The sequence below is a fragment of the Pungitius pungitius genome, chromosome 3, assembly GCF_949316345.1.
Source record: "Pungitius pungitius chromosome 3, fPunPun2.1, whole genome shotgun sequence".
Taxonomy (NCBI): Eukaryota; Metazoa; Chordata; class Actinopteri; order Perciformes; family Gasterosteidae; genus Pungitius; species Pungitius pungitius.
This window is the reverse complement of record NC_084902.1, coordinates 26,205,038-26,493,395: the sequence shown is the minus strand read 5'-3', so window position 1 is coordinate 26,493,395 and position 288,358 is coordinate 26,205,038. Positions and strand designations below refer to the sequence as shown.

Genomic DNA, 288,358 nt, shown 5'->3' with positions numbered 1-288,358 from the left:
CCTAAAGCATAGTGTGGTTTATGTTCTGATTCAATCTCAATGGAGCGTCTTTCACTAAATGAACATCATGTTCTATTGAAGAAGCCTTGAAACTAGAGATTGAGACCATGAAACTCATGTTTACAATGTTTCCTGAATGAATAACGTGAGGAGTCCTAGTCGTCCTCTGATGGATGCAGATTCTTTTATGCCCCTTTTAGATCGCACTTCCCAGATGTTCCTTTCTTTGGCTCGGCTCTACCTGCGTCCTTCCCGGTCATTTCATCATCTCTTTCCCTCGCTTTCATCCCCCTGGCGTTTTTCATTCTTTTTTTTCAAATATCTGCTGTAAAAGCAGCAGATATAAGCGAGGAATGTCTTGCAGGCACAGGGGCCACAAGTCTCGTTAGAGGGCCTCGACATGCTGTGGGCCCCCGGACTGAAACCTGATTACGATTCATCTTTTTTAAAGGGAAAAACGGTTGGCTTGAGGTTTACTTTAGCGCCGCTAACCTCCTGTCAAAGCACATGGACCTCCACGCACACACACACACGCGTACGCACGCACACACCCACAATCTGCTGAATAGCACAAGTTCACTTTAGATTAAGCAACAAAGAACGCAGCCATTGTTCCCGGCCCGTATTTTGATGTGTTCTGGTCTGTGTTTTTGATTTATTGTGCCGTTTCCCTACGTCACACGCTCACAGTTTGACTTAAATCAGAAACTTGTGCCCTCGAAGGTTGGCGCACTTTACGCACATGTCCATGTACTCTCTTTATTAAGTCTCTTGATCTCTATCTGCAGTTGGAAATTTTATTTCATGTCTCTCGGAGAGAAAACCTTTTGATTTTCCGCTGCTTTTGTTCCACAAGAGAGCAAATGTCCAACAGGAGACACTAAATCAGAGACTGTCCCAGAGCTTGGTGGAGTTCATTTGAAGGCAACTTTCGACCTTCACAGTTATTGAGAAAGAAAATAAATAAATATATATATATATATATACACACACATATATACAAGCTCAAGTCCATTTATTGATATTTATTGCCTCTGGAACGTCTGACTGAATTGCAGAGTTGCATTGTGGGTAATATTGGCACAAGGGTTTGACTGTGGACAGTGGACCAGGCAACAAAGTGACTTCTTTTAACTTGACTCAACACTTTTTACGTGCGTGTCGAAGCCCTTCGGTGTAATTAGTCTAGTCTTTGAGCATCCTTTTTGTATGTTTACAAGGCCCTGCCCTTACCAATAAGAAAACAATACACTCACACTCAATAATATGTTACTAACAAAAGACCAACGGATGACATAAAACCACACAGGAAATAAATTAAATTAAAATTAAATTAATTAAAAACACACAGCAACAACCAACCCGAAATAAATAATTTCATGAGCAATTAAAATACATTTTTAATCCGATATTTTCTTTCCTACATCATACAACCTACATTGCATTAAAGCAATCTGATAAACAATAAAGTACATCTGAATACGTTAAATCAGTCACTGCAGTCGGTTGAAGCGTAGTGAAATAATGGCGGCAGTGTGTCTCCCCGAGTCTCTGACATGTGACGCTGCTCAGGGACGGACCTGCGCTCCCGTGACTGACAGGTTACAAGGCCCCGTTAGATGTTACATTCACAGCGCCTTGTCCAATCAAAGCGTCACTCACAGCGCGTGGGGAGGGGTCAGAGCGGGACGCAATGTCACCCGCCGTTGATTGACGGGTAACAAGCTCCTATTAGCTTTTCTGTCACTCACACCGCTGCTGTTTGTTGGTCGCACTTTGTTGTCTGTCTGCCGCTCCGCTCATGGACGTCGGGTGTTCTTTATTTCATGCTCCACGACGGAAACATGTACCCCAGAAGGAGAAGGGGGAAAAAAAGAGAGAGAGATTTGGGAGACTGTTTCTTGTGTTCTGTGAAAGGGGGGAAGCAGCTGTTAAAGCCCACTTGAATGGCTTCCTTTAGGATGTAATGAGATGCTGAGAGTGCAGCTAATCTCCATTCTTGTGCCTAAGTCGGCTGTTTAACCGCGGACATGAATATATGGCGGGTAAATGGCTTCTCCCTCTGCCCTGGAAGCAATCTGTTCACTTCAAAGGTTAAGGTGGAGAGGGGGGGGGGGGGGAGCGTTTAACTTCCCTCCCTCCCTCCTTGCCTCTGCGGCTAAACCTCTGTCTTCATTTCATCCTCTTTCTATCTCTTTTCTCCTCTCGCTTTGGCCTCTCTCAGAGCTTAACCTCCCTTAACCCCCCCCCCTCCTCCCCTTTTCTGTTTTTCATTTGCTCTTTTTTAGTGGAAAATGTTGAAACGCAAAATGTTTTGACAAGAAGAATTACATCTTCAGAATGCTCATGACTTTCCCCGCAATGACATTAAATGAGGCAAAATAACATGTCAAAATGGATGATTATCCTCCCCTTTATTTATATATATACATATATGTGTGTGGGTGTGTTTCTCTCTGCGCCTGCACATCTCCTTCTGCCTACTTCTCTTACTTTTCATCTTCTTGTGTCTCTCCTCAATCTGTCTTTTCCAGCCTCCTTTGTATTTATGCAATTTACAAAAAAACTGTGGCAGCAAATCCTGGGAATAAAGCACGCTGAGGCTTTAACAGCTAGAGCAAAAAGAGAAAGGAGCGCAGGGAAGGAGCCTTTTTCTTTTTCTTTTCTTTTTTAACATGAAGGCAAAGTGGTGGATCAGGGAAGGCATCACTCGGACAAAGATGGGATAATCCGTGAAATCTGTCCCGGGTCAAGGGTCAACCTGCAGCCAGCCATGTGCGTCTAGGCATGTGTGTGTGGGGATTAAATTAAGGAGGCTGTGGAGGAAATGAGGGGAGAGTTAAAGGGGGTGTTTACCCTCTTTAAACTCACTTCACTGCCAACACACTGGGGAGGGAGGGGGGGGGGGGTCCCACTTTCCAAACCAAACACATACACACTCAATGCATATTCAAATCACTGTGAGTTTTAATTAAGTTTGACCCGTTTTAGTGCCCAAAACAGAAAACACGTACAGCTGCTGGGCCTTGTTCAAATGTGGCGCTGTGTGTGTTTATTTCCTTTTTAGCACAGCTGTACACACTGTACACATGATAATGTCTGATTGCTTGATAAAGAGCTTGGTGGTGGACGCACAAACACATCAGCCGTGGCGAGTTGCAGTGTACGTGTACGCGATTAGTGAGTAGTTCCTCATTCTTCTAATCATCTATATAATGACTTCAGGGGGTTCAGAGTTATTCTCACTGACTGCAGAACTGTCTTCCATTTCTTTCTATGTGTTGCAGGTCTTTAAAAGAAATTTCTTTTTATTGAATCTGGAGTTTGTAAATTAAATAACACAATATTAACATTACGTATAAAAATGTATTGACTCAGAAGTTGTCTCATGTTGTGTCTTAAATCCTGATTATTATAGATATAGGTTTTTTACATTTTATTTTCAAATGTTATCTTGAACCATAACGTTACTTAATATTTGTTCATTATTCTTAATGTGTTTGCATAAAAAACTTTCAAAGAAGGACATCTTGATATTGAGCATAGTCTTTACACTATTGTGAATAATACAGAAAAACACATTTCGCAGTGGCAACTGACTGGAAAATGAAAATAGGCCGTAAAATGTACAAATATTCATGCAGGTCAATGAAATAAATATACATAAATATAAAATACATATGAATATACATGACACGATTTGAGATAAGTGATCAGACCAGGATTCAACATGTGGCATAAAAAGTAAGGAAATATCAGACATTTTTGAAACTCCAACAAAAAACGGCTTTGTCCTACAATAATTCCTCTCATTTTTAATTGCATTGCATTTTTTTATGTAAAAATGTACGTTTCAGTCAAAGAGAAAGCTGCGGGATTGGCTGCCCCATTTGTGGAACTAATAGAGTGTTTTCAGGGTCTGTATTTGTTTTTTAAGATTCTTCACTTACCGTAAACATTTCGCCCATGTCACTTTTTTAAAGGTTCATTTAATTCATGAATTATTTTGTAAAATATGTCATCGCGTCAAACACATGTTTCCCCCGCTGTGAGTGTTCCTCCGTGCGTCACAGTTACATATCAACACACGGCAGGTTCCACCTCGCAGGAGCAGTTTCTCTGGCCCACTGCAGGTGCCTCGGGCCGGGGGGGGAGAGAAGGTCAAGGGTCAAATGTCAAGGGTTTAAGGGCTGTAAATGCTCCCACTGGGCCCGACACCTGTCACACATGTGGGAGGTAGGATAAGCCTGCTTGTGTGTGTGTGTGTGTGTGTGTGTGTGTGTGTGTGTGTGTGTGTGTGTGTGTGTGCCTATGAGAAGACACCAGCAGCACTTCAGTGAGAGAAAAAAAAATGCCATGTGTAGAATGTGAGGGGTTTAAAATCACGTTGTACCGTATCAAGTGTGTTTGAGTGTGTGTGTGTGTGTGTGTGTGTGTGTGTTTTCCGGGTAGAGAGAGGCTAAACACTTTGCCCGTTGCACCTGCACGCAGAGCCTTAGTTAGCTCTTATGTACATGACCGTTATAAACAAAGTGGAATAATAGTTTCATTTTTACTCATTTTTACAATCACAACAGCAGTCATATTGAATCCTGTAGTACATTTCCCTTATTGCATTTGTGACTTCTTAAACAACACAATGATGAATGTATTTTAGAATAAAGCACGCTCCCCGATCGCATCCATTCAATCATCTCATCACATCTATCTTGAAGCCCATCAGTATCATCCAGGTAATAATATATTTGTAATAATATTAAGATTAAATAATAAATATGGTATTATTTATTATACATATTATATATGTGTTATTTGTATTAGTATGTTATTTAAAATATGTTATGCTAAAAATAATACTAAGTCTAAATGTAAAATTATTGTAAATTTAAGATGCATCATTTTATAATAATGATTTATATCAGTCACACTCTAAATGGGCACAATATCTTGCGTATAGAGATGCACAAAGGAGAGAAGCGTTACAACATGGCGGTGGGTAGATACATGAAACATCTAAAGAATGCAGACAAACGGTAGGGCCGCACTCAATGCAGGAGTAGCTTCTCCTCCACCACACTTTGGTACACAGAAAATTGGGCTCGACAAAACATGAAAATGGTGTGTTTTTTGTTTTTTTCTTACTGGGGAGTTCCACATGTCTGTCCCGCCACTCGTTGCTATGACAGTAAAGCTGCGATCCACCCTTCGGTCGCTTTGATTCCGCCCTCTGCTTTGTGGATCTGTTTACCGAGTGAGGCAGGTTTCTCTTTGTTGTAGTTTTTTGGTCTTTTATTTTTCGAATCACCCGACTTCCAAAACGTCTTGGACCGAGCGCCAGCCGGCTTTGCCAAGTCACACGTATATGTGCTTAGAGGGGGGCCCGGACTTGTCTATAGCAGAAAGGGTTTGGCTCCTCTGTAGTTCTTTTCAGTGAGGAGAATAATAAGGATACGGTATTTTTGCAGAGGGTCTTTAAAGGGCCACGCCGCTGTTTTTTCCACCCAAAGCGGGCTAAGTAAAAACAGGTGCGTCATGTGCTCTGTGGCCCTCCTGGAAGCCTGCCTTCGCGAGGCATGCAGGGTCAAAGGTTAGGTGCTGTTTAGCTGCATCATGGGAAATGTAGGACCCAGGATACATCATTGTCTTGCTCTCTGCTTGACCAATTTCCCCCCCTTTCTTTTTTTTTTGAATCCCCCCACAGCATTTGTGCTGATCATGTAATAAATACGTTTCTCTCTTTGTAGCAGCTTAGAATGGCACAATGCCGACTCCATCTCAGGTCTTGCACAAAGATCTTGTTTTTATTGTGATTTGGAAAACTCAATTTCAGTGTGCTTTTGCGTATGATTTTGTGTGTGGTTTGGTGACTAAAGGCTGCGTGTTATTTGACAGACAAACTATTCCTTCAAAAGAAAAGGAAGGGGTTTTTTTCTTCCAAATTCCAAGCTATGGACTCAAATGTCAGAGGCACACCAGGATTTTTCGCAATCTTTTCCTTTCCTGTTGCTTGTCTGTGTGTATATTCACTAAAACCGCCCAAAGCCTTGTAATACAATGTTACTGGTAATTAATAAGTCAGTAAACTGGCAGAAAACATCACTCAGGGTTTGGAATAATGCCATTTGTTTCTGCATATGTGTGTGTGTGTGTGTGTGTGTACACGCCACGCACTAAGTGGGATAATAATACAGTGACCCCGGGAGGCAAAGTGATTAAATTATAATCAGCCCGGATTAATTAATCTATAATATTTATTCCTATTATGGCGAGGGGAGAGGCGGCACAGCGCTTTAGAAAAGGTTGTGTGCGCACGCTCTTCGCTCTTTGTCTGCGGTGAAAAGCCACGTCCGTAAGGTGGGAGGGGAGGGGGGGGGGGTTGCTTGGGGGGGGCGACAAGGCCCCCTTGACAACGCAGGCAGAAGGTTATTGCTGATATCAAACGCTCCGCATGCAATTATCCGTCACAACAAATAATTAAGAGGGCCGATAATGAGGAAATTAACATTTCCATTGTGGAGAGGCTTTATTGTCCGCTTGGGTCACTGCGGAGGAGGCTCCGAGAGCAACTGAATTATCTGTGCCACGTACGTGTGTGTGTGTGTGTGTGTTACACTCTTTGGAGAATGATAAGGAAGTGTGTGTGTGTGTGTGTGTGTGTGCGTGTGCAGGCATTTTTGCACAGCTTGGAGACCTCTGGGTCAGGGAGAGGAGTCAGTGTGGCCGGGGTTGAGTGAAACCAGACTGTGGGCCGATCGGAGCCTCGAACCCATTCGTCTTTATTTGTTGTTTGAAACCACGATTGAAAATGTGGAGCATTTGCTGACTGAATGTCCTTTTTGATTTTGGTCGATAGATTGGAACTGGTTGCCATGGTGATATAACCTTCTCTCTCGCGCCACATTTTGTTTTTCAAACTGGTCGTTGAGCAACTGTGACTGAAGCAACATCACGTGAGGTAATTTATCGGAGTTTGTAGTGACCCGATGAATAAAATCTGCGCCAATGGGGGAAAGTAGTTGGTGCTTTAATTGTGAACGACTATACCAATACACAGTTAGCCAGCCCTGTAATAATATTTGTCGTCCTTAAAAATATTTTGTTTAAAAGGTTCTTATATATGCAAAATGTACAAAATGCTAACAATAGGAATCCAAAACTTCAAGCGCCGCCTCACAATAATATCCACCAAATCCAATCAAATAAAAACGGAAAACAATACCCCCCCCTCCAATCCCACTGTGTGACGGTGAACGCCCCTGGTACACACACTAGGAGGGCAGACGAGTTTGACAATGAACACCGATTACAATATGAAGCTTTGGTCTCCACGGCAACGACGTGTTTAATCACATCGGAGGATGGAAGTGAGAGAGAGAGACCGGGCTCTGTCGGTGGATGAGCTGGGGTGGGCGGGCGTGTTGGGGGATCTCTGGGTGGGATCAGTGTTTTCACAGGAACTTGACCCCCAGACACACACACACACACACACACACCCTGAAAGGCCCCTGGTTGCCATGTGTTTTGACTGACACTTCTTCTCTGTGTGCGCAGCCAAGTTTAGGCCTCTGTGTGTGTGTGTGTGTGTGTGTGTGTGTGTGTGTGTGTGTGTGTGTGTGTGACGGAATATTTCCTGGCTTTTGAACTCCTCCTGATTGACACAACTGGGTCCGGGAAGCCCCCCCTCCCCTATAGGTCAAAGTGTGTGTGTGTATGTTGGCATGACAGCTCTCGCTCACACCCCCCCCCCCCCTGCGGCTCGTATCGAGGGTGATTTTAATACCCCAACATGTTTAGGAAGAGGCACTGACACTGTATTGTTTCCCCCACAATGAAGGGCAGACGGAGGGAGCTGGAGGTCGAGGAGGGTGGGGTGAGGCGTGGGGGGGGGGGGACAAAAGGATGAGCGAGCGCTGGTTGCTCATCTCCTTTCACCCCGACGCGTCTAGACTGTGATGTTCCACGCCGGGTCTCGCAAGAAATGGCGAAAGAGGGGATAGGAATTAAGGCAGGATGTTTGTGGAGGGTCGGGGCGGGAGGGAGGGGTCGCGCTGTGGTCCGGTGGTCCGAGGGCGTTTCTCGCCAGAGCAGCGAGGGCAGAAAAGGTCACAACCGGGTTTTATCTGTGCTGCGAAGGTAGGAGGACGATTGATGGAAAAAAAAAACCTCGACGCGAACGCAGCCTTCAAGGACTCAAGCATCAAAGGGGAAAAGATGGCGTGACTTTGTGTTTCTGTGGTCTGTGGAAGGAGCAGTGGAGTAGTATTCCTTGATCCAATATGTGGAACTAATGAGCTGTAGCGGCGCTGTAAGTCTTTACATTTGGACAGAGATAGGCTAGCTGTTTCCCCCTGCTTCCAGGCATTGTGCTAAGCTAAGCTAACCTGCTCCCGGCCTGGAGCCCCGTGTTCAGTGTATAAAAACATCAAACTGTTTGTTTAAATTAGTGATTTCTAAATAAATGCTTGCACCACAGTAAATAGTGTTGTGTTTTACTTTTTCAAATTTGGCGTTCCACCGCAAGCCCGCCATGAAGTGAAGGAGACGGAGAGAGCGATGTGCACACGGACACCAACAGATTGTACATACCGGGGTAGATGTAGAGCGTGTGTGTGTTTGTGTGTGTGTGTGTATTGGCGGGCCCTCGAGGCAGGTGGCAGCAGTTCTGTGGGGAGGGGGGGGGGAGGTTCGGACCCCCCAGCCTTCACCAAATCCCTATTTTAGCCTCGCACCAACTAGTCCTGCTTCAATAAACCTTTCACCCCGAGGGCAGTAAATCGCCTCCAAACAACTGGTGCGGCTGGCCGTGCCACCCACTGTGACGCAGTGGCGGCGGGTGAGCGTAAAGCGGGCACGTCCAACGCCAAGTGCCCCCCCCCACAAGAAGCAGGGAAGGAGAAACAAGCAGGAGCTGACGCAGAGGCCTCCTGGGAGAGAGGAGGAAGTATAAGCTCAATACATGACTGTTATGATGGCGGACTAACAGAGTTGTTATAATGCTGGAATTTAATATTCAACAAAACATGGGGATTAAGTATATGGGGGGAAATTAAAAAATAATTCAAGTTTAGATGAAAATATTGAAAATTCAACTCCTACAATTTTAATCCCTAAATTGAATTACATTTGGGGCTTAACATTTGATGGCAAATGAATATGGTCAATTTTTATTCATGGATTAAAGAGTAAAATTATCTTAATTGTGGTTGAGAGTTTCAGAGACAGCTGGTAACATCCCCCAGTAAGAGGCCTTTGAGTAAGAAATAAACATATAATAAACATTTTTATTCAAAATCACACTGTTTTTTCTTCCATAATTCTCTGTTCATTTTCTCCATCTTAATATCCTGATATTTTAGGATCCACCAATGAATGTGTTATTGTTTCATGAGTCTCAGGGAGGTCAGAGGTCAAAATTCACAACCTTGCTCAACAATGATATTTATCTTTTGAGTGTATCAGACTTTACAAAGGGCTTTAAATTAAAAGGGTGAAGAATGAAGAATACTAAACAATAGATATACGTATGAAACAAGCAACATGGCAATTCAAAGTGCTTTACATAAAAGAGACATGAAAATAATTAATACAACAAATTAGACACCAAATTATGCCAAGCAAAATAAATAATGAGCTTAAAGAATAACTGAGGTTTGATTTAAGGAAGTCAGTGAAGTGAGGGGGGGGCGCAGAATCCCGCTTTAGTCTCAAACCGGAACGATGCGATCGGCACAAAAAAATATTTAAGATTTCAGGTGTTTCAAAAAAAAATCCCCCCCCCCCCAATCTCTCGCTCCACCTTTCTGCTCCTCCTGCTGTCGCGCCTTCTGATGAGGCGAGCCCCCCCCCCCCCCCCCCCCCCCCCTCTTTTCCTCTGTGTCAGCTCGGCCCCTCATTTCCATGTGAAAGTGCATACGGGGGCCCCCGGTGGTCTCCAGAGTGCGCCGGCAGACCGTGCGCCGCCCCCCATTCAGCCCTCATTTCCTCTATGACAGCGAGCCCTCGCCGAATCAATCACGTTATACTTTTTTCGTTGGCGCCGTCCAATGGCGATGGCGCCCGCGACACCCGGGGGCCCGCCTTTATCTCGTGTGGGGTAATAACGCGCACCTAAACTCACCTACGAGCATCTATCTGCCCACAGCCTCCACACACGCACACACACCGTCCCCATCTGTCAATAAACGGGGCAGCACTTAGAGAACTGATTTACCTAATTAGCAATCAATTAGCTTGTTACCACCAGCAGTAATTACCTTTTATAGAGCCAGAGAGGAGTGCAGCTGCTTCCACTAATAAAACCTGGACCCTCCTACCCGGCCCTCAGCACCTAACAAGCCCTGTCTGAGGGAGAGTTATAGGCCAGTGTGTGTGTGTGTGTGTGTGTGTGTGTGTGTGTGTGTGTGTGTGTGTGTGGGGACCAGTAGAGCAAACACGCTCCCCAAGGGGCCTCTCCTCTCCCTTTCTAACGGACTTAAATCCTCTTTTAATGAATATAGGGTCAAGCTAAATGGGGAATCCATCATGGCAATAAAAGCAGGAGGCTTCAGCCGGGGAGCTTTTGAAATGTGTACCTGCTGACTTGTGGAGACAATGAATCGTACGGGTCCTGCGTCTTTTGGGGCTACCGGCGAGGACTGACTGGGATCGTCAGTGTGGCTCGGTCCGGATGGAAATATCTCATCAGCTGTTGTCGTGACATTTTGTACATACTTTTGTGTTCCCCAGAGGCTTTATCCTCCTGACTTTATAGATCCTTTACCTTTTGTTCTAGCACCAACAGCATGCGAAGTATCTCTGCATCAATTATCACGCCGATAATCCTGGTTCCAGGAGGGTGAATCCTCCCGACTTTGGTGATCCCCTTTCTCTTTCCCTAGCAGCACCAGCAGGCCAGAGTTTTAACTCGTCGTTTCAAATGTCTCTTAATCTCCTCTGAACATTTACAAAATGTCATGGTCCCGGTGAGATGAATCCTACGGACTTGATTTTCATCACATTTCACCATTTTAATCATTTGAAATCTCTGCACACAGAGAAGCTCCGTCAGTTGAAAAAGCCCAACAAATCTCCTCTCCCTTTGCCTCCTTTTTGGAATCCATCGCTCATAATCCACCTTGCTGTGCTTCCTCCGCCCTGCGTCCTTTGGCTATTTATGAAACGCTACCTTTGAATCCTTTAATCCTAAATGCAGCGCTTGATCCCCTCAAGCAGCAAGCGAATAAATCAGCAAATTATTTTTCCTCTCATTCTTTTCTTCCAACAGCACAGTCTCACAAACACCTATTGGGAGCCGCAGCCCCCCCCCCCCCTCCCCACCCCCCCCACACCCCCTCCCCTCCGTGTTTACTTGTAGCAGCATGCAGGCTAACAATGGCCCCAAGTGACAACCAAGGTTAATCCTATATGTCGCCATTATCCGGGGTCAAGCTTCCTCGCCATATATTTAGTGTGTCATTAATTTCCAACCTGCTACTGGCGCGGCTCAGGTCCCTCGGTGCACGCACACACACACACACACACACACACACGCACACACACACACACACACACACACACAGAGACACAGACAGACATATATGCAGATGGATGCGCACACCCACACACGCGCACGCACACAATGACTCGCTACATTAGCTAAATGGCCGGAGCGCCGTCTCTCTCTCTCTCTCCCTCCCTCTAATGAGACGGGTCTCTGGGTCGTGTAGTCTATTCATCATTCTGCTTGTTCCAATCTGGCTCTTCTTTTATCTGGGCTCCGTTCGAGGGCCGGAGTCGTCAGCGGCGACATAAATCACCTGTCAGCATTGGTCCCCGGGCTCCCATAATGCTCTATTAGCGCTTCCACTGCCATTATTGACAAAGCAGTGGCCCGGTGGTTCTTCTGTTTTCTGGAGCGGGGTTATTTTGTTGCTGCTGTTTCAGGGAGGCTTTCTTTTCTCTTTTTTCATACACAGATATCAAGGCCACGCTGACTCGGTTAGCCTGGTTGGATATCAGGAAGTATGGTGCTTATATAGTCAATTTAATTCTATGATGAGTGGCTGATATATAACAGAAGAAATAATAGATGTTTGTTTAAGCCTAAAGTTTCAGAAAATACTGCTTTCAGCCTCTTAAATATGGTGATTTCCTACTTTTAAAGTCATAATAAACTGATCGCAAAGGTTTTGGATTGACCACGACATTTTACAACACTAGACTTTGAGAAACTGGTGTTTCTCACTGTTTTATTTGACATTTAGGAAGACCAAGCATTTCATTGCGGATCGGTTCGGCAGATTAATGTAGAACCTTTATTTTCAGCCCTAAATTATTTACTTGAATTCTGATTTCTAGTCGCTGCACTAAAATGATTCACAATTCAATTGTAATTCTTGTTGATTTCCAGGATTTATTGCACCAATAAATATCAATTGAGCACATTTACATTCATATATTTGCGTTTCATTTAGGAAAGCAATGCTTCATTCTCTCTGTATCGGCCTGGGTTTCGCTATCGATTTATTGATATCTTGGCCGCACAGAATCTTCCAGTCTTCCAAAACCCTTCATACATTCCTCCCATCTCCTCTGGACTCCCAAACAATGTTTTCAAAGAAGCACCTCCAAAGGTTTTTGCCAGCTGAGCTGTGGACCTCTTCTCGGGTGTATTTTGGTCACTCCCGTGGGAGAGAACAACCCGAAAGAAGAATTTAACCTCCTCCAAAACCCCTGAGAAGCTTCAGCAAGTCGAAGGAAACCAAAGCGAGAGGCCTCCGCTATCTCTTTTCATGAGAAACTGGACCCTTTTCGGCGCCCCTGCACGCACACACATCTGCAGCCGGTCCCTCAGGCCTGATCAGAGAAGACAGGATATGACCTCATCTGTGACCCCGCGACCCGCGGAAGTGCTTCAAAAGGAAAGGGAGAGTTCACCCGGGGGAGGAATCGCACGAGAGCCGCTAGGACGGAATCTAGTGAGGCGTTTTCTATTTGGGGGATTTGAAAAATATAGAAAATGAGTGACGTGTTTTCCCGGTTAATCGGGTTTGGAGCAACATGAAGATTCTCCCCCAAGCCCCCCCCCCCCACCCCTCCAACTGCGTGCAGGGAGCTTTCCTTCATGCGTAGTTACCTCTCCCATCTTGCACTTGAACACGGCTTCGCCTGGTTTGTGTTCGAGCACCGCCCAGCCGACTCTGAGGGTGGGGCCAAAAGACAAAAACCAGGAGGAGCGGGGGGTGGGGGGGGCAGGCTTTACCCGTCAGTGCCTGGTCTTCTGCCAACTGCACGTATACGTCCAATGGGAATGCTCAGCCTGCGCACCTGTTCCAACCAGCTGGCCGGAGCTCTACCTGTCTCACCCTCAGACACCCGGTGGAGGAGGGGAGGAGGGGAGGAGGGGGGGGCTAACAACTCCCCCCCCTTGCCTCTGTGAAAGGAAAAAAGGGGAAAGAAAAAATGGAGGACATTTCCAAATGAATGAACGAACAGATGACCCCCTCCCCCCCCCCCCCCCCCTTCCCACGTCCACTAGGCACCGCTGAATGTGCATGTGTGCGTGTAAGGGCTACCGGTGATAAACACCAAGCCAAATGGAGCGGCGCAGTGGCGTAAGTGGCATTTGCATGGTGTAATTACCGGCTGGCCAGCTCTTTGTGTTGCACCCCCTCCCATCCTCAACCCCCCCCCCTTCCAGTGCCGAGGAAATGAGGCCGGGGTCAGAGCTGCGGCGACATGTCCGCAAGCGAAAACCCAGCACGAAATGTCACAGCCGTATGTGCCTGTGTGTTTTCATCTGAACGGATGGTACCTGGAAGGGGGGGGTAGGAGGGGGTGGGGGGGTAAAGTAAAGACCGCAATCAGGATTCACATTCGTCCCAGATTAGGTGTGTGTAAGCAGCCTGAGATCTGTTTTTAATGCCTTATATTTTTAAGTCCTAGTTTCTGTTGCAGCAATAAATGTTAAATTATTTGTGTGTTTTGACTGCATTTATTTTCTGTTTTCTCCAAGACGTGTTTTGTCGGTTACTTTATGCCTTTTCTTGTGGACACGTGAGTCAATCATTCACCAAAACTTCGCCAAAACTTCAAAATGTTGTCTTTCAAGCGTGTCAGGCTTTTAATTTGAAAGGCCTCCAAAGCCATGTTTGAATGAGATATACAGTGAGTTCCAACATACGTGCCTCCGTACCATTTAGTGTCTCAGTGCAAGATTTATAATAATGAGGATGACGATAATCAACCCAAAACATAAAATGTGAAATACAGGCAAACTGCTTTTAATTAGCAAAGAAGAACTAAAATGAACAAAAGCGACTGTAAAAAAGACATCTCACTACTGTTTTATCCTCTTTTTTTGTTGCACCAATAAACTGATGTGTCAATCTAAAACTCACAGAGTAAAAAATGACTTAATGATAATGTAGTTTTTAATGCTTCAATCCAGACCCCCCCCCCCCCCCCCCCCCCGATATAACCCAGCCATCGCGTTCTGCCCAAATGTGTTTTAGAGGATTAGGGCGAGCAGGTGACAGTATTGATCAGCGATGCATGATATCTTATTTTCTTTGCAGCTCGCTATCTGTCTGTATGTGTCTCCGTATCCATCACGCTGTGGTTCACCTCCACACTGTCTGCATTTAGATACCAAGCGTTGCTTCTCTCTCATTTATTTTATTTCATAAACGTGTTTCTCCAGCATGCACACGAAAAATGTGTATTATATTAATTGTACTGTAATAATAATGCTATTTATCAAATTGTTATATTTTCAGGCAGCATTTTTGCTGGAAACTGTCAGTTAAAAAAAATAATATTTGAAATGTTTATTTTTCTTGTTCGTTTCCAAGCCCATGTTGATATCTACATTTGAGCTCAGACACCGGAGCGTGTTTTGAAGTCAATATTGTGTGACTGACACGTGATTCTCCGGCTGTTAAACTCCACCCACCTGGCGCTCCAGGCTGAGTTAAACAAACACAACAATTTGCAAACAGCATTTCTGCATGAAATCCTTTTTTTCTTCATCTACTGAGCCTGAAAAAAAGCATGTGTGTGTGCGCTGATGTGTGTATGCACTGTTGATTGTGCGCGCAGCAGAAGGGCTCCGTGTATGCACGCTTCCTGGAGTGTGTGCAGAGTGCGTGCGGGGAGTGTGCGCGTGCAGCTACAGTATGCGCGTGTGTCAGCATCATCGCTCCATCTCCCTCGGCGTCTCCTGGAAGCTGACAACTGGATAATAGCTTTTTACTTTTCCAGAGCAGGGCTCCGGAGAGAACTAATATGATTATAAATCATTATTCAAATAGAAAGGTGAGGCGCGGTGCTCGGGATCGTAAGAGAGCATGATAATAGCACCATTACCTTTTATTTATAATTCAGGTTCTCTTTTTCTTTTTTTTCTGCAAACGTGGCAACTCAAGCTAATGCAAGACTACGGGGGATTTCTCCCTGTGATACGGGGAGGTGTTACATGCACCATCACACCATCCTGGAGGAGACGAGAGGGGGGGGGGGGTTGAGGGAGCATTTATAATTAGAATAACCCACTCGACACATGCAGCACATGTACACCTTTAAACCAAAATATAAAGACTATATAAAGAAACACTAATAATAAAACCCATAATGCAACCTGATTTATATTAAGGACCCCCTACCAAAACAACCCCATTTTGAAAATTGTTCCCAAATAGTGAAAAGAAAAAAATGTAAACCTATTAAAATAATTGTAATATTGAAATGCTGATGTATTTAATTTAAATCCATTATTTGTATCTTCAATGGCTTAGTGGGAATAGCGTGGTGAGGTGTATGGAGGGGGTACAATATTAATTTAAATAAAATATGAAAAAGAAATCTCAAATTATACATTACGTAGTGTTTTATAAAGACAAAATGTGTGATTTTTTACAAATACGTTGCTCAACTTGAACAATCAATTGATTCTTTACTTTTTAATGGGTTATTCATCCAAGGCATCCATTATCTTCTGCTTATCCAAGTCCATGGACTGATTTTAACGTAAAAACTGTACATTTTTTAAGTTAATGAAAGAATCCTGTTAGCTGTCAGCAGCTAGCGTGCAGAGGTACGATGCTCCCTTTGTTCTCTAGGAGCACGGCCTCTCGTTTCCTCCTCCGGTCTGTGACCTCTTGATCTCACCCGACCCCGACCACTGAACTGCGTTGCGTCCTGAACCCCCCCGACTTTCCACGTCGGCGACTTCGCCGACCGCTGCCGTTCAGGTGCGGGCTCCTCCCGGATTGGTCTCGACACACACAGCGGATCGATTTGGGGTCAGAGCTCAAACGGTTCCCCCGCTCGCCATTAGGAGCGGAGAGACTCGAGCTGAGGATCAGCTCATGATAGAAATCTGCGCTTTGATGTTCGCCTCAGCGGGGAGGGGGAGAAATGTTTCCGTTTGATCCAACCATGTAATGAGGCTCTCTGCCTCCATTGTGTCATCTGTGTGCGGTCTGGTTTGCACATACAGTCAAGGTGTGTGTGTGTGTGTGTATACGCTTTCTTCTTTCTTTTTTTCTCTCATGGCGTCCCGCTGAGTAGGAATCTCACCATTTGTCCTCCAGCTGATCTCTGCAATAAAGGCGGCCCGACCCAGCCGCTTTATTTCGGGCCCTTCCAGGACTTAAGGCTTAGCAGATGTCACTCTGGACTCCTCCGCCGCCCTTTTGTGCCGCGGAGGAGCACACATAACCGGGGGGAAAATCTCCGGCGAAATATGAGTCGGGTAATTACAGGCATGAGGATGAGTTCAAACCCGATCAGCCGCTTCGAAACAAAACACACGCAGGCACCTGCTTCTGCTCATACCGAGCCACTTCAAAACCCCGAAAAACAAGGCCACATCGGAAAATCCGATTGTCCGAAAACCCCGATCGCAGGGAGACACCGTCAGACGGAGATCAGAGGGAAACATCTGCATCCTCCCCCTCACCGTCTCTCCAGGGGTACGGCTGGGGTGCCTTGCTACCTTTTTTTCTTTTTTGGAACCTCTTTTTACCTCAGTGTAGAGCTCCTTAGTGGAGAACAAAAGGAACAACTTGCAGAAAATGCAGATTCAGCAGAAGGTTTTCCAGCCTGAGCTCAAGGTGTTTTTCTCCGGGTGGTGAGATAGCGGAAGAATGCACATTGGACTATCGCCAGTGCAATAAAATGTTCTTTTTTTTTTAAACCAGCGGTGAGCACTGTCAGAGCCGCAGGGTTCTGCGGTGGGATGATAAAGCTGGGGGGAGGGGGGGGAGGCTAGACCTTGCGGCAGTAAAGGAAGGAGGGGAGAAGGCCGTCATTAGTGTGGCACCAGGGAGGTTGTACACTTGACCTGAACAGCCCCCGGTGTCCAGATAAGAGTGAGGGATGAGCTTCAGATCCTCCTCCTCTAAAACATCTTCGCCAGCATCCACTCCAAAAAAGAAAACGTTGCCACCGGGCATAAAAAGAAACAAAAAGAATGGGAAGATACTGCAATGTTGCACCCTCCTCCGCCTCCTCCTTTTCTCCGCCCTCCATCCACATCCCCGGCGACAGCACCGAGACTTGTTAGGAGACGGATGTCTGCCCCAGTTTCACTAATTGATCTTTATCAAGCCAAGAGCTTTTCTTCCTGAAGCCCGTCACACCGCCGAGAGCGATCCCACCTGGGTCTCCCAACATCTCAGACAAGTCCACGCTTTTCCTTGAGATTGTCTCTATGTGGCGTTTCTCTTCGCTAGACGTGTTAGAGAACTGATGACTTACATGACGAATTACAAATGTACATGGGCGCCACATGGGGACCTCCTGTTGCCCGTCGTTCTAATTTCCACTGCCTGAGATGTATGCGGACGTTTGCCGGTTCATTATTTTCTATCAAGGCCCACACATCTGTCCAGATGCATTTCAATCTTCAACATCCGGGTCTGGAATATGAATCAGGAAGTGCCTTGAACCTTTATTCTTCCTAATGGCCAGCAGGGGGCGACTTCTGTGAAAAAGTGATTGATTCGAAGTCTATGGAAAAATGTCACCTTATTTATTCTTAGTAAACATTGTAAACATGAGTTAATGGTCTCAATCACTTGTTTAAAGTCTACTTAGAGGCTAACTCTAACTAAGGGTTTGCTTCTGACGTTATCGTAGCTAGGTCAGAACTTCGCTTTTGAGCAGATCTCCCATGTCACACTAGCATTGGTTCCCTTTGTGACCAATCAGCGGTTTGCAAGTGTTTTACTTCCACCTTCGCAGCTTGGCGGGGTCGGAGCATCGACAGTACATCGAGTACTCTTCCAATACACACGCTATTGTCTGGACCACATGTGAGAGTCGTAATAAAGACGGAGCTTGGCCGTCTACCTCAGCTCGTCCTTCATCCCTATAGGCTGATACAGCAGCCAATGTACTTAACCAGCCATTAATCTGACTTGGACAGGTTTCCTGTTGTAAATATATTCCTCAGGGTTAATAAAAGAAGATTAGCTTGGAGCCAGGAAACCACTCTTTTATGTCTATTTTTGTAACATTTTTTTTTTCATTTTTTAAGAGATCTGCTGAATCGATTTATAAGAAGGATCCTTTTAGTGCTCATGTCGGAAGAAAACACGCACTGCGGAGCAGCCATTCCATCCCGCTAAAAAGAAAGGAACTTATGGGAAATGCTGTTTAAATGCGGACAAATCTCTAACACTAACAAAATCTCCCCTCATAGATCAACTCCGGCATGATCTCATTTATTTGTCACTACATCCAGATGTTGGCGGTAATTTGACAACGATATATTGGTGTTATTAATCCCGAGCTTTAAAATCTGGCCTTTCGAGCATGCGGACAGTAACAAATTCCCGTCTCGTTGGTCGTAAATCCGGAATAGATAATGTTGCTCCTCCGCTTGGGCTAGCTAGGATTGTCTGTCTGCGGGTATGAGCTCTTATGTCAAAGCTTCATTAAGTCCCAGTCCGGGCTGATTGTTACCAGCTGCACTGCAACATATATCTCTCTGTATGTGTGTGTGTGTGTGTGTGTGTGATAGAGTGCTCGTTGGTTAGTGGATTCAGTGGAGGTCGGTGAGTTATAACCTGCACTGATCCAATGGAGGTCCGGTGAGGAGGAGGACAAGGTACTCTTGTGCTACATACCAGGGGAACGTAATGCCGAAAAGCGTGCCTGGTGTTTTTATTTTTCTCCTCAGAGTGGAAGGACATTATATAGAGAGTAATGTTGGCGTGGGAGCAGCAGAACAGTAGGAAGCCAGGTTTTCCCAGAGCGTTTACGGATTCAATCCGCTAAGCCCTCGGGTCAGCGCGAGGCTACCGCTGTATTTAAATGAAGGTGAAATCCTCCAAAACACATTATCTCCTATTAACACGAGTTCAAATAACAAAATGAATGGAATATAATATATGACATCTTTTAAAATGTGAGAAAACCTTCTGCCACAACTGTCGTCTCTGCTGTTTGAAATACTCATTTAGAAGCACTCTTTTGTGAACTCTTGCGTGGTTATGTGGAGCGACCCAATGGGTTCAACCCATCGTCAGCTTTCTCCCATGATGCAACCCCTTTGTTGGCAGTTTAGATCAAATGCACACATGCACATTGTTTCCTACCTTGAAATGTAATTTGGTTTTTGCATGTTAACGTCCTGTCTGAGAACAAATGTGGTCCCAGAATGGATCCCTGGGGCGCTCCGCAATTAATCGGGGGAAGGATAAACAGCGAGCGTTCACATACACACGCACAATGTTGCAGTTGAGGAATTAAAACTTGACATAGGGAATCTGTGCTTTTGATTTAAAATGCCATGATCAGTGTCAGCCCTTTGGAATGTGCTTTTGTTACCACTAGCTCTTTGAAAACCCCAACACTTTTGCTGTTTCTTTTTTTGATTATCTATTTTGCGGCAAAAGTCTGCGTATTACTTTCTTCAAATATTTGCCGATCGCGTGGGATCACTGCGATGCTGTTGAATGGGCAACTGCTTCGAGAGCTACATTTCTTTTTCGCTCATTTGAGCAGGTTCAGTAGCCGCAGAAATTGTCCGAGCTTTTTTTTAAAAACAAAACCGTGTCGGCGGATGATTTGATCGACGTCGACTGCCTCAACGTTGATTTAATAAAATCACACCTCGTCCTCATTGGGACTCCCAGCTCACTCACGCTGGAATTGATCCCGAGCCTCGGTCGACTTCCAAAGCCAATAAACAGCGAGTGCAGGCCAATGGAGGAGAAGGGAAACTGTTACTTTTGGCTCCCTGTTTGCCCTCTTTGATGTGAAGTCGCTAGAGGAGCTCGGCTGATAGACTCAATATATACAGACATCTGCACCTCACTGCATTCCTCTTTTAATGTTTTGTGCAAACATGTTATTTCTTTTCCTTCTTCCCTTTCACCTGCAACTGTGTAGAGGGTCGTGGTGGCTAATGAAAATCGGCTGCCCGCTCCTTGATCGATTGCCCGGACAGCCGATCGGAACCCTGCTGCACACAGAATGGGTTTCATGTAAACCAACATGGCTGTTTCATCATTTCATTAAACCTACCAGGGCTTTAAGCCGCTTATTTTTCTTCTTTTTTTTTATCCTCGACTTGTATTGAGTGAAAGAGAGCCAGACGCGGGATGGTTATAGATCCGAAACCATGTGTGCAACGGTGCAAATAATTCCACTTTTCATCAAGACGGCGGAGAATAGACGCGAGGAAGGGAGCTGGAGGAACGGAGCATGTGCCAGATGAATTAGTGAAGTATATATCACGGAAAATGACTTCTTTACAAAGCGAGGGTCATGTACCTGTGCTGGATTTAAGACGCTCCAATGAGTTATCGTGCCATCATTCCACGCTGTCAGTGCCTTTTATATTAGGAGGATCAGTGGCGCTTGTATTGTATTTCACTCCTTGCTCTTTTTCGGGGGGAACCTTCCACTGCAACCCTGCTGAGTACGCTCATAACTTTAGGGGAGATGGGGGTTGTGGGGGGGTGTTCAGGATTTCATAAGTTCCATTTCTTTTCTTCCCAGAGCGAAGCCACGGGACGGATTTAGCTGTAATCTTATCCTGTGTCTTTATACAAGCCAGATCTGGTGCATCGTTAGCGGTACGGCTGTTTAATGTGAGCTTAGGAAGTGACAGTCGCCTCCTAAGTTCCACGGCTCCTCGTCGAATAAAAAGACGCTGTGGTCGCCGTGGAGGTGAAAAGTCCTCGGACCGACCAAGAGCCAAGCATCTTCAAATGCTGGAATTCTAGGCTAAGGGCCTGCTTTTGCAGTGTCAGGACATTGTAGAAAATGCAGGTAAAACTCTCTTTCCTGTACTGAGGAGAAAAGGCCCACATGGGAAGGCCCCCTACCTCGAGCCTCTTTGCATCTGGGTTTTTGGCGGGAAAGCTGCTGGGTTGTTCTTGCAGTGGGCTTGTCACATCATGTGACTTTTCGCCACCAAGCACTTCCTGCTTCATGTCGGACTCGTCGGGTTAGGATTAGAAAAAAGGGAATAAGGACCTCATGTCTCCTCAAGCATTCATGAATGATATTTGATGCTCGGTACCCTGACCCAGCGCTGTCTTACGAATGACTGGAAGAGGATCACATAGGGACGGACAGAGAGAGAGAGCACACCAGGCGAGTCGGATGGACAGATACCGATTAAAAGCTTTGCCTGTGTACCGCCGATGAGAGAGAATTCCACATTCTCCTGAGGCGGAGTCACCGTACAGTCGCTCATAAGTGGCATGTATGAAATATCGGGGCCACGGCGGGACTTGAATGGCACATCATTCTGCCGCCGTAGCAGGGCCACTTGGATACCTCGCGGCTGGATGGGTCAATTTAGATCACGTTCAGAGTATAAATTAATCAGGGAGCTTGGGGACAGAGTTTCAATTACGGAAACCTGGATTGAATTGTGCTTGTCTCATCACAAATTGTCATGTATATATATATATATATATAAATTTAAATGGATAAAATAAATGACCTTAAATCATTCTCCCGAGTTCTATAATTTTCCTTTATGCACGCTGTAGTTTATAGTAGCGCGTGGACGCTCCCAGATGCAGATGTCAGAGCAGGCGTCCAGCTCGATCCGACGCATAACGTGGTACATGTATCCGAGCGTTGAATGGCACCAGGCGGGGAGACGAAAATGACTTTTTCTTTCATTTAAAATGTGTTGTTTAAGGGGTCGATGGTGCATGTTTTGTGGGGGGGGGGTAGGAAAGCATGGTCTTATCTCCTGTATATGAAGGCACCGTTTTAGGACGCGAGAGCTCTGGTGTGAGATAAAGAGCTGAATGGTTTGGTCAACCTTTTCATGAGCGAGGAGCTGCTTGAGCTGGCTCTCCTTGCAGGCTTTGGCCACATATTGACAGATTTATATATGTCTTGTGGTTGAATGTGAAAGCTGAATATGAACGGATGGAGGCGCATGTCAGAGCACCAGGAATATAACATTAATAACATGAAAAAAGAAGAAAATTCATGGATTTTGTCAGTCCAGTTGTTCAATTTTGACTCGGACTTCCCATGATCCCTAGCAGCATGCGACCAGGAGGTTGGTGAGCTGGGTGTGGGTTAACTAGCCACTAAACTCGACCACAGAGCGTCTTCTGCACCTCTGGACCTGGACACCCCTCCGTACAGTTTGTCCCAACGGCTCCACCAGAACGCAGGGGGCCGCGACGCCTCGTCCTGATTGCTAAATCCAGAGTCCACGGACAGCGATCCGACGGAGAGGCAAACAGAGTGTCCAGCCGAAAGGCGGGATCGACGTTCAGTAAGGGAGACGTGATGAGAAGCCTGAGAGAAAATGAAGAGGTAAATAGAGAGACGCAGCTAGAGAAGGGGAGGAAAGGGGGGGGGGGGGGGGGGGTGGTTGAGTGGGAGGTGATTGGCAGCAGTAGCCGTGAACTCTCCCTGACTCTCTCACTCACTCTGGTCACTGCCTCAACGGGGACGAGGCGTTGGGGTACGACTGCGAGACGTGATATCTTATTTTCCTGAGCCGCGCTGACACAAATTCTGCTTATTATTTTCTCGCGCCTGCCGTGAGAGAAGAAGAATAAGGAAGTTAAATTTCAAAAAAAAGGAACCAGATGTTCAAGCAGCTCCTTCACTTTTAATTCAAATAATTCGCAGGTTGTTTTCATGGCGGGGGGATGAAGACGTCCCCTCCTGTCAGAACGCTTTGTTTTTGATTGAAGGAAATCCTTGACCCCTTCGGGTGCCTTCACATCACGATTGGAGGAACACGACTGCAATGTGCATGCAATTGTGTCTGTCAATCTCTATAAGACAGGCGGACAGGCCTTGTGGCGATCCTGTGTGTGTGTGTGAGAGGGTGAGAGAGAGATAGTGTTGCAGCTTCACGTCGCAGAGGAAGTTGCCGCTCAAAAGGGCCGGCCGAGAGGTGTCGGTTGTCTTAATCGCGCCAGCATCTTGACAGGGATCCGCGTCGGTGGAGACGTTGTTTTTTTTCCTTCTTCTTCTTCTTTCTCTTCCCTGATTTAGCTGATGCTAATTTTGGTTCCAGCGGTATCGAATCGCCCCGCTCCCCTTCCCCCGGCGTGTCACCTCTCTGTGAGCAGCGCTCCCTCGCCCCGCTGACGGGAGCGTCGATAATTAAAGCTGAGCAAATAAATGGCTGTCGCGGCGCACTGGGAAGTGAAATTGGCCCCCGCTTCAAGCCCGGCAATCAGAGCACATGTGTGTTTAAATAACAGGGAGTCCTCGGCGGGCCGCGTTTTCTGTCAAGTGTCGACGAGAGAGTGGCTTTTCTAGAAGCAGCCGCTCCGCTGCAGAGAAAAGAGGCTTTAAACCTTCCAGATGCATTGGCTGATGATGGCACACGTTGCCGACCCAGCATTCCTCTGGGTTGGTTGTCACATGGTTTTAATTCTACTACAATGCTGAGCCGTGTCCACGGAACATTAAATGTAACGGACGCTGCCAAGAAGCATGTCTGTGAGACTGGGGTGACAACTGTTTCATACGGTAAATAACTATATATATTTAAATACAAATATATGTGTAACCTTTTTAAAGGATTTTGTAATCATTTTCTTCCACAAGCTGCTAGCAGTCGCCATGTTTGTTGTTGTTTGCATTTTCACGCTGTAAAAAATGAAAATGCTCGTCGTGTTGTTTCCTCAAATCGTGGACCATAAAACCCAAAACAACGCGCTGGTAGACGCTAAAAAGAACTCGCGTCCTCGGGGGGCCTCGATCCGCCCTGCACTCCAAACCGCGGCACTTATCCTCCGAGCCTCCGGCTCTCCGCTGCTCTCCAGCGCGGCCACAGCGTCTGTGTGCGTCTGCTAGCGAGAAGAAACAGTTTGGACCCCGAGCGGCTCCTCTCTCTCGCCACAACTGCACATTCCGAGCGTCGCCTCGGCCCCGGGTGAGAATGCGTGTGCCGAAAAAACAACCGGGAATTAGCATAAGTGCCATGTTCGATCCGTCAGAGGGGCCCTCAGACGTTTGGGTTTTTTCTGGTTCCCGTCCTTGTTGTGTACTTGGGGGACGAGGGGGGGAAAGGGGGAGAGGCAGCCTGTTTAAGTTGATATTTGCTCTTAGTGTAATTTGTAGCAGATTCTCTTTTGGGGGGGGGGGATCAGTGAAAGGGCCTCGTTGTAATTCCCTTTCATGCTCATCTTCTATCTCTGAAGTCACCAAAGGGGCCTAAACAGCAGCATAAGGATGCCAGATGGATTAGAGGGATCCTCTCCCTCTCTCCCTCCGTCTCTTTCCACCGCTGTTTTGCGAACAGGGCTCCAGAAGGCAGATGACAGTAGACCCAATCACACTGGCGCTCTCTCACTGCCACTCTCGTTCTTTTCTCAATGTAACTCACGCTGACATCTCTCGGAGGGAGCGGGTGGTTTTACTCGTGGAGCTTGCTGAACTGATTTCCTGGGCCAAACACAGTGACTCGCGTGAGCAGTCGCTGGATAAGAACTTGCCAGATTCTTGTTCCTGTTTTTGGTTGTTGTTAAATGGAAAATGCTTTTATGGTAGGATCCAGTGCTGCTTCCCGGCTGAGCTGCTTTCGTGTGGTTTCACCGCTCGGGTTCAAATCAGCGGCACGTCTTAATATTAACTCTTTAATCGTAAGTGGCGCTCACCTCTCAGAAAACGAGAGCGACGGGTTCTCAAGTTCACTCGTCTTCGCCCACAAACTCCACTCGAGACAATGGACGCCAGGCGTCGCAAACGCAGGGAACGCAAAGCTGTTTCACCGCTGCAGCGCATTTGTGTCTCACGAGAAAAAAACAAATCGGTGTCTTCTCGTTTGAATCTCAAGAGTTCGCCGTCTTCCTCCAGGAACGCGGCTGCCTTGTCACTGAGGCGCTCTAAGTTGCTGCACGTGGTGAAACAACCTCCCTGGATGACAGCTGGAGGTGACGTGTTCAGTGCTTTCTTGAAGAAGAAAAAAAAGACAAGAAAGTGGAGCGGGGGTCGGGAGTCGTCTCCGCGCTGGGATCTGTTCATTTGGTCGCGAGGATCCTCATAAATATCTCTCGCCAGCTCATCAGCCCCGTCGCACCACCATTTTCTTCTTCATCCCTGTCCCGGGGCCCCCGGCTGGCGGAGACGAGCCGTGATGGATGCAGTGCTGCACGGCCACTCGCAGCGCCAAGGGCCCCGCCGATAACGCAGACGAGTATGTGTGTGAGCATGTGCAGGTCATGGACCATGCTGTTTTTCTCCCTTATTGCAGTTTTCATAGAGTTTTCGTGAATTTATTATTAACCCCTGATGATCCGTCTAACTTTACTCACCAAAAACTACATTTGCAAAGATTACATTTGAACATAATTTTCTTAGTGGTGCTTGAACGCTTCTCAGTACGTTAGCTGTTAGCACTGTTATTTATGCAATCACAACTTCACGGCTAACTTTAACTAGTTCTGCGCCTGCTTCATGTTGTTTAATTAGATTAGAACAGTTTTAATCGTTAATCGTTAGTTGTTCAAAATGCGTCGTAATCCAGTCTCAAGCCCGTTCCCGGGTTCCTGTCAGCACTTCCCCAAATTAATTTAGATGGGAGGATTGTCTCTGATGTTTGCACACTTATTCTAAGAAGAATGAAGAAGATAAGCAGAGAAAACCGCTAGCTCCTTCTGATCAAAGGGAACAACACGCTATTGTTTTTTTACACTTCAGTTTTTGCACTAATGAAACAGTTCTTACTTAGCACAAAGCCATGCTTGGCGTTTCCCATCGCTTCCTGCGTTGAAGCTAAGCTAAGCTCTGACTTTATACAGTAAGGCACATAGTTGAGGCACAGACATGAGAGCCTGAGAACAATCTTCTCATCCAAACCTAGACGAGAAGGCTTTGTGTAACTATTTTTTCAAACTGATTCAAGTATTTATTAAAATCATATGGAAGTCAATCGAAAAAGAATAAAAAAGGACCCATGAACCCAGCGCATAAAAAACATGCAAATCTTCCAATCATTGTTTTGGCAGCAATAATCTGATGGACTGGAGGGTTGCCAGTTTGAGTCTGTGTTTGGGAATTCGGGGCCTGGGTATTGAACGGCTATTCCCTCCCGCCCCAGAACCTGTGCTTGTGCCAGGGCCGCGTTTGCCGCAGGGTCGTCACCGCGGACAAACGTGAAATTCCCTGAGGTTGGTCTGCGTCCCTGCTGTCACGCCGTTCTGTAAGGGGATTATTCGCCTGTTGTCGCGGCGGTTGCCGGCGAGCCTGCAGCCTCACAGCTACGCGAGGAGGAGCCCCGGGGGCCCAAGGTCAGGCGGCGCAGCCGTGACAACGTAGCAGATTACAGAGCTCTTAAGCCCAAATTGTTCGCGCAACCCGGCTGACAGACTGTGCACCAAATGGCGAGTGTAGCCGGCTAAGCTGCCGCGGACACCGCCGCTCCTTCTTTTTCTCTAAGACTTGCCCTTGAGGGGGAAATAGACATGAAGCAATGAAGTGGCAGATTCAGATGAAAAATAAAACCGCTTAAGAAGGCCGTGTTGTCTGCCTCCTGCGCAACTTTGTCAACGTTGTTTTTTTTCCCGCCACCTTGACGCCTCCCCCGGCCCGCTCGGCCTCGCCAGGTGGTTTGACTTTGCAGCCACTTTTCCACTTGAGGACTTAATGCAGACACACTGGCCCAGCTGGAACCCATTAGGGCCGCGACTCAGCCACCTCGGCCCAACGAGCCATAACACCAGCTCCCCGTCAGCTGCTGCGGGAGGCCCCTAGCGGACGGGAAGCTGACTGGAGCGTCTCACCGTCGCTCCCGCAAAGTCCTCCTGGAAAGTCCAGTCCGCTCGTAGCTCGTCCCGGGCCGCTCACACTAAACGCTATCGGGTGACACTGAGCCAGGGTCCGTCCCCCGAGGACCACACTCAGCTGCTGACGTGCGGAAGATCAAGGCTGGTGCAGATGGTCGTCGGGTCAGAGAGGGCAGGTGTCTCCCTCGCCGCCTCGCCGCCGTGTCACACAGGCCGGTTTTAGCCTCTGGCTGACCCGAGCTCGGCATGTCGGCGGGGTCACGTCTTGGTTGGTGCGGGCCTTTGTTTTTGGGCCGCGAGTCGACGCATGTCTGGTCCGCGTTTTGTGTAGCCGCACTCTGCTCCGAAGTCGGGTGTTTTTGAAGGGTCTACGGGGTCGCCGGAGGCCGGGTCGGGGCTGCACAGGGAGACATCTGTCCGGGCCTGGAAGGATTTCACGCTCCCGGCCGTCCATATGATTTAGGCCCTCCTGGACTACCTGCTGGGAGAGGCTCCCAGCGGGTTAACCTGACACAGATGGATCCCCGAGCCCGCACCGAACGCACACTAGGAAAAAAAAAACACACACACCCACACGTGTATGAGGGGAAAGACAGATGCATGTGTGGATATATAGGAGCCGACAACACATCCACATTCTCCACAGGCATCAAGCAGAAGTGGACACAGAGAGGATTAAAAGTTCATCCCGATCTACACGTTGAACCAGTGGAACCGGTCAGCAGCGTTTTAATTGGTTTAGAAGTTAATTTAAATGTCTGCTTGCTTTATTTGTCACATAATCGATTGTAGTTAAAGAATTGACCGCACATCATATCCCATCAGCATCCTCAAGCAATTTCAATACATTTTCAATTAGCTACATTTTGGCCGCTCCTTCTTTTAATTGATATTCATAGGAGTTCTAAGCATGTCATTATGTACTCAGAGACCTCTTTTCTCTCTTATTTTTAATTTAATTGCCAGGCTGTATGCAGCATCTTTTAAAGCTCGCTCTTTGATGTCCATCACTTTTTCTGTCCCCTGTTCGGGCCGCAGTTGACCTGTATTTCCAGTCTGAGATAAACCTCATGCCGTCACAGTGACATCACTGCGGGAAATGAGAGCCACAGCGGATGTTTTACAAGGATGAGTAGAACTCTTAAAGGATTGGCAGAGTATCTCTTTAATAACCAGTAACCCATCTTTATTTGCAAAGGAGTTAATAGAACTACTGAAACGTGTATCATATTAGGACTTCACTTGTTGCTCCACTTGTTTCATTAACAAGGATCAGAACCATCTCCAAAGATCGCAGACCAGCCCTAAGCATTTTGTGACGTGACGAGAAGTTACATTACGTTTTGTCAAATCAAATACCAGCTTTTTTATTTATTTTTAAAAATTATTTTTAGAAATGACATTTTTTCTTTAAAAGGCTCACCAAATTTGTCCTGTGAGATCTTCTCTCTCGTCCCAGCGGTCTCTCCTAATTCTGTAAAGCTGAGTATAAACTTTCTTCTCTGGAGTGGCAGGGATCAGCAACATCTGGCCAGGACATCAGGAAACGTCTCTCTAGCACACACAGACACACACACTGGTAATCAGACGTGCACTGCAGAGAGCGTGAGCCTCGTGAACATCTGGCTTTCCCAGACTTCTCAAGCAATCAACTTCTTGGTGTTTTAGACCGACTGCCTGTGATTTTTGGTTGTTTTCCACTTAGAGTCCTTACAAATTATGGACAAACTTACTGTTGTCTTATTTCGACATTCCGTTCCTTATTCTGCAAAACCAGAGTTGGCATCATCATCATCATGATTTTGGAGACCTGCAGTAGATTATTACAGCGTGTGTAATGCATCTTTCTCTTAAACTGTGACAAAAATTCATTAAAAAATGCCAAAGAAATATACAGTATATATGTATATATTTCCAAAATTAATTGTTGCTTACTTTATTAACTGAACATTTTTTACTAGTGGCTTTATTAGCAGATTGAAATGCAGGTGTAAAGTTTGTGACCCTTTCATAAATAAGATATTAAAGTTGATTAATGCAAACTTAACTGTTAATAATCAAGCAGTTTTTTTTTTAGCCTGATCTTTTTGATTTTGTGCAAGTGATTATTGACAATTAACAAAGACTTTGATTGTAACTTTGAGATTCTTTATCAAATTTTCCGTATTCACTTCCTACCGCACCTCTAAAACATATATGTTTTCTTACACTGATCCCCCAGCTCCTGTATTACCTGCTTCACTGCTGGTGTGTGTGTGTGTGTCTTTGAGTGGCGAGCTGCTGCTGCGTTGGCCTCCTCGGGGGAGCGGCCCTCGCTTTCCCATCAGCCCACCGGGGGCCTGTTTCTACACACATTAGTGGTTAATTATTATCAGCCCGCAGCCGTAATGAGCGCCGCATCGACCCGCGCCGCGGTGCTATTACCTAATGGAAAAACAATCAGCCGGCTCTTCCCATCGAGCGGCTTAAGGAGTTTGCTTGGATAGGGGTCGATTGATTGTGTTTGTGTGGGTGTTTGTGTGCGGAAGGGTATTAGCGGGGCTTTTGTTGTTTTGGAATTTTCTTTTCGGAGAAAAATGTGGAAAAAAAAATTCACTCAATGGTCAATTTTTCTTTTTTTTTTACTTTGAGAAAGTAGGCGGAAATAGTACTCTGTAATACTAAACATTCACTTCCTGGCGAGCATAAATAAGCAGCTCGTTGAGTAGCACTTCTGTTAAATGCCACTTTTTCTTTTACCTTTTTTATTTGGATTCGCAATCACTGCTGAAGGGAAAGAGTGTGGCTCAAAAAATATAATAAATTTTGAGGGGGAGGAATGAAAAAAAGTCACTCAAACCCACTTCTTAGATATCAAACCCGTCTCCACATATCTGTGACTCGGCTCGGTCACAAGTCAGCGATACTCCAAAGAGGACGCAAATGTGGCCCGACTTAACACTGTAATGAAAAAAACCTTGGCTTTTCTTCCTTTTTGGAACATCTGTCTTCACATAGATCTCTAACCGAGAGGAGAGCTCGGCAGACGAAAGGAAAGAAAAACAATTGCGGCCTTTTTGTCATTGATGAAATCAGGGTGAAAGTTTCCCCCGTGAAGTTATTGGACGGCTCTTCGCATGTGATCCGTCGCGGCTCCTCGACCCGCCCGGTCAGCATTCTGACTGATATCATAATGCGTGTTGTTATTATGAACGGCAAGGATCTCGTCTTTTAGGGGAAAGTACTTTCCAACGTTTTCACTCTGATTTCACCTTTTAGTGTTGATAGCTCTTTGTTATTTAATGTAAAATCAGCATTACGCTGCCGCTCACAGGTGTGGTTTTGTTTCAGTTCAATGTGCCGCACGTTTTTTAGGACTAACATATTTCAAAGTTCCTCTCTTGTTTTGTTTTCTTAGTTTTAAAAATACACTCTTATTTTGAAATCCCAAACCTACACCTTGCTTCTTCATACCCCGACCCGACCGATGTAAAATATATAAATATAAAATATAAGAAATGCTTCTCTTTCTCTTCACTTAGTAAAGATATTCCTCACTGAGCGGTTTGTGTTGCTTTGAGGGTCCTTCAGCGAATGGTTTGGGTTTAATAATAATTAAAGAAATTCCGCCGTGTGTGTTTGGTCCTCGGCGCGTCTGGTTGCGAGCATGTTGAAGCGGCGCAGGAGGTCGCCGGCGCGCTGACACGGATCTGATCCCCGACCAGCTGCTGGAGACGGCTCCTCTTCTGTCGACAAACATCTGCGGTCGGCCTCCGCATTTTGACGGGAAGAGACGCAGGACTTCAGCTCCCTTCTGCTCCACTCTGTTCTCCCTCTGATGTTTGTTCTGTCGCCTCGCCGCCATCTGCTCCCAATGATTTCTGGGAACCCCCAAGTCCGGCGCACAGAAGCACGAGGAGGCGAGAAGAAAACAAATGCAGGTTATGTTTTAACGCAAATATTGATAAGATTCTTTTTTTTTGACATTTACATTTGCGGGCAACATCTTTTGTCTGAACTTTGACCCCTTGGATTCGTCACAATGTCGGCACACAGGTGTTCGGCCTCACACCTGTTTGGAAGGAGGTGGGAAAGAAAAAGACACGCAAGAAATAGTTAAATCATTTTGGACTAAAACATTGGTGCACAAGCTCATAACATCATTCATACATTTTAATAATGATTTTGTTCCATCACAATGGAGGTCAACATGCCATTTAACCCTGTTGAATTACATCTGAGATCATCTTTTATTGGCCAGACATAAATAATTATTAAGACTGTGTATTAAACATGAAAATTCCCTAATTTTTATTTGTTATTTCCACATATTATTACACAAATCATGCATTTGAAAAAAATGTAACTCGAGTAACAAATGTTTTTGCTAAAATATTAGAATATTGTTTTCCATATCTCCTGTGAGCAGTTTAATTTACATGTACACATATGAGGCGTGTAAATTGCAGTGAAACGTTACTCAGCACAAAGTGACAGGCGTAGGCCCCGCTGGCATTATTCAGCACATTTTTCTACATAAACAGATACTCTTAGTGGTGTGATGCCATGTGTACGAAACCCCCACAACCAAAACCATATCTACAAAATCAGCATATCTGGGCATCGCTACACACACACACACAGGGACCCAGCGTTGTGCTTTAGATGGTATGTAACAGACCACACATTGTGCCAGCTGTGTGTTAAAACAGTTATTCACGGTCTCGCATTCTGCTGCACAGATCCAGAGATGAGTTGCCCTGGTAACCTGAACTCCTGGCCTTCGTGTGTGTGTGTGTGTGTGTGTGTGTGTGTGTGTGTGTGTGTGTGTGTGCGCGCCCGATAATGTGTGCCAATATGCATGTAAATATTTTTTTTAGAGCACATATGTGGAAGAAAAGGAAGAAAAAAAAAGGAGAAAAAAACCCGATTGCACCTCAGTGTAATTGTCCGATTAACGGATTGTTGCTAATTGGATTCCGTGTGGTGGAGCAGCTCCCACTTCCTCCTCTGGATGGCTGCCAGCGGCTCTCCTCTGTGAACCGCACAAGCTCCATCGCAGCTCCTGTACCCCCCCCCCCACCACACCCCCGAGGGAGTTCAGAGCCCATATCTGAGCTCCAGCATTGTGTGTCAGGTGTGTACAGAATTGGCTGATTGATTAGTTTATCGATTGATGGTGATGAGGATGAGTTTGTATTAATAAAACTTTTATTTGTCTTTTTATTAACCCCCATGTTGATGTATACTATGAGCGTGTATCTGTTTGAATGGGCGCCTGCCGCCTCACACAGCTTACACAAACGCACACTTGCACACAAAAGTGCTGCCCCACATTCATCATGCCACTTGAGCGGTGGTGGTGCTCTCCTGTCAGGTGGAGGTGCAGGGGGGGGGGAGAAACCCCACCTCGCCCGACACCGCGAAGTCTTCCAGTGCTCCGGGGTGGGCTCCGGTGGGGGCCCCCTCCCACCCACGGATGACATCAGCGCTCGGCCCGGAGGAGGCCGTGACAGCCGTATGTAAATTGAATATGACTAATGGCTTCCCCGCATCGCCCCTCAGGGGCTGGGGGGCCGCGATGAAAGATGGACGCTGAGATCTACACAAGGCGCGTTTGAAGTGTGAGAGAGAGAATGAGAAGTGGGGGGCGGTGGGGGGGGGGTTGGGGGGTATTTTTTTTTTTTTAACTCCACAAGTAATAGCTAACATTTTGCCTAAGCAGGTGGGGTGGGGTGGGGGGGGGCTGTCACTCAGTACAGTGCTGATCCACATGATCCACACTGGGTGGGGGGGACACGTGGATGGTTGTGGTGTCTTGTGTTCTCATCACTTTTAAGGGCTGAGATGACCAACACGACAATCCCCCCCCCATCCCTGGGCGTTGAGGGGCCAGCAGAGGGAGGCGGGGATTGTCATCGGTGACCATCTTCTTCTCACAGCGTTGGTTTCCTCGAGTGAAGTGGATCTCACACACACACAGGAGAAGAGAGGCAGGGGGAGAAGATAAAGTGCTTCCACATGTGGGAGGCATGAAGAAGAAGAAGAGGTGCGTGTGACCACCCGTACGCCGATGAAATCCCAGGTGTCCTCGCCCCTTTTTTTGTGTGTGTTTCTGCATCACAGTCTCAGCGTGTGAACGTCGCTGTGTGCCATTTACCCCTCCCCTTCTTTTAAATCATTTCTTCTTGAAAAGAAATGAAAATCACAGGGTGGCTTGAGGTTGATTTGGATCTTTCCACTCCACAGGAGAAAATGGAGTTTTCATAGGGGGGGGGCGTCGTTTGAATGTTCTTGGAAAAGGGATTCTCTCTCATTAGGCCTCAACTAGTTACATCCAGTGTTTAAGCAATGAACCCCCCACCCCACCCCACCCAACCACCACCTTCTAAACACCCCCACCTCCCAAATCACCCGCTGTTGGGCAGAATAAACAAGTGGCGCTGTCTGTATCCTCCATGTAATCTGGATTTAACTCGGTGAGATGGCGGCTGTTGGAGCAGACCCCCCTCTCAATGCCACCTTTGTCTTTCCGATTGTGTGTGTGTGTGTGTGTGTGTGTGTGTGCGTGCGTGCGTGCGTGTGTGTGTGTGTGTGAGAGAGTTGGAGGTAGTCCAGTTGACTGCCCACAATAAGTTCCCCCGTGGTGAGAACCGATCCTGGCGTACATGAACGCTTGAAAACACCCTGCAGAGTTAAATGATTTGAAAGTCATTCTGCTGATTGGTCTGACGTGCAAACAAACACAAACACACACACACACACTCTGCAAATTCCTCCAAGGCTACTGCAAAGAGGACTATATTTATATATATACATACATGGAGAGGGATATGTGTATGTATATTGATATAGTACATATCTATGTACACAAACTCCATGTCAAAGACAATGTAAACTTGAATTAAGAGCAAAATCTGACCTTTGTGGCCCAGACTTTTACAATGTGTGTGCTAAAATAACACGGGGGTCTATTTTGGGAAGCTTTGGTTAAAGCAAGAGAGCAGCTACGTCGCGTGATGCAAGCTGGTGAGCTGGCCTTTTTAGACATAAAGAAATAAGATGATCCTTGGAAAGGGCATTAATGAACACAGGCATGAAATATAAGCTGACTGACGGTCTGAGCAGTTTGATCCAACTGACAAACTCCATTAAAACAAATGCTGCGTTCCGTTGCACATCTGGATGAGGTGTCACTCATTTTCTAAATGTTAGTCCGTTAAGGAGGCAGCAGGCGGGAAGGAATCCTTCTCAACTACTTGGCACCACCACAGTCACAAGGTAGTGATGTCACAGGGTAGTGATCTAAGGAGCCCCTTTAAATGGTGTGTATGTGTGTGTGTGTGTGTGTGTGTGTGTGTGTGTGACTCCTTTTCCGTCCTATTTTCTTCTTTTTTTATGAGCGGGCCTTGGCTCGTTGCGCGTTCACGCGTCTCCGTGTTCCACTTCCGTGTTGACATGCAAAATAAGCACTTGGCTTCTGAAGAGGATGGGGGGTACTTTTACCTGATTTTTTAGTTCAGACGGAATGCACACAGTGTTTAGTACTTTAACCTCTTAGAAGGCATCACCTTTTCACAATTGTTGTGTGTGTCAAAATAAATAATTCCTATTAAATTAGCGTCCCATCCGTGCATTGCGCACCTATGCGACCTCTGCTGTAGTTAGTGCGAATATTGTTATATAACATTATTCTCGGGTTGAAGCTTCACGTAGCCTACCTGCCCCCCCTCTACTTTTTTTTTAAACCGCCAGAGATTTCCACAGTGTATTCTCATTTTTATTGCTTTCATTTGCATATAAATTAAATCCATATTGTGCCTGCGAGGCAGACTATGCTAACTATGCAAACGATCCCCGGCTTTTCTTTGTTTTACAGATAAACCCTCCGCTCCCTCAACGACAAGGTGGGAGAGAGTGGGAGGGGGGAGGGGTGGGGAGAGAAATCCTCTCGCTGTTTCATAATTGTATGAATTTTAAATACACTGTCAGCGGATCCTCTTCCGCGTGCACAGCGGGGAGCGAGGCTACCAGGATAATATTAGGAGCTGCGTGGGGTTTTCGTGGCGAGCCTCTTCACCTCCGTTCACACGCGTGCAGGGGCAGATGGCCATCGGGCCCTGCACGCGTGTGAGTATAACCACAACCCCCATATTCGATCCCAAAGTGCATCACGTGAGAGGTGTCTTATAGGACCCCATGTGACCACAACGTGCAGATCAAGTTAGATTTTTGATCATCGCAGCCGTAATCGAGCCCTATGAATATTCATTCAGAAAATTCAGTGACATTAAATTATTCCTAATATTCCTGTGCTGCGCCCCCACCCCGTGGACCCCGCGAGGCATGTCACCTCCACCACAGCGCTGATCGCATGAAAATAACCATGAATAATATTTTACATATATATATAATTAAATAATATGATACACATTAACAACATCGGTTTAATGTGCAGAAATACTGTCCAAGTCAATAGCTAATGGCTTTTCTTTGGGATTTTGAAAGAGATGAGACGATAATGAAATGTGAAATAACCTGCCCGTACACTAACCGCGAGTTACTGCTCGTCGTTATTAAAATCAATTATTAACACGGTCTTGCTGTGCTCTTATGACACCCCACCCCTCCCCTCTCCCCACAAAATGCAGTACTTGGAAATAATTAAAAAGGCTGCAACGCGGAGGCCATGAACTCCACCGCTGCAGACCTCTGCAGCTTCGTTAGTGCCTATTTCAATAATCCCACCTGCGATCGGTCTCTGCTTCAGATCACCTGGGTACTGTTTTGTTCACTTTATTATTTGTATTTCCATATTTATAAGAGCTTTTCTGTTGACGCGATGGCATTGCAGCCGAGCTCCTTAACGCATCCGCTTTTCATTCCAATAAACAATCAAATCAAAGCGAGAGTTCGCCTTAGACGTAAATAGGTGTTTGAAATTAATATTTACTTTCAGTGGAAAATAACTCTGCACTCATATTGTAAGCTTTTTCAGCTTTTCTAGTGAGTTCAAACTGGTCAGAATGAATATACTGGATGACATAAAGTGAGGGCAAGTGACAATTATAAATGGGCTTAGAGTAACTGGTTTAGTTATATACAAATAAATAATAAAATACATATATTTTACCACATCCCTTAAGAGTTTGTTTTTTTCCCCAGAGTTAAAATTCAGAATATATTAATTTGTGTAGTTGTAATGTGTTTCCCCCTTCAACTGCCCCTTTCTATTTTCAAACATATAAAATAAAGAATAATACTCAAAACTACCACGCACACCCCGAAAAAGAATCAACGAGGGAAATCGAAACAACGTCCCCAGCATCGTACGATCATACGCGACCTCTACACACACACACACACACACACACACACACACACGCTCTCTGCTGCCATGTCACAGGGTTCACAGCCAGGCCCTATCACACCTGAACCCGAACACGTACCCCCATGTTTTTTCCACGGGGAGAGATGAACGACAGGAAAACGTTACCAAAGAGCTTGTAAATGCTGTGAATAGATTCATGAGTGAAATGTTATCCATTATGGAGAAACTAGCGGTGTGAGATTTTTAGTGAAACAAGAAGAGTCCTCGTGCGTGTGTGAGCACCATCCAACATGAAACAAATACAAAAAGGAAATCATCCATAAATGTTATTGAGACATTTAAAGACTGCTTTTAATTATGGGCTGCTCCTGTTAATTCGCTGTGTGAAATATATATTTTATGTTGGAATGTTTTTTTGCGAGTTGAAATGATAAGCTGGCTGAATTGGAGTGACAGTTAAATAATGACACTACCACAAGAAATACACATTTTGATCGAACAACTGTCCTTCATAATTTCCTAATTAGAACAAAAAAATAGAATCAATATTTTCCACTTTACCAGCCCTGAGTAATATTAATAATAATCGTAATGGGCTCAATAAAAGGTCGAGACGTTTGTTTTTGCCCGACGCTTTTATCCGTGCGAACGAATGAAAGAAGGACCCGTTAACGTCCATATCTACCGTGCTCTCTCTTTATTTCAGACTACACGTGAACATATTCAAATCTTTGGCTTGTTTTGAGTCTGCGGGCTGATGTGTGGAAGGATTCTGTGAGCGACAAGGGGACCACCAAAAAAAACAACCAAAAATTCCCGAAAAAAACGAGAACAGACAGAAAGGATCCGGACGAGAGGTGAAATTAAATATATTGTATACAACATGATAACGTGTTTTTGGCTATATAAACTTTAATAACGATCGTTCATTTATATAATTATGTCCATATACTTTCACCATTAACAGAAATGTGTGTGTGTGTGTGTGTGTGTGTGTGTGTGTTTTTTAAATAGCGTCTCCTCCACTTCCAGTTCATTTGTTGTCTTTTTTTTCTGCTGTCATTGTCTCCAAAAAAAAAAAAACCCAAAGAGCGAGGCGGCGGGCCCCCCGCTGGGGCCCCGGCGGGCCCACGCCCGGGCCGCTCTCTACTCGCTCTCCTCCTTCTCCTCCTGCACGGTGGTCGTTGAGTGGTTGTACAGTCCTTGGGCCATGAGCTGCAGGGCCAGGCCGTTCTTGTAGCCGGTGGCCTTTTTGATCTTCGCCCGCTTGTTCTGGAACCAGATTTTGATCTGGGACTCGTTGAGGTTGAGTTCCTGGGCCAGGGCCTGTCTGCGCTGCTCCGTTATGTACCGGTTGGCCTGGAACTCGGTTTTCAGTCTCTGCAGCTGCTCGGCGGTGAACGCCGTGCGGGGCCGCTTGTCCTCCTTGGGGCTGCTCTTCTTCTTTTTCAGTTTGCGTGTCCTCGGGCCTGGCGTGGAAACAACAAGGGGAATAAAATATTTATTCTACTGCTGGACCGCGAGACCACCACGCCTCGCGCGGCGTGATCAGATGTAGGTCACCCACGAAAAAAAGAAGAGAAAAAAAAAAAACTCCTGGTATGAATTTTCTGATCCAACACCGGGATTGACTCATGACAAAACATAAATTCATAAATAACAGACCCATAGAAGAACCCCAGCCATCTCCCTTACTCATTTATACTGACATATATTCAAATGTGTGTCAAGTCATTCCTCCGCCGCGCAATATAGTCCCACGCCGCGGTCTCGTTGAGGTCGTGTAGGATTACTCTACTCCACGCTATTATTAATTTATATTCAACTAATATTTGAATGCTATTGAATCTCAGAGGGGGGGGGGGGGGGTTCCTCAGGCGTGTTTTTAATGTGAAAGGTGATTATTAGTAGACCAGAACAAGGCAGCGTGCCACTACACTGGACATATATTATTTGTAATATTAGGCTAGTCTTTTTTTTCTTTATGATTTGATTATAGCCGCCTGTATTTGCGGATTGAAATGCGTGTGGTGCGGGAGGCTCGCTGCTTTGTTACAATGGCTGCAACACACTTACACGGCTGTAAAACAAGCACACGATTAACGCAAATAAAACGAAATCTACGTTGACGGGAGGTCCTTTGACCTTCACCCCTGACCGACAACAAAACCAGCATTTTCACACACGTGCTTATAATTCTTCACAATTCGGTTAAACCGTCGAGGTAACTACGTCAAACTGTACTAAAGAAACGTGTTTTTTTGTTGTCGTTGTTACAAATAATATAGAAGGTAATCCGTCTTTTCGCTGTAAATTACAAGCTCGTGCTGCAATGATGTGTCCAGACACACAGTGCATCCTCTGGAACAACATCCGGGGCAGTCACACGTTCAGGTTAAAGGGCAGCAGAGGTTGTTATTAATTTAAATGTCGTCTCCATTTGCCAATAAATACGTATCGTTATTTAGTTATCTATAACTTGTTTATTTGACCAGAAGTTTTAAAAACAAGCCTTGTCCATGGGCTCATTTATTTGGGTGACATATGCTAAACGGGGCAGTCTAAAGCGGCTTGTTGTTTTATTTTTTAAATCGTATCAATACGTAATATCACTGTAAATTACTGTAACCCACTGCGTCCTTTAGGTTTCTATAGCCCGATCATTTATTACAGAGATATTAGACACAACGCTTTTCGATCAACTCACATTTAAATGCAAAGACAAAGAGGTGTTTCCGACTTTTAGCTCTGATTTTATCCACGATTAATCCGATTTGTTTTCTGTCAACAGAGAAAAAGTACACAACACAACGGATACAGATTCTCTCCACACGTATTACCTCAGGCTTTAATGCACAATGGGATCACATTGCACAGTGATTCCGACTTTTGCACATTAATGGTTGTTGTGCTACAAATATGAGACACTTCCTTTACGCGCTTTTTACGTCTTAGTGTGTGTGTGTGTGTGAGAGAGAGAGGAGAAATGGATGGAAATGAATTGTTTAGTTTATGACCTTACGCGTACACTATATAAATTCTATTTTGATAATGGCCGTCCCTCTTTCACTTCAAAAATGGCTTTTATTCACAAATATTTCCCAAACAAATAATATTAGTCAACTTTAATAAGAGTTAAAAAATACTTGCAAGGATGACGAGGAAAACAACCAAAACAAAGCCCCCCCCCCCCGGCGGTATGATTTGGGGACTATTAGCGCCTTACCAGATGAGGGCCGGTCCGAGTAGCGCGTACAGTAAACCCAAGCGGGCCACAGCATCGGCTGGCTTTCTTTCGTGATGGGCGGAGAGCCTCCATTGCCGCCGCTCACCACCATAATGGACGAGGGGCTGTCCGCGTACCTGCCCGCCACGGCGCCCGCCGCTTCGCCCCCCTGTTTCGACGACTTCTGCTTGGACGAGGGCGAGGAGGACGTGGACGACGACGAGGAGGAGGAGGAGGAGGAGGAAGAAGAGGAGGGCGACGAAGAGGGGCTGTCACTGCTGCAGTTGGAGTCCAGGCAGAGGCTGCCGGTGTGCGGCGGCCTCGCTCCGAGCGGGTTGACGTTTTCCCGGCCCGGCGTCTGGCTCCGGTCGCGGTAGCTCGGCTCCTTCCTGCAGCCGAAATCCGGCCGCAGGATGTTGTCTATGAAAAAGTTCGTGGTTCGGTGGGCCTGCTGGGCCGCCTGGTGGGGTAAAATCACGGGAGGGGATGGGAGGTTCGGCGACAGGGACATGCTCTCCTCCTCGGTCGAGTCCCGGCTGCCGCTGGGCTCCTTCCGCTCCTCCATAGCCGATCGACGATGGGGGGGGGGGGACAAACGTCCGGCCTCTCCGCGCCAAACTCCACTTGTTGCTCGCTCTCCCGCCCCCCTTTTCGGTATCCAATTCAGACGGTCGGCATGTACAAAACGAGCCTCTTCGTGGGGACAAAACGAACGAGCACCTGTGCGTAATTCTTCTCTTTTTTAAAAAAGAAATGTGACCTACAGCGGCGGCATGCTGTCTCCTGAAGCCCGTCCGAGCCGTGGCACAGAGCCGCTCCGCGTTCAGACCAGAGTCCCTGCTTCTCTCCGCTGCAGCATAATATCTGTGTATTCGCCCTTCTTTGACTCCCCTAAAACCGTTACCCCCCCTCCTCCTTCTCTCTCGCTCCCCCTCCCCTCTCTTTCTCTCTCTCTCTCTCGCACCCCAACACGTGTGCGCGTACACACGTGTAGCGGACCAATCCGGTGCCGAGCTCGTCGTTGTTTGCGATGAACGACGTCCAATAGAGATTCGAGGTGCACAAACATGCACGTTATATTTTTACTATGACTAAATGAGAATTTGTTTTTTTTTAAAGCTATTTTTTCTTTGCCTTCCACTGCGCACGGGATTTGCTGTTGACACTAATATGGGCAAAATTATATTTGCCCAAAATGTTGCTATTTTAGAGCTTTGGAATAAAATCTTTGAGTTTTTACTCAAGGTAAATGTCTTCAAAAGGGTTCGTTTAGTGTTCTGCTCTGTTCCTGGCATTTCTTCTATTTATTTATTTTTGCATTGTTTTTATTGTCTTTTTCCTTGGCTTTCTTTTGCCACGCGCATGACGTGTTTTGGTCCTATTACTAGTTCCAACTCCGTGGTTGTAGACCACGTTGCCAGACGCATGCATACGCTTCTACTTTTCATATTTATACATATATACAAAAATAATGATAAGGAAAAAGGAGCGTTTTAAGTTTAAAACCCATTGAGGCGCAGCACGCATGCATGTGTCCCGAGAGGGGCTTTGTAGAAACAAAAAACACAATATCTCTGGGAAAAAAAGAATAAAACCGCCGCCGCACGGGCTCTAATTGGCAATGTGAAATAATAATATCAATAATCATAAAAGCAACAGCATGAAAGTGGGGACGTGTTGATGGTGAAATCTTCATCCCACAGGCCGGAGTGGGGGGGCCGTGGCTACTTAATTAAATTCCAATTAGGGACAGTATCAATACGCTGTTTAGTCGCAGCGCCATTGTGGGCAAATGAGCACTCAGCCCTCTCTTATCTGGCGCCCGCAAAGAGAGCCTCCTTGAGAGGGACTGCAAAAGATAATTTATAGCTTTTAATTAGTCTTCATTCCGCCCGATCGGGCCGACGTTCATCACGGGCAATACAAAAAACACAAAAAAAACAACCCGAGTCAAAATCCCTGTCACCGGTCCCTGGCAGGGCCCTTAATCAAAGCGAGGCAGGGGCCGCGCTACAAGCCACGTGACTTCCAAGGTGCTGATAAAGCTCGTTGAATAATAGTGGGGCCCCTCGTTGGCTCCATTTACAGGAATGGCTTTATTGACGGCTTAACGTCGGTGATTCATTTTACCTTTCATGTATCGGGAGCCGGATTTGTCGCCGTAATAGGATGATGAATGCACTGACGGATCGCAGCCCGCGGGTTTTATTGAGTAGCCCACTGCTTCCATCCGCGCGTGCACGCACGCACGCACGCGGCGTAAGATGAGGCTCTTAGTAGTCTAGTAGTTACCTGATTGGTACATTTATTTGTCATAGATAATACATTTGTTTTAAATTGTTTTGAAGAGATCAACTGGACAATTTAGAGTACTATTTTTCTTCTAAACATTATGTTATGTGGTGAAACGTCTTTATTTTTATCTATTTATCTATCTATTTTTAATGCAAACATTGTGGAACGAAATAATGAGTTCCACCCTCCTGGTGTAATGGAACATTTTTACTTAGATCTAATCTGTAAGAGGATACAATTCCCAAAAGGCTGCAGTTGCATTTTATGAAATTCTCATCTGAACTAAAAAACCCAAAATGTGCAGTTCTGCTATCATTTGTGTATCGACAGAAAAAAACACAATTTGTCTTGATGAGTTTGTGAAATTGCCATTGTTTGTGCTAGGGAAACCATCTCCTCTTGACTTTGTGAGATGCAGTACCAAATGTGTCACGTTTCAGATGACACGATAAGGTGTGGTACCTCGAGGAGAGCTGAGCCTCTTTTGAGGGCTGCACCTAAGAGACTGTGCTGCCACCTAGTGGAGGACCACGGGAAGTGACGTCGGCTTCTTTTAGCTAGGTCGACTGTCGTTTTCAGTAAAACTGGCCGCTGAGGTTTAATGGTCACCGTCCAAAGGAAATGGACAACAAGCACCTTTTTTATTTGGATGTTACGTCACGGGCTAAAGGCGGAATTTGTTGGAGAAGCCGGGCATGACACTGTGTGAACCGCTGTGCTCAAGAATCCACATCTGGAAAAAGAAAGTCAAAAGCAAGTATATCACTTTAGTGACACCTAGTGAGCTTGATATGTTAGTGCACAAGCACCTGATTTTTATTTACATATTCCACATCTTGGAAAGCAATACATTCCCCCAAAACCGAACTAAACTGCAGAGAGTAAATAGATGGACAAGTAAACACAAATACATTCTAAATAAGTTAAAAACATTTGCTTGCATTTACTTTTACTATTGGCTATGCTAAGTTTTTATTTTTAAAGCACTGTTTAAACAAGCCAGCTTTATATGATCTAAGGAAATACATAGGAACATTTATAATAAAACATACATATGTAAGTGTATATATATATATTTATGTTATACAATATATATAATATAAAACATACTAAAACTAAAGCAACTAAATATGCTCGCAAGTATCCTGTGGTATAATGTACATTTGGATTGGATAACATACATTCATACTCAACATTTTAATACAAATATTTAAGACACATACACATAATTTAATATGAAAACACAACAACTGATTGGATTGATGAACTTTAACAAAGGTTTGGCCTTGCACTACGGTTATTGTCCACCAGGTGTCAGGCTAAAGCAGCTGGACAACCCCTCATCCGTGGAGACACTGACATAGATTAGGAAGCATTAATTAGACAAACAAAAGCATTTTAAACTGTCTGAAAGACAAGTTACAACAAGTCACTCGGCACCGGTGTAAAATCATTAAACAGGACATTTGTATAATACTTGCAAGTGGGAGACAGATATGACAACATACAACAAGTTAGGCCTCTTCAAGGTCATCTTCTCCGGCACTGGAATATATAGCCTGAGATAAACATACTAAAGCAGGGAGGGGGGGCAACACTAAGTGCTGGTCATCTCTGATGTAGGCATCACGTTCCACACCTCAGGACATGCATTTTACCGCATGTCCGGGCTATCAGCTGACTTGACGTACTCGTGGTATCCTTGTAACAGAGAGTATCTTAAAGCACTACCGACTATGACAAGCCATCATCGCAGTTTTTCAGGCTCTAAGTCACATCCTACGACCTCGGCCTCTAACTAGGGACTTTTTCATTGTTTGACATTTCCTAACTTTGTGCCATCCGGCGTTAACTTTAAGCGGAGACCTCGCCAACTAGGATGGATTTTCAATGGCCGGACTCTCAACCCCATCGCTCTCTGCCATTAGTATTAAAATGCCAGCGGTGCACCGCGGACACGTTTGCATACTAAACTGCAATTATCATTCACTTAGCTTCCCCTCTCTCTCTCTCGCTCTAAAAGTCCAGGATCTCTGCAGTAATAATACATGAAGGGCTCCTCTCCATCATCCATTAATCAGGAGGGAAGCTGAGGTAAAGGAGGGCTGATCTTTGGCCCTCACACACACACACACACACACACACTCACCTACCATTAATAATAGAAGGGATATTAATGCAGATAAATAATTAAGCTTCGGGGGGCATGGGGGGGGGGTCTCTAGTCCTAATGAGAAGTGGGGGACAGATTGCTCCTCCGTCTTATTACATCTCGCGGAGAAGTTTGTGAAAGCTTAAGGTGATGATAAATGAGGCCCGTTTAGTAATTGCCAAATTAAATCGATGCGGACACTTTGCCGGGCTCGTGTTAACACGATTGGCGCGTCGCTGCTTCCATGCTGTCGCTGCAAAGCGCGGGGAGGGGCGGGGGGGGGAGGGGAGGGGTTCTGCCGTGCATGGCGGTCCCCCGAGGAGTAACACTGGTGTGATTGACAGTTAAGTTGAGTTGTTTGTTGGCGCAATGGATCTACCCTCTGTTGCTCTTCTTGAGATGCGTTTTGTTTTCTACGTTGAATGGGATTGGGCTGAATGTTAATCATGACATTGAAAGCAACATCCTCACCACCGAAAAACGCCACGCAGCCCGCGTCTCTGCTCGTGTGGTCGTTATAGTTGAGCTTTTATGGCCTATTTAATGGAACCCACACATTGAAGGCGTGCCAGCACGTGGGGGGGGGGGGGGGGGGGGGGGGGGGTGTGCTCTCATCAGCCATGCTGCCCGGGGCCAGTCTAACCTTTCAGCCCGTCTCTCTGAGGATCGTCCCTCTCATCAGGCCTCATCTCTTCCTCGGCCTGTCACCGCCCGCCACCCGGAGGAGGGAGATGAACGATATATAGTCCTCATCGGGTTCGTTACAATAAAAATCCGCCCGCTCCAAATGACTTATTTCCTTAACCTTTACCCCCCCCCATCGCCCTCCTCCCCCCGCCATGCCCCCTTCCCCTCGTATATATTCACAAATGACATATTGCATGACACGGGGATTGCGAAGAGAAAAAAAAGAAGTCCTCAGAGACGCGGAGATAAATGAATGACATCTGGGGTAAGTGGCTGTCAGACTTGAAAGCAGCCAGGTGGCAGACGTTTGGTTTGAGTAATCCGAGGGAAACACACCAATCTGAACGAAGACGAAACATCACCTTCTGATTCGGTTTCCTAACGGTGGGCAAAGAGTCTCAACAGACCAAAAGAAGAGCTTTAAAAAAATGTGGTGGAACTTATTTTAAAGGCTCTAAAACTTTCACGGCAAGACGAGGGAGGAGGGAGGACATCGATAATGACTGTATGCATGTGCGAGAGGGGATGAAGGGGACGGCAGCTGGCCTGGAGTGGTGGCTGATGGTTGATGAGAGGAGTGTGTGTGTGTGTGTGTGTGAGATTGATCTCTGCGTATAGCTCCTTTAGCCTCTCATTATGGCTCCGAGAACAAAAAAAGGGATGTGTTTCTGACAGTTATGGCATTTTCCGGCCTGGCTGAAAATCATCCGTGTGAATGTGTGCACGCTCTTGTATTTCTGGCTGCTATAAGATCAATATTCCTCGCAAAGATATACTGTAAATGGAGTTGAGTCGAAAACCATTCAAGAGGACATTTTTGTGTCAGGTTCGGGAAATAGTAGTCAAAGTTTAGAGCAGCCTAAAGGTTAACGGTGTCGCGAGGGAAAGGAAAAGTTTGACATCTCCGTAAATAGGCTTGTTGGTCATTTAATAGATGGACGAGAAGATTGATACCACACTCTTAGCCATATGCCAATTTAATAAACTAGATAAAAGAGGGTATAAGGAAATATTTAATGTGGTAAAAAACAAAACCAGGATAGCTATTCCCTTTGGATTCTTTATGCTAAACTAACCTCATATTAACCATCTCCTGGCTTTAGATTCATGTTTAAATAAAGATATATTGGCGCAAATAAGTATTTCCCAATTAATTTCAAGTATATTATAGAAATGCAACACTGTTTTTGTATAGCAATAAAATTAAAGTTGGTGTGTATACACTTTGAGCTGTAATGCGAAAAATACAACAAGTTTTGCATGCATGATGTCATGCATCTCCATGCCTATGACATCACATTAAAGTGGAGGTCTTTCCAGGAATTACAATCACAAATAATGAGTGCAAAGTTCAGCTCCTATCATGATTTCCTGCTTTATATCAGTTTGAATCATGACATTATTCAATTATTTTTGCATTGTGTTTGTGGGACGCACCTTTCCTTTCATATTTGGCCACAATAGCCATGTTAGGCCCGCAGCAGTATACAAACATATTGGTATGTCTTGTTGTTTTCTTAACTAGCAGCAAAGAATACAAATACATTTAGTTAAATTGTCATAAAGTGAAAAAACACAACAAATATTCATATTTGAAGAGAAAACAACATATTGTCTTTTGTGTGGAAAAGGACTTTCAACAACATTAAATAAATGAAGGCCACCGTTTGCCAGCGACATTCAGTGCCACAGCAGATGTGACGATTCACTGCATCATGGCGACTCTGAAGTGTGCAGCATTTGACGGGAGATGTATTCATCAGCCCCGAAGCTCATCGTCTTTGAAAAAGCATTCTATTATTCGCCAAATAAGCTTCACCCCGAGTTTAAACCCTCGAGGGGTCGTTTGTCTTTTTTTTGTCTTCTTTCATCAACTTACACAAGAGGATATTTTTTATCTCTTCCATCTTCTTCATCCCCCCCCCACTGTTTACCGCGTCCTTCCCTTTTGCTCTCTTCTTTCTGTTGCCCCTCGTTTGGCCGATTAAACCCCAAAAGAGATGTAATTTTCGAAGTGCGGACAGACGGTTGAAGTGAGTCAGCATTCGGCTGAGTCATTATTCCGCACATGAGTCCTTGGTGATACTGGGAATTCATTCCATTGCAGCAAAATATTCAGGAGTGACTCCGCCTTGATTTCTGTGTATTGTCTTATGTTCAGGAGAATGCATTTTGTTCCTCGTGTTTTATGGATATCTAACTGCCAGATGAAACACATCGGACATTTTGAATTTAGTGCAATTTGTGTTATTGCAGGTACTTCTAACTCCCCCTTGAGGCTTAATCAGATTCCTTTCAAATCTCAACCGTCTTAAATTTGGGCAACAGGATCTGGGAAGCTTTTGGGTTTTCGTCCCATGTAATGTCAGAACACTATTCGCCTCACCAGAGGGACGCTGTTGCAAACTTTCATTTGAATCCGCCTCAAAAGGCACACAATTCAACGATCTACCGACTCTGTGACCTTTACCCCTTCCACAAGTGGGCAAATACAGTTTAATCTGGCGGGCTGCATCTCCTGTTTTCCCTCCTTTCTTTTGTTGTCCAGTGGAGATCCCAGCCGTGTGGTTTGCGAGCGAGCCACAAACAAAAGAGGGAGATAAGGTTTTTAGGTGCCCCACCTCCCCACCAGGTCCCTTCAGACGTCCCTCTTTCACAGCCCTTTTTTGTTGCTCGTGCACGCTTTTGGTGGCATTTGCATCTCCGGCACAAGCGTTACTCGCTGATTGGTCGCGGCGGGGATACAATCAGCACATTGAAAGAACAAGGAGAGGCCCTCAGGGATGTCCCACGATGATTGGCGGACTGTATGTGCAGCGGGAATCCGATTGGCAATCAGGCTTTTTCCTGGAACTGCTTCATTAAAGCGGACGCTTTCCTCACTGGGTTTTCAATTAAGAAGAATCATAGTTTACAGGGACAACTGTGTACATCACAAACGCCTTGGTGACAAGTACTCTGGTAAGATGCCTGTTGCTCGGCTGCCTGTCAAGCTGCATTCCACTAAACACAGTGTGTGTGTGTGTGTGTGTGTGTGTGTGTGTGTGTGCTTGTGTCCCGATTATCTCATCCATCAGAGAAATTCACTACTCCGTCTGTCAGTCAGCGACACCCAGACACGGGGGATGGATGATCATCTATCGTGCTCCATGTCTGCGTGCGTCTGTGTGTGTGTGTGTGTGTGTTTGTGTGTTTGTGTGTGTGTGTGTGATCATCTGTCTGGCAGTCGGGGGACACGCACTGCTGTTGATGTCTCAGTTGGTGTCAGCAGCTTCACTTTTCATCCCAAATGTGTCTGCAGAGGAGGCTGAGAGCCGGTACAAGACCATCAAGCTGTGATCTTTAAACGCTTGGAGAGGCCTGTGCATGGTGACGTCATCGCCGCACCCCACCCCCCGATCCTCTAAAAAAACGTCCTGTCTTGGTCATCTTTAAACCTTGCCCGTCTCATGCTTATGCAAACACGGCTGTTTGTTCACGTATGTAACAACATATGTCACCGGCAGCATCTCACAATGCAGCCGAAGTGAAAGCCCACCCGGATTCTCTCTTTTTGGACCAAGGGATCCGACCTGGCTATACAATAAGATTATTTTTGCATAATTTTGCATTCTAAAAATCTTGAATACTAAACCCATAACCATTTCCAGAATTTTCAGTACTTTTCATCCGGCTGTAATTTCAATGAATCTGTGTCATGCTGACGGCCAAACCATCCGCAAAGCTCACGCATGGCGGGCTATCCACCTCTTTTTGTTTTCATCGGCTCTAGAAGAACACAGTCCCCTCTGAGGAAAATGGAGACAAGAGCAAATCAAAATAAGCCAACACCTTAATAGAGGTCCATCTAGCCGGGCATGCTAATATTTGTTTTCCATTATTCCCATTTCCAATTGACAGGGCTGGTGTGTAAACAGCTGTTTAATTGTGTTCCTGAGGGGGATGAAAAAATGAATATTGAAAAGAAACACCCACATCATCATCGTGAAGGCTTATAGCCATGTTTGAGTGTGTTAAAGCATTTTGCAAATCTTAATAGAACTTAATCAGAAGTGAAACCGAAGAGCCGGCAGCCACCGGTTTTTATGTCTAAAACGATCTGAAGGGGCGCCTGTTATTCATGTTTCCTCATGCTGAGGACTCCCAAAGACGGCCTTTTGCTAACTGTGCGACTCTCCATCGTCTCTCAATAATGGAGCTACAGAAGCACTGAGTATAGCTGAGAGGCGCATGTCAGAAATGTTCCTTTTTAAAAGTGTCAGACACCTCTCCTTGTGTGAACTTGGAAATAGGATTGTGCATAACTATTATTCTTCTTATCCATACTGCGGTTGCGACCAGAAACCTCAAACACAAAGATCAAAACCGTTTACTGGATAAAATAAGAATGTGTTGCATTCGCGTTAAGCAAGGCTCACTGACCACAAACGTCTGCCAGCTACAGCCGAACGAAGGACAGTCAGCGAGGCACCTGGAACCAAAACTGTAGGCTACAGTGCAATGCGACACATTTGGAACAATATATATATATATATATATGACTGTGACATTAAGTCAAACACAAAACACTTGGACTCACTTGGTCAGACATGTTCACACAAAGCCAACGTTTTGTCAAACAATATTTATTGGCATACATGACAACTCAATTGTAGCCGGTTCGATATCGATGCGATGAGACATCCATTCGTGTGGTTACTGGGTTGTTTAGTGAAACACCAAACACGACACGTCTGGCGCGTTTTGGATCGCGTCCCACCGACCTCGTAGGACCGTTTCGGGCCGATCGCATCTTCTCTAACTGCTCGGGCTCATCCGGTTGTAGGCCTACAGTGCTCCAGTTTAAGCTGTTGCTCCATTTTGCCATGTATGCCGACGATGCACTTACTTTCGGGGCGGATAATAAATACATGAGTAAAAAAAGAAAATGACAATTATTCACATATTTTTATTTAATTATTTATATGAAGACCGTTATATTTGGTTGTGGAAAATTGACGACGTCGTGAACGACCGGGGCTGGAAAGCTAACAGCTAATAGGCTAGCCGCATGAGGTCATGCTAGCGGTCGACAGCCACAGTAGTTTTGTGTCATAGTCCCCTGGGGTCGAAGAGGAGGTCCCGGTCCTTCATTCAAAAGACAAGCTTGTTAGCTAAGTCGCTAATGATTCACTGTTTAATTAAATGGCTTCCGCCCTTGTGACCACCGGGAAACAACAATTTTCTCTGTGGTGCGGATCTGTGGGGCCAAGATCAACTAATTTGAAATGTGAGCATGCAGAAGAACACATAGAATGTCCTGGTGTTAAAATACCGCTGTGGCCTTACGTCCCTAAAGCTCGCCGGCGGAGGGTCTCTCCCTCTCGGACGTTGGCTTCGGGCATCCTGATTTTTGTGTTATTTTTCCCGCCCTTCTCTCTGCTGCCATTCGAGCCTGAAATACTCGGCGCCATTAATACGCAGCCGGCTCCGGGGGCTACGCTCAGTTTCTCCCTTTCAGTATTTTCTAAATGTGTCAAAGAAACTTAAGAATGACGCGTCCTCGGCTCTGGGCGCGTTTGGGGCGTTTTGCCGTGGGTCTGCGGCAGTGAGATACGTACTCTGGTGACGGCAGAGGAGTCGAATACTCGGGTCGGATGGAACGAAAAAAGGGCCTCTCGCTAAACGAAGGGAACAAACGGAATGCGGACAACGAGCCGTGTGTGTGTGTGTGTCTTCAAACCGGGACAAAACATGTTGGGGCGTTTGGATGTGAACAGTTTCTCGGTTCGCTCCGCGTCTAGTCGGGGTACAGGATGAAGCCGGAGAAGGTGCTGTACTTGTTGTTGTTGCCGCCGTGGGCCTTGCCGCCGTCCAGCTTGACGTAGACCTCGTCCCCGGAGTCCAGGTGCAGCACGGCGCTGTTGCTGGCGTAGTCGTAGTTCTGGTCGGCGTCCTGGGCGATGGCGCTGGCTCGCACCTGGGGGGAGAGGAGGAGGGTGAATGGGACTTGGTTGGTTGATGAGAGAACTACAAAGTTCACGTGAGGCTGAGAGGCAAAAGACACAGCTGTGGTGCCGCTTTAAAAATAGACATTGAAAGGGAATGCTGGGTAAAGTAGAGGTTAAGAAAAAAAACATCAAATTACATTGGAGAAGAAGCGTGGATGCATTTAAGCTTTAGTGGCCACTGATGATGTTCCAAATATCACCATGAAACCGTTACTTATGAAGCATATACATGGAGGAATTAAGGAGAAAACAAATAAAATGATATGCTATAGAAATAAATTCTGACGACCCTGCAACGAACTACGTTGTGTTTCTATACGTCATCATTCCGATCAGCTGACCTCTCACCTGTCCGTTTTTGCACAAGTCGGCCCACATGCTGGTCCCGTCCCCTCCGCGCATCAACACGTGGTAGGTGAAGAAGTAGATCCCGGACATGTGGCAGGTGAACTTCCCGGTGCTCGCGTCGTAGTGTTTCCCCAAGTTTGTGATCACGTCGTCGAACTTCAGCACCTCGTACCCCTCGTGCGGGTTCTTCAGGCCGACGTAAAACGCGATCCGGTATCCGTTGGCGGAGGAGTTCGTGCCCTCCGTCTCTCCGTTCTCGGGACCGGCCGACCCAGTCACCGCGGGGAGGGCGAGTCTGCCGTCGCCGCGCAGCCCCGGTGGTCCCCTTGGACCCGGGGGTCCCGGCTCTCCCGGCGGGCCCCTGGATCCGGGTTTGCCCGGTCGCCCCGGCTCCCCGCGACTCCCCTGCGCCATGGGCGGCTGCGGAGCGACGCCGTTGACGTTCTGGATCACCTCTACGGCGCTGGCGCCGCCCGGTTTGGGGGTGTACGGGTCGCAGACCATCCGACAGGTGCCCATCATCTCGTAGTAGTGCGCGGAGGTCTCGGGGGGTGCGCGCAGCAGAAGCAGCGGGACGGCGACGGCCAGAGCCAGCAGAACCATCGCGACGGCGGTCACCAAGAAGACCGACCACCTCCGGGACAACCTGAAACCCGCGGAGCCACCCTGGGGGGGAATTTTGGCGGATGATGCGGGGGACACGGAGGAGGGGTGCGGGTGCTTTTTTTTGTACGCCAAAAATAAACGTGGAACAAGTTGATGAAGTGCGCGTCGCCTCGGCCCGGCTCTTCCAATCGGCGGCTTCGAGCCCCTGGGCAGCGGCTGTGACCGGGGAGCGTTGAGCGCGTCCTGGCCGGATGGAGAGGTGCGCGCGGACAGCGGCGGTGCAGCTGCGGCCAGCTGGCACAAGTGAGCGAGGAGGAGACCGGAAGATAAGGGAGATGGCCTTCAAATTAAAACGGCAGGACGGGTAGCGCTCATGAATATAGAGCAGAAAAGACCTCAGCTGAGTAAATTATAACAGACGCACGTCTGCTGCTGTTAGTGACACAAAGCGGGCGGGTCACAAGCAAAACGGAAGTTCATTTTTAATGAGCATACATTGAGATGGGAGGCTGCACATTGACTAGGGTCATATTTAGAATGGGCAGTCAGACATACTCAAGTACAATTTTAGAGGTACTTGTAGCCTACTTAAGTATTACGTAATTTTCTTTATCTTTCATATCCACCACATCACAGAGGGAGGTACTTTATACTCCTCCATGTGTTTGACAGTAATAATTAGCAGGCAAATGATCAGTTTATGATAACATGATGATGCCCGACAGCAGGAAGCGGTTATAATTCTGCACCTCAACTGCAACATGAACCGTGCATCATTAATAATTATTCAAGGCTGTGACAGTGACAGTGACCCTGCTGCATAATTCCATATGAGTAATAATTCCGTATTTATCTCTTGACTTGAGTATATTCCGTGTGTTATATTTCAGTTTTACTTAAAGTTAACTTTTGGCTGACTGCAAAATATGATTTTTAGAAGACGTAATTAATATATAAGCAGATAAAACAGATTCCCAACAAAGATTTTATTTTTTTAACGCGCGACAGGAAGTGGTGCGTTTTCTTTCGACTGACTTGACCAGAGGTACAGTTGGTGCGTAAAGTTTAAAGTCCGCGCAATTGTTATTGAAAATTCCAGGAAAAAAATATACAACAAAGAAGACTCATATTTACATGTGGAGAAAACGGCTCGATAATATCACACTTGAACGCATCACTGATCACTGCAAAAATATACTGCCTGACAAATGATTGAGGTTTTAGTCTCAATGAGCTGGTTTATGTATAAGTGGAGCATTAAAGGTCGAACATTACCATAAAATGTTTTTACTCATTCCCGTCTGCCCACGGATCCATAAATTCTTCAGTTGCAAGATTAGGATTTGGATTTATGTCGAACCAATCCACAAATTATCATAAGTCAGTGATGAAAAATGTGTTTATATTGTTAATCTTTTTGGGCGAGCCATTACATCTCATCTATAATTCTCCCCCATAAATCAACAGAGGGATTTCACAAAATGTCATTTTTTATATTTAACATCAATGAATTGAACAAAGGAATACATTGTTAAAGACAAGTTTAATCCTGTGATGATAACCAAAATGAAACACATTCAAATGTTTGCCTCCACGGGGGTCTTTTCAAAGTCGATGGCTGAAGGGAAGGTTCACTGTGGTGACAACATCGAATGACCAACTGCATTGGTCACTTCACAAACTCACACATGCACACATTTAGTCGGAGGGGATGGGTGGGTTTTGGGGCTTGGGGGGGGGGTAGCCGATAAGTTATACAGAAAATGTAGTGGAGATGTCTGGCTGCTGTCCACAACTTCAGCTCCGAGCTCCCTGGTTGCTGGGGTGCTTTTTTGATGTCTTGTTTCGCAAGGTGGAGAACCACGGGCCTTGCATTTTGATTCCCCCGGCAAATTAAAATTCGCCCTATGCACAGGCAAATCCTTACTCTGTTGCATACAGATGTGTCTTAAACACCTCATTAGCCTCTTCTTCTTTACCCTTTCCTGCAAGGCCACCGTGCACTTGTTCTAACCACGAGCACATCAGCTGAAGGGAGGGCGCCACCGATCCCCCCCGCGTTGCTCAATCGCCCCCACACCCCACTCCACCCCATGAAGGACCTGAAAAACTTCAAAAGTGCCAGTTGGGAACCAAGCACCTGGAATTGGAGAGCAGACCCCACATCCACACACGAGGCTTTAGAGCTCAAGGCGATGTTGAAAAATCTTCAGAGGCCGGAGACGAGGCTTAGCCGAAGCCCCGCGGTCACACTGCAAACCCCCCCCCCAGCCCCCCGCCCCCCTACACACACATACAACCCCTCCCTACCTTCTTAGCAATTTTCCACCCGTTCTCAGCTCAGCTTTGACTGCACTGAACATGTCTCGGGCCGTGTTTGAAGGTGAACATCGCGCGGGGTGTTCAAAGTGAGGACAGCCCCGACGTAGCTGGGAATTCATTTAGAATTTTCATCCGCCGCAGATGACTATGATCATCTGCAAAAAAAAAAATGTCAGTGAGGCATGCGCGCTCCCCAGAGTGACCTTTGCTCGAGGTTAGCACACTGAACTGTTACTTTAGGCTTGCTGGCAGTGATACCACAATAGAATTGTGTAAAATATTACATAACACATAAACGTCTCAAATTCAAAATGAAATAAAACCCTGTTTTGACACTTTTTTGGACATTGTTTTCTCCTACAGGCTTTAGGATAATAATGTCTGTATGATTGTGTCTCCACCAAAGAGAAGAAAGGGCCAGCAGATGAAAACATCCGATCTGATCGGAGCGACGAGGGAACTGTAACCCTCCTTCGTTTTTTGTCGTTACCTTGTCTCACTCTCATGAACCTACCTTTGCTTGAGGTGACCAGGGGAACGACGCGAATCTGCATGTGGGATTCCTGTCCTGTGATTTCTTCGCCGTGGGAAACTTTTAACTGAGCCACAGCGGTGAGAACCTGCAACATCAGCTCCTGTCTACACACGTGTCCCTAATCCCTGACGAAAGGAACTGAGCGGGCCGCTGCCCTCGAAAGCACAGGAAGAAATGTCTTCCCCCATGTAAGGCTTTGACAGTGAAGCTCTGTCCGACGCTCGCATGGCTCTACCTGTCCACCTCAGGCTAACCGCCTACGACCGTGCCTTTGCTCCTCTGACACAATACTTCCCATCTGACTGTGTGATCGCCGTGGTGATAATAATAGACTATGAACCTGAAAACAGCATTGAGGAAACTTTAAGAGGCCCTGCTATGTGCTGCAAACCAGATCACCAGGCTTGTCTCGAGTAGGGAATTTGTCCCCCCAGAATCAGAATGACTTCAATTGATTTGACTTGTGAGATGAATGGGTTATCACACCGAGAGACGTCAGTAATCGATACCCACGAATGAAAAATTAACATATTAGATATGTGTGCTGAGGATTGTGACCATCCACATTGGGAGCATTTCTGTTGCCTTTCAGGGTCTTTGGTACATGCGGCGAGCAGTTAACAGAGCAAACAGCGCTATCATTTCAAACTACGGCGGAAGTGCTGACCACACAAATAAAATAGGAGTACAGTCATTTACATGCGTGTTGGAAGAGCGCCGACGCAGCTGGCGCTTCTATCACGTTCCTAAATTGGACTCATTTAACGTTACTCTGGCTCTCTATATGTCGCAGTGGCACGCCCCAAACATGGCCGCCGCTCGAGAGGAACTTGAGGGTGGCCGCGCCGCTCGGTTACGTCAACAAAGGACGCAGCGGTCGCGTAACGACACACGGTGGGAGAGCGACTTCATTCTCTTCTCTTTTCTGACATGGCTATAAATATCTTTGCATGGGAAATATTTGTTTGCTGCTCTATTAATGTTCAGAATGTAAAACACAGCTCCTTTAAGCGGTGTAAACAGACACGAGGCCATGGCCTAGAGAGAGTGAAAGAGAGGGTGGTATGCTGGCACAGTGTGTCTGTGTGTGTGTGTGTGGGGGGGGGGTTGTGTGTGGTGACACTGATGCAGTGCTGTGAGCCGGAGGGGTTCAACCTTTTGCAAGTGGCAAAGGCAGACTTGATGAAGTCATGTTGACAGCACGTTGCCCGCGGCCGGACATCTTTTTAACGCTTCTGCTTTCTTTTTTGGTTCCAATCTCACGGCCTGTTTATCAAACATACCGACAGCAGCAGATGGAGTCCAGTGAGAAACTGCTATTTAAGGTCCCTGTCTGAGACATTAAAAAAAAATTACATTTGACTTCTTATCATTTTTGTTCAACAGAATATAATTTGTGAAACAGAGAACCAGACCATTGCTGTAGCAAAAAGAAGACCAAGAGCATATTTCCGGGGTATTGGAGCAAAACGCTGACCTCCTCACACTGATCACACGTAAACACAGCGTTTACCAGCTAAATGTTTATTCTGCCGTTTAGTTTAGCGTGTTTGCATACTGGCATACGTGTATTATCAATAAACACAATTTTGCAAATAGGGTAAACTGTGATGGAAATGTCAGTAATGAAGAAAAATTATTTTACAAACCAGTACACATTGTTTTCATTTATTTAGACGTTTTATTGTATGTAAAGCCACAGTTTTTGTTGTTCTCGGTGTAATGTCAAAAGTCAGTTATACAACTGGATCATCTTTCCCTTTCTCTTTATCTCTTGCACGCAGGTGGAGGCGTGGCCCAGAAGGGGCGTGGCTTCGCCTCCCGCGTCACGTTATCAGGAAGAAAAGTTCACAGCGCGAGGGACCGAGGCGGACAAGTCTCTGAGAGTAACGTTAGTTCAGAAATACCACCGCGTGAGTACTAAAGGAGGCTTGATTGAGTGAAGTAAGCTGTCCTTTTTATCCAAATGTTCGAGTTTGTTTGCTTGTGTCGTGCTGTTTTTGTTTTTTTAAGGAGGGGAACTTTCCACGAGTTCGGTCAAGGACAACAAGCTAGGTGGCGTCACTCGCGTTTCTGCCCGGAGGAGAATATGAGCGTGGATTTGTTGCTATTGAGCGTTCAATGGCTCGAGGGTTTTAATAAAGCTTACGACGTCACCTGACACTGCTTCTAGAAATGCATGGTTGGCTGCTAAATTCTGCCCATGAAAGGATGATTTAGAAAAGCAGCACTGGTTATGATTTCCAGTATTAATACAGGCTAATTACCGTTGGTTTGTTTACGACTAATTAGTTTTGTATGATTCGCAAGCTTGTTTGTTAAATGGTATGTGTTACTATTTTTATAGTATGGCCCCTAACATAGTTACTGTCGTCATAATATGAAGAATCCTTTTATTTGATCATTAGACACATTTACGTGTGTATATGTATTTAGGACAAGGGAGTTGAGGGACAAAGGTACCTAAAGCAGACCAATAGAACTGTATGTTATTATGTAAAAAAAAGCCAGTATCCGAGGTCTAGATCTCGCTGTCAGAGGATGTGTGTCAATAACAAGTAATTATCCTAAAGCCTGATTCTAAGGGCTCTTGCCTTTTTATTATCCTTCTCTATAGTCTTTAGTACGGGTCTAAATGAATAAGCCACACAGTCCGTGTCCCCTCTCTGCAGATTCACCGGTGCATGATGCCCGATGAGATGGCACGGCCTTTAATCCGGAGCAGAGGTGAGGATGGCGGCTCCAGGCGTCCAGAGGCCCCTACGTCTGAACTTGGCGCCCCAGTCATCGGTATCCTGGGCACGGGCGACTTCTCCCGCTCGCTGGCCAGAAGGCTGGTGGCCTCCGGCTACCAAGTGGTGGTGGGGAGTCGAAACGCCAAGTTCTCCGAGGCTCTGTTCCCCAAAGAGGCCGAGGTGACACTCACATTCACACTCGCCACCTAATTGGTGTTTTGGTTCCTTTCGCAATGGTGATAATGATGTATTTACTCTGTATTTACCCATGAGGCATGATAACTGTTATTATCCTAAATAGATAGGAATTAAAGTGTGTGTTAGTTATTCCTTTCTTTTTCTTTTAGCGTGCTTGTAAAGAGTGTCTTAAGTGTAGGAAACAACAAAGAATAACTGCCTTGTGTATCAGTAACGTATACAAAAAACATATTTAGCCTTAAATTTAAAGGCCACGAGATAAGACTGTAGATCTGGCATCGTATGTTTTTAAGAAACTTGAAGGTGTCCCGTTGAAAGAAACAAAGAGTCCCCCGCAGGAATGTGGAGACAAGCTCCAAGGTCAGGCAGCGCTGTTTTTGTAGCAGGTGGACGGAGCGATGGCGCCAAGCGCCGATGGCGTGGAATACGCCTTTGCAATATCTTTAAACCAACCCGGAGCCAACTTTGTCCCAGTTTAATAAACTTAAATTAGACACCAGCATGTTTTAACCAATAAGGGATGACGCCGTATGATGGAAAATGCACATAACCTGATGGATTTGTTTGTTCTGGGTTCTTGAGCAGAAGCACACACAGTAGTTAACTGTGTATTGTGAACGCCCAGGAAGCCTCTTTATCACCACATCTATCGCTTATTAAATCCACTTTATTTTGACTCCGGAAATTCTTCGTCCCAGCCTAAAGGTTTTTTGAACACCAGTGTCGTTGAACAAAAGACATGTCACTCATGTTTGTTTGCTGATATGAATCCTGAGCCAGCAGAATATTAACTTGGTACTCGGCCTGAGGCAGAAGAAAAAGATGTATCATACGTGCTGCACCATACCATAGAATAATGTACTATATCATGCCATAGCGCACCATTATCTAACATACTGTATGTACTGTACACTGTAGTATAGTGTACCACACTATGGCATACCGTACTATACCATAATACAATATGTAATATTGTATTAGACTATCATACTATAGTGTACTATACTTTACCATGCTGTAACTTGCCATACTACACCATGTTGCTTTACACTGTACAAGGTATACGTTTTCCAATAAGGATCCATGTTACAATGCACAGAACTTGCCAAAAATGAATTGTGCTACTTATTTAGTTGATCACATGGTACTATTTTTTTTTTTTGTACTTTGAATGTATGTGGCGTGTAACCACTTCTGCCTTTGTCCTCCAGGTGACGTCGCAGATGGAGGCAACCAGCAGGGCAGACGTGGTCTTTGTCGCCGTGTTCCCCGAGCACCACTCCACGCTGGTGGAACTGAGGCCGACGCTAGCCGGAAAGACGCTGGTGGACGTCAGCAACGGTTCGAAAATCAGCCGAGACACGCCCTCGAATGCCGAGCAGCTTGCAGAGTTGTTCCCAGAGAGTTTTGTGGTTAAAGGGTTCAACACCGTATCGGCTTGGACGCTCCAGATGGGACCTCGGGATGGCAGCAGGCAGGTAGGATACACAAGCTGCCCCTTGTGTTGTTGATTCAGAAAGAAAAAAGAAAAGATTTGAACCCAACGTCGTCTCCGCGCTCCAGATTTTCCTGTGCGGCGACGACAGCCGAGCCAAGAGCCGTGTGATGCAGCTCTGTCGCAGACTGGGCTTCGTCCCCGTCGACCTGGGCCTCCTCGCCTCCTCCCTGGAGATCGAGAACCTCCCCCTCTATCTCTTCCCCTCCTGGCTCATCCCCGTCGTCTGCACCCTGTCCCTCTTTGCCTTCTTCTACGCGTACAACTTCCTCCGCGACGTGCTGCAGCCCTACGTCACGGCGGGGAAGAACGTCTTCTACAAAATGCCCATCGAGACGGTGAACGTCACGCTCCCCGCCGTGGCCCTGGTGATGCTGTCGCTGGTCTACGTGCCCGGTGTGTGCGCCGCTCTCCTCCAGCTGTGGTGGGGCACCAAGTACAACCGCTTCCCCGGCTGGCTGGACCGCTGGCTGACCAGCAGGAAGCAGATGGGGCTGTGCAGCTTCTGGTGTGCGGCGCTGCACGCCGTCTACAGCCTGTGTCTCCCCATGAGGAAGTCCGCCCGCTTCCGGCTGCTCATCGCTGCCAGAGAGGTGAGGGGAAGACACACACACTGCGTACGCCAAATGCGCCACGCTGGACACTACGAGGACGCCTCTTTTTCATTGTGTGATGTCCAGGTGAAGGAGGGGGCCGTGTGGGTGGAGGAGGAGGTGTGGCGGATGGAGCTGTACGTCTCAGCGGGCATCATGGCCCTCGCTCTGCTCTCCCTGCTGGCCGTCACCTCGCTGCCCTCCGTGGCCAACACGCTCAACTGGAGGGAGTTCACCTTCATACAGGTACCCACAAACAGACAATCAGGGAAGTACAATCAAATATCATCTCCCCCCCGAGTAACGCTTTTCCTATGAATATACACCACCCCGAGGCCGGCTCTCTATTCTTCTTGGACGCAGCAGGATGAGAGTCAGATTGGATTAATACAGACTGATGGCCAAAGACTGCCAGCCGTGACACTTGACACACAATCATACAGGCGCGGGGCGTCACGCTGATGTGTAGACAGATGCACACGCAAACCCTGCCTCTGCACTCCTGCAGCTGCCCCAGATTTGCCGTTAAACTCGGACTGTGACAAAGGCAATCAGGAGAGTCGTGACTCATGCACTTCCTCCTTTTTCCGCTGCTCCTTAGCCCCCCCCTCCCTCCCCCCTCCCTCCAGCCGTGGCCTTCCATTTGCTCGGTGTTCCCCTTTTCATCTTTGCGTGCGGCTAATCCGTCGGCCGTCAGATTAGCCGTGTAATCGTGTGTGTTTTTGTGTAGTTTCTGTGCATCAGGCTTGTGCGTGATCTACCAACGACACACTGAGGATCAGCCCTCGCCCCCCAAGGCTGAACGTTGTCCATTTGACCGGCGCCTTTTTTTCCCTAATTGTGTACAAGACAAACTGTGGTGACTGTATTGCGTAAAATCATCACGTTTGTCAGTTTTAGTTTACAGAAATGTCAAAAATGTGCCGTGGATTAGGTTTCAAGAAATGCCCTAATCTCAGACCTGCTGTTTTGGGCGGAAAATCACACAAAAAGACCAACAGCGCTTTCCAGTCTGTTTGTTTACATCACTTTCCTGTGATTTCTCTCAAAATGTTTGCCGTGAGCAGTCAATTATTCAAGCACCACTGTCCTCCAACCCTCCCTTCAGTTCTCCAGAAAAGGCGGCGGGAAGGCTTTTGTCTTTTTGCCATCAACCCACGGCGGTTATTTTTGCTTCTTTTTTTTTTAAAGTTGCAGCTGTTCCCTTCGACGTGTTTCCAAATCACAGCAACAAAGCGTCGTCTCTCCTTTCAAGTGGAAGCAATTATCCGTTGTGGCCAGTTAATGTGTGAACGACGAGAATCGTGGCCATTTTTAACCCCTTGGCCTCTGCCCAATTCAACCTTTTTTTTATTTTTTTTTATTAGTGTGCCCTGTGGGTACGTTGTAGCGAACACACTGGTGGGGTTCATCAGGTCATGAGTGGCAGGTCAGTGGGTTTCCTCGGCTTCTGTAACACACTGAGCTAATTCAGTCGGATCAGCTGGACTGTGAGCTAAAGCGGCGCTACTTCATGGGGAAATCCCTGACATTATAGATTTTAAAATTTGAACCGTGTGTCGTATTTGGAAGACAGGATGATTGTTACGTTTTTTTCTTCCCTCGTTTCGCCCCCCGCAGTCCACGCTGGGTTACTGCGCCCTGGCCATGGCCACCCTCCACACGCTGCTCTACGGCTGGGACCGCGCCTTTGACCCGGCCCAGTACCGCTTCCTCCTGCCTCCCACCTTCATGCTGGTCCTGATTGTCCCCATGGCGGTCCTGCTGGGCCGCCTGGCCCTCCTCGTGCCCTGCGTGGCCCGTCGGCTCGGGATGATCCGCCGCGGCTGGGAGAAGAGCCGCCACGTCCGCTGCGCCCCGCAGGAGGAATGCCGGCGCAACGGGCTGGAGGAGTTCAGTAACGTGTGACGGAAACCGCCCGGGGGTCGGCGCTCGTGACTGAAAGCCGCAGGTCGCACTGGAGGTGAAGGATTTATACACTGTTGGGATGTACTGAAGGCTCCTCTCTGAGGACTTTTGGGGAATTTCAGAGACGTCTTTTCAAAAGATTAGCGGGTAGTTCCTTAGAGATATTTGACCAATAGAGCCGTGGTCACACTTTACTGCACCATGCATCGTCGCTAACGAGTATTTGATCTATTGTTAACTAGTGAGAACAGCGTTACCTTCTGGTTTCATCCATGCAGCCGGGAGAGAACCTGCTGAAGCAGCACAACAGTTTTGCATAAGTTCATATTTGAATCTGAAATATTTATCAGCCAGTCGGTTCATTTCGAATCATTGGTGCGCTCACTCAGGTGTTGTTACTAAACTCCTGTGTGCTACCTGGAGACCCAACCTGTCGAGCTGCCGCACTCTAAGTTGTTAGTTTTATTTTTTTAAACATGGTTACCATTCGGTGTTGTGCTAAACTGATCAACAACTCTTTTGTTCTGACTGTTATAATATGAGCGTGAAAGGCTATGCTGGGTTCAGCCTTTTTTGTTTCCTTATTTTCTATGTTGGTATTCTGAGTTTTGTTTTCTTGCCAAAGGTCATTCTCTGTTACGTGATAAGTACAATCGGAATCAAAATGCCTGCGTAGTGTACAGTACTCTAAAATGAATGTAAAAAATAAAATGGAAATTTCTAGAAGATAGAATAAAAGATTCTTTCTACAACATTTTTTTTTCCCCAAGTATAAGTTTAAATCAAGTAGATGTATTTGTTCTTTATGAGAAGGTCTCATCTGTGTCAAAGGCTGAAATGTAACCCCTTCTTTGCTTAAAGATTATAGGAATAAAAGGTTTGTCTGGTCACACCTGACCAAAGGGTGCAACATCAGATCACGTGTAGACGCTGCCATCTTCTGGCTGGAAATCGTATCACACAACCTTTATCTTCTCAAATATATAATTATATTCTCTATTATGGAGTACAAGCCATGCCTTCACAAGTGCCTTCAAATTTCTCGTGGGTCACCTCTTTAAAATGAAGTCATCTATAACAGCATTGTAAAACTACAGCGGTGGGCCTCCTGCTATCTGTCATGATGGTGTGGCCCTAATAAGCCACCGCCCACTTTACTACACCTTCAAGAACGTCAGGCCGGTTGGACGAGCACTGACGGAGAAGCTTGCCGGCGAGGCGTGTCAGTCTGTCACCGCAGTCATGAATGTAAGTACTCTTCTTGTTCTGAGCCTTCCCTGTAACGTTAGAGAGTTACTGGTACAAGGGAGCTGGCTTTTTTTCTTCTTTACTGATTCCCACGGCGGTTGTTACAGAGCAGGGAATCGCTCCGCTTAGCTACATGTGTGACCCAGATGTAATGAGATAAGAGATTATTTAACTAGAACTAAAGCCAGAAGTCTGGTTTAAGAAAGGAACCGTTCGCCGGCTGTTCTCTGTGTCACCGTGTGCGTGTGTGTGTGTGTGTGTGTGTGTTGTCCCACAAGGAATCCTTTCAAAGAGCGGTAGAGGAGGTGAAGCTCCTGGACCAGAGACCCGGGTACGGAGTACTGGCAGATGTGTACACTCTGTATAAGCAGGCCACGGTGGGCGATGTTAACATAGGTGAGTGCGGCCTTTTTAAAATTTATTTATTTCTAATGTTGTTAAAATCCACATTCATTGAAACCCAAAGGAGAGACTCCTCCGCCCAGTCATCCAGTTTCTACCCACTGGACGAGTCCCAGCAGGGTGGGGTGAGAAAGAAAAGAGGTCCAACCAGTTGTGTGTTTTTCTGTGAACAATGCTAGCACCGATACATTGATTTAAAGATTTGTGCCCACAAAAGGAAGTAATGCTGACTTGTGTGTGTGTGTCTTTCCATGTTGTGCAACTTCTGCTGCATTCAATTCCAGTGACCAATATTTAAACTTTAAGACAGTAATAACATCTCAATGGCAACCGTATAATACCACAGTAATATATTTTACATAATGTAATACACATGCTGCAGTAGTACATATTCTATTTATATATATATATATTTTAAATATCACACCCGAGTTCCTAACACCAATCTGGTCATTTATTCAAATGGTCAATTTAACCTTTTTAACCCAATGTTCATGGTTAAATGTTGTCAAAGCCTGTAATGGTCAAATGCCCAATCCTTTATATGCATATTAGAGATTGGTTTTATAGAATGTAAAAGTAACCTTTTGTGTAGTTCATTAAAATACATTTTATTTCAGCTATTTAGGGTTTATTTGCTTTCACATCCACAGACCGTCCGGGGGTGTTTGACGTCGCAGGACGAGGAAAATGGGACGCGTGGAATGGAAAGAAAGGTCTGATTTATACAACTTTTAAAGCAAAGAAAAAGAGCAGCTACATGAAAGTGATGATGTACATTGTTCCTTTTACATGGATGAACTGATCCTTGTTTACCGTCAGGTCTGTCCAAAGAAGAAGCAATGGTCGCCTATATTAAACTGGTGGAGGAACTGAAGGAGAAATATGGATGCACCAAGACGGTGTAGCTGCTGCCCTCTTTGATACTTTATTACTGTGTAAGACAGTTAAAATGCGTGAAAGCAGTCTGGAGTACCTTCTGCTACTCTAAGTTGGGTAAAACCAAAAAGCTTGTAAAGGAATAGCAACATTTTAGGAAATAACGCCCATTTGCTTCCTTGGTGACAGCAGGACAAAAAGCCGCTCACGCTAAGCTGATCGTCCTCTGGCTCCATAGGGAGCTTCAAGAGTGATGGTAATCTTCTCTTCTAACTATCAGCAAGAACGTGAAACTGTGCGTCTCCTAAAATGTCTGACTAATGCTTTAGTTCAAATACAATGTACGTTTACATGTATAAACTGTTTAAATAAAGAGAACCTGTAGACACCCTATACATAGTAATTTTGTCCTTGGGCCTCTTGCCTGAATTTTTCTCTGGGCCAAATATCCTTTGCAAATACAAACAATAGAAACACATTATTGAAACACATCAAAACACATTAAAAGCCAGAGCACAAACGAGTCCCCCCCCCCCCCCCCCTCCTCCGGCTAGAGTCACACCTCCAGCGTGTCCACGGGGAGTCCGCTGGCGGCCGGGCCGCCCGTGGAGCAGGGCAGCAGGGACACCTGCGTGAGGGGCGACCCGCTGTGGCTGATGGAGCCGTGTTGTTGCCGCCCCCGGCGCCGGCTGGGCAGGTGCCGGGTCAGCCGCCACCTCCGCCACCTCCTCTGGAACTCCTGCTGCACCTGGGGGCGGGGCGGAGAGGGGGTGGGGGAGGTGCTCTTTGCATTCAATCCCGCACTTGTTATCTTGTTGTTTTTTTAGACCGGTTCTCACCTCTCCGTTCATGAAGCAGTAGAGCACGGCCACCACGAAACCCTACAGCGATGTGGGATGAGAGGGAGGGAGGGGGGGGGTCAGGGAGTGTGGGGCTGTTTTTGTCATTCTCAGGTCTCTCCAACGTACCTGTGTGGACGACAGGGCGAGCTCGGCGAACGTCCATATCTTAAAGACTGAGCTGCTGACCTCCACGGGCAGAAAGACGAACAGGATGTAGTGCAGACCGAACAGAGCCACCAGGAAGAAGGTGGATTTGATCAGCGTCCTGGGGACGGGGAACGTGCTTTTAGCAATAAATAGTACACCTTTACAGGTGTAGTGTCCTCGTATTTGCATTCATGTTTTACTGGGATTAGCAAATAGGTCTCTTTACCATCCGTTAATGTTTCAATGCATTTCATTGGTGAAATACATAACCCTTCATTTACTTAATGATTTGTTTAACACTAATTACATTGAAAACGCATACATTTTTTTACTGTAATGGTAGCCTGACATGGGTGCAGTTTTTCCTTCAAAGTGAAATTTTGGGTCTCTACTCACTTATACTGGCAGAATTCATTCCTCTGTGCATCTGGCATTTGCAGTTTGCTCACTAGTATCCTCAAAATTCCCAAGAAAAAGAAGAGATTCATCTGAAATGATTAAAACACTATTGTTGTTCCTATTCTCATTTTGTCGTGCATATAGTTGAGGCGTTTTAAGGGAATTTTGCTTTCTGGCTAAGAGCTAAATGACAAACCTGAGATGTAATGTGTGTGTATGTTTTCAATATGTCAAATAACTTGTTAATGCTTCAAAAGAAAAAACAGATTTCTTTACGGAAATAGTCAGAAGGACCGGTACTCGAAGAATCCACCAAATCCATTCATGGGTCCTGGTTTCCCAACAACTATGGCAATGAAAATAAGACTGTTTTTAAACATCCCACACTTAATCCAATAACAGAATCTCGCCTCTGCCGACGTCCCCTTACCCTTCGTCTTCATAAAAATACTTGGCACATCCCCAGGAGACAATAACAGTCAGAGGTAGGCCTGTTGGCATGGAAATACATCTCGGGTAAATCGACGGCAGTCTGAGAGAGGCGCGCTTTATTTCCGTCACCGCGTCTCCCTACCCCAGCTCAGGACGATGTACCAGGCCAGGTGTTTCCTCAGGGAGAAGAAGGAGCGGCTCACCAGGGTGAAGAGGAAGTGTCCCTCCGCCAGCAGCCAGCTGTAGTTCGCCAGGATGGAGTAGTTGGAGAACAGGAGCGCCGCCTTGCACGCCACCTGCGCGCAATCGGGAGACGCGCGCGTTAGCCACGTGTTCGAGTAGCGCGGGCGCGACAAGGAAAGACGGCGCGCACCCTGTCCACACCGGGTAGTGGTCGCAGTGGTAGAGCTCCTCGTCGGTGAACAGCAGAGAGTCGCGGACGAAGATGAAGATGGCCCTCAGCATGAAGGAGACGAACAGCTGGATGTGGATGTGGTTCCTGGTGCAGTGGAGCTTTCTGGAGAAACGTTAACAGTTGTTAGGGATGGAGGGGGGGGAGTAAAGAGAAAGCAGACCCCCACCTAAACATGCAGAATATGGTGACGGCGATGGAGAGCGAGATGAGGGAGAGCGCGTAGCCGGCCGTGTACATGGTCTTCACGTAGGAGAAGTACGTGTGGGCGTCTGGGGACTGGACAAAGAGACAAGAAATGTTGTGCTATAAAAAAAGTTACACAAAGTTCTACATAGTTGTAGCTGCAGTGTAACATCAAACAGGGGCCCAATGCTCAATGCATCGTACGTGTAGACTATAACTACATGGCCTACCCGTGGTTATTTGGATAATTACAACGCCATTACATGTTTTTTTAATACTATTAAACTGTCAACCTTTTTCCCATAGCAGATTAGACACTTGGACCTTCTAGTGTAAGTGATTTTCTCTTTAAAAAGGGGGTTGCTTTTTTATTCAATTAACTGCGCGCTGGACACCACCAACCTCTCCAAGAAAGTGCAGCGTCTCGTTGAACGTGTAGCCGCACGCGTCCTCGTGTGGGACGAGCGGGTCGGTCCAGCCACTGGCAGTGCAGTTGCGTTGCACCGTACCTGCAAACATAGCAAGTCTTCCGGGTTGTTATTGGAGCTTCGTGGGAGAGATGGCACGTAACGTTAGATTTGCGCTGACGAACGCGAAGTTTTATTGCACGTGTAAAAACCGGTCTGCGTGGTTGTGCGTGCACGTGTGGTATCTCACCGGCCGAGTTGAAGAACTCCGGACACGGCTGAGCAACGGTTTGCCCGAGAGAGGCAGCCGGCCAGCAGTTCAGGTCATCCCACATGCCCTTACAGAGTACGCTGATGTTGTTTTCTTCATGGGTGGAACATAAAGAACACCTTTTGTTATTTTTTTCTCCATGTATTGCATTTGCTGGGATTCAATACAAATGTACTAAACTGATGTTTTTAGATGCACCCCAAGACCACCACATCGGGACATTCATCCCGATCCTTCCGTATGAAATGCATTTTGCCTAATACAAGGTTTTGGTATTTGGATTTATTGTGTTATGTGACCACTAGGTGTCACTAAAACCTTGCATACACTTTCTGTAAGGTTCAAAAATCTTAATTCAAGAGATTTTCTATTCCAAAGGAAAGTGGTAATCTTAATTTATTACATGTATTTATTTATTAGTATACGTCAACAAAATAGGTGCAAAATATACAATTTAGAAACAAACTCACCGGTTGCTCTTTCAGACTTATAAAGTAGCAGATCTGCGATGCACTTTTCCTCCTCTTTCACAAGATTAATATGAGGATGACACCCTGACGACGATTTTGCCTGTAGATGAGCAGACAATATATATAGATATATATTAGGTAAATAGATCAAAATAAACATGACGGTATTTATCTCACCTTGGGCAACAAAAGCACTCCTATGAGTGCAACTTTTTTCATGGTTCCTATATCCATCGACACTGGCAGCTACATCCAAACCGCATATCTGATTAGAATGAAACGCGAGCATCCTGCCATGCAGCAGATATATGAGGTCTGAAAATCAAACATTGGCCCGCTCAAGAGTGACGTTAATTATGCAAGGTATTCCAAGGAAAGATCTGGGAAGCGCCTATCAAGATAGTTATGATAAAACTTCCAGCCGTAACTTTCAAAATAACGTCTGTATATGTTATATATCTATTTGTAGTGCCTGTAAATAGAATATATGTGTAGTAGCAGAGCATTAGTACATACATATGCTACTCTATAACAATTAGTAAATCAATATAAGTACGAGATGTATTTACAGAATTGATTCAAGGTAAAAACAACCAAACCAAAAAACTTGTAGGCTATGCTTTTATTTTGAAGGTGGGGCGGCTTGCTTCCGTTATTATTCCGGGTGGTAGACGCAGTCTGACGGTTGCAGACAACGAATCGTTGTCGCCCGATGTTAGTCCCGCCCATTCAAAGCCCGACAGCCTCCATGGCAACGGGACTGTTTGAGGTCGGGGTCCTTCCGCTCATCAACGAGAACCGCAGGTGTGCGGCATTAAACATAAATGCTTCTGGTGCGAAAAATAGATGGACTGTGGCTGCTTTATCTGAACAACTAATTCAAGCAATTCTCGAAAGGTTAAGTAAGTTCTGAAGTTCCATTGTTCAATAAAACTCTGTCCTAAGTTAACGCTAGCATAATTTGGTGAAATTCAGCTAATAGTTAGCGCTAGGCTAAAGAGACCCGCGTTAACGTTAGCTCATTAGCTACATTGTTAGCGTTGCTCTCAAGTTTGCTACAGGTACAAACATAACCAACAGTCAGTATTGTTCATTCTGAGAAAACTCTTTCGGGTTCTTACTCTTAAAATTGTGGTATGTCAGTGGTTATATTCAAAGTGTGACTTTAATTAATTAACTTTAAAGTTAATTAAATTATACAACGGTACGTTGAATGTGGGAGCAGCGCAGATACGATGCGTTTAAATTTGATTAAAATGTTTTAGATTAAAATATATATTATTCAAAATATATTATATTATTATATTCAAATGCACATCAGAAAAAGACTGAATAGAAATATATATTCTACGCTGAATCCCCCTTAATGACTAACGCAACTTCAGGTGCTTCCCATTTCTTTAGATCAGCTTGAAGCCGTCTGTAGCTGGTTTGCAGTTCAACCGTGATCGATCGAACATGACGCACCTTTCTCAGCCATTGCTTAAAAAGTTCAGACACCGGATTGTGGCATGCCAAATTACAGAGAACTTTAAAAAAACCCATATCTATTACTTTCAATTAAACAAAAATTCTGTGTTGCCTTGTTCATTTGGGTGTATCCGTTTTCCGGTGCAACATAATCAAAATGAAGGGAATAAGTGAGAAGGTGTTAAACCTTTCTGCACCTTTTAAATAAGTTTACATATATGTATAGGTACATGTAATTCTATAAAGGTGTATACATATATAAACATGTATACATATAAACATAGTCACATATAGAAATATTGGAACATACATTTGTGTCAATATGTATATATACCTATATAGATGTGAGAATATGCATAAAAACAGACGTTTTGGTACATGTATAAATATGTATATTATATACACATATAAAATGATGTGTATATATCTTAGTAAATGTGCATCTACATGTGTGAATATGTAACTGCGTATACATGTCAATTTATAACTAAATATTTTATATACATGCATTTATATATCTGTATTTACCTGTGTATCTAATAAAAACATGTTCAACTAACTAATTGAATTCACTGTATTATAAATCATAGGTTTTTCAACACAATATTTCTTAACACAACGATCCCTCCTTGTCTGTCCTCCAGCATTGTGTCATTTCTCTCATGAGGAGCCAGAGCTGACCTTTTTGCCAGAATGGAGGTCGCCCCTGCTGCCTCTCAGACATTGTGGAAGCCCTTCAGGAGGGGGACCTCTTTGCCGCTGGGCCAGCTGGTGGAGGAGAGCAGGAGCAGAGCCAACACTCCTAATCATCTGCTGGAAACAAGTACATATTAAGCATGAGCCCTGAAGCTCTCTGATGGCTTTACACTGTATTCAGCCTGACACTTTAATGATTTATGTAAACCCTGTTGGCTTATATTACATTAAACTTATTATTTTTTTCCTGCTTATAGAAATCTTTTCCAAACTAAAAAGCAACAGCCTGATTCAAGCAGAGCCACCAGAACTTCACTTCAGTGGGTTTGAGCTGGGGAAGGATTACACAAAAAACCTGGTGAGAATAATACCGTTGATATACTTTTTTTCAACAATTCATAACTCTTCCCTTCAGAGTCTTTTTCAGTCAATGTTTGATGAAACAGGTAAGACGTTGCAGTAAAGAGTTGAAATAATTGTAAAAAGTTGGTCCCCACATACATTCATCTCATTTGGATTCCCTCCAGGCTAGATTTGATTTAATTGAATAGGCCCTGATTTCATCCCATGCATGAGGAGGCACTGTAGACTGGATGTATACACCAAGATTATGGAAATGGTTTTCTCAAGGACACATGATTGGATGGAAAACCTCTTCTCTCCCCTTTCCCCTCTTAGAAACTAATCAACATCTCATCTGAAGTCATGAATATTCACATCATCCCCACTCAAACCAAGCATTTCCAAATAGCTTATACAAAAAAGGTATGTTTTCTCCAAATTTTTATTGCAAATTGTTGACCTAAAACCAACATGACTTGTCGGTAAAGCGCAATCAGTGTCGTTTCTAAGGACTCAACCTCTTTCCAATCTGTCTAAAGTATCGACTCATCCCCGGGCTCGCCTACACACTGACGGTCAGGCTCTGCCCCGACGAGTGGCGTTACTTCTACGACTGCATTCGGGTTCACTGCAAGGTCAGGGTCCAGCAGTCTGCTGTTGGTTTTACTTAACATCTTTAGATTTTTTAGTGGAAGCTGGAAATCACAAGTGAGTCTCAAAGGACTTTACATTATTAGAAACAATTCCAAGCTGCTTTCCCGTCTGTGCTTTGATGATGCGTTCCCGTGTTTACTTTGAGATGTCACTTATGCGTCTCATTTTCCTATCTTCTAATGCTTCCTCTCTTTTCTTGTTCTTACGACCTTACCCACACTCGTTTCCAAGGGGGAAGAGAACCTGCTGATTCCAGTTCACGCTTACCCCGTCATCGATGACCTGCATGTCCCTGCTCATATTGACCTATCGGCCGTACCACTTGGACGAAGGTGTGTGTGGGTGTGTGTGGTACAGTATGTGTTGGGATTCTGACCTCCCATCTGCCGGAGGGCTCTGCTGTCACTTTGTATTCTTCCGTGCAGCCGAACATGCTCCCATTCACCCGTTGGTGTCCCCCCTCAGACAAAAACTCACATCTGTCTTTGTTTTTTCCCCCTTTCTCTAGTGTTCGACATACCATTCCTTTGAGATGCAGCTGCCCCGTTGACTTTGAGTTCCAGGTGTACGTCATTGAGCCCCACGAGTCATTTTCCATCCATCCCCTTACTGGTATGATTTAGTGCAATCATTTCATTTCACATCAACCTGCCTTTTTATTGCCCCGCACAGGTTTTGTACACGTTTGTGTTTTGAATTAAGCTTTATTTTACTGTGATGCGTTTTGGAATTTGCCTTTAAAGTAGAATAAATGAACAAACTATTTTTTCCACTGATGGCTCTCATTTTGCTCACCAAATTGAGGACGTAACTCAAAAGGAGAGAAGGTGTGCTGTGTTTTCTCAAGACCTTTGACTGGTTGTGTATAAAACAAGTCAGCACAGAACCTGAACGATGCCTTCAGTTTCCTCTAAGCAGTATTCATGGTCTGGGAAGCATCATAACACATGGCGGAAATCAGCACTTACAATTACAGCTTAAGTTTTAACTTGCGTGCAAACCTAGAATGAGAAAAAGAGATACAAATGGGTATTATTAGCGCTTTTTTCCCTCTCTAGACACATAATACACCCTGGTCACGTTACACACCTACCCGGTACAGTGGGCAAAAAAATATATTCATTGGTTTGCAACTGACTTAGTTTAGGATAATTGTATGCTGTCCATTTAGTCAGTTGCTGCTGGTGGCTTAATGCAGGAGTCACTGTCTGAGATTCCTGTGGACTCCTCCAGGTGTCATACCAGCCAACGGTGAAGAGAAGATTGTGGTCACCTTCACTCCTCTCCAGTATGAGACTTGTCAGGTCACCATCCAGCTGATCATTCTACAGTTCAACTCCAGACCGTACCTCTGTACCATCGCCGGAAGCTCCGCCCCTCACCTGACCTTAAGGTAATCACAGCGGTTGATTGTGTGTTGAGGAAATCCTCTAAGCTCTGTTCGCCAGAAAAACGATGGGACTCTAGGTATTCTTTCTAGCTTCACTACGGGCATTAAAAGTGCACAGACACCAGTATCTGCACTGACAGTACTATCAGCTGACCAGGAGCCAGCAGGAAGTATTCAACCAGCGGTGATGACGATTATTTACTGCACTTTACACCTTTCAGCAGCACCCAGGTCTGAAAAGTGAAGCTAATAATGAAGTGCCTTACTTGCTGTTCATAGATTAAAAAAAGATGAACTACTTAATCACACATTTTGAAATGATTGAATCACAATTAATTGGGTTTAAAAGTTTTTTTTAAAATTTTCTAAAGGCTAAATCTTACAAGTAATGAGTTATCACTTTCAAAAGTGTGTTTCAGAGACTGTTGTTCAATTGTATTTTAAACTCAAAACTACACATGTTTGATTGTCTCCCAGGCAGAATCCCACCGGGTTGAACATGTTGAACTAGCGACACTTCCTGCTGTCCTCTTAACTGTCCATAATTTGACGTCTGTCTTTGAAGTGCTAATAATCTCCCCACATTTAGCCAGGACATTTTCCAAGACCACTATATTTTAGGGACACAGTGGTGGTCCTCTGCAGACTTTGTGCCACGCACAGTAGATGGAGATGGAAGTAGCCCAGCAGCTATCTTAGCCTAGCGGTGCCTAAAGTGGTCCGTTTGCCACTCATCCCCTTCTGTTGGACATGTGGAGGAATTCCTCTGCACATGTCTTGCCTCTGTTTACTTCCTATGCAAAAGCTCTCTCCATCTTCAACTACCGTCTCAGTCTCTCCGATCTAATTGGTTGCAGCTCGCGGCGGTTTTGCAGGTTGCGTTAACTGCGGTAAAATATTTTATTGCATTAATCTCGGCCACATTCATCCCATAATCCCATAACGTGTTGATCATTTTTACTCTAATAACCAGTAGCAGATTACTCCTCTGAGATGTATTTACATATATGAAAATAGAGTGTAATTAGAGTACTAAAATAGTATAAAATGTTCTAACATGTTTTACAAGTAGGGTCTATGATACCATTTATTTTAGTACAAAATGTCCCATTTAGTCGAATAAAGCAAGGTGTGCTTTAAGGCGGGCTTCATTGTGATTGACAGGTCAATGACAGGTCAATGACCTGTCAATCACTACTTTCCAAGAGACCTTTGAGCACATCTCTGGTAACCACAACATTTTAAGTGTTTTATTCAATTTTTTTGTAGAGGAACTCAAAACCAACTAATTATTGCGAGTATTAGTCGACCAAGAATGTGTTAAGCGGAGGACAATCCCTAATCTCAGTACTGAAGTTACAGCACACATTGCTGTTTGCCAACAGTGTGAGATCTTTCAGGTTGACACAATGTAATTAACTCAGTTCTTCCCCATGGTGCTTCAGTTGGTTGTCATGACAGCTTGCATGTGCAAACTAATTACCAGACTAGGCAGTCCATGTTGGGGAAAGAACAAGCACCCAACTGGATTCAACTGGAAACTGGGCTTGTGAGCTGGTTAGAAGTTCACATTAGGTGCTTTTTGCTGCCAGTGTGAAAGCTAATATTTGACTCTGTTCCCATGAGAAAAGATGGTGTCATCCATCACACAGAAGTAGCTCCATCCACGCACTGTCCTGCTGTTATCTCAAGCCAAAGGTTAATAATTCATTGAAATTCCTCCGTAGCTGGTGCATTGATATCAAGATTAATATGCCTCCCGATGGTTTTTAAGCATATTACCAAACATTCCCCCTCTGTTTGTCGTTCCCTGCCACGCAACCATATACAAGATGAGAATTGTGCTATCAAAAGATTAAGAAATGTTTTTCCAGATGAAACTGAGGCCTGATCATCGCTTGTTGCTTGGCTTCTCCTGCCTGACTTATCTGACGCAGGCTGTTCCTAAAATACACAGATCATTTTCATATCTCGACTGGCTTTGCTTGCATGTTGCATTTTCCATCATTGCACACCCTTGCAATAAATCCTCAACATAAACCCAGTAAATCTTTGGGACGTTTATGATGTTTAGCTATTATTGTGTGAGAGTTGTTGCGTCAACTCTGCAGTCAATAAAGACGACTGGGATGCTGTTTTATCTATATCGAGATGTCTTTTTTAATTAGCATCCACCCGCCAATTACATGAAGGGGACACTGACACGTAACAGCTGAAGAAATGTAAATATAATGAAAATGAATTACCTGTTTGCTGACCTCAGTGCTCAGCCTCCCCGTTGTCCATATATCATTGTACAAACACCCAACTTAGAGCCGGTCCCATTCTGCCACGAGAGCCCACCCTGGACAGCGCAACAAAAACAAGCCAATTGCTTTTCTCACCACCACTGGTTATCCAGATGTTCCTACTTTCTGCCTCGAATTGTTCTACCAGAATTACAAAACGTTCAACGTAACATGTACTCTAGTGGCTTATTTTTCTGCATCACAGTGAGCTGAAGAGAAAGACGGGGCATGGAGATGCAAGGCCTGTAGAATCCAAAGGACCTTCTTCACCTTCCAGCCAAACGCCCCCTAAAAGTAAAACCAAATACAGGTCGACCAATGCGGCCGACAGATCCAAGGTAGTGCATATGGTTCAGTAACATTTATGTATTGTGTATTAGAAGATTAAGTAGTTTATTAATTAATTCTTATGCTGACATTAGTCAATTGTTAAATTGTTTATTGACACTTTATTTACAATAGATGTGAAGATTTAAAAAATGGGGTATCAGCATTCAGTACCTTGCAAAGTAATGAAATGGGTTTCTTTGACAAGTAAAACACTAGTCCAAACAGTCACTTTAATCTCAGAACATTTGAGTTTTTGTCATGTCAATTTAAAATGTTCTTGTAATCTTGCAATTATTGTTGGTTTTTGTCATTTCTTTATCTGCTCTCTAGACATTGACGGACCACGCCGGTGTTAAGCTCGGACCGAAGCCTTACGTAGATGTCTGCACTCCCGCAGGGGTGGCAAAGATGCTGATCAAAGGCATTGATAAGCTCAGCTCTAAAGACCTGAGGGAAGGTACATGTCCCCCAACGCTTTGACTCTTTTTGCTGAAGAGTTTTTGTGACATTCATGTTGCCCCTTAAACTTATTGTATGTTATGACTTACTATTTTAGGGTCCTGTTGTATTGTTCTTTTGTACAGTATTGTTTCCCATGATGAAGGGCATTTCGTGTTATGCATATGAAGTGTCTTATTTTGGCGGTGCCCTTTTTACTTCAGCCATATCCTGTGGCAGCACAGATGTTCTGCAGAACAGGCAGATGAAAGAAGCCCGCTTCATGAAAAAGGTTCAACAAAATGTGAAGGACGAGCAAACCAACCAGCTCAGATGGTAGGCCCAAATTCAGTATGAAATGAATGTTGTGTACTAAAAGATCATATAATATATATATATATATATATATATATATATATATATATTTGACTTAGGCAAGTCCATCTTGGTAAGGACCCCGTGTCAGAGCTCACCCGGCGGCAGATAGCAGAGGAGAGAGAGATCCAGCTGCATGAATACATGGTAAGATTTTCACTTCAGTGGCCCTTGTTATTCTCAGAGGTTCGTGAATTACCTCTTTTGTTAATTTTGTTTAACTTAGACTTTTTAACTTCAATATTTTTTTGGCGTCTAATTGCTTAATCTTCATTCATTAGGAAATACAGATTTAGCATTGCTTTTCCTCTAAGGCCCCAACGTGACATTTACTAGACGTGTCGGGAGTGAGGCACCCGGCGCATACCAATGTCACACCGTGATCCAGCTGTTGTGTTGTTAGATCCACACTTTGATTTGCACCCTGTCATGCTGCCTTTGTGACTGATTATATTGATTCACAGAGGAAATATACAGAACCTAGACAAAATGGCCTCACTTTTGAGATATGAGTGTTTGTGTTTCCTCAGTAAAAAGTTATTTGAATATTTGACAGAACTCTCACAGACACTTAACAGGACTTCCTCCTCTGACTCCTCTCCACCTACACTGTTTATAACACACACACACACACAGTCTCACACACACGGCCATAAATTCTGTGTTTACAGCCTAATTTTACCACACTCTAGTATTTTATGTGCTGTTTTTACAACGGGGTGATCTAGTATCTTTTATAGAGTGTCGTTGGGGTCTTGACTTCAGGCAAGAACATAAATAACTCCACATCGAATGCGTGCTCCTCTGTTTGTCTCACAGGATTGGATTAAAACCGTTCCTGCTTAACCATGAATTTCTTTCCAGCACGAGGATTGGGACAATGACAATTTGACTTTGTTTTTTTGATTGCTGTAAAAAAAAAAGGTCATACTCAGGCGATTCAGTGATACCGTGACATATCATTCCCCCAAACGAAAGAGATCATACTCGACAGGGTTATTGTCTTGGTTGCCTCGGTTCCGAAGAATTAAGACATCTTCAAGCTTATTTCTTACTTACTTTATACTTTTACAAAGCATTTCAAGGCGTCCCTACTCCAGAGGATAAACTTGTCGTAATATTGTTTTGCGTTACCGCTACTCTCAAAGTTTTAGTGAGAATAGTGCAGCATCCCCTTTTTGCCCCCTGTCATATACCAATCTCCCTATGCGCTCTTTTTGTTGTAGGTCAAAAGGGGAGCTGGACGGCACGAGGAAGACTTTGCTGCTGGGAAGCCTGAACTTTCCTCCAAACGAGTGTTGTGTGAAGCAGGACAGGTAGGGTTGTGTTGATGTGTTTTTTTTTTTTATAGAAAACACCTGGCTCTCATTTATCTATTACTTATTTATTCATATATTACTGTTATTTATTCTTTTTAATCTCCATGTTGATCCCTCATGAAATCTGTTCAGCAATAAGCGCTCTGACCTCTTTCAGGCCTGCGAGGGAGGCCCATCCTTCCAGTTCCACTCCAGTTTTCAGTGGGAGCTGAAACGAAGAGCCCTCAGACTGTTCCAGCAGGCGGCACGTAAGGTAAACACACCCGCACATGCATCTATGCAAATGCATTTGCATAGAGACATACATCAGAGGCACACACATGCTTTACCCTCGGCCCTCGGGAGTGGACAAGTGTCCCAGTGCCCGTCTCTAGTTCAGCCTTATGTAAACTCCTCATGCTAATATATGCTATTCTGTTCTGTACATGGCCTCTATATGACACAGAAAGAGTTTGCTTCTCCTTTCCTAGTTGTGAGATAATTCAAGTTAACTGAGTCCATGTACCTCCTTCTGAGATTGGAGCTTGATGTGACCGTGAGTTCACATCTCTGCTCTCCCTCGCAGATGGTGATCCGATGTCGCATGAACCGGAGACTGGCCTGTTTGAAGAAACTGTCCGGCAGCATGAAGAACTTGCCCATGGCAAAGAAAGGTTTTCATTATCTCATACTCTCCTCATTCAGAAGTAATCTTGTCGTGACCTGTCAGTAAAGCATGCTTTCTTGAGTTCATTCTCAGAGGTAATATTGATTCTTCCTCTGGCTGTCCTAGAACATGCATGCATGCCTCAGGGAAAGGGCTATTTATAATGCTACCTGCATTTAATCATGCATTAAGAGCTGCTGCGTTTCTTTTCAAAAACTACAGATCTTGACGTGCTTATTCTCTTACCTTTGTTAGTTGAAGACAAGACGACTTGTGATCTGAAGATCTCGCCAGACAAAGTATTCCCTTTTGCTTTCCCCGTTTTTGCTGATGAAAATGACCCATTGGTGAGTGTTGATGTTACATAGCTGACAAAATTAATAAAAATGAAAGCTGTTCTGCAAGTAATTAGTATGAAATATGATTCCCCATCAATGTCAAAAAATAAAAGCAGCAGCCTGCAACAGGATCGCTGAACCACTTCTTCGTTAACCAGGCTTTGACTCGTTGTTAATTGGAATCCTAAACTACCTAAATGGGCTCTGACTTTTAAAAGTGGGTGCAGCCAATCGTCACACACATGAAACAATTTTCATCCATTATTTGTGCCCTGAATGCTTTCTTTGATCTAGCCATGGAACTGAAGAGGAAGCTCACGTTCCAGCACTGATTAAATCTCTCTTGTTCTGGAGGCAACGCTGAAAAACAAGCCTCGGTTTTCACACAAACAAATAAGGCCATTTGTCTCCTTGATATTTCCAGGCTCCCAGTAGTTTGGTGCCGGTGCCTGTGGAGCCTGTCGATGTGACTGTGACAACATGCATTCCTTTCTTCAAGCTCCAAGTAAGCATCTGCAACATCACCCCACTAAATATGAGTTTCTTTCAGTAATGCTACTGGGTGTTGTTTATAAAATTTAATTCTATATGATATAATATATTTGATATGATGCATTTACATTTTTGTGCAGCAAACCAGAAACATAGCATATGTTTGCCGTGAAACGGTATAAATACTGAGGTTTAAAGCTTAATATGATAAGAATCAGGATTTCTTCATGTGATAGAAAAAATCTTTCACTGGGTTTATTACTGTGTTTATGCCGGCTACAGTTTATTATAAATTCATTGTAGGGGCTGAGCATGAAGGTGGAAAGGAATCTCTCACCATTGCCAAAATGTAGCTTCCTCCCTGTTAAACAATTGTAATTAATAGACAAGGTAACAACCCAAACGTAGATTATATTTGAGGTATTCTGTGTTCGACACTCTGCTTGCTTGAGTTTACAATTCATACTCTAAACCAGTGCTTCTCAACTGGTGGGTCGCCACCCGTTTGTAGTGGGTCACGGGCCTTCGCATGGGAAAATTAAAATTAACCCCCCCCCCCCCCCCCCCGTTGACCGATCAAATTGGGTCACGGCTTGTCATTAAGGGGTAAAGGTGGGTCCCGGAGCCAGACAAGTTGAGAACCACTGCTCTAAACACGTGACTTCCCAGCTGAATGAGAAGAGCCCCTGTGGCTGCATCAACAAATACTAAAAACTGTTCAGGCTTTTCCAGCTCTGTGTGTTCCTCATCTCTGTTGCTCTGTGTCTGTGTTGTTGTAATAACCATATTCCCTATATGTTGGTATTGTTCTAGGTTCCCCAGCACTACAAGCTAATGGGCTACCGGCCTGTGTCAGTCTGGGAGGCTTTTAACTCTTACACGCCCGCCACTCTGGCCCGACCACTTCGCACTGGAGCTCCGGTAACTCTCGGTTTCCGGGAATACAACGTACACATTTCAATATGAGAGAAATATATCTATAAATGTTTTTTCCCGCTCATTCCCATCTCGTTTTGAAAACGTCTCTCAATGTGTTGTTGCCAGGATGAGCTGGTGCCCGAGCTGGTGCCCGATGAGGTCAGAGCGAGTTCTTCCACGCCAGTGGATTCCCAAACATTGGAGGGACAGCCGCATGATGATGACGAGGGCGAAGTGAAGGTCGCACGACTCTCCTTCACTGCCCCCGAAGCCCTGCTCAGACCTTTTCCAGCAAATCCACTCCGAATCTTTGTAAGCCAGTGATATATACCATTGTTATTGTACAGCATAACTGGTGCACATCAGTATGATTTAAGCTACTTATGTGTTTATTTCATGCATTCTAGGATCCAGATCCAGCCCTGCAGGCCTACAAACCAACCCCTAAATACTTGGAAAGTGACCCGGAATTCCACCTCTGTCCTCTGCCCCGGTAATAACAACACATAGCTATTCATAGTTATACCCTGTATGTCTCTAGCTAAGAAAATAAAGTATTCTCTGTGCTTACATAAGATAATACCCAGCTATAGACCTGATTGTTTTGCTTTCTATGTGCAGGTACACAATCCCTGAGAGCAACATGTGTGGCAGAGGCACACAAACCCCACACACTCAGAAGCCGCTGGATCACAAGGTGACTTTTAGGGAGGTAGGGAGGTGAACATTCCCTACTGTACCTTTCTGTCAGAGAGTCTGACGGGAAGTGAAGCTGAATCTTGGTTATCCTCTAAGCCACTTTGACAAAAAATAGTAATTTTATCTTAGAGAACACAGAGTACCTTTTATACCTCGGCCTCAATCTGTTTCTAAAGGGTTCATTTGGAATCAGCAAGAACTTCATACACTTCATACACTTCAAAATGAACTATCTGTACTATATATTTAATCTGAAACAAGCTCCTGATTTATACCTGATTGGACCAATGAACATGTGGCTTGTTGTTTTCTCCACCAGGAAGTGATTGCAGGGCTCATGACGTGGAAGAATTTTGATCCGCCTACCTGGAAGTTTCTGTCCAAACGACCTGCTCTCACCAGTGAGTGTGCGCCTCTCAGGTAGGCCAGAACTCAATTTCATGAATGTGTAAGATGTCAAGTTGAACCAGAGTGCCCCTCACACTGCACTGACAGCAGCCACCCAGAAGCTAAAAGACGGGGTGTAATCCACCAGAGGTTCCAGCCTAAAACCGAACCTCAAGTTTGACTACTTGGTTACAGAGGGGAAAGGGGCTGTTGCTTTCTCTGCTGTCCATATCTTTCAGGCCTGTAACAGTCAACAGCTAAATAGTAAGTAGTAGCACAGTTTTAGCTAAAGCTAGCTGCGGCTTACTCTTCAGCTATTGTAGTTACTGCAGCCTAGGGTTGCCACCCGTCCCTTGAAATACGGAATTGTCCCGTTTTGCATCAATAATGGGACGGGGTTTTTCCCGTGTTTTCAGAGTTGTCTTCAATGCAGCATCCCATGCAAATAATCCCACCCTAATTCTGTGAAGACTCGTCCTATTCACCCCTGATTGGGTAATTCTCGCTGTATGATTGGCCATGAACCTGAAACAAGAGTCAGAGGAGGGCGGGTCTCTTTTCAGAGTGTCGATAGGCGAAGGCAGCTCCCGATACGCCCCCACTTCGATCTGAAGTATGCAAAAGTATCAACTAAAGTGGGAAAGTAATCACGGCGGATTGCAGATTCGCACCCGTTGTGTAACGTCTGCTACATAGCATCTATTGTCTGTAAATGGAGCTCTGATTGTGAATAGTGGTAACAGCGGCAACAATAACATGACAAAAGATTTAATTCACCCTTTCTCTCAGCTTGAGTTTTTAATAGCTTGAGATCTCATTTATCATCTCCGAGGCAGCGCCACAGAAACCGTCTGTGCTGTAGGGACGTGTTGACGGTCACATTTGTATTCCAATGATGATTCAGGGATGATATCTAAGCGGCATAGGTGTTGTGGTCTGGCGGTTCTCTGTGTTCTTGTTGGCGGCAGACTCGTATTTAGTTGGATGCAGATTTTTACAATGGGAGTGGGATGTGTGTTGTTTCCGTCTGGAGTCTAGACTTATTTATTTGACAGCTTGCAAATCACTTCACTTTCTCTGGCTCTCCTTATTGTTGTTTTTGGTGAGGACTACATGGGCAATTACTAGGGCTTATTAATAACTCATGTGCAGTAGTTTACAAGCTATTTTATCAAATAGTCCCTAAAGTTTTGACATATTATGACATTATTTTAACATTAATCTTGTGTTCTCTGATTTCATCCAAACCCACACTGAAACACACATCTACACACGCCCAAACACACACACACACACACACACACACACACACACACACACACACACACACACACACACACACACACAATTTCTCTTGATTGCAGTGAAGATTGAAGTGATGTTCATTTTTACGACTGCAGTGATCTGCCCTAGTTTCAGTTTGTTTGACTAATTTTAAAGGAATAATACAAATTCTCCACCATTTGGGGAGAAAGTACTGTCAAATACTTCCTTCTTGCTAGTATTTTATATTTAGAGAGAAATACCGTATCATATGGCTTCTAAGGTCCAGCACTGTCTTTACTTAGTGACTAAATGATGATATTTTGCCGTTTTGCTGTAGTGAACACAGCACAGGGCTGTCCCATGTGGTGCGCTCACTGCTTTCTGCTGAAGCAGGTGGCTGATTTCATCATCAAGTGACTGTTCGCCACCCGCTCGGTACCAAGCGCCAGAGAGGGTTAAGAGACGAGCTGGTCGACACAGCCGCTGTTCCCGAACAAATTTACATGCTAAGCACTGAATACTAAGTACTAAATCACTATGTTGCGTGGACTAAGTATAACGCAAATGAGTTCACACTGAACCCATTTGTCTTCTCTGCAGCAATGACATATTGATTAGCACGCCAGCAATTATTGAAGATTGTGTTACCCTTTTGACCCAATGGTACATGCCGAGGTACTATTTACATTGAATAAAGATGATTTGTTCTTTTTGTTAAATATACTAAAGCACCATTTTTTTCATTTCATTTTAGCCATTTGACCTTTGGTCTACCACTACATGAATGCACGGTAAATTCTGTGAATTTCTTGCGTACACAAAACAGGCATTTCCACGCACCGTGCAGCTGAAACAAACAACTTACTTAATTTGCCATTTTGAACAAAGTCGACATCTTTCCGCTGCCAGAACGTGGGTTGATGCTTTGCTGCAGGTTTGATATCTAAGGGATCTAATGTCTGCCTCCTCACAAATGACAAGTTCAAGTTCAGGAGAGAAGGAGGTGATATGATTTAAATGGTAAACGTCTACCAAACTCCCAAAATGAGATGATGTACTTCAAATTGCAAACCGTTCTCCCATGTACCTGCCTTAATCGGGGCCTGGGGGCAGGGGCTCCAAATCCAAACCTGTATTTAATTATATTTCATACCCATACGTGGCAGCAACTTTCACTCGGGAGATCTTTTTTCTTTCCCGATCAAACTGCGATTTCAAACAACCCGAAGCGGTCCTTTGATCTGCCTAAGGTGGAGCAGATATCCAACCATTATCTCGTTCCGGTGATTTGTGGTCTGGCTCTTCAGGGGGAAAACGGTGTGTGTGTCCTCTATAGGTCTATCAACTACAGCACAGATACACTTCCACTCACAGCACCTCCTACTCTCCCCGGACTTCCTGACCATCTTCCGCCACTAGTGGACACACGGTAAGCGCACGCAGCTCCGGGTCCCATTGAACAGGTTTTTGGAAGCATTTTCTCCAGTAGTAATCGCTTCGTGTTTGCTTTTGTTCAGGTCCGAAGGCTCAGGCGTGCAACTAACCCCAGAGATTATCCGAGCTGAGTTCTTGTCTGCCGAAGCTCTGGTCTCCAATAGCAACCTGACCAGCGGAACAACAGTCAGGTAAGTCTGGCACGATGTGTGTGTTACTAAGGCAGGGTTCCTGATGCCAGCCTCTTTAGGCAGAGGGATTGCTTATTTATATGAAGCACCACGTCCTATAAAATAAATTATACAAATGTTTAAGCACGTCCACATAAAGACACATATTTCAGAACACGTTGTACTTTTAGATTTAACAAAGGGCGTCCTCAGGATAAACCAGACATGAAGTTAACAAATGTTACTCTGGTGCTACTTTTTTATGACAATGAAACAAATGATTCATCACTAATCAAGATTGCGTTGTTGGTTTTAGACGTATATAATTATAAAAAAAGACTCATGATTGAGGATTAACTGTCAACTCATGCACATCATTCAATTATTATACTTATTTATGTTGCTGTTATAGTGATTTTTAAGTTCTGCATATTGGCACATTTCTATATTCTTATATACTGTACATTGTGATTGGGATTTATTGGGATTCTGGGTTGAAATAATATTTAGTCAAATAAAAACTAGCTGACTAGTATTACGCTAAATTGAAAATGCTGCCTATATGAATCAATGCTAACATTAATAATACCAATTTGTAGCGCTTAAATGGATTTTCCGTTTAGATGCTCTATGTGAAATGCGGACTTTAGTCTAATTTAACCTCCGGCCCTTTGGACCGGTTTTAATGCTTCAGTCTGTTTCCTCGGTAACGTTGAATCCCTCCATCACAGGCACCAGCGGGAGCTTCAGTTGGAGGCGACCTACATTTCTGACCTCAACCAGATGGGGAAAAGAGTGATGGCCAGGTTGAAGCACTATGGAGTCACTGACACACTGGGAGAGGACTGTGAATAGGTAAGCCCCCCCAACACATGCAGACACCTCCAGAAACACCTCCAAATATGCTCTGTGTACACACACACACCGTCATCACACCATCCTACTCTCAGATACGAGACTACTCCTTTCCTTGCCACTTCTGTAAAAAAAAAACCTGACTCCTTCCTCACCCACGTATAAGTCTCTCTACCACATACTCAAAATAACAGTAAGCTATTCCTACAGAGCCTCGGAATTTGTTATCCCTCCACCCACACAGATCCAGTTTTTTCAAACGACCCACCTAGCATTACTGACAACCACATTCAGTGATACATGCGTGTCTCCTTGCTGTAGTTAATGGTGTTGTAGAAGCAAGAGCGTAACATTTTGTGCTCTTTCAATCTGCATTGTTATGCAAACAACACTGTCATACTTTTTGGTGACAGCTAAACATGATTGATCTGAATGCATTCGCATTAAAAAGTCATTATTGAGTTTAATTCAGTTTTTCTGTTTTCACTGACTGGTTTGATGGACAGCAAAGGATATGATTTCTAAATTGATTTTAAAACTTTTAAAGTTCACTATAATAGGTGTATTCATTTGTGTGGTTGTACAAAGAAAGCTGCTTAGGTCAGAATGAAATCCTCATGAGAGATGACATCCTGTGGACTCACTGGGATGGAGTCCAGCACGGTCATGTGACCGCGCTCACCCATAGAGGGAGCTCCAACTCTGAGTTTCACAGTCAGAGCAAGGCGACCACATTTAATTGTCCTTCTCCGGGTGTGTGTCCTGGTTCTCACCTAATGACAGTGTGTTTTAGAAAAATAAAGTGGAAGGACTCTGCATAACCAAACTGACATTTCACATACTTAATAATAAAAAAGGTCACACTTTTTTGATGAGGTGTTTGGACACACACCCGAATACCACTGCTTCACTTGTTGTATAAACACACAAGTACAGGTTCAGACCTGGAAAATATTCATGAGAATTATTACTATAGCTCCCTATTTAATTAAATACCAAAGCCATGGGACTTAAATAAGTAATAGATGTGTAATAATAGTAACGTGTGTGTGTGAGAGAAGAGTGTTTGATGTGTGTGAAGAGACAGAGAGAGAATGAGGAGATACAGTAGCTACTACTGCCTGTTACAGTCAGTCTCTATAATTCATTTACTCAGCCGCCAGCAGCTACCAGTAAAAAAATAAAAAATAAACCGGGGTTCCTTTTACGGGCCATTTGACGGTGAAGCTTTGACCCCGTGAATGTGCATCTCTGACCTGATTGAAACATAAGGCAGACCACTGACAGGATGCTTCATGCCCCCCCCCCCCCCCCACCCTCACTTGAATGCACTTACAACCGCTGCTCTACCTCACTTCACACATTTCCTTCAATTACTCCCCAAACCCCCCTGGGAGAGAAAATGTGTGGTCGTTTCGGTGGGCTTGGCCTGCCAGTAACTGCCCCTCAGGGATATGACGTTCCCCCTCAAATTCTTTGGCCGACAAGCCTCTGTCTCGAGCTGAAACACGCGTAGTCCGACTGAAGTCTTTGGCGTAGTCCGCGTTTGCAATGGCTTCAAGAAGAGCTTTGAATGTCTTTAGGGCACCATTTATTTAGCCCTGAATGTGAAGCACTACCTCTTGATGCTTTTTAAAAGGAATTCAGCTCATCTTCTATTTTTTAACTTGAGTTTTGAAATGGTGTCCAAGAGAGAAAAGGAGGTGGGGAAGAGTGAGTGTTGATTGAAAAGTGTCGGGACACTCTGTGTGTCTCGGTGATAACGACGCCGTGTCAGCAGTTTATCCACCAGGGACAACTTTGCCCTGAATACAAGCTCTGACATCTTCCCCGACCCTCAGCTCCGGGTCACGCAAATGGCGATGGCAAGGTGCCCCGAACCCTCGGCAGAGCGGTAATCGCTGTCTAAATTCAGCAAGGCGGCTGAATTGAATCTGTGTTCACGTTATTGCCGGCGATGTTACCGCTACTCACAATCAGAGGTCCATTCATGCCGTTATGTAATAATTTCAAGTATATTTATACACGTAAAGGCCATAAGGTGCATTTACGTAGTTGGCCACAGCAAGCTTTAGCTAAAACTTTGCTACGACTTATTATTTACTTCAGCTGGTGACTATGAGTGAACATGTGAACATGAATCCATTTAAATCTTACTGACTTTGTTCTGTAATAAAAATGGTGGCCATTTTAGAAAAACAGTAAGACAGCTAAATGATGGTAGATATAACATACCGTACATGCCTCTGGAAGCTAACCAAAGTATAGTAAGTATCTGCACAAGAAATTAAAATGGACGGCTTTTTTTCTATTCTCGTAGAAAGTTACTGTAAAATCCAGAGTGCATCTATAAAACATAATTGCTTCACTTTTGATTGGAGGATTTTTTCTTTCATCAACTCTTTTCAATGTCCCTTACGGTGCTCGAAGTGAGTGAACGTTTTTGCATTCGGAGAGAAAATGAACCTCTCAGCACTATAATTTGAACTTGGAGTGCTCTGTGATTTGAAAAGTTAGGATTATTACGGTGGCCGAGAAGGTTCAGACAAATACAAAAGCAACAACACAACCGCAAATGCCACAACGCAACACGAACGCCACAACACAAAATACAAAAGGCACATCACAACTGCAAATGCCACAACACAACACGAACGCCGCAACACGAAAATACAAAAGCCACATCACAACCGCAAATGCCACAACGCAACACGAACGCCGCAACGCAACGCGAAAGCGAAAACGGAAGTAGCTGCCCACGGGAGCGAGCGTATTTTGGAGGAACGCCCACGGGAGCGAGCGTATTTTGGAGGAACGGAGCTGGAGGATGGCAGATCGTTCAAGAAGTAAGTGAAACATGATTCCTTACTTTAACTGTAGCCGCAAGGAATCATGTTTCACTTACTTCTTAAACAATCTGGCATCCTCCAGCTCCGTTGTTACGTGCCTACTGGTTTTTGAACCTACTGGTTTGGCTACGCGTTTAGATGTTATTAAGAGAGTAATCCTACTTGGGCAATGTGCTAGAAAACCTGACAGAACTATGTATTTCACGCTACGCCACCAAAAACCAGTTGTCTTGGCTCACCCTGAACCAAAAGATGTTCTTGCCACTGACGATTTGCAATTTCATGATAAGTAGTGAAATCAGTAGCGGCATTTGACAGCTCGGTTGGCCGACGGCGTAGCGCCGCCGTCTTATAAAGTTTTGCTATTTTGCTCGACTGCGAGTTCGAATCCAGGTTGTGGCGATCTTTTAATAAACGTATGTTCTTTTATTTATTTCTTTATACGTGGCAGTGATGTAGTGCTCACTTATACAATCATAACCGCTGCATTGGATATGGGATACATTTTGAACATTTTCAGAAATATGTTTGCGACTGTGTGACGGATCAGGTGACCGAGGCAGACAACATCTGCCGCTGTCGGGGCAAAACAAACACGCACGCGTAGCCAAACCAGTAGGTTCAAAAACCCAGTCGGCACGTAACACCGGAGCTGGAGGATGCCAGATCGTTTAAGAAGTAAGTGAAACATGATTCCTTGCGGCTACAGTTAAAGTAAGGAATCATGTTTCACTTACTTCTTAAACGATCTGCCATCCTCCAGCTCCGTTCCTCCAAAATACGCTCGCTCCCGTGGGCGTTCCTCCAAAATACGCTCGCTCCCGTGGGCAGCTACTTCCGTTTTCGCTTTCGCGTTGCGTTGCGGCGTTCGTGTTGCGTTGTGGCATTTGCGGTTGTGATGTGGCTTTTGTATTTTCGTGTTGCGGCGTTCGTGTTGTGTTGTGGCGTTTGCGGTTGTGTTGTTGCTTTTGTATTTGTCTGAACCTTCTCGGCCACCGTAGATTATAGTCTTTCTCACTATCATTGTGGTGCAAAAAGCTTTTTCTCTTAGTTTTTTCCACTGCATTCCTTTCGTATAGCTTTTGATAATGATGAGTCATCTCTGAGAGAGGTCTACCCAGGTAGTTTGTCTTTGTTTGATGCACTTAAAATCCACTTAACATGTGTTGAATTACATCCTGTTGTGTAGTCCAGATATAATTAACTTTCCTTCAAATATCTTTTTTTACTCTTTCTCATACTGAACCTTTGTGTGCCACATGGGCTGCAACATCTAAACTTCTACTCTGTTCTGTGGTGAGTCAGTCTTGATTGGTGGACCTTCTTTACCTAAATTGCACCTAATTACCTTTATTTCTGACTCATTGACGTTGGCCTTTCAAAATGTGCGACCCTCGACTCAGCCCTAGACACTGTTGATTTTATTCCATTTTAATCCTCATTATTGGCTTTTCCTAAATGGTACCAGTCAAACGTGACGTTTAGAGTTTGGGGTCTGTTACTGATTGGACTGAAGTGAAACGACATGTGGCGGATACGGAACATGAGCAATTCTCCATCCCTCGCTGAGGAAACAGGTGAACCATGACCTCTACACTTTCAGCTCAATCCCATCATTCAGTGTTGCACTCGTGTGGGAGTTGAAACCTCCCATTTATCTGACAGAATCTTCTCCATAGAACCCGAAACTCCCAGAGACAACTGGCCGGGTGTTTCTTAGGCGTAATGCCTCATCTGACTGTGGAGATGACTGAATAACAGAAAGATCAAAATACAAATAACTAAACCAGACCGGCGATGTCACCACAGATGGACTAATGCTCTGGAAAGTGAGATAAAGGCCAAATGGAATTTGGCTACTCTTAAGTCCAATTTTTTGTATCAAGGCAAGGTGTTTGTTTGCGCTCTAACTGTTTGTTTCACTGGCTATAAACCCGGGCGACGACATTCCTGAAAATATGATTCACGGCGGTGTGAGTGGCAGGAAACATGACTGGCAAATGTGAGGAGCAATGTTTTCGTTTCAGCTCGCGAGGAGTGTGCGTTGTAGCATTAAATAGGCCACCGACAGAAAGCAGGGACCACATAAATCCCCCCCGATGTTTCGGAGGATACGAATAAAAATGTTTATTTGTGACCATGGATAAAAAAAGAAAGAAAGAAAAAAATGGCAGATAAAATCCTTAGTCAAGGAGAGTGGGCTGGAATTAACGTGCTGTCGGGTAAGCAGCAGCATGGATAAAAGAAATACCCTTGTCTGAGTCGAGGATGGCAGCAGATCCAGTTCTGTCACTGGATTTCAGGGTTTAGAGATTTCTCTCACAATAACATAGTGCAAGATAAGAGGAAGTTCATTAGGGCATCTGTACGTCTTGATCTCAGTTGTTTTTGTATTTTCTATTGAAGGTAGATTTTCACAGGATGTCTGGGTCAAGATCCAAATAACTGCTGCTTGGGAGCATCTGGGGCAGTTCCCTATACCTTTTACAGGGTTCTTAAAATATCTACACCCCATTCACCTTAGACAATTTGCCATCTATTTCTGCACTTGCTAAATGAAGTTATTGTGATTCATTGAAGGCCTCGTGCGCTCCTTTAAGTGTTTTATTGAAACAGTGAGGCGGCTGACAGGGAAGCAGTGAGAGGAATAAAGATGAGATCTGGAAACTAAGCAGAAACTGAGCTCCGTGGTGCATCTTTCCTTCTCAAAGACGTCGATATAGAAGCCTGTGGCATGTTTTTTTCTAAATGAGAGCCACTTGCCTGATGTCTGAACCCGAGTGTATTACCTAATAATTCATCCTCACTATTTAGGTACCCCACTGATAAGGAAACGTAATAACAGTGCTAACCATGAATGATAGCATTCTTGAATTGAAATTATTAAGAGCATCTAACAGTTATAGGAATTGAAAATGGTTCGAATTGTCAGAGCTGAAATATGTGATAATGTTACTCGACGAAATTTTGCAGTTGAAACCTAAGTCAATATGTTCCGACTGAAAGCGGTTGAATGGTCATTTAAAGTGATCACATCAACTGTCATGCAAGATGATGAGAGACCGTTGACCAGGAGATGATTGCAGTTGACGTCATTGGGTGTTTGGAAGTGCACCTGTTGCTTTAAATTCCCCAAAATGCACCCAAACAACCGCTTGGACGCCTCCGCTCCATCCTTGTTTTTGTTTTGAAACCCAATGTTGTTCTTTTGCAGCAGTGAGACCTGCCTGGTGAGAGCCAAAATGAAATAGAAGCTCCCTGTATTTTCTCTCAGGCAAAAACATTTCATTTTAGCGGTTGAAATGACAGGTGGCGCCGATGTTCGGTCACATCGACCGGCGCTGTTTAATATCAATTCCCTTTTTAACTGGAGGCGTCTGTACTGAGCCACAGATAATTCACGAGTTAAGAGAAGCTTCCCTCTGTAACACGGCTAAACAACAACAAAGGCTTTTGTTGTCCCAATAAATCCAACTCCATTATCTAGATTAGGTTAAGAGATTAAGAGGTGTCATTAATATCACCCGTCAGCGACCTTTTCCTAAATCACTGCCGGTTCTGTAGAGTTGACATTTAAACCCAATGCCCGCGGCGCCCCGCCATAGGAGCGCCAAACGACGCGCGTCCAACGAGGCGGGTCAATTATCGCCATCAGCGCGGTCGGGCCTTTGGAAATAAATGTTCAGTTTAGGAGAAAGAGACGAGGGCAATTTAAGCGTCACTTGACCCGAGAGTTAGGAGCTGGTGTGCAAGCGGTGCATGTCAATGAGCTGAACATTTTAAAATTAGACGGAAGTTTCCAGGGAGAAGGCAGGTGGAACCTCTCCTCAGACGCGATAATAATCATCCTCCAAAAAGGGACTCAGCTGGATACGCTAATTACAGTTTTCTCCAATGCCACTGTATCGTCGTCATGTTTCTATAATCCCTGACAGGCCCTCTGTTAATTAGGGTCATTAACGAGACGTCAACCGGCAATTCTCTGCACAAATCCTTCGCCCTCCGGCGGTTAATCCTGTCAAAAGGCCGAGAGGGTAGAAGAAAGAAACGCTGGCTCCCATTGTCAAAATGCCATTGTGGCGCAAGATAACGAGAAGCCCCTGAGTGGTCTTGACGATGTCGCCGTCGCGTCAATTAAAGGCGTCCCTCTGTTGATGCACACGCGCCGCTCACTGTCGTACCCGAGAGAGAGCGCTGCGACACTGAAGGACTTGAAGCGCTCCGGCGGAGAGCCTCGAAGGGCCCGGGGCCGCAATCGCACAAGTGGGGGGGGGGGGACAAAACGAGACAATCAGAAGGGGGGCGGGTTACTTGCACTTCTTTACCGCTAATTAGCTGAGTAACCGCAGTACAAGCACGCGGGCGGAGTGAGCTTTACTCACATTCCGAGGCCGTCGATCCAATTAGTGAGCCGGGGAAAGCCCACCGTGCCTGCCGGGGGTCCCACTGAGGGCCTGCGACTTTTGAAAAGCCCTGCTTTCCTTCTCAGCTGTTCTCTCTGTGCGGGGGGAAAACTGTGCAACGCAAGAACAATAAACAACATATAATTCCACCGCAAGGCTAAATATTACCGGCCAATTACGACCACCGGGGGATTCGGGTAAATACTTTAACTCGTGCCTTGGTTCCGACTCGCCGTCGTAGCATCTCGCTCGATGATAGGCCGAGTCACCTGCGACCTGCCGCTGATCAACGGGAGCGCACGAGGTCAGGTCCCACGCTGGGATGATTGTCGTCGCAATCACAGAAGCCTGGAATTATGCGAGGAATGAACTTGGCTGAGGCGCGCCTCGGTTTGCGGGCCTGGCACTAAAATGCTCATTTGCTTCCCGTTTTCATGTCTGGTTCCGTTCTTCTCCTCTCCCGTCTGACACTTTTGGAGCGAGAGAGCTCCATTTTAACGGGCGACAGATTTGCAGATCCCGCCTTGGCACTCTGCCCCGAATGGCGGATCATGGATCCTTCGCCGAACCCGCGGAGCCTTTTGTGACTACTTTCTGTGCGGGGACAGACTCTCATTTTTGATTGGTAAGGCAGAGAAGGCTGTTGAGTTCTGTTTAACGCGACCTTGACGAGTATTTCTTCTTCTATTCTGAAGCCATTTGATGAATACACCTGTCTTCTCATTTTGAGTGAAAGGGTTTTTAGCAAACTGTTAAGCACAACTGCTCAGGTTTAGAATGAGCACAATATGTTCTAATAACTCCCTTCTGTGTTCAGAAATGAAGAGTTTGATCACACTGTGGTTCCAGTTGAAAGCATAGCGAGAAATCGAAGCTTCATTTGAATGTTTTCAACATCACAGCAGCGTGGTGCCGTCAAACGGCACAGCTCCAGTAAACACACCACTACTTTACTCCAGCAGGAAACCCAGACTGTTTGTGGAACAAAACAAATGGATTTGGGTGCACTGGTGGCACGTGCCTTCCCTGCCTTTAACGCAGACCAACAGAGATGAGACCCGCTCGATTCTGGCTCACTTTCACCCACTGTATTGTAAAGATCACCCCTGGGGGGCAAGTACCTCTTCAGAGGCTCCAGTAGTCCTGCAAATGGTGCGATGCCACACGTCATTTCCTCGTTTGTTTATTCTGGACTAGCGCAGCGCGGCACCCTTCCCAAAACCTGCTCGCCTGGAACGGGTTCGGCAGATGGAGGTCACCCCCCCCTCCCCCCCCTCGCAGCCGCCCACCCTCCAGAGGAGCCAGAGGACGATCGAATGAGCGGTCCGTCGAGGGGAAATCGAAGGACATACATGCAGACTTCTATTTTAGCCAGCTGGATATTGTGTATGCTGCACTGAGATCAAATGCAGGCCCCTGAGGTTCTGTGTGTGTCAGGAGGGAACACAGCGTCCGTGAGATAACCCAGGGCTGACAGTCCCTCAGCTGATTCCATCACAAAAGGCAATTTTACCTGTGCATTATCATCTTGAGATATCAACAGGCTGCCAGGTCCGCTCATTTAAATGATGCCTGCCCTCCACCTGTGCAGTGGCATGCTGTCACTGCAGGCAAACCCCACCAGCTACCGCTGTCACTGCTCTGCCTCCATGATAATATATCAATTACTTTTTAATAACAGATGGATAAGCCATTCATAATATGATGAAGCTTTTGAGCCGTAAGCCAAGTCAGACCAGGCCGGTGGAATAAAATGAGCACACATTCAATAATATTAAAGGGAAATATCAATATTGAAAAAAAAAATAGATACAAGATAATAGATAAAAGTTGTAATAAGATATTTAAGACTATTTTATGGCAGAGTTCTGCAGGCAAGATTGTCAAATAATCAAGAAGATTTTGAAGTATATTATAAAGTGGCCCCCAGTGTAGATATGGATGTCTTCCTGCAGCACCTTTGAATCATTTGAAAGTTTTGTCTAATTGAGGAAAGTGATGATTTGGGACAAAGCGTTTTGACTTGCTAGATGTCCCTGTTGCTGCTGGTGCATCACACTGAATGCAACACGCCTGGCTTACTTTACCAGCGGGTTGGATCCTGGCGTCTGAGGCTGTGTTCCTGTTTTCTTCCCCCTAGCTGCATGCTCCGTATTAAATCCCATTCTGCTCTGAGCGCCATCTTTTTCCTGATTTATTAGAAGATACAGCGGGTGTCACTCGCTCCGTCTGCGTGGCCCCGGGCGGACGTCGTCCAGCTCCGAAACAAGCCGAGCGGGGCCTCCAACTCGATTTAACCCTGGCACTCAATTTCACAGTGGTCTAATCTCTGGCGTCAGGTGATGATGGGCAGCTCGATCTTGTGAAGCTACACCCTTGGTGCTACATTTTGGTGTCACCGCGGAGCTGAAGCAGATGGGAGAAGAGGGGGGGAGGGGGGGGGAAGAGGAGAGAAAGGAGTTGGAGGGGTCACAGAAAGGTCAACAAGGGCATCTCAGGCCTTGGCTTTCTTTGGACCGGGCACCCAAGAGACCCGGCGTACACAATGCAGCACGTCGGTAGCAATTGACGGAGGGTGCACTGCGACAGCCACCTTTTTTAAATATAAGGAATGCTTTCAATTAAAGCACGCTTTAGAGCCGCCTAAGCGGGATTAATGCTGCCGGGCTTCATCAGTGAGTGCACGCGCTCCGGGGAAGGATTAGGGGCTCATTGCACAGTTTTAATCTCTGATACGGATTATGACTCTGGGTTTCTACGAAAGGTTCACCACTCTCCGTTGCAGCGCCGGCGCTAGTGGATGTCTGTTGCGCTCAGAATGCTACGTGGTTACTGTTTAAATTTGTTGCGTTGTAAAAAATAATAAATAAAAGGGGGATTCTTTCTTGAAAGCAATGTCATGAAGAGAAATCCCTCGAGCTTCTTCTCCACCTGACACAATGTGCCAAATCGTGGGGAAGGAGTGCGAGAGATGAGACGTTGTCACCTTTAACCTTTCTCCAGCGCTTATCAACACGTTCACACACTCAGATCTGGGAGGTGGGCACCACCATCAACCTCCTGACCAAGCTTTTGATCACTCTACTGTTACCGTCTCTACTACAGCTTTTCCTCCCTGGCGCCGGGCGGCTCGGCCCGTGTTTTGCCTCGTTGGGTCAATAGTTGCTTAAGCTGCAGGGAGCGTTTTTCATTTTGTCTCCACCTGCCGAGGTTTCTGCTGCCACAAACGTCCCGTAACCGGCCCACTTTTTTTTACCGCGCGGACTCCTAGGTCACGGTCTATTTCCTGACCGCTTATAGAGATTTGCTGGTTCGGTGGATGTGTATTCAACAGGCTTTTAGTGCATGCTGGGCCACTGGCTTCCACAGCAGGGGTAGAAGGCTTAGCTAATGGTCTGTTTGCTAAGCCAAAGCATGGATGACATGTACAGCGATTGCCTTACAGTACCTGCAATGAATGTTATTAGTTAGCTGGTTACTGTGCAATTGTAAAAAGATTTGTAGGTTTGTAGCGACATTCATGGTCCCAAGAGGTTGACGCCCTCATGTACGTACATATGCAAACGCACAGACCGGGCTCGCTGTAATAATTGACGTCGTATTTTCAAAACCTGCAGCTCATTGTGTAACTAGCGCCTGTCCACTATGCTGTACATTGGAAGTATTTAAACGCGATACTGAGTGGAACTCCTTCCCTCTTTCTATCATGGATCAAGTCCAAACAGCAAAAACTCAAATTTAATGACAACGGAGTTGATGAGTTATTTGGGCATCAGTGGTGGTGAAATGTGTGTAGTGACTAGTGCGCTGCAGCAAAGCGTGAAGTACCTATCCTGTGGTACGAGTGCAGACTGCAACATTCCCACTGCTGATGCTATGACTGTTTCAAATTAGCCTGATGCCAATAGTTGTAACGCAGCGAGGAGTGTAACACCTACTGGAATGGAATGTGAACACTGAGTCGGAGATGCGCGTCTTTATTTCATCTTTAGTAATAATGCTGCTTAATGTGTAACTTGAAATGATTTCGTGTTTGCTCAACTGAAAAAGTGTGATCCTTGTGGCAAAAAGCCTTTTGGCTCGTCTCCGGCTCAGATGACTGCTGTCATTTCACCAGGAGGCTTATGTGAGGAAACACGCGTTATGAATTTTCAGAAGTGAATTTTCACCGCAAAACATTTTGGTAAACAATAGGCTCGCTACATCAGCACTTTGTCCATGTCTTCATGTCTGAGTACAGCCCACTGAGCTACCAGTTCAGCAGAGCTGATAACGGCTATACCAGAGTATAGTCGTTATTTTGGTTTCATCAAGTGATTCAATTTGACTCAAACATTCAATGCCAAGAAATCAACCTTGATAATCCTCCATATTCCCAAGATAATTTTTTATATTTCTGCGGTTAAAATGTATTCCAAAGGTTTTTGATGTTCAGGTTGAGGTTTCGGTCACATGCACAGCATGCATGTGTGTCATTAACATGAAAGGTGGCTCTCCCACACTCCGTACGTTCCCACTGCACTTGTCAATACAGATGTTTTGCCCTGACAGGTCTTTTTTGTATTCATCCCACGTCCTTTCCTTCACTCCTACACACACACACACACACACACACACACACACACACACACACACACACTGCGCGCGCGCAGGTTGTTTTTCCAAACCTGGTTTCATTTCAGTTCGTCAACTGCTCAAAATATTTTAACAATGAAAAATAAACAAATCTTCCAGCAAGTCACTGACAATTACTTTTACCTATCTGAGGTTTTCTGAGGCAGCCTTCCATACCATGGGGGGTGTAAATGAACACAGTGGATTAGCCACTTATACTATGTCTACATGGAGCGAGCAATAATCTGTAAGATATATTACTGTCAGTGATGCTGCTGTTCAATCCCTCAGGGATCACACACATGTGCACAAACACTCGCCGGCATAGGGGATGAGCGACACAGCTGCTTGGGAGAGACAGAGGAGGCTGGGGATTACTAAGGGTTACCCGCTCTGTGTGTGTGTGTGTGTGTGTCCTAGGACCAAATGTCCTCACAAGAAGGGGAAAGATCTATAGATGCAAAGGTTTGCTAGTCCGGGCCTTTTCTTTCTTTGTCGCTCTCACTTTCTCTCTTGCACTTATTTGTGCGTAACCATCCATCAGTGATATTTACTGCACGGGGCTTCAGCTATAAACACCTGATGAGATGAAATATTGATTTGCCTTCCAGACTCTCTCTCACACACACAGCACCTGCCATCCAAATAAAGCTAACCCCACCACCTATTTTACAGCTCCTGTGTACTTTTAAGTCGCAGAGTATGCAGTCGAAATGTTTCGTGTGGTGACTTCACTACTTCATCCTTGCTTTATCTTAATTTTCCGTATTTCTCATCGAGCAGATGGCTAGAGAGTAGAGCTGCAACTAACGATTATTTTAATAATCGATTCATCTGTCGATTATTTGTTCGATTAATCGATGAATCGGATAAAAAAATAAAAAATGTAAAAACATTAATTTCCAACCCTTTATTGAAAAATAGAACTGACTGTGCACTTCTTAAATATCTTTTGCACTAACAGATTGCTCCTTGAACATCCCTAAGTAAACAAATAAAATGGACTAACACAAAAAACATACACACATTGCATGATGTATACTTTACAGCCGCCAAATTAAATATATTAGGCACAAAATCATGAATCATCCCCGTGGTGCTCCCGTGCCAGGCCATGTCGCTTTTGCATATCTTACAATCAGACATGTCAACCCTCCCGAATTTCAAAGCCCCTCCCGAAAATATCCCGGACCGACCTTTCTCCTGATTTCCACCCGGACATCAATATTGCTGCACCACCCGTCACTGGGCGCGCTGTTTCAGACCGAACAATAATAAAGGTTACACCTTGAAGTCGAGCGCGGCGATTAGAACGTAAAACTACTGGCGCTGCAAAGAAAACCGCAGCACCCCCCCCCCCCCCGTTGCCCGCTAGGACCCGCACCCCCCATTTCAGTGTGAAATATTTAGGTCGCATTGGCTTCTCTTCCTCCGCATGTTTCAGAACAGTAGTACGGGTCTCTCCGATGTTCTGCTGCGCGAGCGCTCAACTTTTTTTTCTCAGCTCTGCGCGGCGCGCGCAACTTTCTTTTAAAACTCAAACATAATAGTCGCGCGACACAACGAATCGATAATGAAATTCGTTGCCAACGCTTTTAATAATCGATTCTAATCGATTTCATCGATTCGTTGTTGCAGCCCTACTAGAGAGGGTTACGGTTGGAGGGTTAGAGATGCATGATTTCATCCAGAAGACTGCTTTGACTGTTTACGAGGGAACCGTAGTGGACCAGGTGGAGGTTACTGGGGAATCAAAGGCTGATATCATTTGAGTTTCTTTTGTGGATTTGGTCTTTGGTCTTTTGGCTGTGCTGCAGGTCTGGAGAGAGTCCCGTTCACTCACAGCAGTTAGGTGTTTGCTTGCTTTGCCGACGACACTGTCCTCCTGTAGTCTACCAGCTGTGCTCACCGATGGCCACTGGAGCACTCCTTGTGGTTGTATGTGATGTGGATCAGCACCTCTATGTCTCATTCAGAACAGAGTGGGCGGAGGAAGCTCCCTGTGTTGGAGTTGTCCTGCACAGACTGATCCAGGACATGTTGGTGGATCCCCCAGCAGGGTGAAAAAATTGTGAAAAGCTTTCTGGCAGTTAAATTGAATACAAAATGCAGCCCTTATTTTAGTTGAAACCAGAAAAGAACCTTTTTTCATTATCAGAGAATATACTATGTATGATTCATCCAGTTACAAAAAATAGAAAAATGACAGATATTGTTGATATTAATTAACTGAAGTTTGTTATTTGATTCGACATTCAGTAGTTGATTCAACTGCTAGGCTGAATATGGAACTACGTCCCAGTGCAAGTGAGACATTATTTGGTTGTTCCGGACCTTCGCATAATTAATTTAATTCCCTTGTTCTACGGGAACAATGCTTTCCGTCTAATATCCGTCCCATAATGTGATCCTGGCGCCTAGATTGAATTTGAAGGCCACTTTATGAAAACGGAGCCAGTGCTGGATATTCAGCCTCAAATTGAAGTCTGCCTGTCCTTGAATGGTAAAAGCCGGGCATAGAGTCAGTTGGCCGCTGATGCTGTTCTGTGGTGGAAAAAGGATGTTATTTTGGGTGCAGACTCCCCATTATGCTGGTATCTGACACCAGAGCTAGTGTGATGAGTCCATCTGGACTCCCATTGGAGGAGTCCACTGGCCTGGGACAAGCCTACACCGGTTTTAGCGAGGTATATATGTGTATCTGAAAGGGGCACATTGTTATTATGTGTGTGCCTCTCTGAATGGATCCATTTGAAATATAGAGATACTCACATATTGATTAGATGCTTAAGCCATTGTGAGCTTTTCCTCAGTTGCTTTTTTAAATGCTAGGCTTTGATGCAGGATCAATACTGCCAGTAGAGACGTGGTAAACACTCTTTCCCTAACACATGCTGCTTACATGACAAGTCCCAATGCTGGGTCCACAGGTCCTGTGAAGAGGGACTCATTAAGCTGCATTCTATCTGCTGTAATTCACTCTTTGCGCAGTACAAGCTGTACAAACATAGCCATGTTTACTGTTATTGTTACTCTTATTGCCTCGCCACTTAAAGACCCCACTGAGACTGTGAAGTTTTATTCCCCTCACCTTCTTCGGCCCCTGAGTTTGTGTGAGACACATACTGCCTGCAGACTTAATTGCTGCAAACTCAATGTTTTCATTTGTGTTGCCAATAAAAGTAGAAGTAAGCTTCTGTTCAAGGAAAAAATAATATTCTTTTTCATGTACAAAAATATTACTGATGGGCAGAGCTCACTTTTATTGGAACAAGAAGCACATGAACCCTAATCAATCACCAGTGGATGGGTACTTTTCCTTACAAAGCCTTTCCCTCAATAAATAGTAAGTTTAGATTCATCCCTCCTCTGCCCACTTGAAGAGGAGGATGCTGTTGGGGCGTGTGCGCTCTCCTGGGCGTTGTATTGTGACACCAATAAGGCAGACTGTTGCTCTGTAATGAGCTGAGAAACTGCATCCCACTCTGGTTCCCTGGTGGCTGGAGTGTAACGGGCCCTGTGCTATTTTTGACCAGACCTGAAAATGTCCATTGTGCTGCGACAGGAATGGGGGGAGGAAAGCAGAGCCATATGCTCGGGTCAGCTGAAAAGCTCGGCGGTGGGTTGTGTGTTCTGAGACAACGTGGCCCGTTTGTCCATGCAGATTTTTCCAGGCATGACAAGGACATTTTCCCGCTCTTTGCGGTTTTGTATTTTCAATACCACACTGTTGTTTGGAGGGTTGTGGTGCACCAGGCAATTATCTTCAAGTGGACTTGACAGTGGGCCTTAATATTTATAGTATGCTGGGCACTTGTGTACCTTAATACCATCGGGCGCCCAAAGAGTGGGTACATTATTCTATCTTCTGCCGATATTCATTAAATGTTGATGCATTGTACAATAGGGTTTATTTTGTAAACTGGTCACATTCTGGATGTAACCTGGCATCTGTACAAAAGTTATTGTTTCCTGAATGTCAACAGAGATGCCACCCCCCCCCCCCCCCACTCTGTTTTCATTTTGGACATTTTGAAAGTTGTTATTTATAGACTCGCCTGCGTTTAAGGCCAAATCGGAGTTTGAGCGATGTCTGCAGAAGGCCCAGATATGAGAGCCTTCTCCCTGCTGAGGCGAGGCTCTGCATGTAGCCTAAGCGAGGACTGCAATCTGTCTTTTCAGTCCTCTTCGCTCGCCACAGATCAGCAGCTCGTGGCGGCCGGTGGGATATGGTGGGCGAATGAAACCCAACAGCTGATGTTTTTTCATGATGCAATCCCAGCATAGAGTGGGTAAGCACATCAGCAGCAGCTCAACAGCCTCTTTTATAAAGTTATTTACTCAGCAGTCCAGCCTGTGGGCGCATGTGCATGACTCCACGGCACAGACGAGGATCACTGCACGCAAGGGACGCAACCTGTTATCTCCAGTAGAGAAAGAGGGCTCCCGAACAGCCGAGGGAAAACAAGTGGAGAAATTGTTGTAATTGTAAAACTAAAATGAACCAAGATGTTTTTTTTGGTGTCTGTTTATTTTTATTCAGTGGCAGCTGTTGCTGTTCATTTGATCCGGGTTGGCAAATGTAAAATGCATCATTTAGCTGGAGGATTGTTCTGCAGAATTTAATTTTTAACATTTATCAAATGACTACTGGTAATAGGAAAGGCCACAGAAAACCGTCACTTGATGCTGCAATTCCCCTCAGCTAAACAGAGCGTTACGAAGCCATTCAACTCCTCTTTGCTTTTTTTTTTTTCTTACAGACCGCAACTTTTCTGTTTTTGGACAGTCACACGGCTCTCACAAGGAATCTGTTTTTGACATTTCCGATAAATCCTTTACTCCCTAATGAACAGACAGACACAGGAGGTGGTAGTTAGTGACTAGCATCTAGCTGCTAAAGAACCAGATTTCTATATATGATAGAGTTGATGTAGAACAAAACAGAGTGAAAAGATGGTGATGTGGCAGATAAGACATCTTTGTAAGAGGATTCTATGTCAATATGGTGTTTTACCTTAGAATGAATAGTGTGTGCCTCAGAGTATAACACTTTCAAAGTGGCAGTGTTCTTCTAAAATATTCAGTCCTGCAAAAATACGAAAAACAAGCTTCAGCAAAGCTCTCGTTGGAAACTAGATTAATTGGCATTTTTTCCTCCCCAAGCAGCAGAGCAGCATATGACAAAAACACCAAGTGTACCCAGTCATGGCTTCGCAGCGCAAAGGTTTCCAAATGCCATTTTGATATGCAGTGTTTCCTCCTGCCAACGAGTATGAGCAATTAAAGCAGGAAGAAAGGCAGAGCTCGGAAGAAATCACACGGCCATCAAAAAATAAGCAATTAACACCTGTTCTCCTGGCTTGGCTCGCCATTCCTGGCTCACCAATAATTATTATCAAAACCCTCACTACCCCATTAAATCCCAAAGTACAAGCATATACACACACATGTGCTTTTTCTGCCTGTCTCTCTGACTAACTTTAAAAAAAATCAAATAACACAATAACAACACAGAACGTGTTATTTATACTCTAAATAATCCGTCAGCTCTTCTTCACACACACACACACACACACACACACACACACACACACACACACACACACACACACACACACACACACACACACACACACACACACACACACACACACACACACACACACACAAAATGTATGAAGACCTCTCTGCTATTCCTGCACTTTCCATTACAGAGCAGCAACATGGTGCATTTGCTGAGGCACTTCACTTAGAGACAGAAAGGAATACGCTCGCTCTCTTTCGAGTAGAAGTTTGCCAGAGAGGTGGAATAAGGGTTCACGGAATGGACCATATGGAGTGTCTGGACTGTCTGGTGTGTGTGTGACTCATATCCGAGGTTGCCATTTTGTGATGGAAAGGAAATTGTAATCAGATTGAGAGCCCTTATTTCCCTAAAAGAATAGAAGTGAAACATAAAAGTCCTTGAAGGTAAATGGACAAAATGCCAGGGGGAGTGACTAGCGCTAACAGTAGTTCACCAGCTAATGTGGAGCAGTTTAGAGCACGTCAGGATGCATTTCAGTGTTCCTCCCCCTGCAGCAACTGAGCCAGGCTAGCTGTCAGGCTAGCTGTCATTCAAGGCTAAGCCAGGCTAACAGGTGTGCTTCAAATATTTATGCTAAGCCAGGCTAATAGGTGTGCTTCAAATATTTATGCTAAGCCAGGCTAACAGGTGTGCTTCAAGTCTGTATGCTAAGCTAGGCTAATAGGTGTGCTTCAAGTCTTTATGCTAAGCCAGGCTAACAGGTGTGCTTCAAGTTTTTATGCTTAGCTAGGCCAACAGCCTGCTGGATGTAGCTTCATAATTTCCTTCCAACTCCTTTAACATGGTCATTAAACTTTTGGACAACCTCCAGCTCTACGAACTTGCAGCATCAGTAGATCCACTCAAATCGTATTTTGTGGATTTCTGGCCTGAAAGCTGATGTGTTGCAGTTGGTTTAACAACATCCTTTTAACACAGCGGACTTTAAGTGACGGAATGAAACTTTCAAAAGGAACATGAACACTGTCCTCCGGTGGGCCTCGGCTATTACGATTCCTTTGACTTCAGTAAGCTGGCCACTTTATTCCATTTGTTTATGTAATGTTTTGAGCAGCCATTGAAGGATCCTCCTTTTCTCTTAAACACCTAAGACTTTACTCCCCCAGTGACGCCCACATGTTTATCTGTTAGACATTTCAATACAATGATGGATATACTGTATGTGGATGTAGATGAACAGTTTATAAATATGTGGACATACGCAGAAAAACAGAGAGAATACGAAAGGGACCCTTGTTTTTTGCTGGCCAGTTGAAGCTTGGAAAATAGCGCCTGAATTTCCTTTCAGAGGAGACATGATTTATTTAAACCAGTTTACACGAAGGAGCAACATCACACAGTTCGCCACTCTTCTAATTCTTCCTCCTTTTTTTAAAAGGAGGGATTTCTTCCATAAAAAACAAGCTCTAAATAAAGACTTGCAAGCCCTACTTTTTATATCTGTCTTGTGCTGCTGCGGCGTCACTCTGCTCCCTGGAAGATAAGTTCTGTTTCAGTTGTAATGCATGATTAAATGAGACTCGCCTACCAGGGAGAAGGCAATCAAAACAAAAAAACATGCAGATTTACAAGAGGAAGCACAGAAACATAGCAGGGTAACAGACGTGTAAGAAGAAAATTAAATGTGTTGTCTCACTCAGTGACTCTTGCTGTAATGTTCACATTTCTCATTGTGTAGACTTTCTGGCCGACTGTAAACCTGTCATGCTCGGTGGCAGATGCCATCAGCGGACTTGGCGAACTAACATCCATCTGTTCGTGGAATTTGCCTTTTGAGTGTTCTCCAGTGTCCATTTTTGGCGAGAAAAACAACTAAAAACACACAGTTGGCTTGTTGTGGACAGAAGCAGCTGTATTGTGTCATCATGGCTGTGAAGGGAGGAAAATGTAGAATCCAAGTGTGGCTCATATAGGAAATAAAAACTAGGACATCTCAGCCTTTCACAATTATTTAAAAAATCACAAAAGTGAAGGCTATTTTGATCAAAATTAAGTAAAATAAAATATACGTTAGAATTGAAGCAGTCAGATGTTCCAAAGTAAATTCTCCCAGTAATTCAATTACTTTTAAGAGAAACAATAGTTCCCTAGTGCAGTAAGTCCCTTAACTTTATTAAGTCTAAATCTATATCGCGTCAGCGTTTCTTTAATTGCTTTTGACAAACTATTAGCTGTAGTTGTTTTACTTTTTTCTCCTGGACCATTTTGTGGTGCGAGTTATTTCCATCATAGCTAAAAACGTCTGCGGGGAAAGTGTCAGCTTTAGGTGTCATTCCTCAGAGATGGCAGACGCTTCCAATTTCTCTGCTGTCAGCTTCAATTGACCAGAATGCACTGCACTAAGGCACACACAGCCGCGAGAAGTTCAGAGCCTCGAGTCCCTCTTCTCCACACCAACACTAACGCTAATGCTGCTGCTGTGTGAATCCTCTCTCCTTTCCTATATGTAAAATCTGGTAATTAGTGAAGACACTTGTGTTGTTGACACCGTGTCCCCCTCTGTGACATGCCTCCAAACACCAGACACACGAATAAACACAACAGGCTTTCTGACTAATTATGCTTTTTTATTTTTCTATCAGTGCCACTTATGAGCTGAGTCTGACTGTGTATCTTTAAGAATGCGCTGCAGCAAAGAATTGGGTTATTTGTCCTCAAATGGCATTGTGTTTGGAGGCTTAGTTTTGAAACTGCTACAATGAATATATTTTATGCGAAAGAGATCCAATGAACGTGTATAATGTGGAGGACATTGCTGCTATGAACCCATAGAGAATCTTCCGTTCTCCCGTAACATCTACTTTTAAAAAGAAGCAAAAGCTCCACCAATAAGCCTCTCACCACTAAACACCTTAAAGTCCCAGCCCAACAAAGAGTAACGGTCCACCTTTGCAAGTCCCATAGGCAGCGAATGAAAGGGAATTTAAAAAGCAATTATAAAACTACTAGGGGGAAAGCACATCTTTACCATCTGAGTGATTTGGCCGTCTGCTTTTATTTGTTCCCTATAGTTCTTCCTAACGGGAAAGTCATTTATTTTCATGCAAGTTATGGTGGAATTTTTGTATTAAACCAATCAGGCTTTTATACACTGTTTCTTGTTTTCCCCCAATTCAAGCTTGTTTACTTACAAATTCACAACATGGATGAAAAGCGTTTGATGGAAACCTTTTTGTTGTTGATGCTTCACCGACCGGCTTCTCCTGGGTTAACAGGGGTAATTTAGATGGCTGAAGCCCATTAATCTGTCAGCTTCTATGAGGAAGAGCTGAGAGGGGATAACGTCTTTTATCTTTAAGTGACTATAAATCACTAATGATCTGTCTCTGAAAGGCTTTTGTAGCTTGCTGAAAAAGACAATGTTAGGCTGCTTTCTGTTTTGAAAAGAGAAAACTAGCAAAGCTAGCAAAGCTTTCTTTGTACCTTTTTTTGCTTTGTCTGCCTTTGCAGGAGGAGTTTTTTTCGGGTATAATTTCCCGGAGCTGTGGTGTTTAGACATGCTTTCCCCAAGCTATCCACATCAGCAGACTGCCCCCCTTATCCCTCTCTTTCTGTCTGCCCCCCCCCCCCCCCCTCCCCACACACACACCCATCTCCAGCTAGCTTCTCTAGTTGCCCTGGTCATTTTCTTGTCTTGTCTCGCTTCCTGAGATTCCTCCAACTCTTGATGTATACAATACATTTTCATGCAAATGACTCTGTGCTGATATAATAGAAGATAATAATAGAAACATCATGCTGTGTCAATCAATCAAAGGGAAAAAATTCGGGGTTCCGGAGTTTGAACTCGACGATCAGCAAGAAGTCACTCGCTCAAAGCGTAATAGATTCAAGAGTTAGTGATTGCGTTGAAAATGTACAAAGTGCACAACAATAGCTTAGTCGACATGCTGTCAGTCAAACCCGCCCACTACATACTGCAACTCTGTATGAAGACCTGATACCAGATGTTACCGATTAAATGCAAATGGATTAAATGCATCTGTCCTCATGAGTCATGTGAGCCCACAAAATGACACGTTCAAACGAACAGTACAAGTTAATGAAAGCAAATGAGTGTTTCCCAAAATATGTCAAACTATTCTATCACATAAAGGAAGAACCATGGCAGAATGTTTTTATGCTCCCCGTGGAGAAAGTAATGTAGCACTTTACTGGAAAGGACAAGTGTTCAGCCACGTTTAAAGGCAATAGAAAGGCTCTAGATGGCATCGATGGCATGATGTCTTTCCTGGAGGACACTCAGAGTTGGCCAGGAAAAGTAGTTAGTAGAGAGAGACGTTTGTGCTCTGCTCCGTCTCTCTCCTCAGCTGCATGAAGAATGTGGAGATGTTGTTTTTATTCAAACGTTGCAGCAGTTGTCTGATGCAACGCCCCCCCAATCCCGGCATCAGAAAGGTGGAGGGGGAGGAGCAGGGGAGTCGCAAACAGAGCACTCCTGGAGTGTTCCCACCACCCATATTACTGAGCAGCTGGGCTAAGAGCTCGGAGCCTCGCTTGCGAAGTATAGTAGCCAAAGGACACAGGAGCGCTACCCATTCATCTTCCACTCTCTACTTTCAAGGGGGCTTAAAAGCAGCCTTCCAGGTTGCAGAGGCGGGCCTCTGTAACCTGAGGACACCATCGCCCCATTTAATACCGGATCAAGCAGGAACACCTAGCTGACGCATGTTGGTTCAGCAAAATACATCCATTTTTTTCTTAATATTTACATTATGCCCCATTCTCCTTTCATTCTTTGGAGCTTTTGCGGGGTATAACTTGAATAAGAAAAAAATCAAATTGATCTTGAGTAACAGCGCTGGGGTTTACGTTTAGCTACTTTGGGGACAGAATCTCACATATTGGCCACATTTCGACGTTGACCTTGAGCGAAAGCCCCTTCAGAATCACATCTAAGCGTAAATAGATGTATTTACAGTTTCTCTATCTGCAGTTGTCTCACTCTGGCCTCATTCACATGTCAGTTCTTCTGTCGATCACAAAAAATGAGACAGAGATAGTATAGAGATAGTTAAGAGGTGGAGTACCATCAAAGGTTAAACTGCAAGTCACGTAACAGTAATCAGCCCCGCTGAGCTCTCTCCTTCAGAGGTGAATCTGTCGAGGCCTCGTGACAAATGAAAATGTGGCTTTACAATCTAGATTCAGCCTGAGTAGTATATACTCTATAATATATATATACACATATATAAATACACACATCAAATATGACAACGGTTGGTTGAGCATTCCTATTGACATTTTTAGCATTTAGACAAAGAACGTGTCCTTTAAAATAACTCCCATTCACCTCACATTCGACACTGAAAACTAGGACATCCCTTTGTGATATAAGCTTTTAATCAACGTGACAAAAATCTCATATTAATGTTAGTTTGTCAAAGATTTACAGTCAACAAAGGGGTTAAAACAAATTAAATGACTAACGAGGCCGCTATACATTTTGTTTTACTGTGTATTTATAAGATGTTAATGTCCTCCAGCGTTTGTTGGTCAGAATGATTTCAGACCCTAAACCTGTATACCACACACACACACACACACACATTCACACACATACCTCACATGAGGCCGGTCTACATACTGTCACCCCATTCAGCATTGTCAAAGCATGCAGGCGGCCCCTGGACGATTGTATGAATAATGGATTCCGTTAGAAACGAGGAAGCTTGTAGTTCTGTGTTTGCTGTGCAAAGGTTCGGTCAGAGTCCCACAGAGGCCCTGAGAACAGGGCTGCTCTTGAATTGGCTTCGCGTTTGATTTTGTACCGTTCTTCGGAATATTTTACATTAGAAAAACAGAAAGTCCTTTGAATTATTAACTCAAGCCACTCATACACACTCAGGCTGACTGCCCTCCTTTTTAAATACAGTTGTGGTCAAAAGTTTACATACACTTGTAACAAACATGATGTCACGGCTCTCTTGAGTTCGTCTCTGATGGAGTGATTGGAACAGATACTTTGTCACAAAAAAGATGAAGTTTGGTTCTTTTATTACTTTATTATGGGTTAACAGAAGAAGTGACAAAATCTGCTGAAACTCAAGAGAGCCATGACATCATGTTCTTTACAAGTGTATGTAAACTTTTGACCACAACTGTATTTAAAGGAGGGCACTCAGCCTTTTGGAGCATTTAGCTGAAATGATAAACTACTGTAACAGAAGGACATTTAGCCTCTCTGGCTACTACTACAAAACGGCTAAACGAAGCAGCAGAAGGTTTTATTATCTATGAATCCAACTTTTCATTGGTCAGCAGAAGATGTTAGATTTACAAAACATGAACCAATTAGCTAAAAAGAACATCAAACTGATCCAAACCGGAAAAAAATGTTTTAAAGACTGAATACAGTGGAATTCTAAAGGATCCGGCTAATAGATAAATCGTCAGACATGAATATTTAGCAGTTGCTGATGGAGCTCCAACCAGACTACAGCCGCCTCGTAGCCGTTTAGCATCGGTAATTGAATGGAAACAGCTCGTCTGGTCCCAGCAGAAAGTTTTGACCTTTGCCACATGTCATCTGTTTCATTTCCCATCTTGTTATACGGCATCACATATGCAACGAGTATTAAAATATTCAACGCTCAAACGGGCAATATGTGTCCTGCAAGAAATCGATTTTGACTGTCTAGCAGGCGAAGAAGGCGTTCCTCACCGCTGCTTTAAATTCGTCATTTTCCTAATGAATTTTTTTCACCCCTCCACATTCTAATAGATTGCTGTTTGTCAAGTACAGTACTGGCAGTTTCGGCGGGTGCATTGTGTTCCCGCACGTTCCCCCTCTCCCATCATTGCCGCCTCATTCGATGTTATTCATCGTGGGCGCTGTGCGAGGCATCAGCCGTACCCGCCTCGTCTTACCACCGCGCCGGTGGACCTTGATGGAAGCTAAAAAACATGATGCGAGGGCAGTAAAAGAGAACTGCCTCTCAGACACAACACGCGCACACACTTTCCCGGCGGGGGTATCCGCACTACGCGAAACTCCCAAATCAGTGCGTGATTGATGTGCGGCCTGGCGGAACTAAAGCGCTTGATTGATGTGGCACGCCAAAGAGGAAGTAGCGGGGTGTTGATGAGGTGTGTCTACAACATTGAGTTTTGTTTTCATAAAATAGAAGGGATGCTTCTGCATGTCAGGCACGAGTGAGACGCCATCTTTTCTCCTCAGTGTGGGACCCTGGCTCTGAAAGGAGCATCTCTTCGAGAACATGCTATTTTTTGTCCCAGTAATTTCTCTGCCTTTTCAGCACCTAATAACGGGGCCATTAAACGCTGATGATGACAGTGGCCAACCTTGGTGCATGGCTTGCACTTCCCTCCCTCTCTCTCTCTCTCTCCGCACTCTCCTTCCATTGATGGCGTGAATCGGCATGCAATAGCAGATCCTGAACTGAGGCTTAATTACACATCATTACAGATCTCAGCTGAACAACTGTGCGGTCAAAAGGGGTGTGTGTTTTGACGCTCACTTGGACAGGAGCAGGCGCCTGTGACCCCCAGGGCCCATCTGGGCTGTACATGTTAGCTCAATTGACAATTCACGTTTTCCACGATTATTCTGAACCCCCCCCCCCCCCCCCCTCCCCCATCACAAAGAATTTGTCATTGTTTTATTTGTTCCATCCTACAGTCTCTACAAATGCGACTCCGAAAGGGAAACTCGCTCAGAACATTTAAACCGTTTTTCAGGCTCTTGCCAACAGCCTGATTGGACACGGTCTACCTGTGGTGTATAGCCAAATATATCCAGTACAACCACCCTGTGTGTTAATAGGTAATTGTAAATCTTTTTTTAATTGTGTGCAGCACATACAAAGCTTTGTAATAATCTTTTATTTTTTACCACTAATCCATCATTTAACACATTCTTTCACTATAGCCCTTTTTCCCTCCGGTTAACGCTGTTTAGTTTTTGCTAATTTTGATCCAAAACATTGATATACTGTATACACATATCCCTGGAAAACAACCACCCACCTCTTCAGATGAGTGCAAGTGAGACACGACTTTGTCACCAGCCAATTATGCCGAGAGCGCGAACACAAACACCATGTGTGTATATTCGTACCCTGCCGTGCTATTTCTTGCCACTACTAAGTTACCTCTCAGGGATACGGCTTGTCACTTCTGACAAGATTTCACTAAAGGTGGAATTCCAACGTCCCTGATCTCACACACGCACACACTCTCTTCTCACCGAGCTATAATAAAATGAATAGCAACAAGGTATATGCATGTCAGGAAATGACATGCAACTAACCAAATGTACCCTTAAATTCAGCTATTTGGAGTTGCACATCTTGAGTTGACAACTGTGATTATCGGCCCAAAGAGCTGTAGGAAGGCACTTTCATGCCCGCACATTTATGTGTTTTCATTCAACCGCGCGACAAGTTTTGGTCTGGGCGTAAACGTGCCTTTCGTGGATAACCACCTGCTCCCACACAGACAGGCCAACGCAGAGCGCGCGGCGATGTATTGATTGAGCGACGTTAACATTCGCACAGGAGCGAGGGCAGGAGCAGTGCAAAGAGAAGAGAAAGTTGAATACCCGTCTGATTGGGTTATAAATACTCTCAATGGGGTCTCTGCCACGTGAAGATTATCTGTAGCACACAGAGGCAAGCAGCGTATGTTTATGGCATTTGGTGTGTGTGTGTGTGTGTGTGACGGAGATAGAGAGAGAAAGAAAAAGGCGGAGGGTGCATTCAGAAAAAAATCCATCCGGAGTGACTTCGGCTTGCAGGGATGAAGCCTGAATATTTTATTTGACTCGAGCAAGCTCAAAAGACAAAAAAAGAAAATGGAGACGATGCTCCAGCTTTTAAATGAATAGGTGTATCTAAAGGTTCTCCACTTCACATGAATGGACCCTACACACTCTTATAGATGCATTTTGTGGTGTCATTTTGCAATCATGTGCCCGTATTGAAGGCTTTAAAAGACCACCGAATCAATACGGCCGGTCATTTCAGGAGTATGTTCACAGATATAAACTGCACAATGGACCAAGTTAGTGCATTTAACCATCTTATAGATGGGGTGGATCACTTTCTCTGTTCATTCATACCGGCCTAGTCCGCTCTCACTGCACCCATGTAAGGAAATCGAAGTCCAGTGTGTCAGCAGTCAGCGCATCAAAAAGGGCCGAAAACTATTAAAAAATACGGTGAATAAGATTCAAAACACAACATGTTTTCAGACATAAAGTTAGACTAGATACTGGTAGACTAGGTGCGGCTACCCGATGTTTAGTAAGCATACATTGGCACCGTGGTGCATGGAGTAGAGATGGTGTGCTGGGAAATGCAATGTACGTCGCTTTGGGTAAAAGCGTCAGCTAAATGACATGTAATGTAATAATGGCAGCTAGCTCATATTTATCCGTTGAATTGTGCACTTAGCGGGTGGCTGCTGGATCTGAAGTTTCTCTGCTCGTACTTTGGACAAGATGCATATTTTAGATCATTGCTGTCTGGTGTGGGGGGCTGATAATTGGCGCCGCGTGTAACAGTATTGCCAACGGTCCCCACACTATTTCAAGTGTCAAATCACAAGTGTCTTTAAGTCAAATGAAAAGCTGCGACCACGTACCAAGGCTTAGACATCAATTTCTCCCGAATTCCCGAAAAAAAATCGCTATTAGATGAAAACCTTTTTCATGCAAGATTAAACACGGTGTGCACAGAATTTAAAGAAGCTTCCTGATATCGAGTGCGAGAATCCAGGTGTATTTCTGAGCTGCTGCTCCTCTGTACATCGCACCATTGTACCCTGACAGCGTGTTTGTGTCTCCGAATCCAGAGAGCCCTCTGAGGTAGCAGCTGCCAGAAGATTGCCTTTGTTTTTTTGTGCAGTTGGCAAAAACTATGAAAAAAACCCCAGCGTAGCTCGCCATCACACCTGACGCCGGCTAAATATTTTAAAGGGCATTAATGTGAAAGTATGGCAGAGACATGGGGGGTGACGTGTAACAAAGGTCGTATGTAAAGAAACATTTTGTCGCCTCTCTTCATTATTCATCAAGAGGCCCACCGAACTAGCTCACGTTGTTTGTTCTAAGATTCAAATCCTCTCATTCCAGAAGAGGAAGGAGAACATGACATGAGTCGATAGCAGGTCAATGCCGAGCTCGACCTTAATCACACTCTGTTTTTTGGCTGGAACGATTTTTAATCCACCTTTTGAAGCCAATCGGGACGTCTTGTTTTAGTTTGGGACTTTGCAATAACCATTAGGGGATGTGTTATTATTCGGCGAGATGGCTGCGATCCTGCCAATTCACGATTAGACCAGAAGCCAAAAGCACGAGGGCTGAAAGTGATAGAAATATCACGAGCTTGAGATGCAGACACCAGTGGCCAAGTCCAAAATACCACAAGGGCCGACCTCGGGAGGCGGAGCGCCCGGCAGTGACAGCTGGTTGGCTGTGATGACTTTGACTCAGGTTGCCCCCCCCTCACAGGATCTAAAGGGCCAGCCGAGCTGCCCCAGCTGCTTGTTTCTCTTAAACACCTTTCTCAAAGCTGTGAGCGTGTACTGAAACCGTAGTGATCAATGCAATGTTGCCTTCTAAATTCCTCATTAGCAGATAGTTATTGTACAGCACCCTCATCTTGGAAATACTTTTTATATACTTTTTATAGTATATTTTATCCCACGCTGAATGAACTCTCACTTCTGGATGGAATGAACCTAGAAGTACTGTGTCTTGGTCCAAACGAGCTGCTCTTTGTTACTTTAGGCAGACAGACAGAAACGGGATGCATCTTTGATGAAGTCGTCAGTCGTCTCTCTGCATTGCTGCACACAGTCGGACCCACGTAGTCACATACAGATTTCCCTTGAGTTTCCGTTAATGAAAGCTCTCAGATGAGGCCCGAGCGCTTGGCCGACTGCGACATGTCGGCGATGCCTTTGTGCATGCGGCACATGCCTTTGTTCCACCATCCAATTTTCAACTGTAATGAAGCCGACATGCTCAGTTTTCATCCCTAAACTCCTTGGAATATCAGATCGCTTCATTTAGACAGGCAGGGTTTGTTTATCCTCAAATCACGCACAACTCAACTCAACGGTAGAATTATACCGCCACCGATTAGCTGGTGCTTAACAACCTCGATCCCATCAAAGTTAACTTTCTGGAGTGTCGCTTTAACTTTGACACTTACCCGCTGTTGACAATGAACGACACATCATTCAGTCGTTTAGCGACAGTTCTGTGTGAGTGGCCCTCAGGCTGTCGACTCACCCAGATTCCATAGTTCAGTTTATTGTGCTGTTGTGGCACCAGACAGCATCGGCTCCAAAACCTGTTTATCATGATCATATTACTATCCAGCTTTTTTGAATTGTATCTATTCCGTTAATTGGTCATTATATTGGATGTAAATTGGACTTCTTAGACTACTTGCATTTAGCAGTAATATTCGTCTCTGTAAAAACTAAATCTGCTTGAAGTTGTTCTTCAATACACTCTCTTTGATTATTGTCAGGACTCGTCTTTTTATAAATTTGCTGCCCGGTGACAGAAATAAAAGAGGCAAAGATAAAAGCGCGCAACAACAACCCAGACACACGCATCAATTTGGAGCATCAACTATGGCTTAAGATGAGTTTATTGAAAAGCAGCTCTCTGAATTGATGTTTTCTTCTCGTTTGGGCACTTAAGCACTTACACTGCATCCGGAAAGTATTCACAGCGCTTTGCTTATTTCACATTGTTATATTACAGCTTTATTCAAAAATGGATTAAATTCATCCCATAATGACAAAGTGAAACAAAATAAAAATATAACATGTACATAATTATTCACAGGCTTTGCTCAATACTTTGTTGAAGCACCTTTGGCAGCAAACAGCCTCAACCCCTCATGAGGACGGCGCTATAAGCTTCTCTCATCAGGTTGGATGGGAAGTCGGGGCCACTCTAGGACCCTAAGACATTAAGAGAGTGGCCCGAAGCCACTGCTTTGTTGTCTGTGTGGTGTCCTGTTGGAAGATGATCCGCCGCCCCAGCCTGAGGTCCTCATCAGGATGTCTCTGTACCCCAATCCCGACTGGTCTGCCACTTCCTCCGGCTGAAACCCCCCCACTAGGCTTCACTGTAGGGATGTTATTGGCCAGGTGCTAAGCAGCACGACACTTGGCATTCAGGCCAAAGAGTTCAATCCGACCAGAGACTTAAGTTTCTCATGGTCTCATAGTACATGTTATATTTTCCATCTTTTTTTTTTAATGCATTTGCAAAAATGTCCCCTTTTCACTTTCTCATTATGGGGCTTGTGCGTAGAATTTTGAGGAAAAAATGAATTCAACCTACTTTGGAATAAGGCTCTAACATAACAAAATGTGGAAAAAGTGAAGCACTGTGAATACTTTCGGAAGCACTGTACGTGGCTGCTGGCTCCACCTCGTACTGCAACAGTGTGCAACACATTGCATTTACACAGATATAAGTAATTAAAAGGAGCAACGTGTAACAAATCTGCTTCTACTCTGCTGCATAGCTAATTGTTGCAGTTATTTTGCATATATATATATATATATATATATATATATATACATATATGATTACCGTCTTACTGAAGTTCACACAGTACAGTACTCCTTGTTGCCGTGGTGATGAATATCTCGTCACTGATCAGGACTCCAACACAACTCGCTATTGCATGACTGTAATGGTTTAATCCTACAGCAGCTTGCATGGTGTGGTTATTCACCCCTTTTGATCATAAATCACCTGGATCCTGAAACCGATTGCGACAAAGAATGTAAAATGACGCAGCTGTTTTTTACTGACTGCTAGACTCCACGTGTTCCCTTTAATCAAATCATGGCATTATCTCAATGTTCAAAAATGCAAGATGTTGTCCTGTGTGTTATCGTGCCTTTCCTGCTGCAGTGAGAGTGAAATCCCCGGCCCAATTCTCCCCATTATCACACGGAAGTATCACATCTCCCCATCGTGAGTTTTTTTTTTAGCAGGGATTTTTCAGTGAGACTGCAGAATTCCCTTTTCACCCAATTTCCTTTCTTATCCTAATTTTTGTGCTTCCTTAGCAGAAACCAATGAAGTCCAATATAGTCCTTGATAACCATTAAAATCCGACACTGTTTCCGTTTTGCACCATAATAAAAAGGCAACATTTAAATAATGGTTTATGCATATCCATTATGTTCAGTTTCCATTTCCATTCTATAAAAGTTAAGATCCCTTAAACATTCAATTGAAAATCCAGACAAATCACTTCAGATTGTGGAAGTTCAAGAAAGTGAGTATGGCTTGATTTTGAGATTATGAATCCAGAGGAACCCTCCGTAAAAACAAAGAATAAAAATGAAGGAGAAAAGTCAACATCAGGCTGCGAGCAGACATGGATAAATAACACTTTAGCCCTCTCAGAGGAAATCTCAGATCTCGAGGGTTGAAACTCATGAAAGGCAGATCTGATAGAATGGAGCGCTTGTGTGCTGTTATACACACACAGATATATATATATATGTCCATTTTAGAAGTTACGAGCTATTTGCCTGCCTTTGGCCTTTGTTTACTGCACACTTCTTGGACAGACTTGCAAGCTCCTCATTGGAGTCGTCTTACTTGCACCCTGTCTCAGAAACTACAGAGTAATTTGCAGTTCAGCAGCAGTGTCTAAATAATACATTTAAACCAACTGAGCAAATGACAGTTTGTGAAAAAAGTGTAGTTCTATTCATAATACTGGTAGTGTAGCAAAAGAGAAAGAGAAAGGAAAAGGCCATAATGTCCCCTCAGTATCTGCTCAGCACCAGATGCAGGAGTTATGAGGAGCCAAATCAAAGCCAGCCCCAGCCTAAATATCAGAAACATGACGCTCATCCGCCAGATGTGATAGAATACTCTGGATGTTATTCAAATATAACGGCCTTGAACTTGGAAAATGATGAGGCTCTATTCCAAAAACCCATCAGAGGTTCAGCGTCCCAGTCTGAGACACGCGGGAGGATTTATTTAGTAACGCCACCAGCTTCTCACAGAACATTTCCCGAGTCAGGAGGAAGCATCAGGACACCTGAAGGCCCCCTATCAAATATGAGATATTAAAGGGCAGTGCTATGCCTGTGGGATAAAGACGTAAATATATCATTTATTGAAAATATATTTATTGGGTTCAACGGTTGAAGTTTGAGTAGAACCTGTGGTTTATTTTCTCTAACCTACAACCACACACACACACACACACACACACACACACACACACACACACACACACACACACACACACACACACACACACACACACACACACACACACACACACACTCACTCACTTCTGCACACGTAGACATCCATACCCGTGCACACACTTTCAATAGCACACGCGGCTCACTGTGTGGCTTCGAAGCGGGTCAGCAATCTCGTGGCAAAGCCGCGACGCACTCGTGCACCCGTTGCTGGATATTAGCGGTGTGATTGTTATTAGGCGGGCGCACCGCTTGAGGACATTTGTAGGACACTGTTGTTTATGGAGAGTTTCATTTGCCAACTCGCCCATCAAAACATTGAACTACAGGTATTTCTTTATGTTTTGGACTCTCCAAGGAAACCTTGAATGCGGAACTTACTTTACTTTTCACAGACTGTTTTCTCACTAAGGGATCTATCCTTAAGACTTAAGAAGATTTTTCTCTTCTGGTAAGCTTGCCAAAGACAAATATATTATTTCTTTCATCGCTGGGCCACAGGGTCAATCCCTGATGTGTTACCTCCTAAACAGAGATATTGAAAGGATCTCTTCCAGATTGCCTCTTTTCAAGTAAAGGACGTCTTGCTCCACTGGTCCCAGAACAAGGATCCCTCCTCTGGTGCACATCATGCGCTTTGTCTGAAGTTATTTTTGTGGTGTTTGTCTGTATTCAGATCAGGAGTCTAAGGATAGACGGCGTTGCATGTTGCAGAGACTGCAGAGCTCTCAGGGAAACGTTTGTTATAATCTACCATCTTTTTATGTGTTGTGTGGGGCGAAGGATCTTGGAATGTTTAAGGTTAGAGAGTGTTGTTTTTGTAAAGCTCTTTGAGGGAAATTTGGGCTCAGAAAATTTACTTGACAAAATCCTTTTGATGCATCTTTTTTGCAAGTAGTGACGCTGCAGTAATTAGATCAGTACACATGTATTCACATGCATGTCTACACGCTTGTTGATGTGAACCCAGTATAGATCAGACCAGCATGACATTCTAGCACACAAAAAAGGATGTTTAAACCCCATCCATAATGGAATTTCCAATTGAATAATAGTATCTCTCAGAAAAAGACTTCACAGTAGCACTTGACCAAAACGTTATTTATTAATATAAGCAATGTACCACGCACTAGAAAAAACTATTTTCACTGTACCTCCTTTTTTCATAAAATATCTCCCCCAAGAGTGCTGATACAAAGTCAGAGTGTATACACCCTCCCCCACCCCTCCTCCCAGAGACCTCGCCGACAAAACACAACTGGTTTATAGGATGAAGCTGGAGCGATGCGTGTTTTCGTGACGGTGTGAGTGATGCGCTGCTTTTCAGAGGAACTACAAAAGCTTTAATTGGGGTGATGAGGTCTCAGGGAGAGGCTCTTGAGCCAGTTCATTATGCTCACCAGCGCTGATGGTTTGTACTCTGATGCCAAATAGGCTTTATAAATACAGGTCCCAGTCAGCTGAAAACGCACAGGTGACTTCCAATAAGACGTAGAAAAATGTGATTGAGCTCCTAACGGACAAAGACACTTATAAAGTGTAGTAGAAATATCAGGTGAGGAGGGTTTACTGCGGTGTGAGCCAAGCTCTGGCAATTCAGTCAGTTCTTGGTAGATATGGGTGGAAATATCGTTGTCTCTTAGGAGCTAATGTGATACATCAGCAGAGTAAATATGTGTGCGCAGAGTGACAGCCTCTCAGCTGTCTCTCCAGCTTCACTTGAGATGTTCTGAATGGTAATTGCAAACCTCTGGACGGGCCACAAATGGGTCTGGAGGCCTCATGAATATGTAGGAATAAGCTCATTTAGGCCACATGAACTGACTGAACTGGAACCAGACTGACTACTGGCCTAACTTACATTCCATATAGAACTGTATGAAAATAGAAACATTAATCAGATACACTTTTCTCTGAACATACAAATACGGGGGGCAAAAGTGTGTGTTTGGGTATGAAGGAGGGGAGGAGAGGGGACAAGGGGCTCGACTTTTCTACAAAGCCAAAACACCACAGAACAGTAAACAAAACTGTAATGTCTCAAACCAACAGGTATAAATGCCGTTATCTAGAGCTTCCATTTCCAACAGCCCTGTGTGTACAGTATATTGGGACCTATTTTACAGCACCTGTGATCATTTCCAGCGGGGCACATGGAGCCTTTAGGTCCTGCATGTGGCACGACATGAGAGATATTCAAGCGTTCATCAAGACAATTTTATGAACTCTAGCTCCACTTTTGGGGCAATGACTAAAGCAAAATAAATACCCCATGTACAGTTTGTGTTTGCATGGGAGTTCTACAGCTCATTCTGTGCCAATATGCAGTTTATATACTTATTTGAGTGAACAATTTATTTGCGGTCGGCAACCAATAGAGTTCTGTACAAATAAGGATGAAAAGGGTGTAGAAATGTTTTCATGTAGCTGTTGCCAGGAAGAAGCCAGCTCTGCTCCCCCTAATCTGTTTATTCAGTGACTGTACTATACAGAATATGGATGAGATTAGCACGTTTAGTATGAGATTGGTATGTCTTTATGCAGTCCTTAAACATTTTTCGTGTAACCTAGCATTTGTTATAAAACACCCAAATCTTCTTGGCATTTACTGTAAACTGCATCGCTCGTTTGTGAAACATCACGAACGCTCGCTGAAAGCCGACAAACCGCGGATGGGTGAGGTGCTTGACCTGCTCTATTAAGATACAAGCACAGAAATTATGTTGTTGTTTTCAAATACAAGTAAGTCTAGAGTACAACTAAAAGTAAGCTGCTACAAAATAAATGACGTGTTGTTAGTTTTGAATGTCTCCAGTGGGGTTCAACAAAGAACAGACGCTCTGCATGTGGCGGATGAGGTAATAAAGATAACGCAGGGAACTCTGAAGCCGGGCCTCTCGGTGCCGCACCCTTTCTAAAGAAGGCACTATGGGTGCTCGGCCATCTCAACGACCAACATCGCAACCCCGTCCCCGGACGCCTCTCAAGCCCCATCTGTCTGTTGTCTGAGAGCCTCCAACGGGACCCCGTCTGTGGAGATGACGCCGGCAGCTCGTTGTCCTAGAGGTAGAGGTAGCTGACCCAGTAGACAATGTTGAAGAGCAAGAAGGAGGTGGGGAAGAAAACCCGCGAGTAGGCATCCAGCTCGCCGATGTTGACGTGGATTCGTCCTTTCCGCCAGCCACCTTCTTTACACTCCTCGTAGCAGCAGAAGAAACTCTTGCAGTCCTTCCCGTCCAGGCACTCGTACAAGCAGTTGTCGTCGTAGTCCTGCCAGAACAGGGAGTTGCCCACGGGCATCATGGGCCGAGGGGGGGGACCCACGTTAAAAGATGAGTAGGCCTGTACGGGACGACAGGGAGAATTGCTCAACTGGAGTAATGAATGAATGACTGTTGTTGAAAGATGTAACGAGAATCATCGATATTGGTCAGAGTTCTTTGTTTTTTTAAATGGTGTGTTAAGCGGCAACCTAATTCGGGGTAAAAGTCTTTGCACAGTCCTCCCCTCAGCTCTTCCAGTAAGAGCTGGAGGCGAGAGAAAGTCTTGTGGAGTAACAGAAATTGACTGAGTGGGAGGCACAAAGGGGCCACATGGGTGGCGGGGAGAGGGAACTATGAGGCTTCCCCCGAGACCGAGGAGCCAAAACACAGCGCGGAGCCAGGACTGCAGAGGAGGGGACTGGATGTAACTGGACCTAATTGTTCAGGGCGAGCTGACTGTCTTTCTTGTCACCGAGAGATATTGAGCAAAAGCCCTCCACTGGGAGGAAGTAATGAAGAGGCATGGATTCTGTAGAGAGGGAAATGGCAGTCGCTCTTTGTAAACGGTGGCAGCCCTGAGCACGCCCACACAGAGCATTAGGCATATATTGTTATTCGATTTCAGAAACCCAACCATCGTGGCCAGAAAGACTTTTCTGTCACAATATGTATTTTTAGATGGATCTGTTCAAAATGTGCACCCTCGTTGTTTTGTAGTTTTCTGATTACAAAACAATGAATGGAGTCATTCAGCGCATTCTATAAACAAAGCTGACCAAAGACGCATGACTTGCGGGCTTGTAAAGCCATTTTGAAAGAAGAAAGAGCAGAGAAGCGCCATTAGACATCGCCATAGACTTACCAGTCTCTGCATCTTGGCAGGAGGTCTGCGGATGCTGTAGGAGTAGTAGTTGAGCATGGCGTACTCGATCATGGCAGCAAAGACGAACAGGAAGCAGACGGTGACAAACAAGTCCATGGCCGTCACGTAGGACACTCTAGGTAGTGAGTTCCTGGCTACTGTGCTCAGGGTGGTCATGGTCAGTACTGTGGTGATACCTGGGGAGGTAAGGCACATATGAGTAATGCAGCGAAAATACTTGCTCTTTGCTCAGAGGCCTATTAATCACCATCAATAATACACAAGAGGCATTCTGGCTAGATTGTTGCATCCATCTCGAGCACCTGAAGTAGGAAAAGAAAATGTATTGATTGTTTTTTTTCACGCCCTCGATGTTGTAAAACTAGTTTATCTAAGAAGCTCTTTTGACATAGAATGCCTTTTTTAAACATGTATATAATACTTATATTGTACCATGGCTTCTTTGCTAGTAGTACTTTCACTTTTTCCAGGTTTTCTACACACCTATAAGGCCCTTACTTATGTGCTTGCAACCAAAATGGCTCCGTGAGGCTCTCTATACATGAACCAACAAGTATAAAAATGTAAAGTATTTGTTTAATTAATAAATATCATCCATTTAACTGGACTAAATGGTTCTGAACGTCTGCTCTTTGTAAACAGACAGATCTTCAGGAAGCAGGCGCCACCACATCAGAAGTTGATAGTCCATGACCTGCTGACACGTAAAGCCCAGATCAACACCCGGGACCACTGTGGACATTCTCTCCTTTTCTCCTTTCCACTTCTGTGCTAAGAAAGGACATTTTCTCAGCATTCAGGCAGTCGAGGGAAAGTACCAGTGAGTACGGTGAATTAAAAATTAAAAAAGGAAAATAAAGTCAGAGCATAGCATGTTGAATGAAGCCATAGTATAGCAAGTGAAACAAAAGTTCATAGTGTAGCATGTTGTAAACAAGTCCAAACAGATCATGATATAGCATCTCTTAAAAAGACAAGATAAAAAAGTGTCATAGTATGTTGGGTCAAATTTGAGAAACAATGTATGAGGAATGTCTGGTGATGTGGTGTAGGGGAAGATCAGAAGGCGTCACTTCTGCTGGTTCTATGTTCAAACCTGCCCTCAGAGATTGTGGGATTGAGTCCAGCAGTGGACCAGTGTCCTGCAATGGTAGTCTTTTTTTTTTTTTTTAGCTTCTACTTACACCGTCATGGTCAAATAGAAGAAACAAAGCCTCATATATATGTGTGGAGGAATAGCACAGGGGTTCAGCTTAAGGGCTGCAGAGTTGAAGGTCTCAGGTTCGACCCCCGTCATTGTGCATGTGAGTACATCCATGACAATTGCATCTGCGCTTGTAATAGTTTTGAGCGTGTGCTGTCAAACTCAGGGTCAAATACGAGAAACGAAAAGTATAAAGGTGTAGGGAGGAATAGCTCAGGGGGTAAGCTCTAAGGCTTCTGTTTGGTAGACCCGGGTTCGATACCAGCCAACCATATGTTGCAAGTTAAATGGGATGAGAGAAAAATTGGGAAACAAAGACCTCAAGGTCATTGGACATGTGAGACACAGTGATGAGGTAGGTCTTAACTGCACTTCGGTGTGTTGCGGTGGGGTTCTCCCCACCGGTAATTTCCTAGCTCTGATCCCACTGGGGTTATGCATTAAATGGAATTATATTTTGCGCATATTTTTTTTTACTTTCTAAAAAACTAACTAAAATAATAGAAATGAAATGAGTAATGAAAGTAATAATAACTACGAGTATGTATATTTGTGCAGCAGCAGTACAGTACTTCGGGGGGGGGGGGGGGGGTACTACTAGTACCAGTACTACTAGTACTTTCAAATTAGTCCTACCTGGAAAAAAAACTATGGGCAAAATATAATTCCATTTAATGCATAACCCCAGTGGGATCAGAGCTAGGAAATTACCGGTGGGGAGAACCCCACCGCAACACACCGAAGTGCAGTTAAGACCTACCTCATCACTGTGTCTCACATGTCCAATGACCTTGAGGTCTTTGTTTCCCAATTTTTCTCTCATCCCATTTAACTTGCAACATATGGTTGGCTGGTATCGAACCCGGGTCTACCAAACTGAAGCCTTAGAGCTTACCCCCTGAGCTATTCCTCCCTACACCTTTATACTTTTCGTTTCTCGTATTTGACCCTGAGTTTGACAGCACACGCTCAAAACTATTACAAGCGCAGATGCAATTGTCATGGATGTACTCACATGCACAATGACGGGGGTCGAACCTGAGACCTTCAACTCTGCAGCCCTTAAGCTGAACCCCTGTGCTATTCCTCCACACATATATATGAGGCTTTGTTTCTTCTATTTGACCATGACGGTGTAAGTAGAAGCTAAAAAAAAAAAAAAAGACTACCATTGCAGGACACTGGTCCACTGCTGGACTCAATCCCACAATCTCTGAGGGCAGGTTTGAACATAGAACCAGCAGAAGTGACGCTTTCTGATCTTCCCCTACACCACATCACCAGACATTCCTCATACATTGTTTCTCAAATTTGACCCAACATACTATGACACTTTTTTATACTGTCTTTTTAAGAGATGCTATATCATGATCTGTTTGGACTTGTTTACAAAACTTTTGTTTCACTTGCTATTCTATGGCTTGATTCAACATGCTATGCTATGATTTTTTTGACATGCCATACTATAACCCCTTTTCACTTTATTCAACCTTTATTTCTTTTTTTCTTCACTACACTGTGATTTACTTTTGGGGCTTGTTGTAACATTCTATACTGTCAGCTTATTTTGGACATAGCATACTGTGGTACCTTATTTCTCCTTTTTTTGACACACTATAGTATGAGGTTTTAAGTGCACATGGATTTTACTCAAGACCACCTCCCAATTCTCCAATAATATCCTTGCTCAGGTCCCTTAAGTGGTCGACGTTTTAGTCGCACATTGAGGTAGCTAACCCTTCCTAAAATAACTGTAAAAGTGAGGTGTGGTTAGTATACAATAAAAAACGGTCACACTGGTAAATCATATGACTTACAGCAAATTTTTGGCTTATTAAATATTTTTTTTAAAGAAAGATGAACCCAGAAACATCAGTGCAATTGGGGCCACTGATATCTTCTTCTATGAAGCGCACATTATTCTAGTAACCCCGCTGTCTTTCCTTCTTGGCCCCTTTCTCTCTTCCTCCCTCCCTCCCTCCCTCTTCTGTGTCCCTTTCATCCTCATCTCCCACAAGCCTTTCATGGCAGAGTGTGCTACTGTTTTGCCTGTGGTTTCCATAGAGACAAGTTGCTCCCATCTATTTCAAGCTACCTCCTTTGGTGTACTGTTCGTCTAGACTCTCTCCTTTTCGCCAGCTTAGATTAAAACACGAAGTTAGGTAAATTAAAATAAATCGCAAGTCTCACATCTACAGACAGGAAACAAGGGCCATCACAAAGAAGTGTGAAAAGCTCCAGTGCAATTGCCTGCACAGAACAGATCTGCTACAGACTGCAGAATGATGTTGACGGTATAATCACAGCAACAAGAAAGCTAAATTGAAATTCAAAGACGTGGCATTGGGCATAAAACAGTAATGGGGATGTTGCTACAATATGCTAACAAATATCAGACGTTGGTCCTTGGGATTTGTCCGGGCGAACAGAACAAAGCTTGTGTTCATGGAGCATCTATAAATAGCACTGTAGAGTACCAGTCAGGGATCAATGGCCGGCTCACAGGACAGCATGGACTTTTCTTTGACTACAGATCGAAGACCAATATTTAATTTGACTTGAACCAACATGCTGGGTAAATCCATATCTGCATGTTTTCACAACAATGAGCAAAGACTAAGCATCCACAGAGTTGTGTTTATGAACCCGATTTGGCCTGTTTCAGTCCTGTGTGGCTGTCACTACCATTTGCATCGCTTTATATATATATATATATATTATATATATCACTGTATATGTTCGGACAAAGTAGGCTAATGTGAAGTCGATATTATGCAGTGAAAACAGTCAAAGAGTGCGTATTATTTGCAAAAGTGAAGGTGTTCCTCGTTTGAGCTCTGAAGCGCTCCAGCACATCAACGCAAAGTGAAATGCAGCGCACATCGGAATGGACAGCCTCCACTGCAAAAGCTCGTTTGTTTGTGGTAATTATGCTGATGTTTTCAAATGAATGTGCTTGTGATCAAGGTAAAATGCTACATATGGTAACCTCAGTCTAATCTGGGGTGTTTCACACACCGTAGAGGCCTTGTGCATGTAATCAGTGAGATGGCCCCACATGACTCCCCTCTGACCAAAGAGACACTTGGGACTTAACAGAGTGCAGTAATTCCTCCTATAATTTATCTACCCAGCCATGCCTTTTCTTTATGGTCAGCTCGATATCTATTGCGACAAGGAAACTTTTAGGGAGGAAAACTTTAACGTATGTTGCGTTATGGCAATTAAAGTTAATTTTGCTTCAAGCTTTTTGTGGTAAACAGAGCATTTACATTTCTTCTCAACACAGTATGAGGGTCTGACTTGTCTGTACTGCGTCCCATCTCACTGCCTTCCTGGTAGAGTTTCCATGAGAAACATTGTCAACTCTTACACCCAAGCTGACACATCGCCACTGAAAGGCATGTGTGTGAATGACAGCTCTCGCAGACAAACCTTTGGATTTTAAATGTTATTTTCCCCACCGCTGCCGCAACATGAGCCAGAACTTGGTGTAAGCCTGGCCCCATGTTTCAGATGAATACAATTCCTGTGGTTGAACAAAGCTCCAGTGAAAAGAGAGGCTAAACTACAATCAATCAATTTAATGAACTCCAGTTCCAGCTCTCCACATTGAGCTTTTGCCCGGAGTGGGGAGGGACTACATCTCTGTCCCGTTCCATCTAAGCTGCAGACATTGAGGCCTAATGGAAATCAACCAGAGCTCTCTTGCTTCGACCGCTCTGCTGTCCACGCGTCCTGCCGCTGAAGGAATGGCAGGTGAGTGACAGCTCTTTGGAAAAACCACCTGGAACACGTTAGCAGCTTGTCAAGGCACACCACCTGGAGGGGTTGTGGCATCACCCGCCCTTTACATGGACTTCAACCTCTACGCTCTTCGACCAATCCATTTTCCTCCGGCTGACATTTCTTCCCCTTGGCGCTACATGCCAGCGCCTTTCACTACATGCCAGCGCCTTCCACCTCACACTCTGGTTTTGTTCCCCTCCTTTCTGTTCTTATCTCACTCCCTTTCAGCTTTGGGATCGGGTCTCATGGCGACCTGAAAAGGGCGGCGATGTGCTCGAAGAGACACATTAAATGACTTGTGTTGAGCCGATTGTGGCTGTTTATCAGGACCCGTGCAGCTCTCTGTGCTACCTGTTGTTTGAGGGAGATCACAAGCTTTTCACGGCCTTCGGTCATGTATCACAACGCCACCAGAAGCCTTGCCTTCTATGGCAGGCAGCCAGACAAACACGTTGCTTCTTCTAGCGACGTGAATATTGCTGGATAAAGACAACTGAATAATCAGTTGCAGTATTTCAGCACATTTCTAACTATAAAAAACACCCTTGTTTTGTCTCTCTCTCTGTCACAGGGTCAACTTCCATCAACAACAAACGAAGCCGAGCAGAACGCACAACGCGATTTCATCTTACAAGCGGCTTTCATTAACAGCAAGAGAACCAAGGCTCCATTAGTAACAACACTCGCTCATTAATAAAGTCGATATAACATGAGATGACTTTATTGTTCAACGCTCAGTGAAGTTCTGTCAGTGGGCTTCATAAAGGACACAACTCCAACGGACCTCTTTATTACCACTGAGGCGTTCCGAATGACCTTCTGTGATATCGGCTGACTGGCAGGTCGATGAAGGGCAGCAAGGACCCGGTGGAATCAAAGAACGTTAGAGGCGTGTGAATGCCGTCACGGTTCAAGTGACATCGGGGAGGGCGAAGGTGGGGGGTTGGAGAGGGCGTATCCGGTTAAGTTCTTGGGTCAAGTGAGTTAATGAAGAGTATTAAACCTTCACAAGCCTTACCAAAGATGCAAGGTACTGGTCCGTTTGTGAAAGCTAGAGGATATTGTAAATTCTAATTTCCATTACAATTTACACCATGACATTGCCACATCGACCCCAGAGGGGCAAAAGACCAACCCCTCCCCAAATCGATACAGTACAGCAGTATCACTTTGAGGGCGTAGAATTGATAAACATCACTCAGGTGCTATATTCAAGGCTTCCATCCCACCCATCTAAGCAATTACTCTTCATATCAGTTATACATTCGTTTCAATTAAGGTACACCAGCTACGGAATGAACGCTCAGTAAAGTAGAACTTAAACTAGACTGTGGATAAGGGGGGGGGGGGGGGGGGGGGGGGGGACTGCTAAAACTTGTAAGGTAGTTTTTCTGCAGCCTGTCAGCAACACAATGGATGTGCCCCCTTTCTATGGAAGACCTCCTGCATGGTCACAGTGACAAAGAAGATTGCACCACTGGGCCCTGGACCGGCTGCAATTGGATCATCGACAAAACATTCTCAGACTTCTCTCGTCCCATCAACACCATCAAGCTCACCCGCCGGCAACTCAAATATGCTCTCATTCTGACTACGGTATGTTATAGAGAGGCCTCTGAGGTCGTGATTAGCAACATCGGCACCCCTCAAGGGAGATGCACGTTCTCAGTTCCCAACTCACCAACTACACCTCCACTTTAACTTTGTTTCCTGACACCTTTATTTATTATTGTTCGCCACATGGTGCAACATAGAGCAACATAGAGCCCCCCTCCCGCCCCCCGGGGCTGATTAACAAGACAGTGAGAGAGCAGCGGTGGACTGTCTGATCCCATAACACCGACATTGTCTCCAGGACAAGACGGAGCGGACTGTTCCTTTTGACGAGCCTCAGATGCGCTGCTGAACACTTTCTACCAGCCTGTGGCCAGTGCACTGCTCCTTACCACATCTCATAACCCACGCTGTCATAATTCACACGTTGTGTTACTGGTTGTCGCATCCTATTCGCAATATTATATTACATCTCTATGTTAATAAAGGCAAGCACTAAATACTATTCTTATATCATTGTATTGACTTTGGATTTGAAAATCATAGTAACTGCAATATTTGTCTCCACATTTTTGCTTGATTTAAACAAATATAGTTTGTCGATAATGATAATGATATTTTAGTCACTGTCATGGTCATGACCTCACAAGACACTTACCTTGAATTCCAACTTAAATAGGGGTCGCCAGCACAACATCATCCACAGGAAAGCAAATGAGCTAATGGTAGGCATGCAGCGGGGAGGAAAATAATTCAAAATAATTGTCAACTCAAGCAAAGAAAATAAGATTAACGCCACAGTAATAAGAAACACTGATGGGACATTTCAAATTAGGCTTAATGCACAGCTGGAGGTGGAACATGCATATTCATTCATGAATGGCTGATATACAGTATAACACACACACAATTATATTTGATTCTTTTTTGTTGATCGATGTGCAAGTATTCCAGTAATATGATTGCTTTTGCTGGTAATAACTACTGCAACAAAAGCTGAGTTATAATATTGCGGTTACCAATCAAAAAGAGATTATTGCTTTTGCTATCAAGCGCTCCAAATCTCAGATTGAATGTGAAATCAAAAAAAGCTCTAAATCCTGCCACCAATTTTCAATTATTTTTCTTCATATGAGACTCAGTTGGGGCTTGAGTGAGCAGTGGCAAAGACACTTATATTATCCGGTGAAAGTATTCCAATTACCTAACGCAAAGCAAATGGAGCACAAAGCATTGGACATCAACACGATTACTCACCACCCAACATCAACAGGAAAGAAACAAGTTACTTGCTATTTGTTAAAACAGAACATATGTGCAACAAATAACGTGGAGTCCCTCCCAGTCACGTGGGCGGTGCAGTGGTGTACCTAAGGCTGTCCGTGCGGGCGTGGCGTCGCTCTTGATCCAGAAGGAGACCCAGGAGAGGACCACAGTCAGGATACAGGGGATGTAGGTCTGGATGGTGAAGTAGCCCATTCGTCTGCTGAGGTCAAAGTACACGCTCATCACCACGTATTCACCTGCCGTGAGAGAGGAGATGGGGTGTAAACATCCATTTCAGTGAACAGCAAAACTACGCACAAAGATGTTCCTCTCAGCCCACAACTAAAACGCAGTAAAATACCTCAACAAGTAAGGGGTTGATTGCCATGGAAATGTGTTCCTCTCGTGATGAATCAGGATGATTCATCCCGGCCAGAAGCTTCAGGCGCTCATTTGTGCCCGGTGCTATCAGACTGTACAACAGCTTCAGAGGAAACAGACTGTCCCTTTGCTCTGACCAGCCACACACACACACACACTAAGACGCGCACACACACTCATACCTCTCCCTCTCTATTGTTTCCGTTGGACTTGATTTGCATGTATTGCCTGACAAATACTTAGAGAATTGCTCTCATATCATAGCACACTCTAATTTCATCTCATCCTCATAAACATTATTATTTATTACACTATGCTATAGTGTAATAAATAATAATAAATATAATAGTATACATATTATATTTTATTCTCTGCTCTATACAGTTGGCCACATTATACTATACAAATAAATTTGCTTGGATAGTATACTTTAAGTTGTAGGTTATTTGTATTATTATTCATACACTATATTGTAGAGCTATAACCCACACCCCTAAGTCACTTTGAGATGTTATTGCAATATTAGTTCAGGTAGCAATCTAGTCGTAGAGACTGTATGCGCTTACAGAAGGAACACATGACGTAAAAAGAACAATTTTTACTCTTTCATATACGTGTACATATATCTGTACTAATTTCTGTTCTTGTGCCAAAACACCTTACAATGAGGGGGATCACATTATTCCTGCTGTTGGCATTAGAAAACTGGGCACTATACACATTATATACACATGTATGTTCTTACACAGTGCCTGGATACAGCCATGCAGAGCTCGAGTGAGAAGTGTGTTGTAATTTGTGTTCATTGGAAGTTGCATCCATCTCAAGGTGACCCTGCTATTTGGTAAGGTACCATACTTTTAATCCGCCCATGAACAACACACATCTATCCCCACGGAGCACTGAAGCAGCTTGCTGAGTAATTAAAAGGTCTGATCTGTAGCTGGAGGCTATGTCTTGCTTTGCTTTTAACTTGATCATTAAAGCAGATTTCACTCAACGATTGTTACTATTCTGCACTTTATTAGATGCGATAGTTTGCAGGTAGTCAGCAAATGTTGCAAGAAGACGTATCTGTGTATTGTGTAACAGAACAGAGGTGTGCTTACCAAACAGCCACAAGCCGGGGATTGACCCTTGAGGAAAATCATTTACATATACTTAAAATGAAAAGCATTTTGGACAGTTTTCTAATGAGATTGTCACGAGTATCCAAAGCTGTACTAAGATCTTAGTTCTTCAGTGACTTTAATCAACACTGTGAAGAGCTGATAAACGTCACTGAGATTTGTCAAAGTCATTTTGGAATTTTTGGTCCTTCAAGACTACAAAAATGTCTTACATTTTGGAACTAGATTTATAATTGCTTTAACTAAAATAATCTCGTTGAAATGGGAAAGCAGACTGATTGAGAAAAGACAGACGGAAGGAAACCGAAAAGCTGGTAAAAATATGAATAAAAAACGAGGACGCTCCTCGTTTTTTATTCATATTTTTACCAGGTCCAACCAACAGTTTTACGTTAAACGACGGCAGCAGGGAGATGTTGAGCTACAACACTTGGCAACCAAAAGCCATTGCTCGGTAACCTTGACAAAGTTCTGCATCAGACGAGCATCACTTTAAATATCAGTGAAGAACGTTGTTTGATAATCTGCTGCCACTCAGGCGCTTCCATGAAAAGGATGTGGCATTGAATAAAACATCTGTATGAGAGGACCTTTTGTCCTCGGCTCGCAGCTGAACCTCACCTCATACATACTCTACATAGAATTGAAATGGCCATTTTAATCAGCAGGTGCAATGAAATGAGCGCCAGGTCGTGGTGACACTGCAGAGGAGCGTTTGTCTAAATGTGAGCGCGTAGCGGTTCTCTGCACGCTGACTCGGATTTACGTGATCAACGTGTACACAGAGGTTTTTCGGTTTGGCATATATTATTCTTAAGCGACTGTTCAGAATGGCCCCTTGCAGATTAAAAATAAATATGATGATAGACATTCACTACAAACAATTTGTTAGGAGGAGACAGCAGGTTTATTATCTGACTCGGGGGTTAAAAAATGGCTTGACAGATCTATGCGACACACTGTTTATTTTGAGCTTTGTATGAAATTTGAAAGAGATCTTTGCTTCAAATGCAAAATAAAACACAATTGGGTGTGCTAGTGTCTGGTTTGGGATTATAAATAAAGGATATGACCTACACAAAACCCATATTACAGCCATGAGTGAGCATCTCCTGTGCAAATCTTCAAAATGTGAAAGGCTAGACGCTAGATGTTTGGACAAATGATGCTTTTCTTTTATGATGTCGGCATGCCTGGAACTGTCACTTGTACCCCTGATTTTGAAGTGGCCAGCTGCAGGTTAGTGAGTACGATAAAAAGGAGCTGAGAAGAACCTTCTAATTGAATGTCAGTCTTGTGACCCACGATGGAATTAAAAAAACAAGGCATGGTATTGTCAGCCATTTCACAACAGATCCCTGGCAACAGGCATCTGAAGAATTTCCAGGGTAAAGAAAGAAAAAGACGGATCAGCATGTCTGTTATGTAACGGCAGGGGGGGGGGGGCATAATGGGAGCTTTTGGGGGAATTTGCGAGGGCGTAGTATAACAGAGCACTAAAGTGTTTGGGATTCCGCGCTGTGGTCTTTTGAAAAGAACGGCGATGAATTGATAACGACGGAGGATCTGCGGCGGGGATCCCCGGTGGCGCTGTGGCCACTCTGTCCTCATTAAAACCGCCCCATCTCTCATGTGTCTATGAGCGACGCAGCATAAAGCTAGAGTTAGGAGACAGAGAGAGAAGGAAGTAAGGGGAGATAATCGCAGCACATTCACAGTTTGTCTTGATGTAAATTAATGATCGGTATTTTTAGCCTAGGATCTAATCATCATGCGTGTGGAGACAGAGCCGGCAAAGTGAAACAGAAAGAGGAACTAGGTAATAAATGGGAAAAACTGCTAATTTCTCTAACAGCGTGAGGTAGATGTGTAGGTTCTGCCGTTACTTTTTAGCATCTCGCTGTGTTATGACAATGTAGCCGGAGACCAGAAGTCATTTATAAGGCTCTCAATGCCTCGGGATGCTCTTCAGTGACCTTTCGGTTGGCGTGATCAAACAAAAGGTCTTATTAGATTAAACCCGATGCACAGAAATGGGTTTAGTAGTTGAACCGATTTTGACTGGTTAAGAAGTATATATTTAATTTAAACATAATTTGTGAACTCAAACACTAGCGCGCTACAACATTTTGCAAAATGAAGCTATACAATTAACTTCCACTCAACTTAATGATGTAAAACCACTCCTTCTTATCTCCTTCCCAACCGTGCGGAGAACTCCTGTTCCTCAAATATTCATGATGGGCGGTTCAGCTGAGAGCCGAATTAGGTGGCATTAAACAGACCCGAGCACCAAAGACAAAAGACCGTATGGCACAAACTAGAAGGATTATGCAACTCATAAGCAAGGTTAAGAGGGGTTAACAATTGCTGTGTCATGCTCTTTCACTATCTCCCTCATTCATAATGCTCCGCTTAATAAACTGTTACAATCTGCCATGTGAAAGCATTAAGAATTCATTAAGATCTTGTCCATCGCCGTGCCAGTTGAGGGTTTAATTACGGGCACCTGCTGCAGCAACAACATTTCTGTGTGCCTTCCAAACACACTTCAATGAAGTCTTCAAAGATCACAAGGATGTATAACCCGGCTGAAAGCATTCGGAAAAAGGAAAAGGAGTGAATAATTAAACTTCCTTTTTAATCTTGGTGATTAATGTCAGCGGAGAAGCCTATTTGCCCTTGCACCCAGAGGGAATACTCAGGAGCTTTGAGCTGGTAGTTTTATGATTACATTTATGTGCACGATGCTAATGTTAACCTGTGCAAAGCTTCGGGCACCGAGGTAGTCAAGCAGCTCGGAAGTTTTATTTTGAAGCCTGCCGAACAGCAAGCCGATGCAGCATGCAGCGCTGACCTGACCTTTGACCTCCACTACAGGGAGAGAGGAGGTGAAAACAGCTTCCCTGAAGGGATTAACAACGTTTCATATTATTATTATTAGCGGTCGACCTTTCCTCGCCGTCCTTCCTACCTGCTGTTGTTGTGAGCACATCTGTTGTGTTTCGGAGCCCCATGAAGTCAAACTGGTAAAGCCTCCAGTACTTCTGGTCTGAAGTCTCCACAGAGTTCCGGCTCCACTTGTACACAATCTCGTCTCGAGGGTAGCCGTCTGGAAACACACAGAGGGCCAGTCAAAAGTGTGATAGAAAAAAAAGACGCATGGCGAGAGAAGAAGACCGTGGGAAGGATAAATGCTGTCGTTATTGTGTGCATGACTTAAACGCTCGAGCCGCTGATCTTCGCAGAGGGAGAAGCAGATAAACACAAGACAATGCAGCGCCAAGGATGTCTATGCTAATGTAAATAAGAAGCTAGGCTCATTTGAAAAGTAGATATATGAATATATAGTTTTGTTTTTTTAAACAAGTGACTGCAATAATGAGCAGGAATCGTTGAGCCTGCAAATCAGACGTAATTATTTAAATAGTCACATTTAGAGGACAGACATTTATAAACAAGAGGACCAATCACATATATGACATCTTTTTGTCCCCAAACAGCAACATTAGAGGGAAAACATTATTGCAATCATAATTCTCTTGTTGTGTTGGTACATTATCCACTGCAAACAGTATTATCATTATTTTACCAGTATTTTTTTAAAGCTCCTCATCTTTCCTCCCGTTAAAAGCTCCCTGAAGCCACATGTTCTTCCACACCAATATAAACCACCCTCTTCTGTTGGCTTTGCCTCTAATATTGGCCTTGTCTATCCTGGAGGGAAATATCACAAATTATCTCAACGTCTGCCACATCGCTGTAAACAAAGTCCTGTTACGTGTGTGCTTCAAAAGAACATCATGTGTGTAGAGATAAGAGGGAATCATAGCAAATTAATATTTGAACCTTCCTTATTTCATGCGTTGGGAAATCTAGTAAGCCACAGAGCTACTGCAGCTATTACAAACAATCTGTTTCCCAACTTTGACGCTAGGGGTATTTACCTTTCAGCTATTTAAAACATCTGTTCCTTTACAACATTTGGGGAACCTACATGCCGTTTAACTATAAAAAACGCATTTCAGGGCTGTCGAGGCGAGAATTTACATGATGAGGATAATTCCGACTCAAAAGCCTTTCTCATCGTCTCAAATTTGGAAAGACAATTTCCATTCGTGACGTCTTAATAGGGGACATATTTCATGGCTGGTCCACCTTAAATGTCAGTCCACCTTAAGTGAGCCTTTGAGCTAACCTCATTGAAAACAATACACAGAAACTTAACTCGAGGGAATTGCTTCAGGAACATTTTTCACCCACAAACTGTACACACACTTTACATTTGATCTATATATGTAGTGAGCTAAATTATGATAAAAGCTTTCACACTTTTTAATAATTAGTCATTCTTGTAGCTTTCAAATGATGGACACAGAATAAAAGAAGTACTGAAAACTTTACAGGTTTTGCCGTTCCTAGCACGCAGCAAGAGATCAATCATGGACTGAATTTTCAGAATGACTTGTATTTGACTCGTATGTAATGGTATGTGCACTAAGAATGTAAATATGCAACTAGTACAGCAACATGGCGGGTGTTCTTTAGGTTTGAAGTGATTGCGGCTGTGCCTGTGGTGTGGATAACTGGATGGCTCTGTGTAATCACACTTTTAGTTTTCTATACTCAGCTCACCAGAGAAGTGTCTCCTAATGTATTAGACTTGAAATGAAAAAAAGTCATGAATTCAAAACCTCCACGTAAACATCTGCTATCAAAACATATGAAGGATGAATTAGATAGGTCATCGAGGCATTCATCATGCTTATACAGTTATTAATGAAACAGCATGCAAATGGTTTTTGGTTTGCTTCATGATGAAGATACAGATACGTGCATGAGGGCCTTTACAGTATCATAATGGATTTAACAGAAACTCGCTATCAGTAGTAGGAGAGGTCGATAGCAGTTACAGCTGGTGAGAAAGGTCATGGGGTTTGGGCAGTGGGAAGCATGAAGGGCTTCATTATCACCCTGGTGTGCAAAGCATCCAAAAGCATTCTGTCAGATAACTGAAATGATGTCTAAGGAACTTCAATCCATGAATATTGTGTGTAGCCAACTGTGGCTTAACAAGAAGTCTAGTTCTGAAATAAAGCCCCCTTTCTCAATATCATTCCAAAGACGTCCTCATTCAGCAAATAAAATATCCATCTGCATTTGTATTCATTATTCATGATTGATAGCATCACTTTTGTTGCAAGGCCAAATCTAAAATACACAGTACGCTGCTAAATTAATTTAAAATCTCAATATGTTTGATCAATTAATTGGAATTATTCAGTTTCAGCAGAAATACAAAAACATTACGGCTCTGAATCAAAAGCTGAAGATCTGCGTTGCAGCTACAGACAAAGAAAAATGTCCATCAGGCCGGTTTGAGTTATTACTGAAAATCCTGTCATTGAGAGCAGAGACATAATGGAAGCCCATTTGAGCTCAATAGCTCTTTCACTACCAACAGTGTGCAGGGACTTCCGCTCTCATCACACTCTGATGTGAAAATAGTCCCGTAATTAACCGAACTCCATGCGGACACGGGCAGGTCGTACAATGGCCTGTGATAAATGCTGCCATCTGTAGGCGCATCAGGTAATGATTAGAACCTTAATTATATCATGTGGAGCACTGGAAGATGTCCGGTCCATCAGAATGACCGGTCATAGATACATCTAATGACACTTTGGTGCTTTTTAGGTAGGAGGGGGTAATTTCATAAGCCACCAGTTAATGGGACTATAAACGTTTTGGGGACTCCAATTTCACGCCAGCATCAAGCCGTTAGTAGTGCTAATGCAGTCATCATGCCACAGATTCTGGCTCGAAACCACTTAAATGAGTAAGAACATAGACACTTTGTATTAGGGCTGAGGTAATCAGTTTCAATTTATTTCCATTTCAGTTTTAATCTCCTCAGATAAGTTGCAACAGGTTTGGGGGGGTATGGGGAGGGGGGTTGATGTGTTGATAGAAAATAGTTCCTTTGACCAACCTAAATGAAGCGATAAACTAGACGGGAGGTTCTGTCCTAGAGCTAAAGCTGATGAAACAGCCGTCAGTGAGAAACTTAGGTGTCGCTTGTGACTCTGGTCCAGCGTGGGAAGTGTTGGATTGGTTTTGGATTTGGGTTTTTCCAGCAGAGAAATATTGATAAGTGTGAGCCTATTGGGTCTCAAGATGAGAAGGAAATGATTATTCACACGTTTTATTTAATGCTGTCTATATAAAGGGATCAGAAATACTGCTGCTGAAGAGATGTAACCCCAATCCTGCCCTATTTACATTTGCTTTCTGTTATATTCAGAATGTATATATACATACATTTCAAAATTTGTCTCAGTTTGTTTTATGTCTTTTGTATCAATTCTGAAAATTTGACACGTCTGTAAATCGGTCGTCATACTTGAGGGTGCTCCGTGTATAGGAACAGCAACGCATGAATATCGGCTTATTTGTGGATTAGTGTGTGCATGTGTTATGCTATTGCCAAAACTCACAGCTGGAGAAGACGAGGGGACAGGAGTGTTCGTCCATTGGGAAATTATGGAGTTGCAGCTGGCATTCTGCATTGATGGTCATCCTGAAGAGGGGTGGGTGGGGGGGTGAGAGAGAGAGGGAGAGAAGAAATGCTTTTTTACAGGTTTCATTTTCTCGGCCCTTGAAGTGCATGATATGAATGCACAGAATTCCTCACGGCTTGGGTCACATGATGCACACTGCACTATATGGAGCGCTGGCTTCCAACCAGATGGAGCAGAAACCCACTTGGTTGCATTGTTGATGTGCGAAATCCCTCAAAATGACAGAACTGCTTAATCATCAGCGTCAGACATGTTTTCTGTCGAAGACGGCATTAACTCACGGGTCAGGGCCCCGAGGCGTGTAAGCTTCTAGAAGCAGTAGTACTTAGCTATGATCACTGGACAAGTCAATACACCAGATGTTCTGGGAAAGCAACGGTGAGCACAAAGACACAGGGGATTAGTTTGAAATGAAAAAAAGGAATCAGACTAAATATACATCTCCGCTTGTTACTTGCAATTAATCTTTAAATGATTTTTAATATCCCTGGACACGATGGGTGTAAAAATGATACCATCCTGAAAATTTTATTTTATTTTTGATCTGTGCTGTGTTGTGTGTGTCTGGGGCACAGTTTCTCATTCACCCATTTCGACTGAAACAACGGGATCATAATTCAAAGCAGGAAAGCGGCTCGTCTCGCTCGTCTTGTTTGTAGGTGAACAAAGTGCAGATGATGTACTGTGCAGCCCCAATTTGCATAATATTCCTTCCCTGTCGAGAGCCAGTAAGACCAAATATGGTCAAGAGTGCAGAGCCGAGGTGAGCGAGTGTGATCGCTCAATGCAAATACGCCTCCAAACATACGCCTCTTTCAGATTTAATATGCTTTTAATGAAACAATCATTTTATAATTCATCACTGAGGCACGCATTAGCAAAAGAGAAATAAGCTATTAAAAGAGAAACATTCAGTGGGAAGCTGTGGCAGTTAAGAGGAAGATCTTGAGAGAGCATGTTTTCATTTTTCAACACCAAAACTAAACCGCTGATTGGTTGTAAAAAAAAGTATTGTACTAGCAGTAGTTTGTCTATTAATGGGCAATGCTTTGAAAGACCAAACCAAGGTAGTGGATTCAAATGGATGTTTTTATTGCAACATATTTTTTAATATAAGCAGCTATTTAAATAACTATATACTATATGTGATCATGGAAGCCAATAAGCCAGAAATCTAAGTCATAAAACCATAACAGATCTACAGTATGAAGTAGCCCATCTTTAGTCTGCACATTGTTGCCACTGCATTGATACTGAAAGAGATCAACTTAAAGAGCTTTTGAGGCAAAAATGCTTGCATAGAGTTGCCCGTTTGAACAACATTCGCATTAATTTGGTGTTTCTGGCCACCTGATGCACGAGATTATAGTGTTGACTCTCATTTTAGTGAGCTCCAACATATCGAACACATCCTTTAATCTTTATTTGTGCAATTCAAGCCTTTTAAAAACTACATTTTTTATTTGCATCACACAAAGGGAGGCAAGCAATGTAAACAAAACGCTTATAATGAAATAAAAGGAGCCGTTAGGTAAGAGCACAACTTTAACTGCTAAATGTGCCACTATGTTCACCAGCTGGCTGCTTACTGCGTCTACCACAATGTGCTACTAAACTACTAAATACTAAAAACTTTATCTGTTATCACAATTGGGGATACTGCACGTAATCATTAGAGCCATTGTTCTTAATCATATATCTATAAGTGCAGCAGCAGTTCTAACCTTGGTTAGTTGAAATTGTTATTGCCGTTAAAACACCGCAAATCATTCAATGAGCTTGATTTTAAGTCATTTTTAGAATTAACTTCTTCTTACAGTCCTTCTGGTTCACCTTCATTGGATTGATTTGAGTCCACAAGACGGGATCAGAGCAAACCTGCTGACCTGTGCATCTGTTCCTCCAAGGGCTGCAAAAGCAAACACTTCTATGGTCGTGTTTGCTTTTCGAACAAGGTCTAGTTTGAAATTCGGAGTACGCAGGTGCAGTTGGATCCTCAAACAGGAAAAAGTTCATGTCAGAGTTTGAGAGTTCATCAAACCAGATGCCACTCAAATATAAAAAGAACCCGACCCATCCAATCCCAGGTGGGTTTTTATTGTCGACTAGCAGAATCCAACCAGCAGGAACACGTGACATGTTATCATGGTGCAATGGGAGTTTATTTTCTTCTTTGCGGAGGTAAAGCATGGCTTTGCAAGACTTCAATTGAGAATAACCATCATTGGGGAAAATGTATTTGATTTTACACGTATGTTTTTTTGTTGACCTGTGTGATGTTAAAGTGTACACGCAGAAAATGCTGTGGTGTAATCATCCACCTGTGTGATTTGAAACAGTTTTCTGGAACTTTAAGGACAAGAAGTGGGTACTTTGATGTGGACAGACAGACTTGTGCAACCCCTAACAAGATGGGAATTTACAGATCTATGTGTTTTGATCACTATTGAAAACTACTGAGAGGGGCATGAATTTTAGATGACTGCAGCTTGAATTAATTGGCAAAATGCAGCAATAATTTGCCTATTAATGAGGACGACGGTGACTTCTGAGACGACAGGAAGCTAAAAGTGAAATCCATGTTCAAATGATTCACAATCTGGGGTGACGTACAGGTTCTCAATGTTCATATTGTCTATTTCATAATTAAATGGTTTCTAGTTGAGGTTAAATTCTGAAGACTTAAAAACATGTTTTGTTGTCCTACTATTTCATTGATATACCAGATATGCCATTGACTCCCTGTGTCCGCCACCTTGTTGGATCTCTACACTGAGGTCTTTGTTGTTTGCGTGTTTTCGTGTCATGTACCTCAGCGTGTAGAGCACTTTTCCATTGTTCCAGATCCGGAGCAACTGGTTGGGCGTGGTGATCCAGTGGGAGTCGGCGTTCTTGGAATTCCTAAAGATGGTGTCGGGCAGCCAGATCAAGCCGACCATATTGCTGGTTGAACAAGAAGCAGACAAAAAGAGACACGGCGAGACAAAGAGAGAAGGGATGGGGGGGTTATACAATTCCTTATTTGACTGAAATGTATGAAGCAGATTCACCTCCCAATAAGAGGATAATAAAATACCCAGGCAACAGCCTGAAAACCAAGTACATCAATCAATTTGTTCCATTAATTACAGGCCTCTTCCCGCGAGTGAGACGAATATGCTTCTCCAATGAGATATTCACAGTATGAAAATGTTGTAACACAATAGTTGTTGCAGTGGAAAGAAATTGTCACAGTGGTGTCTCAGAGCTGAGTACATTTAAAAAAACAAAAAAACATAGTTGAACGTAAAATGGTGTGATTCTCGATGGAAACCAGCACGGCTGACATGTGAGGGATTTAAAAGTCCAGCTGTATATCCACAGTAAACCCAGCATACCTGTTGAGGGTTAGTCGCCTACTGCTGCTGCTGTTGAACCGCAGACGGGTGTCCACCCAGGTCTGGGCGAAGATAATATCGATCTGGTACTCCTGGCGAGAGAAAGGCAGACTCAATATATTGATCGGAGGAGCCTTTGTAGAGCAGCACAGAGCGGAGGAGACGGAGGAATTGTGCACGCTGAGCAGCCTCGGTCCGGTCTTTGTGCTGGAGCTGATGTGACCAGATCAAAAGGAAATACTACAGCAGCACTCAAGCACACGTTATGCTTTCATATGGAAATTTAATTGACCCATTGCAGAATTTTTTTACTTCAGCACTTCTCACCTCAATATTGACTCATCTTCTAATTGTGACGAGGTTTGACACAAAATCATTATTTTCATTACACAATATATAGATTTTAATGACCTTTTTCACCACCTTTATTTTATAATAGAAAAAAATGTATACATAGACAGACATATATAGCGTATATAGCTCGGTTTGCTCGCAGATTTATCTGCCAAGTGACTTAAGGTAAGCAGGCATCTCAGAGAACGTCCCTTTGGAGACCATGCATCCAAATGAAGGCTAAATGTCCCCCAGCGAGTGTGACGCTCATTTACCATCATCTTGAATTTGCGAAGATGTGGGTTCTGCTGACATGTGGCCAACTAGCTGTCTTAACTCACCCAATCCTTACACTCCCAATGGCACCACACTACTGTTGCTGCACTACTAAGATGAAATGTTAACGTTGTGGTTGCATTAGTTTACAAATGATGCAGCATGTGTTCAGTAGTGAGGGCTCCTGTTAGTGAGCTAAAGTGGTCTAGCAAAAAAAAGGACTTTTCACTCTGTAAAGACTGTGGAAATAAAAAACAATTTCAGTGATGCAGGTTAAAGTAAAGACACATTTTTATCCACTCCTCATGTACTTCCTCCTCGCGCCTCATTCAGTGCCGTTCTAGGAACGCATCGTTCTTCTTTGGTTTGTCGATAGTTCTCCCGCACGCACTGGTTGTTTGGTAGCTAGTGGGCTGCACCAATGCTGTGTGACGCTTTAAGTGGTACTTCACGCTCGTAGTACTTCACGCTCGTAGTACTCTGGTGATGAGATACTTCCGTTTTGCTGTGGTAACAAATAGCTTTGCTTTTATCGACTGCGCTGCCTGCTAGAGATTTCAAATGAAAATGTCCATTTAAAAGTGCCGTACGTTTCTCCATTTTCTCGGTTATTCACACTGTAATGTTGACTTACCTTTTTTTTTTACTATGAAGATCAACTTCAATTCCACGAGTTAGGTTTTAGGGGGCAAAAGTGCAGAAAACACCACCAAACCCTTTCAGCGACACTAATACGAAAAGACATTCTAGCATCGCAAAAGATAAAGTCAGCCTGTAACTGTCTGTGAAGCCCCGCCGTCTGCAACCTGGAGACAATCTTTACAAACACAAACCATTAAATTAACCTGAGAGCAGAGAGCTACACAGTCTCCTGTTTTCATGGTAACGACAGGACGCAGCCCACTCATTTGCTGAGGCATATAACATCTATGTAGTCAAGTAAATTCACCGGAGATTAAAATCTCCCCTTTCCAAGTTAAACAGGACTGCAGTGGCACACTTGCTTAAGAATACAATGTATTGTTGAAATCACGCACAGTGATTCTGTGGAAGTAATGTGAGCAGTCGAGCTATGAAACCCATTCTAATACTCTGAAGTCAGTTGGGAAATATGACGGGATTTTCACAGGAAGTGAAAGACTCCAACAAGGCAGGCAGAAGGTCACTACATCAGCTGGAAGTCCACTTTAGAACGAGGCGGACTGTTACTTCAAAGATAAGGTCAGAACAGTGAGAACTCTTTGGAAGCCATTTACAATCTTTGGGCCGATATGAAATGTAGCAACGAAAGGAACTGTTAAGCGATTCTGAATTATCCTTTTTAAAGAAAATACGGATCGACTAAATTGTAACAGAGGACGGATCGTGATTTCATTTTTCTTTAAAAGGCAAAAGTTTGTCCAGTAAGTCAGACATAAGACCCTTAATTTAAAGTGAAGCTGCACAAACCCACGGCAGAAACATCACGATTCTAACCAGCGTTCCTCCTTTTCTGACTTTGCTTTGACCTTTTCCATGAACAGACAGACGGGACCTGACCTTCCTGATACATCTGTTGCCACAATCCCCGTGGTTACTGTCGGCACACTCGACCTTTGGATGATAATGATACGGAGACATGCGTCCCAATAAATAAGGCTGCAGACCACAAAGTGTTAAATGACCCCCCCGCCCCCACCCACGCACAATGGGACTTTGTGCTTCGACCGGGTCCTTTGGGAGACTGCACCTACAAGCCATTAGTCACTAGCCAATGAGGCCAAGTTTTGCGAGACTAAATTTAACTACAGAGGTTTGCTTTATTCACCTGGGCACCCATTTCAAAGTCAGAAAACGGGGGTGTTAAGGGAGAGAAGCAACAAAGCACCAACCTGAAGGCAAGCTAACCAACAGTGACTTGTGTACGTTCTAATGGGAAAATCCAACATTTAAAGTGCCAGTTCCTTATTTTGGGTCATAAATAATTGATCTTGGGCCTTAAACTGTTTTGCTTCCGTCCCTAACTAAGTTTTACAGAGCCAGCGACGTCACAGGGTCAAAGAGGAAGCGCTCTTTGTGTGTAATGAGAGTCCGAGTCCCTTCCTTGGAAGAGGGCAAAAGGGCAGGTAACATTCTTTCGTGTGCATGTGAAGGGAAACGTTAGCATAACTTTAGAATTTAAGCACACACATTTGCCCCCACTCTGGGGAATGGAAATACCACTCCGATAATAGGAAATCCAATACTAAAGCCACAGGAAGTTGACATTAAAGCACGTCGGACTGAAGTTAGTTTGCTCGACTTGAACTGCGTCTAAACAAACAGATTCCTTCTTATCCGGCCTCATCATTTTTGCATGGAGGCCGATCGCTCCTCACCAATTACAGACGCCACTCAGACACACTCCCCACATCCCCAAAAAATGGGTTTCCCGTGGGGCGCAAGAAACTTAATACTTTGTATCTTCATAACTTTGGGTTCAGTGGGAGCCTGATTGAAATCTTCACACTCACTGAGCCAGAAAGCTTCTTCCCGCATGACTGTTTCAGATTGCAAACCTTCATTGAATAAAGTGTCTGGGTTAGTGATGACAGGCTCTCTATCAATATTATAAAATCAATGATTTCATCGAGTCGTCCGTTCTTTACTAGCGATTTCTCCATTCGTTATCTGATGCGATCTGGACATGAACAAATGCGATTGAAAAAAGAGCAGAAAAGAAAAGCAGAAAACATTGGATTTTTACAAGAATATTATGCATTGAAAGATCTTAGCTGAATTCAAATCCAATGTGAACCTCTATTGCCTCCTGCTTTATTATATGCTCATCTTCAAAGCTTTCTAGGTCAATGAGTTGCTCCTTGTGAGGAAATTGTAAGAAAAAAATCTTAGAATTATCACATTTCCCCTAAGAGTCAAGATTAGATCTCGGTACCCGGAGGAGGACTTCTAAGAAGATCCTTTAGCAGAGGAGAAAATGTTTGAAAGACAAATGTTTGGAAGACAAAGGATGAATGATGATTACATCCTGATCGATGAATGTACCAATTAGTGTTGTGTGCCAATCCATCGTAAGTGCGACTTACGATGGATTCAAGGATCTCTGTCCACACAAAGCTTTTCATCAAAGGCACAAGTGCAAGTTAAAAGGTTACCGAAGCGGACTCCTCACTTGGCCTCTGTGAGAAAATAGACTAACTGCAGCAATTATTTTGCAATAACCCAATTTTGATTTGCAACGTTTTGTCATTTTGGATTTTAGGGTTGACCAGGCCTGTTGGTGAAACTCTGAAACAGGATAATTACTTTTAAAATAACCACAGAAGACAACATCGTTATACAGTAATTAATTATAAGAAGTACTTTACCTTGGACTGATTTTTACTTAATAAAGGGTTGGAGTTCTTATTTTCTTAATTAGTCAGCCTACCATGAATATTTCACCATAACAACTCCCTCATAAAGGCCTCTACTCTGCCTCATTGCTGATTAAGTAGAATCCAGCGAGCTCTAAAACACCATCTTGCATTTTATTATATTATGCTTTGCCGTGGAGGAAAGCTCAAACTTAAAGCACAGATCACTGACTAATGTATTTCTTCAGGCAAAACCGATGCCGCATAGTTTTGTATAAATATTTATAAGTGAAATATTTATATCTCCCAGACCTTAGAAAATTGGTCGCTGGACTACATTTTCTAGAAGTAGAAAGATAAACAAGAAGAGAGTTTGATTTCTCCGAATTATCCGTCAACTTCTCCGCGGCTATCGGCATAAACAATATTTAAATACACCGTGCTACTCTCAGAGCCCTCATATCCACCACTTAAATAAACACATTCACCCATGATGCATTGCTGCACCCCGTGGGCGGCCTCACGGCGATAACAGAGGCTACATGGGTAACCATCGAACCTCCGCTTACGGGGCCGATGAACTTCTGACAAGGCTAATAAACAAAAATAAGTGTTACCGCGGGATATGTGTGCCGCTAATCCCATAAACAAGCCTTTGTTTTGATCAACCAAAGAATCAAATAAAAAAAGAGGCAAAAAAAAGGATGAGATTTGCCTACCGAGCCGCTTGTGAGACCAGAGATGGCGCCAACCGTCCGCTGGGCTTCACTGAGCTTCTGCCCTGAGGAACCATCCACGGCTGGGTCTCTTTTGGATTCACTTTTCATCGTACTGGTAACAGAGGTAGCCTGACTCGGCCAGTGGTGCTGCTGCTGCTAATGACGCGTGGGCAGCAGAGATTATTACTAGAGATTATTTTGACTTTCTTAAATGCTCCTAAAGTTTGTTAATACAAATACTAATAATGATAAAAGAAAGATTTAAGAGGAAAAGTGGAGTTATCGCCATTATCAGCTAATCAATAACTGAGTGGATTGTGTCATGCACAGTTGCACTGATGATTGGTATCCACTTCAAACACACATATGGCCATCAAAGTCTGCAGTATTTATTTTACATTATACACTAGTTTTAACATTTCTACTTTAAATTAGACATAAGCATGGGGCTTAGATTTCAAATCCAAAGGGTATGTTTGTTAGCACGAGAAATAAGTGGAGACATTGGGGGCCCGTCTGAGTGGCCTCTGCTTTCAACAGTTGTGACCCTTTTATAGAGATCACATCAGACATTTTTTTTCTTCTTCTGAGTTTACTTGTCCGACCTTCTGCACACCAATCAAATAACCTTTTCCTATGACTTGTCCGCCTCACTTTCCCTGCACCTAAATGAGTCACATCATTGAAGGTCAAGCATGGAGAAAAAGGTAAAAAAACAACACACCGCCTGTGTGTGTGTGTGTGTGTGTGTGTGTGTGTGTGTGTGTGTGTGTGAGAGAGAGTGGGCAATTGAGAGAGAGAGTGAGCGTGGGGGTCTGCGTCGGTGAGTCAGGCACAGTGGGAAGAGAAGAGGAGGAAGGCGGAGCCCAGAGGTCCAGGTGGAGAAAAATCCCCCCCCCCCCCCCCCAACCACCCAAAAAACATTAAGAGGTGAGCCTGATATGTATAATTTATGATTCAAAGTGCGCTACTTTTCTCTTTGTCATGATCGTTGGATTCAAATCTACGTTACGGCGAGCCTAAAAAATGAAGTAGGACACAAAATACACTTCATGAGCTGCATCTCAAAACTGAAAAGAAAATTATATTCACTAATAATGTGACACATACACACACAGTGATGAACCTACTAAGCTGAGAAGCCATTTATAGCCACAGAGTGCGCCATGATTCTACGGCTCCATGCGTACACACAACCAACATCAAACGGGCCACAAGGCCAAATATTGAGGGTCAGTGGGTTTTTTATTAGTACCTATGTACCTATGGATATTCTAGTTTTATTTACCATCACGCTGCTGCGCACATCTACTTTGGTTGAGCTCCTCCAACTACTCCCGCACGCACACGCACACGCACACACACACACACACACACACACACACTCCAAAACAATCGAACCATCAGCTACCAAACATGCCGTGGTAATGACAGTGAAGGGAAGCAGGTCAAGTGAAGAATACTCGAGTTGACAGCTGGAAAAACAGGACTGAAGATATGAAATTAAATTCTCTGTTCTTCATTTCATTCTGTACGCTACCAAAATACCACAGCGCAGAGACGATGGAAGGACTAAACAAGAGAGATCCAAGAGCGTCTCATTATAACTCAAGCGTGTGGAGTACCATCGAAATGACAATCCCACTCATCCTGAAACCAACATGTGTTTTGTGCACTAAATTGATTCAGACTCTCAATGATGTCGGAGACTGACCCCGCCTGTGGCGTTTTACTTGCTTTGCGTCATTTATTGAATTGTAATTAAAATGGATACGCAGCAATTAGGTCGGGCGTAACGACGATTTTAATAATCAACCGTTTAACCGTTAACAGGAATGTTAAAAAGTAATAGACGCTGGGGCGGAGGCTGCATGCGATGGGGTTCTTTTGGTAGCGGTTATGGCTTCCTGCATTGGAAAGATGGAATCAAATGCATATTTTCAGATCTTTATTAAAAAGTGTTGCCTGCTGCAGCCGAAGCTCATGCTAACGGGGGCAGAGAGAGAGAGAGAGAGAGAGAGAGGACCTGAGCTGCAAAGTTGCAAAATGCTGCATAGAACTAATGGAATCTGCTGAGTTGGATGGTAACAACAGTGTGAGGGTTTGGCAGTACAAGCTGAATCTTTCACATCCTTTGGAAATTCAAAGAATTTTAACTAGAGTCAGTTTTGAAGGCACATATTTCAGAATCCAGCCAAATTTCCACTGCGATTGACTAATAACGTCCTCGATCAACTCTGAGACAGTTCCTCTCCTCCTTCAGTTTCAATAAGTCTCATTTTCTAGATGGATGAAAGTTGAATCAAATTTTAAAAATATCTGTACGCTGGAATAAAACCGACTCTTGAACAAACAAACATTCTCCAGCTATTGAAGTACGAGTCTCTTCTGAAGAGGGTCGTCCTCTGGTGCGTCGCCCCCGCACGAGTGTGTGCACAAATCAAAGAGAGATCGCCACACACAGGATGAAGGAACACATTCCTGAGCCATGGACGCCTGATCTCCCTACCGCCGAGTGTGTGATTGACATTGGAATAGCAGCGAAACCACACGGCCCTCATTGGTCGGTGGATCTGTCGGTATTGGTTACCCTGGGCTATTATAACATCTATCCAGACGGACGGAGCTGAGCGAGAGTATGTCTACCTTCTAGTGAATCTTGTTTGTGTACCTTGTAAGTAAGTGTCCCCTTTCACAAAAATAGCGTTATCCTTCTTTTCAGAGTGGAGGTTCAAAGTGTCCCTCAATCTCTATGGACTCAATTATTCATGGAGTCCTTCCCTTGTTGCTGCTGCCCTAAGGGCCGCACTCTTTTTTTCTGACTAAGTGCATGTACAGGTTGAGCCAATTTTCATGGGGAACAGAACTTGCAGGCATCAACAAAGCAAGAATAAACACGAGAAGGGCCCTCAGACACATGGTCTAAAAGCAGCCATGCACATGCATTTATCAGAAGTCAATGAAATGTCCCGTGGAGCTTTTATGCAAAAACACACCTGTTTTATCAACCGTAATCACAGAGCGGAGCTGCAGGATACAGAGTATCCCATCACCGCTGATTGAGATGCCAGCAATGCAATCGGTCTGACGGAATTAGACTCAAGTTTTGGGAGGAGGTGAAGAGTCGTAGCGCGAAACACACGGAAATATATGAACAAACTGGCGCTTTGGTTTCTGGCCAAGGAAGAAGAGGAGAAATCGTTTCTATAATCACTTTGCACTGTGATGGTGGCAGCTGGTCAACATGCTGTTGCCATGCAAGAGTAACGCTTTACTTGTTTAGCGTATTGAAATCTGCAGAATAGGAACTACTACACAAGATGCCACCAATGTTGATCTCAGTAATGTAGTATGAGTATTTTACTTTGAACAGGGTTTCATCTCAAGTGGGACATGAAAGCCGGATCTGAATGTCATTAGAGATCCATCCAATAGTTGAGCTATTATCCGGGGAACATGGATATGCTTTACCAGATTTGCAGAAGTGGTTGTAATGGAGCTCAATTTTAGAATTTCGGTTTAGAAAAATGAAGAGAATGAAATAAAAAACAAACTTGCTACGATAGTCCAAAACACGATATCATCTAAAGAGATAATCAAAGTGGTGATTGCTTGCTGTGAAATGTAAAAATGTGCCATGAATTGATGGCCCTCAATCCCAAATTAAAGGTGGGGCGTCGCTGTAATGCTGAGACCTGCTTTGCGTTGTGGGCCAGTAACATCACCTTTGACACGGGCAGGCTGACTAACAAATGGCGGGTCGCCGCACCGACAAGACAGAGGGCCGAGTTAGATCGATGGCGTGCCAACGACGATAACAATCCGTCCTCTCCATCTCTGACTCACCGTCCCTCTCGCTGTCTTCCTCGGTCCTAGCAATTAGGAAATGATTAATGCCTTCATTGGCGCTATGTACGCTCATTGGGTTAGCTCGTCTTTGCAAAGGACAACCTTCATCTCCAGGGTGGATGGGTGGAGGATTTGTGAAAACATTAAATGAAAGTGGTCTTCATCGTCAGAGCTTGAAGTAGAACTCAAAATAAATAAATAAAAGGATCTCAATAAGCTGAAGTGATCAAAGACGAGGGGACAGTAGTTCAGTGAGTTTTATCAGTCCCTACAACAAAAAACGCTACTCACACAGACACACGGACACACAAGAAACTGCATGCACTGAGTCTTCTTCGTCTTGGACTTATTGCACAGAATTCACACATACACACAGCTGCTTTGAAATATTGCATCTGTCAAACGGGGACGTTGTCTCTTGGCTGTGGTTGTAATCTCTTCAAAGATTAATAATGTGAACACATTCATGTGGAGTAATGTGGACGGCCGTACTGGATGTATTCAAAAGACAGAATTATGGTTCAGTCAAGCTAATAATGATCCCTGGATGATCCCTGTACGAGTTGACAGCCTGGTATTCTCTCACAAAGCGAGGCGAGGAACAGCAGCGTGACTCCACCCGAGGCTCCACAAGGTAAAAGTTGACTTCCGTTTCAAGTTGAAGTATAAAGCACTTACACAGTAGGACGTGCACTATAAATGCACTTGCACTAAATATACTTGGGTGCCTAATACTTTTACTTTAGTAAGAAGAGCCATTTCAAAAGTGTTGCCATCAAAATACACTACAAGTACCAAAAGTAAAAGTACTCACATACTGGATAATATATTACAAAGCCCTTAGCATCCTATCTTGTAACATGACGCCCTTAACTTGCTGCGGTACAAAATTAAACTTGCGAGATAACGACGAATCAAGGCTCTGAATTGAAAACATTTATAAATAGAAAGAGGTTGTCTTCCCCTGTGACAAAGCTTTCACACGGCCACAAATAGCAGCCCGACACTTCCACGTACTGGAGGTGTAAAGAGATCTGCTTTGACACTGCTTTGAGTCAGAGGTGAGCAATGAAGTGACTTTGTGAGATTCAGGGTATTTGGCTGATATTCATTTACGGCAATGTTACCTCGATGATAGGACATCGTGGCGTCCACTTGGTTTCACCCAATCGGTGCATTCCATGGACAGAGCAGGGGTGATCATTTCTACGCTTGGCTTAAACACACCGGCAGCCTCGATACACACTCAATACACATTCCAGATGCCACTCGCTCAGCGTCCCCAGCACTGGCGACGAGGACATAGTGCCGATGTCAGAGTACCTCCATCTTTGGCTGTTCATTTACCGGCTGCCTCATCCGACTCTCTAGAAGCTCTAAAAGGTCGGGCGCTTCCGCACGACTTTAATGGCGCTAATGCCATTTAATCACTCAACCAGTCATCACAGAACGACTTAAATTACAATCGGCTTCACTTGGCGTTGCATCATCTCAGCCAGTGTCTATTACCAAAGGAGCAAATGAGGAAAGATAATGTGTTCCTTTTTTCTTCTTCTTTTTTTTTTTTTAGGGTGGAGGAGAAGCTCCCTGGAGTTCTGTCGACAGGGTAGTGCTAAAGTAAGTACATGTGTGTGTGATCAATATGGATGATGCATCTGAGGCACCCCTGGGATTTGACTTGGTTTTTGTCACGGGAAATCACACCCACACACTGACACACCCACACACTCTCTCCGAGTGAGCGAACACGCTAAATGGAGGGCGCGTGATGGATTGGACTCCGGCGAGGGGACGAGCGTGAATGTGGAGCCGTGAAAAAGGCAACAAGGCCAAGCCATGCTGAATGAAATTGCTTTGCTTTTTCCTTCTTATTTTTCTCCTCCGCTGTAACACAAATGGATAACATGCGAAGAAACACAGCCAGACAAAAGTGTCGTGACTGCACTAACTCCAGTGCTGCCGATCCCCCCCCCGGGGCGGCCGAAGGAATCAAATTCCACTGACCGGCGTCCACCGACCCCGGCAGGGTGAAGCCAATCAGCGCTTACAAGGAGCAGGATCACGGGAATGTCACAGCGGGCTGCTGCTCGCCGCAGAAACTAAGTTTGTGCGAGCCGAGCCCGGCCGTGCTTCACTGAGCCACTACACACCTCCTTCATACACAACAACAACTCTATCCATGATCGTGTGTGTGTGTGTGTTTCTCCTTGCTTTACGCTTGGATCTTTTTAACGGTTTCATGTGAAGCACTTGAATTGCTTTGCTGTTAAATTGTGCTATACAAATAAAATTGCCTTGTGCGTGTGTCCTATTTTGGAGAAGCTGCACTCAAAACTGCTTTAACGTAACAAACAAGAGTTGAAATGATTTGAAAAGCTGGACATTTGATGCAGGTTTATGTCATTTGAAATGATTGCTAAAATAAACATGATTTGCACAGCTGGTTCCATTTATAAATTGACAAATAGAACTTCCTAAAATAGATCAGATCTTGCAAAAAACAAGACTCCCTTTGAAAGTAAGGATGCTTTTCATCCAAAAGCACGCAGTTCAAAGAGAGTTGTCCCACAAGTATTCATACTTTTGTGTTTGTTTAAAATGCCTTGTTTTAATTTACTGATGCAGCAAAAAACGTGTATAATCAAGCAAAAAGGAAAAGGACGGTCCTCGATAACAGTGGTTGGCCTTCATAACGGCCCTAAAGAACACTGACCTCCATTGGGCTCGGAGGTGTGAACATATCGGAATTGACCTACTTCCACATGTTTGGTCTAATAAATGGCCCTAATCGTTTTGTTTGAAACACAACAGCTGGCAGCTTTGATGGCTCATTCCATTCCCAGAAACAATTTGAATATGGGCAGCTGCATCTTTTGCACTTGTCCAACAATTGTTTGTTAAAAAAATAACGTGGGATAATTATTTTAGGGTATTTTAGAGTGCAGAGATTTAGTCGTTTGTTTTCCACTGTGGACCAATCAATTGGTTGATAAGTAGCTTAAATTTCAGCTGTTTGAATAAAATATGGTTCGCCTGTTGCTCCCATAATCCTCTTCGTCCAAAACAGTGGTAAAAAACACTTGCGCCGCTAAAAGTACAGAATGAGTCAACGTGCTGCTCACTGCTCGGACTGAAACTGGTGAACACAGTGTTATTTAATTTAATTAAGAAACTCATGACAGACAATTGTGTTCAGTTCTCAGTGCTTTTGAACTGCTAAGGAAATCAACTTGTTCAATTGAAAGAAGGTAAATTCAAGCCTAACCGCCATCAACAAAGGAGACCCCCGTTACTAGTGCTGAGCTCTAATAATCATTGAAGAATGTGTTCATTCTGTGCCGCGTTCGAGATACTCGACTGAAACTTCAAACCAAACTCCCTCTGCTCACAATGAACACCCACGTAGCTTTCATGTTGAGGCAACACGATCGTCCACGCAACAGCCATCTGTCCAAAGACATCTGTGGTAATCAACTATCTTTCACTTTTTCTAAGACTGCGCTGCTGTTGAGGATTATCTCCTATCCATGTTCGCACTGCACCTCATCCAGCTGCAGTACAGAGTGGCAGTCTGCCACTTTGATAGATATTATACGGCTTTGTTGAACACTCTGTCCTAATTGACCATTGAAAGGCAATGTGAGGTCTGCCCAGACGTCTCTTTCATCACTTTACGCCATGGGCGTCTGGTCCATTTAGTTGATTTCACTTCATATGAACTTACTTTTACCACAAGGCTGTTTACTGATGCGGCAGTGCAGCGTTTCAAGCTTCTTAGTGGGTTTGGTTTAAAATAAAAGGGTTGGATTTATCTGATGTGTCAAGTAATCGATGCCTTTTGTAAGTAGCCGTGTAAAAAGCAGCATTCTGAGGGACGAGGTGTTATGAAGAGTCCTCTATCTACTGGCTGAATCATCCTATAAGGGCCTTTTTTAGGGGCAAATCGTGGTTGATAGATGAAGCCATTCCAAAGATAGATCCAAGTTGCTTTCTCAATTAGCCAAGCAGCTCCTGGAAATGACACAGCAAGTGGCTCAGCAGAGGTTTTCCTCATTGATATTAGTCTGTCTTGTTATAATTTTTTGGGCTGTTGCCTCTTATAGGATTGACCAGCTGAAGAGAGACCGTCACCTCTCCGTGTGAATGGATCCATAAAAGTAGAAAATTCCACCAAACCTAATAAACAGTGACTACAAAGTTCACAGTATCTCCCAAAGCATCTGTTGTTCCTCTGAGTCGAGAGAACAAAAACACTTAATATCCGGGAGTTCAACTACGCTGTTTTGCATCCCTAATTGAATTTACCCAATTGCACTTTGGAAGAAATCCTAAATGTATCCTGCTTAATGGCTGTATAGTAATGATCTGGCATAAATGAACAGAGTTAAATTGGAACATTTTAAATGAATTACATTGTGCCAAACCTCTTGATGCATGGTAAACATGCTCGCTCTCTTATTTACCGGTAGATATTAACTTGTATCTTTTTTTAAATTGAATTACTTTATTTCTAGAGAACAACAATGACAGAGACATGCGCTACATTGTTACATCTAATGTATATCAATGCTATTCAGCACATTGCTTCATGCACTAATTCATGTTTTATGTAATCTAATTCTGAGTGAGCAGATGCAGTCTGAAGTAATACAAGTCATAGGCCAGGGCTGACAGTTAAAAAAAAGACTAAATTGCTTTTATATCTTGGAATATTTAAATGTTGCTAGGCAACTGTCACAGCTCAACATCTGGTCATATGAGAAGTTTTGAGATATAAATGCTTTCATGATCATGTCTAGTTCAGTTAGTATTTTCAAAACAACACTTTAATATTTTTCAGGCAGAAAAATTATATTATGCAAGAATATTGATAACAATTCCCTCATTCTGCACTTCCTTCAAGACAACATACTTCTGATGCTTTGGCTATTTTCTCAATACGTACATGAAGCTTTCAGTCTCAGAATCTCATGTTTTATTGCATCCGATCAGCCCTTCTGTAATGAAATAGGCAATGATCCATGTCCAAGGTTCTTTGAAAACAGTGAGCATGACTCACGCTAAATGTGTACATGTGCACATTAGATGAAAATGGCGTCTGCATAGAATATTCCCTTAAAAAAAAAAAACAGTCTGGCAGCTTTGTTTCCTCATGTGAAACATGGAGATTATAGAGGTCTCACATCGCTGTAATTCGAGTTGATTCTCAGGACGTGAACAAAGCGTCGTCACCTGTCTTCCCCGGCTCCATTCAGCACGGGAACAGCTGTGGTGGCCCATACAACCTCCAAATACACTGCGAGTGATTGCAGTATTCACATATACGATGATGCTAACACGGGATAATAGATATATGTGTGTGTGTGTGTGACCGGGGGGAAGCAGAGAGAAAGCATCAACTCACCATGTCGATGGAGGACACAGGCCCGATGCTGTTGACATATATGCCCACATCGATGACTGTAGGTTTCACTGCAAGAGGCAGAAGGGAAGAAGAGTGAGTGATGGTAACTGCATGTGTTGCAGGTTTAGTCATGCAATCGTTCCATCTTATTTGTCATTTATCTGTGTTTTCCTGCTGTTATGTGTGTACACAGACAAAAATCAAATCAATAATCAAGTTTAAAAACAATGGTTGTTATTCAATGTAGCCTTCAGCAATATGATGACACCCCCCCCCCCCCCTATACTCAGAGAGGCAAGACTTTCTTTAAAATCAGAAAAGGCTCCACTGTGTTTGCTGGTGCTGTAACCGTGTTACCATGGCACTTAATTGCATTTCCATTGAGAATGTAGGATCTTGGTTAATTTTGCTTGGCAACAACATTTGATTCCAGGAAGAAAAAACGATAATGACAAAAACAGAAATGTCTTCAGTGTGTTTGTGTTCAACCTTTGTGTTTCCCCGTCTATTGTGTGTTTGTCAAGTCATTTTCTCAGAACACATGATTTATCCGGCATACCGGGTTTGGTGGACTCGTGACATTTAATTATTCTAGATATAAGATGGAGGGTCTTTTCTCGCTGCTTCTTCTTCTTCTAAATCTAATGAGTCACCCAACCACCCACAAACCGGCATGGGGTGTTTAACATGACAGGGGGGCTCCACGTCAACAACATTTTGGGATCATTTTTAGCTAAATATTAATAAATGAACATGCATTCAATCACTTTGGTGAGCTCTTAACGTTGCAGCAGTTTGTCCAATAAACCAAAATAAAGGTAAATCTGTTTCATTGGATCCATCAACTCTTAACTCTTACTCTTAACCCGACATGACGCGGTAGCCGTGCTGCAGCTATTAGCTCCGATAATGGCAAACATACTGGACACACAAACACTCGACTCCCTCTGGAGAGCTATTGAACACAACAACGGCCGAGCCCCTCTCAGAGGACGTGGGAATGAAGGTCAATCAGTTAAAGTTACAGCCTATAGAACGAGTTCAAGTGTGCGAGCTCTATGAGAGCTACCGGGCATCCAACCCTGCGAGGTAGTTTTGTGACATTATTGCCGGAGTGTGACCTCTGGATTGACGGGGCCTGGCGTCCGCAGCCTGGCAGTGATTTAGCGTGCAGAAGGTTTGGCGTTATGCTATGAAGCGCATGAAGTTGTCAAAAACTCTCCGGGCAAAGTCGTTCTGTAAGCGGTGGTGGGCAAAAATAAATAAATAAATAAAGAATAGTGCTGTGCTTTATGCACACAAGATATTTTACAAATCCACTCGCAGCCCTTCTTGTGGGAAAAGCCTCCTTTGCCGCTTTTATCCGCACAATTAAATGATTACAAAAGTTGTTTCTGCCTTTTTCTCATTAATACTCCTTCCCTTCAGAAAAGGTGTCTGCGAGGAGTTTAACTTCTGACCTCAGCCAGCAAAGTTAGCAGCACTACCGACAGAGAGCTCAAAACGATGTTAATTAATAATGTTTGGGACACATCTCCTTAATGAATCCATGGCCCGTGTTACCCCCATTTAACGGTTGTTCATGGTTCACCTATATCGAACACATTTGACTAAATAGTTAAAGGGTCTTCCCAGTCGTGTGATTCTGTGATGTTGATGTGAAAAGCAGAATTGACGTGGGCGCGGGGGTGTGCAGGTCTGCGTGTTATGTCTCCAGGGACCTGCTGTGCTGGGCCACTGATGCAAACAGTTTGGTTTCGTGAAGGCCTGCTGGGAGGATTTGACTCGATTCCAGCAGCACGTTCTGCTCCACCAACTGGACAATGAGGGACAACAATGCCAATGCACCTCTGAAATTATTACTAGCATTGTTTTGCCAGTGCCTCATAGTAAGCTTACAGGTATGTTCTCCGGGATTTTTAGTGAGAAATGTGTCTCCAAAACATCCATTTCCATCATGTGTGGCCATCAGCAATGACAGAAAAATAACCTGGTGCATCACCCAGATGTCAATTGCCGGAATTACCATACCCCAAGTATTTGGGGCAAGGGTGGTTTTTCGGTTCATTTCTGCTATTAATCATTTTCTAGTAACAGCAGCGTTTCCTCCTGGCATCGGTCTGGTCACTTGATAGCATCTCCAATCATCTTTTAATTATTATCTGGCACACTTACTGCATGGGCATCAGGCCCAAATCCCAGCTAAGAATCAAATCGTCACGGTCCATTTTGGGAAATCTGGCATTGGTGGCGCGCAGGACAATACCTAATCGCTATCATTGTTCCTTGAGGCTAATTGGGAACCACTATTTTAGCATGCAGAGGGGAAATCCCTGGACACACTGCCAGTCTCATTCACGCATTTGGGCCATGCTGACTGGTCCAACTAATCTAAAGGTCTTTGCATTACAGGGCTGAAACCCCCCGTGGGGAGAACCTGGTGTTCCAGCACAGTGTCCCTCCTTTGGGACCCATTTGCAGAGGAAACAGAGAAAACGTAAAGACCACCGAAGAGGAAGCATGGGCTGGAAAGCTGATCTGCTGCAGCTTAGCAGCAGCATTGGGGAAGTAGGACAACCTGAGGGTAATCATCCACAATTCACACCACGTGGATAATCAAGGTAGAGAAGGACAGGCTGAATATGCGTATGGGTTGTTTTAGCCAGTCAGCTCTACTGATTCACAGTGATACCTTTTTCGGATTAATTTCCCGCTGCAATACTAAAAACTAACCTGACGTCCAAATGGCACGTGGCAGATTCACGTGGGTTGGTGCATAGGTAATGATGCTGCCGCTGTAAGTATTGAGGACAGATTTGCCCTTCTTCTGCACAGTTTATTTATTTCTTTACACTTCTCTGTGGGAGCTTGTTTTGCTCTCTTTCATCTCTGAAAGAGGAGGAAAATGAAGATTAAAAGCACGTCTAACACAGGAAGAAACTTTAAAACGTCTTCGCACTTATCAACCTATGAACCTGATTTTTCACTTCTATTGTAGAAACCACGATCCAGTCTTGAGACCACATCCTTGCAGTCCTTCCTCCTCCTCTTTATGTTGCTCATCTTCCTCCTCCTCATCTTGCTTTTCAGAAAGGCATGACAGGCCCCATCTGTATTACCACATTACCCTGTGGACCTCGATTAAGAAGAAAGGGCCCACATGGCATGACAAATGCATTACCCAGTGTTAGCCCCAGCGAGCATGCGTTCGCACACACACACACACACACACACAGCCGTCCCAGCTGACCGTTTAACACCCATATGTTCAGTGTCCTAGGAGCGCTGCCTCAGTGGGCTGTCAGATGCCATCCCGACGGTTAGCCTCACGTCTTCAGTCTCACTTTGGAATGAAACTCATCATGGCCCGTTTACCAAAAGTTACACACAGCTCAGAAAATATACCTTGATATACTTAAGTACTAAAGCTAAAGTACACAAGTTATTATCCTCAGGTGGCTCGGATTAAAGAACATTCTGAGACAAAGACTTCCAATCACAATGCCGTCCAATGCAAAGTGCACTTGTAAATTGCATCAAGGTAAGTGTCTTCATCACATGACAGTACCATAGAAACATCCAATTTCTGTGAACACAGCAGGAATATACCATGAAACCCGAAATTAAAACAATTGTAGCTTTGCTCACAGCTGAATACTCAACCTAACTTAACATTGAATAGCTTATTAGCTTCGGATGCTGTTGCTATGGAGACGAAGTCAGCCTGAAACGTGAATCAGAGCATGAGTAGATTCACAATGCTTCATCGTTGAACCAGACTGGTTCCAGTTAAACCAGTCTCAACAACTGTATGGCAGATCAAGTTGTAGACATGGGAGGCCGTTATGTGCTTGTCCTTTTCAGAACACAAAAGCACTGCTTGTGTACTTTTGTAATTTTCAGCCAGTTTTGTGTTGATATGGGCCAGCAGCAGAAATATTTGTGTCAGCTCTGTGGTGTCAGCGCCCCGAAGACTAATCACAAGGACGGGCAGCATTTCATAGAAATTCCCCAAACTCCTTTTTGGCGTTACAGTGTGACTGAAAGGAACAGAAGAAAATATCCCTGATTTTGGTCTCCCTTTTCCTCAAAATCTTAAAATGGTTTTAGTATTGTCTGGTTGAACAACGATAAAAAATAAGCCCAGTGATTTAAACCGTTCTGTTTTATATGGGCATACAAGACATACAAGGATTAGACAAAAGGGCTAATGTATATAAATACATCGACCTGAATGCAGCATTAAAAAGGCAATCAGCTTGAGCGCTGAAGCCAGTAATTATCAACCATAACAAGGAAAAGGGCAGGTTGGGCATGCAGTTACGCTTATGGAAGAAAACTTAATTCTGAAGCTCTCACTCGGGCCCAAACTTCAGCTCGTCAGTTTGCAGTCTTCCCAAGTCACGCAGGCAGGCCGCGAGGGCTAAATATCAGATGAAGTGGTAAAAATACCACCCGTGCAACCGCACTCGTGTGTTATTCTGAACTGCACTGCAGCGCACGTTGTGCGGCTGGGGTTCAACTCCACCAGCGACACTATTTCTGTCTCAAAGAACTCAAACTGCATACCGGCCGCGGCAGACCGAAGCCCTGCGGTTCTTGAAAAGGAGGCTAAAAATGATTGCCAAATGCCATGTACATTTTGGCATCTACTCAGTCCATTAGGACAGGCCCTGGCGAGACTTCTGCCCCAGTGAGAGCGACATCAGCTGCAGTCACCCAACTACTGGGAGGCTCGAGTCCCTCGTACGCAGGTGATGCTCACTGCTGAGCTCCTCCGACCTACAAAAGCTCAACCATCTCACCCCTTTTACTCGGGGAGAAAATAAGAGTGCAGCGGATTAGGATCAACAACATAATAACAACCAAAGCAACAAAATGTGATGCTACACAGCTAAGCGAACCTTGAAACGTTAATGGAGGAGCTCTATTTTCTGGCGCTGAACTTGTACTGAAAGTTATCATTATCATGTCATAACACTAACACAACATAAAAAAATGATGAAATGGTGAAAAAAACATGGTGTGAGAATGCTAGACTTTAAGAAATAGTCTGTCATTTTGGAAAGTATGTTTATTTGGGTTTTTTTACTTTGAGGTACATGACAACAACGGTACCACGTGTCTTGCTTGCTAAACGAAGGTAAAGCCTTCGACTGGTTAGCTTAGCTTAGCATGAAAACGAACAGAACGCACATTATTTAACACAACACAAGGGACAGGACAGCAGCTGCTGGTTCAGTGAGAACACAACGGAGTGTCAGATGATGTTGTGTAACTTTCAGGAAGTAATCAAATAAGAACACTTCAAATCACCCCAAATCATAGTTTTTCATTTCAAACCAATGATAACTATTCTTTGCGACAGCAGAAACAAGCAGGGAACACAATAAAAATTGACGTGTCGACATCTATCAGTTGTGGGGAAATATCATAATTCACGCGGAGTCAAATATTCACTCGGTTTTGGCTCGTTTTTGTTCTCTAGGAGCAGAGCCGAAACTCGCTATGAAGCCCAGTAAAGACGGAGCAAGCTGCAGGTTCTGGGGATGATTCTCTGTAGGTGCACGACTTTTAGTGAACCCGGCACTTGTGCATTGTTTTTATGAAAATATACATTATGGGAGCCATTAAAATAGACACCAAGCTCTCATTACTTTTTGATCTGTTGTATTTTCTGACCTGGTGCCTATGAGCAAGGTTACTCCTTAGCAAGCGGATTTGTGGCTAAAATGAGCAGATGGCTGTGTACATTTAATTGGGATGAATTATTTACTCATGACGCATGTTTGCAGAGAACAACTTCCTCGGATGATAAATGTCATTTAAATTGCAGAGTGCAGCTCCGGCAAAGAGTATTTTATTAAACAAAACTGGTCAACATGCTGCGTGAACACTAATCTTGCTTATTTCATTGGACGGAGATAAAAGACGACTTCAGGTGTGCCGATGATTCGGTAAAAACTCATATATTCTATTCATGGACGTATAAAAAAGTAATGCAAGCCTAAATGAAAATACTTTTCCATCAGACAGATATTGACCGTGATGTGGGTGTGTATAGACCACGGCACTTGTGTGTGTGTGTGTTTGTGTGTGTACCGTACTTGTATTCAGCTCCTTGAATCAAATATAATGGATGTAGGAAGAGAAAGTATTTCTGTCCCCTTGGAGGTTTAATGAGAACCAGGCAAAGGGAAAGGTCTCACTGCTTATGAATCGCCAGCAGGCAATCACACAGCTACCACCAAGCAATAACTCAAAAAAATAGGATTTTTTTTTGGGGGGGGGGGGGGGGTGCTTGTTTTCACACAGACAGTTATGCACACAATGAATTACCTTACAATGTAATTTCTGTTAATAACAAAATAAACTGTTATACCTATACCTGCTTACCCCAGTGAATGAGCGGCATACAACCCATTTATTGTATTGGTTACTTGACCGGATTGTAGGAGCACGTGTCAACATTGTCTTTTGATAAAATACGTTTATGATAATAATTAAAATAGCCCGTGACATCTGCTTTGAAAAAAGAGAATGCTTTAATCTGTCTGTCGCCGGGGCCTTACTGACACGGCCACGTTGTTACACTGGCTTCAGATTGACAGGAGAGTTCAGTGAGCACCTTTAACACACACAAATCTGAGACACCAGTCACAGCTGGAGACATTTTGGATTTAATTAGGCATTGTGTCCATTAGGTAAACAATGAATTATGCATTGTTTTGCTCCCCTGTGCTACCACAACAATGCACACCAAGCTCATGGTGCAGAGGATGAGGGTTCAGCAGCTTCAGGCTTCCAGAAAAGATGACACATCAGTCTGCAGTGAAGTTACGTATGTCCCCCAAGGTGGCACAAAAACATGCAGGCAACGCCCGTGTGTTTGATTGCATTAGATAAATGAAAGGCTTATGGAGGATTTAAAGAAGCCGACATTCATAAAAGACAGGGAAGTGAAATACAATGCATATTGTTACTTATATTAAATTTGTCATGTATGAATTCATTGTGGAATAATCAAAAAAGAAAACAGTCACACATATCAACTGCCCAATAACAGGTTGGGTAGATGGGGCCTTTAATTGGACATATTCAGTAGTAGCCATGGAAAAAACGAAAGGAAGAGCCTGTATAAACAATGTAATTGAACGTAACAAAGTGGATGATTTTAACTGCATGTCTCGGTTTGTATTTTAGCATTTTCCACCTTCGATAAGATCTTGTGCAAATCAACAAAGAAATGTTCTAAAGCAGCATGAGACACAAAAAACAGCTCTTACTTGTTCCCCATTAGGGGCTCCACCGCGAGAACTAAGCTAAATTGGAAACACAAACAGCACAGGTGCAAGCCGGCCTTTCCTTTTCTACATTTCTAAAGTCCCCCCCCCCACCCAGATGCCTGGCTAACCACCGCTGCTCTGCCTGGAGTGGAGTGGACATGGGAGACACGTATCGAAATCGATTAAATGGTTAGAGCTCACAGGGATGAGAAATGTGTCAGCCATGATCTGAAGCCAGCTCGGTCCTATTATCACCTAATGCACTTCACTTTAGCATCAGCCCCGACGCTTTAAAGCGCTACACGATTGCTCGGCCATTCCTTTGTGGTTTCTCATTAACTTGGCAATGCTGGAGGAATGAAAGGCGAGGCTTTCACGCCGGAAGTTAAACATTTTAAAAGAAGCTTAACATCGAGGCCTGCTGTTGTGTGACCTCCTGAGTGTATGTTAAATTTGGAAATGTTTCTGATAACATACATAAATAAATCCTCATCAATTCGGTATTTCACAAAATAAAATAAGATCATTTTATCTGTAAGCGATTATGATCACAATGCCGGCAGACATCACCATGGCAACGTATTGTCCCACATGCAGCGTACTATTGTGGCAGATGACAATACATGACAACACACAACATTATATGGCTTCAACGTGAAACTATTTATCCACAATTTAATTTGCAGCTGGGTAAAAAACACAGCTGATCAAAGCCGCCAGAAACACTGCCTCCAAAAGTCGCTAGAACTAGGGATGAAGTCACTAAGTCAGCGAAGGTAATACTCTGACTAATAATAACATCACACAACCCCAGTTCAAGACCCCAATTAATTAATCCCATCATTCTCTTGCTGTTAAATGGCATTTTAATCAGAAAATTAAGTCAAATTAAGACCAAAGAGCCTCAACAACTGAGATAAGTTATAAGAAGATATGAGAACACAATTCATGCTTCTTTGTCAAGGCAAAGTCACACACAAAACGTTTGTGAGTCGTGATGAATGGGTCACTGAACCTAAAGTTGCAAAAACACCATCAACAAAGGCTGAAAGTCCATGAAATGTGCTTCATTTCACAGCTATCAATTATTTCTTCCACTGCATACAGGAAAATGTCTGCAAATATTTCAACCGCCGTCATGCGGCTTTCGTCAGTGTGTTTCCTCAAAGGGAAGAATCAACGGATGACAAATCATCCAATCACAAGTCAGGATGTCAAACCTCGAACAGAGGAATGTTTTAGAGACGCTCACAAAAAAAAAAGACTGTTCAAATCTGGATCAAATATGGATATTAACGACAGAATGTGAAACATTCCCACTATAATATTGATGCCTCTATGTGACCTTCATAAGAAAATGAGACCATTAGCTGGAAGGTTGGTTATTTTATAGCCAGATTGTGCTACAGTAAAATGATGTTTTCTAAAAAGGTACTGTTTTTTAATCTCACCCAAAAGAAGAACCTGAATACTTTCTCGGCCACCGTGCGTCATCCTCAATCCAATCTTATTCATTTCAGTAAAAGACAATGCTGTGACTAAAATCACAGCATTTGAGCGCATGACAAACACTTCCTTGTTATTTCTGGCAGTGGGATACAGAAAAAAACACAAACCCTGCTGGAACTTTCTAAGTAAAGACTTTTAGATCCAATCTCCACCGGCTCCTTTAATAAAACAAAAGGATACGTTTGAATATTTCATCAAACAAGGAGACATATAGGGCCGCTGGCATGTAATGTGCTACGATATGAGTAGACTTCACTGAAACCCAAATATTGCAGTGCTTAAAACAAATCCTCATCCTTCTCGCATGCTTCGCCCTCGAGTGATTGAATCTGACATGACTTCTGAAGCAGATCTGTAAGGTTTTAATATAGGATGCAAAGTGGGTCAAACTTACACTTGGCTTTGGGAAATCCTCCAACCTCGACTGCGAATGCAGACATAAATAATTTAACAACATACAGTAACTGATAGTAAGCAGGGGGAGGTTTAAAAAGGGGGGGGGGGCACACGCAAAAGAGAGGTGATTGAGTGACGGAGAAACCGATGGAAAGTGAATGAGGGAGCAGCAGGAAACAGCTTTGGTTTTCTATTTCTGACAAACACGTGGCTTTTATCTGAATCAAAGATAACGCACACATTTAGATCACGTCTGCAAGGAAACCGTTGACCACACATCTTATGAATAAAAAATAATGAATAAATATAGATGGATAAAAAGACTACAAAAAACTACAATCAGCAGCTGCTTGTTGGTTACAGTCGCTCTCACACACAAACCCCCCCACACACACACACACACACACACGCACCCCGTTCATTCCCACACACGTAAATAATCGCAAATGCCAGACATATTCAGGGAGGCAACAACGGTGGATATGATTTCAACGACCTGGTCAGTCGGTTTAGATGAAAAGCTTATTAGTTATGGACAATTAGAGCCTTCACTCCCAGCCGCCATCACACACAGTGCTGCGACTGGATTGTTTACACGGGTATATTGCAAAGCTGGCGGCAGAGAATGAAGCGAGCATGTGATCAGAGTTTGATTGGTGAGATCAAGATTTCACTTGAGTTCATGGTTCAGCGGTTTCACTGGTATATTTGTAAAAAGGTCCAGAGGATTTGGAGGACAGTTCCCTAAAGTGGTAATAGCTTAATCCGATCCTTTGTCTCCAGATTCTGAGCAGCTAACCTCTAATCTTACTTTAAATCAGTAGCGTGACTTCAAAGTCTCAGTCCATGGGGGCAATTTCTTTGTCTTCTTTCAGCCATGATGTCTTTTGCTGCTTATATCTACCAGTTCTTCCCCGTTAACAAACATCTGCTGCTGTTAAATGCGCCATTAGCTGCGTAGCTACTGTTTTTTTCTTGCAAAGAACAACTGGTATCTGTCAGTACATTTCCAAGGGATTTCATTCACCAAGTAGACTCTAAGTAGTGTGGGGGGAGACATGAGCATGGTGTGAAGGGACACAAGCTTCTCAACAAGTCTAATACCAGAAAGTTAGTGCTTGTGATTTATTCAAACAAAGACAGAAAGCTGGGTCGTGTTGTGGCTTCAGCGTGACTCAGAATATAACTCAAACTTGTATTCCAAGAGGGAGTTACAAAAGCCTTTCATGTTAAAATAAAACACCAAACCAATAACATGTTAGTCTATCAGATCAACTCTCCGCCATATTCCCATTGGTTCTTTCAGAAATAAAACAACCCGGGAATTTATAGTTTCATTTATTAAACTCAATGTCCTGGATTGGCTGGGACCTGTAGATTTTAAGGTTTGTTACTCAAACAGCATTAAATAGAACATTTGTTGGGGGACATTTTATTCTTCTTTTAGTATTCTAGTCAGTCTCAAGAGTCAAAACTGTTCTTTTCATGGTTACGTATCATTTGACTGAAGATGATTGTCTGTGGGCTCAGTACTTTAACCTTCATTGAATCCGTTATTTGCTTGAAAAGGACTGATGTGGCGTATTTCTTTTAGAGCGAGGCTCAGACCTTAATGGAGCACCTTGAATCCTCCCTCGCTCTCAGACCCCACAATACATCTACTCGCTTTCCCCTCTGATCCATGGCGCGAGCGCGCGCGCACACACACACACACACACAACCCCACATACACGCATGCACAAGCCCTGCACGCACGTGTTCGCACAGTACACGAGGATCACACACCGGACGCACAGTGATCACACTCTGAACCCGAAAGGAAAGTGACACAATAGGGACACAGATGCATCTCATTTTTGTCCAAGGCGGACCGCTGCCTATCGGTTAAGGTGGGACTCAACACTTTTTGCCCGGGGTGGAGGGATGTTGGAGTCATTTTCACTCGTGGACCAGTAACCCACTTTATATGAAGAGCGAGCACACTGTGTTGAATGCACAGGACCAGAAGAGACAGGGGCATGAAGGGGGGGGGGGGGGGGGGGGGGGTAAGATAATAACCCAGTTATTTTGTATCTTGGGTTTCTTCTCTCAGTTGGTGGAAGCTTCACTTCACTGCAGTGCCACTGGAAAGTGCTTCTGACACTCTTATGCAAGATAAATAAAGGCATGTATCTCAACAATAAAGAGGCACTCATATCAAAGCAAACCGATGCCTGGGAAAAGTGAGTGTGCTCACATTCTATTCATTGTCCCAAGTGCATTGTAGCTTAGCATACAGAATGAAGGCAGGGCGAGACCGCTAATATTCAGCACCTCGGAAACCAAACTCATGCTTTCGGCCACCACATTGGAAACTGTCCTCATCCCGAGGCGTAGTCTCGATGGGGACATCTTGCTGTGCTACTATACAATGCAAGTGGTAACGTTTAATGTCCCGGAAAATAAAAACAGAGAAAGGTCTGACACAACAGAAGAGACTATATGAACGTATAACCAAGCAGCTCCAGTCGACCCCTACTTTGTTTTAGCTGATAGAGGTGGTTTTTCACCAAGAAGTGAGCCTCGCTGTGAGATACAACACTTCTAATATTGAATTAATGGCCAATTAAAACAGAAATATGCTTAAAACAACAACGATTTGTGCTCTGGTTCAATAGCCAGCAGCAAATTAACAGGCAGAACTGGAGAGAAGTTACTCTCACATTAAAAGGAGGCAAATTGGGGAAAAAGGCATTCTTTGATACTGTGTGTGTGAGAGAGGAGAAGATGACTTTGATTTAGACTAAATCCAGGTGTATCGGGGAAATAAGCCACACTCCTCTGACTTCTGCCAGTTGCTGCTGTCTATGTGAATGTACTTTTGAGTGTTTCACAGAGATTCATTGCAGCACTTCTCGACTGAACTCCCTCTTTTTTCTTTTTTTTACAATGACTTAGATGTCCCAGATCTGTCTTTGACTCAACATCATCTTCCAGTGTGTGGATCTGTGTGTGTGTGTGTGTGTTTTTTTTCCTGCGTGTTTCCATTGCCTCACATTATCCTGCTACAACATTAACATTTAATGGATGACACTGGAGGTTTATCAACTGGATCTCATCAAAATTTCATCCCCAATTATGGAAGCAGAGCTGGAGGGAGATTCCCCACCGCTACCCTGACTGAACCGAGCCGGCGGCGGGAAGCGAAAAACAAAAAACAGATAAATCAATTCCCACAAGCAAGCCCGTTCAAGATAACCTAAGACCACAAATAAACACTCCTAATGATCTGGAGATAAGCATTCCCACCAGAGTCTGTCCACAGAGCCTTTTGAGACTTCATCTCGAGCACAACTCTACTAAAACCCCCAAAATGAACTGGTTACAAAAAGAAAGCCTTTCAGGGGGCATCTTCAAGGTGCGGAAAGTAGTCTCAGACTTATTAGCCCTTAATATGACTTCCATCCAAAAACAGCCACCGTCCTGTAGTTGAGGGAGAAATGTTATTTTCTAGATTAGATGCATAGCGTCCGTTTGTGAATTTCAGATTAAGGCACAAATAGGTCCAACTAAAATGCAATATATTCACAACCATGAATCATTCCAAGACGTCCAAGATTTATATTGAGGAGCACAACCTCCTGCTGTTGGTTGGGAATCACCTAACAGAACTAACACGACATTGTTGTATAATAAGATGTAATGCCATACGTGATAATAATACATAACGACATCTTTTCTTCCTCTGGCCAACTGGTCTACATTCACGAACAATGCAATGAATGATGGGTAATCTTACACAAACCGCTGGGAGGAACATGGACCATGTCCTTTGGAGTCCTGCTATTGGCTGATTCAGGGTCAGTGCTTAACCTTCCGCACAAACCTCCGACATGTCGTACAATTAATGCTCAAACCCTCTAGAAGCCACACAAAGTATGAGCCGGAGGACATTACGTTTCACACAACATATTGTCTGAGCCAAGGACCTCGAACGACCACCACCGTTATTAGCAAAATAGCTAAATAGCCAAAGTGTAGCATTACTCACCGGTGGCCAGGGTGTCCGGTGTCTCTCGGGTGCGTGTTTTTAGCCGCAAAACGCGGCAAAACAGCACGGTGGCGTAAAGTTAGCGTGCTTTTTTCATTAAATTCAACAGCTTGTAAAAGTCCGGGAAAGTGTCCTAACATGCCCGTAAAAACAGATACAGTAACGTTACAGTACACGTCTTTCGATGCGCCGCTTACACCAGGTGAACTTCATCGAACTGATTGCGTCGTGACGTCACGTCGTGACCGTGCACCTCCGTCGACGGCGCACTGCGCGCTTGGCAACGGAATAACAAACCGGACGACAACACACCCCACGCACGGCTAGTTTAGTTAGCACAGTTATGCGTAATTACCCAAACACTACAGACTAAGGCATGAAAGTTTTTTTTCTGGGCCCTGTTCTTCCGCGTGGATCGAAGAGACATCAGCGTGTTTGCAAGGATTTAAGGTAACGAAGGTAAGAAAGAAAATGTTTCACTGAGCCGCAGGAACAAAATTAATAAGAAACTGTGGCTTTCAAAAAAGTTTAGGAAGCACACCCACTGTTTATTCCAGAATGTGGAGCAATACCCAAATGGTTTCCACATATGATATCAACTATTCCTCTGATTTTGTCAGCACAGTGGTGATTGTAAATTAAAATAGCAAAATAAATACAGCAGAGGTGAATTACAAAAAAATGTACAGTAGAAAAACTAAACCTGCACAAATAAGATTTAAAAAATGGATTTTTTGTAATAACTTACACCTCTTTTCTTCATTTCTTTCAATAAAAGGAACTTTTTATTCAAGCCAACCAGTGAAAAACCAGGCGAGCTGAAGATGAACAATCCCTCCTCCAAGAGTTTTGATTGCACCAGAGATCTGGTGCAGGAATGACATGGGTGCAATCAGAGAATGACTTGGACTCAAACCACCACCCTCCATCCCATACACGTACACAGACCTTTCTGATAAGTACAGTGTGACAGTCCTACAACATGGTGCTCAGGGAGACACCAAAAGAGCCCCACCCATATATGTTTCCTGATTGCAATGTCTTGAAAAAAAAGAGCTATTAAAGCGGTTTGTGTGGCAGCCTCCCTTAAACTGTGGGAGGCTGTCACACAAACCGATTGGTCCATCCTGCAGTCAACTAGCACATCGATCAAGTCTAATAAAAAATGAACTATCACACCTGCTTAGTACTTCTCTTTGTGAGTAAAATACCCTATTTTATTTAACTTTGCCTTTCACTCAAGTTGCTCCTGTGAATATACTTGAAATCACAATCACTCCAGCATTCATGCAGTTATGTGTCAACACAAAATGTTCCCAAGAAGACTGGACTGGATGTCTCCAAGCTTCCTGGAGCTAAACCACAGTAAGGCGCCCCTTTTGATTCCCATGTTGAACATTGAGAAACATCTCAAGTCAGTGATTCAGTCCTGTCGTCGTCTTTGAAGATGATTGCCAAACTGCATTGTTTGTTGTCTTAACTCTATTAGGTCACTGAGCATCTTCACTGTTGTGGCACCGCGACTATAGAACTGCCAACTCAAAGTGTTTTATATCTCATCTCAAAACTTAGTACCGTGGGAACGTCACTGTGACTTCTTTACCCTGATTTGTTTCAACGTTTGCCTGCATTTATTTTATTTATTTAACCCTTTTTTTGACCAGTTAGGCACAGGTTTTGAAAATCACTTTATAAATTATGTTTTACTAACAAAAAAAACTCATTGATGTCAGATACTTAAACGTGAGGATATGCTGCTATTTGTTGTTCTCTGACAGCGAAGCAAATAAGTTTAGGTTAGGAACTGTTGTGCTGCTGGTAGAAAGGAAACATCTGGCTCTTTACTTGACAGAAAATGAAAAAATTACTATAGTCTGACATTTTATTGCAGAAATAGAGAAAATAATCAGCAGATGAATTAATGAGGTAAACAACTGTTGGCCGCTACCCAAGCTCATACATCACCATACTGCAGATACTGTTTTATTGTTAACAGGCAACTTGCTCTTCAAAGACACGTGTCTAAAACGCTGGACAACACACGCAGAAAGTCTCCACCTGACTGGAGCACCGAATATTTCACTCATTCCTTCAACAACAGCGAATCAAGCGCTTCTCGTTCCAGCACCGTGGACAGCTCCACTCCTAACCAACATCAATCAGCACCACGGACAGCTCCACTAACTCCAATAAGTTGTTAGTCCTTTTTTCTTTGTATTTTTAGTGTCTCCACCAGCTGTACACACGTCAACGCGGCCCGCCCTCACCTCCAATGTCCGGCCGCAGCGTCTTGTCGTATTCCTCGAGCAAACTGTTCAGTATTCGCGTGGCTTCCTCCTGGTGTGACCTGGGGACCAGCATCTGATTGACCGTGGTGTCGTTGGGATCTTCATCGTCGGCGCCATATTCCAGGGGATCAGAACTGTGTGTGTGTGTGTGTGTGGGGGGGGGGGGGGGGTGGTAAAAACAAAAAGGTAGGGTGGGTGTCGTTAATCCCGATGAGGAACTGCGCCCCGCCTTTAATAAACGCCATTGTCATGAGAAGAAAACTTGATAATTAATGATTGTATTTGATTGTATGCCTTGTCTGATTATTATCAGAGCATAGACTCTGTATCTGGGCACAGCAGTCCTTTTTGTGTGCGTGTCTCTTTGTGCGTGTGTATGTGTGTGTCTGCGTGGGGAAAGCCCTTGGAAAAAAAATGAAGCCCCACACGCATTATCAGCCAGAATCATTCACAATCGATGCGTAATTGCCCCCCACACAGCACTGAAAACATGTGAACGCTTACAGCTTCAAATAAAAACCTCTCCCAGCTGTTGATTGTGCGAATCAAATTGTTTTAAAAAAGAGGCGCAAATCTGACTCACCGAGCACATTGAACGAGAAGTATGAAGTGGATGACCACAAACTTGATTGTCATTTTCCCATGCGTGGATCTCCCCCTCCGGATCACAGGAATATGTGGATGGAAATCCCGACGTTGTGCTGCTGCGAGAAAGTGCCAGTACAGTATAGGTGTGTGACCATCAATCCGTGCTCTGAACTTCCTCATCCGCCCACACACTTTCTTCTGCATGTCATCTGCGACCCACACAGCGCTCTCTCTGTCGCTCTCTGTCTCTGCCTCTCTCTCCCTCTCTCACTCCACCCCTTAAGCGCCCCCCCCCCCGCCCTTTCCAATCCTCCGTGCACCGCGCAGGGGGTTCCTCCAGGGACGCACTTGTGCTCGATCGATCGATATGATCAGTTCAGCGGAGTCGGAATCGGACGGTATCCAGCAGCGCCCTCTTCCCTTCCCCAAACGCCTTAGTAGACAGCAGTGGTTGTTGGTGATGCTGGAGCATCTTGCATGACTCATACACCTGGCTTATAGTCTACACGCTGCACATGGGCCATGGAGGTATTATGTCAAGACTCGTTCTGCATATTTAGCATGTTTTCATTTCCGTGTGTAAATATTCCAATTAGGCGGTCGGTTCATTGGGTGATAAAGGTGAAACAAGAGTTAGATTACCGTTTAAAAGAATATTCCGAAAGCTTCATGCACAATTTAAAAGTGTGTGTTGCACCACGCATTTCATATAAATAATACTATGCATAGCATTATGCTACACGCTTACATTACTCGTAAGTTGCAGTGTTGCAGAGTCCCAGCCATCTCACCTGCACTCTCACACAAGTATTTTTCTCAAGAGGCGCGCGGTGGTGGGGGTGGGGGGGGGCACTCGTGAGGCTTGTGACACGCACACATGGCGGCGCACAGAGAGGCCTGCGCTGCCTCCTGGTGGCTGAAAATGAGACAAAACCACCTGTCCCAGAGGGATCCCAGAGGGATAGGGGGTGATGGATATATTTTATATATCCCATAAAAAAACTTGTATGTATTGACACAAATTTCCCTCTATTTTGCATGGATCTAATGTTCTTCTTTCAATCTGTATTAATCTTGTCACTCACAACGGCACTGGCCATTTTAGCCAAAGACAATACATCCATCATGTTAGTTTCATAAAGCGGTTAAATACCAATAGTCTATTTACTTGCATGTATAATCATCACGCATCAATGAGGCCTCACATCGCTCTATACTGTGAAGCAACTCTGTCCCAACGCTTGATAATGAATGCCATCTTTGTTCTTCCTTTTTATTCAGTAATTTTAAGTTTAATACATAAAACATATACAGTACATAAAACAAAGAGTGAATAACACTAATACTTTAAGCCCAGCTATACCTACAATGGCTTTGCTGCGTTTTTCTTTGCAAAAAGTGAAGCAAAAATTACAAATAAATTCTTCATTGATTCTGAAAAGCAAGAGTAAGTACATGCACGTTTGGTGGCCTCCTGGAGCCCTCCGGGCATGGACGACTGTTTGGTAAAGGCTCTCTAAGACGACCGCTGCGTGCGCGGTACATTCCCCGCTGCAGAGACCCAAGTTCAAAGCATCAGTCGGCCTCACCCTCCCTGGGAGCCAGCTCTGGGTAAAGCACATCTAATCAATCCTAAATTTGTCCCCAACACGCAGCAGCCACAGCTGTCCAGACACTACCGAGGAGAAAAACAAGCATTTGTCATTGGCTGGGCCGGCCACGGCTTAAATTGGAGGGAAGCGCTTTGCTGCAAACCCCCCCTCCCCCCTCCCCCCTTAAATGGGTGAAAGTAACTTAAGCGGAGCTAAATCCCTGTTCTAACAGATGTATGGCAGATGAGTCTGTCACAGTGAATGAAGGAAGGGGGGAGGGAGGGGTGGGCAATCGTTTCTTGGCTGGCAATGGAGAACAGAGTGGTTAGTTAAACGGATGGACGGATGGATGGATGGATGGATGGATGGGGACACTCATTCCATGAGTAGCAAGGAAGATTAACGGACAGAACAGTAGTCATTACTGAAAAATAAAGTTAAAAAAATGTTAACTATTAAAGGGCAAGCTTCAACTTTTTTCGTCTGTTCGTCTGGACTGGCTGCCATGGCGATCACCCTCGCAGACAAATGCATCCACTTCTCTTTTCCCACTGCACTCCATTGGGCTTCCTTTGACACACTGAGCTGATGTACAGAAGATAGATGCAGCTTCAACATCAACCCAAACCAGCAGTACAAGAACGCTACAGGGAATAATGAAACATTCAAAACGAAGAGCACTTTTTGGAGAGAAATTCGAAGCTGACATTTACCGAAGGTCCCGGTTTTCACAAAGCGAAGCATGTGCAGTGCCAGCGGGTGTCACCTTTATTTGATTCATTGACGAGACTCCCAACTGCACTATTTATATGCGCAAGATCAAAGAAACAGTGACTCCGAGGCAACTCTCCTGCTGGGACCGTGGGTGCTTTTTGTTCCTGAGTGTGTCTCACCATGATCCAACAAGTCACACAGGGGCTGTTGGCGAGCTCCGGCCAAAATGCCACAACGTGTGCTCATCGCCATCCAGTTTAGTCAATGTAGAAAGAGACTAGGGAAAAAATAGAAGCCCCGCGTCAAGGTATTTTAGCAAGCAACAAGAAGGAAGAACACGTGTGTACGCACTTCGGATGGAAACTAATGGAAAGTCAACATTAGGCTTTGCCGTTGGTTTCTCCCCACGGCGTAAAACTCAAACACAGGAGGCTCAACGTTGTCTTTTTTTGTGCCAAAGCAAAAGTTTACAGGTGTATTTACATGATTCCCTTACAAGACCCAAATCATTTGCTAGTGGCTAGCCTGTTAGCAGTTAGCGCCGCAGCTAAACCGTGAGTCTCCCGCTGTCGGAGATGGAGATTGGTCAGTTGTATTTTTTAGTTTGAAAACACTTGATTTACCGCACGTGAGTTGTAAAGACATTGTGCCACAGATGCACTCAGGCAGAAGTCAGACTTTTAGTTATTTAGGTGCTGCACTGTTTTGATGGATGCTTGCCTAAAAAAGGAGTTTTCGCAGCCTGAACGACGGTCACCAAAATCTCGCTCTGATGTGACACACTTTGCGTTTTAAGCTCTGGTCTCTCAACTGTGCATATTAGTTTCCTAGATGAGTGACCTGGAATCAAAATTCAGTGAAACCACATGGATCCAATCCTAAACCTGAACCCCGCCCACAGCTGACCGGTCGCCCGGAGTAAGTGGGCCAGGGAGGGGGGGGGGGGTTTCAGATTGTTGGTAAGCTTCACCTATATGATAACTTATATAGTTTATAAAAGATGAATAGTCTCTTCCTTTTAAAAAAACCCTGCAATAAGATTCTGAATATATTTCTTTCCACCTTCAGGTAGCATTCTGCGTTTTCCACCAAGGCTGGAAATACCAATACTTTTGGGCCACTAGGCTTGCAGCAAAAGGCTTTGAATCTTCAAGTAAAGACGGCCAACAAGAAACTCAATATAGTTCGCCATAGGAGGAGCAAAATAGATGTTGTTTGTTTTGAAGGGACACAAAACTGAATAACTTATGCGCTTGCAGCAATAATCTCAAGTGGTGCTTCGTCCACAGTGTGGAATTAAGTACATTTTCTAAATCAACTGCTGAAAAGTTTCTCAATAGCATAAGCCCAGTGCGTTGCAAGCCCCTCGTGATAAGAAAAGGTTTAAATCTAGGCAAAAATTGCAACCAAAAAAAAGCCTTTGTTTGCTTTCATGTTCAAGTGGTGGCAATGACGCACACTACCACCCTTAAAGCAGAGACTGACACATACATGGTCGGTATTCAAGACAACGTCTGTGGTTTCCTTTTGAGGAGAGCGTCATGCAAACTGCAGCAGGATGGATGAGAAAGAAGCAAAAAGAGCCGCCCTCTCGTCGATTTAGTCTCGGGGCAGTTCCTTTGAGATCAAGTAGATTTTTAGGCCACAACAAACAGGACAAAAGGGGATCAGATGCCGCCTTGCATCCACTCGAAGTGCTTGACTTAGATAGTTGAGTATAGTTTTTTTTGTTCTTCAAGCGCAGATATTTGTGGGTTTTTTTTTTGGGCCCGGGGCAGAGACCTTACAACAACTCCTTTTCCTTTGGGTCTGAACACTCGCAAATTACGCATCAAACTTAATCCCACACAAAACAAAAAAGATGAAAGGAGATTACGTTGAGGACACTCCTTTCAACATTGGTTCTCTGTTCAGGTACGTTGCCCAGTAGACGAGGTTGAAGGTTCCAAACAGGACGGGGAACACTATCCGCGACATCTTGTCGATCTTGCTGACGCTGTTGTAGGTCTTCTTTGGGTCCACCATCTTGGTCTCGGAGGCCCGGAGCTGCACAGACGTTGTGTTGGAGATGGTGGCGATGGACACGTCCTTGGTGAAGTTGGGGGTGAAGTTGACGCCCGCCGAGCACACGTTGTTGGGCTTTTTGGACAGCACCATGGGGTCTCGCTTCTACAGTGGGACAAAGTTTTAAACTCTAAACAGTTCTTCTCTTTAGTTAAGACGCAATGTTTGAAACCACTTCCACGTCAGTGATCTCACTGCGTAGCAAACAGCAAGGACTAGCTTAGCTTAGCATAAAGACGGCACACCAGGATCAGTAACTAGCCTAGCTTGGTTCAAAGGCCGCAAAACAATACATTTTTATTTCTATGGGTGCCCGGCTGTATTTTGCACTTATACGTGTAGCGTAGTGGCCACGGGCCGTACCTTCGGGTGCTGGGCCTCCAGAGCCTTCTTGCCGTCCCAGGCCCAGCTCCTCTTGGTGAAGTAGTTCACTGTGGCGAACTCGATGAGGGCGGAGAAGACGAAGGCGTAGCAGACGGCAATGAACCAATCCATGGCCGTGGCGTAGGCCACCTTAGGGAGGGAGTTCCTGGCACTGATGCTGAGGGTGGTCATGGTCAGCACAGTGGTCACCCCTGGGTGCAAACAAAGGCAGAGGCAAGTTTAAATTGAGTCTTCACAGTCTGCCCTCGCACAACAGAGGTGGGCGCTTCAATGACTCTAAACTGAGCATCCACCCCGGTGCTTCTGTTATTGTCCTCCCTCGTGTGACACATGCACGACAGGAACGCTGTTGCCAAGGCGAAATAAAACATGGAGAAGTAAATTAAGTACATCCATCAATGAGAGGCTTCACTCACCAAAGACGGTCCTCGCCGGAACCGATTCTCTGTTTAGCCAAAATGACACCTGGGACAGGATTACAGTCATGAAGCAGGGCATGTAGGTCTGGATGACAAAATATCCAATCTTCCTCTTCAGGTAGAAGTGGGCCATCATCACTGTGTACTGGCCTGAGGGGAGGCGGGGATTTAAAAAGGACACAAAGTTAGAAACAAACAATAAACACCACGTCTGCTTTGAGGCCAACCACGGAAAATATTGCGAGCACATAGTGGTGATGTGAATATGTGATTTGGCCTCCACAGGTCGCGTTACCACACCGGACGAAAAAAAATGCACCCATCCTCATGCCTGCTGTTTGCTTATGAACGACTTAGAGGTGGTACACGACAAACTGCAGGTTGGAAAACGATGTGCATTTCTGTGCTGGTTTGAAGAGAGCTTTTGTTCAGATGCATTAGCGAACTGAAAAAAAGCCCATGTTTATTATTGCGAGGACATGACAAAAGATTATTTTGTTGGTTAATGTTGGAGGTGAATTCAGAGAATGTGTAGTCAATGAGAGAGAGAGAGAGAGGGGGAGAGAAAAGAGTGAGAGCGAACACGATATTCAGTTAAACAACCGAAGATTGCATTTGAAGCTTAAAAAATCCTCTCACCAGTGGCAGTTTGTGACCACAGGCGCTGGTAAACTATGAAAAAAATCCAATGACTATATTCCACACACTAGGGCGCATGTACACACTCTCTTTTCAACACACACACACACACACACACGCACGCAGAGTAATACATGAGGCTTTCTCCCAGCAAAATCGGATTTTTGAACCTCGCTAATCCCCGGTTACAATCTGCATCCTGCCATCAGTGAGAGACAGAGAGGGAGTGTGGATGAGAAGAGCAAGGGAGGGAGGAGGGGTGAGGGTTGGGGTGAGGCTTCCTGTCCTGGGATCCTCACAGAGCCCTGAGCTCCGCCCACTCTGCCCAGCCAATCCAGCGCACACACACACACCCTGCAACACGCATGAAGCATGATTTTCTAACTGCTGACACACACTCTTGAGCCACGGAGAGGGACACTCGGCCGCCTGCTAATCACTGGTGGTATGGGGGGGGGGCAACCGTGTGGACACTTTCTACCTTCTACGTTGGCTTATCTTTTCGGTCATCTGACCGCCGTTTGTGGAATAATGACTAGGCGTTCTTGACGGGACTGGCTGGGCCACGCCAAAAAGGGAGAAGGAGAAGACTTCAGGAAAAAGCCCCGCGGCCGCCCCGGCCTCCGCTGACAGCAGAGGCGGAGCTCTGGTGCTTTTCGAGGGCCCCCCAGGCCATGCCTCGACCAGGAGGTCCACGGCGCCGATAGTTCTTACCGCGTCACCCCATCCTCTGGGCCCTCTGACGCCCTCATGACTCCAGGCCGTCTGGCTCACAGCAACGCCGTGAACCTCTGCTTCCGCCGGAACCACCCGGACACCACCCGGCGCTGCCGACCTGGGACGCCGCGGGGTCACCTTTGCCTTTGATGCATGGATCCCGACAGGACTGGGGGCAGAGGAATGAGGAGGAACATGTCCCTTTGGAGGATCTTACTGCTTTTCTCCCAGGGATTTGTATTTCGAAATGTCCAAGGGGAACTTCCTTTCATCTCGGGGAACAACGCCGCCATGCTGGTCAACTGGTGAGTGGGAGAATGAGTGGTTTTGCCTTTTTCACTTGCACCCCGACACCCCTGATTGCCCTCGGAAGACGAGCTGCGGCGTTCCAAAGGGGTCCCGTTGCTTGCAAAACTTCCGTTGCAGGGCACCTTTTCTGTTTTTTTTTTTGAGTGAGGCTTTATTTTAGGGAAAGATGTCGCTCTCTGAGACAGTGGAAGCCAGATCCTCTAAGATGTCTTTAAAAAGAAAGCGGTGGTGCTGATCTCTTACAACACGTTCTCAGACGGGAGAGTTGTCTAAGATTAGATGTGCTAATTAAAGGCTTAATTCTGTCGCTCAGCGATATGGACCCGTGCACGTGAGGTTTGTCTGAGAGCAAATGAAAACAAGACCAACCGCCGCTGATCAATATGAGAGAGGTCAAATTGCAGGTCTGAACAGCGGTTCCTCACTTTGAGTGGACGCGGGGGCAAGACAGCAGGCGGCTGTCACACTCGCTCCAATCAAGTGAGGGAAGAATGGTTAACTCCAGGTGACTTTCAGCCGAGCACAGAGGAATTCTGGGGGAGATTTGACTTGTAGAGGTCGTGGAATCATCAGATCGTCTTGAAACGGGGGATGCATGAGAAACCCTCCAGTAGGCTGCAGCCAGGAAACATCCCCTTTAAAGCACGTCTAGTCGCTCCGTGGAGAGTTTTTAGCGAAAGGGTCAAACACACCCAGAGAGTAAATTAACCTACTGGACTGAATGTGACTCCCCCCCAGAGCCCAAAACTAATCAGCGCTGATTTGGAGGGTTTCCAGGCAGAATCTCTGAGCTGCATGAATGATGATTTACTGCCTTCAGTCCTTCGGCCAAATGGACTTCACAGATAATGTTTCAGCATTTTCTTGTGATGTTCAAAACAAAACATGGCAGATGGTGATTTGGACAATTGTCTTTTTTTATGTTTTTTAGGAGGTAGACACACACTGCACATTTTGAAGTTGTTTTGTCAAAAAAAAGACATATGGCAGCCTTAATTCTAAGTATTTTTTGAGGATTTTCTAAGAAAGGCAGTAACCCTAGTTTATTTGTTAAATTGTACACAGTATTTTATTTATAAAAAGAAAAGATTTGACGGACAGATATTCAGCCTTTCAGACAACTTTTTTTACTCAAGTGGTCAACTAACTCGCAAACTGGTAAACGTGTTCACCGGCCAACCATCCAGTATAACAATCATTACCAGCAAAACCTTTAACTCAGGAGCAAGGCTTCAGATGTGGCTGGGAAAAAAATAAAACAGAGGGGAAATCCACACTTTTAATAATGATTCTACTCGAAACGGAGGGGGGGGGGGAAGTGTATTACAGTTCCGTTTTACATAAGAGCATTAAGCAGATGCCTTTCAACACAACTCACCCCCATCCACCCCCTCCGCACCACCACGTGTCAGAGCAAGGCTGTCCAATCCCAACTTACACACAGACACACACAGATGTAGTTTTTCTATCTTTGAGAGGACCTAGCTTACATTTGAAGTCAAAATGTTTCCATAATACTAGGTTTCTAAATAAAAAGCCTCCAATCACGGTTCATAAAATCAATCTTACTTAAAATTGGCCCTGAACTTGACCCGTAGCTCATACGTAACCCTCAGCTCAATGAACCAGCTACCATCAAAAAGCCCCGCCCCTTTCACCAACCCTGTGGCGACAACCAACCAACCAATCCCTCACTGATCTGTGATGTCATCTTCTTATACAAAAGCTGATGGGTGGTTGGATGGAGGGATTAACCCTGGGTCTCAGGTCTCTCTCTATCTCACTGTGTGTGTGTGTGGAGGGGGGGCAGGGGGGCGGGGGTGCGCGCGCATGGGCTCATGCAGGGATGAGTGTTGTTTGACAGGGCTGTCCGGGCCTTTAGACAGCTGCTTGTGTGAGGGATAGGCTACTCTCCTCCACTAGCTTCCACTCATTGACTCTGATCTCCTGATAATGTTTCCCACATTTACTGTGGGCCCCGCACGCCTGTCTCTCCTCGCCGCGTTTATCTTCTTCTAATCTAGAATTAGTTACATCACGTTATTTGGCATTACACTTATCATGCGCGACATACAGTCAGCAGTCACTGGTGGACAAAAGGGGGGGGGGGGGGGGGGGAACAAGCACTGGGGGAGGGCGGAGAGGGGTGATTTTATGTGTAGATGAAGTGAGGATTGCAATATGAAAGTGTCCCGAAGATTGCTTTTGCAAATGTTATTTAATGCCAATGCAAACATTTTTCATTACGTAATGTATTTCATTTTGTTCATCTTAATAGTCGTAAGTGTACTCTGTTCTTCTTCTGCCTTGGTCTCAAACCCTGGCTGCACAACAGCTGTATTTTTTGGGAGCCAGTCATAGATTACTAGAGAGTTTTTTTCAATATATTTTATTTAAATAATCTACCACACCTGTTGCCATGGGGAAAAAGAAACATGTCGCCATGGCTCAGGAGCTAACCAAACTAGCCAGCTCAACCAGTAAAGCTAACGTGAGAGTGACATGAAATGGCTGATGCTTCTGAATATAATCCCATTTTTTATAACTGAGTGAATTGAGAACCTTTTGAAATGCAATCCCATAATCATTCAGGAACGCCTGTCACTGATTCTGAAACATTTATCCGCGTATGAATACATAAAGACAAACCAAGGATTTGCTGTGAAAATGATCTAAAAATGTCATTTTATGTCACTGTACAGAACGTAATCGATTGCTTTTCAATGCAGGGTGCTTCAGCCGTTTCCTAGCAACAGACAGGCTGCCCCCCCCCCCCCCCCCTCATTACATGAAATGTTATGGATATACATAACATGCAGAAGTCATACAGTGTAATTCTTTCGCATAGACGTTACCTTTTTATTTGTCTCGCATCCTTTGTGCACCTCTCCTACTGTTACTTATTACACTGATCTTAATGTTATTATTACTTCCTTTGCTCCTCTAAGCTGTAGATGTGCTTTTTGTGAGTTCCGGTCAGTCGGTTATCCGTAGACACGCGGTCACAGGCGGCCAACCCACCTCTGCTCGTGTGTATGTTCTCTGTTTCGGCGTTCTTCCCGACGAGAACGTACTGGTTGAGCCTGGAGCCGTCCTCCGCCACCACCACCGAATTGTCAGCTTCCTTAGTCCAAGTGTAAACCACCTCTGACACCGGATAGGCATCTGAGGGAAGAAGCCTCCAAATTAGCTTGGGAATATAGAATTCAACTGGTTCATTTTTTAATATACAAGCATCGGAAATGTTTGTTAATCTGCTTACCAAGAAATAACAGTTTGTTCCAACCCTGCAATCGCTCATATTATGTGCAGCCGCCGAATCTTTCTAGCACTTTTTGATTAGACTGTCGGCTTAAAAACCAAAAACAGAAATGTGTGTGTGTGTGTGTGTGTGTGTGTGAGCGGATATTTGAGTGTATTTTTGTTTAAACCACACTTCTGGGTCAGAGGTGAGCTCCCCCGTCGGCAGGAACCAGACCGATTCAGATTAAGCATAATGTGTTGCATCACCCTTGTGATGAAAAACGGAGCTGAAAACTCTGAAGCCTCCCCTGCTATTTCATTTATTCATGATGAATCATGCACAAACATTGGACATCGATCCATCAGCTGCCCCCCCCCCCCCCCCCCCCCCCCCGAGGGCTGGAACATGGAAACAGGAATTTTTCTCAGGATTTGTTTGGATCTGAAATGGCATGGGATTGAAGCCCAAAAAAGTTGGTTGTGATCATGTCAACTTACATTGGATATGGAAAGATATTTTCATAGAAAATGTTACAGACTAAAGGGAGAAATGTGGAAAGCTTGCAGTAGCTGCTCAATATTCTTCAACATTGTCCTGTCATTTGGATGTAATGCAATTAAACACCCGGCACAGGAAGTCGTTCCCACACTGACGAGCGCTGCTCTAAGCGCGCACGGTTCACTGTCAGACACCCAGGCAATTGGGAGTAATCGGGTGGAAAAAGCTGGAAAATCGCAGAGGTTTGGACGCAGACAATAATAGCGCATGAAATATCCGTGCGTAGAACACAGGAAACTGCATCAAAACATTCAAATGTGTTGAGCGTATTCCGGCTGATTGCCACACTCATTAAACCCTGCGGCCCCTGGGTCACGCGGCTGTTTATCCGCCCAGTGGATAACATCTTAACTTGAGTATTTCCATCCATGGCGCTCCCTGCTGCTGTACAATATAGCGTTTAAATTTGGCCGCCGTCAGGCCGAACGCCAGGACCTTGATTGTAGGGTAGCTAGATTGCAAAAAGGGATTATTGGGGGAATTTTCGTACGCCGGGCGAGAGCTAAAGACCCTGGCAGCCGGAACGGCCCACCTGTGCCAACTTTGCGACAGGTCGTGCTGTTAATGCCTCGCCACCCCCGTTTTGTGAGCTCGGCCAGGGGAGCGACCGCGTGCATGCGTGTGAGAGCCGGAGGCCGCTAAATTAGGACACAGGTACTGTACCACGGAAATAGAAGGGGATTAGCTGCCCTTTAACTGAACCAACTTTAGAGCGGGCCATGTGCTGTTATTGTGCAACAAATCAACACTCTCACCATTGATTGGATACAAGGTGGAGCTGCTACCTTTGATTCAGAAGCTGCTGCTAGCTGGTTACCTAGCCCCAAATTCTAAATCTGCTCTCTGAAAACTAAAACTATGCATTTTGGGGGGAATTTCATGAAATGAAATAAAAATGTTTAACCAACCAAACTTTTTTGTTGGTAGATTTTGTCGGTAGTATCTACAGCAATGATTTATGGGGGGGGAAACAGTCTGCCTAAAAAAGGCAGCTTAAAGTGAAGATAGTATAACTCCAAGTGTTCACATCATCAAATCATCACATTCTATACAAAAAGACTCACGCTGCGCTTCATCTTTCTTGCTTACAAGCAGGAATAAAAAAAACAACTCCTCGTCTGTGGAGCTAAATAAAATGAAGAAGGGATGGAGAGATTTGGTGGCTGGAGGGATTAATTTTGCCCGTTTCTCATCACACCGGATGCTTTCTCCCTTCATCCCCCGCGGATGTAAAACGGTAAACACTGGATTCAGTGGAAATACCGATTGGTCTTGTCACAGATTAAAAGCCGTTTCTTTCATTCGGAGAAAAAATATATTATATTCTGATTAACTATGTAATATGTACTAAGCATGATTGTGTAGGTCCGGCACATTTGCTGCAGTGTGCCTGGGGGCTTTAGTGTGTTCACTGTAACGCCGCCTCACGGCAAAGGCTAAAGCCAGGTGGCTGTCAGAAGTCTTTGCGCTTCAAAAGATCATCTTTCTAACCGGGAGGACACAACCTCTTAAAACCCCATCACCTTCAACGGGTTATTCCCATTATACACACACCTTTCACCTATGGGGCTTCACAGCTGGCTGACGGCTTGGGCCGGCCGCAGGGGAAGGCCCGGCAGCTCCTTACTCTGTAATCTGCTTGGAGTCAAATGTGCTTTCTTTATATCGTGGGTGTGTGTGGACGGCCTTACACAGGGATCTGGGGATAAGAGCCTCATCCTTTTAGCCCCGGGGAGGCTCCCGAGGTGTGGCGCTGGGCCAGATCGGTCTTTAAATACCCCCAGGGCCTCACAGGTTTCCATGGGTGTCCTTGGTGGAAGGACACAAAGAGACACGGCGTCCTGCCAAGAGGGCGTCGGGGAGAACCCTTCCAGCCGCTGGGGAACATGCGCTAATCTTCCCTTCTATCAGCGACTTTGACATCGATTTTCTATTAGCCGCTGCGAAGGAGGAAGAAGGACACCTAGCAAATAAAGTGGCTGATATCAGAGGGCCCACGGTGACCTCTGATCCAAGAGCAGGCGGCTCGGGTAAAATTCCTTTACGATGCATGCCGGCTGAGTAAAAGTGATTTGATCCAGATATGTTCACAATTCTCTCTAGTAGGTCTTACTTGAGGGGGGTCCTTAAATATGTTTGTCTTCATAAGCACGATGAGTTTGCACTCGGCAGACTGTAACATCTCTTTGTACCCTACCATCTCCAGCAGAGGGTAAAGACCCGTCGACTCTATCAATTAGCCACAATGATTCCTAATTGTTCTCACTAAATTTCTCTAAATTTAGGTTGAACCTTTTGTGAAAATGACTGCATTTGGACTCCTCAAAGCTGGGATTAGCCTTTGGGAAAGAACGAGGCATTGAGAGACGGGGATGTACTCACAGCTGCCAAACTTGAGAGGGCAGGCGTGTGCGTCCATGGGGAAGTCCTCCAGCTGCATCGGGCACTCTGCTGATATGGTCAGTCTGAGGCAGAACACATCATACAGCACACACATTAACCACGTGGCAGAGTCTCACTCTAGCTGTACGGTCTGCACCGTGTAATTGCGGGAAGCGCTTCAATTGCCTAAACTACAGGGGACCTAAAATCAGACAGGAGGAAGGCCACAGCCCGGCCACCTTTTAAATAGAAACCATTGGAGCTACGGAGAGAGGCGACAAACCAGCATTTCCCTCTGACTAGGAGTATTACAGCAATAACACTACCACCTGGTGGTCACACAGCGGCTGTGTCACACGTCTCGCCATCAAGTGCACAGGGGGGAAACCCCTCGGAATGACCTTTTGGACCACCTCTAATACAGGTCCTCTTGCATTTTGTTCAGGTTCCAAATAGCTCCGTCTCATAATGGGCACCATTTAAAAAGCTACGCTCTGCTGCTTTGTTTAGATTTGGGAAATAATTCAAGTCTATTTCTTTAGTGGTCTTTGACAACATGATTTAATGAATTTTAGGCCTCTACAATGGTACCTCTCTCACCGTTCTGATAAGTGAATCAGATCAAGTCAATCAAGCATAACACATCATTCCTGCTGTTTCTGTTTTTCAGCTGTCTGCCATAGATTGAGTGGAGTTCCTCTGTGTTTTTTGCTGGTTGCATGATGATGACCAGCAATACAAGGATGTGACGACATCGACGTTTATTATTTTTAAAGTACGCTCGCTATTGGTGATGTGCAACTTGCACTTTCTCAAATTAGCTCTAAGATGGGAAAGAAGGAAAAAGGGACGGAGACCTCTGCCTAAACGGGTTTTGCTTTTTATTTTCTGCTTTAACCAATTTAAGCAAAATCCAAACGACAACTGCGTCACCGAGATGCGGCAGAATCCTACCGGGTCATGCTTTTTTTTGGAGGCGGGGGTGCCACAGTGTAGGTACCCGCCGCCGGAGGTTTCCCACTGGTATGATGAAAGTGAACGATGCGTGGCAAAGTGGGGTAAGAGGCCACCTCTGGTCCCGGCTGAGCGGGCTGTTCCGTCCTTCCACATCGGCGCGGGATTATCCAACCGCGGCGTCGCGCCTGAAACAGCTGAAGGCCCGCGATTGGAGGAGAGCGAACTGTGTCTTTGGGAAAAATAAACGAGAACATGGCTGTTGGCTATTATACCACGTTCCAATTATTCATGCGGCCTTGCCCCATTAACAGGGATGCCTCTACAGATACTTGCTCTGAATTCGGGGTGTGATTGGCGCTGGAAAAACGGTCTGTTTTAAACAGACTGTCTGTGGATCCCCTTTGCAGGTAGAATCATCAGGGGTGAAATAGCAATACGTTCCTCGAGCCGCGTGATGCAGCCACTGTGGGAAAAGCTAGAAGTTCCCAAAATGCGCCTCACCGTGCGGAAGAGCAGAGAACTCGGACGACAGGACGGAGCGGGAAGAGGGCTGACTTTCGACTTCAGGGGCTTTAAGCCGTATTAAGCACTGAGCCGCTATACCGCGCCATCTGTCTTTTCCCATTATCGAGCACATTGTGCTTCTTCACCATCTCCCAACTTGTCTCACATGCGCTGGGTCTCATTGGAGCCGGGGGTTATGCAACAGACCCACGTTGGGGCTGGCTCCGTTCAGAACACGAGTGGCATTATAATCCATACAAATTGTCAGAGTTACGACATGAGAGCCGAGCAGCCTAAACACCGGGAGCCTCGAGGACTCCACTGTGCCCGATGACAACGACGCGTGAGGCTCTGACTCTCGCCACTACGCTACACCTCCCATCCACTGCGGGGGGGCTGTTTTAAATGTTAATTGATCAGCTCAGTCCTCAGAGTAACTAACGTCCACAGCTACAATAGGACGTCAGGTTTTATTCTTATGGTGACAAACAGGACACACACAAGCTGTTGTTGAGTTAGCTGGAACCTTTGAGTACCCAGATGGCCAGTGTGTGTGTGTGTGTGTGTGTGTTTGCAGGAAACTAAATGCACGCTGCCTGCGGTTAAGCTCCGCTGGTAATGACGAGCACAGTGCTGTAACAATTAGACGATTAAAAACGACCCACCGCTGCTTCGTTCCGACTGTGGCAGTGGATCTGATGCCGTTTTTAGATCACAGAAGCTCTCTCACTTTTTTGTGAGCGTTGGCCGCGTGTCACAAAGCGGTGACTGTAAGTACGCGCTGCTTCAGACATGCATGTGTGTCAGCCTGCTTGAATATGGATAATCTGTCATCCATCCAGCATTATTCTCCCGGTGGGTGCCACTGGTATCAGATCGAGTGCTCTCATCCATGATACTCTCACACTGCAGTCCTGCAGCTGCAGTGACTCCTGAGGATAGCCACGGAGATATTCTAATTCCGTGGTGCAAATGTCACAGGCGCACAGCTATCTGTGAGAAGCGTCTCCATTTTGAAGATTTTTAAATGCCGTTAGTTTAATTCAGAGTGATCACCATCTGTTTGATGGCCTGTTTCTTCATTCAAATTTTTGGTTCTAATCCACCACTTCGTCAATGCCAAAAACGATGGTTCAAATGGAGGCTGCTTTTTTTCATGGATAATCTCCCTCTGCAGTTCTTTCTACAACACTTGATTTAAAGAGACCCTTTCTTCTGGTATTCATGTATATCATTTTAATATGATCTTCCCCTCCAAAAGAAATTAAACCCAAGAAATATAATAATTTAAATGCTCATATCACATCATTGACGTTGCTCTTATTGTGACATAACTGATGCCCGTGATTGGCCACTAGATGTCACTGTTTCCCTACAGCCTGGGTCACATACTGAGGGCAGGGCTGCACAGTGTATGAAGTTGGCCTTGCTATCTGTTTTTTTCTTCTCATTTTGATATACTCTTGACTTTCTTCCCTTCCAATAAAACAAGACACATAAATGGGAGGTGTCCTTCATTACTTACTTACTAAGAATTTAGAGACGCGCCATGAACGTCAGCACTATGCAAACAAGTGTACCTCACTATGGTTGGCAACATGTTTGAAGTGCCATCAACCTTGATCGCCTCCCGGGTTTTTACATTATTCATAGGTCATTATTCTGAGGGATGGTCGAGGGCAAAGGATGACACATGTGAATAAATCGGTCCAGAGTGAGAGAACCTACCTCATAGTGTAGAGCAAAGTGCCGTCGTCCTGCAGCCTCAGCAGCTTGTTGGGCGTGGTCATGTTGTGGGCGATCGACTTCTTGCCGTTGAGGAAGAAGGTATCAGGGGTCCAGATGTTGCTCGCCAGCAGGTTGTTCAGCGGCAGCATCGTCATCGGCCCTTTGAAGCACAGGCGCTCGTCCTTCCAGCTCTGACGGAAGAAGACGTCGATGGTGTACTCCTGGGAGGAAAAAGGAGGAGAGGTCTCAGGAGGGTTCACTGCGTCCATCCCACTCTCAACTTTCACGGCATTGTTTTTGTCTAGTGTGTATTTACCCAAACAGGAATTTAAAGTTAGATATTGTCTGGTTTCATTTGCAGCATCATGCCACATCTTGTTTGCCATTTATGGCAAATCTGCAAAAAATGCCCAAACATGGTCTGTGACAGCCGCTCCTTCTTTACGCCTTCATAAATCCACCAACAATTTACAGGGCGATCAAACATTGCTCTGTGGAAACCCCTCGTGCATCGCTGCTGGTGTGCGAGATATCGACCCGCCTCAATCTGGGAAACAAACATGTGATACAGAAGCTTCTATTAACCACAAGCATTCAGTTCTCTTGCCACATTTCATTAATCAATCACGCGGCTTGTCAATGCCTTCCTCAATTATAGGAAAGTGTCAACTGCTGTGTCAGAGCGCGCCAGGGATATCGCAGGGTGTAATAGAGGATTTAATGAAAGAGGAGATTTGATGCATTTTGCTACCCAAGGGAACCATATAGTTCATAAGGGAATGGATTAATAAAGGGAAGAGTCATTTGGAACAAGCTGGATTGGGCCGGCCACACCGCATTAAACCTCAAATCTATAATTCATCCACATTCATTCGGCTTCATTTACAAGAAACCGAAGAAAGAATCAATCCTTAAAGACACGACCAGGGCTTGAGTAACGTGAAATAAAAATGTAAATATAAGCCTGTGTCCTGGGTGGGCTGCGTAGACGTGTGTGTGTGTGTGTGTGCTACGTCGTTCTCCCTCTTTGTATCTACGGTGTTGGATGGATGAACTCACCATCTCCGTGTCGGACACCGGGCCGAAGCTGGTGACAAAAATATCCGTCTTGATCTCCGTCACGTTCTCTGTGGGGAGAGCACAGGTGACCACAGTCTGAAGCTGTGGTGAAGTCATTCAGAGTGAAAAAAATCAATGTTACTGATTTTTAATTGGAGGGATTTAGGCCTGATAATCTTTCTTTATCTGCAAGACAATACCTTCCACTGATATGCGGGTCGCTCTTCCCCGACTGCAGCTACAGAAAATGCCTGTGTTATAACGGCTCAGTGGCCACAAAGCTCCATCGTGGATTCATCCAACGATTAAAAATACTATTGCTTGTTCTTTAGAAAGAATAAAACCAAAAATAACTGAATAAATGTATTCAGTCTGACCAACACTCTGATAGATATAAATATATTCAATTTACTATGATATGAAAAAGGGAAAAACAACCACATTTTAAATGACAGAAGCTGGAATCAGAGAAATATTATTATTTGTTAACAAATGAGTTAAACTATTTGAAAATAATGAACAGTTCATTTTCTGTCCACCAATCCACTAATTGAGCTTTAGAGGCGTTATCATCTTGACAAATTTGACCTTTTGAAGGAAAAGTGGCTGCTTATAACTGAAGGGGAATGCAAGGGTTCAAATCTAAGTATATGAATTCAATATTGAGCAATAAGAGCACTATTGGCATTTCCAATCAGTTGATTGGCATCTGCAGAAAAAAAACAGTGTCAGTATTCATATGAATCCACACGTTTCTGCGACATGCTAACGACATGCATTCCTTCTGGAGATATAAAAGGTGTCATATTATATCCTTTGTACCAACATAGCCAAATCATCTCCACTATGAATATAGATTTGGTTTTGCCGAGTGGGGATTGGCTGTGCTGTGGAGGGAGCAGCTTGTTGAATGCTGAATGAAGGCCTGAATTCTTTTTTTTTTCTGGAATGTATTTATAGGCCCTCTTGTCAAGGGTAGCAACCGTTACCAGGATGTGAGAGCAGACTTTTGCCATGACACATCATGGCAAAAGCGTTTAGGCATGAAAAAGCCTTGTTTCTTTCAATAGGGAGCAATGAATTATGGCAACGGTATGTACAGAGGGAACAAATTGAAATTAAGATGAATGACGTGAGGGCAAAAAAAACAGCTAATGTAACACTGAGGTAGGGACAGAAAAAATGAAAAAAAGCTTTTATTTCAGTAGCCCATTAGAAGAAAAAAAAGAACTCTCCATCTTTGAATGGCGATTTGTCAGCTCTCAAGGTTATCTCCTGTTGCCGGGGCAAAGAGCGTGAATAAAACACCACAGCGCGCTGAATTCCGGCTCTGTTGAGTACAAGAAAAAAGCCCTGCGCATACTCGGGATCCCCGGGCTAACGGGCGAGAAGAAAAACTCGCCGCATCTGTGAGCACGCACTTGCACCTGAGCTGACGCGGGTGCAAAGATTCCGCATCTGCTATCGCGGTATCTGCTGTGGAATCGCAGCGGGGTCCGGGGGCCCCGCTACTCCTCGGGTTCAGCTCGGCGGCCTCAAGTTGGCATGAAACCGGGCTGTGACACCACTATGTGAAAAGGCTCCTAAGCGGCGCCGACGCGAACAAACAAGGACCTCGGGCAAACCTCCGAGTCCTGGCCGGAGCCGGTTGTCGTAGCCGTCCAGGAGCCCGTCCAGGATCCTGGTGAACACTGTGCTGTTGTCGTTGGCCGCCGCCTCCTTCTGGGCCGCCGCCTCCTTCTGGCCCGCTGCCTCCTTCTGGGCCGCCGTGGAGGACAAGCAGCGACTGGGAGAGGAGGGGAAACATGGGGGCAAGAGTAAAAAAAAAAAGAGTCGAAGAGGAGGAACCTCCCGTCACAATGCAAGACTTCCAACAAGACACCGTTATTGGGAGTAATTAGCTTGCCGCATTACGGACCGGATGAATTATTAAACATAAGTACTGCTTACAACTACCAGAACAGATAATTAAGGCTTTGACATGTGATCCAAATATAGACAAATGAGTCCCCCCAGCCCTCTCCCTAAATATGGCAAGAAGCTTTATGTCTGTGGGATAAGAGAAATGAACATTGTGTCCATGCACCGAGACGGGCCAGGAGCGACTGGATCTGAACATGTGACCTAAGATCCATTGATCTATGAGAGTGGACCATCCCGGTGATTTACTGACAGCATCGGCCCAAAGATCCTTTTCGCTTTTCTTGAGTGCAGGACGGCCACTTAAGCGGCGACGTGTCAGAGTGCAGAAAAGGCGATCAGGAGAGGAGGGCAGCGCTGGCAGGAAATACATGTATAAAAAATTGATAGCACAGTAAATTACAGAACTACAGATTTGTGGTTACAGCATATTGATTGAACATACTCCGTCACACGGCTCCTTGAAAGACATTTTGCTTTTAAAATAACCCCACCAAAGTTCTATTCCTCAGTAGCTTCATAGGGATCAATAGCATTGCACTCTAGAGTTTTTTGGCTGGTGCTCTCTCATTTGTGGAGCTCCCGGTTTACCTATTTCGGCAGCCGCACAGGAGCAGGAGGGAAAGGACGAGCCTCGCCATGACTGAAATTCTGCTCACTTTGTTGTTCAGAGCTGCAACACATACGCACACATACACAGAGAGAGAAACACACACAGAAAAAAGAGAACCAAATAGCATCAGAAAAGCAGCACATTCGCCTCAGACGCGGCAGATATATCAGCTGCGTTTTCCTCTCGGTGTGGTCAACTCAAAAGGTGTCGCAATCTCCGAAAGGTGCCACAACTCACACAAAGAAAGTCCGCTGCACACACACACACACAGAGGCGGACCGCCAGAGAAACCCCTAAATCAAGCGGCGGGACAATCTCTGCTCAATGAGGCTGTGACTCTTCAACATCCAAAACATCGCCCCCAACCCCCGCTCCCAGACCAACGTCACACAGAAAGCCATATCACAGGGAAAATACAACTAAATAGGGGCATTCTGTTCTGCAGCGTGATCCCCATCGTGTGAGCTCCAACTGCGTTTGAATCCAGCCCATTGCAATTCATGCTGGTCACCTAACCCCCCCCCCCCCCCATCCTCTACTCCACCATCACCCGGTTCCACACTCACCAAAAACATGAATCTAATTTGTATTCCTATTCCCCATGCTGTGTCGAATTAGAAAAAGAGGGGGGGGGGGGGGGGGGTACCTGAATGCAGATCCATCACCACCATATTTTTGTGCCTCCTCACACCCCCGGTCCCCTCCACCCCCTCCCAAACAACAACTGGAGGCTGAAGGGTTGTCCGTCGGCGGCGTTTAAACCGAGCAGCCGCGGGTCCAATCCCCTAATCCCCGGCTTGACGGCGGTCCCCCCCCGCCCCCCCTCCCCCCTTTCCTCTGCTCCTTGGCTTCTCCTCCAAGGGCTGCTGCTGTTCTCCCCCTCTCTGTCTCTCTCTCTCTGTGTCTCTCCCTCCCTCTCAACGGTTCCCCATCTGGGCGTTTGTTGTAGTAGTGTGTCTGGTCTGCTCCTCCTATCGGCTCCTCCAGCGCCCCCCCCCCACCCTCTCTCTAGCGCCTGCTGCACCGCGTCTCCCGCATCGCGGAGTCGCTCGGTTCGCTTACACCGCCCACTGCCCTCCGCGAAACAATCAATTGCTGCAACAGCGGCTGATAATTCGATCAGAGGTGGAGGGGGCGCACTGTGCGTGTGTGTTAGAATCCGATCTTTATTTTTTTAAGAAAAGCTGGTATGTCGATCGGAGCGGTAATTATTAGTATTAGAATTATACAAAATGTACCAGCTGCTTACTAAACTTTTTTGTCGGATTAACCGAACAACGCTTTCCGCCTCCAAATGTGTTCATTTGAAGTCTAAAAACGGGATGTTATCGAACACCATCAATTATGCAAAGATTTCACTCTTTGTTGGGTCAGTTTGTAAACTTTCCTTTCCTAAAGCGAGACATTTATGCACGAGTTACGATATATTTGAACTAGTTATCCATATGGTTTAGTTACATCAAAACCGTTTCGCTGGGGATTTTAGCCACAACCGTTTCATAGTTAAAGCTTGTTTTATTTCAACCATTTATCGGATAAACATTCCGCTGTTTATCGTTCACTTTACCGGACACACAACTATTTCAACACATGTGTCTATTTTAGCTATTTTGACAGTTCAGTAGTTCAGTTTTTTTCATATCAAACCCAATCTTCCAGCCGTTCACCCGTTGCACCAGCCCAGTATCAACTATTTCCTCCACGCACTCTCTTATTTCAATTTCCGCTAATTATTTCATACCAACCTGGCAACCACGCAAGTATCCCCCCGGGGGCATAGAATCAGAACACCAGGGGGAAAGGGATGGAGTGAAATAACACCAACGTAAGAAGAAGCGTCATGTATATGTTGTAGCTATTACTTAATGATGAATTAACAGACGCTGGAGGTCTCGTCACCGCAACGGTACCCCCCCCCCCCCCCCCCGTATTCCTGTCGATTGCCATAAGAGGGAAGCCGAGTTCCATGTTTCATAGACGGATCATTAGTTTCTGATACATAACCCCCCCTCCCCCCCGACACTTTTTTAATCCCTTTTGGAGACTTCAGCACCACGGACAGCTCGCAGTCAGTGGCACAGAGATGGGCAAGGGGAGGGATGGAGGGAGGGGCGGTTGGCTTCGGGGCTTTACGCCAGCAAACCCCTTACCTGGGTAGACCCCTTATTCAAACTCCCATCCCGAGACCCGGGTGGAAGTTTAAATAAGTCCTCTGAAGCAGAAGCAGATACCCCCGAAGGTCCACTTCTTTAATGTGCTGAGGAGTAGAGGACGCAGAGGGAGGGGTGTGTGTGTGCGTATGTATATGTGTGTGTGTGTGTGTGTGTGGGAGGAGGGAATTTGGGTGTTGGGGGGTCTATATCACAAAATAAATAGAAAATAGAAATAGAAAACTGAATGAGTACACAACATAAGGGGTAGAGTCGAATACACATTTAAAGGGTTAATACACAACGGAATGTCAATACCCAGCCATGAACACCTTACCTGACACGGTATAGGAAAATGAAATATCCCTTCATAATAGATGTTTGTATGTGTTATTAGTCGCGACTGAAGTGTCTGATCAGCCGCCTTTCACGTGTTTCTATTGGCTGAACGCCCTTCTATCGTTAATTATGTCATCACCCTTTTCTTCCAGGAATGCTGTTGACGGAAACAAGAAGTTGTTCGCCATCTATGACACGAGGTAGGAAACGTAGCCAACAACACACACGCACTATTTATTAATGAGATTCTTCAACCGCAAACGACGCGCGCTCACGTAATTGGTCCTAATTATCCGCAGAATATTTTTGCGACTTCAATATTTGTAAAGGATCTATTGCAGGGCACTGGATTTAAGAGAAGAAACATAGGCCATTGCTGGCGATTAACAAGCTGATCAATCACAATGGTTGAGCAATGCACCTGTCCCTCATTGATATCGTTCGGGTCCCGCCATTTTTACCGGGAACTCGGTGCTAGTGGATTGGCGCAGATTGTGTGAGGAGCACTGTAAAAAATGTCCAAGGCAATTTTCTGTAGTATTTATGTGTAAGGGAAGAATTGTATTGTACAGTCTAAAAATAAAATGATCGAAATACTACTACTGTAAATATAAAATAAAGGTGTCGGGGTCAAAATAACCAGAAATGACTCCAACACGTGTTGTTATCTTGAATTGGGTGCGAGACTCACGTGAATCGTATATGCAGTGGATTTGAATACTGCCACTTAAAAGTTTGGATATCTCTGCATTGCTTTGAACCCTCCCATTAGGCTTCTTTTTTTAGTTCAACAATTTAATGAGGTTTCTTGATTCAACACCGGGGACAGACCATTTAAACACCCACATCCTGCCCATACACGCACAAGGAGTGCAATCTAATCTAATAAAATGATCATTTTAGGAAAAGGGCCCTGATTGGGAAGGAGAGGAAATAGGACAGACCGTGCATACACTGCAGCCACTGGCGGGTGCTGTTTTTTTTATAGTGTAATTGCTGGTCTTCTGCTCTCATTTGAACAAGCCGAGTGCCTTCATCTCCGCCGCCACCAGCAGCAGCAGCAGCAGCCTCATCGATATGCGCTCCAGCTCCCGCGTGTAGGAGCGTCTCCATCCCGCGCGCTCACAGACGGCGGAGAGAGAAGCGGAGCGAGCCTTTCATTGCGGCGGAGGCGATATGTCTGCCCATATTTCATATGTGACTCCATCGGCGGCGGGCTGCTGACTTTTAGCCCCCCCTTAAACACCGCCCCCCCCCTTGTTTCTCTTTCCTCAGTCGACTTTCTCCTCTCGGTGCAATCGATGGATTTACTCTGATTTTGGAGCGCGCCCGGGAGCCGTCTCTGCTGTTGCTGCTTGTAAACAACGGGAACGAAAGAGAGGGGGAGAGAGACAGGGAGGGAAAAGGAGGTGAGGGGCGGGGGGAGAACAAAACCCCAAAACAATCAAACAGGAAGGGGTGATGTTTGCTCTGCACAGGGTCCGTCAATTCCGCGTCTTGTCCGCGCTGGTTGTCGGCTCGATTGTGTGCTGCGCGAAGAGGTGAGCGCTGTGCTCTCTTTTTTTTTTTCTTCTGTGAAAAGTCAAGGTTATTGCACGGGCTGGGTGGGGGGGCTGATTGACACGGGAGTCAAGGTGATGTGCCCTCTTCCCACCTTCCCCTCTTATGTCTGTTGTCGTTTGCAGCGTCAACGAACCGGGCAACATGTCTTTCGTGAAGGAGACGGTGGACAAACTCCTAAAGGGGTACGACATCCGGCTGAGGCCGGACTTTGGAGGTATGTGCACTTGATGCCGTCCAATTCCCCCTCTCACGCAGCTTCATATTTGGCGCCCCTTGCAGTGTTGTGGTCAGGTGCAGAGGCTTATGCCCCTGTTTATGTATATGCAAATGGAAAAACACGTGTTTAAATCTTCCAGGGGCCCCGGTTGCTGTCGGGATGAGCATAGACGTGGCCAGCATAGACATGGTGTCAGAAGTCAACATGGTGAGTGAATCTGCACACTAAACACTGTTTGTCATGTGTTTACTCAGCCTCGAAACACACACGCACACGCACGTTTGCACTCACACAACGTGCTTTCCCTACAGGCGGCCTATCTGTTCTTGGGAAGTGCTGATGTGAATCCCGTTTTCCCCCCTCGCAAGCCATTATGTGAAGCCGAGATGGATGGGCTGGGTTTCCTGTAAGCAATAAAACATCTTTATCTCGTACACTGCCGGCGGTGTTGCCTTGCACGCTTAGCCCGCGTGTCCGAGAGACAAAAAATAAGAAGGAGAACACAATAGAGCTTCGGATCTTCAGGTCAGACCGGATAGAACAGAGCCACACGGTCCACACGGAAAGCACGCTTGGCACACGAAGCGAGGACAACATGGCCTCCTTCGCTCTCGGTTGAAAGCGTGTTAGCCTCCGGAGCCACATTGGTTCACCCCATTGGTTCAGGAGTGTGCACCCCTGGGCCCCACCGAGCAGCCTCTGATTGGATCTTTGCTAAGATGCGAGCCGGCCACACTCGGGCCCCCTACGTTGACCGCGTGTTCGATGGGCCGCGTCGCTCGTTACCGCGCCGACTGGCCCATGTGCTTTCACAGCAGAACGATCGCCGCATCCAGCAGGACAACTCGGGGAGTTGGTTAGGCCTCTTTGCGTGCGCGGCATGGCGGCGCAGAGCGTCGTTCCACACAACGCCAGTTCCTTATTGACCAGTGCTGGATTTTTACTGCACCACATTAGGAAAAAGGATCACTATTCATCTGGTGGGAGGTGTGTGTGTGTGTCTGTGTGTGTGTGGGCTGGTGTTGATCAATGGTAATGACCCAATGGTTTCTTCACCCGGGGACTCGTAGCTTTGACTTTCTATCCTCTTTCCAGGGCTCGGGGCTTTGAAACGAGAGCTAACTGTTCTTTGGCATTTCATATTTCACCATCATCTTTATTGCTTATAGCCAAGCTTTTATCAATCTTCCATGAGCTCAGTGAGCCACCAGCTGGAGGTTGCTAATGTTCTAACGTTCTCTGAGGAGCACACAAAGGCCCGGGAATCAGACAGCCGAGATCACACGTTATTAGAGGATTAATTAGGTCTGTTTCACATCGCCAACGGTGCACTGAGGGAGTGTACATGGGCATCTGTGCCTGTTAGATGAACAATCCCCGGCTGTGATCCGCCAAATCAAGACCGGTCAGGCCGTTTGTTGTTTTTTCGCACCAGCGTTTGACATTTGGGGGATGCTTTTTTTCCCCTCCAGCTGGAAAACGCGTAGAGCGATAAGGATTGCAAATGGGAGTCGCGTAGGCAAAGGGCCAAGTTTAGGCATCAGATAATTAGGGTTGAGGCGAAGGGGTAGAAAATGCATTATCAATCATCATTAATGACGTTTATGAGGTAATATATGCGTGCATTCATGCACACGAGCGTGGAAACGTGGAACACAGAGAAGAGGGATTGACCCATGTGATGGTTGGAATCAAACATCCAAACAGGTGCTCGGGCCTCCGCGGGTCAGAGACCGAGCACCTGTTTGTATTTCATTTATTTCTCCTGCCGGGTCAAAAGCTGGCACATACATTTCCCACAATGCAACTCCACAGCCAACTGTCATCCCTACTGTCATCCCTAGCAACTGTAAACAGACTCTATAATGAGGTATAGGTTTTAAAACATAGGACATCATACACTCTTTATGCTAGAGTGTGAGTGAAACAGGAAAGAGCAGAGAGCAAGGAGTGGGGAGGCGAGAAGGCAGAGTCTTCAGTTCGGCATCTGGCTCGGCGCCGAGGAGCTCACCTGGCGGGGGCTGGTCGACCCGGGTCGGCCACCAGCAGATGCCGGAGTGTCTGAGGAAAAGCGCACTAATCACCTCGGAGGTTCGCTCGTGCGAGACGGCGCACGCTGGGACGACATCAGACCGAGGGTGGGACAGATTCGGCCCGACGCATCGCTCTCAAAGGTGCCTCACTTACTCTTTAGTGCAGCGAGGAGAGTTCGGTCTTTTGGCGTCGGACAATTGGTTTGATGTGAGCTGTGGAGGTGGAATCGGCTGAATTAACAGCCTGCATTTAAAACACTTTGAAACACTCCTATTGGGAAAGTTTGAGTGCAAAACGAGGGCACCGTGCGTAGGCGTGTGTTATTCATTATCACAACGGGCCGACGCGATTCTTTATTCCCCAGCCTTTTACATCCCAGCCCGTTATCCACACCTCACTAGAAGTCACCATCGTTTCGGGGGGGGTGGTCAGAGCCGGTCGCTGTTAAATGTAGTTGGCAGTAACAGGCTGGAAGAGCTAGTCATCCATACACCCACGGCTGAGTGTGGGTGTCAAAAAGAAGAAGAAGAGATAACAGATCCTGTCATTATGGAGAGGTGAACAGATCTCTCTCTCTCTGCATCTCTTTCTCTAAATGTTACAGCTGACTGTTTTTTCCAGTTCCATCAGTAAGAAAACGAGTCCACGAGGCAGACTGGCAGTCGGTGATGTATCTACAGAGCGCCTGCACCTTGGAATCACGTGCCGCTTGTGTACAACCTATGGTCACCCTAATTGTTGTGTATATAGGTCTCCCATCCTTGCAAAAGAGCATATCTTGACTGTGGCTTAACACACCTGCTTGTCTTTTATCAGGCATGCGGCTGCATAAAAGATGGACACTATAACGCAAAATGCAACAATTCATTCTAACCAGCCCCGGGACTAAAATGAGTCAAACCTTCTAGGTGACGGTTGGCCAGTTTAATTGTTTTAGAAGTTTGTGACTTTGACGAGTTCTGTTAAATTTACTTTTCATTTTTCTTTTTTTGTTGTTGATAATATGTAATCTTTCTCCTAAACAAAAGACCTCGGCACCGTGCTCTACCCATCTGTTATTTAAGCACATGACACACCTTTGGGACCTTGAATTCAAAGATGAGGCAGAAATTGACCAAATTTGTGACATGCAACCCACCCAAAAAAAAGGATTGAGTACAACGTCACAGTGGCTCAGCTCATATCAGACACAAAGGTTTTTACCGTTGTGCCTACCTCTTATGAGGCACTTCGTCATAAAATATTAGACAGTGAGGAAATTATCCTGTTTATTGAAGGCCTAAACTGTCATTTGGAAGACAAAAAGCCCAGCTCAATAAGGAAAGGAGCTATTTTTACCGTTCCATAACAGCAGAAGGGGGGGTACAAGGACGTCGCCGAGGGATCCCCGCCCCCGCACTGCGACGATACACCGCCCCGGGGCCGTCCCCAGGGAGGGTTCCCAAATTATACTGAAGTGACTCAAATCTCTTTAGATGAAGGTGGGTTCACGCAGAGTACGCCGTGATTACACGTATAACCGAGATGCAAAGTCCAACCCGGGAGACAAGAAACAAAAAGAAATGAACGTTTCTCTTTCGAGTTCGCCAGCAAATGTTGTCGGACCCGCTTCCCTGTCGCACCGCAGCCCACGGCCGAGAGCATGTGCCACGTGACCGTTAGCAGGATGTCTCCTAGATACCGGCGGTATCGCGGCGCAGCAGCCGGCGCGTCGGGCGCCGCAGCGAGGGCGGGACAGATTATATTGAATATGGGTCAGTTCACAGCCAAAACCCTGCTTATCTGAATTCTCACACACCCTGAATGAGAGCGGTTATCCAGTCGAGCTAATTGAATAATTGAGGCTCGGCGGAAATCATTTCCACTGGTCACTCTCATTGTCTGGGCTGAAAACATATGCTAATAACCCCACGGCCGTGGTACAGCTATGGGCATTTGCCTGTTGTGGAAAGGGCTTGTCAATAAATCATAATCCAGGGTCCCAGTTCATAAAAAGACAGAAGCCGCCCCCCCCCCCACCTCCTCTGAGTCGCGGGTTAGTTGCCGCAGAGCTGAGGGGAGGACGGAAACTCACACCAGGAGTGTGATACCGCTCTAAGAGGGTGGAAGTGCGAGGAGGGGGGCGTAAGTGATGTGTTAAGGGTCAATACCAGGCGGCGTGAAAGGGACATTAGTCATTTGTAAGGATGGTTGGGGGGGGGGGGGGGGGGAGGGGTAAAGTTCACTGGCTCTGACATTCTGCGATCCATCCACATTGACCCCCTGAATGAGACCGTGACGGATGGCGCTTCTTGCCCTTCATGTCATACCATCGTGGAAATTGACAAGGATTTACTCTCGTCAATAAATGGTCGACTCCAACGATTCATGCCCCCCCCCCCTCAGAAGGGGCAAACCGTGTATCTTTCATTGCAGCTATGATAGAGTCGAGAGACATCGGGATGATGAGGCACATTGTCACATTGCGAGAAGCCTTCTTCTCTCGGTTAAAGGCCGACCTAAGATGACCTTCCAAACGCTTGGTCGAACGGAACCACCCGAGAAGCCGTGAATTTTAAAAAACGACGTGGCGCATGACAGGTTTAACCATCCGTCACTCAAACTTTTTTGGTGAAACAAGTCGGGGGACGAGCGTCGCTCCATTATGGAAGGCTTTCAGTGCCGTTTTTTTCTTCTATTTCGGCAAATGAATACTCTTTCAGGGATTGTATTTCCTCTGCTGCAATGGGATAAGAAACAAAGAGGGGAGCAGAGGGAGCTGAGAATGCATTAAGAAAAACACAAATACGCTAAAATGTCTTAGTCTCAGCTGAAAGGGGTGGGGGCATTTTTTAAAATTTCAGATTATGGAATATTGCGCAACCATAAAGAGGGGCAAATGCAAAAAAATTATAATTGAAGCAGAGACTTTTAGTTCGCGTGAATTGGTCATGCTCAAAAGGAGCCTCCGACATTTCCCATAATGCACCTCAATAGCAACCTTCATTAGGGCCCCTGCCTCCTAAACCTTTACGCCAACGCCTCTTGTAAGATACGTTTTAGTGTCAAACCTCAACTGAGAGGAGTCTTTTAAGACACGGAAAAGCTTCAAATCCACCAGAGGCTTACTTCAGACTTAATTTATGTCGGAGTACAAAACATTACAATCTCTTAAGCCTAATCATAGAACGTATTTGAGGCATCAAAAGTCCAAGACAAAGGAACGGGAGGAGCAAAGATGTTGACTAATAACCGGGTTTGTGGAGTCACTCTCCACTGTCTTGGAGAATATAACTTGCCACACTTTTGTTCATTCTGTTCCACTCCTACCAGAGTGTGAGCGTTAAACATTCTCACTCAGTCAGAACACTGAGGTGTGTTTACTCATCTTTATTCAGACGTACCTCAGTGCCGAGAGGCGGGAAACAGACTGTTTGCTATCTCCCCCTCGGCCCATTTTTTCTGAACTTCGCTTCGGTTATCTCCACACGACAACCGGCCACAACCAGAATGGCTCCGTCTCTGTGGAGAAGCCGTGGGTCGGCCACTATACGTCCATGGCTCAGTGCCAGTGAGCTTTGCTCCTCATGCTGGGGGACCAATCTGGATCCTGTGCTGACTAAGAGCTTCCCATCTCTGTGCACTCACCAAATGCTCGTTAAGCACGAGGAACGTGTGAAAATAATAAAGTAAGAAAAAAATCCTCATCACGCCGCCCTAATCGTGTTTCATTTCTCGGCTCCGGTTAGAAACTATCACGGTTACGTAACAGGGTTTTTTTTTTTTTCAATGAGAAGCTGTGCTCGTTAAAGGGGCCGTTTTAATTCCCATCTTTTCTCTTTAAAAAAAAATAAAAAATTCTGTTTCGGGGTAACAGTGAAATCTGCTACTCCGGACATGTGCGGCTTTGGCGGCACCAGCTCGGTGCGGGCTGGTTGTATTTCAACGTCACAGTTGACAGAGGGGATATCACAGCATGGCCCAGAGAGAGAGAGAGAGAGAGAGAGAGAGAGAGAGGTGCAGACAGACTGAGAGAAATAGAGAAGAGAGACTGTTAGCTTGGGTAAGCGGATTATGTGATGTGGAAGGGAGGGGCTCCGTCCTCTATCTGCGCTGCCGCTTCCGTTCGGCTCCAATACCTCTTGAATGAAGGCAAAACACAAACAATTATTTTCTTACCGGCCTATTTGGTTTGTTTTTTCGCTTCTTGTCTTAGTTACTCCACCGTCCTAAAACTCCTCCATAATCCAACCCAATGTTACCCTCGCAGCTGGATTTAAGTGTGTCTTGCCAATGCTTATTGGCTTAGGGGCCAGATGGCGCGGGTTTGTCACGGAGTGGGATACAAAGACATAGAACACCAATAATTAACTCGGTCTGTAAAACGTAGTTTGAGGTGACTTCTACGAGAATGTTCCGTGCCCTGGAGATCATTTTGAACAGCTAATGCAGCAACAAATGCATTTACAGGAAGTGGTAAAAGAACTCCGAAGCTCTCACACACCGCAGCGTAGCCTTTGAGATTCAGCATTTTTGAAAAGAGATTAGAGATGATCTCAGAGGACGAAACAATAAAGTGTCACTTAAGGTACACATTTACATTCGGGTCCCATAAGGAGGTTGCATTTAACAGATCCGCATAAAATATGCATGTACATGGATATTAATAGACAAAACTATTTGGATGCATTTACAAGACATGGAGTCAGTCGGTTTGAATGAAAGCAGAGGCTCCATTACAGTTCAACGGGACGTCTTTGTGAATCACTGCTCATAGTGGGAACACGCCACTGTGGATGGAAGAAGGCTGCAGCTACATGAGTCAGTCAGCATGCCACGCTTGTTGTACAACAACACATTGCTGTACGGGTCACAAGGGGGGAGGGGGGCTCTGAGGCCTTGGCGGCGGCGTGTGGACCACTTGGCCCACACTGCGTCCGGCTCGTAGGAGCCTGTGTCACGTCACAGAAATATTAGGAGCACTAACAGCGGGAAATGGGCACAGTTCATGTTTCAGAGCGGTACACATTTGCTGTGGGGGCGCGCGGCAGCTCGTTCGATGCAGGGAAATGAGAAGTGTCTGGGTGTTTGAAGCAAAGAGATGTATCAGGTGACCTCCTCTCGTTGTCTCTCTACCCGGTGTTTGTCTCCACAGGACTACACGTTGACCATGTATTTCCAGCAGTACTGGAGGGACAAGCGTCTCGCCTACTTAGGGATCCCCCTCAACTTGACCCTGGATAACAGGGTGGCCGACCAGCTCTGGGTCCCCGACACCTACTTCCTCAACGACAAGAAGTCTTTTGTCCACGGAGTCACCGTCAAGAACCGAATGATCCGCCTGCATCCAGACGGAACCGTCCTCTACGGCCTCAGGTGGGTTCGGCTCCGCGATCCGCGTGGGCCTCGTGCAAACACGAAAAAGGGCTAAAAACACGTCATTGAGCCACACCAGTAGTAGTGGGCGCCATGTTTCCATATTATTATGAATTCTCCAACTGTGTATTAAACCACAGCAGAAAATAGTCCCTGACATTTACATTATTCCCATGAGTTTAATTAACATCTGCAAAAAGATACAAGGCCTTTTCTTTTCTTTTTTGTACTGTTATACTGAGTTTTACAGACGGCTTTGGGGGCTGTGGGTGATGGCAAAGAGAAGGAAAGGTATTTTGGGGCCCAATAACACAGTACGATGAGAGAAAGTGACTCGCCGTGGGTGTTTGTTGTGTTCTTCAGTACCGGGCAGGGAGTGACTTTATGTCATCTGCGTTTCCCACAGTCGAGTTAATTCCACGTGTCACCCCTGCTGAGAACTTGGCAGTTTCCTGCTGCTGGCTGCTGAGCAGCGAGAGGATTACGTCTCGTGCTCAAGGGCACCCCGGCATTGCATTTTTAAGGGAGGGCGCAGCCAGAGATCACCAATTAAATGAAGTCTGACCGGGTCACACGGAGCCCAAACGTTGAGCTCGCAGCTGTTGTTTGATAGTGTTTTCTTTTACAAAGCCTTTGTTTTGAATTTACATTGATCTTTTCTACAGGCAGGTTCAGACGTGTTAGTCTGACCAATGAATCAATGCTTTGAAATATTATAGTGCAGGGAGAGAAAGTGTGTGTGTGTGTGTTTGGTCGCGTACTTGCGTTCGCATCCGTTGGGTGTTGCTACTTTTTGTCAGACAGCCCTGCTTGATTATGCAGGGGGAGTTCATAGCACTTAGCCTCGTGGGCCACTTAAAGGCCTCGCAAGGCTTTCAAGGGATCAAAGGCGGAGGGGGATGTGTGACGCTGTGTTTGTGATATGAGCTGTTAAATAAATGTATGCCAGGTAAGGCTGAGCAATATGCTTCAAACTGATTTACATAATGACATCAAATATTTAGCAGGGCCACAACTACTGAGTCTTACCAATCAATTAAGTGTTTACTAGCAACGGATAAATGCCAATTGAGGTTTTGCTATTTCAGACTGTTCATTATATCACAATTACCCGCAAATTCATTTGTTCATAATATGTTTCACACAATGTATTCATGGTATAATTTATTCCATTTACTATTTAACACGTTTACAGCCATTTTTTAGAATTACTCAATCTCTGCAGTACAGCTTTTAGTCTAACAGACAGGCTTCAAAGAGCACAGATATTATAATTTGAGTCATTTTGGAAATCAAAGTAGGAAAATGCACTGTCACAATAATAACAACACGTCTATATATCGCAGACGCCATTCTTAAGTTGCTAATTTTAGCTCCATAATAACACCTAATGTTTTTTTACAGCCTCACGAGTCTTAACTGAATGAAGACAGCAAGTGGATAACTGCCAAGCAGTTAAGCAGGGCAGACTTAGCCTAAATCCTTCCAAATTTGCATTTTACTTTGCTGCTTAGTCTAACCGCGTGAGCTCGTACATCTGAAAAACAAAAAGGATACTCCCTTATGACCCAGTTGAGATGAGCAGGCAATAAACTCTGCCAAAATCAGTGGCATTAAAATGATCTTTAGTTGCACCCATTTTGGCTTCCTCACATCACAGGGCAGCCGGTTGGTTTGGAGAGAGCCAGGACCGCTTCTCGCTCTGTGTTCTACGGCATAATCATCTGTACAGTTACACAGTCAGCGTTATGCCACAGAGGAGGTGTGATAATCTCATTTTAAGATGCCAATACTCGCCAGTAATATGACGCCGACTGAAGACAAATGGACATTTGGTTTCCTTTGAAGATGATCGGACAAAGTCAAGTGCTATCACCTCGATGCTTCAATCTCATTACATGCCCACATTCCCGTATACTTCCTTGTTAAGTACCTACTCTCCTGCTTTGCTATTTTTATAACAACAAATCAAATGGAAAATACAATTTGATAGTCGCACCTTTTCCGTCTTTATTCCATCCCATCCATCTAACTTCCAAAACAGCATCTAACATTGTGCTATGTGTCTCCTTGCTCAGGATAACTACAACGGCAGCATGTATGATGGATCTCAGGAGGTACCCGTTGGACGAACAGAACTGCACTCTGGAGATAGAAAGCTGTGAGTAGAGGGCTGTCAGGGCCCACAATGCGGCGCCTGAGGGGAACACAGTTTGGGACTTTTGATTGTTCAACCGACGACGACTGGCCCCTCAAATTACAAAAGTTAGAAAAGGTAGAACATTTTGAGCTACAAACCAAATTTGAGAATGTGTGACAAAACGGTTGATATTTGATTCATAGACCAGAGAGTCTGCGTCCTTCATATGGTGTAGGGTGTAGGGAGGTGTACGCCTCAAACGGAATCTGCACTATTATGAGTATAAGTAACAGGAGCACCTTCAAGAGTTTTTTTCCCCCCCAGATTTGTTGCTAATAGTGTCTGTGCTAGAATAAAAAATAAAAAAAAGCTAGGAAATGTCAGCTATTTTTGTAAATCTTTGTACTTTTCTGTGAACTCGAGTGAACCTGTTGACTCGTTTGCTTTGAAAGCAACGTCTCGTTCCTGGAAACGACTTCAAACGCGCTTCTCCCCGAATGACAGCCCAGTTGGAGGATCAGCAACACTGCATATCTTGGTCTCCTGTGATGGTTAGACAGATGGTAACACCTTGGTGCATGTGTGTGCGTGTGTGTGCATTTCTACTTGTGCAGATGGCTACACCACGGACGACATCGAGTTCTACTGGAAAGGAGGCGAGACGGCGGTAACCGGGGTGACGCGAATCGAACTGCCTCAGTTCTCCATCGTCGATTACAAGTTGGTCTCCAGGAACGTAGTCTTTTCCACAGGTAAATGCTCTCCTGCGATGTGTCGCGTTCCTCTGGGAGTAACACACGACAGGTGGATGTTACCTTTACAATGGCATTGTTCGTGTTGAGCGTTGGCCTATTTTCAAGCTCATTATTTCATCAATTTCTCGAGCAAAGGAGATCTGTGCCAAAGCTTGATCTGTTGATCTAAAATCCTCTGAGCCAAAGTTGTGTTTGTCAGAGCTTCTAATTGGGTTGAAGTGAGAAAATGCGCCGCCTTTGAAGTATCCCTCACGTAACAGCAGCTGATGCAGGGATGCTGGAAAGGTCCTGCAGCAAAAACATGACGCGAACTCTGGGATTCACGGAGCAAATTGTGTCCACGTGAGGTGACTTTGGAATGAATGGTCTGCCTATCATGTTGATGCTTACCCAGTGTAACGGTGGACTCCCAGTCAAATCAGTGTGACACAAGCAGGTGACATGAAAGCTTTTAGGATATTAAATCCAATGCAATAAAACTCTCGCAGCGTAACAAACAAAGTATTATCTCGACGGCCGGCAGCAAACGTTGAACATTGAGTCCCAGACACCGATCTTTAATGACGCTCTCTAACCGACGGCCATAGAACCTGGTCAGCGGAGGCTCATTTCAAGAGGCAGCTTCTCCGAGGCCATGGCGTTTAACGTTTATTAATAACAGAATCTCTCATAGAAGTTATGCTCACGAGGAGGAGCCGCACCGAGTCTGGAAAAAGAACACAAAAGAGCACATCGTTCCTTTGTTTGCTCTTTGGATATTTTTAACACTTCTTTGAGGCTGCTTACTGTTCCCCCCCCCCCACCCTCCCCACTAGTGCCTCACTCCGAGTCGCCCTCCTCTCGTAATGTTGCCGTGTAGCCATCAGTCCTGGCTGGATGTGTGTCTCTGCCTGCCTGTGTGTGTGTGTGTGTGTGTGTTCTGAGGCGAGCGAGCACACAGTGCACTTGTTTTTAGAGAAGCGGCACCTCCCCTGTGAGTGGGGCCGATTCAAGTGTAGTGTCCAGCGGTCCTGCTCCCGTGCTCTTGTGCAGGATGTGTGAAGCACATTAAAAGGCAGGGCAGGCTAATGACCACGCTCCCTCCATGACCAGTGGTCGGCCTTTACTTCCCTCACTCCTTTTCACCCGCTCGGCACCGCGTCTCTCACTTCCCTGGCCTTCTTTATTAAATATTTTCCTCTGGTTGTAAGAGGTGTTGTCGCGTTCCAATTACCCTGCTCCCTGACAGAATAACAGCCCAGGATTCAGGGCATCGCGCATTCATGTGACCCACAACATCAACTATTCTCCTCGAAGTACACACACAATATTGTCCGTTTGTGTGCGTGCATTAAAAGGCACGTCGGACTGTGACATTTAAGTGTTGTTTTGCATTCATCAATGTCCGTCGTCAGCTTTATTATCTTTGTCCTCCCTGAGATCTTCAATAGGAGAGCTGCAATAACAGTGTTGAATATTCAAGCACATCTATATTTTACAGTTTTGCAGTAATTTGACAGTAAAGCCCTTAAATATTCCCTCACATATGAAGGTTTCAGAAAACATGAAATGCTTCCAAAACAGCTTTTTAAAACTCACCCTTTAATGAATTAAATATAGCATTGATGTTCATTAGTGGGCCTATATCCTGGGATGATGACTACAGCACTAGCACGTAGTATATATAGTACGAGGCAGATCAATCACTCAAACCATTTGCCTGTAGAAAATACTGCTTTAGCTAACAAACATGTTAAAAAAACAGTTTCTAATGTTTTTGGCTCATTTTACAACTTTTAAAAAGTCTTAGAGATTCACTCAATGTTTACATCCACAGTACTAAGGCTAAATGTCCCAGGCAAAAACACCTCATCAGACTCTGTTTTCCAACTTTCGCATTCATCCCTGCGTCCTCGTCTCCTCTCCTTTTCTCGCTCTCCGCCTCACACATGGCGTCCCTCCCACTCGCGGCGTGTTGTTTTTTTGGTGTAGCAGTTACAGCCAGTACAGTTCCACAGCCAGTACAGTTCCACAGCCAGTACAGTTCCACACCCACGCGCGACTGAACCTCAGCCCACTCGCTGCCTTCCACCACTTCAGCGTCCAGCGCAGGGAGACGGCTCCCGTTCACGGCTGCAGGAGCTGCCATTAAGGACACATCCACGGGAGTGAATGGGGTATTTTAAGCCCTGTGACATTCTGTTCCCACATTTACAATAGAATGAAGTGCTTGTTTAGCGCGTGTGATGACTTTGTTTTTCGGCTGGCAGACTGTTAACCACGAGCAAAACACAGGAGGATCATCTGATGTGGTAAATAAGGAAAAGCTGGCATTATGCAAAGCTTTGTATGTGCTTTATAATGAGCAGCTTAGTAATACGCTCAGCACTGAGCTGGTCGTCGGCTTTACAGCTCAATTGTTCAAAGTCAAATATCAGGCAAATATTCCAAATGTCGTGTTCCACATTTTTTTTCATCTACTTGGACTATTGGTGGGACAGAACAAGACATGGACAATAAGTGACAAGAAGACAGGAAGTGGACAATATTGAATAAACCGTTAATGAAACATTGAACTGGGTTGTAATATAGGATTTTTTACTGTTTTTTTTCCACAACTTAAAGCTTGCAACACAAGATCCTATTACAGTTAACACCCAATTTCTTTTCTTTGAATGGATCTGGATTTTTCAATTAAACCACAGATATGAAGTAAATGCATAGATGAACTATGGAGGTTCTTGTTAAGGCTCATTAAATAGTACTATAATGCAGATAGAACAATCTCGAGAACGGTGCTTTTTTAGTGCTCTTGTCTTTCTCTGAGCCATTGATGGGTTTGTTTTATCTTGATTTTATTCCTCCGAGTTCCACTGACACACTGATAAATCATGTTGACTGTGCTGCTCATGCAAAAATAGCCACCCGTTCCTTTGTTTATTCCAAACAAAAGCGATATATATTTATATATATTACCAAATTCTATTGCAATTCATCAAATAGTTGAGACATTTTTTGCAGCAAATACTGGCATGAAAGGAAAAGTCAATGCTTCACCAATCGCAACAATATCAGGTCTTATACGCAGGGCACTTGTATGTATGTGCATGACACAATGAACAACATAACTAACTACAAAGGTAGGCCGCACATCTCATCCTGCCGTCTCTGGAAATTCCTTTGTTGTGTTCGTTAATTGAATGAAAATCGTTACATTAAACATGTTAGGAAGACTTGGAAAGACAAAAAGAAACCCACCAGGCTGATACAGGTACAGCAGCGCGTGTAATGGTAGTTAGCCAAACACATGGTCAATGGCACCAAAGAGGAGGCAATGGGTTTAGATAAAGTGTGAGTCACTGTAACCGAGAGGGGTCCTTGAGCACGCACCATGTAATGCACTTTGGCGCAGCGGAATGGGGGGGCCCTCAATCAGCAGCGCGTTGACAACAAGGACCGATCACAAGTCATTTCCTATTTGGACCTATCTCTCTCTCTCTCTCTTCTTATGTCGGGTGCATCAGTCGGCAGCTTTCGATAACAACATTTGATGAACGGCCCGCCCCCCTTTAAAATGACATCGTCAGGATTTTATTGCAATCTAACTTACTGTCGGCAGCGAATCTTAATGAGGCCGCGTGCCTCTTCAGAGTGACTCTCGATCCAGCTCTGCACACGAGGGTGCCGTTGATTGGACCCACGCTCGCCACAAGTAGCTTTGGCTGAAACCCACGGACTGGAAAATACAGTGCAATGCCACCCCCCCTCAGTTCTCCTCCAATGGGAAAATAGCAAAGAACAGTGGGAGTAACGAGCCATAGATTCACTCCATAAAGGGATAAATGTCAGAAGAGAAATCACGAGCACACACACGTACAGTGTTCTGTTTGTATTCCAGGTCATGGAAAAGTGATGACACAAACGAAACTTATGAAGCATCAGGGCCACCGCTTCATGCATTTAGAAAGCTATTATTCCTGCTGTGATGCAGAATCTCTCAGAACCACCACATGAATTATGGAAATGGTTGAGAATTGATGAAGCCAAAAAGCGCTGAAATCTTTATCACCATTTTAAATATTGTGTCGCAAAAACAGTGTTACAGTCATGTGCGTGTGTGTGAGAGATTTGGTGTGTTTGCGTCAGTGACGGGGATGCTTGTTACCATGGCAATAAATCTAACCCATGCTGTCGAGGTTGTCATGGAAACTGAAACAAAAACACAAGGTATCCCTATGTCCTCCTATGTATAATATAAGTTGTATGTTTTTACCGTCAACAATGAAATGTTTTTAATCTATGCAACAAAATGTGTTACGATAGATACAATGTATGTACTGTGATTCTTAACATTCTAATTTCTGAAACAACAGATTTATACTCCCTGCTTCGGTCTTTGTTTCAGGTGCCTACCCTCGACTGTCTCTGAGCTTCAAGCTAAAGAGGAACATTGGCTACTTCATCCTGCAGACGTACATGCCATCGATCCTGATTACCATCCTCTCCTGGGTCTCCTTCTGGATAAACTATGACGCGTCAGCAGCCAGAGTGGCTCTAGGTAAGAGGCCTCGGCTGTTATCGGGCAGGTATTTGGATTTCTAAGATGCGATCGGGGACCAGAGTGACCCAGAACATCCCTGGCTGGACTGCTCATCCCGCGGTGGAATTAGTGGGAGCTTTGACGAAAAGTTTGGATATTGGTGGAATAAATGGAAATGGTTTGAAGAACATGAGTACTATGTAAGGAGAAAAAATAAAACAAAATCCCTGTCTTCTATGGGCATATGCTAATGGGTTTTACTTGAAGGTATAATGCAGCTGAATGACTGATAGAAGCTGGTAAAAATGTTTGTGCCTTTCCGTGAGGCAAAAGCAGAAATACACAAACTTGACTCGGACTACACCGGGTCATACCTTTTGTCTGCCGTTGTTGTCCTGGAGCTCCCCGAATCAGCATAATTAAACGTCTGATTGCTCGTGTGGGGGGCTCTCAGACCCCACGGGGGCCCCGTGAGCAGTAAACAAGGGAGAGAGGGAAGCAGCGGGTCCCTGCTTTGTAATCACTGGGATTCTTCCCAGGAGATTGCAGCACAGTTATGTCTCTGTAGTTCAAGATGCCGTATAAGGAACTAGGGCTGGGTGGTGAACCGGTATAAGATTTCCGTACGGTATGAATTTCTCACGTACCGTTCACACCGGTGTTACGCCACAAAAACTGCTCGGCAGTCGGAGCGAGTTGTCTTACGTGTGTTGAGATTGAGTCATGGTTATAACTTTATAACAACAATGAATAACCCACAGCAAACTCTCTTTAACACCACAACACGACACGTAAACAATTTCTAACACTAATAATTATACATTCATAAAAACGACCCCGCCGAACTGCATGCTGGGTACAGCTCACAACAAGAAGTAACTCTGTTGCTACATGAAAACACAGAATTAGTAGCAAGCGTAAATTAGTAGGAAGGTAAATTGGTAGATGTTAAATGCCTCCCCCGGACAAGCTGCTGTCCAATCACGGCTTAGCAACAGCCTCCACCTGCTCTTGTTCAGAGGGTTTCATCTTACGTAACCCGCTCCAAAGCCAAAAAAACAATAACAAGAGAATACATAAGGGATTACTCAGTGCGTTTTTCTGATTTAATGTAAGCTGTCTACCCACAGCAGTGACCATGCACATAAATATCAAAGTAATGTAAAACATATATTAGTTAATGCAGTCGCTGTGACATCACCCGTTGGTTTGTGGACAGGAGGTGGAGCTACTGCAAACTCAACTGAACCACTGTGCAATAATGGACAACCACAATATTACAATTAGTTTTCATGAAAACCCAGCGTAGTTTTTAGGGCGAAGCCCAGATAGCTGAATGGTTACAGCAGACACAACAAAGAACCTTTGTTGCAAGTCTGCTCCTTCACTACCAACCATCTAAAAGGATGTTAAATTCGCCACCATGCAGATGTCTCTTCACTCAGTTACGGAGTTTAAGAATTCAATCACTGTCAAAGCAAAAGTGGCTCAACAATTGACACACGAGGCACATTAGGTAAGATCGCCGGGGGACTCAAAAGCCCCACATTCACTGTGTCAGTTAGTTTGAGGTAATTTGATCGTATAATGGAGCTTCCCAGTTTGCAGTGACGACATGCTTAAGACTGGCAGGGCCAATAGGGGCCCAGCATTAAATCTCCCATTCAACAGTTCAATCTGGCCATACCAATTGACTTCTGTTTTGGCCCTAAAAATCATCTTTAAATTGATTGAGGGAACAGCAATGACATGCTACGGCTTCTTGTTAGAGAAGGAAATCTTGAGAGAATCAATGTATGTGCACACGTCTGCACATAGATTTATCAGCTTTATCTCCCCTGCTATTTGCGAGCCTGAACTGGTTATTTTTTGCATTAACTGGCCATTACATCACAGTGTGTGCTGTTATGCTTGTGTGGTTGGGGTAGTGTATGCATGAAGTCCTGCTAGCTACAATATCCGGCGTGTGCCTCTGCAACCAAGAGGCAACCGGAGGGTCCGTTCACTTCTCCTGATAGATCATTACAAGCTTTCAGCAGGTGCATTGTGCATGCCCACACACTCAAACCAGCCGGCTGGCTATGCATGGCCAGCCGGCAAACCAGCCGGTAAGAGCAGTGTAATGATCGGGTGGAATCAATTCAAGAAGGCAGCAGGCAAACAATTGAATTGTTTGAAGGAGAATCTCATTTTGACGAGCGGGTCCGAAGGATTGCAGAGTTACAGATGAACGGCTCGCTCGCTAATCTGGTTGCAAAACCATTTCCCGCAGTCCTCCTGCTCACTCGCAATCGCATTACGCAAACAGTCAAGGTGTGGTCACGGCCTATAATTGGCGCGCGAGCACTTCAAGTGTAACGGCAGAGCTATAAGTTTGAGTCGACTGTGTGTTGTTCCGGTAGCTCCCCCCACTCCCCCCCACTTCCTCCCGACTGCAGCTTGACAGCTGCCAAATATCTGACAAATAGACGCGTTCAATTAACGCCGCTCTGATTTACCTTTGCATCCGACGTGATACCTTCTCCCTTTCATAATCATTGAGTTGCCAATTGCCTTTGTTCCAGCAGTGAAGGTGAGAAAGCGACTGGTTAACATATAACAAGAGAGAGGGGGAGGGGGCCGGAAAGAGGGAAAAGCACCATGGTGGTGATGGCGAGATTGTGGGAGAAAGGGAGATGTTGGATACTCCGACGGGGGAGAGGTGGGGACAGCCAGCAACAATGGGACCAGAGGGAGAGAGTGGGTGAGAGAGAAGGAGAGTGAGAGAGACCCCATTAAAAAAAAAAGAAATCTCTCCCCGGAGAGTGTGGCTGCGTGATGAAAAAGGAGGGAGGCCCATGGGCGCATGGCCCCTTGATTAAATTGTCCGAGCGGGGGGCGAGGGAGCAGAGGAGGTGGGGATGGAGGCGGCGTGTGGTAGTGTGCAAGGAGGGAGAGTAATGGCACAGATGAGAGAACACCTATAAAGAAAAAGGCTGTCGTTAAGTTAAAAAAAAACAAAAAAAAACGAGCGATCGCTCCATCCAATAGGGCAGAGAGGGGCATGTGCGCGCGCGCACACACACACACACACACACACACACATACATAGAAGTGGTGTTAGCCTTGTAATGTGCCAATAAATCACACTATGGGCTAGATTGACCTTAGCAATCTCGCTCCTCCCAGCCCCACGACTGTTCCTTGTCTCTTCACTGCACTTTATGGCTCACATGTGCGCACGCCCTCCGAAGCGCCTCGTCCGCGTGCGCCGCACAAGCTGCCGGGGCCACTGATTGGCTCCATTTGTTCGCGGCGCGGGTTGATAAGGTGGTGGATATATATCCACCGCATGTCTATTATTGGATGAGACATAGCGTTATTGTGAGGCGGTGATCACGATGTAAGGGGTGTGTTGATTTGCCGCGTGAAATGTTCGGTGTCACCTGGGAGACGGAGGCGAGCGCGAGCTACAAGAGCCGCATGAGGAGAAAGCTAAAAGGAAAGAATACCTCAGTTACAAAGCTTCAGTTTCAGTTGTCTTAAACTTCTAGTTTGTCTGTTGATCAGATGATTGCATCTGAATCTCAAGTGTCCAGCTCTTTCTGTCGTGCTGAAACATACAAGGTGCGAAGGTGCCTTTGCTACGGGGCGTGAAATGAGCGCCACTGTGTGTATCCCTTGTGGTTAAGGTTACTAAGACCTGGAGGCTAGATACATGCAGATGTATTCTCATGCGTTATTTCTGCCCCATGACCCAGGGCCAGTTGGAGGTTTTAAGTTAGACCTTTGTTGAATTTCAATGAGGCAGTTATGCCCTCATTACCAGGTCGAGTGTTCGTGCACGTAAACTAACATCCACGGGGATTATGAGCGTTCAAGCAACACATTGTGAAATGTAAAAGCTTCCTTTTACTCAGAGTTTACTAGTTCTAGCTAGCAGTGGAGTGGAGCCACAGAACAAACACGTTTTCTTTAGAAAAATACCCTTGTTTCTATAGTAACACCTAAGACATCTGGTGGAGTTTTTCTCCCGTTCCTACGGTTACTGACGAGATGGCAGCATCTGCCTAGGATCACTGGGGTGCTTATGCTATGACATGTCTGAACTAATTAGGCATCAAATGTAACAGCTCACTTATATTGGATGAACCTTTATTGGTTAAAAAGGCCTTTTGGCTCCGTTGTGCACAATTACACTTTGCAATGATGACATTTCTTTCCGGTTATCTAAGGGATCACCACGGTGCTGACGATGACCACGATCAACACCCACCTGAGGGAGACGCTGCCCAAGATCCCGTACGTCAAGGCCATCGACATGTACCTGATGGGCTGCTTCGTCATGGTCTTCCTGGCCCTGCTGGAGTACGCCTTCGTCAACTACATCTTCTTCGGGAGGGGTCCTCAGATGCAAAAGAAGCTCGCCGAGAGGGCGGAGAAGGCCAACAACGAGCGGGCGGCCAAATACGACGCGGCGAGGGTGAGCTGAGATGTGCTGGCTGACGTGTGTGACGTGGTTCCTCAAACTGTCAGTGGCTGAGTGGATTGAATTATGGTACAAGTAAATGAATAAATGACTGCACGTCTATGAGTATTTGGTTATTTCCACAGGAAATCACTGTAGAAAAGACCGAGTCTGAGTTGACCCTCAGATTCCTTCGCTTCTCTCCCTCCGAGCAGGACTTGAATGATGAGGCAGCCTCGTCCCGATAGCAGAAGCAGCCAAAGGAAAAATGTTCTGCATTACTGAACTGTATGACATAATCTTCTGTATCCCACACAGAGGCTTCAGAAGGCAAAATATGTTAGGTTGAAAAACAAAAATCAAGTTTCAGCTATTTGTTCCCCACGTGAATATTTTCATCTCCTCAGGAGGCAGGTAGTAGGACCGCGTCCCTAAAGCGGTCCAATCAGGTTAGAGGGCTTCGCCACTCACGCTCGGTGAGTTGTTTGTCACCGAGACTCTTCAACATCCTTGAGTCAACTCTGCCATTGCCATCAGCTGACATGGATGTTTCTTTTTTCTTTCTTTTTTTGCCGTGATGCAAAACTATCTCCCCATCCATGGAATGAGTCAAGCTGCAACAGACATCTCCATGACATTGCCATATTCTCAGGAGTGTTCATTTTGACTCTGACCTCTTCATTGCAGTTCTTTCTACATTGAAATGATGCTCATGCTCGATCGCATTGTAAAAGTGGTGTTTTCAGATACACGACGCCGGATTTCTCCTTTCAGAGGTCACCCAGAATGCATGCTGTCGGTGTCTTTTTTTTGTTGTTACTGTGATAATCATCAAAAGCCACGTTTGTCACACGGCTCTCACAGAGAGCCATCAGCGGGTACTTACTGCAGAGGTCCCCCATTTAGGCACCTTTGCTGCATTAGTGCCAGGATTCTAATTACTATTAAACTCTGGCAACATTTATTGGAACATGGAATAGTAAAAAATGCATTGTAAGCCCACTACTGTTTAAAAACGTTAATTGGGAAGCAAATATAAGACTTAATTTCATGCAAACTCAGTGAACCCGCCTTAGTGGGCCTTTTGAAATATGCAAAAGCAGAAATGGTGGGACTTCCGTATTTGCTCCACTTGCATGAATGATCACCGATGTCCATTATTGTTGATTTGTTCTGCGGTGCACACATCACAGGCATGGAGTATGATGTGTGTTCTAAATGCTTCATTCAATTATTGAACGTGATGATGGGCGCTCACACAAAGAATAAATAAATAAAAGAATCTTCACGTGCTGTAAGGGTGGTGGGGGGCAGCTTGTGGCTGGAGGCACCAACAAAGACGACAAACAAATAGTTCTCCTTCATTCCTCAATGTGTCTTGTTTGTTAGTCGTGCAGAGAATCTGCATTAGTGCCGTTAATTGACAAAAAAAAGGCCATCTACTGCGCATTAGACCCAAGCTGTGCCTGAAACCGCTTCCTCCTTCACTCGATTACTTTTCCACGCACAACAAAACCCGCTCTTCTCTTTCTTTTTGTGATGCACAAAGTGGTAGGACGGTAAGCGTGCTGGATGTCTCCATGGCAAGGGGCAAAGTGTTGAGACTAGCATCACAAACACCTGAAAGCCTTCCCAGAGAGCAACGAGACCTGGAGAGGGCACCCCCCCTCCTCACTCCTCTTACACCCACATGCAAAATGACTCCTCGTTTTGCATCTCTTTGTAGTCATTTTGCACCCCCCTCCCCACGTAGATGTCTCTCGTCTCTTTGTGGTGCTTTTGCGTCTCTCTGTAGATGTCGTGTGTCTTTTGGTCACCGGTTGCCGGTGTTTGTGGTGGTTTGGGGGTCTCCGGGCAATGGGGCGGGGGGCTGTGCCCGCTGTGCCCCTTGAGTGATCAGGACCCGTCCCTCTCTGGTGTCGCTAATCGGTCTTCTCGTGTCGTTGTCCGTCCAGGCGGAGCCGCACGGGAACATCCTTCTGACCACCCTGGAGATCCACAACGAGGTGGGGGCGGGCGAGATCACCACTAGCCTGGCGGACATCAGGAACTCTCAGTCCATGGTGCAGCTGGACAGCACGGCCTCGTCGCACATCCAGTACCGCAAGCAGAGCGGCGGGATCGGCCCGCGCTCCACCAGCCGCCACTCCCTGGACCGCGCCGCCCAGATGAAGCGCAGCCGCCTGCGGAGGCGGTCCTCGCAGCTCAAAATCAAAATCCCCGACCTGACGGATGTGAACGCCATCGACCGCTGGTCACGGATCATCTTCCCTTCCGTGTTCTCACTGTTCAACCTCATCTACTGGCTCTACTATGTCTGATTGGACTGTTTTTGTTGAGATGTTCGTGGTGGTTCGTTTGGTTGGATTTTTGTTTTGTTTCTTTTTTTCTTCCTTTTCGTTTTGTTGCTTTTATATGTTGATTCTGTCAAGTTAAAGACTGCAACACTTTGAGACGGAAAAACAGACGGAGAAAAGGTTTAAGTGAGTTTTGGACCAAGTTCTTGTCAAAATTGTTTTTATATTTGCAGTCTTTGAAACCTTATTTAAGTACGTACTGTAATTGGGACTTGTGACAGTCACTTCCCAACATTTTCCCTCTCTCCACCACGTGTAAATAGAGAGACACGAAAGCCAGCAATTGAATACACAAGTATTTGCAACAAAAGAAAACCTACACAAATAACACTTAACGCAGTGATTTTTGTAATCAAAAAAAGAACCAAGGAACCTTTATACAACACAGGTGGTCAGATGAATGCAGGCAGAGCCCATTAAACAAACTAATGTATGTTTGACTGGTATCCTATGCACTATTAATGCATGCAATGATCAACCATAATGGAAAAATGATAATGACTCCTCTTCTGCCTTGGATTCTGTCACAACAATACGGAACCCGGTTGATTTGTATTGTTTTATAGCATTTAAATTATCCAAAAAGGTGGCTGTTAACCATGTCAGACATTGATCTGGTAAACTTGTACCCAAACACAATAATTTAAAGTTGAGGACTTTCTCCTCCGTTCAGTATAACTGTGACTCAGGTTTGAATCTTTTGCTATTTGACATCTTGTTCTTGACAAAGAAAAGGGTCACTGAAATATTCCTTTTTGGTAATTTGAGAAGGAACAAAAAAAAGCACAAACGCAAATGAAACTGCCATTTTCCTTCAGCAACAAGCGCTTGAATCAATAGCATGACAGAATTGCACTCAAATTGATCAAACTTCCACAGTAAAACGGTCTTATTTCATTTAAAACAACTGCCAAGGGCCTTTTTGGGCGACATACTTACTAAACCCATGAAATATTTTTGTACTCTGTGTGTCTTCAGGTATTCAGTTGATGTTCCTAACCCATGTTTTTGTTTTTGCTCAACACAATCTCTGGTGATTGTGGTCTCTTCATAGGTGTGTACACATATATACACACACACACACCTTTGTATATATAATTGGTGTACAACCCAAAATGAAAATGATTCGAGCATTTTGTGATTTTCTTACAAATTGTCAAACTATTTAGTGCAAAAACAACTGCTCGTGTTGGAATCCACTCCAGACGGCGCGCGTTTCACTCATTCCTCAGACGGATAGCGGGAAGCCGCCCCGTCGACCCAATAAGCACACACTAGCGCTGAATGTACCCGATCCGTTCTTCAGGGAGAGGATAATGAGCCATGGTCATCATTTCTCCATCAGAATGTAACACGCCCATTGTGACGAGCTACCGGAGGTAAAGAGAGAGAGAGAGAGAGAGAGAGGCCGGCGACGGCGCTTTAAGAGCATGTGCATGTGTGAGAGAGAGATGGGGAGTGGGTAAGGGGAGCTGGAGAAAGGACGGGCGTGGACAGACCATTTATTTTGTGCTGCTTGCAGGACGGTGGACGAATGTCCACGTATAAGTGTTTTGGAGGATTAATATAGCTCTCCTTGTCCCTGCTGTTGGTAGACCGAGCCGTTCCAACCGAGATCGCAGAGCACCTGGTGGGCGACGATGTCCACATGTCATGGACACATGACGTACATACACTGTGCATGTGCAAAAATACATGTGGGAGGAAAAAAAAGAAAAAATGCTACTTGTTGGGGATCAATTTAACAAAGAAAAGAAGTTCTATGTGTACAGAGTGATTGATATAAACTGAATGTATTGTATTTGGATTGTTGCCGCACAAATGCAATTTTTCTTTTTTCTGGACTCAAGGTTGACCTCAATTAGGGCTCCAGTTGAATCCCCATTCGAGTGAGCCCGAGTTTCGTGTCCTGTTTTCTACTGTGTAGACGGGGCGTAGTGCCCATTACGACCCGGGTCCAAAGCTTACAGAACTTACAGAAGACATAATATTGTATATGATAAGCCAAAACATCTTGTGAAAGGTGTGTTCAGAAGAAAATTCCTTGTCACCATGCGTCGCTCGTGTTAATGTGTGTGTGTGTGTATGTTCCCGTCCACCAAGCAGCCTCTGTTCCCACCGTACGCTAGCGCATGTTAGCTAGCGCATGTTAGCTAGCCCAACGGACGTACTGGTTCTGCCGTTTACTCCTACGGGATCCCCCGCACATTTGTTCCCCCCCCCGGAAGGCATTTTCAACTGGTACAGTTTTCGTGTCAGGTCGCGTCACTCCGTGCATGTTGTATGAAACTGGGGGGCGCTCTCCGATGCGCCCGGACACGCGCTAAAAGAGGACGTGAGGCGTCGTTTTCGCGGTCCCGCGCATCCAAGGTCGTCCAGGCTTTGAACCGTTGGTGTGGAGTAACTCTCAGAAAGCAGTTTGAGAAGCTTGGGTGTTGTGTAAATAAGATATAACAATGGTGATTTTGGGGGATCTGAAGCTGAGGAGAAAATAACTTTTTTTACTTCCTGCACAACTGCTTCACTCGCAGATTTAAACGAGTACTTTCGGGTGTTTTTGCAGCTTTGAGCCATTGTTTGAGTCACTGAACTATGAAGGCAGTTGTAAAGCAAATGAGAGGGAAACCTGATACTTCTTTATAATGCATGCGACTACAATTCTTAAGTTGGGTAGATAAAAAAAGATATATATATATTTTGCGAAAACTCACTCGCGGGAGCTGATGACATCACATGATATGCCATGTGAGCCTAACATAAAAAGAAAAAAAATATTTAAAAAAAAAGTCATCAAAGGCTTCAGGTGTTGTATGGCCTTGGTCCCATAATGGAATGTGAAATGTTCTGTGCTGCCACAAAATGTATTTAGGCTTAGATTTATACCGTATATCTGTATGTTTCTCTTCCTTTTTCAATAGATTATCATGTTAAACCATCGAATAAATTATATACATTACCTGTGTATTTGGTATTGCGATCATGCATGACACTCTGTAAAGAATCTGCATATATGTACATGTGGAGCGAGCTAATGCAACAAACAGCCATTTACGACACACAATACCATTTTGATAACATGTCACCTGTACATATCCTAACACTTGTATGGCCGTGTCTCCTCTTCGACTATCCAGGTGCCCTTGAGCAAGGCACTTAATTCCTTCCTGTTCCAGTGCAACTAAACAGTGACAGCTGAAGACTTTCATTGCAACTCCCAGTTGGACAACTTTTGTGTATGAACTTTATGAATGTGTGCCAGAGTATTGGTAAATAATAGTACAGTAGCTCCCATAAATAAAAATAAAAACAACAACAACAACAACTGTGTGGGGTCGGAGGTCATTTTTCTCATTATCCCCCTACTTGAGAGCCGCAAAGTTCATTCAATCATTTAGTGACTCGTGATTATAAATGTGTATGTTTTTGGTTGTACGGTAATATTAAGAACTCAAGTCTTATACTTCAGGTGTCTGACCTTTAACCAATCCGATTAGATTGTTGTGTGTTTACTTTTTTGTCCCCTTTTGTATTAAGTTTATTTTTTAAAATAGCTTCGACATGAATCATATTGTGGCGTGAGCATATTAGACGAATAGTAATGCTTTGCTACTAGAAAGACGGTTTCCTGCTTTGAACCTAATGATTAGAATTAGGCCATTAGAAGGAGGCCAGAGTCATTTCTCATTTCATCAGCACACAACAGCAAATTTATACAGATCGTGGCGAAACAAACAAGGTGTTTCGATGTATTTTTCTTCAGCTTACTTAAAAAGATTGCTAACTGTAAGTTACACAGCATTTCAATCATTTAAAGGACCAGCTATCAAAAAGAAGTATTTGGAAATGCATGCTGTCTTTGTTTGGGGAGTAAAAGAGCACCAGTACTGTTCAAACCCAACTGGACATGTTCTGTGTGGTAAAACATGAAGTCCCTTTCTGGAAAGGAGCTGCTGCCTCAATGAGACACCCGATGAAATCTCCTATCTCCTCCCCCTCTATCTCAGGTAGAGGAAATTCATAAACCATATCACACATTATTTATGCATAATGACTGAATAATGCTGAGCTTTCCCTGGCTCTCCACAGCAGGCTATATGAGCCCCTTGGGGTACTCGTGATAGGTTTTTAATCTCTTCCCTTTATAATGTATATGGGGGTTCTAACCAAAGATATATTATGCATTTATCATTAAACTAATCATTAAAGAATATCATAGTTCAGCAGTTTAAAGAGGGTCATGGTGTGTGTTGGAGCTGTTGTTGATGACAGACTTAGTCTAGAGACTAACTTTGAAGATGGCCAATCATGAGTGCGAAAGGGCTAATTACTGGATGATTGGGCCCCTGTGAGGGTTCAGAAGACTGTATTGCATCGCTGTGTTGAAGGCTGGAGTTTGAAGTCAATCGGTTTGCTTATCCAACTGGAACTACCTGTAGCACAGATAGTTCCTTCCTCTGTACCAAATTTAAAGAACATATCGGCTGTCAAACTGTTTCTAGCACATCAAGTCCAAAGATCCTCTTTGCACTCGATTTTGAGGGGAATAAACAAAAGAAAAAATACTCCTACTCTTGAACTGTGTACTGTTCTTCAGCTTAGTTGGAAACAACCTCTACCAGACCTTATTGTAGAACATCCAAACAGATAAATACAAACAAATGAGTGAAGGTTTTCAGTCGATATCCAACATTTCTCAGCAGGTTGTTGAGAGGCCGACAGAGATATTGATAGAGGACCTCGGCCCCAAGAGGGCTGTGAAGCAAAAGTCAACCAAAGGTTATCGCAACAAAAAGACATCCCCTGATGCTGCAGCCTTAAAAAGTTACAAGCTGTTGACGCATAAAAAAGTAGATTTATGTCAAGTGATAAATAAATGGATTATGGACAAAGCTTCTGGGCATGACATCGTTATCTGGCAGTGCAAAGGATCTGAGGATGTGCTCAAAGAGTTATGATGAAGCGCATATGTTATGGGTGATGAACATTGTCAAAACTGCACACTAATCATAGGCCTAAAAAGGCTTAATGGGGGTGTTGTTGGTGAGATGCATTGTTAGGCAGGACCTGGAGCTCAGTGGTTAATGACTTATTGTTTTCATAAAAGTGCAGCGAAAAGAACATGAATATTTAATTGGTGTTATTATTTGCATTTCTTGTCCAGAACTTGTGTTGCTCGGATGGGGAAACGGGGTCGCAAACACCGGCAAATAATCTCGTACAACAAGACAAATCCACAAAAAAAGAACCCGCAGGACAGGAATATATTCAAAGAGTTGTTACACAAGACCACTGCGGTGCTTTGAGCTGGATGCTAACAGTGCGGTAGCGGCGATGGGCTAACCACCTCGAAAAACAAGACCGTGGCAGTCTCATAGCAACAGCAGCTCCTTCACCTGCAGTCCGAGTGCTTACGGCTGCTTGGCAAAGACAACGGGGCCAAATTGTTCCAACAGGAATCAATACATTCGTCACGTTGATTTTTTTTAGAGGGGGGGGGGGGGGGTTTGCGTCTGATACGAGGTGGAGCGCGGGCGCCAATGAAGGTGGGTCCCCGAACCCTGACAGGTGACCCAAATCAACCGCCCTCCGGAAAAAGGCACGAGGCGGAGAGAGTTCGGCCTGCGCTTCTTGTTGAGAAACTCGCTGAATGAATTCTTTCTGATGTCGTCTCTCTCTCTCCCCGCCTGCCAACTGACACACTTTCTTTTTTATTCATCGGCAGCATGGCGAGCGATGGTGGGAGAGAGTGGGAGGGAGAACGGCAGGATGGAGAGAGAGAGAGAAAGAAAGTGTGTTTTTCGGCATCAAAAGCCCGTGTCGGAGGCTGGGGGGAATACATTGCCTCTTCCATGTGCTTTTTGATGATGCCTCTCTGCTGCGTGAACTCCGCGCTACACAACAGCAGTTAGCCTACTTCTCCCTCTCTTCTTCTCTGCCACACTGCGTCTCGCCTGCTCCCTCTCCGTCATCAAGGCTCACCGCTCATTATGACAACCGGCCTTTTATTGTGGAAGACACCTTTGCTGGAAGCCGCTGTTAAGCAAGCGTACAAGACAATAGCTGGATGGCTCGTCCGGCCCGCGGTGAGACCTCAGGAAGGGTCCCTTGTCTGTGAAGTTTTCTAGAAGAGGGAACTTCACTTCCCCCTGTTGAATGCCACAGAGGGTAGCATGTCCTATTATGTATGACCCAGAAACAACTCACTCGTGTCTTGAGTCACATCGGCTCGTTGCAATAATCATTACAAAAAGAAGAAGAAAAAACAAGCTCTTTGGAGATAGATTGAAGGCGATTCTGACCGCTGAGAGCCAGATGTTGAACAGTGAGGCTCAACACCCATAAGTGAACGTGACATCTGTAGATGTCTTCATCTCCGAGGGGAATACAGCGGTGTCAGGCTGTGTGACTTAATACACAACATCATCCCAGGAAAACAAAATGTGTTAATTGGCTGTAAGTGAGAGAAAGCTGCGCTTTTATTGGCTCATCCCATAGGAACCATTGGAAATAACTACTTTTCAAATGTCCAATCAAATTGTCGCCTTTCTGTTTTTGATATTTAATGTGTATAAATGCTCACTATTTCACTATTGTATTTAGGAACCCTAAGCTTTTATTGTGGCACCATTGCTGGATTCTGTTGTTCTGGAATGTTCTGGTTTTCCGTGCTGGCGCGGGAATCACACGTGATCTGGTAAGTGCGTTGTTTTTCGGTTTGGAGATCAGTTGTCATTTGGGCTGACGGGTATTTAGGAGAAGGTCTGTAGACGTGTGACTGGCCTTAACAGTTTATTAGATTAACCAAATTAAACACTGACCATAACTTAAGCATCTCGTGTTTCTGTCACTGCCTGTAGGTCTTTGGGTGGTGATGATACTGACAGACCTCATTTAATCCAAAGTCAAACCAAAGTTCCCAAACACAAAATGTAATGAGGCCACTGCACCTCGGTTTCATTAGAACTGCGCAAACTTTAAATCTTCTATGAAAATGAACATCTCAATAAAGTTACCAGATGTGATGGAATTATTTAAATCTCTCCCCTTCACACCCTCTTGACTCATCAGCATCTTAAATAATATTACTCATGAATTGTTTTGGACAGACGACATTATCAGACTTCCCTTTATTATTTTTTCTCTTTATTTTTTTATAAGAAGACAAGAATGTCACTTACAGTTCTGCACCTAGATTTTGGAGTGATTCTCATTTCCTATGTTTAGACCTTATCATCCATTTGCCCCCCCACCACACACACCCGCTCATTCCCTGGGCTCATTATAATCAGAACAAAGTGAGCGCTGGCTGCCAGCGAGAGCTTGGACACACAAATATATCTCTGTGTTAAATGACCAAATATCTCCCAAAAGGTTATCAAGTGTGTTCTATCATTTGGGTTGCAGCATCCTGATTAAATGCACACATACATGCATGTTTTTCTCTCATAGAGAATAATATGGGAGCAAGAAAAAAACTATTTCATATTCAGATAAGAAAAAAAAGAGTTGGATTTCAATAAGACTAAGTGAGATGTATATATATATATATGATTTTACAGGAGGCATAGATCATCAAATATGAAGTTAAGCACCCAAAGAATTGCCTTGTGTTTCCTGCCCTCTGCTGGGCGCTTGGAGAGCATACAGCGAGGCATGCACCCAATCTGTCATGGGGGGGGGGGGGGGCATAACAGATTCACACGCCCACACACTGGTCTGCAGACACAGAGAGGCGTGTACGTGTGATTAATGTTCTCCGTTTTCACATCTCTCGCTAATTACCAGCTGCTTGTATCTCATACAGCCGGTTATTTAAAAGACATTTTATTCAGCCCGTGCCGATAGAGCCGTAATTACACGTTCAATTACTCCATGTTTGTAGTTTGTACTTTGCAGGGGCCAATTTCAGCAACAGAGTTCCTGCTTATTTGCACTGTTCAATTACTGTCCTATATTCTCATATGGCTACTGTGTGGATTGTCCTCTCTGCAGTTTATTCTGTGCCCTTTGAAAATGTGTTAATATATATATATATATATATATATATATATATATATATATATATATATATATACACTCACCGGCCACTTTATTAGGTACCCCATGCTAGTAACGGGTTGGACCCCCTTTTGCCTTCAGAACTGCCTCAATTCTTCGTGGCATAGATTCAACAAGGTGCTGGAAGCATTCCTCAGGGAGTTTGGTCCATATTGACATGATGGCATCACACAGTTGCCGCAGATTTGTCGGCTGCACATCCATGATGCGAATCTCCCGTTCCACCACATCCCAAAGATGCTCCATTGGATTGAGATCTGGTGATTGTGGAGGCCATTTGAGTACAGCGAACTCATTGTCATGTTCAAGAAACCAGTCTGAGATGATTCCAGCTTTATGACATGGCGCATTATCCTGCTGAAAGTAGCCATCAGAAGTTGGGTACATTGTGGTCATAAAGGGATGGACATGGTCAGCAACAATACTCAGGTAGGCTGTGGCGTTGCAACGATGCTCAATTGGTACCAAGGGGCCCAAAGAGTGCCAAGAAAATATTCCCCACACCATGACACCACCACCACCAGCCTGAACCGTTGATACAAGGCAGGATGGATCCATGCTTTCATGTTGTAGACGCCAAATTCTGACCCCACCATCCGAATGTCGCAGCAGAAATCGAGACTCATCAGACCAGGCAACGTTTTTCCAATCTTCTATTGTCCAATTTCGATGAGCTTGTGCAAATTGTAGCCTCAGTTTCCTGTTCTTAGCTGAAAGGAGTGGCACCCGGTGTGGTCTTCTGCTGTTGTAGCCCATCTGCCTCAAAGTTCGACGTACTGTGCGTTCAGAGATGCTCTTATGCCCACCTTGGTTGTAACGGGTGGTTATTTGAGTCACTGTTGCCCTTCTATCAGCTCGAACCAGTCTGGCCATTCTCCTCTGACCTCTGGCATCAACAAGGCATTTCCGCCCACAGAACTGCCGCTCACTGGATGTTTTTTCTTTTTCGGACCATTCTCTGTAAACCCTAGAGATGGTTGTGCGTGAAAATCCCAGTAGATTAGCAGTTTCTGAAATACTCAGACCAGCCCTTCTGGCACCAACAATCATGCCACGTTCAAAGTCACTCAAATCACCTTTCTTCCCCATACTGATGCTCGGTTTGAACTGCAGGAGATTGTCTTGACAATGTCTACATGCCTAAATGCACTGAGTTGCCGCCATGTGATTGGCTGCTTAGAAATTAAGTGTTAACAAGCAGTTGGACAGGTGTACCTAATAAAGTGGCCGGTGAGTGTATATACACAACATCATTAATTATGCACAAGCAACAAGCAAACAATCGTTGCTATATATATATATATATATATATATATATATATATATATATATATAGCATATATATATATAGCAACGATTGTTTGCTTGTGCATAATTAATGATGTTGTTATGATGAATAAAAGTACAAGCCTTTATGAATAATGCATTCAGAGTCACGATTGTATGTGGAGTTGATGTCAAAGTTTGGTTTTGGTCTTTTGAAATGATTCATCTGTGTGTTTTTTTTTATTCCGAAACCCATCCTGCTGCAGTGCAGGGTTCATTACAGCAGCTCTCTTCATGTTCAGTTATCAGTGATCAGCTTATTGCATGAATGAAAATGATTTTTAGTTTCCACTCGACCGACCGGCTCTGTGTGGGGACATTTTGTTGTAATGAAGGGAACATCTGAAATGCTTTGTGCTGGGGATTTGACCACGCGGGTTGCGTGCCATTGAATCACTAATGTCCATTAGGATCTAGTCCTCTGCAAACTGTACTAATTACCACATGGCCCCTTACAAGCAACGCTCCACTGTGTATGCTGTGGGGACTGATTTATGATCCCTTTTGGAACAATATATACATACATAGCATTTTTGAAATATATTGGAACTCCTCTACATAGCCTTGGTCTGAAGCAATTTAAAAATACACCAAGGCGCGTTACTAAAGTTTTGCCGGTGTTCTTGGCAAAAACCAACAATGTCTCCTCCTGTAACCGAAGACCCGCCAGCCTCCAAAAGACCACTCGCCTCCAGTGAAATGGCAACGCTTTCACGGCAGAAGAATGAGTGAGCAGCAGAGACACCCACTGGTTCTTTGCATAACACCTTTTTACCTCGAAATGATGTTGCCAAGTAACAACATCCTGAATGTGTGGCTTGTGTGTGTGTGTGGGTGTGTGGGGGTGGACCGGTGCACCAGTGGGTGTCTTGCTGCAGGTGTGTGTCAGCAATGGATGTGTTTAAGTGCCACTACGGGCTCTAAAAGTGGGGCTCTAACAGCTGGTGGGCAAATGACTTCCCGCCGCGGTTCTACTCATGCAGGTCTGCTGCTTTAAAAAGTCGCAGGCAGGAACTCATTGATCACAACTGCCACGTATTAAACCTTAATGCTGCTAATGCCGGCTGCCGCACAAAGAGGGAATGCGCTTCACATTGCAGAATTTCTGCAGCTGCTTCTTTGTATTTGAAATCACACCTCACATCTTGCTAACATTTTGTTCAAACTGCTGCCTCCCACTCTGTCTCAGCATGAGCTGCTTAACTGATACATGCACGACAGTAATCCCCTTCTTAGCCAATGGGATTAATATTTAATTCAAGAAGAGCCTTTTATCAATGCCGTGTTTCCCCTGTTTAGGGTAGCTTTACCCAGGTTTTTTCAAATCGAAGGAGTGTGGAACGGATTGGAGCACAAGAGCATCGTCCAATGACTTTAAACAAAGTATCTGCACAACAAAAACATCAAACCAAAAAGTTCTAAGGGCAATGCATCAGTGCAACACTAGCCTTTAAAACGATATGCATGACATTCCCATTATTGCAGAACTGCAAAGACTTTCTCTGCGTTACATCTTCTTACGAACCCGAACTGTCCCTTTAAAGTCGATCCATGTCTGAAATGCTTTGTGCTTCATCCTTGAAACCTTCAGTGCTCGCATTCATGAACGTACCAAGAGCCCATTGTGCACTGATCCACTCCAATGCTGATCCAGGATTAGCCCAGAGGCACGAACACATGACGGAGTGAACTTCTAAACGAGATGACGACACCAACCTACCTCAAATGTATATATAAATATATATATGCAGAGGAATTTCTAGCACTGCTGTTAGCAACATATTGCAGAGAAAAGCCTCCCAAGGCTTGGAGCAGTTAATCAATTTGACACGGTCTGTGATGGCTGAGAAATGATTGAAAGGTTGATTAAACCCGCGTGATGTGGTTGAAAACTGCAGGAAAAGTTTTTCATTCAATGCCAGATGTGTGTTCTGTGTGTAGCAGCTCGCGGTGGTTCAGTGACGTCAGTGAGTGGACTTTGGCTCCATCCAGTGGCTTATTTATCTTTCTCCTTCTCAATTTTGAAAAGCATTCGCGTCATCGCGCTTTCTCAATCCATGGACTTCCGTGAATATCACCACCAAGTTAGCCACAGTCAGACTAAAACAGCAGAAATGAGAGCCCTTCAAAAGAAAACGGCCGAATCCGTCACGCTAGTTTTTCAAAAGAATATAAGGAACCGGTTGTTATTTAACAGTAATGTATTTCCGCATACTTGGGAACACAAAAGTATTACACCTTGAAAAAAATCAATCATACCGAATTGATCAGATTCACAAAAACATCCATCTCAGTACAATGCAGTATACTGAACAGTGGTAGAAAGAAACCAAGTACATTTACAGTTACAATAGGTAGTTGTTCTTTAAAAAGTACAAGTAGTAGTTTAGTTAAATTTTAGTTACTACTTAAGTTCAATTTAGAGGGAAACTTTTGTGAAATGTATGAGCAAAATCAAGTATAAGACGTACACTAATGCATATTAAACACAAATTCGCGTTCAAATGTCACGAGTAATTAACTGATCATTACTATGGTATTGTTTCTGTTATTCAAAATGGAATTGGAAGTCTTTAGACATCTTATTTTGGAGTATTTGAAAGGAAGTGTGAGGCCACACGCGTGTATTGACTCCCTTGTTTAACGTTTCAACGAAGACACGGTGTTTTTTTTCTGATCGAGCGCACCGCAGACTGCAGTCGTCTCTGCCTCCGAGCCGCAGCTTGTCATTCCCCGCTGCCCAGGGTCTCTCCCTCCGTCACGACAGCTCGGACCCTCCCGCTGGTTTTCTCCGCTGGTTGCTCTCCGGCTGAATCTCGTCGGGATGGACCCAGCCAGCCGGTACCGAGTGGTGAGTGAGCGCCGATAGACATCAAAACACCGTCTCGTAGTCTGGCCTGTCACAGGAAACGGGGCCTTGCCTTTGTATTATATCCATATACACAAATTGTTGTTTATATTACTACTCGACTAGAAAGAGATTCACGACGTAGACGCGCAAAATACATATTATTTTTGTCTGTAATTCTGTTTAAATGTAAATACTCGAAAGGTTTTTGTTGTGGCACTTCCGCATTGGCTAGGCTAACGCTAGCCGGAGTAATCTAGTAGGCCCTAAAAGTTGACCTCGGGTTAAAGTGCGTCACACACGCGATAGATCCGTCTCTTGGGCGGAAACAGGTGTCAACAAGCTAAGCTTTAAATTGCCGCTGACAGGGGAGTGCTATAGCTTCGCTTTAAAGGGACTTCGCGAGCCACTTAGCATGGTGACATTTGGAGCATTCAACCCCAAAAGAGCTACAGGAACCGTATCAAACTAACGTTAGGTCATTAATAACAAACGTATGACCGTGTTACATCGGTCCTAGCAGACCATCTCATTGAGAAGTCCAGTGAGTTATTCATTGGAATAAATACAAATCAAATTAGGGTTCCAATTAATAGAACTAATGCTATGTGAGTGTTGAGTCAAAAGAAGTAAGTCAATATTTGGGCTGCTCCCATTCATGTAACGTTAGATTTAAAAACAGTGGCTGAGACATTTTGGAATCATTCGTGGCCACTGAGATAAAACCTGCTTTACGCTGTCGGTATCTGTGTGTATGTGAGCTATAATCCCTCTGGTTTCAGTGTGAGCCGAAGCAAATCAGCAGTGTGCTGGAACTACTCAAGATCCAAACAAATGTACTATCAAGATTGTCTTTTTTAGTAGTTACTTGAGTTTTTAATTATAGGTATGATACAAGCTGTTATCAAAAAGGGTGTTTCCCAGTTTGCGGTGGTGTTTTACCACAACATCTGATTTACCAACAAGGAAAACATTATGCTTTGCTGAGCTTCCCTCTTTGACACGTGATTATAAACTTGAAGATCTTGAACCGAAACTGAAAGCATGAAGGTATTTGGCTCTTACAGGGTTGTGATGTTTGGTAAACCAACCCAACTGAGCAGAATAACAGCATACCGTTTTATACCGACTTGGACATTGTGTTCTAGAAACCAAGTCCGACAGCTGGCGCTTATCTGCTTCACTTTCTTGTTTGAAAATGAGTTTCACGGCCACATTGAGACGGCGTATAATAATACTTGATATGCATCATAACACTCAAGTGATTTCTGGGGTTATCTGGTAATTCTGGGTATTGTAGCCTTTGTGTTGTCTAGTTTGACCTGATATTGGAGAATACAAAAATAAAGCCACGCTGCCCGGGGTCAGGGTAACTTTCTCAAGGGCTCACGCCGATTTCCCACCAACCATTCTTTAACCGCCCTGCTCCAGTCATCCCTCTGTGATTCCAGAACGAGCGTGGCACCATCGTCTGACAAAAATTAAAGTACTACTCAAGACTGTCGCGGGGACGCTCATAAACCGATGACATGTGTATCGATTCCCCAGGAGACGTTACTTTGTTGACATACGCCGGCGAAGTTTCATGGGTCCTAGCAGAAAAATGTAACGCAGCCATTTTCATTCCAGCGCAGCACCTTCTGCGTTGCAGAGCGGAAATAGTAGACCTGGCCACTGGCAGTAAAAAAAAGTACCACAGAGAGGTGTAATTACACAATTCAAATATAGAGCATAAAACATACCAAAAATGAGCATTGATAAACAGTTGATGGATATCTGTAATGAGGAAAACTTTTGTCCTAGCCCTGTGAAATGGAGCATGTGCCATGTAACCCGTGTGTTGCACATGTCTACCACCATCTTGTGCCGACAAACTGAAACGGATTCCGCAAATGTCATTTAGTGACGTGACATAACAACTTGACATTGGTGCTGCAGTCAGAAAACAGTGCCTATGTCGGACTTTTAACCACTGCAATTGTCATATTTACTTCCTTTTACATTGTTGTGCTTTTACTTGCTCCATTCTGCAGAAAACACGACGTTTAGAGCGTGAACATCCTCTCCAGCAGCAACACGTTTTGGCTGACTGGATCAGATCCTGCGTGTGACAAATCATCTAAACTCCCCGTTTCATCTTCTCATCCAGTTGCACAACGAGGAGGACTCTCCGGAGGCCTCCACCAGCGAAGAGCAGCCGTGCACTTCTGCCGCTGCCCAGGCCAGTATGTCCAGCCAGGACCAACTCGGCCCGGCGGCGTCTGGCACTCAGGAGGAGGCGGATGCACCTCCGCCGCCTTACGCCTCCATTGAACAGGGAGCGACTGCTGCAGCGCCAGGTACGCACAAAATCACTTTCCCAAATTGTCCTGCTACCGACTGCCTGAAGGTGCACTCCATCCGCTCAAAACGGATTTTCTGGAAATTGGAGCTTTGTGACAAAGTCTCCTCTCCCCCACCGTGTCCCCACAGAGACTAGTTACCGAGTGGACTTCCCGGTACCCCCGCCGTACAGCGTCGCCACCTCGCTGCCCACATATGATGAGGCGGAGAAGGCCAAGGCGGCCGCCATGGCGACCGCCGCCGTGGAGGTGATGCCACGGGTGAGGACAAAAAAAAAGCAAAAAACACTCTCTCATCATCCTCATGTAACGTCCGCTCCGTATTGTCGCCTTATTTTGATCAAAGTCTACCAAAGCGCTCTGGAATCAGAACCGGGTAACATCATAGTCTTAGAAGGCTGGTGTGGTTCACCTCACAGCACGCCACACCTCACCGCCCCACCCAACAGACATGCAGGGACAAAGTCAATGCTGCTCAGTGTTAACCTCCACATGGTCTGTGTGTGAGTGCAGGATGACGAATTCCCTGCCCGGGAGGATTTCAGCGACGCTGATCAGCTGCGCGTCGGCAACGATGGAATCTTCATGTTGGCCTTTTTCAGTAAGTCCCGCCCTGCGTCAGCGGCTTCGGTGCCTTCGGAGGGGGGTGTCAATGTTTGCTTCCTCTCTTGTCCGGCCTGATGTTCCGCTTACAGGAATGCTTCTGTGCTAAGCTAAAGGATTCCTTATCAGACTCATTCAACGTACATTCCCAAAGTGCTTGAATTAGAGAAAAATAAAGTTACAGCCAAGTTAAAGTAAAGTGTACTTGTGCTTGCCCCTCCTCCCCCATTCTCTACCCCCAGTGGCCTTCCTGTTCAACTGGATCGGGTTCTGCCTGTCCTTCTGTCTGACCAATACCATCGCGGGACGCTACGGCGCCATCTGTGGCTTCGGCCTGTCCCTCATCAAGTGGATTCTGATTGTCAGGGTACGTTCACCGCTTTTGCCAAATTACATTTAATGTGGGGGGCGGGGGGAGCAAAAAAAGTACTTAAAGTTACTCTTCCTCTCCAGTTCTCAGACTACTTCACTGGATACTTCAATGGTCAATACTGGCTGTGGTGGATCTTCCTGTTGCTCGGTGAGGCTCCGTAGTTGTGTTGCGGGTTTCCTCCCGAGGTGGTAGTTGCTCTCGGTGGAGGTCTGCTGTGAAGTGAACTGTGCGTTCCCTCCGCAGGTCTGCTGCTGTTCTTCAGGGGTTTCGTGAACTATCTTAAAGTGCGCAACATGTCGGAGAACATGGCCACGACTCACAGAACGCGCCTCTTCTTCCTCTACTAAAAAGGTAAAGTGCGCTCTCTTTTGAAAGAAGAGCAAACAGCCGACCGCCGCTTGTCCCTAATGATGATCTCCTGCAGGTTTCTACAGCATCGCCATTCTTCACCGCTGTGAAGTCCCCTGCCCGCGCCCCTCCCCTGGAATGACCCCAGCGACAGGCCTTGCAGCGAAGAGGAAACGGGAAAGGAACCAAGGACAGATGTAGGAAGAAAGTGTTACCAGTCTCATTTAAAAGCAGAACGTGTCTCACTCTCAGCTTCTGAACCAAGTCCTTCATTAGCAGACCTTTTCCCTGGCTTTGTTTTTTTTCCTTTTTTCCCGTCCTTTAATTTAACGCACTTGATACCCTTCAGAAAATATTTTGAGATACCGTAGTTAAATGAGGCAAATTCAGCCGACCAAAACGAGTCAGCCCAACAGTCGCAGGGACGCTAAATGAAAGCACAATGAAACAACTTCAATGCAGGAAACTCAATTGTTTCTGTAGCGCACTGCCTAGAATATTTAACAGGACATCAGTATGGTCTGTAAACATTTTGGAACTTTTCAAAAAGAAAAATGTGCAGGAAGTGGAAGCCCACTCCGAGCCTCTGATATTCAACCTCCGGCTTTGCATCCAGTTTGAGCTGTGGCAGTTTTTTTTCTTTAGCACTAGCTTTGTCATTCCAAATTCTACCAGTCTTACTTTAACAGTGATGTAGCGGCTCCGCGCCCTTTACTTCCACTTCGGGCCCTTTCAAAAAAAAAAAATCTGGAAGGCGAGAGTGAATGTGGAAGACTTTCATCTCGAGGCGCGAGAAGAGGCAGACGCACGCTATCCGTTTACAGATCACAGACCCCGATGCTCTCGATGTCTTTGAACCAAAGGCCCCTGAACGAGGACCGCGCAGACGGTTGCTAAAGCAGTTTGAATCAAAGAGCGTCCACCAAATTACCCAAAATGTAGTCATCTGTTGAGGGAGCCCCGGTGTGCAGGGGGGCTCCTCATCCAGGGGCCTGATAAGAAGCATTCCGAGTCCTTGAGTGAAGCTCTTTGGAGCAACAGAGTTTTCTGTAATTAAGTCCTGATCATGGGTTAGGCACAGTTGAATAGTTCCTCCCAGAGGTGCTCACTGAACGTGTGTGTGCGTGTGTGTGTGTGTGTGTGTGTGGTGACCACTTGCCAACGAAATGATTTGAATTGCCAATAAATCAGAGGAAAATGCAATAAAAGCTCTTAAAATGTGACATGTTGTGCATGATTTTGAGATCGCATGGATTTTAGTTATGATTACAGTCTAATTGTCTTCTCATGGAGTGAGAGGCTTTTGGTAATTTCCTTTTAGAAAGGTGTCTTAAATGTGATAAAGTGAGAAGAGTATCTGCATCGCCATTTCTCACGAGTGTAACAGCGTCGGGGTCGTGGAGGGTAAATGGAGCCTGGCTGGATAAAGGAAAAAAAAGCTTTGTTTGATTACTTTTCTCATCCATTAAATGAGATGTATATACCAGCTTATGCCAATTCATAATATTTGCACTTTGAAGAACTTCTGTACAGTATGATTTATGAATCCGCTTAACTTTATATGGTAGATAGAAATATAAGTACATTTATCACAGTCATCAAAGTTTTACAACTGGAATTCTTAAGTCATCCCAAATGGACAGTTTGCCTTTTGCATTTTTTTTTTATTCTTAAAAATGTTTAATGTTGTTATTGTGTAACTTGTTTAATCGCTTTCCGCATAATCTTTTTTCTTCTGATGCACCTGCTCGTAGCCTCTTTGAGCAATATCAAGGTCTGTCAATAATTACAGCTCAGCTGCATGATTTATCCCCCTGAATGAGTGGGGTAAGATCACGATTAATCTAGTACAACGACATTTCTGAAAATAAATGATTAAGACATCATACAAATTGTTTGTTTTCATTTTTAGTCCAAGATGATCCCTGTAATTACATTTCAATTTATTTCTTGCAAAATTGCCAATAAAGTCCAAAAGCCTGTCAAAAGCAGCTACAATGTCCATTCTCTGTTGTATTACTTCCTTGCTAATGTTAGCATGCTAACGCGCTGACCTGAGGTGGTGACCGTGGCAAACACTACAGCTGCTAAACATCAGCTTGTGATTAGTGGGCTCCACTAGATGGAGCCAAACACTTTGAGGGTTACATAAACTTCCACTGGCTGGTTTCATTCACACTTTCTTCATATGGGTCCAAGCCCTCGTATCAGCAGTATCCGTGAGCGATGGATCATTCAATTTGAAGTCTCTGATGACACCTTTTATGACTTCATGTGTGAAAGTATTCTAAAATATTGATTTAACTCCTCTCTCATTTCAGTGGAGCTCCTGTTTCACTGGGTATTGGTTGTTTTATTTTTATAATCTACTCTCTCTGGAAGCCAGCTCTGCTACAGTGGCAATTTGTGTCCCATTTTACTTGTGCAGCTTTATCAAACTTTCAACGGCGGTGTGGCCTCACCGCTCATCCGACATCAGCGGCCCCGCTTGGCGGCGTTTGACAAATATAAAACCGGAGGCTTCTCAGAGTTGATTTTTTGCTCCCACCCAGCGCAGTGCCTCGGGCCATTCACTGGAGCCTCTCTGCATCCACGTCCAGCAGCTCGGCTTGATGGGAGGAGACGCCGCTGGTCGGAGGGAAGACGAACCCCGTGGGGGGATCGCGCGGTTCTGACCAAACATTTAGGTTACAAGTGATCGGACATAAGAGAGACAAATTAGGGCCAGAGTGGAAACCTAAGCGGAATCTCACATTCTTTATCTGGATAAATATCCGGCACCACGGTACCAAACATTTATCTGATTGCAAGATGTTTTATATTTTTATACTTCTTTACTAGTTAAGTGTAAGCTACGAGTCTACACCTGAACACAGCAGTGTCTTTGAGCTAAATGCTAATATGCGACGAATCCACCTAAAAAATCAGGTGTAATGTTCATCATGCTCACAGTCTTTTTTTAAAATTCCAATATTGCGTGTTTTACCACAAGGAGGCACCAGGCGCACTTTTCCTCCTCACCTACAGGCTCCGCTGAGTGGAAACCAACAGAATCTAGTCTAGTGGAGATGATGCAGGTTGATGGTTAAGGGTGCCATTACATCACCGATCTTTGTAGGTAAATATAGCAAAGAAACCATCAGAGATCCCCTCAATCCGCGCCTCAGATCATTGGCCAACCGTGGCATCTCCTGGCAGCTTCATTCAAGTGGAGAGCAGTAAACAGAAAAGCATTGCCACCAATTTGGCGCAGAAATCCGTGCCGATGACCTCACGGCCTCAGACTGGAGCCCTGGCCCGGCTGTGAGGAGAGCCTCTGTCCCCGCAGGGGAACCCTCGGAAGCCCCAAGCAGTCTCCTGGGTCCTGACGGACTTCCCTCCCTGTGTGAATTTGACGCCAGCTTTCGGCAGGCTTCAGCAGACACAGGATGAAAAAAGGCCCTTCATTTCATGGTGATGAAAGCCGTGGTATCACAGAGTGGTGCTGCAGAGAAAGGACGGGGGAAGGGAAGGCCTCCTTCTGGAACGACAGCTTGAAGATTGGGAAGTGAACACCTATCGCTGATATTAGCTTTTAATTAAAGACCGTAAAACAAAAAGAGACCGATTGAGAGGAAAGAGGAGGCGTGTAGAACAGAGAAGCCCGTTCACATAATGGGTTTATGTTCCCTACTCGCCTACCCGCCTGCCGCTGGCCCCCAATCTGGCCTCCTCTCTTTTTCAGACGGCATTAATGACTGACCTATTTACATAACTCCCTTCCGGTTTGCAAACGGTTTCCCTTTATGAGGCCCTCTCCTGTCTCGGAGCTCATTCTCCTCTGCCGGACCAGGTGGAGGCCGAGCCCAGAGCAAACTCTGTCACATGCGGGGGGAGAAAGGCAGCCGGGGGAACTGTGCTGATAATCTCTGTCAACAGCATGTCTGAGGGCCCCCGCTGCCGAGCTACAGCTCAGTGTGGGCGTGTGTGTGTGTGTGCGTGTGTGCTTCACCACGCTCAGCCACCAGCTTTCCGGTGTGTGTGTTTCTGATGATAGCTAACCTCTAAAGCCAAAAAAGCACGTGTGGTAAATTAAATTGACTCGATTGACTTTTAATCAACATTTGGTCCGATAAATTTTTAAAGTGCACGGATTCAAACCATAGTTGGAAACAGGAGGAAACTAGCAGGCTCTCTGAATAAAAAATAAAATTGACTTATTAACACATCATAAATCTTGAATCCCTACACATAAAAATGCACAAAAGGTAAAAGTCAGGTTTTACGGGGAGTTGCACGCTGGAGCGGTTGCCTGGCGACCAGCAGCCAGGTTCAACGACTTCCTGGAAAGAATATGGTTTTGGTGTGATGGCCAATCACATGCAAGATAAGATCCGGATGGAAATGAACCACATTTAAATATAGACGAATCTCTGTAGCGATCGCACCCAATGTGGTGACTCTTTCCATGTACAGATGCTTGTGTGCTTACAATCAAATGATTAAGTTCTAAAGGGGAGCCCTGGCTGCAGCTACATAAGTCACACACACCAATCTCCTTGATCAGATCACTGCAAGAAAGCCCAAAATGTTGAACTATTCCTTTAAAGTTTGAGCTGATTATTTCAGAAGCACCAAGTGTCTCTTTGGCGCAAAGCGGCACCACACAATGTCTGTGTGTTCTGCTTCTCTTTTAGTTTTTTTGCCATTGGCATGTTCACACACGCCTCCTTCCTGGAGGAAACACTACAAACGGCGGGGCCTCGGGCCCCCGGGCGGCTTCCAGGACCCGTACCTGTCTGTTGTCGAACGTCAAACGTGGGGCCCGTGACACTTCAGGAGGTTTGGGTTTTTGCACAATAGTGAAACCTCCAGAGAGGTCTGCAGGTTATCTCTTAAAAAAGAACAAGGCATTTCTCAGTGGCGTGTGAAGAGCTCTCCAGTCGTAGCCCCCCCCCCCCCACCACCAATAAGGCCGAATCAGACAAAAAAAGGACCAGATCCACGTCTCTAAAGACACAGTGAAGTGAGTTCAAAGTTCAATGGCTCACTGTTAATTTAGCTCTTTGTATTGAATAATAAATATATTTCCCCAAAGCAATTAGAAAACACACAACATCCCTCTTTCCCCTTCCATAAAATATGAAAGATGGTTGTGTAACACGTAACACCCAATCTCACCACATCTCACCACATATTCTCGCCCGTTCAACCCGGGCTGAACAACAAGCCAAGTCTTTTCTTTCTTTTTTTCCATGTGTTGTTTGACTTCTGCACCATTTATCCCTTGTTCCCACGTCGCACTGCGTTTCTGGACCAACACTTACAACACCTACACACGCACACACAAGCACATCTCAACGTCGGCAAATATTGACATTCTCCCGCGGGGGCCACCTGGTCCGCCGGTGGAGAATATCCCAGACGACGCCACCGCTCATTAATCCGCCGAAAGTCACATGACACGGAGACAGTTGTCAGGGGGGGATGTGGGCCCGGGTTGCGTCTTGTCTTTGTGTGTGTGTGTGTGAGACAGAAGCTAACGGTGGCTATTTAGCGTAGCCCAGGTGACTTCAATGGCAAACAGAAAGAGCTCCACCACGAATGCGAAGAACTCTTGATTTTTGGAAAATTAAAAAACAATTTAGCAATTTTCTGCCCTCAGTATTCACTGAACCCTCTGGAGTCTTTTACATGGGGGAATTGACCAAGAGGATAATGGCATTTGCATCACATGGGACTGAAGCTTGCTTCTCATTTTCCGTGTGCAGTCTTTTCCCTCATTGAGTCCTTTGCTCTCCTTTCATTGCTCCACCGGAGCAGAACTGTGCTCAACATGTCATTACATTCCTCCCTGACGAGAGAGAGTGATGTAAAATTGACTACAAAGTATACCAAGAGCCAAAGTGCTGCAGACGCCGAGTTGTTCAGTGATATTTCTCACTTAACGGAATTCACTCTGCTCATAAAAGTCGAGCAAACCTCCTTACGAGTTGGTTGCTGTGTAAGAACTGAGATATGTGTTGGAATAATCTGAACGTGAGCGACGGACCGCTGACAACCCCCCCCCCAACCCCCCCCATCCATTTAGGCTCCGCAGAGCGGCTCACTTCATTCCCGCTGACATTTTGGAGTCTCTCTCCGGAGCCCTGGGGCTTCTGGAGAGAGACTCCATCCCTTTAACGCCGTCGTGTGTGGAGAGCCTTGACGTGCGGAACTCCCGGGGAGCGAGCGACCTCCTTGTGTTTTCACAGTAAACAGGCCCAACGGAAAAAAAAGAAAAAGCTCCTGCTCCCTCTCCTCCGTCCCCCCGAACAGTGGCCTCCTTTCAGGGCCATCACTTAAGGGCCCTATTAATAATTTGACAAGTTTTCTCAAAGATTAATTACGGACAGTTTTGAGGCCGCAATTATGCAGTGTGGAGAGACTGCGTAAACCTTCTGCGGCTGCATTTCCAGCCCCAATTTTCCACTTATCAAGATGTCAATGGGGGGGGGGAGGTTGTCCGACAGGCCCTGTGATGCATACATGCACGGTAATAAACACCCCTCACTTGCAAATGCTCTCCGGTTGGCTTACAGATCTTTTAAGGCGGGGGAGAAGCAATCCTGGACCTGGTTGCATCAGCGTCAGGAAAGGGGCAAATCATTCATATGATATGACTCAGCCTCTGGGGCAAACATAAACAAATACTTACACATATATACAAATGTCAACTTACACGGTAGAGCCGGCAGAAAACATCGGGCATCACCAAGGCGTTCACGCCAATGAATCCTCTGGAGACACCGATTGGTCGGGACCCAAGAAGTGGGCCGACGTCACAAACATTCACGACACGCTAACCAAGTTACCGCATTGACTCTCGAGGTCATTTCCACCACGAGAGGCCGCCTCTGGTAGCCGTTGGCGAGGCCACGGGTGCTGGAGTCCGACCATCTATATGATGAAGTGCTGAACTTGTGACTGCCAGGCGAGGTGGCGAGCAGCAGCCAGACTCCATGCATCACCACCAAAGGAGTGCAAGGCCCCTGTCCTCGGCAGCAGATGGTTGGTACCGAGCCAGCCGGCCTGCGCTCGAGTGTGTGTGTGTGTGACAGAGAGAGGGAGAGCACAATGCAGCGAGTGTCCCCGTGCCGTGGTCTGACAGAGATAAGAACCACCTGCCTGTCCCATTCTCCCCTCTGCTAAGTTCAAACAGAGCCCTCGGTCCCACTAAAACTCCCATTACTCGACAAGTAACGCGTGTACACATGACTTATCAATGCACCGCCCTCAGGGTGTAAATGTCAATCATGGGTGTGCTTTCTGGAGGTATTGCTGTGCTTGCTCACCTTGAGGCTAATATATATATATATATATCTATATATCTATAGATATATAGATATATATCTATCTAAATATTTATATATTGTATGATGTAGTGTGAGATTAAATAAAAATGAACTTGATGCTACTTTCTAGAATTCGTATATATTCCCCTCTATGCGTTCCATGCTGAAGCGGTATCAGCCATGCATGCCCTCGGTGAGGAGGAGGAGGAGGAGAGGGGCTGTGGGAGGGGGGGGGGGGGGGGGACCGAGAGGTGAACTTGACGCACAAGGACCGGATTGTTCCTCCCCGCTGTCTGTCTGTGGTCACAATGAGCCATTCATTTGTCCTGCGATGGGCCCTAATTAATTCCAACTTTACATTCTGACCTACAATCTACTCGCCCCCCCCCTAACCCCCCTCTCATCTCCTGTTTTCCCCCGGATCCTTCATTGAAAGCATCCATTCGGATGACTTCGCCCTGTGTCTGTGTCTTGTTTTGGTGAAGAAATGCTGGTTTACTTCTTCGCATGGCTAAACGTCCTCACAGGCCGTCGCGGATTTAAAACCAAGTAACCGGCCCCCGAAACCAGAATAAAGTGCTGAAAGATGCCAAATCGCTCCACACAGTCGAGGTGGGAAGGTTTTTGGTGCGTGAAAGACGCATTAGGTTTCCTGCTGGCCGCCCCCATGTTCCCCTTCTTCAACAGGTGACTTCCCCCAACGTCATCCCATGTTTAGAGATGGATGCGCCTGCGGTGCTCAGAAGCCCCGCCTTCTGTCCCCCATTGTGAGGGTGTGACGTCAGAGTCTGACATTTACCACCGGTGCTCCACTGCGGCGCCGCTGTGACATTAACGCGATGTGCTGGGCCGCGCACGGGGGAAAAGCCCCAGAGACGCTCCATCGCGGCGCAAAAAGACACAAAGGCGTTGTCTCTCATTGACGCTTCAAAAGGGGGACGGGCCTGCATCACCCGCCCGAACAGCGCCCCACTGACTCTCATCTCTCAAAGTCCAAGCCCTCCTGCCCTCTTTGCCCACACGACTCAGAAATGGTGGCTTTGCCGCAGTGTCTGCACTGACAAACAGCTCGCCGCTGTTTCCTTTTTCAGCCCCGCATCCGAAATACGAGGAGAAGCGAGCTGAATGAAGAGAGCGGGGGGGGAGAAAAGGGAGGGAGGCCGACGGAAGAGGGGGAGAGAGAGAGAGAGAGGATGGAGCCTCGTGGAGGGGGTTAACCGAGAGAAAAAGAGAGGCGAGAGAGGGGATATAGGAGGGAGAAGGCATGAAAAGTGAGGGGAGTGGGCGTCTGTGGTGGCTGTGTGAAGAACAGAGGCCGCTTTGTCGATAGCAACAGCAAACTTTACGGCCATCGTTTACTGCTCTCGCTGCACGGCCTCAAAGAAGTGCAGTCTGTTTGTGATGAGAGTGTGTGTGTGTCGGCGAGTGCGCATTTGTGTGAATATGTCTACGACGGCGTGTGTGTCTGTTTGAGGCTAAGCATGAAGGAGCTGTAGTCCGCCACTTTCCAAGAAACACTTGGAAAACACACACACACGCGCGCACACACACACACACACACAGGATATTGAGTTGGTTAAAGAAGCAGTAACATGAAGCTTAGCTTGGCACAGGTACACTAGATTCTTGATGAGTAACTTCCTCCTTTTGCACACATGGGGTTCCACAGAGGCTAACAACAATATTATAGACACAATTTCCCTGGCTATGAAGAGGTGAAAAAGGTGGTGAAATTATTGTTTGGCCAAAGGCCATCGCGCACATGATTTATCAAAGGATCATGTTTCTATCTGATTATGCCAACAAATACAAACCTTAACTTGCAAAGCCAAGTAAAGATTTTCAGGCTCAAACGTTGGCCTGATACTCGGAGACGGGACGGAGTCCACAGCTGAGATCTTGTGGACAAAGGTTTTCACAGAGGCCGTGGTGCTGCAGGGGTTTAAAACCCCACAATGCAACTCATCTGCACCTTTCAAACTTCATGCCCGGAGTCTGTATCAGGTCCTCCGTCCAATATTTGAAGTCACCGTTTGGGGAAACCATCGCCATGGCAACTAGCCCGTAGTTCCGTTTAGACAAGTTAACATCGGGAGGATGAGTGACAGGCTCAATATGACCTTTCATATAGTAACCACCCACTTCAGATGCTACGGGGACCCCACAACAACCTCCCACACATGCACAGTGCGCCCCCAACCCCCTCTGAGCAGGAACATGGCTCGCTTGGTACTGTATTGAACCCCCGGTGACAAACCCCCCCGCGCTCAACCTCTCCTTTTGCTCCTCGGCGCATCAACAATCCCCGTCATTGTTGACCGCCAAACTACTCGCGAATCAGCTGGAGCCCTCTCTGCATCCTGTCCCGTCGCACATAGAAGTGGGGTGAATAGCGTCCGATTGTGCACACGGGGGGGGGGGGGGAAGAGGGGAGGCCAAAATCAGGGCTACGCTGGCGTGGCCACTTTGAATATGACACCTTGGCTGACAGAGGCACAGTGTGGCTGGAGGGGGTAAAGGGCGGCGTGGAAACACGTGTTGCTCGGATCATTATGACACAACCCATACCGGCGAGATGCGTTATCATGGCGTTCAGTATGTTGAGGAAGACGGAACACCTGCCAACACGCCCTGAAACATAATTAACGTGCAAACACAACACAACTAAAGGCAATGGGTACAGCAGAATAGAGGTAAATTTGACCAAACCTTTCAATTGTGCCTAAAAATATAAAATTAGACATAGTAAGAGACAACTGATATTAAATGGAATGATTGTGCAAGCTGGCCAAGTCTCCTCTTCTCTGGGAATGTGAAACGGGCCGGACTCCTGCTCTTATAAAATACAGAATTCATCACTCTGCCGCTTTGGCTCTCAGCCACTGAACCCAATAGTCTGACGGCGTTAAATAAGCAAAACTCAAGAAGGCCTGCTGATTTCATTGGCTGTGCCCCGTGCCGGAGAAGGGACACTTGTGTAATCAGACCCGACGATCGGCTGCGTGTGGTCATTTCATGCAGATTCCAGTTACTGTTTCACAAAATACATCCATTGCCACTTGCATGAGGCGGGAAGCAATAGCACCAAACCCCAGAGATATTTTCCTGGCTTTTTTTGGAAGTAACTAAGTGAAAAATAAATGCTTGTTTGAAGATGTCAACTGGATTTAAAGGATTGCTGGTGTGAATCATTTTTCGCAGCGTGCCCTCCCTCTCTCGCCACGACACACTGAAGGCTCTGAGGGCCCCATTCATCCTCCTTTCCCTCTGTGTCACAGCCAAGCCCCGGCTGAGACCGTGGCTGGGTCATGCAGTGTGTGTGTGAGAGGGAGAGAGAGAGAGAGAGAGACAGTGAGTTTCGGTCTGTAAGGGTCTCTTTCTTCAGGTTCATTGAGCACAGGTGACCACAGGAAGTTGTTTTCCAAAGCTTTTCCAGCGGTGTGTGTGTTCAGCTTAAGGCCGTCTCCCCACAGGAACTTCCTCTCTGGGCAAACACACACACACACACACACACCCATACACAGTCACCTGCGCACACAAAATTCCTAAGGGGCAAGCCCTCCCATGTGTGTTATTCATCAATGTTAAGGGCGGTGTGTTCACGGGACTTTGGAGATTTAAGCATTGATTTAGTTTTTTGCTTTGACAAAAAGTCGATTTAGTGCAAGAGGCCGTTTAGAAGCTACCTCTCATCCATCTCTTGTTTGCCTAATCCAGTTAGTGAGGAATCTATCTAAAAGTTGATGGTATGAAGACGTGAGACTGGCTTTTATTGGGTCGTTATTTTGACAGGCATCTTAACTAGCAGGAAAGGGACAAACTTCTACACCAAATGAGCTCAAGCGAGACTGTTTTCTATATTAATCAAGCAGGCATTCCGAGCTGAAGGAATTCTGTTGTTGCTGGCCACGGGCCAGCTGCAGCGCTACTTCTTTAGACGCCTCACCGTGAAATGACATGTTAAGTGTGCAGCATGTTTTCTCTAACTTTGGGGTCCTTGCAATGAGGCAATCTCTGTCTAGTGGCCTCCAGCAAATCAGAGATGGAACGCACGGTACCTTCTGCAAACATATACTCAAACCGACTTTATCGGGACAAAATGCACTTCGGCCATACAAGAAGTTCATTATGGAACATCTGGTCCACATGTGCAACGGCTACTACACCTTAGAGTCAAACTAAGATTGTAATTTGTTTTTTGTAAGAAAGAACAAGCTTTTTATTTTTACATGTTTCTAAAGCTAAAAAATGTAATGTAATATCAGTATAAAGTAGCATAAGGTGTCAGAGTAACGTATTCAATCTTAGAGTAATGTACAGAGTAATCGAATATCATAGAAGATGGCAAAGTGAATCTTTAATGGAAACATTATGTTTTTAGAAAACTAGACCACATATGTCACCATGCAAAGTGGAGTTGACACCTTGATGTCATGTGGCTGCCTGCCCCAGCTGCCTCTACATCTTCTCCATGTAGCATGTTCCTCCAAACAGAGCAGCCTTTATCTGGTGAAATATTGCACCTGTGCCCGATGCAGAGTGGAGCGCTTTGGCGGGGAGGCTCTCCCTCCCGTACATATGCCCCTCTGTCATGTCACTGAACATTCGGAATCCAGAGGAATCCCAGGTATGCCACAATCTCTGCAGCCATTGACAAATTTTTGTCTTCAGGCCGGGGGAAGCATTAACAGCTCCGGCGTGCACACTACATAGCCACACAGACGCGTACACACACACACACACACACACACCTTTGGCCCAGCTGTCCTCGCGGGCTTGTCAGCGTGCCGGCACCTGTGCATGGTAACGGGACCCCGGAGGCCCGTGGTGGGCCTCTCATAGCTGCCCAACAGACTCAAGGGATCAATTTCCTGCAACACAAAGAGCATCGGGAAGGGATTTCAAAAAGCAAGAAGCACACTATAAAAAATAAGAGTTTAGAATCAGCTGCATTTCAGCAATTAAAAACAACAAGCAGCTGGCTTCATAGGGGCAGTTTGTCAGTAAAGCGCTTCTCCGCTTCCTGTGGAGCGTGCACATGAACGCATTTTGTGGTTAACTTGTGTAAATGATGAGTCATTTGGAATTGTCAAAAGCAGCAGTGTGAAGCCACAGTTCAGCTTTTCTGATTGTGAAGCTGATTCAACACCAGATAAGCTCATATTTTACAAAAAAAGAGTAAATTTTAGAGTGGAAGGCATTTCATCTTGACCACTATCAACGTGTTACTACGCAGAAAAATGAATCATAAGAATGGTGATAATTCAATATTATTTCATGTATACTACAGGTGAAACTCTTCAAATTTGAATATCGTGCAAAAGCTCATTACTTTCAGTAATTCAACTTAAAACTAATATATTAATATAGATTTATATATTATATAGCCATAATCATCAAAATTATATAAAATAAAGGCTTGAAATATCTCACTTTGCATGTAATGAGTCTATATAATTTTTCGAGTTTCACTTGTATATGTCAATAATGAAAAAATAAATCTAAAAGTGGCAACCGGCTTTCACACAGCCTTCACTAACCCAACGAAACCAAGAAGCTCCAAGAAAGCCTGCGTCTCACAGAATTCACTATTTACTATACCGATGAAATGGGATGAAACGCAAACACATGGCTGCAGGTCTCAAGCTGTATTTCAGTATCTTACACTAAATGGCACCTCGCAGATGAGTGCAGCCTTTGAACCTCTAGGGGCACACCCAACGCATCGTTACGTTTGAACGACAGAAAAGGGGGGGGGAACCTGTTTTTTCTCTAACACATCTCTAGCGCGCTACCAGGGCAGGAACATCAGGCCTGTGATTGCTGCTGACCTCTCCCTCGGTCGGCCCGCTCTGACGCCAGGGTCCGTTCCCAAGGTTTTACACCTTCCTTTCCTTCAGAGCCGAGTGGATTGTGTGTGTGTGTGTGTGTGTGTGCGTGTGCGTACTCTGCCCTTCTTCAACGCTCTAGTTATGTCCGCATCCATTTGACTTCCAAATTTCCTCACCCTCCTTCCTTGTAGTGCAATTTGAATATTGTCACCTGGGTCTCAATGACACTATTCAGGTGCAGGTTTACATGATGTCGGTGAGGTGAATGGGGCACCTGGAAGCTGGCTTGCAAATGCGCCCAGAAGACAAGAAATACTCAATTATGGAAATAGATTTGCTTGTTGCATGTTAGTGAGTGCCCTCCGTGTGTAAAACAAGGATGATGCCCCTGTTAAATCAACAGAACAGTGTAGCATGCACAGGCATATTATTTGTATTATTTAACCACAATGTAGGGTCATCTCGCAACCCCCACCAAGACTCCACCCGACTACTTAATTTACAAAAGATCAATACATGACCGATGGATGAAAGAAAAAAAGACGATATCCTGGATCCATAGGTCCCTTTGAGCAACGTTCAGCTCAGTGTCTTGGTTAAAAGTTGGCAAATAGCATGTGAGGCAGATCATTCTCTGGGGGCTAGTAATGCTGCTGAATGCTAACAGCGGGCTCGTCTGCTCGCCGTGTGAATATGTCACATCTGTCTAGCAAAATGGCTGCTATTCTGGTCATGGGACGTTAACTCCTACCATATAATTCAGTCTGCCGGTGATTACACATATGCATCCACCCTCCCAAAACACACACACACACATAATTGCCCCCATCACACACGTACGTGCACACACTAAATGCAATGTGCTATAGTGAGCTGTCAGACCGCACTAATTCCTCTTTTTATGTGCGTCTGTCCTACTGTGTAGCAGAGGGATCAGGATTGCCTTTCAGGATAACAACTGAAGCTCTAAGCCCTGTGTGTGTGTGTGCGTGTGCGCGCGTTTCTGGGGGAACAACAATTGGCCCCTAAGCTGCAAAGAGCCTTGCAGCCACAGTGTCGCCAACAAATATCCACTGACTGTCAGCGGCGGACCGACTCTGTGTCTGTGTGTGTGCGCTTACGCGTGCAGATGGACCGACTTCCTGTGTTGGGTTGGAGTTAAGTGCTGCCATTAGACTTCAGGCCTCCAGTCGGGCTTCATTGTCTGGGAGAGAGACCCGATTACACCGACAGCAGCAGCACACGTGCACATGCGAAACAGGTTTTCAACATGTGCAACATGTGAAACTGCTAAAAAAAACGCAAATGGCATGTTTGTGCAGCAAGGTCGGTTGTCACTTATTCAGGAATAAAACTAGTGTTTTTTTGTGTTATAATTTGACTGAATGCATAGCGAGAGTAGCTAAGGACAAAGTGAATGGAAAGTAAAACCACACTCAGGTGGTGGAGGTTCGAGCTCTAGATGTGAGAATCTTTCACCGCCCACGTTGGAAACAAAAAGAAAAGTTCAGCTTCTGAGAAAAGAGGGTTTTTTTCTTCTTTATTTTACACCTATATTTTGCGGCATCTCTCCGCAGCCTTGTTTCATGCACTTGACTGACTCCTCTGAAACGAGCCGCCACCAATATGGCCGATTGGAGAAGCTGGAGAGATTACTGAACATGACAACCCATGGTGGAAAAGTCTGCGAACCAAAGGAAGATGTATTTTACAACCAAAGGAAAAAGAGCTTGTTCTTTGGTTGTTGTCTAAAGCGTGTTTACAGCTTCTCTTGAATCTCTTATTTCAAGTTAAAGGAATATAAAATCACTTTATTTTACATTAAGTCACATGGACATAAGGAAAAGTCTTGCGATGCTTCTTGATAATTACAAGTTTAACCAAATAATGTAAAGAAAAACTAAAAAAAAATAATTAAAAACTGATGTCTTTTTCAAGTTTATTATCAGTACATGATCACCACTCTGTTTTATAGTACTTTCTACTATAGTGGAGAATTTCCAAATGTACGTGACTGTTATTACATTTTAGTACTGAATTATGAGTTAAGTTTTACATTTCTGGACTGGATAAATTCTGATGCATTTCCACTTCCAGAACGGGTGGGAGGCCACACAATGACGCACTGGGCATTTCATCCCTTTATGATCTTTGTGTCTTTAACAGTAATGCTTTCACAGGCCCGCACAAACGTCCCTCACAACCCTCCGTTTCCTCTCCCCCCCCCAGTGCTGTTTGAGTGCTTAAGCCCGGCCGTCAGACTGAGAGACAATGCGTCCACGAAGAACAGCCCCGCTTCCTTCCTGTCTTCCTGTGCCGCGTTCTGCCTTAGTGAGCAGGGTGAATAGGCCGCTCGGCCCCATGGCCGCCATGAGTCGCGGGGGCCACGGCGACTAAGACCAACAAAGCGTCGTTCTGGGGGCCTCCACCTCGCCCCCCCAACCCGCCCTCCCCGCTGCTACTCTCTGCTGCCAAATCCGTGGGACTGCTGGTCCGGGTAAACAATCTCGCTCCATGTGTCTTGTCCCGTACTAACTCTCTCCAACCTTTTTGACTGTGTTTGAATAAATCAGTCTCATAAGCACCAGTTATTTTCGGTTTATTTTCGCTGTACGCGGCACATGGAAAACGAGACCCAACTAGCATCGACCAAGAAGGAAGATCCGTTCCGGACAGAATGGGGTCGCTGTGTGGAGACGTGACGAGTTGTGAGTGAAGAAAATGTCCTCTTGATAACATACCGCATGTCTCAACGGCTCATTTTTCTCCAACACATCCCTCCATCTTCCCTATGGGCATACCAAGTAGGAGCAGGTAGCTGAGAGGAGCCAAAATGACCCCACCCCCCCTCCCCGACTATTGAAAACAGGATGAATGCATGCCGGGCTGAATACGGGGGTAAACTGCTAGGTCTTTGTCATTCAAAGTGATGCTTTTAACCCTTTGCGGCCCCTCTTCCTAACATCACCCCCCCCCCCCCCCCAGTCCCTCTTCAATTCACAGCTGACACAATGGAGGGAGAAAGGAGGCCTGCAACTGGACAAATAATTAAATAAGAAAACTAGAACACAAGATCAACTCTCCCCTTTGCACTCCTAATGGGATTCCGCTTGTTATGTTTCCACGTCCTCCTCCGCGATGCTGCAAAAATAGGTGAAAGTTGATAATTATATAAAGCAACTCCACCGCGCCCCCCCCGCCACCGTCCGTCCGCCCGTCAGTCAGTCAGTCAAAGGCTGGGGATGAATAACAAACAAGTGAGCGCAGGTTGGGCCTCGGCGCGTCAATCACAGCTCTGAATGCATACCGTGATGCAAACACGTCCGTATGCTGTCAACAAGTGTCGGGGGCTTATGTTTCAGGCTTAGGTTTCGCCTGCAGGGACATTCAAGACGCAGGAATTTCTCAACAAACCTTTGATTTGAAAAGAAGGGGGGTGGGTGGTATCTGTGGGATACCGAGAAACGAGAGAATGTAGTGAACTTGAAGCCGGGGTGTAAAAGCAGGCTCACTTCTATGCATAGGTGGACTTAGAAAGACAAAAAGAAAAGAAGCGCTAAAGTTAATCGTCACTATGTACACGAGGGACTTCCAGGAACGGAAGGGGGGCGTGATGATAGCTCTACGCCAGATGAGCGTGTAGAGGTTCAATTAAAAATATCCAAAACTGTGCTTACGTCTGGCTTAAACCACCTGGAAAGGTGTCGAGACACAACTGGCACAGACACACGTTCAGATGGGGAGGGGGGGTAGAAATACATGATGGATACGCCCGTCATATCTATCATTATCCCCATCATCATCTGAATGTCTCTTAAAGAAGACGCCATTGAGTGTTGAGAGAGAACACGCGAAAGAACAGGAAAAAAATACTCCGTCAGACTTCAAGGTTGTTTAATTTCAAACGTTAATATATTTGTCTTCTAATTCATAGTCAACTATTCATCCAGCTTTGACACTCCTACAGGTCACCTCAAAATCTGCAGCGACTACAGGGCAGCCCCATGAGAGGTGACGCATGAACAATGCTTTCTCAAAATAAATACTTTTCATTATAAAATAATAAACCTTCAAATAAATATATATATTTTTTAAACTTTACACTAAGCAATGTTGGAATTAGAAAATAAAATTTTCATATATGGTCACTGTACAATTTACACGTAGAAGGGATACAATTTTTCCTTAGTAAATTAAATGATTGATATACATTCCAGTGAATGTAAAAACATGGTGAGAATGAAGTCGACTGATTCATATAAATGCAGATTCATCAAAGTGCCTCTGGTATGGCAGAAAACCTTTCACAGTTGAAGTATTATTATATGTACAAAAATAAAACATCTGTCAAACTCATAGTCTAATGTACATACCCTTTGCATTTACTACTTACATACAGTTAGTAATGGGAGTCTGCTTTTAGCATATAAGTTGTATTAGACATTAAAAAAAGGCTATCCATTTGGACTATATCTGGGCACTTGAGTGAAGAAGTAATTTTTTTTCAGACAAACCAGTGTTGAATGCGTCTTTAACCACCACGGCATATTTTGGTTTACCTGTCAACTGAAACTCAAGGCGCTGGGCTGAGCGACTCCTGTTATCGCCGCTCATTTGTCAACCCGCCACCCAAGTTGACACCTGAAGGCAAAACCGTGACCATGTCCCCGGCAAAATGTCATTAAGATCTGCATGGAAAACACAAGCATCATTAGCTCTCTAGTCAAACAACTACGGGGCCGTCTTCTTAGTTCAGTCAACGCAAAGGCAAAGTCTCTTTGCGCTCCAGTACGCGCCGCCGCCTCGCCTACGTCAGCTTGCCGCCGTCCTCGCAGCGTTTCGGGTTGGCGCTCCCGCACCGACAGCCCGGTCGGGCGGATCGATCGTAGCAGCTCTGGCACACGGCGACGCATCCTTTTGCCGGGAGGTAGCACAGGAGACAGGGGAAGAGCAGGGAGAGGAGCGACACGGTGGTCCAGCGGACGCAGCAGTGTGACTGCGTGCACGAGAAGGGCTTGTCGGCGCACGTGTCCTCGTCGTCGCTGGAGCAGTGGTAGAAGAGCCCCTTCACGCAGCAGACGCACGTCCCGTACTCCACCGCGCTCTGCACCGAGCACACGCACCGCCGGCCGCACGTCCAGCAGGAGGGGAGCACCCGTGGGCGGCTGCACTCGGGGCAGCGGCAGCGGCCGCAGTCCTCGCACTTGTTGCCGTGGACACCAAGGTGCTTGCCGCCCTGGCTGCCGGGCACGGCCGCCAGGGCCCTGGACTCGCGATTCAGGGGCTTCAGCTCTTCAGAGTTCAGCTCGGTGCGCGTCGGCTGTGTTCTGATTGTCTGGTTGCTGCCGGAGAGCCGCTGGCCGGAGGACGGGATGCCCACGCTGCTCCTAATGCCGCTCTGGGATTCCTCCCGGGACGAGACGGAAGCGCTGGAGTTCCCGTATTGAGGGAACAAATTCAGGTTACGGAGATTATTGGGCTCCTCTTCCGGAGAGTTCTGCGGCCCACTGGTCCTTGGACCCGGCGACACCATGTCGCTCTTCTGTTGCCGATGCGCAGCGGCCGGAGACCCCTGGGCAACGGTGGGCCCTTCTGTGTACTCATTACTGCTGCCGCTGATGCAGATCTGATCAAGAGACAGCACTGCTGCAGCGTGGGACGGCCGCCGGTTGGTCGACCCGGGATCTGGCGGAGCGTCCAGGTTGAGCGCTGGCCGTGGTTGCGGTCCCCCTTCGTCATGCGGCGGAACCGGCGAGTCGGCCAATGGTGGCGACCACCCGCGGCGCCCTCCTCCCCCGTCGCTGTCGTTGTGACTCGTGGAATCCATATCGGGACTGAAGGGTCACTCTGGCTGGCATGGGACACATCTGAAGTCCTGGAAGAGAGACGGACAGTTTTTATCCGTCCGTGGCAAACCATGCAAATCATGACATGCAAATCATAACCAACATGTGCACAAGCACCGCTATGGAAATAAAGGCTGAACACACGGAACGGCTACACGCCATGTTTGAGCGGGGCTATGGACTTATGGTTAACTCTGTGGCTAATGTAGGAAACAAAACAAAGGATAGATCTATCAAAACATTTGTTGACTAAAAGCTGATTCGAGTTGCAGAGCGAGGCGTTCTGGTAACAGACGGATACATTTTTTAAAAATTTAGATCAAGAAGTGTTGCAAACTTTCTGTTTTGCGACCCGAGACAAAACTATGGGTAACCCAACAGCAAAAAATAAATGAGCTTAGGAAGTGAGGAAGAGAATTGACAGGTGGTGGCTCTTCAGAGCAATACATCTACGAGTGGACCGAGAACTACAGCAGCTTGAGATCTTGGTCCCTCACTTCCTGTCCGGCTCCACTGCTACAAAGGCTTGAGATGCCTTTAAAATACTTTCTAATTAAGAAAGATAAAATATACCTAAAGAGTATACTGAATAACTACCAAAATTCAGTTAAATCAAAAATGATTATGTGTAGGTTTGGCTGTCGGGTCAATGGAATATGTCCTGTTGGGTTTAAGGATATTGTACAGGCCACACTTAATTAAGAACATAAGCTGATAAGTGCTGCAATGATTAGTGGTTTAATTAATCAAAATAACCAACAGAAAGTTGATCCGAAACGTTTGATAATCGAATAATGGTTTTGGTAACTCAAATCAACTGAGTGACACATTTGCACATAGAACTGACATAAGTCCAAAAAAAGTAAATTCAACATTTTGTTTAATTTTGGACCTCCCCTCTGGACTCCTAACATTTGTAAGCTGGAAGAGACACCTCTGACATTTAGTCTTTTGGCGCTCCCAGGCCTGGGCCAGTAATCTTCATTGTATGGTGAGAGGACGTGTTGGATAAATGCAGAGTGACAGGGCCATATACTAACATATGCAAATGCATGGTCTTGTCTTCACAAACCTATCACACCAAAGCAAAGAAACTGACAGTAGTGACCTTAATTCTCCTTCCTTGGGGTAATTAGCTTTCAAAAGGCATATTAGGGGTCATGAGGTCCCCCCCCCTCCACTCTTTCAACAACAATGCAGGAAGGGCTTTTGTTTGTCGCATGACAAATGGCCTGCGACAACCTTCCCTGTTCCAACGCATTTTATATTGTGACACCCTTCTCAAGATGATGAGTGACAAGATTAAAAAAGGTAAGTTTGGGGGCAACTTGAGGAGGGGGTCCATGTAAAGTGTGAGTGATGCGTTCAAGGGCGGCGGGTGGGAGTGAAGCGCTGCTCTCTGTGAGCACACATGAGGGTTCTCTAGGATTTATGAGCCCGTTTGGTCCAAATGAAGGGGCTTGCAAGCACACTCAAATTTTAACCTTGTAAGTGGGTGGGACGTGAGGGGCCCCCCTCATCCACTTACAGGGGGCCTGTGAGCCAGCCTTGTGGCTGGGGGCGGGGGGGGGAGTAACTGGAGCAAACTGGTGGCATCTGCTCTTCTAAATGACATGATAGGAAATATCACGCTTTTAAAAAGGACGTTGTATTCAATTTAGAACCCCAGTGAGTCATCTTGTTTCTGGTGCTTATCTGATAAGGCTCAGTCTATACACTGCGTGGTACAGTAACAAGATGTTTGCAGGGGGGGGGGGTTGACTATTTCCACGTAAACTAACAATAAGTCATTAAACGCAGCCTCGTCTGAGATCCACGGGAACCAAGAGTTTTGGTTCCTTTCCGTTAAAACTAACTTCATGACGCCAGGCCGTATCTCACTGAAGCAGAGGTTAATCCAAGCGAGGCTACAAATGTTAGCTGAAAACTACGCTAAAAACTTATTTTCAGTTCAGCACGTCTACGCAGACTGCGTATTGCGAAAGGAGTGAACTTACCGTGCTTGCCACACTTTGCCCCCGTTCCGGTGAAATAAATCCAACTCGCGGGACGAGTTTATTCCACGCGCGAGCTGCTCGGTGCGGGGAGCCGTCGGTAAAGATCCATCGAGACGAGTTTCCACAACGGGACGCGTTCAAAAAAAGAGGGTACGGATGGTGGTGGGGGGGGGGGGTAAATCCCGCAGGAACACGAGGCGGTAAAATAGTTCAAACTAGCGCTGTGCTCCACTAGTGAAGCGCTTCTCTTGGGTTTATCCAGAGTCTCCGTGCGGGTTCCGCGAGTACTTTTTGTTACTCGTGCGTGAATTTGTGTTTTTTTTTTTGGCTCTTTCCGGAGAGGAGGTCGGGATTTGGGCTGTAAATGGCGTCAAGCTGAAGGGGGAACAGAGCGCTTGTTGTTTGCAGCGGATATCTCGCATCCGGTGCTCAGCCATTGGCTGCTAGAGAGCAGCCATTCACACCCAGTGCGATCAATTATGCTGCGGGAGCCAAACGGCGCTGCTCAACGGCTGCGGCACTGTGGGAAAAACACGACAACCTCCAAGTCTAATTCAAGTACTTGTGGTTTGATCAATTGCTCTGCAATAGTGGGAGGTACTTTTACTTTACTAATAAACACACAACATACATATGTTAGTTCCCTGTCGGAGGGAATATATGTAATACTTTAATACTGTTTCTGTATTAAAATACTGCATACACATGGATTAATGTTGATCTGTAACAACAATCCAAATTATATCATGTTTTTTTTAAACGTTCTGCACATTTTGCTAATGCTATTTCTGTACTGCAGTGCATCACAGTATATTTTTATTTAAAATATATTTTAAAACAGTTTGACCAAGTGATAATAAACAAGTAATTCCTTTAAGAGCTGTAGTCTCAAAGGGCTGTGGAGTACTCCCCCATGTGCATATGGACTTGCCTTTGACTTACAGGGCATGGCATTACATTAACTTAACTTAACTTACATTAATAATACTGGACCTCGTCATTTCTACTATTTAACTATTTGAGCTTCTTAACCCATCTGCTTTTGATCCAAGGTCAAAAGCGATCCATGGCAACTGATTCAACTAATTAGCAAGCTATTAAATTCAAGCTTCTGTCAGCTGTTTTTCAGCAATAGTGTAGCAGCACCCTCTTGTGGATTTCCTCTGGTACTGCACACTGAAATGAATACAGGCTGCATTCAACACTTCAGGATCAGCTCAAAATAAAACATCTGTTTAGAGGTCCCCTTCAATCATGTGGAAGGTTTTCCAACAATATTTCATAAAGACTGACGGTCTGAATGTCTTTTCTACAGTCTACCCTGTTAAGAAGCAATGAAGTACATGTATGTGCATGTAGACCTCAACATGTTGAGTCAGAAAGATGAGGGACAAACATAGGAGAGACGAGAAGGATTTAGTCAGTTTGCTATTCAATTCAATGCAGGAAAGGTCAGTACTCTGCGAAAATATACACACCCATACAAAGACACATCTTTAAAGTGAGCCTCCAAGTTACCCAGCTATTAAGTACAACTATGAAAGAGAGACCTTTAGAAAAAAAAAAGACCAATTATGGTGCGTTCGGTCATTCTGACAGGGACAAAAGGAGCAGACCTTCAGTGAACACAATGAGAGCTTACACATCTCTCTCCAACCTTTCAGCTGTTTCAGCCATAGTGTCCGATCATTCCGGACGGAGCAATTATGAAGTTGTGAGTCTCTTTAATAAACTCACTGCATGACTTTGCAAACCCCCCTGGATCCTGGTCAGGAAGCATCCAAGCCTTCCATCCTTCTTGAAACAATGCACTTATTCTTTGTTGTCCCTGTCTCAGGCAGCAGTTGGTTCACCTTTAAAGCTGGTATTACTACTAAAGTAGATATGAGGTGGATGTCAATGTGATATCATATTTGTCGCATTGTCATTGGTAGCACCAATAGAAGCTTCAGCCGGAGAACTCTGAGCGAAAGACAAGAATGAAGAGGATGCATTTTGTAGGCTCCTATGAACAAAACACATTTCATTCACCTAGTCGTTCGGTACGAGGCCGTGCACAGCAACAAGAGGAGGGTGAAGATGTAGATCGATTCACTCACATCTGGCTGATTGTGCCAAAGCAGGTTGGTTTGTCTAAACGCTGGAATGCATCATTTAAAGAAAAGGGAAGCCGAACGCATTTGTGGCGCCCCGTCGAATGAACCGAATTACCTTATTACACCTATCTTGTCCTGCTGATGATTTGTTGTACCAGCTTGACAATAAAAGGCCACTTAATTGAATTTAGCTCGCATTTCTGTGTCCATCCGTCACATAGAATCGCCATCTCTGAGGCTGAATCAACCGAGATGAATGTCCATTTGCTGCTTGGTTCCACGCCACAAGAAATGCCATTTTCTATTTCTCTTTCAGAGCACCTGAACAGGGAACCCGGCAGAATGCCATTCACATGAAGAAAAAAAAAAGAGAAAAAAAGATAAGGGATTAGAAAATTGAAATCTAAAACCCCCCGCTGGTGCAGGAGATGAACTCTGTCGAGCAAACACTGCAAACTGTTCGTTGTGGGTGTGGTGGGCCCCCGCGGTTTCTGGCAGGCTTTTTAATATTTATGTTTTTAAGATAATGCTTTCAGGCTCATGCTTGTATTTGGGGTTTCGAACAGAACATGTTTACATTATTTTCCGTGATCACCCAAATCGGTTTTAGATAAAAAGGAAGCTATCAAGCCTTTGGTGGTATCTTCTAACACGCATGCATGTGACAAAAGGAAGCGGGGAGACAAATCTGATTGGCTTGTTCAATCACATGTCTTTCTTATCCAGACTGAACACAAAAAAAGGACTGGGTAAGTTTAGATACAAAACTTGAGCAGACAAGCATGGAAAATGCATTTTCGTTTGGGTGCTTTGCTACTTGGTGCCTTGCTGTCACGTTCAATGCAAGAAGAGCTGAAGATTTTAGGATCCTCCCTGGAGTGTTAACATCCCCCCTAAAACATGACCTGTAACTTTTACTTGAACAATCCTAGCAGTGCTTTTAATATGTTAACTTCTCTGGTTTGACAGGGACTTTAGCAGAAGAATTCTGATTGGTCGAGCTAGAGTTTGAAGAAAGAGATGACTGATTGATTTTAGGAAGAACATTGCCCACAGACACAGAACCCAATCAAGAGCGTGTCAGACTCTGGGGCCATGAGCTAAATAACATCTCTTGGATTTTATTATCACTTCACCCGTCAGAACTCAAATCTGCAGAAATGGATCTCTCTCATCTTAGGACCTGTGCTAATAGAAGCTTCTCTGAACACCTCGCGTAACCTTGAGGACATGATCAATCAACTTCCCACTTCCGCATGCACACAAATGCCTCTCCTTTCCCCCGATATGCGCCTGTGTATTTCACTAACATGAATGGAGCGGCCCTATGACGTCCACACCTACGATGCATAGAATGCACGCGGCACAAAAAGGCCACGGCGAGGCGGACGCTCAAGTCGATGGCAGAGTGGGAGAAAGAGGGGATTCACAGAATGCTGGCTGTCGGGGCTGCGAGTCGTGACGCGGGTACTGAGCGAGCTTTTGTCTGGCCTGGTGAGAACCCCCGGCTGTAGGCACACAAGTGTCCTTCGGGACAAGAGACTTCATTTGGGGTGTTTGACTGCTTTCAGTAATTTTTTCAATATGGGCAAAGGGTTTTATTTGGCTTCAGTGCATTTGAATGTTGTCTCAATATAGAGTTTTAACGAAGAAACTCTTTGTAACAATACCTCGTCTATTAACTGTATTAATATTCTCCATGGTTAATGACAGTATGGAAATAACTGGAGTTGGGAGAGGGAACAGAGTCGTTTTACAAAAAAAGAAAGACACACCAACACCATTGATCCATTTCCTTTGGATCCCCCCCTTGAATTTAAAGTCAAGTTCTCAATTATGTGCAGAGAAAAGAAGGATCTCTGAGTGGGACGCCCTCTCTCTGGTGGCAGTACATATTAACATTTCCTACTTTCACAAGTTTGATATTGTTACCAACATCACTCCTTATATTCACGGGCAAATATTGGTTCATTATCAGAATGTAGGTCTTTTTTTACATACATGTCACTGTACTTTTTGTGGATAAAACATCTGTATCCTAAATGCAAAGGTGAATTGTCACAGTCTGGGGTACGTCAGTGATTAGCAAAGGATAATCTATTGATACATTTCAAACATTGCAGTGTTGCATAATCCAGTAGCAATATCCATTGTAGAAACCGTAAGAAAATGCAGGTATCAAGATCTACAATTAAAACTACCTATTAAAGTCTAATATAACTTCAAAAATTTGAAAAATATCTTTCAAGCTAAAATATTTAACTAACAAATTATGTTTCTACCAACAGGGCTTTTGGGGAGCAATGTAACACAACATGAATGTGGAAGCTAAGCTAAAACACGCCATCTCTCTCGATGAAAGCACCACCACACACGCTGGTACAGTGGCCGACCGATGCAGAGGTCAGATCCGCAGCAATGAAGCAAGAGGAAAAAGTGAACAACCATGACGATGTAATCATATGATTATGGGAAATGTAGCATCCGGTCGGGATCTCTCTGCTGCTTCGACCTCGACCCCCCTGTAGCGTGACCTGAATGCGGTCGAGACAATGGAACCACTTTTGTCCTACTTCCCTGTTACAGGATTTCCTGTCGGTGCTTGCGACCGGTGCAGATCCACTGTAATTTAAAAAGAATTGTCGCTAAATTAGTGCTAAAAATATATTTCCATCCCCAACGCTAAGAACACCATCATCGCATAACCAATTTGCTGCGGGACACCAAAGTCCCTGTGACTCCCTCGGAGGTGCATAAGAGGACAATTTCATGAAATATACAGCAGCAGCTGACATTCTATTTCTCAGCAAACTGTTACAACGGGGATATTTTAATAATTGCACATGATGAAGGAGGAGAGTTGAATAAACTGGATGAAAAAAAAAAGTGAAATTTCATTGTCATGGCAACCTTTTGGCAGAATGAGCCTTGCTACGGTCTATTTTCTTTGCTCTCCAGGGCGCCGGGTAAACTGTGAATATAATAATGTGATAATGCATCTGATGAGTACGGGAGGTGCGATGTTCTGGTGTGCTTTGCGGGCTGCCCCGTTAGTAATGGGTTCCTCTAATTTCCTGAACTTCTACACAGAGAAGGGGGGACATGTCAACGCACTCAGACCAGCTTTACATTCAGAGGGCTGTCGGTGGAGGATGACGTTGCTCTCCGCGTGATGCACCCAAACTCCGGAGTAGGCCTGGGCGGTGTACTGGTTTTAAAGTACGGTGAAACTGGTGATACGCCGTAACAACTGATGTTTCCCTTTGGCAGGCAGCAGAGTTTCTTTTCACGCCTTACTGCCGAGCAGCGGTCGGAGCTACTTGACTTGCGTGTATTGAGATTGAGTCATGGTTACGACAACAATTAATAACACACAACTAACGCTCATTAACAGCACTAAACGCTTCGACACAATCATTTGGGACACAAACAATTTATAACACTAATAATTGTACATTTATAAAATTACCCCGCCAAACTGCGTGCTGGGTAAAGCTCACCCGCTATCACAACAAGAAGAAACTCATGACAACACGAAAAAGAGCGACGCAGGAGGAACTAGCTTTTAATGGTTCCGTTTTGGAAAGATAACAAGCCCGACAATGGCTGAAAACATCTGAGTCTGCAACATCGTATGTGGTCAAATTTGTTGACCAGTTATGCTCATAATGAACCACCTACATTCTTCATCATTTGGCGGCTTTGGGGAATGTTAACAGCATGCGTCATTGTTTCCACAGCCCTGTCGCCCCAGTAGCAATATTTGGAACATTTTCAAACTATTAAAAAATGCAAAATGAGTCATTAGCACCTTCTGTTTCTTTCCCACGGATGGTTGGGAGCAAGACCCCACTAGTTTACTAAGATACTGAAGAAAACAAACGTTCTGCAGCTGTAAGGAGTGCGTTGGTTTCTGTGAGTTCCGAGTGGGTCTGTGGATGTTGGACATGGAAATAGTGACAGTACAGTGGAAGTGGAACTGAAACTAAGAATTGCTTTGTGCTCTGATGTGGCTCTCTGGCTCCCACAACACTTGGCATTGAGCAACTCCAAAATGTACACAAAGCGGCTTGGCTGAAGCTGCCCATTGGGCACTTTTCATGTATGCTTTGACCCTGCAGTTGGATGGAGCAATTTTGTAAAAAGCCTCTTCCGCTATAGTGAAATTGCAGCTTTGATATTCCTGGGAGACCGTATAGCGTAGCAACACATGCAAACGGCCTAACACGTGTGCACTCTCACACATCCTGGCATAGGGAAGCGCACAGCCATTTCTACCATAATCATTATTGTGCAGTCCCATACACCTCTCATCCACCTTCTACTCTGCCGAGTCACCGGGAGCCAAATTTGATTTCCGCCTCATAACTCTCTCCATAATGCGATATCGCCGGCACTAAATTGCCAAGATAACCTTTATCAGAGTAGAGGTGAAAGCCCTGAATCGCTGAGTGGTTATTCCTCTGCCAGGAAAGGAAAACAAGTAGGGGGGGCGAGGGGGGGGGGATAATAGATATTTTCCCTCCACGGACACTTCGGTGGCGTCGCTGAGCCGTTCGGATCAATGCTAGGGGGGGTAAAGAAATGTCTGGGGGAAATGGAGACTAACGGACGGCGAATCAGAATAACCCAGCAGGTGCTGCTCGCCCGACCGTATCCTCCTGCCGCCATTTGCATAGTCTGAGTAGTGTGTATGTGTGTAGATCACATGGGCTGAGAACCATGCTCTTCAAATAATGTTTACCGAAGGTTTACTGAACCTTAGACAAAGTATCACAGAGCCGGTCCTGCAGCGGCTCTCTGTGTCGGCGGTGGTACATCTCTGCAGAGATTCATCTCTCCGTGATGCGTTATGCGACATCGATTCTAAGAATTTAAACAGGATTTTTGTGAATTGCAAATGGAAGACACGCACTGTGTGCAAGTTATTTAGTTAGTTATTGTGAGCACAAGTATAAGTTCCCTAATGGCCCATGTAGACACTTAAAGGGTTGAATCAATGCTGTGACCGTAAAGCTTTAATTATGTGATTATTCATTGTTTGAATCAAAGCCACTGTAATCTGTAAGTCTAGAGGGAACTATGAATTTAATCATAAACCACTGGCCTTCCTAGGAGCTGCTAATCTGGTTTGTGTTTTCTGATTAGCCAAAGTTTTGATAATAAAATATTCAGCAAGGTTGGTAAACATTGTCCACATAATACCTGCTCAGCAACATCAGCATCTGAAACCATTTAAAGCATTCAGTAGCCACCGACATAGTGAGCTTTGGAGACGTCTGGACAGAGCAGAGGTAGCCGTGTCCCATTGTTTCATGTCCAAGTGTACATATACTTTAGTGGATTAATGGAGGAAACGAGCAAACTAAGTTAGCTTGAAGTTAGTTACTTTGAGGCTGTGAAAGGTTACTTCTCACGTGTATGGACGTATCTCTGCTCATCCAGTTGGTTTTCTAGCTACCACCCATGACCTACAGTGTACAGGTTATAAGGGAAAAATGAGACAGGAAAAAACATCATATTCAGACCCAGCGAGATATCACTTTGAGGCATTACGAGGGTGGGGGGGTGTTAATGCCTCATTGCTTCATTGCCGAGCCACACTCACACTTTCAGTTTCATTAACGCCGCTCATATTCCAAATGGAGTTGAATCGACGGCCAAATTCAAAACTCAAAGTGTATATTTGGGAGAGAGAGTCCTTCCTCCAAGTCCCCAACCCGATTATGCTGCCAATTCACTCGGGCAAATTATCAATAATGTCTCCATGTGCTATGATTTAGATAGGGTAATTATTCTTGGGCAATTACTTTTTTGAGCAACACGTTGCAACATTAGATTTAGCAGCAAATGATAAAAATGCCTTTTAAAATGGGCATCATTGCATACAGATAGGAAATTAGGATGAAGATGCACTTTGTTTAGGCCGAGAAATGGCCACGGTACCTGAGCTAATAACCGCTGTTTAAATATCAACGTTTGCTTTCAAACGCCGATTGCATGCAAAGCACAGCGGAGGCAACAGCGATTCCAGACTAAAATACCGGGCTGTCCGCTCGTGGGTGCTGTGTCTTCATTGAGTCCAAATATGTATGTGTTTAGAACAAGATTAAGTTGTTTGCCAAAGCTGCACGGCACTAAAATAGGATTTTTAGGTCACAGAGCAAGAGCTTATTTTGAGGATACGTACAGTAAAAAACAAGCCCAACGTGCCTCAGATCACATATATTCTCTGTCTCAAAAATCTATTAGTTCTGGGTCAAACGAGGGTAAAGATTTTCTACCCATACACCCGGTGCATATGAATCCTGACACCCACACCCCCCCCTTTCCTTTGGCGCAAGACTATACGTCCATCAATGAGAATTATGCGAGCACCAGTTGGCTTCTTTCTCCGGCAAAGTGTCGCTCTCTTGCCTCCTCTCCCTCGCCGCTTTTCAATCCGCCCCCCCGCTCTCTTTCTTTGCGGCACAAAGGGGTGTATAGCGGGGCCGTCTGAGCGGCATAAAAAGACCCAAATGTTTTTCAGGAAGCCGACCCACGGCGGTGCGGCGCCGGGGGCAGGCCGGGCAATCTGCCGTTGGGCCCGACGTGAGCAGACTTGAGAGCGCACCCCCCCCACCAGTGGCGTTGAAAAGGAGGCTTGGGTGTGGAGCCCTCGGCTATGGATTAACAAGAACAGGAACACACCGAGCCGCTATTGTGTCATGTACACGTTGCTTTTGATTATATGTGTATCGGCTTTAACCCTTTAAATGCAGAGCAGAAAACAGCCCCGAGGGATATGAAAACAACTTGAGCAGCTTTAAATGGAAAAGAAAAACATTTGGCACAAACTGAATGTATTTGTTGCAGCAATGTCGAAAGATTGTTTACAGATAAAGGACAGCGTTGGTGTCAGAACTTTGTTGACACTTTGAGCCATAGTGTTGTCCAAGAATAGCATTTTCAGGCGGCTTAGTTCCGATTCTTATGCCACGGATGCTTTTTGAGTTTTTGCCAGCAGCGTTCCGAACATTTTTTGGATGATGTAAACACAAAATATTCTGTTGCCATGGTGCAGGCCAGATACCGAAGGGCAGAAATGCTACTCGAAGGGATTTGGGAAATTCAAAGACACTAAAACAACATTTAAAAATGATAAGATAACAATAGAATACAAACTCAGAGAGATAAAAAAAAAATACAAATAGCAAATAGTGTTCATCAAGTAACAATTTCCTTGTGTCGCAGGTAAATTATTACCTGTTAACTGTACATTTAGCCAAATTGTCACAGAAATCACTTAATTAACTTTAGATTATTTAAAACGTTGACATGTGGCTTTATGGTTTCCCTTCAGATTGAAGGTCACCACACATGGGGAGGGAATAATCAGAGTTACTTTAACTCAGAGATTAACTGTTAAAAAGTTGGTGAAAAACAAATGTTCTTTCAATCAGTGAGTTTTGTCACAAAATGAGGAAGCCTGTCATGCCTGGGCCTCGTTCTGCGTGCTACGCGCTGCTTTGCGAGTTCCAATTTGTGCAGACAGTTTGAGGTGGACAAAGTGACCCAGAATAGATTTTGCATTTAAAATTTCCGAAAAAGTTTTCAGAAAAAAACATTCATAAGGGAGCAGCAGCAGTTCCAACAGCTGGACACAGACGGGACTCTGAGGCGTCGCCAGGTGAACACCTGCCGTCAGCGCGGCACGAGTCAGAGAGGCTAACAGCAGGCGAAGGTCGCGGAGGCCAGCCCCTTGGAAGGACTTGTTGACGCTCAGCCTCGCCGTGGGCCTTTCATCAAGATGAAAATGACACTTAATCTCTAGTGTCCCACCAAGTTCAAGTCGGTCGTATGAAAAGAATAGTTCGGCCCTATTATGTCAATCTGCAACAAACCTCACAGTGACTCACCGAGGCACAACGTAAAGTTAAAAGCTTCTGTGCAGTAGGACGAGATTTATTACTTCAGGATAGTTGAGCATTAAAAGACGTAAACAAATTCCGTACTAAAGTTATGGGTTTGTTTGGCTCGGAAAGTTCATTAAACTGTGGAGACGTTTGTTTTTTCATTGATTATGTAAATCAATGGGATGCGCAGGGTCCACCAAAAGTGACAGATTCCACTGTTGCTCTGGGCTTTGCTGCTACAGGTGTTGGAGCCTGCATGTTAGACGCAGCACAAAGTTCTGGCTCTGAAAAGAGAGGAAGAACTCAGCGTTTGAAATGTAGTCGAATAAAATGGAAAGGATGCTGAAATGGAATAATTGGAGATTGGTAGAAGTGTGTCATAGGACTTTCAGCAGCAGATAGAGCCCAGAGATTACCTTCTGCTGCAACAAACTATCAAATGGAACCAGGATGCGTAGTGACAGCAAACATCATTTACTAACTCAAAAAGCTCAGACTGTTTCATAAGCAGAAGAGAGTGCTTTTTCCTCTTTAAAGTCACCGTGCTGTGCATGGACACTGCCGTGCGCTGCGGTCGCTGGTGGAGTGGTATTCATTTTCATCTGCAGGTCTAATGTGATTATAGATATGCAAATGGGTGATGACGGGCGTTCCTACATCCATTTATGAAGCTACCTGTGGCTGTGGAAACGAGGCCGTACACGTTTCTGAACGTATCAAATCAATGAGGCGCACACGCCGCTTTATGACTCAGGCACAGTTTGAGCTGCGAGAATGACATCTGAAATGCATATTCCTGTCTAATCCCTCTGGACCGCCGCCGATCAGTGTCATCGGCCCCGACTGACGGCAGAGGGAGCCACGGCCTGCCACCGGAGCGTGGGGAGTGTGCTGCCCACAAGTGGCGTGAGCGCGCGCTAGCGGCAATTAAAACAAACCTCATGTGATGGTGAACCCTTTTTGTTACGTCTTCAAAAGCTGGAGCAGTGACGAGCTCTCTCCCATCTCGGTTTGGTATTGACCCAGTTTGCAGCGGCCGTGTGAAGTCTCGCTGCTCATCATCGTCAGTGGAGGAGGGTGGGGGTGTTTGGTGTGGGGGAGGTGGGGCTCAAATGACGTGGCGAGGACAAAAGTAGTGTGTTCTGTGAAGAATGCGGGGCGGCGATTTGCGTGGCAGCGGCGTGCTCCTACCCCAGAATCCTTTGATTTGAGTGGTAATTAGTTCAGGCAAAACGCTGGATTCTGCTGCAGACCCCTTCCAACACTGGATCAGATGGGGAGGGGGGGGGGTGAATCACAGGCTGTAACCTATCTATAGAGAGCAGGAGACCAGGGAGATTCCGCAGGGGTAGGAGAGAAAAGGGACGTGTATCATAGCAACTGCTATCGATACTGTATAAGGTCATGTGCCAAGTTGTTGATCATAGCCTTCATTATGATTCATTACTAACGAATATGGAACACGGTAATGCTTCTGATGTTTTTTTGTTTTAGAAGTCAATTGTGAATCACATAGATGGATTTCATCAACAGTGACACCCATTTTTTCGTCGAAAGAAAAAGGAGAGAGCATGCGTCCCCAATGTGTTACGTTGGGTGGAACATCTGGCAGCACAAATCTGCCCGTCTCTGCACCTCAGGATTTATGTCCGACGCTACAATCAGTATGACTGTACAGATGTTTGCTGATCGGTTCGATGCTTGAGGGTCAGGTTCCCGTCCCTGTTTGAGACCCAGAAAGAGTGCAACAAAAGCTGAAACCCAATCTCAGAAGGAAAAGGACTTGTATCAGGCAAAAAGTATAAAGCCAATGTGTCACTTGGCATATGGCCCTTTCATGCTTCGTGTACAACTGAAGGACAGCCAGCCTGTTGGATGCTGATAACGGCATCCCTCATGGGGAGAGGGAACTGGGACGTGAACAATATGAGGAAGCTCTTGAATAAATACAAATTAAGGGATTTGCCAAAAAATGCTATCAAAAATGATTAAAAACAGTGTACATTCCTAAGATACCGGATGATGATGATTTTTGATGCTTAAAAGGTGGGTTCACCTGTTAAACAATGTCAATATCCTTATTTTTGTCAACCAATGTCAAACGCAGAAATGTATATTCCACCGACTATTTGAAATAGTTTGGGTGTCGAAAAAAGAATTACATTAATAAAAGCTTATTTTGATGTCCCTGTTTGTTTAAATCTGCATTGATTGAGAATAGTCCATTCGAGAGTCCGGTTTGTCAAGTTTGCAGAGCAGACGACACTGGGGTTTAATCGCTTATGGCTTCCCTTCTCCATCTACACTCCTTCACGGTGGATTGCCGAGATCGATTTCAGAGAGCCAAGGAGACGAGTGGGCATAAAATTGGGGAAGGAAGAAGTCCCCATGTGTCATGGAGACACTTTCCTTCAACAGAAGAATCTGTATTTTAAATAGCACTAAACTTGTGTTTGAGGTCACCGAAGCCGAGTCATCCCTGAATGCGGCGATGGAGAAGGTGGAGCTGTCCTCACAGAACCGGCTGAACTAAACCAGCGACTAATTCATGAGGAAATAGAAGCGGCCCACATCTGAAACCCCCGGCACGGTTTTGTGGCAATTATCTGCTTACGATTCCCTCAGAGAACGCACAGATTTCACAGTGGTGTTTTTCAAAGAGCGGGGCAATGCAGCCAGACATTATTTATTTAATGACAATCCTCGGCTTTCAGCAGACGCCAAAGTCCCCCCCCCTCCCGCTGTCCGTGTGTTGTCTGGCATTTCCCTCACTTTCTTTGAATTAATTCGACCTACAACTTCATTGTTTTTGTAATCTGATGAAGCGATAAAATCTCGGCACTCCCCAAAAAAATCAGCTGTGATTTCATTTGAAGACTCATCTGATTTTGGAAATTGGGTTTTGCGTGAGATATTTCGTGCTGCCTTTCTAATAAATACAATTAACACCATATTTCTTCTTTGAGACGCTGGCGATGGCCTCCAGGGAGAGAAAGTCATGTAAAGTTCAGGCTTCATCTGCTGCGTGGACGTGACTCGGACCTGTCATTCGCGCGCCGCGGCGGCGGCAAATTAGCCCTCATATTTTGCAGCAAACACGGCTCTCTGGAAGCCCGTCCTCTCCAAACTTTATCTCCACTGTCAAGGCGTTTGCTTGGTTAATCATAACTGTCCACAGTAATTGTTTCCACCCCAGGAGGGGGGGGGGGGCTTCAGAGGTTTAGGAAATTGGCTTTTAATGCTGCATTAGTTCTCTCGCTGTATATTTGTGCCTCTCCGTTTCTGTGTGCCCCCCCCTCCCCTGCTCCGTTATGATATGGTTATCTCTTACTACTTTGCTCCCCGCCATCAATTGTCCCCCCTCTAACCCACCACCACCCCCCCCCCCCTCTGATTTTTCTCCTCGGTCTAATCAACTGCATTTATTTCCCCAAACTAACAAACAAACGATTCCTCGGTTAAATTGCCCTTCCCAGAAGCCACAGAAGTTTTTAAAGCAGGACAGCAAACCAACACCAGCCTCGTCCCCCAAAAACCGAGGTGGTTGTCTTCGGGTGAGGAGGAAGGAGGGAGCGAGGAACACATATTTAATGTGAAAAAAAAAAGAAATTCTCAGGATTGGAAACTTCCAGCATCTTCAATTGTGCTGCCAGCAGATAAACCGCTAAAATAGAAAGTTGTTATTGGACATGACCAAAGCTCATGAAGGTCGTGTAGATAAGAGAAGCAAACTGAAGCTGCCTTAAAGGCATCGCTGCAGCCTTCTGACCAAGACAATTGTGCTTCTGTGGCTGAAGTTTCTTCATAAAAAGCTACAGCCTCTCATGGACACAATAGTGGCCCGTGTCTCCTTCCGCAAAGGTCCGTGAAGTACTATTTGAGAACAAGGAGAAAAGTTCATTTGACTTCACCATTTTTCCTGCTGTATCTTTATCCAAATCCTGGCGCCTTGACAGATTCTAAAAGCTAAAAAATAAATAAATAACTGACTTAAAAGTGTCATTTCTCTCTCGTTTCATCCCGCACACCTCCCACCCAGGTTTCACACCGCTGACGTTTTTAAATTGCGTGTTAGATTCAAGCGGAGAAAGTCGTGACCCTTTTAAACCCGGTTTGAGATTACCTCAGATGATTGGCAGGTGCCAGACCTGATTTATTTAGCCATTTAATTCCCAGAGAAGGCAGAATCGGTGACCCAGTTCTCCCAAAACACGAGTACACGACTGGCAGAGCTATATTGTCGTGATTAAGGATGCTTTTTTTCTATGATGATCGGGACTGTGAAGTCCAGCCAATCAACACTGTGCCATTTGCATCTCAAACATTTTGTACATCTACACAAAGCTTGGGACAAAAGTCGTTGGAGGGGAGGTCTTTTAATCAACGCGATGCGTCAGCATCTAAACCCTTTTAATTCTGTTTCTGACGCCAGCCTCTATCTTTTTGTTTTTTCTTGCTTTATGCCATTTCCAAATATTTAACACATTTCCCGGAGAATAATGCATTCAGATTCACAATTATGAGGCAAATCAAGGACAAATAAATTCGCATCAACGCCCCTAGATAAATGGCGGGGTGTTGGGTAAAAAAAAGTATTGCAGAACGGTAGGAAAAACATTTCAGTGTTCTGTGCACCATTGGGAGGGGGAGGGGGGGGGCCTTCCCTGCAGTCTGGAACAAGTTACCTCTACAGGTCATAACATGATCGGTCCGTGTCTGTATTTCTGCGGCTGCTTGTCACAACTGGGGGGGTGGGGTGGGGGGGGGGGGGCGCTCCTTTGGGGCTATTAGCGATAATCAGGATTTCAATTAGGCCAAAGGGTTAACATCTTAAGCCTCTAATGAGATCCACTCATTCATACACCTGGTCCAGGCTTCATGTAGATGACACGTTCTTTCATTTTCTCGCCCGCCTTCAGCGTGGCCTCGGGGTGAACTACCCTTTCGCTGAGAATCCGCCTCATTAGAATAGCAGCCTGTTGTAGCTGTGTGAGAAAACCTATTTTAGGTATTAGATCGGGTGTTAGATTGGGATTACGGCGGGGGGGGGGAGAGCACACAGTGTTTCAAAACAAATATTAATTATTGGATTCATGTCTGTTATCAGCATTTCAATTACCCTTTAAAAGAGCAAAAGAGAAGTGGAAAAAATAAAACCTCTTTAGCAGCATTCTACATTGAACTTCAGAGGAACACGCTGCCACATTAACAAATTGGTTTCCATCCATAGTTTCTGTTGAACTAATAGTTTAGCATTGTTCTGTTCTGTGCCCAGTAGATGCTTTTTCAGAAAGGTCACTCGCTTTAGACCGGAGATAACTGATATTTTTCGATGGCTTGGAGGCAGAATAAACAAACTGCACACATTACTTTCCCTTACTTTCCCTGGTACACAATCTAGTTAAAAACAGTTTGCAGATGCTTTTGGTCAAATATTGAGAAAACAGTTGTTTGATGTGGGTTTGGGATTTTAGAGTAAACGTCCCATCACTCCCAAACAAGGTCCAATCGTTGACTCTGAGCCTTTTAAAAACAAAATTTACAACCACAAAACAAGGTGCCCATGCTTTAAAGACTTCTGCACTTTCTCCTACTGTGTGATGTGAACTAGCTTTTAGAAATCATGTCTCTGTGATGTTATTGGCAGGATGTTGCATTTACTGCCTGCCTGGCTTAATAACCTGTGCCCATGAGAGTGCAGACATAAAATCTTTCTCCCTTGCCAATCACGAAGAACCTTGAAAATAAGGTGCATGTTATTCAGAAGGCAATTTCAATGGTTCAGCTTGGTAAGAGGGCCATTAGAGAGTCCCATTTCTTATTTCACTTAAATGGAGAAATGAATGTGCACCATAGGAGCCGTGGATGCATGTGCAGCCAACCCCCTCCACCTTCTCCTCCTGTCCCGGACGTCAATTACATTTGAGAAAAAAAACAGGGTGAGGGAGACAAATGAAGGCTGATATAAAATATGAATGCTCCGAATGTACAGGCCCCTTGTTTCTCCTGCCTTTGTCCCCAACGTTCTCTCTTTTCCATCTCCTTGCACAGAGGCACCATTGTGCCAACACCCTCTTTCCTCAGGGCATTCAGTGCGTATATGGTGGAGAAATTAGTCACCAAGGTGCATCAAACTCCCATAATTGCTTTTTGAGGGTAAAATGGGGGTCATTCATTGGCAAGTCCCTGGCTGGCACAGTACAAGCTTTCTTGACACCTTCTCTTCTATTGTCCCACCCGCTCAGTCGATTTTATTTAGCGGAATCAAACAGCAGCCCTCCACTGAGGCTGTAAAATAAGATACAACATACAATAGAGTCCACTTGCCTTTGCCCTTCCTCTGTGAGACGGTTTCTTCTGATATTGAGGAAAACCAGCGGTCACACAATGCATTTGCTTTGCAGTGACTATACTTTGCCAGAGCATTGGTATGAATATTAATCATGTCTCTTCATATTCCTGCTTCAGTAGCAGCTACAAATGACGACAAAATTACTCATGCATCCACCGGCCCAAAAATAAATGTTCTCGGTTAAATTGTGTTCTTAATTTAAGCTCACGCCCATCTGCCAATTCCCCTCCATCCTGCCATCCACATTGTGGTCTTTGATCATGGGGAGCTGCAGTAACGAGGAGCCGGGGGGGCAGGAGCAGCATGTGTTCAGTCTCAAGCAGCAACTCTGCGCATGTTAACACTCATGACTGTTAAAGTAGCTGAATCCTCGAATGATCCTGCACCTAACCATCCTAAATAATCATCACAATCAAAATCCTTGCACACACAAAAACAAGTATCTTACCTCTGTGCTGGAGGTATTAAATGAGTAACACAACGGCTAAAGTCTTACGTTTTATTGTGGGGGGAACTCAGTTCCTTCACATCAAAGACTGCCTGCCGAGTAATGACGAGTAACAAAGGACTACAGAAATACTACACATTGGAATTACATGACTAACATCAAAAATAGTTAGTTGCTCTAAGTCTAGTGTCATCTAGACATCTAGAGGATTCTATTCAATAATAGATGACACTGTGGTTGGAAAGAAATGCCACAGAATCAACCGGCGAATATGAAACACTTGGCGCAGCCCACTACACACACCCCTAAATCAGAGTCAAATTAAATGTGTTTGAGTGTGATTTCTTAAAACTAGGGCTCCTTCGTTTGCAAAACCAAACAGCGATGAAATTCTAACATCTGGTGTACAGGCATCGCATTTTCTGCTTGGGTGGATGCAAGAGAAAAACAGCTCGCAAAGCTGAGGAGCGAGACTGAGAGGCGAGGTCCTGACGGCACAGCGAGCGGCGTCGAGTGGGTACGGACCGCTGACCTCGACACAGCCGTTGGCCTAAAAGCGCTTTCATCTCGGAAATATGAGGAGAGGTGGAGGACGGCGGCCCAGATGTGCGTCATGGCGATAAGCTTCCCCCAATTGAGCCGCTCGCGGCCCTCCCTCCCGCCTCACCTCCATCTGATCCCGTCCTTATCCTCGTGCTTTGTCTGCATCTCGCTCACTCACTCTTTATTTCTGAAGCCCAGGTATCAGCCCAGATAGGAAGGAGGGATCGGATTTGAATAAAAATCTCTTTCCCTTCTCCTGATCCCTCCTTCTGGCTTCCGTGATATCTTCCCATACTCTCTCTTTCACCTCGAGCAATTCGATCATGGCGGCTTAAAAAATAAAGAAGAAAACCCTCTGTAATACAATAAATAATCCACCAAGCAAAACAGAGAAATTAGACGCTTGGTCTCAAACAACAATCTCAGCGTTGCCTTTTAAAAAAATCATCTTCTACCACTGTTTGTCTGAGCAACAGCTCGATATATTCCAGAGCGGTTCACTTTAGCCTCTGCAAATCCGAACCAATGAGGAACTAGAAGCCGTCCTCGACATCTGAACCTTGGAACTGTTCCGACGAGCAGGAATTCACGGCATCTTACGGTAAATGTGCAAAAGGAAAACCAGTAAAACATGAAGACATGGTGGGATTAAACTGAAACTATGCACAGCATTGCATAGTGACTACTCTGTACAACGTCTGTACATTTTGTGCATCTGGATTGATAACGACTGAGGTTTTAATTTTCCTCTTGAAGACGAGACTGGTGTGTTATGTTCGAAATGGGAACACAAATGAGTAGGGATTCAACCTAGGGGCAGCGTCTGTTGTTTTAGGCTGTGATTAATTTACCTGATGCAAAATCACCTTTAAATGACCTTCTAGGTATTGTCAATGGCTGTATCACATTTCATTGAAATGCATTCAATAGTAGCTTAGACACATTTACTAAAATCCAAATAACAAAGACATGGTGGGGCACACCAAGACATACCAAAGTCAGAAAAAATCATATTGAGTGAGGAACACTGATCAAAAAAATATGAATTTCAAATCTCATTTCACATGCCTCATACATAACTCACTGATGAGACACAAAAAATACATGCCCCCCTGACACGCACGCACCAATTGGAAGGGACTTAGCGGGGGCATTGTCAAAATTCAGCTCGGAAAACCGCATCGGCATTGAGCGGGGTTCAGCTCTTCAGTCATCTTCGCTGGTGAGATTCCGGAAAAAAATAGAAACTCAGCGGTAATATTTTTGAGCTTATACTTTTTGCAAGCAAGCTGGGAAAGGGTCCTTTTGTTCACTGCCTCACTTAAGGACACCTCAGTGTAGGTGTAGGGGACGGACGGACGGACAGGCGCGCACACACGCACACGCACACGCACACACAATTCGTTCATGGAGGCAAACTTATTGATGATGGAAGGTGCACAACTGAGGCGTTCTTGTTCTGTTTGTACTCTTGAGCTCTCATCGGGGGGTCTGTGGGAAAGCACTTCAAGCTTGATGACCTCAGTCAGATTTTATGGCAATGCGTAGGTTAAGTGGTGCCACAGAGGGGATGACATCTGTGCCCTCCCACTTAGAATGGAGGCCATTTGGATTTATTCACTGGACATACTGGCACCAAAGGGACTTAATGAGGGCTTTGACATTTGCTCCCCTCTCTAATAATTGTGCTGTTAGAGAATCTTCAGCTCGGCTATAACCTTCTAATGGAACTGTTCATCTGTCAATGGGATGTGTACTGTATAATGTTTCTGACCTCATGGGCATTCACTTTCTACAGACAAAGACAAAAGTCTATGCAGAAGTTCAAGGGTGTCGAGCACTTTGGTATTCAGAGCAGATTTTCTTCCAGCAGATTTGGGCAATGAGAATAATTTTAATAAGGAGTAGTAAGCACCAATACAAACAGCAATTCCACATATGCTGTTAGCTTAGCTTTAGCTTAGCATGAAGACTGAAAGCAGTCGGGAAAGCTAGCCAGGCCCTGTGTGTTGTTCTGAGGTTTTTGGTCCTTGCCATAGAATAAGATGAAGCGCTGCATATTCAGATTTGCTGTACAGACATGAGTGATAAGCATCTTTAATTTTGCGCTCTCTGAGAAATGAAACGCCTATTTTCCAAAAATAGTATAGTGTATATATATACATACATACACACACACATACATAATTAACATACTTCACTGCAGACAAACTCCGGCCTCCTTGGGATAATAAAGTTATCCCAGACCGAAAGGAAAGACAAACTCCTATGTGTCCGGGATAACGGCGTTTGACTCATTTACCACACTGAGAGAGAAGAAAAACGTGATGGAACCCGACAAGAGGAGCGGCACACACATCATGCCGCAACGCCACTTAAGAGGCAAACACACACAGCACAGTGCGCTCCTTAACCTCTGGCTCGGCATCTGTACGTGGCAGTTTGTCGGCTGTCAAAAAGCACACCACCTATTGATGCAGACATGTATCAAATATGTTTTTTTGTGTTTGTATATGTGCTTGCTTGCAGCTATCCTGCACATGCACACGCACACTGACACACACACACACACACACACACACACACAGTTGGACAACAGATGAAAGGGAGAAAAGAAACATTTACCATAAAACTGCTTGTGCGTTAGTCTGTCACAGATTCTGTGTGTAAGAGAGATGATTTAAGAACATTCTGCAGAGCATCAGAGTGCTCAACAGGGAAGCCAAAGAGAGCTTGGATGTAAATATCGAGCAGTGAAAGAGGGAAAAAACAACAACAGCTCACTAATTGGAAATTGAAAAGGTATGTTTGTGTGCTGTTGCGTAGGCGGCTGCATGCATACATTGCGGCAGAGTTTTGTTTTTGTCTCTACCATTGTGCCTGTCCGATTGTAAATCCATCCTCTCATGCACCCTGTCCCCCCACCTTCTTTTCTCTCAAACTAATGTGTATAAACAACAGAAGACAAATCACCAGAGAGGCAGAAAGAAAGTGGAAGCTGCGGCTCTAGCAGTAACGTTGCTTGGCAACCGGACCAAGGTGATTTAGTAATTGAATGCATTCGGTTAATATTTGTTTGGAAAGTGGCGTGTCGTTAAACCCAGTAAATGTCGGAGGAAATGCATCAGGCAAATCTGTTCTTTCAAATTATTCCAGGTAAAAACTCAAGGGTCCAGGTTTGTGGACTGTATCTTTTGATCTGGGTGAATATTTGGGACAATCCAGGCAGGGGAAGTTAAGAAGTAGTGCACCTCTCTCAACCTGTGTTGAGAAAAGCGCGCTTGTATCGGACAGTACTTTGGACTACGTGTCTCAGCACTATGCTCTATTCTGTAGTCTGGAGGGATAATTTATTTAGCATAATGAATGTGTGGGAGCCTGGGCCAACCATCCCTTCCATTTTACATATTGACCCATATGAAGCAATGCAGCTTGCATTCATGTTATTGCTTAGAAAGTACATTTAACATGGGGAGGGATGAATTATAACCTATATATAGTCAGGTGACAGCATTTCCACACATTGCACCATGCTTCAATGACAAAGCAGCCTTTAATGTTCTTTCTGTCTTTTCTTATAGTAGCTCTTGGAGGTTTAGCTGAAAAAAAGTGTAATAGCAATGTCTCATCATTGGTCTTTATTGTATTACTTTAGTTGATTAGGTTTTAAAGAACTAGTAGGAAGAAAGTGGCAACTCACTAATACCTACGTACATTCCTTTGAAGTCTCTTTCAAACTTGCACATTGCCATCAATCACAGCAAAAAGATCTTATTACAAATTAGCCATTGCAGCTTGAAAACCCTAAAGTTAGAAGCTATACTGACCAACAGTTAGCTTAACGTTAGCCACAGTGACTACACAAATCTGCCACACAGCAGACTCCTACAAACATGCAAAAGCACATAACAAACATTTTCTTTCCTTGTGCAGATAAACAACCCTCCAAAGTCTCACAGTAATATCGAAATGTGTGACAGTGAGAGACTGCTAGAGAGCAGCTACACATAGTGCCTTTGAGGTTACAAGGTTAGAGATTACAAATCCATAGAATCAATAGAACGTACTCAAGGGTACGGATAGAGGGTGTATGCAGCACACAAAGGGGTATTGACTTCAACTATCGAGTTCCATAAACCAGTAGTGGGAGAGAGGAGGAATTAAAGAACAAGAAGGTACAATAAGTGAGATTGAGAAGAGTGACAATATGAAAAACATGATCTTTCCATTTCCTTCAGTTAGCGCCTTTCTGGTACTGCTGTTTACCACCAGGTGTCACTGTGAACTCACAGCAGCCCTTCCCCCAGCCGTGCAGATCCCTCTGCCTCCCTCCCTCCTTCCTTTCTTCGTTCCCTCTAAAACAAAGTAATTGCCTGCAGCACAGTTCAGAGTCTCCTACTCTGTCTGACGCGGATCAGGCTCCATCCAGTCAATCATTATTCTCCACCACAACAGTGAACTCCTGGTGCGGTTCAAAGAGTCACGGAGACCCACCGTCTAAATGTGCACGTGTGTACATTTACGCCTTCGCTTCATCTGTGTATCTGTGCCTGGGGTTTTTCAGTAGTCCCGGAGAGGAACTTGGGTATTCAGAAGCAGCCTGTCAGGGGTTTTGGCAGGGTTTAGTTACAAAGAGAGATGATATTTTCCATGAATATTGATCTGTTTATTCATCTAATTAGTTTTGTATCTTGTGTCTGTGAGTGCATTCACGAGCACATGTGCAGTCCTTGCATTTAGAGTATGGGCCTCTGTGAGCATCTGTTCAGGCTACTGTACAATACCTATAAACTTCTAAAGGGAGAAGGTGCCGCCTGGATGAGAGACGGCCCACCTCTCTTGATTTTCTAACATCTGCCCGTTGGACCAAAGTGCTTTAAACAATGTTATTGCGCTGCAATTTAATCCCTGCATCACTTTCTGCTGACAGAGAGAAAGTGGGGGGGAGAGAGAGAGAGAGACAGGAAAAGTAAACAGCGGTAAAGCGAACAAACGTCGTTTTGTTCAAAATCAATTAAGCCATTTCTTTAACCCGTGCCATGGCGCCGAGGAATGCCTCTTCTTCAAGGTGAGGCGCAGCCAAAAAGAACAGCAAATGACAGAAGCTAAATCCTGTAAGAACGGGCGCCTTTTCCCCCCTGGGTGAGGCGACTGGCAGACGTAAATCCAAGTGGAATCTATGATCAGTATTTACATTCAATATTTATAGAGAAACAGCCTCAAGTCAACACACAGTGAACGCTAACAGCTACAACGTCTCAGCTGACTTCCTGCAGACGGGCCCGCTGTGCTTGGAGGGAAACACTGACAGAGATTAACAGGCAGACGCACCGCTGACCACCTCGCAGCTAGGCTAATGGATACGGCGGAGACTGGCTGGGAAAGTGGCTGCATTTGTCCTCGACAAGGCGTGCAAAGTCGGAACGATTAGTTTGCAAAACCGTCACCGCAACACCTTTCAGCTGAGTAGACAAAGAGGTCACATGCTTTCTTCCTTTATTTTCTCTTTCCCATTAGCTGATGTACAATTTGTCCACTGGACACCGCAGTTACTTGCTAGTATGAAAATATAATGCAATACAGCAATATGATGTATTGCAGAGAAGTAAGCAGTGGGGAAGAAAGCAATGTGACGTCTGGGAGTGACAGAGGGAGTCAAGAGTTGTTTTCAGATTCACAGACCTGGCTGCCATACCACCCCCCTGAATCATCTGAGGTCATTACTTACTGCTCCTCAACGAATGTACAAGCAACATTTTGCTGCAAAGGCCCCACGTGGCACATCATCATTTCCAGAAGTATTTCTGCTAAATGCCTTAGATCCACAGGGGTTGCACTTTACAGCTATAACATCATCATCATCATAACCTCCACCATGCAGTTGGGATTCAGGATCATCTTAAGATATGCATGTTTCTCAGGTGCTTATTTTTAATTATAACATTTTTCCAAAATGGTGAATCCACGAAGATGCATGGTTATTAATATCATGAAGGAAATGCATTGATGTAACAGTGATAATGTTTTAAAAATGAACACCCAGAACACAATATGTAAATGACACACGTCTAAAAATCAAAAATGGGGCTTTGACTATGGAAGTAAATCTGTGCCATCGGGGGTTGAAATAAAAAGTTGATTGAATTTCTAGCACTGAATATTTATGCATTGAAATTATGTACCTGAATGTTTTTCAACATTAAAACACCGCAAAAAAATTCAACCTAAAAAAAAAAAATGTTGAAATATTCGAAATGGAGGCTACAATATTCAACCGCAAAAAATTCAACCTTGGCACACCAATATGCGGAGGCTACAATATTCAACCCAAATAAATTCAACCTTGGCACACAAACATCCGGGACACTAAGGTAGAGCAATCGATTCTAGATTCAAGATCAGGAGCGTGCGTCAAGCTAAAGGAGCGAGCACCCAAAACACCTTCGGCTTCGGATTGTATCCATGTCCAATAATAACGGGACTTTAACTCTTCTTCATGTCATCAGTGTGGTTTGTGTCTGTAAGATTCCGTAATAGACAGCTGACATTTGTACATTAACAGACTGTGTTGGACATGAACTAAGCGGAAGTTAAACGAGAGCGTACAGCCGCTCACAATACGCCTCTTCTTCTAGTTTTGAATTCATTTAATGATGCTGAGATCCTTCGACAAGCTGTTAGGAGTGATTGGCGGAGTTTTGAAAACCAGGAACGCGCTTGAAGAGGCAGATGAGCCGCTGTATCGTAGTGGGGGGGGGGGGGGGGGGGGCAGCGGCTTTAACGGAGCGCGCAGACGCATAAACCCGACAGGACATGCAGGAATAACCGCAGTAGCGTCGGTGGAAGGATCCTTTTTCACAGCGGCACAAGCCGATCTCAGTTGGGTATTAAGCGACATTCAAAGTCCACGTAACGTTAAATGAGTCTTCATGACCATGGGTAAACTTTATTGAGGATCTGGCACAACACAGCGACCTGCAAGTAGCGCAGAGTCTTACATAAAGGGATGTACGTCTTAATGCGAGGCTTTAGAATTTATCTCAAAGGGATCCTGTATTTGCTCGTAAAGTCTGAAACGAGAACCCATTTTTCAGTGACTGTGTTACGTGCCTACTGGTTTTTGAACTACTGGTTTGGCTACGGGTGCGTGTTTGTTTTCCCCCGGTGTTACGTGCCTACTGGTTTTTGAACCTACTGGTTTGGCTACGGGTGCGTGTTTGTTTCCCCCCGGCAGGCAGGTGTTGTCTGCCTCCGTCACTTGAGTCGTCACACATTTGCAAACATATTGTTCTGAAAATGTTCAAAAATGCATCCCATATCCATTGCAGCGATTACGATTGTATAAGTGAGCACTACGTCACTGCCACGTATGAAGAAATACATAAAAGAACATTTATTAAAAGTCCGCCACAACCGGGATTCGAACCGTGTCGCGCAAAATAACGTAATGCCACAGAGCGGCTGTGCTACCCACTCGGCCAACCGAGCTTAATCGATTTCAGTTGATTTGTATATTTTAATAGAGTTGTATATCGTCAGTGGCAAGCAAACATTTTGGTTTAGGGTGAACATTATATGTTCTTTTATGTATTTCTTCATACGTTGCCACACTGATGACATGAAGAAGAGTTAAAGCCCCGTTATTATTGGACATGGATACAATCCGAAGCCGAAGGTGTTTTGGGTGCTCGCTCCTTTAGCTTGACGCACGCTACTGATCTTGAATCTAGAATCGATTGCTCTTCCTTAGTGTCCCGGATGTTTGTGTGCCAAGGTTGAATTTATTTGGGTTGAATATTGTAGCCTCCGCATATTGGTGTGCCAAGGTTGAATTTTTTGCGGTTGAATATTGTAGCCTCCATTTCGAATATTTCAACATTTTTTTTTTTTAGGTTGAATTTTTTTGCGGTGTTTTAATGTTGAAAAACATTCAGGTACATAATTTCAATGCATAAATATTCAGTGCTAGAAATTCAATCAACTTTTTATTTCAACCCCCGATGGCACAGATTTACTTCCATATTTGACACTCTCTCTCACACACACACACTTTCATTTGGAAAGTATTTTTGTGCATTTAAAAAAGGTCAGCCCCCCCCCCACCCTAAAAAACAAAAGAAACAAAAACACTTTCAGAGACGTAAATGTGAAAACCGCAGGTCAATCCCATTCCATTACCGCCAGAGAGAAAGGGCTTGATACAGAGGTGACCACAGGGAGGAGGAGTGGGTTGCAAAAAAAAAGAAAAAAAAGGGGAGACTGTGACTAAAAAATGTCACAGCGAACAGAGGCTGTTAAATATGCCATTTGGTTGGCTATTTCTCCCTAAAGCGAGCGTGGGCGACATTCTGAGTGCATATTTCAGGGACACGAGTGCTTCCAGAGGCTTGGGGCCTGAGAAAGCAATACTTCTGCCTCCTGTCCTGGCTCCTACAAAGGTTGTTTTGCTCTTCTGTTGGATCAGAACAGTGCATCCCCAAAAGATTCTAAATGCTGAATGACATTTTGCAATTTGCGGTTACCAATTTTTTTAGGGTAGTCGTTGGTGGAAAAAGGCTACAGAGTGGATGGAATCGACGTTTGCGAAGGACAGCGGCGGTTTGGCCAGCCGCTGGACAGCAAGCGGGACTCAAACGCAGCTGCGTCCCGCTTCCGACGTCACCCTGGAGCGCGACGAGGCCACAAACACAAGTCCGTTCACCCCCGTTCCTCTGTGATTGTGCTCCTTTTATTTTTTAATCAGACAATGTTACTAATGGTAATTTGCAATGGGATGTGGGCCGCAGGCCGAGCCCGTAAACGCTCATGCACACACACGCATGTACTAAAAACCCTTTAAGGTTCAGCCTTCAGGTTAGCGATCATTTTGGAAGGAGTAATGTAGGTTCACTACATCGGGGCCCTTGGGTTGAGACTTTTACAGGCCTATTGGCAGTAAACTTTAACAGCTAATGTCATGGCTGCTGTGTCAGAGGAAGAGGACTTTTTTATTTTAGGAATGAAAAGAATCGACGATCCGAGTGCAGAACCACTGTACTTGACATTGAGCCATATCTTCCTTAATACATCTAATCAATCCCGCCACAACGTAGTGTCACCGGCGTCTGTTATTTGACCCATTTTTCACTTATTGTATCACGACGGTGACCGCTGAGATTGTAAGAGCGGCACGCTGGAGATGAATGCCACAAATTGCACAATATCTTGCCAATTACTGATGTTCAATAAGGTAAAGCCATGGAGACTCGGGCATTTGAGCCAACCCTCTTCCTCCAAAAGCAATCGGGGGGCTGCCCACAGGAACCGTGACTGTAAATCAATGCGCGCTTTGTTCTGGTTGGCAGTTTCCACCTGCCTGTGTGGTGTCGCTTATTTGCCTATTAGAGAAGAGGCAGCATGTTGTGTCATTCACACTGACCCGGTAAGAGAGAAGCTTATTGATTATATTTGCGGAGATGTACAGAACGTTCCAGCAAGGCCAAGGGAAAGAAAACTGGTGAAATGATTGTTATTTATCATTGAAAGGGATTAAATTACATAAACTTAAACTGAAGTACCGAAGTAATATTATTGGGATAATATAGCAAAAGTACTTCTGTGAAAAAATGGCATCTTTGACTAATCTAATACTTTAAAATAGATCATATTATTATATTATTGGATTGTAGGGCTGCACCAGGTGGAGATTTAGGTTTTAAATTATTAATAGAGTTCAGTAGCCGTGTGGTTTTTCCAACCTAGGGTTCAAAAGATAAACCTGAGGCTTCATGAGATGAATAATTTGAGGAAAAGTAGAAAACACAGTTCTGCTGCACAAATTTGATTATTTGAATGGTTCTCTAACATTGGTGTCTTTGTGAAATATTGTCGATTAATAAGGAAATGTATTCAACTCTGCCTGCCCTTGTTTTTTTCAGGTTTTATTTGTTAGCGAATTCCCTTTAAGTTGACAAGGACATTTTTCAATTCATGCTATGCAAAAAAAAATAATACAAAAGTAAAGAGTTGTAAACGTAATACTATATCTATATATGTATACTATCTGGACCGTGATAAAGAGTTGATTGATTGATTATATCATTTAAGTTCAGTCAGTCAAGTACAGTACTTGTGTCATATACTTCCATTAGCAAATTTTTGGGAATTACATAATTTGCCATAATCATAGACGGGTGGAGGACAGCACATGGGGATGTTTGAGAATGAGAATGACAGAACATGGACTATATGCACACTGCAATTGAAAATGTTTGTTTGTTTGGTGGCATTTTGACTGGATGGATCCTGGCTTCAAAACCTATAATCAATCAATCACACCTATCAGATGTTGTCAAACACAAACAAAACACAACTGAAAACATTTTATCTTCCTTTGGCAAGTTACCCAAACCTCACTCCTTAGTATTACACATTCCCACATCACGACTTGAATATTAAAACCCTCTGCTATCACTTCCCTGCTACTATGATATGGGGACATGACATCAAAATACACTCTCAGCCACTCTCTCAGTGGCACATGCTTCACCGCATCACTCGACTTCATAACCACATAAACTGACACACACATGCAAATCCAAGTCCATCTTCTCACTGGGGAGCGCACATGTCCATATCTGCACTCTCTCACACTGGCATACGGTCATCATCCCACTGCTCATCCCTATTCCCCTGGCTGTCCACTCTCGTCCAGGTTGGTCATCTGGGGAGCGTAGGCAGGAGGAACCTGTCCCCCCCGCTTACTCTCATCGTCTGGCAGCAACCCTACAGGGTCAAACACGACTTCACTTCCTCTCAAAGGCCTCAGCGGGGCGTGATTGATCCTGCTTGGCACCGTGGGGGCCAGTGGATGGAAGAAGGGAAACTGCAATCCTCTGCAGATCTGGCGTTAAATTGGGGTCAGATCGCTGTTGGGCACCGATTGGGTTAGACCGACCCATTGAGAGACGGGTTAGGATTTAAGGGATGTAACAATTATGAGTGCCTAATAGCTCTCTAGGAGCTGGCACATGTTTAACATGAGGCATACGTGTGCAGTCACACGCAGAAGCCAGGGTCACTGTTTAGCTTTCAATGTAACTGAGAACCAGTGACTGTGAATGACCTGGTCGTTTTTGTATTCTTAAATCGCTGTCCAGAAAAAAAATGGTGGTACATTTGCCACTAAGTTGAAAATGTAATATTGAAAATATTATTCAGCCATTTGGGTACTTAACTAAGAGAAAATATTGTTGCCTTTTGGCATAAAAATCCCTGAACCTCCTCCTTGCTGCCTCTGATGAGCCCTGGCAGCGGCCACAGAAAGCCGTCACTGCGTGTCTCAATAAAACGCTTCATGAGTGGGATCAGTCGGCGGGACTGGCAGCCACTAATCGGTTGGCTACAATGGCAGTCATTGGTAAGTGTTAATGCTACAAACTGGAGAAGCATCACTGGAGGAAAATGTGCCTGATTGCTGTACACATTGATCCGTTTTTGTGGGACTTATTATTACAATATTGGCATATTTAATGGAGGGTAATGAAGGCATTAAAGCAACTATTAATGCCGGTAGGAACACAGTGAAGTCAATGGCCATCCATAAGCTTACAATTATAATGGAGCACAACTCATGAAGTTACATCATAAATCATAAATAGCTTGTGTACTGTCATTACATGATTAGCACAACGCCATGGAGCCTGTGTTGTTAAAAGTAGCATCTACAGGTGCTAGTGTAAGGCAACCCGTGTCCACACCACACAAGTCTTTTCAGAACCTCGGATGTCGATGTGTGATGTCTGGACCATAAATCTGGAGTCGTCTGTTAGTTCACAGAATAAGTGTATCTTGTTTTCAATAACGGTGGGTTGACTTTATTTACTCAACATTCAAGGTTCGAAATATATTATTTATTGGTTGTTGTGTAAAATCACTACTAGTTAAAAACACACACCTGATACCGGTGCACCATTGTCAGGGTTAAAAGAATGGCTGCAAAAGTGCTGTGCTATGTCACACTATAATTTCATGGTAATCACATACTTGACCCTTACACATACGAGATGCTAAGTCCTGCCCACCGCTGCTACTCCGCAAGCTGTCAGAGCTCCCACAAAGGCCATTTTCATTAACTGCACCCCCTGAACAAACATTATCTCATTTTTTTTTTTCAAAGAATAAAACCAGGATGTCAAATTTTTTCCATTACATAACATGTCATTTATCTGACGCTTTTATCCAAAGCGACTTGCAATAAGTGAATTTCAAAACAGGTTAAAAAGATAAAGATTTAAACTGAAGCTACTGGATCAGAGTGAACTAAATCATCGCCTGGAGATTGAGACAGAAGACAAGCGTAATTCACGAAAAAGGGGGTGTCAGGTCAACTATGAGAAAGAAAAAGCACCTGCTGTGTATTATAAATCATTTGGACTTGTTAAACCGTCAATTCACTGGAATCTCTTGCAACTTACTGCAACATGGATTGGTTCACAGCATTATGCACATTTTATTTCATGGATTGTTGACAGTATGTCAACGCACACATGTAATAAGTCTTTAAGAGGCATTCGATACGTTCCCGTAAACCACACACTTTGAAAAGGAGCATCCGTGAATAATTCAGGCGGTGGAGGTAAAAAAATGTCTCCCTTTTTTAATAATTTTTTAAAAATACAGCAATTTGTCTGACAGACGCTGAAAATGAGTCAGAAGACGAGAACACAGTCATATCGACATGGCCTATATGTCGATCTAATGCAAACCAATTCACTTTGACATATATTTAAAGAATCAAAATAATGGTTCTTCCGCTTATGATTGCACTTGCTGCTTTTGTCCTCAGTGGCAAAGATAGTGCCAAATCGAGAAAATATAGTAAAAAAAAAAAAAAGTACATGTTGTCATGCGCTGCGTTTGTTTTCATAGCCCATCTCCCCCCCATCACCTCGTAGTTCATAAGAGTAATAAGGTTGCAATAGATATTGTAATCACAACTGCTTTTAAGCATTCTAGTCCCATGGCTCCAAGGATGGGAATGTGTGGGCCCAGACTTTTCTGTCTCAGCATTTTCCGTCCTTCTATTGAAATGATATCTAGCAGCATCATTAGGTAAATATTTGATTAACTTTCACTTATGACAAAAGATGCAGAAGACATCAGCCAATCAGTCACTGCTGTACTTTGTGTTTAGCGCCAATTAGCAAATGGTAGCATGGTAGCTGGCTAAAGTGATATGAAAGACCCAGAGAAAGTCAAACACAGCTGTATTCATTGTCATTGAGTTTTAGCTTTTACATTTTGAATAGGTTAGCATGCTGATGTTAGCGTTTAGCTTAATGCTGTGCAAAAGCCTCAGAGCCACTGCCATACCACACTTTGAACGAGTGAAGTTCACTCCATCCTTCTCATTTAAATCGTATGCAATCACACATTCATAGCAGAACAAGGTCAAAATATATTCCAGGAAAACATTTTTGAGATATATCACTCAAAACCCCAAAGTATTTAGAACCCAATAAAACTAGGAAGACGACTCCTCACTCTGCCTCTGCAGATAGTTCGACAAACACAATTCAAATGCTTCAAGGCACTAAAAGCTGTGTTGCATGAATGCAGTTTGCTGGATGTGAATCACTGTGCCTTGTTGCCTTATGAAAACAGCACTAGATAAACTCTGACATATTTACACACATCACGGTGCCACTTTTACAGAACACAGGAGGGTTTTGTAAGCTTTCGAGGCACTGTGAGTGCAGTGATGACAGGTGTGTGTGTGTGTGTGTTTAGATTTATATAAGAGAATGGAAGCAAAGGAACGTGTGTTATCCCTTTTGAATATGTATGCATCCATATGTCTTTGTGTGTATACATTCATTAAACAAGAGTGTGCAAGAGCATGAATGCACTGTAATCTGTGTGTGCCTGTGTGCAGACGAGGGCTGTAGTGTGAATGTGTGTATATTCATGGCTGTGTGTGTAGGTGTTTGTATATGTGTGTGAGGCCTGATGCTGGCCATCCAAGCAGACAGGTGTCAGGTCGTATCAGTGCATCGCTCCAGTGACCAGGTGGAAACCTGGAGGAGAAAAGGTGAATCACCAGGCCACAGTGGAGCAACAAAACTGCTCGGCTTAGTCTAGCATAATACACACATACACACACACACACGCATGTACACACACAAGTTGTTATCGCAGAGTGAGAGAAAAGGACTGGAGTGACATGCAGAGAGAGTAGGAATGAGTGAGGTCTGAGGGAGGCTACTTGACTGGGTCTGTAGTACATGCAAACACACACACACACACGCAGATTGAGTCACTGAAAGACTGATAGAAAGGCAGCTTGATTGAATTGAACACACACACACACACACACACACAGCGGATGGGGCACCGAAGCTGATAGTCCTTTCAACATATCTCTGCTTTGTCAATCGCCTCGCTGTCCCTCTCATTCCACGGCTACTTTTTAACACCTTCCTTTTTTTCCCCGGCGTTTTCAGCTCAACCCCCGCGCGCACAATTTCCCGTCTCCCTCCCTAGTAACACGCTGCCTTCTTGTCACCTCCGTCACTCCTCTCCTCCTCCGCCCAACCTTTTGCTTTCTACCCCTCCGGGTGCCGAATGAAGAGAGGAGTGTCGGGGAGCCTCTGATCGCGGCAGCCTTAACCACTATTAGGGGTGACGTGTGGCGGGATCAGACCTGTGTACCGGAAAACCTTGGCTGGCCTGCCTGCATTGCGCCTGGCGCTTCCCGCCTTCCCTTTTCTTCTCTGCCTTTGTGAGCAAGTGTGTGTGTGTGTGTGTGTGTGTGTGTGTGTGTGTGCATAGCAGCCATCCTATTAGGTAGGAAATGTTACCAGCCCACTGGGCTGTGAAGGGCTGAACTCACCTTGAGCGTAGTGAGCAAGAGGAAAAGACAGAGTCAGATACTGGCAGACAAACAGATAGCAAGGCAAATATATATATATATATATTATAAATATAACCCCATCGCAATGTGTATTTTATTAAACATAGATGAAACCTGTAAAGTGTATAATCTTACTGTGTCCAAATTCTTATTTTTGGTGGCTTTCACATATTCTTAAGCCATGCAATGTAGATAGAAAGGCCCTGTTGTTGCTTCTCAGTCTATAGATGCTGAGGACAGGCAATAACATTTGATGGGGGCGGCAAATGTAGGAGACAATGGCACCCGTGGCTGTGGTTTGACAGGCCTAACGTACTCACACAAATATGCACCAATGCACACACAAACACTCTCACCAGCTCCCAACTTAACGCCCTTTTGCTAATTACCTTTACACATACACTTCTGCTTACTCAAGCTTTGTTTAAGGCAACAGCAGGTAATTGATTTCTTTTGTGTGTGTGTGTACTAATAGCTGGTTGCCATGTTGCTGGACTACTATTGAATCTTCTGCATTTGAAGCACACATGCCACGCACCGCTCAGTTTCGACTTACAGACATAGAATCTGTACAAATTAGCAGTGCTGCTCCCACTTCGTCAAACTTATAGTTTTGGTAAGTCAGGAGGAACTGTGGTAAGAAAAAACGGACTGAGTCAGTCTAGAGTAACACTGTGTTGGGCCCTCATCCCCCCCTGCCCTGGAGAACAAAGCAGAGGGCAGGAACATGCAGGAAGACATTCAAGTTCTAGTCTTCAACTTCGCTGGACATACAAAGATTCTTGCTTTATTCTTTTAGGGTTCATACACATTTTGTCCAATGGATATCCATGACTTTAAACCAAATTTCCATGACCAAACATGTTGTGAATTCTATATACATGAAAAAGTGAAAAAAAATGTTTAACATGATTAATGTTGGAGCTCAGAAATCTGACGGGGAGTCACGTAGGGTGATTGAGGAGGGGGATGCATTCTTTTTTAAATCCACTACCAACTCCAAGTTGTTTTGTTTGGAATTTACTAAAAAAGAATCAACGTTGTGAATTCGGAAGCAAATGGCTGCTTGAAATCAGTGGTAATTTCATTGACAAATTGACTATGACAAAAAATATTCTTTAACGACCTAATTTTTCCACGACTAAGACGAGACGAAAACGGATCTATGACTAAAAACTGACTAAATCTATTCTAACTTTCGTTAACGAGACGAGACAAAATTGTTGGTGGTGACGAATAGCTGCCAAAATAAACACTGCATTTAATTCAATTTATTTGTATAGAAAAGTATGGCGGCTTGAAATAATGACTACTGGCAGGGGCCACTTGTTGAGCATATGTAAGCTCATTTTTTAGCCAATAGCTAAGGCACTTCCACCTACATGACCCACAAGCAATTTTATGGGATTTTTGGGAATCAAGTTTTGAACCCTAACCCTAACAAAACTGACAGAACAAAATTTCCTAGATTGAAAAAAAAGACCCATCTCACAATTGCAGTCCAAACTTTTTTTGACAGTGTAAATACACCTTAAGACACACATTTCTGTGAACATCCATTCAAAGACTGTGTGAAAGACTCATTTACAGCCATCATCTTGTTGTATTGAGAAAGGTATTGCTTCGTCACAAACGGAGCAGACACAAAGGCCCTAATGGCCTTTTTTTTCATTGTTCTGCCATTTACGGAGGGCTTTTATTGGCAAATATTAGACAAGATGCAATCCCAGTTTAATTACACGTTCTCTCGCATTTCAACCTTGATCGCTAGAAAGAAAAATAACATTTTCATTATTGATCGCCGCAAACGTTTTTACTCTCTAAGAGCAGTGACAAAACGGCCTGATTGCAGCGTTGGAAGAAAACTTTTTTGTATCCTATTCTAAATTTAAGACCTTGAATCCATAGCACATTTGATTACAAGCTTGTTTTGTAAATTGAGCTCATAATTGCATTTGGTCAACCACTTCAGTGAGGCAACAGTGAACTTGGCATCCAGATGCTGATGGGAAAGTGATGACATTCAAATGCAAATAATTTAATCTACTTCAAGCTAAATTTTTGTCCTTACTTTTTCTACCTTTCGATAATAGGTCTGATGCCATGCGACTTCTCAACAAAACCATAGCACATTAGCATGCGGCATCATGTGCTCCCCTTGTGCCTCGTTCATATGGTTTTGTAGTGAACAATCCTTCCCTTCGCTCTCCATGGACGACAGTCGAGGAAATGAGAGCAGGTTTAATTTTGTAAACACTCCTGTAGTGCACAACAATGACACTAAATTGTCAGATTGGGGAAAACCGCGGCCTGTTTTAGCCGCGATCCGATAACAAAGCATCATTATTTACCCGTTATAGCCTTACAACACTGTAGGGATGCACTTTTTTCTCCTCTCCCGCCATCTTGGCCGCAAATGTATCCTCTGGCTCTCTGAGGGGCTGCGCTGTGCAAGTCAATGACGACTGAAGGAATGCCAGTTCGCAATGGTCCATACACTCGTGGAGTTAACACCCATCAGTGGAGCTTCAAAGCCATGTCTGTCTCGAGTCAGAAGTTTTAAGTTGCAATGGTGTCTCTCCCGTTTGGTGTCAAGGGGGTGATGTATTATGCAGCACAGTGGGCCATGTTTTGCGTAGAGGCAGCATGTGGCCCTGACAGGGTATCTGGGACAACCTGGAGGAGGTTTGAAGATACCGATGGGTGCATAAATCCTTCTCAAGTGGGTGCTCAACGGTGAGTTGTGACCTTTTGCACATTTACCCGCTACACCACTAAAACACTTCACAGCCACGGGACACTAACACTAAAAATAAAGCCCCTATACAATACCTAAAATGATGTCAACAGCTTTCAAACATGAATTCACAACTTGTTCAATATGCCACGTAGAAAACGTACTCCCAAGGTCTAGAGTTACAGAATGGGTATAACCAAGAACAAAAGGCTACACAAAGGGGGCGAGAAAGATGAAACACACAGAAAAGTATACAGAGGCGGGTTTTTGCATTTTTGTGTTCAGTTGCTAGAATCCGGCAGTGATGTGAATCTGTAACACCTGTTTAAAAAAAGTTGTTCAATCATCAGCGCAGGAAAAGCACTGCAGTACCTAAGTAACTGAAACACACTTTAATGTGTGTGAAAGTATTTGTGATTATATATTACATGTGACAAAAATATATTCACGTGCCCAATAACAGTGGGCCACCTTAAAGAGATGATTGGGTGAGAAAGACTATGGTCAATCAACAGTCCAAAGTGTATCCTCTGAGGCGCAGTTATTTTTGTGATATTCATCTGAGAAGCAGTTTCACAATTTCTCAGCAAGAGTCTCATAACAACACAAATCCACCATTATAACTCACACTGGGGATTTTCATTTTACCTCAACTAATCTCCTGTAGTCTTCTTCCAGGTTTATCAGACAGCGTTAAATTCAAGGTCTGTCGCATGGGTTCTTATGGTCAAGCGGTTTGGCCCAGGTGTCGACTCATACAGTATTTATCAGATACCTAGTATTAAGTATTAATATGTTTGTATATTAGTGTAAGTAATGACAAAAGGGGTATTTTAGAGGGCTAGAAACCAAATTTTGAAGTGGGGAAAAACTTCAGCTTAAAGTTGAGTTTTTTTAATTATTTAATGACATCAACAAAAGATTCCAAAATGCCTGGAAGGACCACCTGACATGACCCCGACGATGAGTACTCAAAGCCAGGGCTAACTTTTACCGATCCTCGCTGTGACAGCTGCTTGAGTGCAGTGCAGAGTGGCAGCTGTTAGCTAGCCAGTGGGTTAGGCTCACAGACACATGATGACATGAACTAAAGAGAAGGTGCGGTTGGCCCATCTATGTCAACAAAGCACCAAGGAGCTCTGATTAAAAACACACACAGAGGGGAGCTCATCTCTTTAAGGTTGAGTCACTCAACTATACCTTAACGGAGGGTCACTTCTGTAACTGTGACTGTGGTAAAACTAAAAAAAAGGTAGCACAGGTGTAATATATTTAGAAGTTAATAACCGACCTTGTGTGGTCATTTATTAACACTCTGCCTACACTGAAAAATGACACAGTAACTTGGAGGCTGTGGAAGTGTTATCGAGTTATTTCAGCAAGATGGTGATGTGTAATCGTGTCGGCTGGTCCACAATCATCTTTTGGAACAACACTTTTAATGGAGACAAAAGGCTTTGATTGTGCGTGATCCT

General features: G+C 44.8%; 11 protein-coding genes across 13 annotated transcripts; 5 read left to right on the top strand and 6 right to left on the bottom strand.

The window, feature by feature from the left end:
• Positions 1–35,962: 35,962 nt before the first annotated feature.
• On the bottom strand, positions 35,963–40,685 carry LOC119223403 (homeobox protein engrailed-1-like). Its single transcript, XM_037480714.2, has 2 exons — positions 39,755–40,685; positions 35,963–37,997 (listed from the first exon to the last, which is right to left on the bottom strand). The coding sequence occupies exons 1-2, from the start codon at positions 40,317–40,319 to the stop codon at positions 37,675–37,677; spliced, it is 888 nt and encodes a 295-aa protein (XP_037336611.2). The 5' UTR covers positions 40,320–40,685; the 3' UTR covers positions 35,963–37,674.
• An 8,838-nt stretch (positions 40,686–49,523) lies between these two features.
• On the bottom strand, positions 49,524–52,130 carry c1ql2 (complement component 1, q subcomponent-like 2). The gene is made up of 2 exons (XM_037478802.2): positions 51,227–52,130; positions 49,524–50,847 (listed from the first exon to the last, which is right to left on the bottom strand). The coding sequence occupies exons 1-2, from the start codon at positions 51,827–51,829 to the stop codon at positions 50,668–50,670; spliced, it is 783 nt and encodes a 260-aa protein (XP_037334699.1). The 5' UTR covers positions 51,830–52,130; the 3' UTR covers positions 49,524–50,667.
• A 4,349-nt stretch (positions 52,131–56,479) lies between these two features.
• Positions 56,480–61,621, top strand: steap3 (STEAP family member 3, metalloreductase). 2 transcript variants are annotated; one of them, XM_037470393.2, is made up of 6 exons: positions 56,480–56,602; positions 57,362–57,604; positions 58,834–59,100; positions 59,186–59,710; positions 59,798–59,956; positions 61,331–61,621. In XM_037470393.2, exons 2-6 carry the CDS (start codon positions 57,374–57,376, stop codon positions 61,616–61,618), a joined length of 1,470 nt encoding a protein of 489 aa, XP_037326290.2. In that variant the 5' UTR covers positions 56,480–56,602; positions 57,362–57,373; the 3' UTR covers positions 61,619–61,621. The 2 variants fall into 2 exon arrangements, with proteins under 2 accessions (XP_037326290.2, XP_037326281.2); XM_037470384.2 differs by having other exon boundaries at positions 56,514–56,633.
• A 1,171-nt stretch (positions 61,622–62,792) lies between these two features.
• LOC134127000 (acyl-CoA-binding protein-like) lies at positions 62,793–64,538 on the top strand. Its single transcript, XM_062561406.1, has 4 exons — positions 62,793–62,866; positions 63,145–63,262; positions 63,922–63,984; positions 64,091–64,538. Exons 1-4 carry the CDS (start codon positions 62,861–62,863, stop codon positions 64,174–64,176), a joined length of 273 nt encoding a protein of 90 aa, XP_062417390.1. The 5' UTR covers positions 62,793–62,860; the 3' UTR covers positions 64,177–64,538.
• Positions 64,539–64,694: 156 nt separating this feature from the next.
• Positions 64,695–68,020, bottom strand: sctr (secretin receptor). The gene is made up of 13 exons (XM_037466050.2): positions 67,891–68,020; positions 67,714–67,813; positions 67,223–67,336; positions 66,968–67,074; positions 66,549–66,658; positions 66,352–66,484; positions 66,110–66,263; positions 65,966–66,026; positions 65,812–65,881; positions 65,533–65,624; positions 65,116–65,254; positions 64,987–65,028; positions 64,695–64,895 (listed from the first exon to the last, which is right to left on the bottom strand). The coding sequence occupies exons 1-13, from the start codon at positions 67,945–67,947 to the stop codon at positions 64,704–64,706; spliced, it is 1,371 nt and encodes a 456-aa protein (XP_037321947.2). The 5' UTR covers positions 67,948–68,020; the 3' UTR covers positions 64,695–64,703.
• Positions 68,021–68,446: 426 nt separating this feature from the next.
• Positions 68,447–126,337, top strand: cfap221 (cilia and flagella associated protein 221). The gene is made up of 27 exons (XM_037467448.2): positions 68,447–68,615; positions 69,828–70,006; positions 70,137–70,237; positions 70,558–70,644; positions 70,761–70,856; positions 71,107–71,207; positions 71,384–71,487; positions 72,109–72,268; positions 74,759–74,891; positions 75,214–75,340; positions 75,546–75,657; positions 75,756–75,843; positions 76,923–77,012; positions 77,173–77,268; positions 77,581–77,668; positions 77,917–78,008; positions 78,424–78,504; positions 79,305–79,412; positions 79,536–79,721; positions 79,817–79,902; positions 80,031–80,106; positions 80,428–80,528; positions 83,098–83,190; positions 83,279–83,386; positions 84,097–84,220; positions 120,703–120,880; positions 125,625–126,337. Exons 2-25 carry the CDS (start codon positions 69,877–69,879, stop codon positions 84,218–84,220), a joined length of 2,568 nt encoding a protein of 855 aa, XP_037323345.2. The 5' UTR covers positions 68,447–68,615; positions 69,828–69,876; the 3' UTR covers positions 120,703–120,880; positions 125,625–126,337.
• Positions 117,006–169,645, bottom strand: LOC119215366 (gamma-aminobutyric acid receptor subunit gamma-3-like). The gene is made up of 10 exons (XM_037467471.2): positions 169,351–169,645; positions 168,747–168,901; positions 153,259–153,326; positions 139,343–139,434; positions 138,777–138,908; positions 135,882–135,964; positions 132,359–132,496; positions 127,978–128,130; positions 120,040–120,236; positions 117,006–119,256 (listed from the first exon to the last, which is right to left on the bottom strand). Exons 1-10 carry the CDS (start codon positions 169,557–169,559, stop codon positions 118,975–118,977), a joined length of 1,509 nt encoding a protein of 502 aa, XP_037323368.1. The 5' UTR covers positions 169,560–169,645; the 3' UTR covers positions 117,006–118,974.
• Positions 169,646–170,592: 947 nt separating this feature from the next.
• On the bottom strand, positions 170,593–189,979 carry LOC119222915 (gamma-aminobutyric acid receptor subunit alpha-5-like). The gene is made up of 10 exons (XM_037479925.2): positions 189,805–189,979; positions 189,137–189,218; positions 188,251–188,411; positions 186,626–186,693; positions 185,567–185,787; positions 182,378–182,460; positions 179,215–179,358; positions 174,526–174,678; positions 174,089–174,300; positions 170,593–173,830 (listed from the first exon to the last, which is right to left on the bottom strand). The coding sequence occupies exons 1-10, from the start codon at positions 189,827–189,829 to the stop codon at positions 173,534–173,536; spliced, it is 1,446 nt and encodes a 481-aa protein (XP_037335822.1). The 5' UTR covers positions 189,830–189,979; the 3' UTR covers positions 170,593–173,533.
• Positions 189,980–192,479: 2,500 nt separating this feature from the next.
• On the top strand, positions 192,480–218,356 carry LOC119222898 (gamma-aminobutyric acid receptor subunit beta-3-like). 2 transcript variants are annotated; one of them, XM_037479900.2, is made up of 10 exons: positions 192,480–193,188; positions 193,333–193,424; positions 193,567–193,634; positions 200,596–200,816; positions 202,895–202,977; positions 203,571–203,708; positions 208,096–208,248; positions 212,445–212,692; positions 213,085–213,153; positions 214,633–218,356. In XM_037479900.2, exons 1-10 carry the CDS (start codon positions 193,109–193,111, stop codon positions 214,996–214,998), a joined length of 1,518 nt encoding a protein of 505 aa, XP_037335797.1. In that variant the 5' UTR covers positions 192,480–193,108; the 3' UTR covers positions 214,999–218,356. The 2 variants fall into 2 exon arrangements, with proteins under 2 accessions (XP_037335797.1, XP_037335809.2); XM_037479912.2 differs by lacking the exon at positions 213,085–213,153 and having other exon boundaries at positions 192,483–193,188.
• Positions 218,357–227,044: 8,688 nt separating this feature from the next.
• On the top strand, positions 227,045–232,593 carry ndfip2 (Nedd4 family interacting protein 2). Its single transcript, XM_037465161.2, has 8 exons — positions 227,045–227,269; positions 229,416–229,605; positions 229,739–229,869; positions 230,122–230,209; positions 230,454–230,578; positions 230,665–230,731; positions 230,828–230,935; positions 231,009–232,593. Exons 1-7 carry the CDS (start codon positions 227,243–227,245, stop codon positions 230,929–230,931), a joined length of 732 nt encoding a protein of 243 aa, XP_037321058.1. The 5' UTR covers positions 227,045–227,242; the 3' UTR covers positions 230,932–230,935; positions 231,009–232,593.
• A 15,360-nt stretch (positions 232,594–247,953) lies between these two features.
• Positions 247,954–252,414, bottom strand: spry2 (sprouty RTK signaling antagonist 2). Its single transcript, XM_037473305.2, has 2 exons — positions 251,920–252,414; positions 247,954–249,951 (listed from the first exon to the last, which is right to left on the bottom strand). The coding sequence occupies exon 2, from the start codon at positions 249,901–249,903 to the stop codon at positions 248,884–248,886; it is 1,020 nt and encodes a 339-aa protein (XP_037329202.2). The 5' UTR covers positions 249,904–249,951; positions 251,920–252,414; the 3' UTR covers positions 247,954–248,883.
• Between the last annotated feature and the right edge of the window lie 35,944 nt (positions 252,415–288,358).

Coding starts and splice junctions, on each gene's coding strand:
- LOC119223403 (XM_037480714.2), bottom strand. CDS start 40,319: ATGGAGGAGCGGAAGGAGCCCAGCGGCAGCCGGGACTCGACCGAGGAG. Junction 37,998..39,754: donor CTCGGACCGGCCCTCATCTG/GTAAGGCGCTAA, acceptor TTTCCACGCCAG/GCCCGAGGACACGCAAACTG.
- c1ql2 (XM_037478802.2), bottom strand. CDS start 51,829: ATGGTTCTGCTGGCTCTGGCCGTCGCCGTCCCGCTGCTTCTGCTGCGC. Junction 50,848..51,226: donor ACTTGTGCAAAAACGGACAG/GTGAGAGGTCAG, acceptor CTCTCCCCCCAG/GTGCGAGCCAGCGCCATCGC.
- steap3 (XM_037470393.2), top strand. CDS start 57,374: ATGATGCCCGATGAGATGGCACGGCCTTTAATCCGGAGCAGAGGTGAG. Junction 57,605..58,833: donor TGTTCCCCAAAGAGGCCGAG/GTGACACTCACA, acceptor TTTGTCCTCCAG/GTGACGTCGCAGATGGAGGC. Junction 59,101..59,185: donor CTCGGGATGGCAGCAGGCAG/GTAGGATACACA, acceptor TCCGCGCTCCAG/ATTTTCCTGTGCGGCGACGA.
- LOC134127000 (XM_062561406.1), top strand. Junction 63,263..63,921: donor GGTGGGCGATGTTAACATAG/GTGAGTGCGGCC, acceptor TCACATCCACAG/ACCGTCCGGGGGTGTTTGAC. Junction 63,985..64,090: donor CGCGTGGAATGGAAAGAAAG/GTCTGATTTATA, acceptor GTTTACCGTCAG/GTCTGTCCAAAGAAGAAGCA.
- sctr (XM_037466050.2), bottom strand. CDS start 67,947: ATGGATATAGGAACCATGAAAAAAGTTGCACTCATAGGAGTGCTTTTG. Junction 67,075..67,222: donor GGAGTTCTTCAACTCGGCCG/GTGAGATACCAC, acceptor CTATGTTTGCAG/GTACGGTGCAACGCAACTGC. Junction 65,625..65,811: donor CGGTCCTTCTGACTATTTCC/GTAAAGAAATCT, acceptor TAATCATTTCAG/ATGAATCTCTTCTTTTTCTT.
- cfap221 (XM_037467448.2), top strand. CDS start 69,877: ATGGAGGTCGCCCCTGCTGCCTCTCAGACATTGTGGAAGCCCTTCAGG. Junction 80,529..83,097: donor AGTGAGTGTGCGCCTCTCAG/GTAGGCCAGAAC, acceptor TGTCCTCTATAG/GTCTATCAACTACAGCACAG. Junction 83,387..84,096: donor ACCAGCGGAACAACAGTCAG/GTAAGTCTGGCA, acceptor CCTCCATCACAG/GCACCAGCGGGAGCTTCAGT.
- LOC119215366 (XM_037467471.2), bottom strand. CDS start 169,559: ATGCAGAAGAAAGTGTGTGGGCGGATGAGGAAGTTCAGAGCACGGATT. Junction 153,327..168,746: donor GCTGCGGCCGGACATTGGAG/GTGAGGGCGGGC, acceptor TGCCTCTTGCAG/TGAAACCTACAGTCATCGAT. Junction 119,257..120,039: donor CTGCCAAGATGCAGAGACTG/GTAAGTCTATGG, acceptor CGTCCCGTACAG/GCCTACTCATCTTTTAACGT.
- LOC119222915 (XM_037479925.2), bottom strand. CDS start 189,829: ATGGTGGTGATGGATCTGCATTCAG. Junction 189,219..189,804: donor GGTGATGGATCTGCATTCAG/GTACCCCCCCCC, acceptor TATGTGTTGCAG/CTCTGAACAACAAAGTGAGC. Junction 174,679..179,214: donor GAACATACACACGAGCAGAG/GTGGGTTGGCCG, acceptor GCCTCCCCTCAG/GCCAGTACACAGTGATGATG.
- LOC119222898 (XM_037479900.2), top strand. CDS start 193,109: ATGTTTGCTCTGCACAGGGTCCGTCAATTCCGCGTCTTGTCCGCGCTG. Junction 193,635..200,595: donor TGGTGTCAGAAGTCAACATG/GTGAGTGAATCT, acceptor TTGTCTCCACAG/GACTACACGTTGACCATGTA. Junction 203,709..208,095: donor GAACGTAGTCTTTTCCACAG/GTAAATGCTCTC, acceptor TCTTTGTTTCAG/GTGCCTACCCTCGACTGTCT.
- ndfip2 (XM_037465161.2), top strand. CDS start 227,243: ATGGACCCAGCCAGCCGGTACCGAGTG. Junction 229,606..229,738: donor AGCGACTGCTGCAGCGCCAG/GTACGCACAAAA, acceptor GTGTCCCCACAG/AGACTAGTTACCGAGTGGAC. Junction 230,579..230,664: donor AGTGGATTCTGATTGTCAGG/GTACGTTCACCG, acceptor CTTCCTCTCCAG/TTCTCAGACTACTTCACTGG.
- spry2 (XM_037473305.2), bottom strand. CDS start 249,903: ATGGATTCCACGAGTCACAACGACAGCGACGGGGGAGGAGGGCGCCGC.